The sequence below is a fragment of the Crocodylus siamensis genome, chromosome 9 (assembly GCF_052110815.1).
Source record: "Crocodylus siamensis isolate JL-2025a chromosome 9, ASM5211081v1, whole genome shotgun sequence".
NCBI classification, from domain to species: domain Eukaryota; kingdom Metazoa; phylum Chordata; order Crocodylia; family Crocodylidae; genus Crocodylus; species Crocodylus siamensis.
The window spans coordinates 51,405,803-51,694,160 of NC_143403.1; the positions used below are offsets into that span (position 1 = coordinate 51,405,803).

A 288,358-nucleotide genomic window follows, 5' to 3' on the forward strand; every position below is an offset into this window, starting at 1 on the left:
CACGCACGGTGCGGGGGGGGGCGGGTGCGCGCTGGCAGCGTCGTGCGCTCCGTCCCGTCTGTCTGCGCGGCCCGGAGCGCTTCACCCGGCCCCTGGGTCCCCCGTGGGCGCCTTCCCCGTCCTTGGGGGGGGAATCGGAGAGGTTTTCGCCCGGGTCACAAGGGCGGCGGGAGCCCTAGCATTTCCCCCCGGCAGACTTAAAACAGCCGCACGCGTGCAGCTGGGAAATTAAAACCCCCGCTAGTGCCTGGTGACTCGTGACAGCCAGACCAGTCCATAAATCGCGCGGAGCGGAGCGGTCCCAAGCCCTTTTGGCCCCGAGGTGAGAGCGAGCCGCGGCCGCCCATTCCACCCAGCCCGGCCCCGCCCGCGGCGCGGCCCCGCGGCAGGGCAGCGTGGGGCTGCGGGTTTCATTCCGGTGGGGCGGGATTTCTCCCGAGCCCGGCTGGAGGCTGAGGGAGGCTCTGCGGGTCCCCGCAAAGCCGCGGGCTCCAAGCAGCACGCGTGAACTGTTAGGAGAAGAAGGCACCGCAAAAAAGAAGGAGAAGAAGGACCCCTCGTTGCTCTCCCGCCCTAGGACGTGCCGGCCGGCCCGGCGGGGAGTGCGGGGGAGCAGCCGGCGGCCCGGGCGCGCGGCGCGTGTCTCCCGCCGCTGCCGCGACCTGCGGGACACGGCGGGAGCCCGCGCCTGCCTCAAAGGAAAGCGCTATAAAAGTTTACATGCCCGCTCTAAACAACCCGTCCGCGGCTCCATTGCTCAGCTGATTTTTATACGAATAAATTTCCTGCATTTTATTAACACTTGAGACAAAAAGAAAAAAAGTAGACGTGGGTGGCAGGCTACGTTTCCCCCTCCTTGCCAACCCTCCTCCAGTGCTGTGGCAACGTGCCTCTATTTGGGAATTTCTTTTTTAAGGAAGTGCCCACCAAAATCCCCTTTTACTTTCAGGGGAAACGTGCTGTAGGGATGCCTAAGTGGGAAAAGACGGAAGCTAGCAAAAAAGACCCCCCTCCCCCTCAAGTGCCCTCAGACTGAATCAACGCTGGGTCCCACTCCCCTCCTCCTTGATGTTGTGATTAAAGATGTGAAAGAATTTAAAAAAATGAAGCTACCCTAACCGCGGACCTGATGGGAGAAGGGAAATGAGGCCGGTTTTCCCCGCGCTCTCCGAAACTGTCTCACAATCTGATGGCCCCATTCGCCTGGTTTGCGACCAGGGGCTTTTCCCAGTCCCTCCCCCCCCCCCGCTCCCGGGGACAAGGGGTCTGTTTGCTGCAAGCAGCAGGGGAGGGGAAGAGATGCGACCCGGAGTGGGAGCTACTCCGAATTCAGCACACGTTTGTTCCCCACCCAACACACGAGGAGACGTGGGTTTCTTCCCCCACCCACCGGCTTCTTCTCAAAAACGGTGTCTTGTCTTCAGCATAGGCGCTGACTTGTATTTTTGCCGAAGGAGGGGGTTAAGCTGATGGACATGTGGGAAATTTGACGCATTTCAGGTTACAGCCCTTTTCCCCGGGGGGGCAGGGAGGGCCCCCTCGTACTCGGCACCTCCGCTTCAAAACACGTGAAGGAGTTTTGTCCCGAATGATCCGAGGAGCAAAACTGAGGGACGCCAGGAAGCATGTGCCTGGGGTGCACTGACGGGTAACACACCACCAGCAGAGGAAAGCACTGGCTCCTCTGCCACCGCCTGCGCACGGGGGACGGGAGGAGAAGACAGACCGGAGCAGGCCGGGCTGTCACGGGAGAGCTGGAGTCGCTGCTTGCGTGGCTGTGCGTGGCTCCCTGCCTCGCTGTAGTCCCGGCCCCGCGCCGGGGAGATGCCCACGGCCCGCGGGGCAGGTCGTCCCCGCGGTTGCACGGGCGGCTCGGCGGGCCCGTCGAGGCACAAGACGAGGCGGCTGCCCCAGGCCGGCCGAGCCGCGCGGTACCCGCCCCGCCGCGGCCGCAAGGCTGCCGGGTGCCCAGTGCAGCTCGGGTCAGGGAGGTAACGCCATCGGCTCTGCTCCGCGACGTCCCTGTCGCCGGGCGGGGGGGCAGGGCGGAACGGGACCTGGCTTGTGTCCGTCCCCCACCCCGCGCCAGCCATCTCATGTCCCCATGCCCAGGACCCTAGTGCCTCGAGCAAGCACCCCCCAGGGCGACCCCCTTCCCCCCCAGACGGTGGGTCGGTGGCGACCACCGAGCTGCCCAGTCTGCCGCCCCCGCCCCTCATTAGCGGGTGTGACACGGGCAGAGAAGCTGTCGGGGCACAGAGGCTGCCCGGTGTGGTCGTGCCGGTGTGTGTCTGCTACCCCCGCCTGGCCAGGAGTTTCATCCCCGGGGGTAGAGAGCCCAGGACACTGAAGCAGGGGCAAGAGTCTGATCAGGGCCAGAGAGACTAAGCCCGCAGCTCCTGCCCACTGCCCGGGCAAAAAGCCCGACCCGGGGCGATCGCTGCCCTCTTGCCCGGCTTGGGCACCTCTGGGCGCTTTGCAGGCGTTTGCTCTCTAGCCAGCCTAAGTGGCAGCCCATCGCTGCGGGCACGCACCGAGCCGCAGGACCGTGTCAGTGCGGGGCAGGCAGCGCGGCCGCCCCGGCCCCGGCGCGCGGAGCCCCGCGCAGCCATGGGCGGGGGGTCACATGCCGGGCTGCCGCGGGGGAGGCATGCAGCCCCCTGGCCCTAGCACAGCCTCGCTGGGCACATGCCTCATCTCTGCCTTTCCAGTCGTCGCGATTTCACGTGTGTTTGGCGGGCATCGGGGCTGCTATAAAAGGCCCTTTGTGAACCAAGTAGCTGCCCAAAGGGGTGAATTTGTATTGACAGCGAGTGTCTCCCCCCCGCCCCCCCCCCCTTCAGCTTTGGTATGAAAAGATTCCTGTTGTCAGAGATGAAAACGGCGATTCTTTGTAGCAGGCTCCGGGATCCTTTCGCCTTTGCTTCTGGGTGCGATGCCCCGGCGTGCTCGGATGAGCTTCCCCGTGGCAGAGCTCGCGAAACCCTGCAGCGGGGAGCGCGGGCAGGGGCAGGGGCACACACACAGCCCGGATCAGCCCTCGGCACAGCAGTCCAGGAGGAAGCCCTGTCCTCCCCCCTTGGCTGCTCGGCCTGAATCCGCTCGACCCTGGGGGGGGGTGACACAAGAAGTCCCAAAGCCAGTGGCAGCCACAGAAAAAGCCTGCGCTGCCAAGGCACTCCGGGGGTTGAGGCCTCTCATGCAAGCGGCAAAGGCCAAGAGCAGCAACCCCAGCCGCAGGCAAGTGCGTGCAGGAGGCGGGCGCGGCGAGCCCGAGCAGGAGGGCGGGCGGGCGCGGCCGGGGGAGCGGGCACAGTGTTTGGGGGGAACTGGAGGGGGGAACTGTAAGGCTCACCAATAAATAATTAACTCCTCCGCCCCCAGAGCGGGCTGGACCTGTCAGCAGGAGGATCAGAGCGTGTCTCCGGAGTGTCTGGGCGCTGCAGAGCCAGGGGAGCAGCTGGCACCGCTGGGACGGGACGCTGCCCCGCGGGGGGACCCGCCAGGTGCCAGGATGCTAAAGGAGCAAGCTTCCCCTGCGGGAATAAGGAGCAGGGCGGCGCTGCTCAGTGCCCTGGGCCCAGGGCGGCGCGGGCAGGCCTACCCCGGCGCCGGGCTCCGGGGCTGATTCCCAGAGACTTTGGACCGTGCGCAGGCGAAGCCCCCATAGACAAGTGGCACGAACAGGCCGCCACTCGACTGCCCACCCTTTCCTTGTGCTTCACATGGGCTGCGGTTTCAAGCTGCAGAGAAGCAAGCAATCGCAGGCCACTAAAGCCTACATGTGGGTCTGTCTTCTGAAGGACACAGCACTTTGAATGCAGCCTTCCTGGCAACAGAAGGAAATTAAACACCCTGGCAGAGAGCGGGGGGAGACTCCAGCCCCTCCCATGAACTCCGCGGGCGCCCGGCTCCCAGGCCGGCTCCCAGGCCGGCGGCAGGTGGCGCCCCGTCCCCGCGAAACCGCCCCCCGCGCCAGCCGGGTCGGCAGCGCAAGCCTGCCAGGCCATAAAACCATCTGGGGATATCAGCTCAGGCGCCAGGTGAGTAATAGACAGGATAATCCGGAGAGATTGCTCGCTGTTTGCCTCCATCCGCAAGCGCCGCGAGAGTTACTCATTAACGTTACTACACACAAACAAGATACACAGGAGATAAAGGCATTTGCAACTCCGAGCTGTTCCTGGGGTGCCGGCTCCGCTCCCTGCTCCAGCCTCACTGACCAGCAACATCAAACAGGCGGGGGGAGGTTTTCCCGGCCTGTGCGGGCTTGTGCTCTCCAGGTGGGAGCTGCTTCTGCCCCCCCCCCCCCGCCCGCCCAAGTCTCGGCTCTTCTCCTCCGGGCTGAGTGACCCTGGCTGCCACGGCTGCCCCGGTCTAACGCCGCGCACAGACAGGCACGAGGGGCAAATCGCTTCCTACCACCCATCAGCAGGCAACTTCGCTCTTCAAACAAAACCGCTCCCTCTGAAACGCCGCCTGGCCCCAGCGCCAGCAGGCCAGCAGGAAAAGCAGCTAAAGCTGGGACCTTCCAAGTGGATTAATCTTACGCGGCATCTGTGAAAAATAATAACAGCAACAATCATAATAGAGGATCACTTCTTTCTTTCCCTAACTTCTTCTCTGTCCCTTTTACACTCAACAGACTCGAGCGAGGTGGGAAGCATGGCTTCAGAAACACAGCATCATTTTGTCCCCCCCCCCTCCAACTCTGTGTCTCAAATGTTACAATAGCTCATTCATAGCCACTGACGTCTGGATGGGATAGCGATACTCTGTTTATAGATCCTGGGGGTAGGATTTTGTTCATGCAAAACACATCTTCTGAGGCATTGGCATGTCCAGCTTTCCTGGAGGTAGATTTTAGGAACTAAGGATATTTTTTGCTAGATCACTGAAATGGGATTTCTCTCAGTTCTCCCACGAAGGGCTGGCCCAAGGGCTCTGAATGGAAAACGCAGGGCCAGGACCCCATTTTTTCTCCCACTGATTTCAGCGAGTGCAAATCGGTTCCCTTGAGAGCACTGAAGGGTTTGTACCACCCCCGAGTCCCAGGTCTCGGCCCCCCCCTGCACAGCTGGAGGGAGGCTGCCTTGCTAGGAGCACCCGGAGGCACGAGTCTGCGTGTGCTCGCCTGTGTGGGTGTGTGCGCGGGGCAGTGGGGCTGCTTATGTTGGTGCTTGTCCTTGGCTGTTCATAAAACTCCTGGTCATCTCGCGGGGCTTCCTCTTGTGAGTTAAGAAGACCCAGAAAAAAATCTCTGGTCGTGCCCAAAGCATTGCTTAACAGGGATCTCTCTTGTCCCGTCTCGCTCTGAAACTCCCCAGGACCCGAGGAACCCAAGGCTGAACTCGAGAGAGTGCATCAAGCTCTCTCCTGCCTGAAGTCTGCAGCTGCAGCCCGCCCCTGTCAGGGGCTGGGAAGCCTCAAGTGCCCATTACTGAGGGGTGGGGGTGCTTAATAGGCCAGTAGAAGATTTCGATGTATATATCCACTTTCACCAACTGGACCTCTGTTTATCTAGGAGAGACACAACTCAGAGGCCAGGAGGCAGGAGCCTAGGACAGGATACAGCCTGGAAGTGCATCCTTATAATATTTATTACTGGCGGAGGATGAATCACTTTCCAATATATGGGTCAGTAACTGTTAAAAAATCTTTTTTAACAAGGAAAATATATACATACTGCTGAAGAATGTGATCAAGGGGTTGGCAAAGGTACAGAGAGCTGTTGCCAATTCCTTTTATTTCTATTCTTAATATGACCTCCCAGGTCACTGGTAGTGTAACTGGAATATAAAGCCAGTTATTAAATACAGCATTGGTGTCACTGCCTCAGCCCTTTTCTGGTTGGTGATATTATTAGAACCACTAAAAACGGGGCAGTTTGGAGGAGGGAAAATATATATAGTTCTCAAGCTGAAAGGAGAAAGTTTAACGATTTTTGTTCCAGCCAGAACAGAAGAAATCAAAGGGATAAGATCACTCCGCATTGGAAGCAATTTACCTGCAAACTTTGGAGGAGGGCTGGACATTAAATTTTAACAGATCTCGTCTCCAATTCTTCACTTTTGCTTTATTAATTTATGATGGATAAAAGCATGCCTGAGCCATCCTCATTAACTTTTCAAATGCCACTTAATATTTTTTCCATTAAAAGGCTTGACTGTATTTCATATCAATCCACTTCTTAAAAGAAAAAAAACAAAAGGAAAACCTCATTTTAAATAGTTTAGTTAAAACTTGCGTTTTTTCCAAGTAATGCTGCAAGGTAGCTTTTTCCCCTCTACTTTTTGGTTTCAATAAGCCTCCTTCTTAATACATTTCATAGAAAAGATCTGAGTTTTGATGCAAAGAGGAACAGAGAGACAGAAAAACAGATTTTTTTTTAAAAAAAATCTATTTTCCCTGCACTCCAAGTTTTAGGCACATCTCTGTTAAGGTATTTCACATAAGGCCCAAACACATTTCAATAAAAATTTATTGAAACTTCAGTGACTTTTAAAAGGGAAAAAATTACAGGAAAAAAAACCAAGAACCTCTTGACAATTATATAACACAAAATATACCTTCATTTTTCTTTTAACCAGCTCTGAGCACCTGACTTTCATGCCATGAGAAATATGTACCCACTCAAACAAAGACAACAATAACCACAGTAGTAAAAACCCATTGTGTTTTTGACACACCAAGACAATTGGAAAACAATAATTAAAAAAGCAAAGAAAAATCCTAGTCATCATCTTTTCTCTTTCTTTCAAGCCATGGGAGAAGTGTGTTGTCATTTATTAATATACATATATTTGGAATTTTTATATGGAGAGTAAAACTTTTAACACTGAAAAACAAGAGTTAAATGCTACAATGGCACATTTCTTCCATTTTTTCTCATCTTTTTAAAAGTTCTTTGACTTTTTCTTTTCTTTTTGAACTCAACTCTTTAAAAAAATCAGTTAAGTTTTTGTATGGTGAACCAAAATAAAAAGTGAGCACTTGAAATTAGGGTATTTTTTTTGCTTGCTTGGTTTGATGGGTTCAAGTGTGTTTTCAAAGGAATTGTGAATTTGAAATGACAATAACTAAAAAAAATAATAGAAGAAAAGACAGCTTCAGTCATATGTACAGAGATATATACAATGTCAATAAATTAAAGTTTAATTTTGAGTATTCATATTCCACTTATTTACAAGAGTTATCAAATAATTACATAAATACTTTGTTTTAATAATAGTGTCCGCTTTTTTTCTTCTTCTCATTATTATGTTTAAACCTTGTTATTGCATATACAATAAAACAGGAAAAGCTGTGATAACCTAGAGTCAAGCTACAGAGGTTTTTAGATAAAATAAATTCTTGTTTTTCCTTTCCAACTACATTTTTTATTGTTGTCGCTACAAGGGGAGTAATTGGGGGGGGGCAAAAAGGGGCTAAGTTTTTTTTTCATTATTAGTAGTAGTATTTTGTCCCTGGGAATTGAAACGAGCACCCAAAAATAAAATAAAAAATAAATTCCCCCCTCTCAAAAAAGCAGACTACTATGGAACATGCAAAAAGCCCACAGGTGGCTTCAGACATCACACGAATATTTCCAAGACACAGCTTCCCCTTAAGACAGACTAAACAGGAATTACAGTTTATACCCCCCCCCAAAAAAAAAGAAAAAAGAAAAAAAGAAAACAAGTGTTGAAGAACTGATATGCAAGTTACTTATACACGTGTTTTTTTTTCCTTCGGGAGAAAAAAAAAGATCATTAGCCTTACTTTAGTGTTTATTCATATGTTTTCTTTTACACAGTGAAGGGAAACGAAAGAAATCAACAGCAACACCTTCCCCCCCACCGCACCACCACCACCAGCCCAGCCCCACCTGCCCCGTCCCGCCTTGGTGGCATCCAGGCTGATCTTGGATAGCAGCTTTCAAAACAATTCGTCCGACTCCAACTACCCCCCTGGCCCCTTCTCCAGAGAAGCTGGCTGATGAGCCTGGGATGGCCGGAGTTTGGGGTGGGGGGTGGGGGGGGCATTCTTTCAAACAAAGTGCACTGCAAGACTGATTTGAAATGAGATAATCAAGGGGACCCCCCCACACACCTCTTTCCTCACTCTCTCTGCCCCTCACCTAGAGTAGCGGGGGGGCCGGTATTAAGGAGATCCACTCCTGGATCTGTCTTGCTTGGATTCGAGTCCGCTCACGAGGCGCTGGATGTTCTGCAGTTCGCTGGTGGCTTCCTTCTCGGAGCACAGCTTGGGGGATAAGGACACGGAGCCCGAGGACAGCGTGGAGGACCTGCTGTTGAGTTCCGAGCCCGAGTCCAACGCCCCCGAGGCCGGGCTCGCTGCCATGGTGCTGGATTTGCCCTCCCCCGCGCTGCCGGCCAGGGTGGGCACGGCCGTGGTGAGCAGGCTGCTGCTGTCCGGCAGGGGCACGGGGATGGAGTAGGGGCTGTACCGCAGGCGCGGCCGCACGGCGTTGAGGAAGGGGTGCCGGTGGACCGAGCTGCTGGCCGCGCTGGAGGCGGCCGCCGCTGCGGCCATGTAGGTGTAGGGGTAGGGGAAGAGGCTGCTGAAGGGAGATATGGCCAGGCCCTGCGAAGCACAGGAGGAAACGGGAAGGGTCAGTGGCTCCAGCCCGCGAGAGCTTCCCCAGGCAGCCGGGGAGGGAAACCCCCGTGCCCGGCTCCCGCCTCCACACACTCGCATGCGCATGCTCTCATGCACACACCTGCATCCACACTCGCAAGATCACACCCACACCCCACTCCTCTCCACACACTCACAAGCCCGTGCTTACACACACCCCTACAATCACACGCTCGCATCCACATGCCCACCGCACTCAGAGCCCCACGCTCACACACATTGTCACACGCGTCTGCATACCCACAGACTCACATCCCCACGCTCACACGCACGTGTATTCACACACTCGTGTCCACACGCCCACGCCCCCAGCGGCCTGTCGCAGGCCGGGCAGCACCCCCGGCTCCCGCTCCCCCCCCGGCCGCGCTCGCCCCCCGGGGAGCACCCGCGCCCCCGCCGCCCGACGGCCACGGAGGGCAGCGCTTCCCTTCAGGCTCCGGACGACCAGCGGCCGCCGCTGCAGCCCGAGATGCACCCCTGGGAAGGCCGCCCCCGCCCCGGGCTGTACCCGGGGCGGACCCGTACCTGCGAGGCCAGGACGTGCTGCTGGAGGTGGAAGGGGAGCGCGGCTGCCGACGCCCCGGACAGTCCTTGCGCCGCCGCCGTGGCCATGCTCGCGCTGTCCAGGCCGCCGACGCCGGCCGAGGCCCCGGACACGGTGGCCAGGAGCGGGCCCATGCCCGCGGCCATGCCCGAGAAGGCGCCGCCCATGGCGAACTGGCCGGGGTGCAGCAGCAGCGGGTGCCCGTTGCCCAGCGGGGCGAAGAACTGCTGGCCCAGGCCGGGCGGGAAGGCCAAGCTGTGCAGGGGCCCCTGGCTGAGGTGCGCGGCGCTGTCCGTCTGCACCGTGAGCGGCGCGAAGGGCTCCTTGCCCGGCAGCCGCGCCTCGTCCGCCTTGGGCGCTTCCCGGAGCGGGCCCTTGAGCTCCTCGCCCGGGCCCCTGGTGCTGGAGGAGATGGCGGCGGGGCTGTGCCGCGAGTCCGGGGCCGCTTTCTCGCCCGCCCGCCCGCCCGCCGGCTCCGCGGGGAAGAAGGCGCCCTTGGCGGGGCTGGAGCCCTTGTCCCCGGCCGAGGGGGCGGCGGCCGCGCTGGTGGTGCTGATCCTGCCGGCCTCCCCCGCCTCGGCCAGCGGCTCCTCCTTGCTCTCGGCGTCGCTCTCGCCCTCGCTGGGGCACAGATCTGCAAGGCAGCGGGCGCGGCTGTGAGCGGCCGGGCCCTGCGCGGCCCTGCCCGGGGCACCCGACACCGACGGCACCGGGGAAGCCCGGCTCACCCCTGGTGCCAGCTTCTCCGGTGACGGACATCATGCCTGGGCGGGCGGCCGGGGGAGGGGGGGGGATTACCCTGCAAGCGCCTGGCTCTTCCCGTGACCGACCCACTGACCGGGGAGCTAATTTGCTTTGCCTAGATCGGCCTCTCCGAAGGGCTCGCAGACCTCCCGGCAGGCGGGAGATCGGAGCAGGCTTTGAACAGCATCCTGCTCCTTCCCTCCACCTCCCCCATCCATCCACCCCGCTACCCCTTGACCTATGCAGAGTGTGATCAATTTGGGGTGTTTTATCTCTCAATCCAAGTGGAGGGCTGCTTTGGCTTCCCGGATCCCCCCCCCCCCCCGCCAACGCACCTTTCCCTTCGATGAATAAACACTATCAACAAGAGAAAACATCCAGAAACCCAAATCTGTCCTTTCCAAGAGAGCAGAAAACTGCCAAGGAAGCCTCTAACCCGCCCACTGGGAAAGGAGGAAGGGGGGGGGGGGCGAATCAGCACTGAATTTCCCCGCAGCAAAGCAGGGTCGGAGGAAGGGGTTTGGGGAAAGAGCTCCTTTCCCTGATGCCAGAGCCGCACATGAATATTAATGGAGTGGCTCCAGGTCTGAACTTTTGCCCCGTGGTCTGTCTTTGCTCCCTTGACTCAGCGCTGGCTCCCTCCTGAACCACAGGGAGGAAAGGAAAACACAGCAGCAGCGAGGGAGGAGAGGTGGGTCTGTATCTCTGGAGCGCCTTTACTGGAGGCATGTTCAAAATCAGTCGCTCCAGAGGTTGGACACAAGCAAAACTTTTCCTTCAGATCAAAGAGTGGAGTTAGAAAGAGGGGGAGGGAGACGGAGGGGCTCTTGTCTAGAAACCTCCCGGGCCGGGGAGGGAAGGGGAGGGGAGGGGGCTTCGCCTCACCTTTAAGGTTGGAAGTGCCAACTGCAGGCACAGCAGGGCACGAGGACTGGGCGAAACACTTAAAGGCAGTTTGCTCGCTAGAAGACTCATCCGAGGTGCCATTTTCCTTCTTTTGCCTCTCGTCATAAACGCGCATGGACTGCAAGGTTAGTTGTTTTCTGCAGAGACAACGATGGAGCAGAAATTTGGGAAATGCCCTGTTTTCTCTCTCTCACACACACGGGCCATTACCTCTTTCCTAGACCAGCTGCCCTCCAACAGACACCACCTCTAACACAAGCCACTTGCTTTACAACCCAGCAATGCCCCCCTTGGCTGCTCCGCACGGTGTGGGTAACACATCTGACAGCTCCTTCATAATATCTTGGGTAATTTCATGTGTATGTGCGCTCGGTGCAGATCGGTGCACGTTTATTAAGGATCAAGGCTTTATTGAGCAAATTCATTTTGCAGGCAGAATTGAAGCCATCCGCACTGGCTGTTAATGAGAGGAGATTCTTGGAAGCTGTTAGCTTCAGTACTAAGTGAGGGCAGAGTATTAAATAAATGAGAGGGGGAAAAAACATTCCCAGGCGATTAGCTTTTAAAATGTTAGGATGTTCCTAGAATATCAGGCATCTTAATGGTTGCTAAGATTGCTAGGAAGTGGTTATTTTGCTAGGCACTTTATGTAATCTTTTCACCAACAATTAACCCGGAGTAAAATCTATTTATATTTAGAGAGAAATTAGAAATCATTTCCTCTTGTGGCTCCAGTACAGGTTTCACTTTCACACCCTGATGGATTGGAAGTGGATGAACCTGTATTGGGCTGTGTGGGTGGGAGAGCTGTTCCTGTAACTCCCCCCACCCCCTTTAAAACAAAAACCGGTTTTTTCCCCTTGCAAACCACCTACCTTTTGGCGTATTTAAAATAATCTATTATTGGGGGGAGGGGATAATGCTTTATTCCCACCTAAGTAGAATAAATCCCTTACCCTGCATAGAAATAAGGATGTTACCTAGTCAGTGGCCTGCAGTCAAGATGTTGTCATCATGAAAGTAGTTTATTCTATTTTCTTTTCGGTATAGATCAAGATTTTTTTTAGATATCCCTAGAAAGATACCCTTCATGTGCTGTGTGATAGTTAAGCAACAGCTATCCCGCCTACCCTTCATTCTTGTTGTTTTCATTCATACTTGCAAACACGTGTTTCCGTATCAGTCTGGAGATTTCTGCCCTCAATATTTGCAATTCTCTTCTCAACACACCGAGATCACTGTTCACAATAATCCCAGGTAACATACACACAGAAACGTGAAAACGGGATCGAATCACACGCAGTCCGTTTTACTTTATGAAACACACTACTCATTTTGGCGGGGGACGAACTGGTTTGGGGCAATGGCGAGGTTACATTGACCTCTGGACACACTCTAAACTTTGCAAAAGCAAACCAAACAGGCTAAGGCATACACTTTTTTTCTGACTCACCTTTTCTCCCTCCTTCCATTCCCAGTATCACGAAAACCTTTGGCAAATGGGTTGTTGTCGATTTTTAATTGGGTTATCTAAAAAAAAAAAGCGGAGGAGGAGCAGAATTAAGCCACCTCGATTTTCAAATTTCACTCTTCTCTCCCTCCCCTCCACTTTTCAGCAGAGGTGGTTTAAATCTCCTAGGAGCACACAACACACACGTAAATCCACAGGAGTGCAAACGTCTTTACATGTAAGCCCAATGCGAGGTGGCTCTACACGCAGTTTAACACGCGGCTTGGGCTAGTTCAGAAGAAGCGTAGCTAGCCCCGCTTCAGTCAGTTACACGGCCTGGCTAGTCAAGCACTACCCTTGTCCATTGCACCGCCTGGGCTAGTCAATTGCACAGAATTACTCCGCACTAAAACTGTCCGGCGCTGCTAATACCGTGCTGGCACTGATAAAGCGCCGTGCCCTGCGATCCATTAACATTCTGCCTCGGTTAAACTCTTTAAAGACCATAATTAAACCGCAAAGGAATCCTATCCACCCGCTTGCCATAAAATATTGCATACAATCTCATTTTATCAGTGAGCTGGCGGGACTGGGTCCGAGCACTTAAAATGCCTTCCACTCCCATCGATGTTTTTAGATCACAAGGACGGAGTTACCGGGGAAAACATTTGTTTTCGTTTATCCGCTTTACATATTTAAGTCTGGTTAAGGACGCAGCAGTGCCCGTGAAACTTTAGGAGACACTGGACAGGCTTAAACCCCCTTCACGTTAGTGAAGTGCCTGGAAGGACGAAGCTCAGCGCGGAGTTTGGTCAAGAAAAAACATGCGCCAAGAATCCCAGGCACAAAATTGTGGGTCTTTCCCCCAACCACTTCCCTCTGCGATCTGGGAGCAGAGGCCCACCAAGCCTAGCCCAGAGCCTTAGTGCCAAATCCCGTGAACTTTGTGTGGGATCTCCCTTGCCCAGAAAGTTAAACCCTCGCCTCATTGATTGTACGGAAAGTACTTGAAACTACCCAGGGGCTGCCTAGGTGCGCCGCGGTATGCGCGCCATGACCTCTCCGGGAAGATAGCGAAGATAATGCGAGAGGCCAGAGCACTTTGCTTCCATTACAATACGCTTTACACGCGATTTCATGGCAATAAGACAAGTCCATTTATTTCTGTGCTGCAGCGGGGCCGGGCTGTGCTGAGGGAACTGGGGGAACACCCTGCCCTGGCTGGAAGCCCCGGAGCAAAGTCTAGTCTCGGCTCTGCACAAGTTCTCTCGTCTTTGCCCTTACAAACCCAGGGCCGCAGAAACAGCGTGCAACAGCCTCTCCCCAATAACAAAAAGCTCTTGAAAAACAGACTCGGGTGGAGATGAAGAGTCCCCCACGTCCGATGTTTAAAATCGGAGATATCTGGAATGGGGAAGTTTGGCGGGGGGGAGAGGGCAAAATCGCAAAACTCCCGCGATTCAATCACGTGCTTTAAATCTGGAAAGTGTTTTACGTTTAACGCCGATGAATCTGTATTTAAACCCTCTCCAAAGTTATGATTTATAGAAAGAAAAATAAAAACACCCCGCCAGTCTTGGCTCCTTGGGTCCCTCCACTTGCCATTACTATAAATTCAGCACGCACCCGTCTCCCAGAGATGCCACCTTGATTGCAACCTGCAATGAACTGGCAGAAGGGAAAGGAAACGCTACAACTTTTCCACCCGGGCTCGCTCAGCCCCAGCTGCTCAGCTCGGAGTGGCTAACCTCCCAGATCAGAGCGGAGACCTCGACAGCACACAAAATATAAGCCAAATGCAGTGCAGGATAAAACGATACCAACGATCATAGAAAGCAGGCGGGTGTTGGAAGCCTACTGTCAGTGGCGTTGAAAGGAGACAAGTACTGCAAAGGTCAAAGGACCTGCCAAAAAAGCCCCAGCACACACAGATCGCCAGTCTCTCTTTGAAAACAGCATCAGATCGTTTTCTTTCCTTTCTGAGATGCCTCAGATGGAAGCGACACAGCAAACAGAGATCCCCCCCACACACACACACCCGTGCAAAGAAGGCTTTCGAGGCAAATTGGACACACTTATCTTTCCCCTCCTCCACCCCCTGTAAGTTGCAACAACTGGATTGTGCAAAAAAAGAAACAAAAAAAAAAAGGAGGGGGAGACGCAGTGATTTTTAAAAGCAACAATGCAGAATAAAAGATTTCTGAAAAGCCAAAACACGCCAAACAAATCCCCCTTAATCTCCTTACCTTATCATTCTGGTATGCGGTCACAGCGATGAATTCGGTTTCAGGGAACACGTAGGTCCTGAACGTACTGTAAGGGAGCTTGAGGATGTCATTGGCTCGCACGATGTGGAACCGCGGCTGGTATTTGTGCATGGAATTTAAAATGGTCTGTGAGCGAGGGGAGAAAGCGACACTGTCAGGTACAGACCCCGACCCCAGAGGCTCCGGGGCTCCAGGCTCGGACCGCTCCTCCCGGCCCCACACAAGCACACCTCGTAGCATCCAGGACACTGACAGCTGTCCGCCTGGATTTCCCACGCCTCCCGTGAACACACCGTTTTTTAAAAAATCCACCCAATGACTAAGGGAGGGGGTGTGTGTGTGGGGGGGGGTCGTTTAAGATCAGAATCAAAACGCATTTTAATTAAACCCCAAGCAATCCAGTGCCCGAGCTACAACGAATTGGCCGTCCCAATCCACTGAGGCCTTGTTTGAAGGGCAAAAATTAATCGTCTAATCAAATCACAGGCAGCAAATGCAATCTTTCCAGCATTAGCGATTCCCCCCCCCCTTCTCTGCACAATTCTCCCAAAGAGACTCAGGCCGATCGTGTAACTTCTTTGAGCACTTCTCAGCCCATTTGTTTGATTTAATTATTAAGTTCGGGTTTCTTTCTTTCTTTCTTTCTTTTTTTTTTTTGGTGGCTGAGCACCCAGGAAATGCAGTGGGGTGGGTAGAAACCAGCGGGCACCCTGACCTCTCGGATTGATCCCTGGTCATTTTCTCCCTTCTGATATCCTGATTAATTTCTATTTAACTGTTTGCATCTCCAGGAAAGTGCAAACTCTCGGCAGAGATACCGATCGCATGGCCCAGTTAAAAGAGGGGGCGAAAAGTGCGATCATTTAAAATGCAACGTGGTTCTAAAGTTTGTCTAAACGTCCCAAGCTTGTAACAGGCTGCACAGTTCACCTCGGCCAAAGCTTTGGAAACGTTAGTGGTAAACGCCACCCATTTACCAGCGGCTTTAATAGAAGGGAAATAAAGGAGTGATATTATAAAGTGGACACGTGGATATCACGGGCTGGAGCTTGATTTTTTTTTTAAAATAATCTATCCGCTTGTTCCCCGAGTTCCAGTCCCTGGGAACACTGATTTTGGAGGCTTTGTACCATACTGAAGAGCTGTTCTCATTGGGCGCTTTGCAAACTCCGAGCTCGGTTTTCTGGCAAGTTTTGCTACAGGGGCTGTGGGGGGGAGTGCAAGAGAACCGGAGGAGAATGGATATGAAAAGGGGACTCACAAATCCGTGTTTGTCAGAAATATTGTTAGTCAGTTTCAGTTTGTGGAAAGTGACGACTTTGGACATCCACTGTTCCCCCGTGGCCGGACTGTCCGGGTGAATGTACATTCTCTTTGGCATTTCGGGGTCTGCCTTGCCTGCTACCATCCACCGGGAATTGTGGAATTTGTATCTACAATCATCAGCCGCCACAATATCCATCAGCAAAATGTACTTGGCCTTTTTATCCAGCCCAGTGCACCTCACTTTAAATGGAGGAAACATTCTCCTATGGACAGAGTCGTGAAAAGGGAGATAGAGAAGAGACAAGACAACAAAATGAAATCACAATGTGAGCAAGTTCCCGGCTTCTGATACCATTTCTCCCAGCAACACTGCCACGCTTCAGCATGAGAAAAGCCTAGCTCGGAAATAAACACGATTTATTTGGGTTGCCCCAACAGGCCCCCCCCCCCCAACCTCCCAAGGCTCAGGAGTTTCAGGAGAATTTTTTCCCCTCAAATAGCATGTTCCCGGGGTCGCGTTTTTCGCCAACCTACCCTCCCCCTCCCACAAACATTACCGCCCAATTTGGTATTTGGATCTATTCTGTATTGTATCCCCCTCCCCCCCCCCACACACTGCTTAACAAAGAAACATGGGAACAGTGTGGTTCTCTGTGTAAATGCCCAGAGTCTGGAGTCACTGCAGTACTATAAAGGAAAATATTTATGCTGGGAGTGGGACCGCGGTGTTGTATGCAAGTGAGAGATTCAGAAACCAATAAGGCTTCGCTGCATGATAACGTCTCCGTGCAGTGCTCTCTGCAAACCACATCCCCCCATGCTCCTAAGTCCAGTTCGAAACTGCAACAGGATACCACAAATTTGCTGTTTATTATATCGAGAGGTTGGCATTCAGCAACCCGAACTTAAAAGGAAACACATGACTTTGCAGCAAAAAAGCGCTTCAAACTCTCTGAATCCTTCACGCAAAAGTTTGACCACAATCAACACAGAAAAGCGGGGAGGGCGGTAATGTCTACAGGAGAAGTGTTTCCCCCCGGTTGTCAATGACTCTGCAATCTACCACTAATGCAATTAAAAAAAAAAAAGTATCTGCAAGTTAAAATATCACTGCTGTGGGAGTTACAGGAACCCTTCTCAGAAAAGGGCTGCATTAGGCATCTGCTGTGCAGACCACATGAATTATATGACGTGTTTATAATAAAGCATAACGCACTACAGATAATATAAGTAAGTGTGTATGTATGTGTATAAATAAAATTAAACGTGTAGCTCTCACTGCAAGTAGGCACGCCTGTTAGTTGTGTATTTCAACGGCGCACACTTAAACTACACTGCGTGTGCATTCGGCAAGGAAATAGCCACATGCACACAGTGGCCATTAGATACCTGACGCGGGTAGAAAGCTTTTCCTGGGACAGAAACCTTTACCTCGGCAGTGCATGTAAAATGAATTGATCTTTTCTTCAGTTTGTCGGTGTATTTACACACGCAATTTGTCAGCACAAATGCAAACTTAGGTCTCAGCAGGAACACGCGTAAGCGAAGCCACTGATAAAGGCAAGTGAATTTATCTCATTCCCCCTCCCTGCACTCACTGCCCTAAAGCAGAGATGTGCCCTTCTTAAATTGTTCTTCCTTTCCCCTATTTTTTTTCAGAGAAAGAAAACATGTAAAGCCCAGATCAGGCCCCTTCAAATCCTCACCCCAAATGGTTTTCTTCCTGCTGCTAGCGTTACATGGACGCGCTCAACTATTGAACCATGAACAGTCTCTCGCTCACACACATGCACACACACAAGCAGTAAACACTGACTATTCGTGGTTCAGTAGCTTAATATTTCCCTGCAGTGCAGTCTCCGAGAGAAACCCCGAACTTCAACGGTCTGAAAGTTTTCATAATTCCAGATGAAGCAAGTTTTATGGAGGAAGTGGCTGGCGAGCAGACTGCTCGGAGCAGCGTGGGGGTGGGGGGGGGAGGAGTGGGGAGGAAGAAAGACTGAAAACACACAGACCTACCTTCCTGATTTGGTGATCACCATCTCAGTCCCTCTTTTGTGGAATTGCTCCCAAAGTTCTTTGGCTTCCAGATGTACTTTGGGATCATCTTCTACCTCTTCCTCCGGCTCCAGAGTTTTTAGAGGCCTCAGATGAGCTGCCGCCTGGTGACCCAGGGAAGAAAAAGGGATGCCAGTCTCTGTCGCTCCTACTAATTGATCCATAATCGGTTTGGCCAGAGCCCCGGGAAGGGAGAGAGCAGCAGCTCCATTGGGAGGCAAAGCAAGAGCCGGGAAGAACGGAGGCTGGTGGCCCAGCACAGCGCTCATGGCAAAGTCCGGAGCCCGGTGAGGTAAGAAGGGATGATAAGCCATGCTTGTCCCAGGGATCACTGGATCTCTCATCGGTATGTTCATCCACCCCTGGTTCTTCCTGCCGCTGGAGTAGTCCTTGAGTGGTTTCTAGCAACACATCATGAAACGAAAATCACCAAAAGTGGGGAGGCGATTCACAGACACACACAGTGCGTTAAACAGGGGCAAGCTACAGGCTACGAGTGGCCGAGGCAGGAGACATGATCGCTCAGAGCAGCTCCTCCTCGGCAGAGGTGCTCGCTAGTACTGTGATTTTTTTTTTCTTTCCTGAGTGGAAGTTCTTGCAATTGAAAATACACAGAGATGGAGGGCCGGGGGGGGGGGATATCCAACGAGCTCTGCGCGGCTGCTGGCCCAGCAGATCTCCAGGCTGGAGACGAGGCTTCTGGGCGCTTTATTTTTTTTTTCCTCTTTTTCTTTCTCTTTTTCGCTCTTCTCAACCCCCCTTCTCTTCTCCTGTTGCAGCCGCGGGAGCTTGGAAGGTGGATTTTCTCTCTGCGGTTGTATTCTTGGGGCTGCCTTCTCCCCCACCCTCCGCCCTCCCTCGGAGAGCCAGGCTGCAGAGCGGAGGCTGGGAAGGGAAGGGAGGCAACCAGGAAACCGAAGAAGCCGAGCTCTCCGCGAAGAGGGGGAAGCCCCCGGTCTCCAGCCCCCTCGGAGCAGGCAGCAGCCTCAGCACTTGCGGCGGAGTCTCGCTTCCGTGGCCCCCTCCCCGGCGGCGCGGGGCTCGGCGGAGGTGTCCCGATCGCAATAGAGATCGCGTCTCTTGCAACCTTCCTCCCCTTCTCCCTCTGCCTTGGGAAGAGAAAGGGCGAAGAATGACACTCTCGCCTCCTCCCCGACGCGCTCCGGCAGGGGAGAGAGAAGGAAGAGAGGAAGGGGGAGAGAGGAGGAAGAGAGAGAGAGAGGGAGGGAGGGAGGGAGAGAGAAAGGGGGAGAAAGGAAGAGAGAGGACGAGAGGAGCGAGCCTCTCCGCGCCGAGAATTCCCTGTGAGTCTGTGCTCGCCCTCGCGCCGGATTGTATGGATGTGTCGCGGGTTGCAAGGGAGCTGCAGCCTAGTTGATTGGCTCTTTGACGCTTTCGGACCAATTGTGTGGCTCCATAGGCGTGGTTTTGACAGGTCGAGTGGAGGGGGACAGAGCCGAGTTATAAAAAGAAGGTGTCGGAAACTGTAACGCTGCAGCAAAGCATCACTACTGCTCCATGCCGTGTGAATATGTCAACATGATCAGAGGGGAGGGAGCAGCAGCCACTGGGGAGTGGGAAGAACCGCCTCTAGGTGGCTTATCGAGGCCAAATCGCCCATAACCCAGCTCCACGGGGGGGGGGGGGGGGGGGGGGGGGCACGACTCGCCTTTCTCTCCCTCTCGCTCTCTCCGGAGCAGCTTTTGGGCAGATGTGGGGCTGGCCCGAGCCGGGCATTTTCAATGTCGACTTATCAACAGCCTCTCTCGCCAGGATTCCCGTTTCAGCGCCTCCTCGCCCGGGAGCTGATAAGGGGCGGGGGCGGGGGCCGGCACCGAGCGAGCCCGGGTGCTCCTGCGGCGGAGCCCGCGAGGGGCTCGGGGCTGCGACCCGCGCCCGAGCCGGCGGGAGCGCGGCGGCGGCGGCTGCCCTTGCCGGCCGCCCCCGCGCTCCGGGCCCGGCCCCGCGGCAGCTCTGCGGCCGCCGCCCCGCACTGCCTGGGCTGCGTGCTCGTGTCGGGCGGCGGCGATGCTGCGTGGACGCGGCCGAGAGGCACCGCGGGCGCCTCGGATCCCTGCTGCACGCGTGTGCGCGGCCGGCTCGTGGGGGCGACCCGGGACCCGCCGGGAGCCATTTGCCGCCTCCTGGCTTGCAGCCGCGGCTCTGGCCACCTGGGCAGCGGCTCCCGGGAGACGGTGGCAGCGGCTTGAGGCCTGGCTCCCGGCCTGATCTTTTATGGCCACCAAACCCTGGGGCCGGGCCGGGCGGGGGGTGGATATCTTAGGCCGGGATCGCTTTTATGATTCACAGGCTCCTGCTCCTGGCTCTGTCCTCACGCGGTTTTATCTACATAGGAATCGGGGTTGATTTTTTTTCTTTAAGCAAGCCGTGAAACCCAGCTGCCGGCGTCTGATCTGGCTGAGGCCTCGTCTCTGTGGCTTCTCTGGGAGGGGTGGAGGTGTTGGGGTGGGGGGGGGTCACTGATGGCACTATCAGTTCATGCCGGCGCCGAAGGGGTTACCCCCTTCCCCAGCCCTCCCCTTCCATGTGGGTGCTCTAGGAGCGGCCGGGAAGGGCAGGTTTCCCAGTGATTTGGACTGGGGGGTACCCCCTTGAATAAAAAAGCCGGCTATGGGGATCGGATCAGGTCCTTTTCCACCCCCCAGCCCTAAGGATCAGACCCCTGAGCTGGGCCATTGAGGGGGCGATGCCTGTTCAGTTTAAGAGGGACGAGTCCCACTGGGAGTGACAGTCCCTGGCTGTCTGGAGAAGGGGCTCCCGCCTGCGGGGTGTCAGTGCTGCTGGAGGTGGGGATCCCTCTCCCCGCAGTGCTCGGGGGGGAGCGCTGTGCCCGGGCATTGCGGGCTCCGGCCAGCAGATAGGAGCGGAACATCTGAAGTGATTAGCTCTCCTAACATTGCATTTTTGACGCACATGGCTAAGAGCGCTTGGCGCCAGCCTGGTGAAATCCCTGTAGTACCCCCCGTCTAGGATCGCTTTGCATTCACCGAAATAGCTCCCCCTTCGCTCTCAGGGCGGGGGTGGGAAGCGGGGGCGACGCCTTCAAAGGAAAGGGGGAGAGGGGGTGGGGGCCGGGCGGGGAAAGGGCCTCGCAGGCCGCCCGGACCCGCAGCCTGGGACCGCTAACGACTGCCCGGCCGGCTAATCCCCTGCCTCTGCTCTGCAGCCAGCCGCGGCTCGGCCAGGGGGACAGCGGAGGTCACGGCTCCCTCCTCCAGCCCCTGCTGGCGATCAGCGGTGCCGTGCCCCCCCGCCCCCCGTGCGATAGACACACACACGTGGGGTGACAGCGACGCGGAGCTAATCTCGCTTCTCCCAAAAGTTTGCTCCAAGCCCTTGGACTCCTTCCGAAACAGGACCCCCGGATCGCCTGGGTCATCCCCCCCCCCCAAGAGCCCCTTACCACTCGTGTTCACGGCGCTGTCTGGGTGCAGCCCTCGCCGTGCGCACGGGCAGATGCGCACAGCCGCGCCCGCCTGCACACACGTGCGTGTAACACAGCGCGGAGCACAAGAGCCATCAGCTCGCGCGCCCACAGCGGCTCGCGTTTAGGAGCAAAGCTGGAGAGAGCAAGTACCCCCCTTGCTGCAGTCCCGACCTGGATCTCCATCCAGCACCCCTCCCCGAGAGCCCAGGAGCAGCACGAGAGCTGGGCAGCTCCTGTGCCTCCAGCCCCCCCCCTCTTCCCCCCCCCCCAGCTTTGAGCCAGGCACGGAAAGCAAAACAAAAAAAAAAAAACAAAAAAAAAGGAGCTGGTTGCGGATTATGATTTCAAATTTCAGCGTCTCGCTAATGGTGCACAAACTTCCGCCAATTATGAGTGACCTCCCAGACTAAGCCCCCTGGAGACTCGTATTATGAAGGGAGGCTGCGCTAATCTAGGATCAAAAGCAGGAAGGTGCGAACTCCCTTTGTCTCTCCGCGGCCGCCGCGGCCCCCCTCCTGTGTGTGATAAATCTACACTGGCGCCGACTGCGCGCTGGATGATTAATTTGCAAGCAAACAAAAGGGACCCGCTGGCCAGCCATCTTAGTTAAATATTGGCCAGTGCTCCCAGCGCCGCGCTAGCCGGTGTCTTGCAAGGCCAAGCGACACCCGCCGCGAGGGGGGCCGGGCACGGCGAGCTGCGGGGCACGGCGCTGCGGCCCCCGGCCGAGCAGATCCCGGGGCGAGATACGGCCGGGTGCCCTCGCTCCGTTTGAAGAGAGGGGCAAGGCCTGGGAGACGCTATCTTGCTCTTCAAAGGGGCAGTCGCCTCTCCCCTGTCTCTCCGGAGAGGGCTCCTCTAATCTGTTAGCTCGAGAGCTCAAGGGGCTGTAATACTGCGGCCTGGGAGGACATAAATAAACAAGGCAGTGGTGCCTGCCCTGACCCTGAGCGATCAGACCTTCTCCCCAGCTCGCTCCGACCCGCAACCCCCGCCAGGCCTTCCTGCCCTCTGCTCCAGGCCACGCCGAGGGGGCCCGGGGCTGGGTAGCGCCGCAGCTCCCTTGTCGCGATGCGAGCCGGGTAGATGCTGGAGGTGGCGTGGGCTGATACACACGATGCATGTGCTCATCGTGTGTGTGCAGGGTGGCTATGCCCATCTTGACGTATGCGCGATATATAAGGGTGGTCGTGTACACGACCTATGTGTACCTGTTACATTCGGGTTCATGCACAGTGGCAGCGTGTGCAGGCGTGTGGTCCTGCACCTCGCACGTGTCCAGGAGGTGGGTACATGTGTGCATCGTGCAGGCCCTCCTCTGCGCTCCTGCACCGTGTCCGCACACCGTTCAGAGGCACGTCTGGACGTGCGCGCGCTTGATTTGTGTACTCGGGGCCCGTCCACGAGCGCGCTCCGTGTCTGCACGATGTGTATGTGCCTGTTCATTTACCTCCCGTGTCCGCACCGGTACTTTGTGTTTGGGCTGTCTGTGCATTGCAGAGTAGTGCGCGCGATGGTTGTGCGCCTGCTGGCACGCGCCTACACCACAGATACGCGCGCATCGTGCCTCCGGAGGTGGATAGACGTGGATCTCCTTGGACGCCGGGCGCGGGCATGCGAGTCTGTGCAAATGCCCGTCCCTGTTTCGATGTGCGTCCATCCCCGGGAGCAGTTCCCGTGCACTTACGTGCGATCTTGCTCGTCCTCTCCCCCCGCCCCCCTTCCGCCCAGCCCCGGAGCCTCGCGTTTATCTGACATAAAATGGAGTGGGCTCGTTTACTTTGGCCACTTCGCTGTAAATATTCTGCTTAGCACTTGTGAGGTCTAGCGGGCGGCGATTACACGCTTATTCCTCTTTAACCCCCCCCCCCCCATTCTCAGGCCATTTCACTTCAGCAGAAGGTGTCACTAAGTGGAAGGCAGTGTTGACACAAATGCATCCTTGTTTCTCGCTGAAGGCCTCTGCCCTAATTAAGTAGCTTCCTTCGGGGGGTCAGTCAATATACTTAGACTATATAAACTTTTACTGGGGAAGGGGCGGGAGTCGCTGCAACAGCTCTTCCTCTCTCTCTTCTCATCCTCCGCCCTCAAGACCTGCTTAATCGCCAGTGCTGACTCCAAGCTGGGATGCTCACCCAAGTGGTCCAGTTTCCCCCAGCGCTCACCAACGCTACTGAAATCAGTGGGGGGCACGGGAAAAGCAGGCCACTTGGATGTGAGGATCCGAAATACGGATTTCAGGGGCTTAGCTCCAAGCATGGAGGAAGCTGTGTGTTGCTCTCGGGTATTGAACAGGTCATGTGGTTGGCTGATAGGTTTTACCTGCCTGGGATCTCCCACCGGGCACCCCTAGTCAGTGCGGACGGCAGAGCGTGGCCTGCAGTGCAACACGCCCCGTCTCCCCGCAGGGCCCTGGACCGGGTGCTTGAAGGTTATCGGGAGCTTGCACTGGAGCCAAGAGTGAATACAGCGGGCAATGGGCACTCTGCTCGTTGACTGAGGCTGGAGCTAGAGCATGCCAGTTGCATGCAGAGATTTGCCAGAGCCTTCCCCAGCAGCGGGGGTGGGGGGGTGCGACTGGTTAACATTGCTGCCGGAGTCCAGGGCAGATCGTTGCCCAGACTCATAGGACTGGGGGTGGGAGGGAGTAATGGGGGGGTTGACACAAAGAGCGGTGAGTGTCCCTGCGCCTGATCAGTCTCGTTTGCAAAGCCATGTGGGACCTCTGCACTTTAAAAAGAAAGAATCCGGATCCCGGGACCTTTTCGAGTCACTGCTTAGAGAAACATCTCCATTTTATGGCTCTGTTTAAAGCCTCCCTCCCTCCCCTCGAGCCTTTTCCTTCTTTGCTTACAAGACCGGCTTTCCCCTTGCAGCCAGCGTCGCAGGTCCCTGATGATCCCTGACTCCAGTTGCTTCCATTTCGCCATGTATAAAAAACATAAAAAGCGAGTCTGGCTTTCCTGTAACTTACATTTACATGTCCTTTGACAGGGCTCCTGAATTATTGATCAGGGCAATTTAGTGCAATAGTGAGATTTTTTTTTTTTTTGGTACAGATTGTCAAAGTTGTCTAGCTGGGGGCTGCATTATTTTTAGCCTATAGACCCGCTGTGGCGCCAGTTGGTTTAGGCTTTCCATAAAGCACCATACGTGCATGCAATGCATGCTGATCATTTCTTTTCTTTCTCCCTCTCTCTTCGTACTCCTTCCTTTTTGCCAACATGTTGCTGGCAACAGCTAAATGAAAGCTCCCACGCTTTTCGTCTGCTCATCTTTCCTTCGCCAGTGTTGATTAGGTAGAAGGTCTAAGTAGTTAACTAGCTGCATGATTTACAAGAAAATAAGCATATACACGCAGCTTTCTCTTCGTGAAGTTCAGCTAATTGTCGTTTCCTATTCTCGAGCACATCTATCTGTTCAATGCGGGCTTTGTGTGCGACTGCGTATCAAAGGGAAGGGGAGAGAGAATATATTTTATTCAATTACTTAAACACACACACGCATGCACACACACAAACAACCGATGCAGAGACTGGCCGAGCTCTCTAACAGAGATCCTCTATCACGCAAGATGCTCCAACCAACCTCCCCCCCACTTCCCAGTTTCTTGCAGACCCAGTATAACAAGGCACTTGAGATTACACAGCAAAGGCGCTGATTTTTATCTTCTTTGACCATCAAACGTGTTCTTTTATAGCTCAGGCACAGCACTGAGGAATCTTCCTCCTTCCCCCTCCAGCCCCAGACGCCCTCCCCACCCTCCTTTTTTTTGGTGCAAATGAAGGTAAGTGTTTAAGAATTACTCTGTGTTTGGATGTGTAGCGTGTTGCCTTAGTCTGGAGAGAGGACCTGCAGAAAGGAGCAGCGCTGGGTGACTGTCATCATGAACCTGACAAGGCAGAGCTTCCTCTTAGCCCAGTGCAACACAGAGAGCTCCCGCTCCCGCTCCCTCTCCCTCTCCCCCTCTCTCTGGCAGCAGCGGCAGCCTTGCCGGCACGAGTACAACAAAGTGGGGGGCTGATCCTTTGGCTTGTTGCTTTCAAGCATGTTCTTCCAGATGCCACGAAGCAATCGCTTGATACTCAGCCGGGTAGTGCCGAGAGGAGCTGGTGGGGAGAGGGCTGGAGGGAAGGGCCATCTGTAGCAGGAGGGCATGGCAAATCTAATCGTGGCCACTGTCAATAGGAAAATGACAGGAAGAAGAAGGATTGCCTCCTTCGGATCTGCTGAACTAACACTCGTCATGTAGCTGCGGACACGTTTTCTCGATTCCAGCCTGGTATCCATTACTATTTCCCTTACTGAGTTTCAATTAAAGAGACAAACCCCCCTCGTGTACTTAAAGGCAGGAGATAAATGAAAGGGAAGAGGCCGCAGCTTGTGCTGCTCACTGGGTTTGTTACCAAACACACGCGATTTGCGTCTGGAAACAGGATGAAACCAGGGTCTCGAATGAGGGCTGGGAGCGGGGATACCTTTCCAAACTTGCACTGAAGCCCAGAAGGCGCCTCGTGCCTTGGTGGAAGCAGCCACAGCCGCCCAGGCCTGTGTCCGTCCAGGCAGCGTCGGGTTTGACCGAGAACGGCACCGAGCCACGAAGCTGCCCAGCCCAGGCGCTGCATTTTCTTCCCTTTCCTTTCTTTAGCCGCAGTTTGCTCGCTTGCTCTCTCTCTGCCCCCCTCTCCACGCCTTAGTCGCTAGGGTTGCCTCAACAGTTGGATTGCACTGAGGTATGGAAGTCAGTCTTTCAGACCAAGCAGCCCTGTGGCCCCCCCCTCCCCCCCCCCAATCAAGCCAGGGTTTACTAGCAATGCTTGTTTCGTGTTCCCGGTAATGCGCCTTAATCTATTTACTTAAAAACAGTAAAGCCCAAGAAGCTGAATTTTCCTTCTTTCTTTTTTAGAGAGCGTCCTGGACGTGCTTAGTGTTTCGGCATGTTAAAAGCTGGAAGTTCCTTGCTAATAGAAAACGGAGTTCTTGGTTGGGTTTTTTCCCCCCCTCCCAAGGCAGCCTTGTTAAGTGTATATGTTTTCAAAGCACGCCTATAATTGAAGATCTAAGATTTACAGTATAACTACACAGAGCAGAAAGCCTGATGTAGGACAGAGAGATTCAGAGATCCAGAGCTGTCTTTAATTAAGCATATGACTTCCAGAGTCGCAGTATCAAAGGCGTGTTTTCCTCAAATCATTGAAAAAAAAGTAGAGGTTGTCTGCATGCACGGACACACTGAAACTATTTTATTTTTTAAAAAAAATAAAGTTGATAGATTTCCAATAAACTAGTCGAGCTTTTCTCTCTCCAAACACATACATACTATATATATATATATGGAATTTAAAACATCTAGGCTGTATTTGTCATAGGATGAGCTGATACTTATATCCGTGTAAAGTGGTCGCAATTAGTAATTTTAAGTTACCCTCCTCTCAACTTTTTCTTTGGGTGCAATAATGCAGATAGTGTATTCAAGCCACTGGGTGAAGAGAAAGGAGTGTAACTTTTCAGGATAGCTCGAGATACAGTCCCCCAAACACTGGCGGGGGTGTTAGGTTTTTTTAATTTCAGGAAAAACAAAACAAAAACCTAGGCATGCTGTTCATTCATTTGGCAATGCCCTTTCACTTTCCCCGACTTAGAAGTCAATGTTATTCCAGCTGAGGGAAAATCCCTCTCAGTCTTTCGGGATGTGGTGGGCTTGGAGATCCTGGGCAAATCCTCCTTTCAGAACAGCTAGGTGCTCTCCTCTGTGACTCACCCCGGCCATGTAACACCACAGAGCCTCTGTCCCTCCGGCTCCGTGCGCTGGGCAAGGGAAGTGTTTTTATCTCTCCCCCCCACCAGGATCCTCTCATCTGAGACTCATCGGGAAAGACTGAAAAGCAAACGTGTAGCTGAGAACCAAGACCTGGGGCTACATTTGTATACCCTCCCCTTCCCGGGCTGGAAACGTGAAACTCGCTGTTCTGCGGGGAAATCCAGGCTCCGAGGAGCGAAACGATCAGACACAGCAAGGCGTGATTTATGTCGCGACATTTTCACGAATACCGGGGGGGTGGGCAGTGCGCTTGTGAAGGGGTTCTCCTCACTTGCCTTACATGCCTGGCTTGTTTTCAACCCCTCCAGTGCCTGATGGCAGGGGACAAATTCAGTCCCTGTTATAATCTGTGCAGGGCAGATGTTGTCAAACGTGAAACTATCCGGGTACCCGCGGCTCCAAACATGCCTGCTGCCTAGCCTACCTATTCGAGCAGTCCTCGGTATCACCAGCACTTGCATCCAAATCATCCCAAGGGGCCGCATCTCAGTGTCACGGGACACCGCTTGATCACGGCTAACAGGCACTATTTGTTTTTGAAGAGGAAGTAAATCATAGCAGCAGCCCCCTTCTAGAAGGAAAAGCAAAGGGCGGGGGGTTAGGAAGCACTGCTGCTTCTTCACGGGGCTGCTTGGGGGTGAGCTGTCCATGCAGTCTTTTCTCCTGGAGAAAACTTTGGAAAGAAGTGGACTAAATGCAAAAAACAACAACGGACAAACAACCCCTTCCCCCCTAAAAAAACAACCCCATATAGGTGAGGGGGAAATGCAAGGTAAATGAAAGAGGCAAACAGGAAAGGGCAGTCCCAAGGGCGAGACGGAGCTCCAAGCTTGCTGAGCAGTGATCTCACCCAGGGTGTTGCAGCAGGCTAGGGTGCCTTAACATCCATTCAGAGGTGCAGCGGGGTGCCACACGGGGTTAGCCCTATTCCGTGGGCAGATGGGATTAACAAGGGAAACCCAGCGGTTTCCAATAAGAATCCACGCTGTCCTGACCTCTTGGGGTCTTTCTGAGTTCCTTGCTACAGACGAATGTATCTGTTATTTTTTTCTGTATCAAACAAGAGTGAAAACGAAGAGCTGTAATTTTTCGAGAGGCGTCTTCAGTCTAAAAAGGTTGAAAATCACTGATGTGGACTTTAAACCGTGTTTAACTACAGTTTTTAATTTCTTTGTGCGTGCAATGAAGTCCCGTTTTGCACTGGCTCTTGCACTTGCTCTTTGCTTTTCAGCTGCTAAAAACATATTTTAAAAGGACCCACCTATTGCAATCCTCCCCAGTCTCCGCACCATGTACACATTGCAAGCCATTACCATGCCGGCAGTAATTACTGTTCTGCTAGGGTTCAGTGGAACAGGCAGAGTCGGTTCCTGCCACAAAGTTTTTTTGCAGCAGGGGTGTTGTGAAAATTTATTAAACACAGATGATTCGGGAGTTGGGGCATAAGGAAAAGATTTACAATTAAAGGCAATTGGAGCAGAATACAGCCATCTTTACATCTCAGGTGTAAATAATGTTTGCTCGAAGGAGCCATGCTCCCATTTCATGTTAATCCCCCCCCTTTTTTTTTCTTCCTGTGATCCTGAAGAGGGTAAATTACAGATTTTGAGGCTTAGTGGATTTGTGTGGGAAACCCGAGGGTGCACCCCCACGTAGCTAGCACTGCCTGAAGTTGACATGCCAACAGTGCTGGCTGTAGCAGGGTGCCATCCCGGGCAGCACGTTGCACGGGGAGGGACTGAGCACTGGGCAATGGTCCTGAGTGCAGATGTCTCCACAGCTGCAGCCCTGCACCCCAGCCTATCAGTGAAGCTGTTCGATGAGTGCCACATCTGCTCCATGCCTGGGAGACTGCTGGGTCCCCACATTCAATCCCGGGATTGTAGCTTCACTAAATGCCTCGGGGTCACTAACTTGGTTGAAAGTAGTGAGACCTGCCTGCTTTTGCCATTCCCCTTCTCTGAGCACACGAGGAAAGAAGACTATTTCAGGTTGAACACATGCAGCTTTGAAACCTCCCAAAGGTTGATGTGCAGTAGATTATTCCAGCTCCACTGTAGACATGGAGGGGGGGTGGAAACACACAGGCAAGAACTGAACTTTGGTTGTGATCTGCCAGTTTTCGACTGGGACTCTTTACCCGTCGATTCTTAAGTCCCATATCTTAAAAACTAGTTCAATGGGCGGTAGGACCAATGCCTTGAAGCTTTAGGTGCTTAACTCTTACTGCAATACCTTTGCTGATGTGCACCTAATCGGTTTATTACAACATTCCTACAGGAATGGCAATATGACATTGTAGTAAAGGTAGGACGTACGTGTAACATGAATCAAACTTATAGGTCACACTCGATATTAAGGTTACAGGTATAAATGATTGATGAAGGCTTGGTCAATGTTTAATAGATGTTTTATTTAAAATGCCATCAGGACAATTGTCCCGATCCAAGCTGGGAAGGGAGGGAGAGATCCTATTAATTTCAAGGGCACAAAGAGGCTCCAGTGATTGTAAGCAGGGCAGGAGGGGAGTAAAGTGCATCTGTGTTTCATCGCCCGCCTGTGCAGCAGGTCATGCGAACTGCTCGATGCCTTGTGTGAGCGTGTTTGCCTCCGTGTCGCTACAGATCCGACGCCCGCACACACACACTTCGCAGCACAGCTCATGTTTTCACACGCACACACGGCTGCATGAGTACACACACACACATACACCGCTCTGCACAGTTCAAGTATTTGCACAAACACCCTCCTCCTCCACACTCACCCCCTGGACCTCTGATGGTTTTACACACACACACACACACACACACACACATCATATCACAAGCACAGCTGATGTTCTCTCCTGTCACACACGCCCCCCTCCGGGGTACGAATACATATGATGCGCGCACACAACGTACTTCTGAATAACTCGGATGCCGTTGCACACGCGGCATAGCACAAATGCATCTATTTTATACTCTGTCTCACACAAATACACACGTCTCCCTCCACGGGACGAATACATCCGGCGTTCACACTCACACACATCCGACAATGTATCTGATGCCGGTGCACACACAGCACAGCACAGCACAGCACAGCACAGCACAAATACATCTCCTGTATACGCTCTGTCTTACACACGCACGCACACCCATTCTCTCTCTTACACACGTTCTTTCTCTTTGTAGTTCTCTCTTCCTCCCCCCCCCCCGCCCCATTTCTTCCCAGCACAAACACACCCGATGTCTTCCAGCAAAGAAGTCGTCCCCGGCGGGCAGAGCATGGCTTGTCCACCCATCTGAACAAGAGTCCAGCAGCACAAAGCGCGGGGCACTGCGGGGAGGCGCGGGCGGAGGCGGCGCGGCACAGGCTTGCCACGTCCCTCGCCCCCGCAGACGCTCTGCAGAGAGCCCCGCGCCGGGTGCCCGCGACCCCTGCCAGGGGCTTCCCTGGCCGTAACCTCTCGCTGCCCCTCCTCCAGACCCGCGGCGGCCGCTGCAGAGCTCTGGCGGGGCCAGACCCCCCCGGGGACGCCCAGCGCTGGCCGCTTGATGGCGCCACTGGGGCCTGGCCTCCCTCCCAGGCCAGCGCTGCCCTCACCTGCGCAGCGCCGCGGGGGGAGGAGGAGGCAGCTGGCAGGCTAAGGGCTGCGGAAGGGGGGCACTGGGCACGCCTGGGAGGGCGGCCGCTGCCTCCCCCGCGCTGTGCGCCGCGGCTGGGAGACGCCACTCAGCGCGGGGCCCGCGCGTCCCCCTGCGTGGCCCCGCCCGGAGCAGGTGCCGGCGGGACAGGTGGGCGCGCGTGGGCTGGACCCGGTCTTGCGGGGAGCTGGGGTTAGGCTCAGCCCTTCCCCCTGGCAGCTGAGGCCCGGGGGGTCATGGCTGGGGGTGGCAAGGGGACACAGAGGCAGAGCCGGGGGCAGGGAGGTGGGGTCTGGTGTGGCCAGAGGCCGGACGGGCCAACTCGGCGCAGAGGCGGCGGGAGGGGAGGTCAGGGCTTTGGGAAAGCAACGGATCCCTTGCTGGCTCTCAGGGCTGAAGTGCACCAGGAGGGGGTGGGGTCTGAGAGACGTGTACGCGAACCAGAGGAGGCGACACGTGCTGTCAAATGCCCCCTGAATCCTTAGTAGGGGGGAGGAAGCCCGGCCACCAAATAATGTTACCTCCCGACGAAATCTCAAAAACATAACGCGGTCTGAAGGCAAGTCGCGGCCCGCGGCGGCGCGGCTCGCGCGGTCCCCGGAGACCGCCGCGTGCCCCAGCGAGCGGGCGGCTGCGGAGCCGGGGCTGGCCACGGCAGCGACAAAGGCTGTTTTCATTGGCCTGGGACAGGTGTTTCCAGGTGGACTCCCAGCAGACCCACTCTCCCGGCAGGTCTGACACTGAGCTAATTAGATCCGCAAGAAACGCGCTAGGGGCAGAGCCGGGCTTCTCCAGCGGAAAGACTGAGTCTTTATTAGCGCCGAGGCTGTAACACTTCACCGACGAGACATCGCTGCAGCGGAGCCGAGGCTGCGTGTTGTCTTTGGCTTGTACAACTCCGTAACAGTAACTTTTCTCTGGCTAAAAGTGCAGCGGGGGTGGGGAGGGGGAATAAATAAATAATCATAATACAAACCCGGAGTCCATTTGGTGACTGCGCTCTCAGCCCGATGGGCTGCCCGGCTTGGAACTGCGAGCATGAGTTTCCAAACCCACATTCAGTACAATTTTTCCTCCTTGCCCCCGGGGAGAATTTGATTGTTTCAATTTTCAGGACTAAATGTATTGGAAAGTCTTTAAAAAAAAGAAAAACTTCACTACGTTTTATTCCCCCCCTCTTTTGCAAATATATTTAAAAGACCCATTATCGCCCCCACCCCACATACACACACTTCTGTCTCAACAACCCCTACCCCTTTAATTTTATGTGATCGATGCAAGGAGTCATTTGGTCCATACATAGGTCAATAAAAATCAATGTTTATTCCTCTGATGAGTTGAAAGCTACTACATTCGTCTTTTCTATTCGCTCCCCCCGACTGCTAAAGCGTAACTCCCACCCTAAACTAAAGCAGAAACAAAGTAATACGGCGCTTTAAAAATTCTCGTAGAGGACCCAGGTCTTCAGTCCTTTTGACGCACCTACCGGTGATCAGGGACTATATAACAGCAATAGCAAGGCTGGTGGGGGGGACAGGAAGGCGTCTGCCACTTTGCCAAGAGAAAGCTGTGTGTTTCTTCCGCACTTCGGGATCGTTTATGCTCCAAAATGGCTTTTAAACACGGAGCTGCGGGGGGAGGTGTGCAGACAACTTCATCTCGGTTGTATCCCGGCTGTGTTCATTTTAAGCCTCGGCAAAGAAGGCTTTTTCAATGAACTCCGAGGGGGAGGAAGGAGGATTCAGAAATCCTATTGAAGTTTGGAAAGGAAAACTAAAGCAGACAGCGAGCTTTTTTGCAGGCAGCAACAGGGGCAACTCGTAATAAGATCAATACAGAATGGACACAAACCTGAACAAAGGTTCACCAGTCTGCAGTGGGTTGAAGACCTTTGACATACATTGCAGATTAATTGGGCACTGTAAAAAGAAGGGAGGTGGGATTCCAGTTAATTAGTCAAGAAATGAATCAAACTAAACATTATAGGAATTGTCTCCGGGTACCGGGTTGTTAGTGGGGATTTGGGAATCAGCTTTTGTGCAGGACAAATTGGATGTGAGTAGCGTGGTGCTGCCTTGCACTGTAGTTTGGTGAACTGGCGACAGCTCTGGTCCATGGGAAAACTTAAAGGGGACCCAGCGCTGTCACAGAGCCTCATTATCTCATGTCTGATCCCATCTTTCGGGGACAGCACTTAATCAGCAGTGGCACACACGGTCTTTCAGGGCCTTGCTGATAACAACGTGGCCGCATGCAAACCGCCGACGCCTTCTCCCTCCCCGGCCGTCCTTCACAGCTTCCCTTTCCCCATTTCTGCCAGAAAAATGCTGCGACGTTGTATTGAAACAACTCTGTGAAGCCCTTGGATGCGGTGCGGGGGGGGGGGGTGCTTCTCATGCTTGATTCATATTCGTGATCGGCGCCAGCAGCGGAGGGGGGCTCTTCAGGACACGTTTGTTTGCTAAAGGGTGCAGAGCCAGAGCTTGACTGAAAACCTCCTGAAGTGGCTAGGGGTGCGCGTGGATTGGGAGCCAGGCCCCGCAACACGAAGAGCAGTTTACTTGGGCTGGGCGCAGAAGGCCATTTTTCTCGAGTAACAATACCAGTGCCTCCCCCCTCTAATCTAAGCTTCAAAGTCAGGTTTTCCCCCAGTGTCCCAACTGATCTGACCCGTGGCAAAGACCCTGGGCATTGGCAGAGCTGGAGGCTGCAAGTTTTAAACGCGCTGGAAATCTTCGTCCGACGAGTCCCAGGGAAGACCAGGCGAGCTGGGTCCTGGCCCGCTTTTAAGGCTGCAGCTGTGCGGAGTACACGCGGCCCCGCGCTTCCACCCGGGCCGGGGACACGAGTGTGCTCCGGGGCGCGGCAGGTGCTGAGCAGCGCAGACGCCTGCTCTCGGGAGAGGAAACAGCTCAGGGGAAACCCGGCGGGCCAAAGCCGGCCATCCCTTCCCGTGCCAAACTCCCCGGATTAAAGACTGCAGGATTTAACCCTTTGGAGAGAAGGCACGGGTGTGTCCAAACAGGGGGAGTCCCACGCGGGACCTGTCTAGCCCCTAGGATCTGGTACATGTCACCTTCACAGCCAGAGAGAGACATCCTTGCAGCTCCATGCTTCACCTGCTCGTCCAAAGGGGAGTCCGGGGGGGGGGGGGAGAATTCACAACGGGAAAAAAAAAACAGCCCTCCAAATCTCCCCACTTGCTCCAATTTATAATTCACAGCCCTGCTTTGACCGACAGCCCCCTACGGGAACAATCTGTGGGACGGGGTCCAATGGGTCTTGGTGGGGAGGCAATCCCAGACAGATCGGTCTGTGCGGGGCAGACAGCGACAGTGTGTGCTGAGATTTGCACCAGGTGGGCAGGTAAAATGCGACTGCAAGAGACAGGCGTGAATCCTAGCGTGAATTCAGGGGGAGCATTCAGGAGCTCACTGTCGAATAACCCCCCCCCCCGTTTTCATGCTAGTGTTTGTTTCCAAGGTCGTAATTCAACCCAGCCCCGCCGCGCTGCCTGTTACTGTGCAGGGGGCACTAGGGGGGAAGAAGAATATATTCCCGTGGGTGCAAACGCGAGCGCACACATCTCCTCGGGGACACGGAGGGGCAGGGAGGTGGTCCCGTTGCCGTGTGTGAAGGAATAAGGTCTCTGGTACACTTCCCGTGGGGTTTGTATTACCTGGTGCCTGCTGGGAAAGGCGGAGAAAGAAGAGAGACCCAGATCACATACTGTAGTGTGGTTTGCTCTCATGTATGATAGCATGAGATTAACATGGATTATTCTGGCCAGGTATTAGTGTACGATGAGAGCCCAGCAATTACAAAGGCCAGGGCAGTACTGTCCCGCTGGAGACCCCGCTACCCACACGCGCTGCCGCGCTGGGATATCACAGGGCGAACCTGGGGAGACAAGCTCTCTCCTCCTATGCCTGCGTGCTTAGGGTGTGATGGCATGGCTGGAGCCCCAGACTCAGCTCAGCAGACACTATTGTCCGGCCAGGGCTTCTCGTTTTATAGGCGCACACTTTGCCCTTTCCTATTTATAAAACTCAGTGGATTTCCCCGGATGCTGAAGCAGTTTAATTAATGAGTGCTCCGAAGGGCTCGCCTCCTCCCACCCCTTATTTGCAGAGATCACTAATTTGTTTTTTCTTCTATTGTCTGTGTTTGTTTAAGTAATAACATCCCTTTGTGCCTCAGGACTAATTACGCAGTCTCCGGGCTCCGCTGTGACTAGGAGTTGAACTGACACCCCGACATATATATAATACTTATGTATCTATGTATATATGTCTATATATATATGATGGCGATGCAGTTAGTCTATAAGCTGCAAATCTACCCGTCTCCGGCCGAACACACACACACACACGTAACCTAACTGTTTATGACGTGTGCGTGCGTGATTTCATTAGTGTGCAAGGTGCAACTCTACCCTGCCTTTTTGCCAAGGAAGTTCGCCAGGCTCCAGCTGACTCGTGGGGCTGACTCCCCTGCGACCCCCCTCTGCCGACTCCATCTGCCTTTGCTGGCAGGCTCTGCACCGAGTTATTTCCCCCAAGCCTCGGCGCTTCGTGCTTCCTTCAGGGCTGCGGGTCTTCACCAGCCCCGGCGTGCCAGCATCACACCTGCACGCCCCGTGCTTTGCCACGCTGCCATGCGGGCGCTTTCTCCTGCCTGCGATCGCCCAGGCTGCCAGCCTCTGCACTGCAGCACCCGCCCCTTCCCCCAGCCCCAGCTGTAAAACCACGTTATTCCAGCGGGGCAAGGTCAAGTCGCTCTCTCTAAGAAAGCCTTTGGAAATGTAGCCAATTCAGCGCCGCGGCTCCTATTACCCCACCTACTGCTGCAGGTTGCGTTGTCCCAGAGGGGGGGTTTCAAGCCCTGTTGTTTGGAGGGGGGCGGATGGTCCTTCCTACAAGGAAGAATAACGAGCCGGTCGGAAGGAGTCTTGCTTCTTTCGTTCAAACACCCAGCAGGCTTCAAGCGGGGACTAACCCGGGTCAGCTGGAGCGGGGGCACTGAGCGCACAGACGTTCATGGAGATCGCTACACGCGCCCTTCCTTGCACTGATCCCCGGGCTTAGACTTCGGTCTTCCCTGCCGTCGCCGCCCGCTCCCACTCAAACCCCAGCCGTCTCATCCACGCCAGAGCTCATTGCTTAAAATAAACCTTGTGAATAAGCCTATTTCCTCCCCTCCAGCCGTACAAGCGATCCTAACGAGGCATCTCGTATTCATTCACCCAATTTCGTACGGGCGAAGGCAGAAGGTGGGAGGGGTGTGGTAGAAATAACAGTGCCTCTTCCCAGAAAATAAAATAAAAGGCAAAGAAAAGGAAGACAAGACCAGGCTTGTGTGTGTAGGGAAATTCGCGCTCTCCATGTATGACGCCCAACAGAAAGAGGTATAAAATCAGTTAGTAGTTCTGCAGTGAGCTGTAAAGTTGTCTCTCTGGAAGTATTTCTGATGTATTACTTAACATGCCTATACGGTTATCTGTCTCAGCATTAATGCGTCCATTAAATCACTCTTGAGCAGCATCGAGCTATTCCCCTAGCACCTCCTCCCCTGGGAATATGGTTTCTAAACAGGATCAAACATCTGATGCTGACAAGTTATGAGATAAGTTATAATTAATTAGGATTTGCTACATCCACAGAATGGGGGGGGGGAGATCCGGCCAATAAGGTTTTCAGCTTGCAGGTAGGATCCATAATATTGAACCAAAAAAAAAAAAAAAGAAAAGAAAAAGTAAAAGGTAGCCCAGCAGAATTGCAAAATCTTGAGCTTTTAGAAGGCAATCAAGATTAAAGCAATTCTTGATGGGAAATGCACCATATAACCTCCTAATGAAAAACACGGGGACAGTTGGGCTGATAAAGGAACAGAAAGCAGTTCCTTGGATCTGCTTCGGTAGAAAAACAGCTCCCTGGAGTTTGGAAGGCAAAGTTACTGAAACATTGTCTGGACAGAAGGAGGAAAGACCGGCTAGAATTCAGGGTCCAGGCTGGGAGCAGGACATGGGTGACTGCTCAGAGTTAGACATGGTGAGGACTAGTCAAGGGATACTGTTTTAAAATTAAAATAAAAAAAAATGGCATAAAGAAATGCCCTCTCTCTCTCACACACACACACAAATCCAAGCTCTTAGTTTTTACAAAAGTGTATTTTCTGCAATATTTTTTTCCACATTTAACAAATGCTTGTTCTTCACAAAAATCTCTCTTACACCATAAAAAAAAATCACATTTTTTATAGTGTCACTGTTTTACTTCTGCTGGCTCTGGGACAGAGTCTGTTCAGGTAATAGCTCAGCTTTCCTGTCTATCTCATTCTGCCAGTGTCTTTCTGCTGCAAACTGTTTCAAAAGGTAGCAAACAAATGGATTTGTGTGCAAGTTGGAATTGCCCTTATTTGCTTTGCTTTAACAAACAGCTGAGGGGGGTTTACTTTAAGGCACACTATAAAAACCAACACACAGGGGGCAAGGATGTTAACTGGCAGTGTGGGGTTCTTTTTAAAGTCAAAGTGATTGTTGGGTTTATTTGCTTGTTCTCTGTAATAAATGAGAGCCCTTCAGGTGAGGAGGCGCTGGGAGGGTGGAATGTCAGGACAGATTTACACCTGTCCTTACAGCTTAAATTGACAACCCTTATAGCCTACAGAAATGACCACTGGTGCCAGGCAGTCTGGGGAAGCCAGCAGGTTAACTTTTTTGTTCTTCTTCTTCTTGCAACACAACACAAAATGGAAGGAGATTAGCCGAACTGATACATACACACACTCCTCCCCCTCCCCTTCCTAACAGTAAGACAAATATCATAATTGACCCTTTGAAGCCCCTTCTCTGCACCTCCCTGCTAATGAAGGGCTCTCAGACTGCACAGCTGATATATGCACAGCCTCCTGGCTACACCTGCAAAGCAGCCAGAAGAATCTGTTTAAGGGGTGGAGAGGGCAGAAGTCTAAAGCCCTGGCTAGTTCCCAGTCCCCTCAAAAAGGGAGATAACCCTCCCTGCTTTGCCCATTCCTTATACCTCGCTGACAGAGCCTATCCAGATGCCTCCGGAATCCAGCCTTGTTGAAGCTGAAATCTTTGGTGAAGAGGACAAAGGCTGCATTCCCATTGCACAAGGGCCTGTTGCCACCTCTTAGTGCCTGCTGAAAACTGCCCGCAGGCAAGTCCTTGAGTGTGGAGTCTTGTGGAGCCAGGACCACTCAGCCACTGCATTCAATGCACCAGGGCCCACTCCAGTCATTCAAACTAGGACAGCTGCAGAGGCCTGGCAGATACATTAGCTGCAAGAGGGGAAAAGGAGCAAGTGAGAGTGCGCGCTGAAGTTTCAATAGCTAGTAGCATTGTACCAAAGGTGACCCAATATCATGCAAATGGTTTTTTATGCTAGAAGGTCACCAACATGTCCATAAGCCCCTACCATTAGGATTTAACGGTGAAATCCACAAAAGGACTTCAGCACTGCCACAATCAGTACTCTGTTACCTGGGTGAACCATCAGTGAGCCATGTATTAGGAACTAGGATTTTCCATATAGCACACAGGGAGAGTTAGATGTCTAGGATTCACAGGTCCCTGCAGGCTACTGGAAGTATTGCCTAAGGTGTCTTATAGGAAATGTCAAACTAAGCAGTGATTCTCAACCTGGGGGTCCACAGACTATGTCTAAAGGGTCCACAAAAGACAACTACGATCAATCAAAAGTATGTGAATCCCCACACTTCCAGTTTAAAGAGGTCTGCACTTCAATTCAAAATGTCCAAAGGGGTCTGCATCTCCATTGGACATTTTTAGGGATCCGCAAATTGAAAAAAAAAGGTTGAAAACCACTCTTCTAAAGTATTTAGACATCTAACTCTGCTTGAGATCCTCAACCATGAAGATCTCCTGGAGTTCAGTGACAACACCAGGTTGTCCCTTTCCCTTTCTAGACTCCCCCATCCCATTAGACCCAAGAGATCGGTGACCTGCAATCATTTGGAAGAGAGGAGACCTGTTTTCAAATCTGCCTGATTTAGAACAAAGGCTTGAACCCAAGCCTTCCTATCCCATAAGAGTGCCCCATTTCCCACTTTATTGAGTAGCTCAGGGTGAGGGAGCAGGGTAAATGCATACCATTATTGTATAGCACCTAAGGATGAATCTGTTCTTCTGAGGTAAAATTAAATCCTGTCCAAGAGTTTATCAAAAACAGTTAGTGATAGTGTATGAATCTTGGGGCATAGATGGATGTCACCTTTTGCTTGTTCTCTGCACATGGATAAAATTCACCACTGATTTGGGGGGGGGGGTTAGTTGATTGGGATAACAGTTGCAGGTTGGGAAATGTTGGGTTGGAAGAAATTAGGTGAGCTTGATAAACTGAGAATATGCTCTGAGAGGCCTTGGAGTCTTTGGAATGAACCTATTCAAACAGGTTATTATATTTATTTTGTTTTGCAATGGGTGTAATTTTATAATGTGCTCTGAGGTAGGTAGGTTCAGTGGACAGGTTGGAATAAATAAAGGAATGCCCAGAAATTGTAGCTAATAAAATTGCTAGAGATTAACTGCAGTATAGCAGATAAGCATCTATTTTGTAATCTGCAAAGTGCATGCTTCAGATCTGCAACTGTGACAGAATTTGAAAACAACAACTGCTCTCTGAAAGAGCCCTCTTAAAGGAAGTAGTTTTAGATGCTGTTTTGGGGAAAGCACAGAGTGTGTTATAGGGACTACCTGGTTTTAAGGGCTAATTGTTAATTAGATGAGCAAGTACACATGCACTACAATGCAAAGTTAAATAGTTGCACTTCCAAACCATTGGGAAGGCTGAATGAGGTTGCCCACTTCTTCAGCAGAGCCTCCTGTTGAAGCCACAACATACCTGCACTCCAAAATCCACACAGGTGACCAGTTACCAGGATATGTGAAAAGCCTTAATCTTGACTGTTACAAACCTACCTGGCTAGCTGAGATTACTAGGATCTTAACAGTCTCTGACTCACATGAAGGGGCTGGTGCTGACAGCAGGCTTTGCTCTTAGCTAGACAATTCACTTCTCTCTTTCATTTACTGAAATCCAGATTTTGCTGTGCTTCCAAAGCATAGCCTGGAGGTGAGGAGTACATTCTGAGTACATTCTGAGTAGGGAAGAAGCTGGTTTGAGATGCTATACAAATTAGAAAGATACTTTACTGTGACAATGTGGGGGTTTTTTTTTGTATGATATATAAGTGCAGGGTGGTTTGGATACCTTGCTTTAATATTTTATTAAAACCTAGCATTGTATTTAGAGGCTGTGATATAAGCACACTAGGTGGACCAGAATAAAATCAATAGGCACCTGATCTACAACCCACTTAAGGTCAATAGAAAGCCTTCCATTGACTTCTATAGGCTTTGGGTCAAGACCTAACCACATAAATAGCAAACAGCTTAGAGATTAGCATTCAGCAAAATAATAAAAGATGGGGTATTAAATGCTGGCACAAGGACATTTGGAAATGGAAGGGGAGAAAAATTAGTCCATATATATTACAAAGTATTCATAACCCTATGTAATGTGGTGACTCCAGATTCTTTTTCAGAGGAGAAGCTGTGAAATGTATCAGCTCTTTGTACCTTTCACCACAAGTGATAGTTTTCCTAAGGGCATGTGTGTATGAGATAAACATGGGTGAGTACACACACACACACACACACACACACACACTGCTTGTACGTTCCTGAGAAAATGAGTGATGGCCAAATTGCCCAGCAGCCTTCACTTTTTTTTATATTTCTCTCCAGGTTTGCACCAAGAACAGGTGGCTTTTGCACCTAGCACATATTTCTCCTGGTTGAGTGTTAACAGTGAAATTAAATCCTTTTCTTTGACTTGGAATTTTGATGGGAGATGTAAAGGCGTCTCGTTGGGGTGGGCGTGTCGTATCTTTCCACACCAATATACATCATTTCTTTGTTGAAAAAGAGAGCAATAAACTGTACCCTGTGCCTGTTATTACTCTGCAAATTCAAAGGCGTCTCATTTTTTAATAGGCCCTTAGCCATAATGCATGCGTCTCATCATCTATCATCTTGCAGTGACATCTTCCTTGATGCAAGAAGATGGTGAGTGATGCTGCTAAATATGAAGAGTAAGGCAGAGAAGACGAAACCAGCAGCAGGGGGAGAACTGTAGCTTTTCACAGACACAGGTAATAAAAGAGAGGGGGAGACTGTGGCATGTTCTAGGCAGGTGGGAAGCAGAAGCATAAGGCACCCGTCTTTCTCTCTCCAGGCCACTTGCATTACAGAACATAGTGAAGCCACTTCTCTTCCAGTGCAGGTATGTAGGAAATGGCCACTCAAGGGCCACGGACTGGAACATTGATTCTTTCCTTTGGCATGGCAGCCTGCATGGAGGAGGAAATGACCTTCTCTATGTTAAGGGCCTGCTCAAATTATTTTCCCTCAGAGCACAGGAGGAGGCCCCGGGGACAAACTGACTCACTCATGAACTAGGCTATCTTTTCTCATAGGGGGTGCAATTGCACGCATTACATTCTCCGTAAGGATAATTTATGTTAAATCCAGTCAAGTATTAAATACAAGGAAAACATTTTCTAATATATCTGCCCTCCTTTCTGTCTTGAAGAAATTGTTTTCAAAGGAAAAGGCTTCAGTAAAACAGAGTAGCCCAAGTAAAACGAATGGAGCCAAGCTGACTTATACCCACTGAGAATATGGTGTTATCATCCACTGCGCTACAAACCATGATATCAGTACCAGCAGACAGAGATTTGCAAGACTTCTACTGTTCTCTGTAAAGTGGAGCTTACTGCAATATTGTGTTGCCTCCAATCCATTTGCAAAGGCCTTAAATGGCAACAGCTGATTTTGACAGCTTAGCAGTAAATCTTTCACTTTCCCCAAAAGGGATTGGCAGTATAGAGTTCATTTTCTTTTCCAACTTTGCCTTGCAACCTTTTTCCTATCACATAGTATCATGGAAAAAACGACATGCTGTAATTACTGTTTATGGTGTCTTTCCTACCCAGGCCTAAAAGGACTTTGAAGTATAAAGGAATTTTAACTCAGGGGCCCAACTGAGGTAGATAAGCATTACAGTGTCCATTTTACTTAGGAGTAAGCTGAGGCACAGAAAAGATAAATCTTTGATTTTTCAGAAGTGTCTGCTTAGTTGGAGGACCTCATTTTCTGAGTGCTCAAGGCATAAAATAACTATTAGGTGATGCTAAACACCTAAAGCTCCAGTAAAAGCCAAGAGAATCTGTAGATAAACAGCACCCCTGGAAATCAGTCTGATGGTGTCTCACACTGGGCACTCAGAAGTCCAGGCACCCCAAATTGGCAACCATTTTGAAAATGTTGATCTGAGTGACTGATCGTGGTCACACACATTTTGTGCCCATGACAGGAAGAGAATGCAGAACTCCAGACTCTTACTATATCCACCTTTTTACTTTCACTGCCTAAATTTCAGTAGGTATGGATGTAGAAGTAAGTAAACACACAGCATGTAATACCACCTGTCAGAGAGCTGACTTACAAGGAGTTGATTCAGGGTGGGAATGAAGTATTCCCAATTGATCTTATAAGATGCTCAATGCCTGTACTTGTCATGAGATAAAGTTGTCACATTAGAAAAAAAAGAGGATGCACTTAAATTACATTAGCAGCAGGAACCAAAGGGGAGTGTGTATTAGACCACCAAGGCAGAAGGAGAGAATCAAGTACAAAAGAGAGTTCAAAGTAGACACAGGGTTTCTATTACAGGGACTCATTGAACAAAGCACTGTACAAACAGATAGCGCAACAGGATTCCTACCCTACAGTTAGCAACATCTAAACACACAAGACATGGCATGTGAGGGGACAGTGAGGCACAGAGATCTTTCAAGTGACTTGCTCCAAGTCATCCAACTGGTCAATGACTGACCCAGGAATAAATAATCCAGGTCCCAGTTCCCCTTCCATTGCCTCATCCTCTTTGCCATGCTGTCTCTGTCCATCATTTCTTTGATGCAAGCATTATCCTAGAGCAGTGATTTTCATCTAGGGTGCCATAGCACCCTAGGATGCCTTGAGATCCTTTCAAGAGTGCCATAGGGTGCCAAACTATGTTAGCACTGTTAAGCGTGCAAACATGATTTATAAGATAAACCCAGAGATTTCAAATAGAAATTCATTGTTGTGGTCTTTCTGAGGACTTTGCAAGAGCTAAATGGCTCTATTATTTTTTTGTAGTAAAAAAAGAGTGAAAACTAAGTGCTGGCATTTTCCAAGGAGTGCTTTGAGTCTATTCAGGGGTGGCTTGAGTCTAAACAGATTGGGAACCACTGCCCCAGAGGATGATGGTCTGTATCTATTCCATACTTATTTTTATGCAAGCAGGGAATATGAGGAACAGTACAAGGCAGAAATATTGAAACAAGAGACTGTTACACCACATGAGGGAATTGTAACAAATCACATAGACCATGCTGAATTCACCTGAGAACTACACATACCAACAAAAATTAGGAAGCCACATACAAGTGGCGTAAATCAATATAGCTCCTTGCTAGTCTACAGAGATACGTATAACACCGGAGGATCTGCCCCCTGGTACTTACCACTAACCACAGGTATGAAATCAGAGGATTATTGAGCCACCGAGTCCACACCCATCTTAGCAAAATTAGAAAGGAGGATCCCAGGCCAGTGAATTGGATTTTACCAGCAGGTGAACAGATAATTTAAAAATGTGTTATAAAAGGGCCTTGATAAACATGGTATAAATTGGGAGAAAAGAACAAAGCTTCACCATGGGTATATCATGACTCACTTATCCATATAAATTCTCAGAAAGGGTTAACAAAATAGTTGGCAGAGAGTGTATTTTATGGAGAGGTTCAAGGGGTTTTGATAAAAGTCCTTCACTGGAGTCTCTGAAGGATATTTTATAATCAGGTGGTTGGGAGATTAAATGCTGTCACAGATTAAAAACTTGTTGCGACAGAAAGCAGAGAGTAGGAAATAAAACCGCAAATGACAAGCAGGGAATTAATTTTAGAGAGGTGTCTCCAGGTTGATTTTGGAAAGCAGCTAAGAACAGGCTGTCTTTGTGATTAGTATTAATTGGCAATAGGAGAATATATAACAACAACCATAATAATAAACATGACTGATCCAGTATCCATAGAAATAGAAGAAACTTTTATTATTCCCTACTTTAGCGTGAGTAGCCTCAGGCCCAAAGGAAGTATACGGTGCTTTTAAAGGAAAGAAACATTCATATTTTTCCAACCTGTTCAGGCTGGTGACCCCTTACTTGAAGCAAAAAATGTTCACAACACCTTAGATTTTACTATAAAAGTAAAAAGCATATCAACAATAACAGTCATAACTCTGCATGGTTCATTTGTGGATGTGTGTTTCAGGAGGTTAACAGAGAATACCTGACCTTAAAAGGTATGGGAGTGTTAGCAGAGGAGAACAATTTTCTTTGCAAGAGTGTCATAAAATTTTCAATGACTCACAACACCAATTGCCTTTCATGATCCCCCAAAGGGTTGCAACCTAATGTTTGAGATACATTGAAATGGAAGAAGTTATTGAAAAAAACAGAAATGTTTTGCTGGTAATTTCCAAATACTGAGGTCAGTCAAGATTAGGTAAAACTCTTATACGTTCCAGAGGAACCTGAGAAAACAGCATAACTGAGCAAGCTACAAGCAAGCAAACTTCAACTATTTACAAATGCAAGTTAGCACCAGTGGCAACCAACCCATATATGGACAGCCAGTGTATTTGGCATGAACGTCCTGACTGTCAAGTTAATGGGATCCCTGGCAACCGGAGTTAGGGTAACAGTTGGGGAGGGAAAGTGTATTGGAGAGGCATTTAGGGAAAGGAAGGGTGTTGGGGGTTGGTGCTGGCAGAAGAGTTTGGGACCATGGAAGCTACAGGGTTAGGTGCCACCAAATTCAGTGTTGCAATGTCTTGGTGGCAACAGGGCTTGGCAGCACTGGGTGAGGGCAGTAGCTGATCAGAGTAGCACTGTTTCAGACTGGATTTGTAGCACACTTGCCAAAAAAGTGTGCCATGACTGGTGTTCACTGACCACAAATTCTAGTCCACAAATTCAGTTTGATGAGTTCTAAAGCTGTGGTAGTTTCAGAGCATAAAAGTAGGCACAGCCCTGTCAGCACCTGGCTGAAGATGTTTGTTCAATGGGCATCAGCAGTCAAAGAATTAATTAAGGCTCTCACTTAGTAAGTAGGATTGGGCTGTGCCAATGACTTTCATGAGAGATCTTTGAAAAACAAAAGATCTGCACTACAGAAGCTGATGATAGGGATTTACTTGATTAATCTGCTCTAAGACTGTACTAAACCAATTGAAGGCACATTGCTTCTGCAAGCGCCATACTGAAGATGAGACAAACCCAAGGTCCTGGCCACTTGTGGATTTCAAGTTCTCATGGCTATTTTCACAAAAAAACAGGAGCAATCAAATGGAAGGTGAGGCAGGGAACTCTTCTTTTCTCTGGGGAATTCATTCCGGCTTGCAGATTCTGTTATACATTTGCTACTAGAGACACCTTTAATATTCAGATCAGAGTTTTCTTAATCCACACATCTCCCAACCTGCCCGGTTACCCATACTGTTAACTAACTCAGCATACCAGAAAAGGACTTTGAACCATTGACCCTAGTCCCCTCCTATCATCATATAATTCTATGCATAGACTTAATGAGCTCCATCTTCAAACTAGCTTGTTTTTTGGTTTTTTTTGCTACCACTAGACCTACCGAAAGCCTGTCCCAGAATATCATTCCTCTAATGGTTAGAAACCTCTTTCTGATACCCAGCAAAAAGATATTGTCATATAAACTTGGTGCTATGTTTGTGTTTCAGAACCACTGAAAGAGCTCTCAGGATTTTAACCATGTACACCTAACTGGAGACAAGTGAGGAATTGGCATTGCTAATTCTTTTTGCTTCACCATTTTACTATCCATCCCTCTTTCTCTGGCTGCAGTCAATGTAATGTAAAAGAAGTTCAAAGCTTACTCAATTTCCCGGGTACTGTTCTTTCTGTTGTGCTGTTTCCACTGCACAGATGAGTCTGCCCTGGGGACAAATGTGAGCGAAAGCAAGCTTCTGAGGAACTGACACTGACTTATTTTGGACCCTTGGCCTAGTTACTGGTACATTGTACTATTTATTGGGAGACCTGGGGCCTGATTCACCTCTGAATTACTCGTTTTACACTGCAGCAACCTTGATGATTTCAATGGAGTTACAGCAGTATAGAAGAGACAGCGGTGATGCAGAACCTGTACACATTATCAACTGCCTTTCATTAGTTAGTTAGTTAGACAGACTTGGGTGATTACACACTGAAACAAAATAAAATTGATAGAATCTATTCATACTAAAGGCAGCGTGCAGAGCTTCTCAGCTCCCACAGATTTTAAGGGAAATGGAAAGTTTTGGGCACTTTAAGGAACTGAGCCCTGAGCAAGGAAGCTATTGCACAGACACCAGGGGGTGCAAACACAGCAACTGTTAGAACAGAACAGAAGAGACCCAAACATGCTCTGCCTTACAGCTGAGATCCTGGGAATCCTGAACATGATGCTTAGAACTGAGACCAAAACCAGGGAGATTTGGGTAGTTTCCAGATATAAGTCTATTGGATAGTCAGATGGCTGGTGGAACCAGTGCTATAACTGCCTTTGCAGCTCTGCTTGAATGCTGCTTCCTAGGCATTACAACCTACTTGTGCAAGCTGTATTTACCAAACACCCTGGAGAGCTGGTCTGCATGGAGTTGAAGTATTCTACTGACACTGAAAGTTCAAGGAGCCCAAGGAGTGATTTGTTGCAAAATCTTTTGACCCAGTGTAAACAAGGCCACCAGACCCACTTGTTTTACTTCATTCTCAGACTCTCATTGAGCTTGACTTGGAAAAATCTTAAAAACAGTAAGAAAGGGAGATAGCATGAAGTAACATGAAGACATTCTTGTCCCCTCCACATAACTATGTCAAAGGGTCCCCAGTGGTGGAATCAGTGTGGTTTCACACTGTATGTAATGGAAAGACTCAGTAGAAGGGAGACAACACAGAAGGGATATACAACGAGAGCAGTTCAGTCAACTCATATGGTTTTTTGCTCACCAAGGCAAGGATGCAGCTTTAATTCTGATCCGTAGATCTCCCCCATAGATCTCCCCCTTCCCTCAATGGAAATTCTGTCAAAACTGGTTTATAATGGAACACTATGGGCATATTTCAACATTTTTGGAAAGAATGAGTCAGCTTCCAATGAAATATTCCCATGGACTGCTGCATCATAGAATTTTTCTGGAAAAGTTATATTTTGCATGAAAATTAGGGGGGGGGGTCAAAAAGTTGATTTTTTTTTTCCTCATGGGAAATGTTTATAAAACTGATTTTTTTTGTTTTTGTTTTTCTTCAATTATCCATGATCAAAAAGAAACTTTTTTCTGACCTGGTTGAATTAAATGGCTTAAGTTGTATATGTTTCTAATGTGTAAATTATAAATATATTGTGACACAGATCAGAGACCAATTTTGAGATAAGGGCTATTGTTTATTGGTGTAGCTTCACTGAAGCCAGTTGAACTAGGAAGATTTACCTGGCTGAGAACGTTTTCTAACTTGCACTTTCACAACTACCATTCAGGGTTCCAGTTCAAGGAAGATGGTATACTGCTTTCAGGACAGGAGATCTCTCACAGTATGGGAATGGGATTCCTGCTTCAGCCCACATCAGGTAAAAGGGATGAATTGCCCCAAAGAGTTTACTCTTAAAATAAAATTAACTAAACAACATATTGTCACCAGTCCCTCCCCAGTTTGGAGCTGTACAAAAAAGTTTAGAGGCCTTGCCTATAGCCCTTGCTTATTTGCTTGTAAGACTGGTGCTCCATCTGCCTTTCTGACCTTTTGGGGTAGCATTTTTCAAAAGAGTGAGACTCAGTTTTGTTACACTCAAGTTTTTTAGAAGAAACATATGCAAACACACAGTCAAAGGTTGTGTTAAGCCCCATCTGCCTAGTATAGGTAAGACATACTAGTTTCTGTAGTGGGCAACACACAAGGAAGTGATACACCATGTCCAGCTGTCTGACAAGCAAGCCGAAATGACCTGGTGCCCATTTATAGTTGGGTCAACTTGCCTTCAGTACAAGTCCAGAATAAGGTTTAAATGTGCATCCCTGGTGTCACAGCAAGTTATCTTAACTGCCCTGCCACTGTGCCACACACATTGACATGGCTGGCATAACATCATTCTTTACAAAAGTTATAGGATTCCAATCATTCTCTCGAAAATGTTCTCATTCTCATGCTGGGGCATAGAGTCTGCATTGATTTATGGTGGGCTCTTCCATTAGCTATGCCCCTTTGTGCTGCTTGGTAACAAGGTGTGAACTTCAGGGAGTAAACAAATGAACAGACTGTCAGGCCAGCTGAGCAACATCCGCAACTGAGATAAGTTGGCAGACAGCTTTGATTTCAGTGGCTGGGATGCATCAGCCAGGACTTAGTCCAGTTAGTTGTCATCAATCCAGATTTGTTTTCCCTTCACCAACAGAAATGCTGACACATGATTGAATAAAATGACTGACCCTCCCCTCCATGGCCCTGTAGCATTAAATCTCTTCCTTCTCCCTGCTTAGCATTTCTTTTCTGCTAGTGACCTTTTTTAGTGAGGATAAAAATACAGTTTTACTATTTGTAGGTCATGGTATTTCACAGGTATGAGAGGCCTTTTGTAGCACACAAGCAAATGGCAAAGAACATAACTTGATTACCCTTTAAACTCCCAGTAAAGGTGCTAAAAGACTAGAGTGTTTTCATGTGCTGTGTATAGCCTTAATCTACTCGGTAATACACATGAATGTTCTTCTAACACAGTGAATTTGTTGAATGTCTGCAATTTTCTATCATCCTTGTACCCAGCAAAGAAAAAAACAAAAAAATGCCTTAAGTAGCAATTCAAAGCCTGTTTGTCTCCAAAGAGACGGGGAACCACCTTAGTGAGTTCATGTCTGAGAAAATAAGGCACTTTAGGCTAAATCTACCAAGGAATTTGGTGCTGGATCACCTAACTTTTAGGTATTCTGTCATGTAGTATAGGGGTTGGCAACCCATGGCTTGTAAAGCTGGTGGGAGAGCAGGTAGTAGTGAAGAGTCCCAGAGCTACACAGCTGCTTCTGCTTTTCCCTGTGGGAGATGTCACTGTTGCAGGGATAGGTGTGCTCACAGCCAGCAGCAGGGGAGTTAACACAGCCCCCCCATTGCCTCTGTTGCTTTTCTCACAACAGATTCATCCTTGCTGACTGCTGCTGGCAATGGGATTCAACAGCACTTGGTGACAGGGTTGAGTAGTGATGGCTGCAGTAGTGGGGTGCCAGACAGTCGCTGTACCTGGTGGCTATGCCAACACCATTCCATGTAGAGGCTGTATCTTTTAAGGGGATGAGGGGCTATGAGGCTGACAAGGGCACTGGAGCTACCAGGATGTGAAATCCATGCACTTGTGTTAGCTGTGCACCAGGAGGTATTGGGGGAGGTGGAAATCACCTGATAAGGGGAGGAAATCAGAAGCCCACAGCCACCCATATTGTTAAAATGTTGCCAGGACCTGACTTAATTGATTCCATGGCCAAAAATAAGTGCCTAGGCTCCCTGTTGCTCCTCTGCCTGAAAAAGGGTGTTTGTACCCGAAATTTTGTACCTAGGTCTGCCACGTCCCAAGAGGATGCTGTAACTCCTACGTTATGCCATATAAATAACCACCTTTCCCTCCATGCTATATTTCTATATGGATGTCTGGAGAACACCTATCAAATTGGGCTCTGAATTTCTTCCCAAGCCTTCAAATGGCCTGAAGAAAAACATAGCACAAAGAGAGTTTTGAACTGACATTCGTTATTCATTTCAGCGCTTAGCTCCTTCATGCTCCTTTAAAAATCCAGCCAGCAACCTCAGTGAGGTGACACCTCTGAATCCTAACGATGCCACGCTGAAGGTCGATATTCCAAACTCTTGATTTGCTGAGAATTTTAACAAACACCCAGACACTCTCTTAAAATGGGAGAGCTTCAACAAAATAAGTGTCACATCCCCCTTAAGCCCTGGATGCAAACACTACTGAAATAGCTGGTAGTGCTTTTCTCTTCCATGAGGCCTCTCTTACAGCCAGCCTCATACATTTTGACTGACGGAAAACTTGTGTCTCTGTCCTACTTCTCAGGTGTAAGAAATTCAGAAATATTGCCCTTGCTTATACCTCCTTTCCCTCTCTGTAATCTTAGAAGCCACCAGCCATTTAACTACCATCAGTACAAGAGAATGGGAGGCAAAAAGGAACTGTCAATTTGTACTTTACAACACAAAGTATTCATGTCAATGGAACATGGGCATCTTCTATTCAAATGATATTTAAAAAATAAGGGTTTGCCTAACACAGTCACATTGACCATCAGAACTTTTAAAAATGCAAATTATATTGAAAAGGGTCATTTTAATAAAGAAATAGTTCCCACAGAGAATTATACTGGCACAGCTACAACAGCATAATTTTAACTTCTGAGTTCTGCTAATCAGTTGCTCAATTTAGACCTACTCTAAGAAGCTCTAGAGTAGCAATGGATATTGTGCCTTAGCGGGAAAACCAGAGCCATAACGTCTTTCAACATATAAATGGCATTTATAACAGTATTTCCACACATGAACAGAGTGATATGATCTAGATTTCTGCACAAAAAAGGACTGATTTTTACGAACAGGTTTTTTCCATCAGCAAAGCTTTCAAAGAAGTGGATTATTCCACAGTGTGAAAAATTCTTGGGCAGCTGATTTTTAAGCAGAATGCTCTATCTTGTTTAAGATCCCTATCAGCTAATAAAATTAAAAATAACAGCACCAGCATCTGTATGCCTGATGCCTGGTTCCCCATTTTTGGACTAGTGGGGTTGCATTACCCAGAAAAGTAGGACTCTACATTGCTGGAGTTGGTTTTTTCAGAAACAAATACTCTGATATAGCCAGCATATTACTATTATTATTATTTCTATTATTTTCCATGTGGAAATTATCTAAATGGATGTATATTTCAGCTTACCATCTGTCTTATTCTTAGTGACTCTTGAGATCACTGATAAATAATAATACATCTTGAGGTGATTTTACACACAAAATCTATCCAGAAGAATGAATATTAAAGATTTTGTTAAACTTTCATCCAAAAGAAAGCAGTATAACTCTATGCAACATGCACACCATTTCATCGTTGGTAGATGAAAAGCCCAAATGATCAGTAGAGGAGGACATCAATTCTTTTTTGTAAACCTTTATTTCTTTAAGCCATCTTTCTGATAAGTTCATCCCAAACAGCAATTCCAACTGCTGCCATGCTATCATTTATACTGCTGGTCTAATAATTTAATTTTCATTGGGTTGGGTTGTGGGCAGAATGATCTTACTAAATTGCTTCACTTTGGGTAATGCTCATCCTCTGGACAATTTTGATTTATTTCTGCCATTGACATTTCAAGTTTCTTGAAATTGATTCCCTTATTTGAAGGAAAAATATCATTTCTGGCACTGAAGAGATGCAAAGATTGTATGTATTCATTATGACTTGATACAGAAAATACAATAATACATCTTACATACACACACACACACACACACACACGCACGCAGAGCCATGACTTATAATCTCTCTTCTGCCCCTCACTTCAATAAACTATACTGACATAAGTATTTTTATACCATTTTAACTATCTGTGCTAAAAGGTTTATACTATTTTAATTACAGCACCAAGGTTAAAGTACTACAATTCTAGTATGTAGGCAAGGGCTACACATACTAGAAGTAGAAGAGAAAGTTGCACCAGTTTAACTTATAATCCAATTTTAAACTGATTTAGTAAAACAGGTGCATGCTGCTGTGTGGTCCACAGTGCCACATCAATGACATTTGGCACCTGGGGCAAATCCCGCAGTGGCAGCCTGCCCTCGCCCCGCGCGCAGATCTAGGGAGTACATACCCCCCCATGCTTGCCCGGGTGTGCATGCAGTAGTAGAAGCTGCCCTCCCTCCACCTCATGCCCCCCAAATTGAGTCAGTTGTGGCTCCACCCTGCACCCCGGCCTGGCTGGGCAGCACCTCTTGGTGCCCCTTCGCTTCAGCGCCCAGGGTGGCTGCTCCATTCACCCCACCCCTTTGCTATGGCACTGTGTGTACACACTTATTTTGGTTCAAAAGTGGCTTATTTGAATGTTGCTTATACCATTCCTGACCGTCTTCAAACTAAAATGAAGTAAGCCTGACTTAAAGGGTCATCAAAGGATTAGCATTAGCTTCATGAAACTGTTGAAGTTAAACCAGGGAGACTCACCATTCACATCTTCAGTTGTTTGGATACAAATTTGTGTCAATACTTATTGCAGATTACACGCACACACACACACAATACTATATATATATCTCTATGTGGCACCTCCTTGCACACATATACTTTCAGGATTTGGTGATTCTTCAGGACTCTGTCTTTACTTACAGATCCCTTTGCCTGCTTATTACTCCCTAATATGAATAGGAAATTAGAAAAGTCTCACTAATCTAGACTAGAGTGGTTTCGAAAGGCTGAAAGCTGAAGTGCTTCTATTTGAAAGCTGGTGCTGTATTGTACATTTTATTCTCTTTAATCAGACCTCACAAGAAAATTATTTTGTATATTTTGGGCATATAAAATATATGCCATACAAATTAATACTGCATCTTGTTTAAAAACTAATAATCCTGCGTTCCTATTAGTAATTGTTACCAAAAAAGAAATTAGATAGCTTTGAGCAGTTCAGGAAATGCCAGGAGGAAACTATAGAATCAGGTGGAATAGATATTCCTGTGGAAGAATATGATGATGGAGAAGCACAGAGCACTTTTTAAAAGGAGCGTTAGGGGCATCTGCGAAAGTATTTAAGCTTGCTTGTAAGGTTACTAGTGACCGTATCTCAATAAAACAAAACAGTTGCAGCATAGCCTCCCTTAGGAATATACATTCCTGGAGACAGACAGAATATTGTGCAGACTATGACAGACAGACAGGCAGATTATTGTGCAGACTACTCTGCATTAGATAGTAAATCATCACCATCTTGGGACAGAAACTAATTTCCCTTTGACCCAATGGTTACTTTTAATGCAGCAAAAGCTTCTGGGAATTAAAAAGACTGAAAAGACTAAACAAAGGAGACATTTGACTGTAGTATGCAGAGGGTAAACTTCCGTCTCCTGTCTCACCTGCTGGACAAACCCTGGGCTAAGGAGCCTCTTTAATACCCCTCCTAAGAAAAAGGAAAAGAAATAATAGGGGAAAAAATGAATGAAAAGGGATAAAGACCAGTCAATAGGCCCAGAGACTCTCGTGCAGAACACAGAGCAGGGCCAATCTTCCCTAATCAGCGAGGTAATTTGTAGCCAAGGCTGAGCTTTTGAGAACCAGGCCATTACTCAGCCTGAAGATGCCTTTATCCCTCTTCTGAAGGATAGACACGGCTCCATACTGGAGGGGGAAAATAAATGACAAGGCTTGGTCTGGAGGGCTATTTGCCTGCATTTGTTTTGCTGCTAAGAAGCTATGCCATTACTGAGGTGCACTTGTGGGTGCCTAAGAAATGCAAGAGGGGGGCTGACAGAGACCACAATAGTGCAGTCCTCCAAGGAGGCGAAACCAGGGCATGGGTATTCCAAAAGGAACAAGGAACTGAACAGATGAAATATCTGGCTTTGCTGAGAGAGTCTGTGGGAATAGTGTGGGAGGGCAAGGAAGGCTTCCCTGCCTCCCAAAAATGAGCTGCTCCCAACGATGCAGTGATCTGGGAGCAGGGCTGGCCTTTGCTTCCTGCAGGCTGCTACTGCTGACAATGGTCAGGGCTACCCTGGCTGGGGGCATTTTGCTTTGTCAAGCTGTAGTTTTGCCTCCAGCAGCTACACTGTGTTGTGCAGGAAATATGCCTGCCATGGGGACAGAAGGGAGGGCATGGAGAGGGGGATGAAAAAAGCTTTTAATACATGGACAGTCTCTCACATTTTCTTACTGTCTTTCACATTCTCTCCCACTTTCTCTCTGTTTTCCAGAAGCCCAAAGGTCCAATCTCAGCCTCTGCTTATCTCTCCAGCAGGGGTGGGGAAGTCCTAGGGAAACAAGGCACACTGAATTCCTGTGTTAGTAGGTCCGAAAGACAGGCTGATATCTCCCTTCAAACTGAAGGGAATTAAGCCACGCTGAGTGTCTAAGGCAAGCTATTTTGTTACAGGAAGATGGGAAGAGGGCACAGAAGATTGAAGGATCTACATACTGCATTGGGCTACTTGATTCTGCAGGGGAAAAAACCTAGGTGCCATTAAAGTTAATTGTTTTTATTGCTCGTTTAACAGTGTCTTGTAAATCTTTTTATGGTCTAGCCAAGGAGCATGGGTGAGGCCTAAATATAACAGGATGGGTAAGGTGGGACAAGAAAACAATACATTTGGCAAAGTCTTCCCCACTCCAATTCACTCACTGCTGTAGAGCTGGGAAGTTAGTGACTTTCCTTCAGACAAGGATCCTGTGAGCTTCTGAGCACAGATCCCAGGTGAAGTTTAAAATTCAGATGCATTTGTTTCGTCTTTGTTTCCTAGAATCCAGCCAGGTCTATTTCCTGGCAGAGAGGCTGTCCAGAATTCAGGACACTGGAACAGACTTATCAGTACAAAATGCCAACCCAAGAGGATATTTTTTAACATATTCCTTTTTAAAAAGGGCTTTCTTGCTGAGTGTCCCACTCTCTCCCTAGTCAATGTCACAGTCCTCAACAATTCCGACAACTGGGCGATTCATCACCATGTCTATACCACAAAGGAAGAAGATATATTTTTAGCTGAAATGGCATCCATTGATTTTTGTTTTCTCCCCCTTAAACCATAAGAACTATTAGAAAAATTAAAGAAGAAAGAGGACTTGCAGCTGATGAGTCTGGGGGTTAAAAATGGTTGGAAGCAGATATTTTAATGGGAGGGGGGGAATGTATTGATCCTAAAGAGCTGCTCTTTGACTTTTGCAATTAAAAAAATAAAATAGAACGAGCCAAAAAGATTTTAAGAGGGGGATTTGAAGCCATGGGGTCATTTTGCTTCTGTGAGCAGCTTTCTGCTCTTATCAAATGGACCAAGGAATTAATTCATTGGTTGAGGAAGATTCAAACCGCATTCACTTTTGATTACTTTGAACAGGGGATGAGGGGAGAAGAGAGAGAGAGACCCTAAAAGAAAAAATGTTAGTGTCCAGATACTTGCCTTTTTTGAATTGGTCCTTTCAATGATTCCTCAGCAAGACTCCCAAAGGATTTATCAGGAAAGGAAGAAGTAACTAATGGCACCTTTTCCTAAAGAGAGACCCAGTTTGTGCTTTGAACGTGACTATTAAGGGACACTACTTTCTTTCCTCATATTTGTAAACTCTGTATCTTTCTAGTTACTTCCATCTCGCCACACTTTTGTATATAGGTGCATATCATACACAGTTGGACAGGACAGTGTCTAGAAATACGGAGGAGGAATATAAGATCTTGATAAGCCTATGTCTATCACAGAATAGCTCTTTGATCCTGTATACTCTCATGGAGAAAGTTAATCCCTATGTTGTGATATAAGTACCAGATGCTTCTTGCAGGAATTATACCAGGGCATAGGGTTAATGCCCAAGCTTTTCTTTAAAGTGTCCTGTGGATTATTCCCTGATTAAAAGGATTGTTCTCAAAATGACAAGAGTGTTAGGTCTAACTGTTGTTGTTGTTGATGAGGCATGGGGGAGACTTTCTGGGGAACAGAGTGTTTTGATTTATTTTGTGCTTCAATAACCTTTGTCTTTAACTTGACCTCTTGCACCATTGCTGGGAATTGCTTGTGAACAAGAGAGAAAAGGAAAGTGTTTGCTTTGGGGCAAAGATATAAGGACAATTATAAGTGCTTCTGCAATGTCTTTAAATAAAACTAATTGATCATTCACCTTCCACCCACTAGAACCCAGTGGACTTTTATATAGGAAAAAAAGAGCCTGTTTCATAAGCAGATTTTCAAACTGTTTTCCACCTAAGGTTTTTTCATTCCAAAGATCAGTCCCTTGCATTGTCCACCAGAGCAACAAACCCAACTTGCTATGTATCCAGGTTCCAACTTGCCCTTCCCTAACATATAGCATCATTGCTTTAATTTATCTAACTGGCCACGTCTTACGTAAAGGTCAAAGTTCAACTATTTGAGTGCATAGTTTGAGTAAACTTAATGTTCATAATGTCTAGATAGCACTTTTCATCAGTAGATCTCAAAGCACTTAACAAAGGAGGGCAGTATCATTACCCACAATTTACAGCTGGGGAAACAGAGGCAAAAAGAAGTGAACTGACTTGCCTAAGGTCACTCAGCAGGTCACTGGCAGGCCATGTCTCTGAATTCCTGATCCATCCATCAGATGACCAGTTCTTTATATTGCTGGAAACGGTACTTTCTCACAGGTATTTTCAGCAGCACTAGAGAAGTTCAAATTCAGTTGTTCTACAGAAATGGACCTGGCATAAACAGGATTGTCTTGTCTTGGTGCCTCTCCTATCCATTGCTTTTCTTATTAATAAATATATTTTAAGCTCCTGTTTCTTCTTGGGAAGCTACAATATGCAGAGTTCTCATTGTTTGGATTCACACAATGTGTGAGTTGATTGCTTTAAGCAGCTAAAGCAAAAGCAATTTTTTACTTTTTCAGAATTACAACTCAAATTCTAACCTTGCTAGAATAGAATAATACTCATGCATTTGAAAAGGCAAGGTCAAACCTAGGAAGTGGATATTTTCAAGTTTCTTGGTGAAACAGTCATTTCTTCTTTTCTTTCTTGGATTTTGAGTTTTGCCAAGTTTTCCCTCTATATATTTCCCCATGTCATTCTAATTTTCTCTTTCATTGGAACATTCTTCTTTGATTCCTGACTTTGAATGGCTTCAGCCTCCAGGATATTTAAAAATATGTATATCCTTTCAATATATTTAATATGGATAATGCTTCCTAACATGCTGAAGGTAATCGGGAAATAGGCGGTGAGCCATGGTACACGGCACTGTGGCGCAAACAAGGATCTATAACCCTCCACAGACTTTGATTGAATTGCTGGAGCCTTTTGCCTTTTGCATTTGTCCTTGGCCTTTCCCCATATTATTGTGATTATTGTTAATTTCATTTTAGAAATACAGCTGGCATGATGCACCACATGACCAAAGTCCTGTGTTTCCGTTGAACCAATTTATATCACTCCCACTATTCACCCTCCACAACCTCCCCCTAAGCCCCTCTTCAAATAAAAAAAAAAAAGAATCCAGACATCTTAAAATGCTAGCTGGGGATTCCAGAGGCAGCCTGTGTGGAATAGGAAGGAAAGATCTAAGAAGTATGTTATAATACAGACAGCATCAAAAAGCCTGCACCCATTGCTATTATTTTACCTAATGAAGTGGGTCATCATCATTTTGAAATGGTAAAGAAAAAGCACCATCTCTCCAAAAAGCAGATAAGAGACAGCTAACAAGTAGGCACATGCTACTGCACCTCCTCACACACACATACTGATAAAATAATTTCCCTTCCACTGGGAAGAGCTAGTGGCTTCTAAGAGCTTTTGAAATATATTGCTAGGAGCTAACCCTTGGAAGGAAGAACCCCTTTCCCCACAGATTCCCATTCCCAGACAACAGGATTAGTTGGATAAAGGACCAAGATGTTCTACTGTGGCCTGATCTTGCATACAGTGCAAGCAACAGGAGGTTTTGCCATGGATTTTAGCTGGGGCTGGATAAGACCTCGAGGTTAAATGTAAAAGCTAAGGGGGAAGGAGAAGCAGATTATAGCCACTCAGTCCTACTAATTTCCAGGTGTAAGTGAAGGCCATTTATGGGCCTGGAAGCTTACAATTGAATATCTACTAATTCGTCTACCAGTGTCTGTCTTGTGAATGCATGCAGACTGCTATTGCCAGGAAACTTCAATCTCTCATGCTGCAGCTTTCTCCTTAAATGACTGAGACCTTCAGGTACTCTGAAGCATCCTGTGCTTTCATTTTTATGTCTTGCTACTTCTTGGATGCCTCCCTTGAGCACATTTGCTTTAGTAACTCTAAAGCTTTCTCTTAGGCTTGTCTATCTTCTGCAAGGAAAGCAGGGTTTATAAGCATAGGATGAGAAATAATACCAGTGTAATGCTGGTAAAGTGACTTTGTTACCACTGAATAGCTCTGCTTATCCAACTCCCTTTCAGCACTGATTTTATAATTATTGAGCAGACAAATACAAGAAAAAAAATCAACTAATATACAAATAAGCTGGCAAATATCTCAGTTTATAATTAAAGGTTCAGGGATCACTTTCTTTCCACCGATGTAAATCCACTTTAAGTGGATCACTTTGGATTTAACTTGCTTTCTTTCAGAAGGAATCTGGTGTCTCAGTTCCTCAGCTGAAAATAAAATTCAGTCACACCAACAGAAGTCTGTATTTGCATTAGCTGTTTAGGCCCAGTTTGTTCACACTAGCTCACATCCATTCAGAAAAGTAAAATAAAGTGATATTTAATAATGATCATATGAACTAGATAAGGAAAAGACATCCTTTATGCATGCCTTAAAGATACAAAGCTACTGAGATAAAAATTCAAGCTGGGGGCAATCATGGAGTCAAACACACATAGGAAAACCTCAGCATCCATACTCACGTGTCTATTCATATATGCATATTTGCATAAATACATGTACACACACTTCAAGATATGCACAAATGAACATACAATCACAAGACCCCCTCTCAAATACTTGCAAACCTTGACAGCTGTACACTCATGTCCATAAAAACAAAATCATGTATATGAATATTCTCAAGCATAAACAAGAAAGTGCATTTCTGCCAAACTTGCATCGTTTGGATGGCACAATATTCTGTATCCATCTGAAAGACCTGTAGACCTCACCATAAAGCAATTCAAGGGACTTAACTGGGTTTGGGAACATCTGCTGTGTAACAGTGTTCCACAAAGCAGTTGACAGTAAACACGCTGTTTCTCAAGAGGCCTAGCTCCAGATGAGTAAGACGGATCCTCATAGAGACAAAAGTGAGGGTTCTTAGAACAATGCTGGTGCTGAGCAAACAATCATCCTTATCTAAATATCGGTTCAAACAAATCCAGGATCTCCCTTTCTCTCTCTCTCTCTTTTTTCTGTCCTGCCAAAATTTTCAAGGCTGACACTGGTGTCTCAGAAAGGGCACTTAAAAGGGGCCTAATTTTCAGAGAGGGGATGCTCAGAATTTATCAATGCAATTGAAAGGAGGAAATTCATATTCTTCAGAATACAGGATTAGAAAAGAAGGAGGTTGCCTAGAGAAGATGGTGAATGGAAGGAAGAAGGAGGGGAAAACTGAGAAGGGCTTGGATAAATAATATAGAGCAGGGGACAGAAATGAAGAACAATCAGACAGCCAGGTTAGCAATGACTTGGTAATTGTGGGGAGGTCTAGTTTCCTGTGCCACTACCCCTGTGAACTGAGGTTGATAATGAGGATGGTCAGCACATTCTGAAATTCAGGCCATTTAAAATGTCTCATGTTAGGCACTCAAAAATCACACCTTATTTAAAAAAAATTCTGTATAACCCAAATATTGGCAGTACATCTGTGCCCACCACACATCCACTTACACACACTGCTAAGAGAGGAATATTAATTTTGTAATCACTTGTGGAAACCTTGGTCTAAGTGACTTGACCAGCATCACACAGGAACACTGTGACAGAGGCAAGGATAGAACCTGATTTTCAAGTGCAGTGGTAGCTATGAGACGATCCTGCAATCCACTGCATCGGTCACTACATACCACCTGGATCCCACAAAAAAATAAGGCAAAGGCACTATAGATGACAGTCTCCTTCAATATGCAGTTCTTACACACCCCAGAGCAAAAGCCATCCCAGGAACTGAATGAGGCAAGGGTTCCTATGGGCAAACATAGTGTGTGATCATGTAATTAGAGATAGAATTATAATGCATGTAAACAAGAAAGATGAATTAAGGTTGTTCAGGCGACTTTGCTTCCTTATTTCCTAACAACTGAGTGTTTGACTTTGCGACTGCCATGCTGTTTCAATGTGTTACATTTAGTTTAGTGTGTGCTATTAAATCACATGGCATCATAGTGATGCTCACATGGACTGGGACCCTTAGATCTACTGTAACAACCTCTCCCACTTGACCTAATGGAGTAACCAACTGCAGTAGGTTGTCACTCTCTTTGTGAGCAACTGGAGGGAAGAAGGGGACACCTTGCCAGAGGTTTTCACAGGTATTTGCTGACAGCAGAGGAATGCTAAGATTTGGAAATCTTTGGTTCTAGTCCAGGCTCAGGAGGGGAGTCTTCCCTAGGGGGATAGTTCCACTTGTTCTCTTATCACAGTGTATCTTCTTTGTCCTGTCTTCTCTAACCTATTCTTGTCCCAGCCCTATTTTCCAACTCTACCCCAGTCTCCTTGCCTATCTAGTTCCAGTCTCCATCCCAGTACCATAGTGGGGAGGGCAGGGGCAACTAGGGCAACAGCCCTAGGCACCCACCGAGAGGGAGGAGAAATGCAGCTGCTGCTCCTACCAGCCTAGCACCAGGTGTCACCCATGCCACAGTTGCTGCCCAGGACACAGACCCTAGCTCTTATGCCTCTACTCTATCCCCAGATCTCTGGGCTCTTTATCCCAATCCCAGTTGCTTTACGCATTGCCAGTCTTCCCCTCTGGGCTTTCCATCTAAGAACCAGACTTCCTCTTAATTTAGCTTTCAGTCTGTCTTCCTCCCAGGGTTGCTCATCCCAGTTTCCAGGCTGCTTCCTTATCTGCAGTCCCTTTGCCCAGGCAGTCCTTTTCCTCAGTCTCCTAGCCTCTTCCTTAATTTCAAATTATTTTTTTCCCACTAAATAATATCCCAGGCCACGTTTCTCTCAGGCCCAGTATCTTTGCCTAGCCAATCCATGTTTTTTGTCTTCTTCCCTTCAGGCTCTCCAGGCCTCTTTTTCCTATCTACATACATACTATGCATATATAGGCTAAACACATGTGTGTATACACACTGTATAGATGGAAAGATTGAAATAAAATCATACTGCAGTATTTGACACGTTAAACATACATAAAATAAATAGATATTTAGTAGAGAGAGGGCTAGAGGGAGTGCATATGTGGCATATATTATATATTAATCTTTATCGTGGCTTTACTCTCTCCAGACCTCTTTATAGAAGATGTCTTTGTGTGTAAGTAGGATATAATCTACCCTGTATTTCATCGAGTTCCTCATTTTTCATTTCTCTTGGAATGCTTCACCATATCTTATGCCATACCTGCCTTTTGGAGCAGACAGGGTGATTTATGGCTGTGTGAAAATTTAACCAATGGAAAGAAAAAAAAAGAAGACTCTGTAAAGGGAAAACAACAGAAAACCCCTGCAGACACCTCTGAAAGTCAGCAAAGTGGAGCTCGGGTTTAGGGGAGAAGGGGGCACTTTTTCCACATTAAGTGTTGGAAAGGCAAAACCAGGATACATAACTTGGAAATTATAAAAGGAAGTAAATCCATCAAAGCAAACCCATTTGGGAATACAATTAGGCAGAGGGTTGAAAGAACACAAAGGGCCGAGATTGGACCGGGCTCCGCCGCTGAGTGACACTGTGCAGACTCGCGAGGCGGCGGCAGCACGGAGGAGGGGGAGAAAAGTTGCGGGGGGGACTCGGCAAACGTGATTTGTAGGAGACTCTGGGCAGGAAACAAAATCGATGTAAATTCATTTCGGCTTGTGGAAGGGGGGGCTTAAAACGGGTTACTTTTCCTTCCTCCAGTCTGCAAGAAGGCAAGGCTTCCGTGAGCACTGTCCTGGCCAAGCTGAAGTGATTGTGGAGCCGTGCACAAGCGCGCGCGCGCGTGTGTGCGCGTGATTAGTGTCGCCGCTCTGGCATCAGGCTCCGCGCGGTCCCGCTCCCCGCGCGCGCACGTCTGTGCGCCGGCCCCAGCTTTCGGCAGCGCGATGGCAAAAGCGCCGGCCCCGGCGCGGCCTGCGCAGCGGCCCCGGCTCCGGGCGGGAGGAAAGCCTCGTCCCCGCCCGCTCTCCCGCGTCCAGCCCGGATCCAGCCGCTCCCGGGCTGCGCCCGCCGTGTCTGAGCGCGGGGGCGGCCCTGGGACAACCCGAGCACAGCCGCAGGTTTGCTCCGCATTGGCTCCTCTGCCTGGCAGACCTGCCTTGCCCAGGCAGAAAGGGCCCTCTTTTTAAAACCTGCTCCTCACAACTCGATCTTCGTCAGAAACCCGCGGTCTAGCTCCTCAGCCGAAAAAAGCCCATTTATGCAGGGACAAAAACTTCACAGCTATAGGGTTTCCCTCAATTGATCTGGGAATATAAAGGGTTAATGCAATCAAGAGTGGATTTTTCCTTTCTTAAATGACTGAGGAAGTCTTCAACGCATCCAAGATGTCCTGGCGGCCTCGGCTTGTAGGGAGGGGAGAATTTGCAGTTACGACCTGATGCGATTCAATACATAGACATCTCGGAAGTGATCGCCTTTGTTCGCCAGACATCTATTTCCCAGCCCCGAGCCGTGGAGCGAGAAGTAGATGTAAATAAGTTGTGTGTCCTATATAAATAATTTGCGCTCCACACAGCAGATCTTCTGTTCAGGAAGCGCCTTCGCATGATTTCCATTGGGGAAAAAAATGTGTCAAGAAACGTAGCTAATATTCATACAGCACTGGCTTTTTGACTGAAAAAAGAGCAGAAAACGAATAAAAGTAGAGGATAAACATGCAATTATCTCGCACGATTTTTGCGCCAATGTGTTTAATGAGTAAAAGATACAGTTAAAGGCTTTTGCCTCTTCACTGAACCGGATTAACAGTAGTTTGGTTGGGGTCTTCTTTACTATTAAAAACTGTAATGAAAAATAATCTTGACATAATTTCACTTCTTCAAGCCCCCCCTCCCCCGCCCCCCTTTCCCCGCAGCCACTCTTCAAGCTATTAAAGAGATGAGGAGACGCTGTTTTGAACTGTTAATAACGGGCGGTTTCATAAAAATAGAGAGCATCATTTAAAAAAAGAAATGGGGCAAGGTCTCGTATTTTCAAGAAAGTTAATTGGCTTCTTAGCATCTCCAAGCTTCCTCATTACCAGCCCAATATCCGAAAGCCTCGCCAGCCCCCTCAGCTCGGCAGGGTGACGGCTTGCACAAGCAAGCCACAGCTCGGTCGAGGTGCACTTTTCAGGGGTGTCTTTTCTCGGCGTGGCAGTCCAAGGGCTGTCGTGTGGAGTGGTCCAACCCCCACCTATTCCAAACACACCTTTGTGGGCAAGTGCTCAGCCTCATGCCCGTGCCCATTGCACTGCCATCCTCCCAGCCCAGGGCTGGCAAGTCCCAAACGCCATCGGAGGAAAGGAAGCTGGATGTGGATCCTTGTACGAAATCCATCTCCCCTACCCCTGCTGTCATTTGCTGATTGACAAGATAAGAGAGGCGCTTGTCCCACAGCATCCCAGAGACCCGGAGTAACACCTCGCCCCTTCCCCAGCCCCAAAATCGGGCGTGAAGGGGGAATCTCTGCTGAGATCGCGGGGGCTGGGGGACGCGTTTGGCGAGGCTGCCAGGGGAGCTCAGAGTCGACCTGGAATCCGATGTGTGTAATGTAACAGTATAGTTTATATTATACTGCAGAGCAGAAATAAAACTACTGAGTCCAGCATTAGAACCAGATGCGAAGCAGCAGGCTGCATCCTGTGCCTCCTGCCAGATGTTGCTCCGTAGGCACACGCACGTTGTGTGCAGGGAAGGGAGATGACTCCACCGTACAGACGCGGGAAGTGATTAGATACCGGATTAAAATCTTATGGGGCAGTTGGCGTTGGGGCTCTTCAAAGGACCGGTTTGCCCGCCACCCCCCTCCTCCTAGACCGCAGTTTACAAAGGACTTAACACAAGAATTAAAACGCAGAGGAAGATCGGCCCCCCTTTTTAAATAAAATCAGTGAGGAAGCCGCCGATTTCGGGGAGACAGGATCATGCCCCGGCAGCCTGCACCCCATAAGCTAAAGGGAACACCTTTCGGTATCAAGCATCCCTAGACCGCGGGGCCGGACCGCCGGCAACGTGCGGGCTTGGGAGGCAGGAGCGGAGCTGCACCCAGCTGAGCTGAGCGTAGGAGCTAGCCCCAAAGCTGAGTAGGAGCCAAATGTCACACATGTGGTAACTGGCAATTAACCCCCCCCCCGCCCTCCCTTTAATTTGTCACACTCTGCTGCGGAATAGTTGGAAGTGGGAAAAGCAAATAAAAAAGTCGCAGCCCCGTCTCGAGTGAAAGGCGACTCTGCTTTCCAGGGCTGTGCCTGGTCCTTCCCAAGACTCAGCCCGACTCGCCAAGTCCCTCTCCCCCATCCCCCTCCTGAAATCCAGGAGGAGGGAGGAAATACAAGGCGAGATCAAAAATGTTAACCCTTGTCCAACGCTTGGCAGGCGGGAGAAGGCACGAAACCAATGAACGAAATGTAGAAATCGGTCGTGAAACAAGCAGGGAAGAAACCAGAGGAGAGAAGTAAAGGGGCGGGGGGTGGTGTCTGAAATAGTTCCCTGCACGGATCAGGGCTCCTCTTCCAGATCCGTTTTCTCGGAGGGAAGTCACAAGGTCCCCGCGGCTGTAACCTAAGAGCTGAAGATGGCCGGGAGATTATTTTTACATTAAGAGCAACTCAAGGATGCAAACGTGCCTCTGAGGGGGTTTCCGCTGGGGCATGTGCAGTCCCCTGGCCCCGGCCGCTCCCCGCGGCAGGGCTCCCCTGCCACTCTCCAGCTCAAGCCTCCATGCCTCTTGATTCAGGCCGAAGCACCCAAGATATAAAGAGCAATTTAAGCTTCTTCTCTGAAACTGATCTGCCTTTCCCCATCACACTTTTGATCTAATTTGTTTCTCTGTCCAACTGACTTGGGTTTGCCTTCCCTTGAAAATTCAGTGTACACTTGACATCAATCACGTCTCAGGTCTATGGAGGGATGAGGATAAAATATCAGAGAGGTGACCAAGCATGCCACATGATTCAAATCATCTCCCCATTGATTAATTGGGTTCAATCTGAGTTTCAGAATCATAACAACTGTTGTTCCCCTTCACATAACATCAACAGGGCCTTTAAAGGGAAAGTATCCATTTACTCCAAGGTATGTGATGCATTAAGACTATCATCTTCTATTAAACCTTAAAGGCTGGATGAATTTTAGACAAACTCAATTAGCTCAAGATGGTCCTGTAGTGATTAGACATTGTTAGATTAGACCCCCTTCCCCTTCATCAGGGGATCTTTATATTACCAAAAAAAAAGTTGGTTTTTTTCTGTACATGTGAAAGGGGGCTGGGGGCATTTTGAAAAAGGCTCCTGAATATGGAATTAAACAAAAGAGGAGAACACTTCTTAAAAGTGTAAACATATAGGAACCACCATGTAATGCAAAATTGACCTTCTTGTATGCCTCAGTAACAAACTTGGCTTTTAAACCTATGCAGCAGTCTTGAACCAGAAGTGCATAGATAATTGTGTATTTATACCCAGGCCAGTATTTGAGCATACAATACCCTGAAGCAGGAAGAAAGAACCAGCCACTTCTTAACTTCAGGAGTCTAGCTCCAGATAAATCAAACTATAAGGAATTATCTTGTTTCTCTACTAGGACAAAAGCTCACTTTAGGTCAGGCTTAGCTAACATGTGCTAGGTAATTATTAATCAGTTAACTGTAGTTAAAGTAGGACCACAAATTTAGTCTAGCCATACGGAGAGAGAAAGAGACAGAGGGGTGCGTGTGATTGAAACTACTCTTACCATTCGGGTTTCCATATGTTGAGAAAGATGAACCATTTTTGTGTGTGTTTGATTCTTATCTACCAGATGGGATCACTCATCCTGGTTGTAACTGAAATAATAATGATTAAAGAAAAGCATGCATGCCCTCTAATGTTGTGAATGTGGGCCTCCACACCAGATATGTTCAGCCTGGATCAAGAAATGACCATCAGAAATACAAGCCTGTGCACTCAGTGAATATAATTTCTGATTACTGTTTTGCAAGATGAAACCTCATGAAGCATTTTGCCATTTCTGATAATTACTATGGTTCTATACCTAAACAAAAAGTAAAACTTTGGTGAACCTCTAAAAAACTAAATAAACTGAAAGCATGAAAAACCTAACTCTAGTCCAGGTACCACTTTCCCTTCTGGGATTTAGTCCTTAATAAATATCAGTAACTAGGGTCGCAATAAAGATGTAAAAGCTCAGATTCCCTCTTCCGGGGTACATATGTAAATAACCAGATAATCATCTCCTAAATCTGATGCTAGAAATTAATAAATGAAACATATTTTAGCAGAGAAATTTGAAAGAGCAGACATTTTGGAAATTTGTTGTGGAAAATTTTATATGACAGGCTATAGCTTCACAAGAAAGTTGTACTGGTATGATTCCAAACTGACTTAATTTTAAAAAGACTACGAAAGGCTGTGTGAACACACTTGTTTTACTTCAGATCAGCCTTAATTTAGCTAATCTAGTTAGTTGCAAAAGTTGCCACCCTGCCCTGCTTTCTGCCTAGCTAATCAGTTGAGGATCAGTTTAAACTAACATAAATAAACCACTTATCAGGGCAACAAGAGTGCCCATGCAAAGGTTTGTAGTGGTTTAATTCAGTTTAAAAACTGGTTTAAATTAAGCCTTTGCATAACACAAAATGGGAAACGCTTGTTTCAGGGTAGCCTTTTCTTGTCCCTATGGAACCAAAATTAATGGACCAAGTACTGTCAGATTTACATATATACTTGCAGTGATTTAACTAAAGGTGTGATATTAAAAGGCTTTAGATAAAACTGATAAAACACTATGGACTTACTTACATTAGTTTAAAGCACCCTCATCTCCTTTTAACTTTCCCCTGCTATTTAGTTAATTGACTCAGTACAATATCTGTAAAGTGGATAAGGCCAGAATGTCAGTTTTCGTTACTTTTTGAGAAGATTTTCATAACTGAGCGTGACAGTACAATTCTGCTCTCTCTCCTACAGGCCAACGCCCATTGAAGTGAATTAAAAAGTCAATACAGCTGAAGATTTTTTATGCCTAATGCTTCAGTAAAGTCTGAAGTCTTGTCTTGACATGGCAAAAGTGGCAAAGAGGAGGCTGATCTTAGATGAGAAAGCTCATCCATGCAGCAGATGGAGTTTTATGAGGGTCTGCAATGACAAAAATCTGAGGGTCTGCCTCTGACAAATGTTACTACCTTGTCTTATAAATATAAAGTACATGTCTCCATCTTGCTTTTTCTAACAGAAATATAGACCAATGTAGCCATTAAAAACAAACCAAAACCTACCAAAAAAGCCCAGCCACTGAAAGATGGCAGTTAAGGGAAAGACTCATGACAGATGTCCATCATACTGCCTAATGTGTTCTCAGAAGATACCACAGCATTGAGGTGATTTAAGGCAGTTTAAGAAGAGAGGTGAGGAATTACAGCACTTTCAGTTCTTAAGGTTCCCTGACATTTCCCATTATAAGCCCCTGTTCAGTTATTTCTAGATCAGTGTACTTTTTATCAGTATGGGTTGAAATTTCCCTACCATGTGTTTGCTTCAAGCTGAAGAAATCTGGAAAATTGCCTTAATTTTTTTAGCTGTTTTCAAGAATGAGACTAGGGGAAAATGTACTGGTTGGTTCATGTTTAAAAACTACCTAAGTCCTTTGAAATGCTATAGTGCTACAGTACTTCAAAGCAGGGATCTGATCTTTGGCAGAGGGGTAACCTGTGTATCAGTCAAGGAGGTGTCTTATGCTATTCCTGTGAAAAACTGTCTATATTTCGCCACACTTGTGTGTAGTGACTGAGAAAGGGGACAACAAGAGAAAGGGTGTTTTCAAGATTAAGGCAGTCAAATGTTGCCTTGGAGAACCAGTACTATCTTGTGGCACAATTACTTATTCTGCTGAAATGCATGTGTAGATGGTGACAGGGGCTGGCTGGGACACAGGGGTGCTAAAGTGCCGGGGGCTGCCTGCCTCATGTCTCCACACTTTAATGCTTTCATGCCCCAGCTATCCCCCCGCTGCCACCCAGAGCCCAGGACTGACCCACCAAGCATGTTGCAAGCCTGGGGCTACTCTGCCTCAGCTCAAACTTCTGCTGTCCTGGACTCATGTGCAGAAACTAAGCCCAGGAGCAGCTGACTGTTGCAAACAGCTCCAGAGTTTATTATGCTGCATTAATTGCATGCACCCAAGGATGAGATGCACCTAGTGGGTACTTTGTTTTCTACATGATCCACTGTATACTGCTAAATATGCTGAAAAAGTCATGACCTAGGCATGCCAAACTGGGTACCCAAAATTAGGGGATACTTTTGACTTTAATCTCTACTTGCCTCAATTCTCTATTTCTAAAAGGAGAATAACAAACTCCCTTCATCTCATAGGGATGTTCTAAAAAAGTATGTGTTTAATTTCAAAGTGCATCATGCATTGCAGGGCCAAATTAAGGTTCCACATACAAACCTTCTTATTGGTATTTTCAGATTTGTGAGTGCTTGGTTTTAGCAGCTTTCCAATTATTGTTATGTACTATAAAGCATTGTTATTACTTCCTGACTGTATCAAATGAGAAGATGGGCTGGGAACTCACAGACCACTGTTAGCACATACAGCCCTTGATAAGTGGCAGAATCTCTCCTGGCCTCAAAGTGCCCTATGGAGAGCCTCAAAGAGTCATGTGGACAGAACCAGGCATAATGGCATTTATTAAGTATATTTAAAAGGCAAATCCATGTCTTTTAAAGTCTGATTATATTGGAAAAGCTTTTTGGGCATACTGGAAGGCTCTATCCAAGATTCTCAGTTTTGGAATAGTACCAACAGTAACATCCATCTATCTGGAGTTGTATCTATGAGAGTTGTTTTAGTTCAGTTTCCTGTCTTGTCTTTTATTTCTCATGTGCCGCATAGTCACCTTCCTTCAAGCTTTCTTAGCCAACCACTTGGATGAAGGATGAGGAAGAAGGACTGGTGGAAGGAGGACCAGTATATGAAAATAATTCCATATCTTGTAATTGTTGGTGATATAGAGGTGGGGTAGAAGGCTGAAGGAGACACCTGTGCAGCTCAGTTTAGAGATAATTGTTCTAAATAATCTATGCAGCTCTCTATAATGATACCAATTTTCTATCATCCACATAAGCTGCAAGTTTATCCTAGAACACTCGCCTACCCCCATCTCTCATTTGGAATGAGATATGTGCTCAAGATCAACTCCCCAAAGCAGCTGAATGCAAGGAAATGAAAGAAAGAATGCACTGAATTAGACCTGGATTTGAACTTTTAAGTCTCCGCTTGCTGAGCACAACTTTTCACTTTGGATTTGACTGATCCAATAGCCATGAACGTGTGCATATGTGTGTGCATGTGCGAGAGAGGGAGAGAGAAAGAGAGCGAGAAAGTGTGTATGTTCAGACTCTGGGAACTTCAGGCTGATACAGCCCCAAGTTTATTCTGAGCCTCAATTCATTTAGCATTTGCAGGGTGAACTATTTCAAGAATGTGCAAGAATCAGTCCCTAAAAAGGCAGACTGAGAAGTGGTGGAGTGTGGGGGATGGGATTGTACAGTAAGGCAGCATTTCCCCTGGCAGTTTGAAACAGATCTTTTTTTTTCATCCAAGTCAAATCCCCCAACACGACCTGAGAAGTTTTCCAATAAAATATAGATGTAACCTTATCTAAACTCAGTGCAGCAAATGTACGATGGATAATGTGTAATTAATAACAGAAAATAATGTTTCCCCTGTTATTAAATCAAGGCCCCTTTTGGCTTTTCACCCTCATATAAGTGTCTCTAGTTTTATGACAGCAATGGACAACATTAATGTGTGTGAGTATGTGTGTGTGTGTGCTGTTGGCAAAAGGCTCACCTAACTCTAGCTAGAATTGGCTTAGGGTGGGTTTTTTTTTTGCCTCTAGTAGTTTATATGGAGTTTGGCCCCCAGATGAACTCAATCAGTGTATGAAACTGATCCGGTTCCTTTGAGTACAGATTCCATCCATATATCTCAGCGTAACTATATCTAACTATTTACACACATAAATAGACAGACAAGGAAGGGGAGCATTCCTGTTGGACTCCCTAATGCATTTCCAGGCTTGAATAGATACTGGAAGAATGTATCAATATTTATATGTGCTTGCAGCAAACAAGTAGGAAACAAAGAGCAGTTGAACTATGCTATAAGGAATAAGCATTTTTGTTACAGTGCAGTAAATCCTTGCTGCTTACAAAAGGATGGCTTCTCACTGGAAATTATTTCCTGCTTTAATTTTTGCTTCCCATCAGCAAGTTGTCACTGTTGACAAAAATTACCTTGTGTGTGTGTGTGTGTATATACTTTATAGAAATGGAATAATTAGAGAGAAAAATGGAGCAACAAAATGCATTATCAGCAGGGATTTTTTTTAACCCATACTGTTCTTTTTTGAATATCTCCCCCTCCCCCACCCCACTATGCTCATGTAAGTAATGCTATCGAGCTCCAAAGGTCACCAGGCTTGTCTGATGTATAGGCTTCCCTTCTGATTCATTATGTTTGATGCACAGCTTTTCCTGGAGTCAACTCAGCCAAACCTTTGGGTTAATGGAAGCCACACCAGCTCCTAATCCAGTAGCTTTGAATTCTTCTGTTTGTATTGGATATAGAGGCTGAGGCGCTGTGGAAAAGCCTGGTCTTTTAGGGTCAGAGAAGTTCCTTTTGATCATCATCAGCAGTGATGTGAACCAGAGGTCACACATTTTCCACCAGTCCTCCAGATCTACCAGACAGCAGCAACTGTGTCTGCTTGTTCCCCCTGCTGAAGTCATGCAATGCTTCTCATTCCACCTCCCACGTGCCACTGGGACCTGGCATTCCCCTTCTGCCACTGGCTTTCCAGGGACTCTGGACCACGAAGGACAATATCTTGTCACCACCTTAAGTCATTTGAATAAAACTCTTCCCCCCCCTCCATTCAATTGAAAGGCAACAAATTATTTGCTCATCCTAGAGGTCTGTACCTTTCCCCAGCATGTTTTTCCCTTAGCAATTTCCTGAAGGCACTAAAAGAAGTGGAGATATTAGAATCCTTTAGGATTCAGAGCAAAACATTTTCCTCAAAGATGCGTGAAAAAAGACTCACCTTCATTGCATCCATGGAAAACCGACAGGAGTAGCCAGGCTTTAGGGATTTACTGATCTGTCATAATATTTATACATAGATCTGTTTAGGGATACATCACATACTTCTCACCCTATCAGTTTGCCTATCACATGAAGCTCTGCAAGTACATGTAAGTATGTGTAGAGGTAAAATATTTTTCTTCCTGTAGCAAAACTAAAAATGTCACTAATCTATTCTTTTTGCATCTCTCTCTCTCTCTCTCACACACACACACAGGCACACACATGCACGTGCACACACACAGCCATTTGTTGCATAATTTGCATGTCTGCCCAGTTCTCTGACTATAGTTTCCAAAGGGGTAAACATAACCCCTGCCTTTTGTGCTGTGATAAAAGGAGTGTCAAGAAGGTTTCACCAGCCTTACTGACTGATAAGTCTTCAGTTCAGCAGTCAGAGATGCCAGCCTTCACCATCTCTGTGTGAAGTAAATACCGCACTACATTTTTGACAACAACCCTCCCACCAAACAAAAAACCGCTCGCAAGTTCAGGACATATCAACTTGTTGGTTTAGTACCAGCAAAAGGACTCAATGCTATAATACCTTTCTCCTGCAGTAGGATAAAGACAGAACCGAAGTTGCAAACATTTATCCTTTGGCTGATAAAGGTATTTGTAGATGTTCCTGTTAGAAACAGATCCATTCAGATAAGGTCAGAATGCAACTGGCATGTGACACATGGATCTTTAATGGGGGAGAAAAGGAAGTAGTCTTTTGTTCCCTTGTTTGTGCCTTACAGGGGTGGGCTACTCTCCTAGATGTAAGAGCTGCTGTTCAGCTCTCCAGGTGTTAGACCCTTAACAACAGGTTTGGTTGGTAGAGCACAGCCTATGCCCTTATTGTCCTGGAGGCCCTTGAAGAGGATTACCTGCAGAAGGAAGCACACATAGCACTCTTCTAACAATGCTTTGGATCCGAGGAGGGATTGGAACAACTGGCCACTGCCTTGGCCTTTGTATGTTGATATATAGCTGAGCCCAAATGCTAAATCACAACTGCACATGAAAGTCCACAATGAAACCAGGATCATGAATAGAGCTGGTCAGAAAACAGATTGTCTAGCATGGAGCAGAAGATGGAGGGAGAGACTTTCTTTCTAATTAATCATAATAGGGACAAATATTTTACAAAAGAACATTGTAGAAAAAAACATGGGTTGTCAATTAATGATCAGTTTTCCTCATTATTTTACAGCAAAAAAAGTTTAAAAGCTACATTTAAAAAATAATACATCAAAACAATCCAAAGTACTTTCCATTCTGAAAACAATATTACCAAATGTATCAAAAAGAGTCTCAGTGACATCATAGTCCCTGGGGAAAAAAAACAACTTGTTCCACCAAAAATGGCATTGTCTGGTGGAAAACGACTTTGACAATTTTTATTTTTTTTGCAGGCAGCTCAAACAACGATGCAGACTACAAGGCAGGGGAGAATCAAGTGCGGTGTTCCAAAGAGGAACCATGGTAGCCACACGGCCCTGCACCACCTCCTATTCAGTGCTAGGCTGTGACAGCACAGCTGGCCCACAGAATCCATTTGAGAAACAGGTGGAAACAAGTTACACTTTAGAAATGAATGTGTTGTGCTAATTGTGTGTATTCATAGAAAAGCCCCCTTCCCTGCCTCCCAAATCAAAGCATGCATTTGTTTCCAGTATCCTTCCACTCTGAAGATCATTAATACACTGTGACACTGAGGTCACAGGTCAAGTTTGAGATTATGGTCCACATCCTCAACTGATGTAGCTCTTAAGTGGAAGGAGTGACACTAATTTACACTTGGCACTCTGCTAATTTACACCAATGAGGACTTGTCTCCTTGGGGGGAAACTGGGAAAAACTGCTTTTGAAACAAGCTGTCAAGGGTTCTTCCCCATTTAATAGTCATCAAGGACTTCAGGACTAGACATTCATATCATCGGAGGGGGCAGGTCCTCAGCCTGTGTAACACTGGCATAGCTCCATTTATGCTTGTCTCCTTTTATGCTTCTGTTCACAATGATTCTATACTGTTGTCAATCAAATGGCTTCCAAGAAGGACTTTACTTCTGATTTACACCAGCTTGAGTGAAATGAGAATTAGGCTCCATAACATTTTGTTTCTGCTTCCTTTTCTCCCTAGGTAATAGTAGCTGTTGGGAAGTATCAGGTCTGAACAGCGCTTTAGTAGTAACAGTCCACCAACATCATAAGAGTTGTTTTTATTCGCCTTTGGGTTGACTTAAAAACATAAAGATCTTAGGGTAAAGAACTCATCTGCTTCTTTTACTGTCCTGCCATTTATCTCCTGCTTGAAGCTTCTGTTTGTGACATCAAAATTGGCTCCTACAGAAATGTTTATGACATCAGACAGGATGGTGGTTTCAAGCAGAGAAAAGCAGTGGGAGCAGATGATCTCTTAAAAAACAACAATGTTACAAGAATGTAAATATTAGTAAATTTAGAATGAAGGACGAAATATACACTAACCATGGGAAACAGATACACAAATTTTTCTGAACAAGGTTTCCACAAAGCATCAAATGCAGAAGGCCTCAGTCCTAGAAGTTTGACACACATGCTTAATTTTAAGCACAGAAATTATCCCACAAGAATCAGTAAGGCTACCTACATGTTTAAAGTTAAGCACATGAATGTTTGCAGGATTAGGCCTATAGTTTGCAGCATAGGTAGAAACAATTCTGTAGTTCTTTTGCAAAACAAAACTTCACCAGAAACATATTTTAAGAATTTTAGTTGACCAAAAAATGAATGTTCTGACCTTCTCTAGGTTATATCAAACAAGTTAATAGAAAAATAATACATTTCGTTTGAGATTTCACAGGGGAATGACATTTTTACATTGTAAATCTCAGTCACCTCAGATTACATTTTATTTGAGCTTTTGAGGGCTTTTTGTGGTACTCTGGCATCACTATTTGTATTTGGAAAGGGGGGGGGTCTGGGTTTTGTGAAATTTGCATTTGGGGGCTGATGTTGGACCATTATGAGTATTCTTGGGAGGACTTACAACTGGCTTCTACTCCTACCTCTGCTTTGCTGTGAATCTGGGCATAACACTTAACCTCCATATGTCTCATCTTCTCTCTACGCCTTTAAAAGGGGACTAAACAACATTTCTTGACCAGGAAAACTTGCCAGATCCTTGGATAAAAGGTGATCCTTTCCTGACAACCCACAGGATTTAAGATCTGCTGCACTGCTTTCAATGTCAAGCCTATGTAATATATTTACAAAGCTGGAAAGCAGGGCCTTAATACAGGATGGCCCATGATACTATTGCCTGCTTCCTCTGGATATCAGTGTCAGAGAGCCTTCTTTGATTTGACAAGTTTTTGGTTTCTGTGTAGGGAATGGGCACAAGTTATGAAGTACAAATTTCATTTATAATTTATTAAAATTGTTTGCTTACTTGACAGTGACAACAAGTAAAGGATTATCAGTGATAAGGACTCATTTATTACCCTGGATCCCACTGTAGCAGTTAAGCAGGCTGTAATGTTGTTATCCAAACTAGAACTGGCCAGCATGCTACCTGTAGCATTGCTACTCTTGGGAAAAACATAATGGAATCTTTTGTGATCAGAAGTGGTCATGACCTTGGTTTCACATCACATAAAAAAAGACAGGGCCAGTAGCAGAGTGACCCCAATACAGAGTGTTGAAAAGAGCCAACTGCCTGAATCACTAACATCGTCTCATAAAGCAGTTGGAAAACGGGGGACAGATTTGTCACACACAACTGGATCACATGAAGAATGGGCTGGATGAGAATGTGCTCTCAGTAACCATCTCAGACAGACATATAACAAAATCTTCCACCACTGGCACTAGCTAATATCCATGTCAGCAGTCTTTGCAGAGAGGCCAAGGACTGAACAGGATATAATCCATTTAGATCTGGGGAAATCCTGCATGAGGATACTGCTTCTTAGATCATATATCATGCTTTTTATGTGATAGCATGTCAGTCTCAGGCTATATCTACACTGCAATTAGAAGGCATACTGAGCTAGTTTAATTAGCTAGAACAGGTACCAACAATAGAGAAACAGGGTCAGCCCACGGGTCAGGGTGACCTGCACAGACATATCCATGACCCATGGCTCAAGATCATGTTGCTGTAGCTTCACCGCTATCTGTACACAAGTCAGATTAAACTCTCCCATGAGTACAAATACACCTCAGACTACAGTGTAGACCAGTGATTTTTCACCAGGTGCTGTGGCACCCTGGGGTGCCTCATGATCATTTTAAGGGTGTCTTAAAACTGCTAGCACAGTTAAGTGGGTGTGCAAACAAGGTTCACAAAATAAACCCTGGGATTTCAAATAGGAATCCATGGTGTTCAAAACATTCCGGCCTCCTGTGGGCTTTTTGAGTTCTTTGCAACAGAAAAACTGCTCCATCATTTTATCTATAGTCAAAAAACAAGTGAAAACTAAGAGCTTACATTTTCCCAAGGGTGCCTTGAGTCTAAAAAGGTTGAGAACCATTGGTGTAGACAGATCCTAGCATAGACAGAGTTGTCAGTCTGATGTCTTTCATCAGATCTTATAAACCAACCTAAAAAAGGGTAGTAGATAGAAGGGATAATTCTAACAATCCTTCCCCCAACAATGTTTAACATTCCCATTGGAAAAAGAGTCTACCCTAAGGGCCATTTTCGACTCAGTGCTGTACTGGATTAATTTATGATTTTTTTTTAAACTGATTGAGTTAACACAGGCTTTGCACTGGTTTATTTCATTCCAAACATAGTTTAGGGCTTATCTATACAGGAAAATTGCAACAGTTTAGTTTAAATAATTTTAAATCAGTTTTGTTAAATGGGTGTGAACTCTTGTACGGACACATTTATATTGGTTTAAGAGCAGGTTAAACCACCCATAATTAAACCAATTTCAACTCAACTTATACTAAATTGAAACAAGCCTGGGCTGAAGGAGGAGGTTTGTACAAACATTTGTATTTATCTAAACTGCTTCAACTAAACCCATGCAAACTTGCATGTAGACTGTGTCATACAAAAAATGAAGAATTCACAGCAGATCTCCATTACATGGAATGAGGAAAGGATCAGAGGGGGTCTTACAGTCAGCCTCATTGACCTTGATTCTTTTCTGACAGTGGTTTAACACAGATGCAATTCTCCTACATTTAGTGCAGTTGCACTGCTATAAACATAAACCTAATCAAACATTGTTGCTATACAAGATGAGATCAAGGGACCAAAGAATGAGACTGAACTTTGGGAGAAGTAAGATTTGTTTGGTAATATCTTCCTTCACACATATTCACTGGGCCATCACAACTACAACAAGTGCTATATTGAACTCTGACAAATTTGGATTTGAATTAAACTCCTAACTTTGTGCTCATGCTGGAAAGATAAACTCAGAGACCACCTTATGAATGCTTTGGCCTTTTAGAATAAATTGTTCTTTATTTTATACAAGAAGTAATTAGCTGGTTTTAGTTAGGAAAAATGATTATATGTATGCTGAACACTAACTCAGGTAGCAGTGTTTATGTTAAGCCAATGGAGGGATCTAGTAAAATATTTTGAGCGCCAATTAAAGAAGGATCTTCCTCAAGAAAAATGTATTTGTGTAACTCGATCAACTAGCATATTGGATGTTAGGGTGGTTTCACTATATACATTGTTCTCATCCACTGAAAATCAAAGAGTAGCTCCACGTCACTCGGCCCACCTGAAAGGATGCCCTGTAGCAGGCAGAGAGCACAAAGCCTAAAGCGCACAAAGAAGGGGAGAGAGCTCTACAGAGACATGGCAAAGTGGAGAGTTGAGGCATATATTTATTTTTCCATATATGCAACAATTTGTGTAAGGATAATCAGAAAATAATGAATCTGCTGGAGCTTAAAGGTAAAGTTCAAAAGTTTGCTTTGGATATAGAGGGTTGCAGAACAGAGGTTTCTCAGGGAGATCATAACAGCAGGGAAAATCTCATTCATTTTCAGAAGAATTCAGTAGAGATTGTTGCCAAGTATATGCATACTGTATTCTGTTATGATTAATAGCACTGAATCTCTAGATCTAACTCAGTTTTAGAGGGAACCAAGTAGGAACTAACTTCAGTGGGTGTTTTACCTCAGTATGGATTGAGAAAGAACAGAAGGGTCACCTATGCCAGATTCTATTCCACTGATTGGGTATCATCAAGGTGGACGCAGGTGCGACTATTCTACCCTGCTTTAGTCTGAAAAAGCCATTAAGGCATCCACCCAAGGCAGCTCGGCATTGGGGTCACTACAGAACTGTACCAGCCCAAAGAAGGACAGAATCTGGCCTCCTCACTGATGCAAAGGGAGTATATCCATTGCTGCATCACTTCAGGGGATGACTTCATCTACAACAGGGGTATCAAAGATACAGCCCACGGAGTCCTACCATACACCCCTGGTGCTGATTGTGAGCCCTGGACTGGCCCCACATGCTTCATGTAGCACATAGGGCTGGTTTAGGGTATGTGTTATACATGGCACATGGGGCTGGTCTGCAAGCCTAATTCAGCCTATGAACTGACCCTGTTCCCCTCATATAGCCCATAGCATCTGATGAGTTTGATACACTGATCTATAATGATAGTACTACAGGTAATAGGAGCAAAAGTTACTGGGTGTGGTTCTTTGGCTTCATATCCTGGAGATCAAACCTCTGGACTGGAAAAAAAAAATCTATGAATCTATACTCTGAACCCCACTGATGTAAGGCTGGGAGCCAGGGCCTTAATTTGGCTTCCTGTTTGCAACCAGAAGAGACACTAAAGAAAAAAGTGAGTAATGGTACAAACACATCTTTTAGGTACATAAGTGGATGTAGGCACTTAAGTACAATTCCACCCCACTCCAGTTCCTGAAGAACAGTTCATGCAAAAGGTGGGTGGGTGGGTAGGTCCTCTTCCTTGCTGCTTTGTCCAACTCAATCTAAAAGGTAAGATGACAGCAGTTACTTAGTGGATGTGTTAATGGATTTTCAGGACAGTGCGGAATAGTATTGCACTCTGGCATCTAAGTCTACCTAGACTCCCAATAGGTGGAACAGCACCTGCTCTGCAGATTTTCCTCCATTACTAGATAGAGAGTGGCCATTTCTATACTTCTTAGGATGAGTGAGCAATACTCCATCAAAGCTGCCACTCTTCTTTGGCTGATGCAATGAGAACTCCTTTCCTGTCTCAATCTCCTTTAGTGGTTCTTGCACTCCCAGGAACACAGGAGTTGCAGTTATGCAGCAAATAATTTGCAAAAGAAAAAACATAAAGGGACTAAGATTTTTCTTGAGCACAGGGCCCATACAAACAAACAAAGCTCCATAGAAGCCATGAAAGAGAAAAAAAAATCATCCTTTCTCCTCTTCATAGTGACTTGAAATTGCAGTGAACATTTCTGTTGGAATGTTGAAATTGCAATACTTTTGTCCAATTGCAAGAAAACTGAATAGTTAAGTAAAATATTTGCTCAGCCCTTTGAATCAACACATTCTCACTTATCCCAGAAATGTTGTCTGGTCCCCTTTTATAGGGGTAGGGAGAAGATGAGACATACGGAGGTTAGGTATTATGCCCAGGATCACAGCAAAGCAGAGGCAGGAGTAGAACCCAGTTGTAGGTACTCCCAAGAATACTCATAATGATCCAAAATCAGCCGCAAAATGCAAAATTCACAAAAACCTGACCTCCCCCCATTCCAAATATAAATAGTGATGCCAAAATACCACAAAAAGCCCTCAAAAGCCCAAATAAAATGTAATCTGAGGTGACTGAGATTTGCAAAGTAAAAATGTCCAGTTTTCCTATGAAATCTCAAACTAAATGTACTACATTTCTTTTAACTTGTTTGACATAACCTAGAGAAGGTCAGAACTTTCATTTTTTGGTCAACTAAAATTTTACCTAGGACACTGCAGAGCTGGTTGAAAAGCACTAGTTATTTCTGTGGGAGATTTTTCTCTTTTTTGCAGCAAGTGCTCACAAAGTCAATGAGTAAGTACTTTTATTTCTTATATATACACACATACATACATATACATATACATACACACACACACATATCTAAACTAGTTTGCATCTCTTGGCAACCCCTATAAGAAAAAAACAAAACAATCTGGTTCATTCATCTGCTATAATAAATGGAAATTAGTTACAATCAAATGCACTATAATACATACAAATTATGTAATGACACAGGGTTATAGTGTCAACTGCATAGCTATTCAAGGAAGCAAAAATTTCTAAAAGAGGAGTTTATGAAGTTTAAAGAACCATTCCCAAAAAGTTGGACCAAGACCCTAAGACTAAATTTGCAGGTGTATTTTTAAGGCACAGGAGGGACTCCTCAGGCTATTCCTGGGGTGACAAATTTTTCTTTTTATGTAATCTAGCCCAGAGTAGAACCAGAGGAAAATCATTATGACAGACAATGTAAATGTATGATACCATTTATTTCTATACGTGTACTAGGGGAGTCAGTGGTAGGAAGGAATTGTGATATGATCAGCATGCATGAGATGTTCATAACCTTACTAGGCAAGTGATCTTTTGGGGCTAGATCTCCAGCTGGTGTAACTTAGCATAGCTGTAACAAAGCAAATGAAGACCTTCAGCAAGATTGGGCTTATTGACTTGTAGAATTGTTTTTGGAGTAAGGTGTTGCTCAATGTGAGGGAAAGCATCAGAATCTGGCACTGTATTTGAAGGCAAAGCAAATAAGTTCCCATGTCTTGCGTTTAATTTTATCCAGAAAGTGGAGGGGGGAAGACGGGAGGCAGAGAGAAGAGTCTGGACTATTATTTGTCTTTAACTCTGTTTTCCCAAGTCTAACGATTCCTAGCCAAACTTATTGGGAGAAAATACAACAACTCTTGACCTTAGCAGCAGCATAGAAGGTAAAAACAAAGATGGTCTTGTGTGTTCTTCATTCTAACATGATATTCACATCACCACTGGGGAAACCATTAAAGAAAATTGCTGTAAACTATCCAAGTATCTTTCTCAGCTGGTCAACATTTATAAAGTAGGACACATCTGTTCTAGCTCCTTTGGATGAAAAGGAAAAAGAGTTGGGAATTGTCCCACCTAATACTGAGATAAAATATGACTGCGAGACATGAAGCCATAGAAAGGTGCTTCATCTGCAAGAGACCTTGTGTTGATCAACCCCTCACTCTCTCTCTCTTCTCTTTCCCCCGCCCCTGCCCTTCCCACCCCTGCTTCTTTTTAAAACATTCCAGGTTTTGACCAGACCTCCAGATTTATGATGTGTTTCACTTTTTGAACACTCTTGGATCACATTTGGGTGATGAAAGCCTGATAGGTCTGTAGATAGCTCTGTGTGTGTGAAGGGAGCACTTAATGAATAAAATATAATATCTGCTGTCTCACACATGCACCCCCCCCCACAAATGTGTCTTTTTACACAATCTTTAGCCAATGCCACGTTTGCCAAGAACCTTCCCATACTACACTTCAACCTCAGCTTACTTAAATGAATTCCAAAACATAATACTGGGGGCCACAGTGTTGCTTGAATCCACATACTTAATAAGACTACAAGGAATATATGGGGGAAAAAGACACAACAATACAAGCGGTACATGGTAACTAAATCTGTTGGAGCTGTAAGTGTGGTAAATGCATGTTTCTCTACTATTTGGATACCTCTGCTCTGCTTTTAACAGCTGCTGTAATAAACTTCCCAGAAAGTATTGGATTCACAGAAGTGTTATTAGAAACCTTAACAGAAACCTAATGGAAAAGATATATCAACTGAACAAACTGGAGAGATAATCCCTGCTACAATAAGGAAAAATGTGGACTGGGTCTCTCTGTCTTAAGAGACAAAATAAAAACTGCCCTGTGCATATTCTTTTCTTTCCTTTTTGGAAAGCTCTAATTACAAGTGTCTTGAAATTCCTTCTGCATAAAGTTTCCTTCAGGAGCTGCCAAAAAAGGAATGTTTGGAAACTGTGTTTTAGGTATAATTCTTAGTTGAAATGAATGCAGCTTTGCCCTTCAGTGACAAAACATTTAATTATAACTATTCCAATGTATTCCACACTGGGGAACTGGATTCTTGACACACATAATATTACTGACATTACTGCTTGGCAAAAGTTGAACCTCTGTTCTCACACTGTTACACAAATATACTTATTGTGGCAATGGTTTTATATGGCTGAAGTCTCCATTTGCACATGTTCACAATAAAAAACACTCCCTCCCCTCCTCCCCCATTAAATAATGATTAATGTTTTGTTTTGGGGTATTTTGGGGTGGGGGAGATACAGTTTTAGTGGCCTGGGAACTGTCTGTTGGATTTCCATGACTCTTTTGTTCTCTTCATCTCTTGCTTTATGCTTTTTTTATATACCTTTTAAAAATCAAGTCTTCCAGTTCTTAATTCTTCTCTTTCTTTACTTTTGCTTTATGGTGAAGCATCAATAGAAACAGAAAGATTTTATTGAACTAAAAAGACACCCTGATGCCACTTAAAAGCAACTCTGCTGATACAGATGGTATGTGATATTTTTTCTTCCATATAGGGAGTTTTGCATCAAAACAGAGCACCTGACTCCCATTTGCACCAGCTCTCTGTCAGTATAATGGGGGCCTAAAGGTGGAACAATTTACATGTACATCCACATTAGTGCTCCTTTAATGACAACCAGGTCCAGGATTCTTGTTTGCTGCAGGTCACTCCTTACTTCCTGCAGCTGACCATATTACTTCTGTGACATCATAACAACTGTGACATCACAGAAGACTACTATTCCCTTTGCTGAAGGAGCAGGAAACAGAATTCTCATAGAAACTTCCTCTCCCAACTCTTGAGGGATCAGTACTGCCGAATCAGGCCTTCAGAAAGGAAACATGGCAATGTTGTTGGCATATAGGTTTTGAACTGAGACTACACAGGGAAGTTAGCAGGGTTGTGAGAAACAGCACCTTTTTGTTTCAATTTTTGTTTCACCATAACAGTGTTTTGCTTTGTTGTATTGTTTCAAACTGCTGTTCCGTTTTGTTTTGTCAAAATTGTTTTGTTGTCTTGATGGGTTTCTATGTTTTGCCCATAGGCTATAATGGGGAATCATGAAAATGCCTAAACCTTCGTCATTTCCTGCCTGATTCAGATGCAAATTGCAGGGATGGTAGCCCCTTCTGAGGGCATGAAGCTTGCCAAGTTTCAAGGAGATAGGTGCTAAGGTTTCTGGGAACCTGCGCCTCAAACTGTTCAAAGTAAAACTCCTGACATTTGCTGGCAGCAGCAGTTTCCTCTCATCCAGGGTGCACATCTGGGGGGCCTGCACCCCTAGAAGGGCTGCGGGGTTATGCTGGACTCCTCCCAAGGGTGCGGGCCTCAGGGTCTGTGCACCGGACAAGAGGAGGGTGCCTTTGCCATCTGGGACTGGCGCTGGGTGCAGCCTGCACCCAGCACCCTGGAAGATTGCTGTTGCCGCTGGTCCCAGGTCCCTCCTCTCATCCGGCACACAGATCTGTGGGCTTGTACCCCAGGGAGGAGTCTGGCACTGCCCTCCTGGGGGGTGTGAGCCCTAGATCAGTGCACCAGATGATAGGAGCCTGCCGCTGCTGCCTGTGACCGGCACTGAAGCCAAGTAAGCCCGGCTTTGAAACTTGAAACATTTTGAAACTTTCAAAACATTTCAAGTGCTGTCGTTTCATTTTGAAGCTGTTTTGAAGCCTTTTGTTTCATTTTGATTTTGCTGTTTTGAGCTTGAAACGCACTGAAATAGCTTTGAAATGAAACACCCGGCAAAATTCTGCACAGCCCTAGAAGTTAGTGTATGCTAAGATAGGATGTGAACTTACAGATCATGTGCAACTCCATGCTTAACTTTTACCAGCTGCTGTATTAAGTGGACGTTTAGCTCAAGATAGGTTGCTCCACTCAGTGTTCACCAAGGCAGGTTTTCTATTTCCCTTTGTGTATTTAAATAGCAGCTTCCTAGCCACATAGGCTGTGTCCAGATGAGCACAGCCATGTACAATGTGGTGCTGCAGACATTCTTCATGTTGCAAGGTATCAGCACAGGGTTTTTTTTTTGACCCTGGGAGATCCTGGGGTCAAAAAAAAAACCTGTGCAAAAAAAAAAGTGGAGCAGTGCATACTGGGGCAACAACGTACGCTGTACAGAACCAGAGCCTGGCTGGCCAGAGCCATGCTCCAGCTGCTGGCCAGGCTTCAAGTGGCAGAATTGCCACTGCTGCAGCCCTGGAAGCACCCAGTAAGGCTGCTGGGGCCAGCCCAGTGCTGGCCTCAGCATCTTCTACTCAATCCAGGGTAACCTGCTGAATGCCAGAGGGCACAAGGCATGCTGCTTTCTCTTGTCCCAGGGGAAACAAACATGCTTAAAAATGTGTCAGGGTGCTTACAAATGTGGAAAAAAAACCCCAAACCAGTGCTTTATATTCAGCTTGGCATGCCCCAGCACCAAGCACAGCACATGCCCAGATGAGGTATTATGTCAGTTTGACCCAGCTTGTCCAGCATCTGAATAGCTCGCACCCTTCAGTGCAGCTTTTCGGTACTTTCATCTAATAGCTGATTCAATCAGACTCACTAGAAGTCCTTCAGTGTCTCCCTTATTTGAAGACTCCATATTTGTGCACAGGAGGCCCAGTTGTGGAGCCCAAGATGCTGGATCCAGGATGGTTATCTGGACATCTGCAGAGTGCCAGAGATGTGTTTGTAGATGGTGCTGGTGATATGGGGACCAAAAGGAACCCTCACTGTGGGGAGCTGGAATGGACAGGTTAGTGACTGCTCGCACCCACAGTGCCACAACACGTGAATGAGCTGTCCAGGACCAGGAACATGCTGCAAAGGTCCAAGAAAAAGGTCTAAAGATGGCCATCCACTTTCTGAGGCAGGCCTCATGCACTGCTATGAAGCTGAGCAAGCCACTTTACCAGGATAAAGAGTTTATGCACAGGGTCAAAGACCACTTGAGATTCAGCTATAACACCCCTATATCATGTCAGCACTGCCTCCCATGGGAAGAACGTTGCCCTCCTGGGCCAGAGCAGTTGCTCAGGCTGCCACCCTCCTTTCCTCCCACCTCTTTGGGGTGACATGCCTGAGAATCACAAAGGGGGAGAGGATGGTGTGACGGCCAGAACCAAAGAAATTAATAAGCAATAAATATGTGCTTCTTAGAGGCATTTGGAATTTTTGTCTAACATAAAGCTTGTATTTTTGTAACCCACAGATGTAACTTGTAACTGTTTGTGGAACTGACTAGGCCTCAAAGACAAAGCTATAGCTGTGAAATTAGCTGACCTAATGGTTTTTCCTTGCTCAAAATTTAGCCTTGATGATGATAAAAACTGGATTCAACCACCTGGCCTACCCAGCACATTCCAGGAAAGCACATCTCAAAAAAGCATAGTCAGAGAGTTCTAAAAGGGTTGGGCTTAGGCAGAGTAATGTTAATTTCAAACCTGAAGATGCTGTGTCATAATTTGCTTATTGGATAAACCCAAGTCTGGGTAGTAACCTTTTATAATAATTTTTAACACCCTTTAATCCCATAAGGTAATAGCTATAGGACAAGATTATAAATGGCTCTAAAGCCAACAGATTAGCATAAGACTAAGTATAAAAAGCGCATGCATCTAGGGGCCAGTAGGAAGGAGAGAACAGAATGGTTATTGCTGTTCCAAGCCCAGACTCCGGACTCCCAGTGTGAGTGAGGATGGGATCCTGATTAAGGGACCTTCCCCGGTAATCCCTCGGACAACATTGATCGGGGACACCTGACTTCACTGGAATCACCTGGCGCGCACCTGGCATTGAGGGACTATCAATAAGTTGCCAACCCATGTCTGCCTATTTGTTGTTTTCAACAACCAGTGGCTGATATCATCACAATGCTCTGCTGGCCTATGTCAGATTGATCTATTTATCTGTTGTCATTATGTGTTGTTATTATTTAGTATTAGCTCTTTAATATTACATTATCTGCTTATCGCATTAATCTTTCTGTTAAATGTTGTGTGTGTGTGTGTGTGTGTGTGTGTGTGTGTTATAATAAACTTGCCATTGCTTTACTCCCAACTCTGCCTCCTCAATCCTGAACCAAACAGCCTAGTGGCTAAATTGATATACTCACAGTGCCCAGCTGGCCTGTGACAGGATGGCAGCTGTGGGGGAATGCTTCAGACCGTGCATTGATTGGGAGAAATTAGGGGCTGGGGGTACCCTGGAACAGGAGATATGGTGCATGGGAGTTGCTGACTCATTGTTCAAGGATCCAGGAAGGTATCCAGCAGGGCCCACTCCGAGGAGCAGCAGTGTGGGAAGGGAAAGGGACCAACCTGCCTAAGACCTGATGCCAGGGCCAGCACTGACTCAGCCAGCCTGCTCAGGCCAACTCATTATGCCCAATCACTGGTGGTCACTGGTATAGGCGCAGGGCCCCAAAGAAAACTAGTGGAAGGGGTGTCCCACCAGCCCACAGGGCCAGGCCACTGCAACCGCAGGTCCCGCTGCAGGGAATAGCAGCCCCATGGGCTCTGGCCCAAGATCCAGAGCAGGCAATATTCTACAGTTTTTCTTTATTGTCCCCATTAAAAGTTTGGCAGCTGCAATATTTAATTAAACTGAAGGGTGCCAGTTTTGCATGCAGCATTTCCTCTGCTTCCCCAAGGTTTCGTGTTTAATTTGAGGCCCCATTGCTGCCCATCCACTCTCCCCCTCAAAAGCATAACTGCCAGGCACAAGCAGGGTCTTTTCTTGCTCTCTCACGGTTAATTGAGAAGAAGGTTCCAAGTTCTGGAGTAGGCCACGTTGCACAGTTTTTGCGTAATACACACACTAGCAGTTTGGCAGCTTTGACGTTTGATTAAAACAAGACATGTCTCTTCCTTGGGACACAATCCCCCAGATCCCAGTGCATGCCTCTGGTCAGGTTGCGGAGGGAGAGGGGAAGGGGGACAGTGCACAGGCAGCCTGGGTTGTGGGCAGCAGTGCTTGTGATGGAAAGCCAGAGGAGCTTGTGGTGCCAGGGTATGGGCATTCAAAGCCCTCTGGCCCTACTCATTCAGGGAGGGCTCCTGGACCACACAGGTGAGGAGGCAGTTGACCAAGGCTTCATGGATGTGGACAGTCTGTCATGATGCAGGGCTGGGGCCACACACATCAGCATGCGGATTTGCTCTACCCTGCATGTGCTTGCACTGCCACCCCCAGTCCATAGTTGAAGTGCTCCTTATGACAATCCAGCTACACCCCATCGGGCCACATAAGCCACAGCAAGAGGGGTAAGTCAGGCCCTAACAAGGCTTGGGGGGTCATGATGTCACAGATGACAAAAATCGGAGACACCAAGAGGATAATGCCCGCTCTTCATCACCCTGAGGAACAGGGAGTTGCACAAGAAGTGGGCATCATCCTCATTGGCTGCATGAATGTGGGTGGCACAGCCATGTCCTGGATGCCTGGCGGGTGTGTGTGTGTGTGTGTGTGTGTGTGTGTGTGTGTGTTCGCAAAAGAGAGAGAGTGTGTCCAAGGTGCTTGGGTTCTGTGTGTGCATGCATGCATGGAGCACATACACAACCCAGGCATCTGGGACACACACACACACACACACACACATACACACACACAAACCCCATGAACACTCAGTGGGTGCAGGGTGCACCGAGTGGATGTGCAGGTAGCTTGTGGCCATGAGGGTTCATTCCATGACAAGCTGCTGCCTCATCAGGTCCAGGTGAGTGGCTATGATGTCCCTGCCAGCCAACCAAGGATGGCTGGCCACTCAACTCTGCTTGGGAATCTTCAGCAGCCTGGGGAGCCTGTGGGGCGTGCTGGGAGGTGTGCAAGAGCACCCTCCTCCACCTACCTGCTGCACTCTGGACGTGCAGGCAGGCTCCAAGCCTTGCCCCCTCTGCTCCCTCCCCACCACGCAAGGGGTAATGTGCTTCCTCCTGACCTAAACCGAGGCACTTAGAGTAAACCTCAGAAGTTAGAGCACTTCCACTTCAAGGTTCTTGAACACTTGTACTTAGCCATAATGTCTAAATGCATGAGGTGGCAATATTGCAGGTATGTATTGATATACGACACTGCTGTGTAATACAGGTAGCATCTGACTAATATTCCAAGTTGCAACAACTGGCTTGGCTCAGTGTTTTACAGCAGGGACCTTAGGTCAAATTGGGCCTACCTGACATGTCAGATAATCTGCTTCATGTTGCAATTTGCTTTCTCCCCTGCCCTCCCTCCCCTGAAAAGAAAGCATTTCTTATTTACACAGGTGAACATGTCCATCTAAAATGGATTGGAGACGATTCCTTTTTGCTTGTGGGTGAAATGGGGTGCTTCAACATCCATAATTATTTGTGCCTGCAATTTTGCAGTGGTAGAAGTGGACACAAAATTAAGTTCTGCCTGAAAGTCGAGTTCAGCAAGGTATTCTTACACAGCAAAACGTGCCAAGTAAAGATAACAAAACAACACCTTGGCTGTAGAATACAGTCTCAGCATTCTGTCCATCTCTAAATTGCTCTTCACAACTTGCCCTGCAAAGGCTCAATCCAAAGTCCACTGATGGTCTGATGGTCATCCACGTTTGTGAGCTTTGGAGCTATGAGCAATTCTTTACTCCCTGCCCTTTTTATAGCGACTCTTGTTTAAGAGAAAAAAGGGAAGAAGCAGTTCTGCTAATAACTGAATTAAAATGTTTCATAAGTCAATAACATCCACCAAGAGCACGTTCCTTTTTGGGCTCTCCCTAGATGACCTAAAATGCATAATTAAAAAGAAAAAGTTCTAAGGAGCCAGATACCCTTGCTAGCTTTGTGTGGTTGAAAACAAAGATCTCTGGCTTGGCTTTACATAGAGTGCAAAAAAAAAAGCCTCCAAGAAAAAGGGGTTTGTGTGTTTACATTTTTGGCCTTATTTTTCATGCTCAAAAACCAATTTGTTTTCCATGGGTTTCAGGCCTCACCTTGATGGCCCCGGTGATAGGGGATTTTCTTGGCAGTGGGGGGACATGGGTCAATTCCCTGCTCCATCATTCTTGCATGACTTCAGGCTAGTCATGTCACTCCTGCTGCAAAAAAGAGACTTGGTACTGTGTGGCAGCAGCATGTCCTGGCAAAGACATTCCCAAGCCTTCCCCACTCACTAACACCTGCTTGCATGCTCAAAACCTAGAAATACAGGTGATAATGATACTGCAAGGATGTTCCCCAGTGATCTTTGTCCCTTGTACTTGAAAGGGATCACTTGGAGCTGCCTCACCTCCCTCTTTCTGGCTTGGACCATAGAAGTGGGAACAAGCAGGGAGCATACTGAGTAGTGTCCCTGCTGGGGCACACTGCTGCCATGGTGTAGACCAGTGATTCTCAACCACAGTGCCATGAGATCTTTGTAAGGGTGTCAAGGGATGCTCTGCAATATTTGCACTGCTAGGCGTGCAAACACTTACACAAGACAAAGACAGGAATCCATTGTGTCAAAAACATTCTGATTTCTTGTCATCTTTCCAAGTGTTTATAGACATGCTCCAGGAAGCATGGGGGGATAGGGGGAGGGGGCACTTTAGTTAGTGCAGCTCTAAGAGCCATACTTATTAAAGCACCCAGAGCATCACATGTATCAGTGGGGTTGGTGCTGGAAAATGGTGGCAGCAGCACTTAAACTAAACCTTGTTCAATGAGCTTTAAAGTGCCCCTGCTGCCATTTTTCAGCATGGGGACATGCTGATACACATGACACTGGAGTCTGCTGGAGCATGGCTGAAATTTCAGTGCATTAGAACAGCCTGCCTGCACATGTATAGGAGTCCTCTGAGTTGGTTGCAACAGAAGAATTTCTCTATTTTTTTCCTCTTTACTGTACTTTTCTGTCCTTTTTAAGTTAACTATGAATTGCATAAAAAACTGAAGTGGTGGAAGCAGATAGCACAGCCAGGTTCAACAAGAGACTGGATAAATTAATGGATGTTAATGAGCAACTATTGATCCTCTGGATCATGGTGTACAATATAAAAAGTCTAGCCAAGTGCCTGATGAATCCATTTGTACAGAGCCTGTGACCATCACATTAAGACCTTTGATGCTTACACCTAGGCAAGAGTATGGAGGAGTGGAGGCTGTCCAAGACCTACTATCCCACCTTTAGACTATTGAGACAGAATCCAAAGGACAGACCGAGTCCAGACATTCAGCATCCCAGTGGTTGTAGCTCCTGCTAGAGAGCAACAGATAAGAACTGCTGCTGCCCAACACCTCAGCGAGGGTGTGTTTCTCTCAGAGTGATGTCCCTCAGCCTTTCTCCAACCAAGGAATACCAACAAAGCCGTGGCATCTAGGGTTTTGAGGCACCCTATACTCACTCACCTTACTCTGGTGGTTGCAACATTGTGGTATTTTATAGGAGCTACCCCACCATGAGTAGCCCCACCACATTGCCACCAAGCCCTTCAGTCAGATGCAGTTTATACCCAGGATCAATTCATGCAGGTATAAACACGGCGGAGATCATTGCATCAGGCTAACTGCACGTGTAGCTGGGCCTATCAAGTAGAGAGACCTGCTTGCCCAAAACTGGGACTCATACCACCCAGAATGCTGAGTGGGAGGGTGCCTAAATTCACAAATCGGAAAAGCCACAGAGAGGGACAAGGCTGAGGTCCTGCCTTCCTTCTGGATTTGGGTGCTGAGGTCATGCATTAGTCACATATGTGAGACTGGGATTCACAGCCCCAAATCCTTTCTTAGACCTACAGGCTCAAGTCAGTCTTTTGGGCACAGAACAACAGGCTTACCTATTTAAAATATCAAAGAGGAGCAGGAGATGGTGTTACTGTCCACCTTTAACATAAAATCCCAATGCTTAAAGCAGTTACCCAAGTCATAGGACATTTAGCTTTAAGGATACTTAAGCCCAAAGAGTTTCAAATAGATGGCTTCCCCTCCTCCCCCCAACCACCAGGCTACAGGCTAGGTTACAGGGGGAGGGAGGGGCACTCTTCAGCCCTCCTGCTGAAGCTAGGCCACTGTATAGAAGGTCAAGCAAGATGCATAGGACCAGGAAGAGGGAGCAATGAGTCTGAACTCAGTGGTGAAATCACTCTCCAAAACAGGAAATTCCAGGGTTCCAGCCTCTGCTCCCTATACCATTTATGCATTTTATCCAGTGTGTCTAATGCCAGATATATATTTGGTCCCTACCTTCTTCAAGGTTCAAGCATATTTGAACACGTGGAGTTTTGGTTTAGCCTTTCATAGGGAGGGACCAGCTGTGAAGTCCAGGTAGATTGCCAGCAGGTCTGGAAGTACTTAGAGTTGGAATGAACGGAGGGAGAGGGTGGGGAGAGGAAGAGAGGAGTGAGGGGGAAGGAAAGTCTTGGCACCTTTTTATTTAAGAAGCGTCAACCAGAGGTGCCTTCTCTAAAGTTACTGAGAGTTCACTGTTGCTTTCAGGCAAATCTCAGTTCTCTATTAGCATAGTGCCTTCTCTTGGTTCTTCTGGGACAATTAAAAAAACCATTATGACTCAATTTGCTTCAGAGACTCATGTGCAACTTGCATCAAGAAGAGAGAACCAGCTGATTACAGGCCCAGTCTCCTGATCCTATCTGCACTGCAATTCTCTGGCATGCTCTGCATGCAAAACTGGCATCCGAACTAGTTCCATACAGATGGTAAATGAAGATTATGCTGTGGGATTCACCCAGAGGACAAGAGATCTCTTCTGACCACAGGGGAAAAGCAGTTGCATTCAGGAAGAACAGTCTTGCCATTCTGACCCTGCTAATCTGCAGTTTACATAATCCATATCGCAAGCTCTGTGCTGGGTGGGATGAGATATTTATATTCTACCAAAGAAATGCAGATGACGCGATTCAGTTCTGAATATTACCTTATGGTTCTCAGCAGTTCCAACGACTCCTACGTCTTCAAAAGCTGGAATTTCCTGCCAGGGCGGTGGTGTGATTTCACATGCTTTTTGGTTTCAGACTCACACTTTAATCTCAAGCCAGCTGGGCCCATGCGTTGGTGTGAAGCCTGCAAGCTTCTGAGCTTCAGGCAGTTAGCTTTCCAAAGATCTCACCTGCGGGTGGAATGGTGCCCTGCAGCTCTGCATTAAATAACATTTAGTATAATTTCCTCTTCCCCTTTCCAATGACAAGAGAAGTTGCAGGCCAGCTGAGGGGTCAGAATTTGCTGCTCAAAAAAGGAAGCAGAATTGAAGCCCCACTTTGCTTCCTTGTGCCAGTATTAACAGGGAGTTTGTTGGAAGGGGGTGGGGGGGGTCATCTCCCAGGGGGGTAATGCAGGGGCAGATTCAGAGGGGGTGCAACAGTATGGCCATACCCTGTTTTGATTACACTGAAGATGGGCGCTGGTTGCGGGGTCTGCCCACAGACCCCGCTTTCACATGGAGCCTGAGGACAAGAACTGCCATTGCCACTTATCTCCTCTTTGCCCCTCTTTACCTCTTTGAATTCAGCAGGGAGTGGGAGGGTGAATGGTAGCAGCATCCATCCCCCAGGCTCCAGAGCCATGTGAAAGCAAGGATTCCAGCCAGAGTAGGATGGCCACTGATGCAGCTCCAGAATATAAAATATCCCCTTGGTGGTGGGTTGGACAACCAGCCCTCTCAGCTTATCAGCAGTGAGGGGTGGGGCCACCAGGCCCCTTGGCCAATCAGCAATAAAGGGCATGGCCAACACAAAAAGACCAGGAAAATGGCACCAGCCTTGGCTTATTGCTGACTGTTATAATAAAATATTAATTCTCTTTCATTTTGCACTTTTAAATGGCACCGAGTGGAGATAGCAGCAATTTTGTTCATGAGTACGAACTAAATAAAACGTAAAAAATAATAATTTGACACTCTATAAAACAAGGGAGAGTCAGTGCTAGAATCAGCAGCAAGTGTGCGAGCCTCTGCAGTTCAACTAGCACGGAGCCTCAACTCCCTCCCCCTACATCGTAGTTTCACATACCCCACAGCTCTGCCGTTCTCTCCAGACAGTCCAACCTTGAGAGAGCACATAGGCGTGAGGTTTGAGCACCGCTCCTCCCCGCCCTCCACTAGGATCTGGTCTGACTCCAGGTACAGAGCGACCAGCACCCGGGATCCTCCACCTCCCTCCCCCCCTCGCTGGCTCAGAACCCTGCTCCTCCTGGCTGTGCACTGCCCTACCCATAGGCCCAAACAGTAGAATCATGAGGACAAACCATTGACATATTTCTACAAATAAACTGAAAAACAAGACTTTTTGCAGTCTGTTCCTTTTTCAGAAATGGACAGGGGACAAAGGGCTTAAAAACAGTATGGTCCACTATAAGACAGGACTAATGGTTACCCTAAGCCAGACCCTGCCCCTATCAGCTGGTGAGCTCAGAGCTCACTGCTCAGGCAGAGCGCTGACAGGAACTCACACAGACTGGGCAGTGAGCTCAGAGTCAGCCGCTCACATGTGGCACAGCCAACGTGCATGTGGGGCTGCACCCTCTTTGCCCTTAGATCTACTACCAGCTAAGCAGCACCTCACAGTGCTCTAGAGCAGGGGTCAGCCACCTACAGCCTGCAGGAGAGATCTAGCCCAGGGGACTGGAGGCGGACAGCTGCACTCTGCCTCCCAGGCCCTCTACTGCCCTCCCTGATGCTCTCTCATATCTGCATGTATCTCTGCCATGGGATTTGCCCTTCTCCATTGTTGTTTTGGGAATGGTAAGTGCAAGCTGCTTGGGTTCTCCTGGGGGCAGAGATTTGTGGCCTGCAATATGAGTTGGGTCACAACCAGTGGTCTGTAGCAGCAAAAAGTTGCTGATGCCTGCTCTAGAGTAACCCCTGTTGACTAACCTGGAAGGGACACTGAGTGGAGCCATACAGACATTGGCTCCTCACCCATTTGCACCAAGGCAATATAAAGCAGCCTTAAAGTGGGTGGAAACAGAAAGGAAAGAAGATCTAGTGGCTGTAGTGCTAGACAGAGACTTAAAAGACCATGGTTCAATCCCCAGCTCCATCACCAACTCCTTGTGCAATCTCAGGGAAGTTTTCTAGAGCTGGTTCCAGAAAGGTGATTTAGGTATTTTGGGCATTGTCCTTCCAGAAGTGTGCAGCTCTGAGTTGGTTGGCCAGGCTCATAGCACATTATATGGGGTAGAGCTATCCACCTAAGAAGAGGATCCAAAAAACCAGCTGCCTAAGAAGGGTGTAATCTAAAATAGCAGGTAGGGAATGCCAAGGCCAGGGCTGTACCTTAAATTCCACCTATGGTTGTTCTCTGCTTCTCATAGGGAGCAAAGTGCAAATTAGAGCAGTACTTAGGCTGCCTTAACTTACATCAGTGCCTGGCAGGCCCCAAAATAGGGAGACCGGACCCTCAGATGGCAAAAGACAGCAGTTTCCTTGAAATTAATGTCATTTGCATCAGTGGAGGATCACACGCAAGGTACACAGAGGTGACTTAATAATTTGTAGGGATCTGCATATCTAGGGGAAAAGCAGAAACTGAAAAAGTGGGAAGCTACCAAGAAGGTCTGCTCCCCCTCCAACCCTGCACAAAGAAAAGTGGCTAACATGAAATTGGAAGAAAAATGCAGTGAAACAGACAAGCAGATCAGTTCATGAAGGGCAAAACTGTCACAAAATAGAAACGCAATGATTTGGTTTTGCTGAGAGAAGCAACAAAGTTCCTGACATGTTTGTTATGCATCCTGTCATTAGAGCTGGAAGAGACATCTCAATAATGGGTAAATTACATTTTTAAACATCCCTTCTCCTCCGAGCAGTTTGCATATTTTCCACTACGTTAGCTGATCAAGCCGTTAGTTACAGTTATTTAAAAATAAATGAGCTCTACATATTTTTCTCTCTCTCGTGTGGTTTTTGACAGTGAAGGGGCACAGGGATGAAGATTTTTGATTTGTTTTGTAACTTAAAAATAATCCAAATGAGCAAAACAATAATAATAAATGCTCAGAAAAGATAAAGTTGGGGGAAAGTGCAGAAGCTTCTCATACCAAGCAAGGAATTGAGGTCCTAAACAAACAGCAAAACACATGAAATGAAAAACACATTTGTAACGGAAGAAATTGCACTTGGAAGGTTTATGGCATTTGAATAAATCCAGTAAGCACTGAGGCGAAGTGGAATTTTGTTGAGTGTACTGATGTGCATTTACTTGTAGAGATGGGTTTGAACCAGAGCTACTTGAAAAAAAAAAAAAAAGAAAACCGTTTTCAACTCTTTTTTTGAGGGGTGGAGGGAAAGGAGGGGAAAAGCAGGACAAGGAGTAGGAGGATGAAGAAAGGAGATGAAAAGCAGATTTTTGATTAAAGAAATATTCCCATGAGGAAGTTTCTCCTTTTATCAGAAGTTGGTCAGGGCTTTATTGAAAACAACAACAAACAAGCAAGCAAGCATTGATTTCCTTCCATTCCCCATTTTCAACTGACATAAGCAAAAAGAATTTCAGCTTTTGGATGTTAGAAAACAACAAGAAGAAACGCTTCTACCTCCCCCACTTTCCAAACACAAAAACACAACAAAGTTTTTGTGGCTTGGGGGGCAGGGTGATGAAACTTGTGAAACATGAGAAATTGTGGAAAAAAATGTAGATGAAAATATGCAAATTTTCTTAAGTTTTATAGAGAATAAAATATCTATTTTGACTCATCCCAGTCTAGATAAATATATTACTGAACTGTGGAAGTGTTGACAATCTCAGTTCTGCTATAGATTCATAAAGGCATCGTATAATACCCCATAGAAAATCTGTATTAAGTTAGGAGTCCTGCTTCACAACATATTTCTTCATGCAACATGAACAATGGAAACAAGAAAAATCTGTAAAGCAGTCTCTGAAGGGAACAAGATCATCGATGGTCCAAAGATTACAATGTGGAAGCTGCTGTTATAGGATTCTTCCTGACTTCTAACCTGAAGTTTTGTATCGTATTTCTATGTATCGTTACGCAGATGTAGCAACCCACCTTAGCAGCTGCAATTCAGCAGGGGAGAAATTCTTTGCTCTTGATGCACAATAAGTTAGAGATGCTCAAAAATCCTTGTTGTGCTGACACTTTCTAACTGTAATTATATTAGTGGAAATCCAGAGTACCTCACTATGGATTAGAGTAACTTCCCAGGTTTTGTGAATAAGTGGTTCCATCCCCATCATCAACTGAAGCTGCCTTTGGGAAACTAACTTTCATCTGGTTGTCCACAGCTCTGATGAACTGTTGCAGTGACTAGCTGAGAGTGGTCAAAGTACAAGGATCTCAGTAGCATAGATGACTGGTAGCGGGGGTATCAGGGGGCACGTGCCCCCCCGACAGGGCCGTCCCCACTGCCACCACCACTGTCGGCTTCTGCGGGTGGTTGCCAGCCCCGTCCCCACCACTGATGCTGCTGCCGGCTTCTGCAGGTGCTCCCCCAGACTCAAGAGGCGTCAGTCATCCATGCTCAGTACTATCTCCTTTTCCCTAGCCAAGCCCTTTGTGCTGGATCCTAGGATGGTTCCACAGCTTTAGAGGCAGGAGAATTTCCAAAAAAAATTGTTTAAGTTGAGAATTTCCAGACTCTTTGTGGAACGAGTTGTACCCAGTATCTACCTGAATCTTGCTTGAGAAAAAAAGCCACGTAAGATGCAAGATATTGGAGAATCAAAACTACTAACAAACAGAATTCGATTTACACTGTGTAAATGAAATTAGAAGCCATCTCTTAGCATCTGCAGAGCACAGGGACCTATGTAATAAAGGTACTGTAAAATGCAATGCATTCTGGGTAAGATTTTCAAAGGCGCACATAGTGCTTAGAAACATGAATCCCGCTGAAATCCAATGGGAGGCAGATTTTTTAGATCCATTAGATTCCTTTGAAAATCCCAGATAAATTAAGAAGGGATTCTACACCTGAAAAGTTTAGAGCAGTGGTGTTCAAGTTCCACTCTGTGGGCCAGATCCAGCCCACAAGTCTATGTCATCTGGCCTGTGGGTCTTCCTACAGGTTTGGAAATTTCGGGGTTTGGGAGAAGTAGCAGTGTTAATTGTTTTTCCCTGGCTGCAAATTTCTGGACCTGTGGTGTGCCCTTTGGACTAGACGGCAGGGCCTGGTGTCTGGCAAGGCCAGAAGGTTGACCACCACTGGTCTAGACCCTAAAAGTGAATAGCATATATGAGGAAGGCACCAGGATGAATAGCTTATGGGTTGAAAATAAACTGAAGTGCCTATCAAAGCCTGCACCCATCAGCGTCACATATGCTTATTTGCTAGGTCAGGGTCAGTCTAGCTGTTGGCAAAACATTAGTTCATAAACCAGTACTCCCTCTTTATGGATGGATACAGACGTTCATAACTGAATCCTCCTGTGTGTCTATCTTGGTCAGTTAAAGCACTGGGACCAGAGATTTGGGCTGAATGGTTTTTTTCTGTAGTTGTTTGGATTTTCACTTCCAAAATGCAGTAGGGTAGAAATGCATAGTGCAAAAATTGAAAAATAATTATGCATTTAAAGCCCTTTAGGACTGTTTTATTCAAGTATGACTTTGAAAATTTGTTGAAGCTTGTGAGGTGCAATGTTTTTCTGACCTGACTTACTTATCCCTGTAAGAAAAATAATGTTCAAGTGTCATGGACAAACATGTGCAGTCACTATGAATTTCAAGTCACTTGTGTTTGCTCTGTGGGTAAGCAGAAGAAATGCAAACACCCAGATCTGAATCTCAGAACTAGTTTCTCTCTTTTTACCTGACCACACTCTGAAGCTGAAAGTCAGATCCAGAGAGAACAGGTTCCTAAAATGCAAACCAAATCAAGATCCAGATCTTTAGTTGGAGCAAACTGGCATCACTTCATACAAGTCAGTGGATCTATATTGATTTATACCAGCTGAAATCTGGCCATTTGTGATGGGGGTGGGGGGCAGCATTCTTTGGTCTTGGGGAAAAACAAACATTCCTGATCCAAACCCAGACTTAAACCTGGCAAAATATTTTAGAGCCAGGCCCATAGGGAGGGGAGGGGGGAGAAGGATTAAGAGAAGAAAAAAAAGTGCAAGTTGCTAGTGATCTTACTCTTCTCCCTACTTTAGCTATGTAGTCCATTGGAGCCCAGAATATTTTCCTGTCCTCTTTATTCAGTGAGCTGACACTGGAATCAGTATGTTTGAAACTGGCCAGCTGTGTTCTAACCAGCTGACATGGGAGGCCACAGCTGGAACTGGGGAAGAGACAGCAATATTCCAGCTGCAAACAAATGAGGCAACACCTTAAGAGAAGGGCTCAGATTTATGGCTAAGGTTCAATTCTGAGTTTCCCAGCTGTTTTTACAATGCTGATTGTTGCATGACATCCCCAGCAGCTGTAAATCGGGGTGCTCTTTGGATTTTAGCAGAACAATGCCATTTTACACCAGCCAATCCATAGTACATTCTGTTTAATGCTTTGCTTTCCTTCTATCTTACTGTTATCATCATTCATCTAGAAATAGTTCTTAGTTATGAAACACACACGGAGAGAGAAGGAGGGAGAGACTAACTAAAATTTCTCTAGTCCAGAAATAGTTTCCTGGAACTTAGGTCCCTTTATTTTTTTTTTTTTCTGAAGAGAGATAAAGTTGTTCATTGTTTGTCTTGGCTGCCTATAAACTCATGCTGCCGAGAGCAGCCTTTGATCACAGGGCTATTGGGAGACTGACCCTTGACAGCCAATACACTCCCCACTCCTTCAGTCTTCCCAGGCCAGGCTTGACTTCCCCTTTTTATAAAAGCTGCTTTAAAAAAAAAACCAAACTGCCCTTGCAGCAGTGTGGGGCTCCTGTTCTAATTAGCCTGTAAATGATTTCAGAATTTGGCTATTCACTTCCTCAGTGGTTCCTGTGATTGGTACTTGGGGAAGGAAAAGAGAAGACTTGAACCAGAGTTTGATCTTAGTTACAACAGTGTAAACCTTTAAGCCGTTCCACAGATTTTTTTCTTTCTTTTTTTTTTCTTAAATAGTTGTGACAACTTTTAGCCATTCATAGCATCTGACCAAATAGACTGTCACCAACGAAAGCTCATGCCTCTCTGACCCAGGCAGTCTCTAAGTTGCCACTTTGCCCTGTTTAGCCTGACTTCAGACCAACTTGGCTAACCATGTCTCCCTAGCTTTAGGTGAGTGTAACAAGCCGAGGTCTTTCTTAGGGGCAAATCATAGCACTGCTTTTCTGGAGGGCCCACTGGAAAGAGAAACCAGTGCACTTCTGTAGCAGTGTGCAGGGCATATAGGCAGTGACAGCCACAGAGCCTCACTTATAAGAGGAATCCTGTTGCTGATGTACAGTGAAGAAAGATGAGTGAGAACACAGACTGTGGGACAGCCACTAGTTGGATCCATATGGGATGTTTCCCCCCTTAGTATAGGTTCAGGCTATACAGCTGTATTAGCAGGCACTTCTTTCTTCTACCGTGAAACCTGCAAGTGTTGTCAACCTTAAACTTTACAACAAAAACAACCTGAGTCAGGTCCCAGAAGTCAAGAAGTTGGCATAAACATCTAAGAAAGGCAACTGAGGGAGGGAGTGAGAGGGAAGGGGAATACATTGGGGGGGGGGGTTGATTTTTTTGATTTTTGTTTTCAGGTATTTTTCTGTATCCATGGGGGCTACATACTTAAGCCAGGGTACTGCATCGGCAAAGTAAGTAAATACACCATAGCAAATATAGTCAAAATTGACTTGATGGTCAATGCTGTTTAATGATTCCTATTTGACAAGGGGGAAATTGAGGCAAAGCATGACTTTTTCACAGAGCCAGGAATGGATCTCAGATCTTTTAAAATAATGGAGTAGTACTTGAACCACAAGACCATCTTCCTTACAACTATATCTATGAGATTTGGCAAATCTGAGGTTCAATTACTACTTAAGCTAAATAAATATGGATATTAGAAAAAACACAGGTATGCACAGTTGTAATCTTACTCATTGGTGAACGACTAAAGCAAGTCAACTCTTTCCCTGCCACCTCAGTCCCCAAAATTGGCTGCAATATAGAAGAGACCTAATGATAAACATAGAACTAGATCTGAGGGAATTTTCTTTGGCTAGGGACAGACATTCAAGCAGTCTGAGCCTGAATTGATTTAATGCAGAAAAGTGCAAGGTGCTGCATCTAGGGAGGAGGAACCTGCAACATGCCTATAGGCTGGGGAACTCCCTTCCCGTCAACACGGTGGCAGAAAGGGATCTTGGAGTTGTTGCTGACTCCAGGATGGACAAAAGCTGCCAATGCGAGGAAGCGATCAGTAAGGCTAACTGCACCTTGTTGTACATCTACAGATGCATCACAAGCAGGTCCAGGGAGGGGATCCTCCCCCTCTGTGCAGTGCTGGTCAGGCCACAGTCGGAGTACAGCATCCAGTTCTGGGTACTGCACTTCAAGAGGGATGTGGCTAACTTTGAGAGGGTCCAGAGGAGGGCCACTCGCATGATCAGGGGGCAGCAGGCCAGGCCCTACTAAGACAGACGAAAGGACCTGAATCTATTCAGCCTCCTCAAGAGAAGACTGAGAGGGGATCTGGTGGCCATCTATAAACTCACCAGGAGGGACCAGCAGAAAATAGGTGAGGCTCTGTTCCCCAGGGCATCACCTGGGATAACAAGGAATAATGGCCACAAATTGATTGGGAGTAGGTTCAGGCTTGATATCAGGAGGCATTTCTTTACCGTTAGGTCTGTCAGGCTCTGGAATGGGCTCCCAAGGGAGGTGGTGCTCTCCCCTACCTTGGGGGTCTTCAGGAGGAGGTTGGATAGATATCTGGCTGGGGTATTATGATCCCAGCACTTGTTCCTGCCCAGGGCAGGGGGTTGGACTTGATGATCTGTTCAGGTTCATTCCGACCCTAGAAACTATGATTTAATCTTTGCGGTTTAGTCTAACTGGCTAGGCTAAATCACTTTGTAACTGTTCAGACATCCCAGACATGCAGGCACATGCCTACAGTGGCTCAGGTTAGAAGCTAGGGGTGCTAGAGCAGTCCTCCCTTCCCTTGTACAGCACTGAGCTGAGGTGGGGGGCGTGGCCAGCCCCCCCAGGATGCTCCCCAGCAGGGAATTGATTAGTGTTTATCACCCCTAACTCAGTGTTTATCACCCCATTAAGAAAACAACACAGGGATATTACCAGCTATCTGTTTATTCTGCCTATTGATTCTACCGGTTGATTCAGCATAGCCAGTATGTGGTCTGCTAGCTAATACACAGAAACCTCTTCAGCAAGGCGGGGATGGGGGATTCCTGCTTAGCAGGAGTGGTGAGGCGAAGCAGGGGAGAAAACAGCTCTTCTTAAACAGCTTTTCCGAGACAGGATATTAAGCTACCTGTTGATTAGTTCCAAAAAGCCTGTCTGCCTGTTGTCTCCCACAGCAAAGACCATAGCCAGCATGTGGTCTGCTAGCTAATGCTGAGGTGTCTACATAAGGCAGAGGGGAAGGCTGAATAATCTATGATTAGCAGGGAGAAGCCAGGCAGACATTGCTGTGTCTGCAAGTCTCTGCTAGAGCTGCAGCCAGGAAGCAGAGGTGAGGGACCAGCCCTGCTGTGGAGCAGAGAGACCTGCCCAGTGCAGAGAACATGCTGGGACACTGGGAGACTCTGATTTATCTTAAACCAGCAAAGGGTCTGGGACAGACACTGCATAAACCGGTTTGAGCCAAATCAGTTAAGTCTGATACTACATTCAACCAGGGTTATCTCAAACCAGTTTTGGCCATTTTGAAACTGGTTTATGTGCACTGAACATCTGTTCTGTTACAAGTTTCAACCAGTTGCTGATCACTTAAACCAGTTTGTGTGTAATGTCTGTCTCGAGCCTTTGAATTCATGACCCAGGCACCTGGGCTCTATAGCTTCATCCACTACCCTACTGTTCAGCATTACTTTCAAGGGAATTTAAAAAAAAAAAGGTTTTCTATAGTTTTCCAAGGTTGTGTGCGTGCTTCCTGTAAAGAAAAAAAACAACCCAGCATCTGAGAAAACAAATATGCACAAAAACTCTGGCTGTGGGGACATTTTGTCTAGGATTTTCATAAACACATGTTTTTCTCGTTAAACTCCAAGCAGCATATAAAACAGTGCAAGGAAACTGTAAATACGGGTACACAAAGCAATCTCAGGGTTATGTTGACATAACAAAGCACCCTAGCTCCAGAATCCAGCTTGTGATGTTGTCACCAGAACCCCTGATGTGTGGGTCTGCTTCTTTGTGTTTCTCTAGATCGGGTTGGCCTAGCAATTAGTGGGAGTCAATTACCACTTTAATGCTAAGAGTTCTGTCCTGCTAAACTCTCAATATCAAAAGGGGAGAAAGAGGTTTGATAGGGAGCACTGGCCTTCTTCACACTGGCTTTAGAGCTCAAGAGGGAGACTGGGTTAGCAAATGAGCTGTAGAGGTTGTAGGATCTCAGGTATCAAAAGTTGAATTTGCAAAGAGACTTAGATGCTCCAACACTATGCATCACAGCACCTAACTACCAGTATTAGGTACCTGGCCATTATAGTAGAACTCGCAGCCTTGAGTTAGGCACCTAAAAATCTCAATACAGTGCACATGGGATGGGTGGGAGTGGGGAAAGAGACCCCTAGGAAAGGGAGCCACAAAAAGCACATAAACAGATTAGGGAGTTCCCTAAGGTTAAGCAATAGTTGAAGCACTCCCTCTTCTCCTGCTCTATGGCCAACCATGAGATGACACTTCCTCAAGGTGAGCAGCTTCCCCTCAAGGTCTGTCTGTTAGGCTAGAAAGAACAGAGCTGGATGTTTCAAAGAACTCTGAAGGCTCTTCTATATTGTGGCAACAGCACAGCAAATCCCAAGTATGAATGTTCAGTGCACTGCTCATTCTTTTTTAACTCCCTGTGTAGACATTATGGGATCTGATCCTATTAGAAACTTAACCACGATCCTATTCCACCCTGCTCAAATCCCCGAAAATCCTTTAATACATTTATTTTTGTAACATGCTATCATCTTAGCCTTCAAAACTAACCACTGAAAGGCAATGAGAAGGCAGCATACCCCTAGGGGTGTGCAAAGTGGGCCCTATTCGATTTGGATTTGCCCCAAATCAGTGATTTGATTCGTTGAGTCACGTCACTGTCCCTGATTCGATTTGGCTGACTCCGAATCTGCAGATTCAATGGTGATTTGGAGAATCAGTGATTCAGACATAGACACAGCTTTCAAAGTTTTTTTTATGTATCTCTAGGTACCACCGCGGCTCATGAACATTGCATTGCTGGGGCAGATGGAGTGTCCCACAGCAGTGCAAGGGCACCCTCCACATGCTCGGTGGTGAACCTGGAAGTGGACCAGAAGTACTTCCAGTCCACTTCTGCATCTGCTGGGAAGTGCACTGGGGGCCCTCCCCACACCCACCCAGCTCAGTGATTGGCCATGGGTGGGGACCCTGTATGCCCCCCTGGACTCAGAAGGCACCAGTTGCTGAGCCGGGGGGACGTGGGGGGAGGTGGGAAGGCCATGTGCTCTCTGGAAGACCCAGAAGTGCTTATGGTCAACTTCTGGGTCTGCTGTTGAGCTCACTGGGCAGCCCCTCGCACTTCTGTGGGACACTCCATGCACCCCACTGCAGTGCATTGCAGTGTTCACAAGCCACCTGCTACCTAGCAGTACATAGAAAAAACATTTCAAGCTGTGTCTGTGTCCGAATCGCCAAATCTTTCTAAATCTCTCCAAATTGATTTGCAGGGCTTCAGTTTGATTCAGAGAGATTAAAGGGTCCTCTGATTAAATTGAGATCCGGAGATTTGGCCACTGAATCAGGCCGAATCTCCACCGAATCAAATCAGGGACCAAAGCAACACCCACACACAACTCCTGTGATAACAGTTTTTCAGGAATGTGAGCAGGGTAGAATAGGTTCACATTTAGGTGCCTCATAGGTAGAGTAGGATCTGGCCGTGAGTGCTTACTAAGTGTGAGGTTGGTCACTGCAGTTTCAAAGTGGATTAGACTCTCACGCAGGGGCACTCAAATACACATTGTGCTAGAAAGGAAGAAAGCTCATACTAGCCAGTATACTGTAAATTCACTCCCTAGCTTACCTGTGCACTGACATTTTCCCAGGATGACAAACTAAGTGACTTGAGCACCAAACTCAGACCTGGGAACCTAACTTTAGTTTCTTTGAAAAAAACCCCCAAATACATCGCTGACAGTTTTACCAGTCTGCTTAGTCCAATCTAAAAAATTATGACAGCATGCAGGGAGAAGTTAGTGTGGGAATTAACAATCAATTGGACATTCCAAGATGCAAGATGGCTACAAATAGGTTTCAAATAATTGAAGATAATAAAAAGCCTGGTTCTGACATGGTTTACTAATGTCTTTGAAGAACAGGTATATGAAAATTCCCATACAGCAAACCATTGGAATGCCTGGGTTTCTAGCTTGGATGACACCATTGTGTCAAGTTTAGCAACCCCCAGCCAATATTCAACTGCAGAAAGCTGAAGATGAGAAGTAGCTGTGCTTGTCTCCCAGTAATATAGAAGCCTGACTGAGGAGGTACATAAGGGGAATGGGGCAGGAAGAAAGTTATCCTTATTAAGGACTGGCACCGAACCAATACCTTGTACCTGACCTGCCTCCAATTTTAGAAGTATTTGAAAAATGGACTTGATATCTGGATTTCATAGCTTGCATTTGTCATTTCCCTTTGTTCCTCTTCTTTTACTCTTTCCATCCAACTCTGTCTTGGATTCATTTTTATTTTCTGACTAGTGTAAAAGGTCATAAAAATGACAGGCAAAATAGGATACTTGTTTCTGTTATCCACTGTGTTGTTACCAACTTGAGCTGTTCTACCTGGTCTTCTTCTGTACAGGGGGAAATGTTGATGAACACCAAGCGTCTCCTCTGTAAACTCCTTCAGATATTTCTTCAGACATTGATGATTTTCCATGCATGGTGCATTTGGATTCAGTCCTCTACACAGTCCATGAAGCATACATTTCATCACAATGATCTTTGCTCAATGCACCGTTGTATGATCAAATGTTTGTTTTAAAGTTCTGGTAATGCTCGTTGTTCCGATTAGTCATCACATCCTACAAATACTCTGGAAACGGTCTTCTTGGAGGCAGAATCACTTTACCCTTATGACGACAATTCCAGAATTGGCCATCTGACGGTCTTTCAGCTAGGAAGTTGAAAGAGTTACAAAATTGGAGCACCACATTTATCAGTCCACAACTATGTTCCTCAATCTCATCTTCAGTGAATCTATTGTTGCCTACTCTTTCAGCCTACTTTCTATTGTCTCTGTGAACCCTTTGCTTTGCATTGCAACCCTTCTATGATGTTCTCTTTGCTCATTTGTTTCGGTTTGTCTTACTCTTGCCATTCTTTCTGCATTCAATTGCCATCTTTCTTTGCTTCACCCTGGTAAGGGTGTTATGGGTTAAAGTTAAGTAAAGTGTTAAGGGACAATTTTTGCTCAGATACTGAGTACTCCATAACTAATTGAAATACATCACTAAAAGTCCATAAAAGTGAGTGTAAATATGTTTTTTTGAGTGTAACAGACAGAATTACAAAGACACAGATGAAGCACATTATTATAGAGGACTAGGGTCTCCAGGCTCAAAATCCCTTTTAATCTCGGCCATCCTGCAAGAAGTCACAAGAAGTCTACAACTTGACATTTGATTGTTGTTTTCCTTATATTTATTTCCAAGACTCATTTAATTCCTCAGTTGTGTTTTGCTAAAAATTAGCAAATATAGTAGGACCCTGCTAAACATAGTAGCCAGGGACAACCTGTTCAAAAGCAAAGCATTGTGTGTGGTCACAAGCAAATGGGGGCATTGGTATGGAATTGATTTACAAAGCCCAGGCTGTTGTGTATGTACATTGAGCCCCGTATTAGTGAAAAGGCTGTACTGAAGTGGAACTCAGGAGACTTGGGTTCTGTTTTTGGGTCAGCATTGGACTGGACTACTGGATGACCTCAGACAAGTCCCTTCTTTCTTTGCATCTCAGTTTCTCCAGCTATAAAATGGGAATAACAAGACTGATTATTTGAGACCTTGTGGTACAGAAGTCCAATATAAGATGAGCATTAATATACCAACAAATCAGTATTTTGAGCTTCTGTGTGGCTAATATTGACAATAGCAAGAGGATAGTTTTTCAGATGATGAAAAACCTCTGACAGCAGCTTTTTATGGTTATTAACAGAAGAATAAAATAAAATGACCAGACTGGGTAGAGAAAAACAAGACCAGAGTGGAAGGGGGGGGGCAGAACCTACATGAGATCTACAAGAATGACCTGTTGCTTCAAATCAGAATGGAAAAATCCAGACATCTCTCCCATAGCATTCAAGGGGCAGAGGTTAAGAAGGGAGAGAAGCAGAAAATGGAGATAAGAAACTCAGATTCAGATCTCCCCATTTCCTCTACTTCCTCTGAACTGAGTTATATTAAAAACTATATGCAAATATGTTTACTTTCTGTTTTATTTAGGTTTTAGCCATTCAATTGTTAGCCTTTATCAACATTTCAGCATATGTGCACAAACAATCATTTTTGTATTGAAAGATGTTGGCACGAGGGGAAAACATTATGACATGCAAAAAAAACCAAAACCCCAAAAAAACCTTTCCTAAACATGACAAGAGAGGATAAGCCACTAAAAGAAGATGTGTTTTCCCTGGAAAATGCACAATACAGTCAGCTCAAAACAAAAGCTTATTGCATTTTTCAGGGATTGTATAGTATATCACATTGTGCCATGTGCTTTCATAAAGTATCGTATTGCACACCACTGCATGTGTGTTGTGCTGCATGGCATCATGGCATATTATAATTTACAAGTCTATGGTATTGTACTTCATTACATTGTATTGAATTGCATTGCACTATATTGTATTTTACTTTATAATCATGTACTGAATTGCAATATATTATATTCCTCTGCCCTGCGCTGTGTTGCATTACACTCAGTTGTACTTTGCTTTATAATAAAAAGGTATGGTTTTGTACTGTATCATACTTTACTGTATGCTACTATTCCATAAGATTGTACTGTCAGATTGTGACAAAATGCATTTATTGTTTGCGATTTTAAAGGATTACAATTGCTGCAATGTCCGTGTGTAGGGGGCAGTGCTGAGCATTTAGCTTTGTTTTCCAATTTAGAATGCAGCCCTGACATTGCATTACAATATTTCTCTTGACTATTACAAAAAACTCCATTAGCACAACATTATGTCTGCACAGCTAAAAACACAAGAAGTCAGGAAATGCAACAATTAAGATTTGTACGGCAACTGCACTCAACTCCATTTCATATCTGTGGCAGTTTCTATTCTTGATTTTTCCCCTGCCTCTCTTTTCTTATTTAAGGGCTTGACCTTAAGAACACTATAAACAATTGGAGCCTTTCCATTGATTTCAATGGGTTCTGCATCAATTCTTATATTGTGTGGTCCAATGATGAAGGAAAAAACCCCCATAAAGACTGATCTGCAAAATGAACCTAATTCTCCAGACTCCCAGTCTAATCCCTTAGCAACCAAGCCACCTTTCCTCTTTTGAGGTGTGAGACAGGTTTGTCAGTGGCATCTGCCAATTGCTTTTCCAAAGCCACACTATCATCATTTCAAAGGAGACATTACACTTTTTCTCTTAGTTGGGAAATGCTGCCCCATTATATTCAAAGCATACAATAATCAGAAAAGAGACTTAATGGGTAATCACAATTTAATCTGGAACTTAATGAAGCTGGATCTCAGCACTAAAACTACCTGTCCCCAAATTCCTCTCGGTTCAAATACCTAGGGTCTTACACTGAAGCCCATCCCTGTAGTATCTCTTGGTAAATAAATTATTTCCAGAAATAAACTTTGGCCATGACTAAACAAAGTAAGCCATACACATACACCTTTGGATGGGCTCCACCACCTGAAGCTCCTTCATTATCAGAGAAGTTTGTTTTATAAGTCTTCAAATACTAAAGATCTCAAGTGTAAAGGCAAGCTTTTCTGCATATACTGATCTGTAACGGTAACTTTACAAATCATGTCTCCACAGCAGAACTATCTTAAGTGAGCAACACCTGGGTGCAAGCAGACTCATTAAAATAAACAGACCTGAATAATTGTCCTTGTTTTTCTCAATGCACTCCATTCTCTTTGTACTGCAGTAAGTGGAACCACTCTATGATGAATGACTTGAGGGGGAACTGGTCTGTCCTTCTAGCCACTCAGAGAATTGTGGGAAGACACTGGAGGATTATCGTGACTCAAATGATTAAATCTATGTCCTCAGTGCAAAATGAGTGAATGGCCAGCTTAAGCAGAAGCCTGATTTATGTCATAGGAGAGCCAGGTTGAAAGCATCACTATACACAGGTGAGGGGGATTTGTGTGTAGATGACAGGGCAAATTAGGGACAACATGTCTGTAACAGCTTGAGTTAACTCTGAAGTGAAAACAAACTGAAAGTGTGAGTAAGCATGACTGCTTGCATGTACACACCATTACGCAGTTTATATCTCTCCTGTAGAGGGTTTTAGCTAATGTAATGAGAGAAGCAAGGGCAAGGGGTCCCTTTTATACACAAGGCAGCAATCTTGTTATTGTCAAAGGGCTGATGCTGCCTGGGGTCAAGAATCACTAATTAATTACTCAATGAAATGTAGCTTTTGGAACTTAGGCCCTCCCAGTCTGCACATCTACCCAGTATAGAGTGAGCTGCAGAAGGGCAGAGAGATTATTCACAAAGGCACAAAGAATACGTTTATATAGGTGACAAGAACACTTCCAGTAGCAGTGCTGTTTGCTTCCAGCACAACAGGGACTTTTGCATAGGGAGATGAAATAGAAGCAACTGGGGACCTTCATGTAATTTAGGGTTCAGAACACCTGAAGCAAATGGCGCTTTAAGGCTGGGTGGAGCAGGGATTTTGAAGAGTTATCCAAAATGTAGTGATTTCAGACATCCTTCACATATGGTGCTGGTGACTGAAGTGCCCAATGGCTTCAGGGCAAGAAGACTGGCAGTTCAGGTTGCCTCAGAAGGGTCTTCTGCTCCACTCTAGCCCTATTCTCACAGCTGCAGAACATCAGCCCTAGTACATACCCACTCCTGCAACTTTTGATTGTTATGCTTAGTAGAAAGAGCTCACCAAATATGTGGTGATAAAATTCAGTCACTGATATGAGGGCTAAGCTAAAAAACAGTAAGTGGAAGTAAAAGCATCCTGTCCCTTTAAAAATCTTTGAGCCCTTCAGTATCTCAGAAGAGTCTGCCTGCAACTAGAGTTCAAAAGGGAAGCTAGTTAAATAAGGAGAATGTTACTATATATTTTATTATTTTATGTTTTATGTGAAATGTTGTCAAAATTAGAAACACTGCCACCAGTTTTATGGATGGTCAAAATCAGGAGAATCACAAAAAACTAGATCAAGTGAATATTTGAATTCTTAACATTTGAAAAACCTAGAGCAGCTTGATTTAAAAGCACTGCAAATATAGAAAGCATCTCCAGACAGAATACAGAGCTAAGCTTAAAAAAACCCCAATGCCTCCACCACACCCTTCACCCCCTGCAAAAAGAAGTAAAACTGGAGACCATCAGGTTCCTTATTCTACCACCAGAACTTTTATTTTTCACATTGTATGTATTTGCAGATATACCAGCTTAATTATACCTTTACAGTGTGTTATAAAGTGAACTTAGTTTTCAGTTGCATTATTCCCCAAACTCAAGTCTTTAACCATACTTCCTCAAATGACCAATCCCCAGAGAGCTGTACCCTTCTCCAAGCAAAGAAAGAAAAAATGGATAGAAAGCAATAGGAAGAAAATGGATACAGGGCTAGCAGAACCTAAATTAATTTAGGGGATCAAGAGCAATATGGAAGAGGAAATTAAAAACAAACTGCAATTGGCAATAATCAGAATAAACTAAACACCTGAAAAAAATCCTATTTATGTGCCTCCTCCATAAGCAATGTGGCAATCATCATCAATCATATCACTCTTCTCTTTTCTCCAGGTTCTCTGTCCTTTTCCAAGGCAGGCAAAGCTATATCCATTTCCATTTTGCCAACTGGGTTGAAATCTGCTTGCAATAAGCTTAGAGTAAAACTCTATTCATAGAAAACCAGAATAAAAGTTATCAAATGCTCCAGTACACCATGAGGCATAGGCTGAAATCATCCTAAAGGGACTCCACCTCCCCCCACGCAAGCACAAACAGTTCTAGCACAGTGTAACTCGGTGGAAAGGACAGGCTCCTACAAGACTTGAGACAGAGCCAACTGCAGTCAATGGAAGGCTATTGCTTTCATTGAAGCCTGGCTCTGGCCACTAGATCAGGCCATATGGGAATTTCATGTTAGCTATGAATCAGCAGCTGCAGATGGGGTGTTTGGGCACAGGCTGAGAACCCATGGATGCAATGCAGTCTATTCTAGGATGGAATGTGGCAACTATTAAACAGCTTGCAACAATGTTATGCCGTTGTGTATGAATCAAGTAAGAAAAACGTCTCCACTTAAAATGAGAGAGTAAAGCAAGATCAGGGTGCTGTTGGCTACCCAGTCTCAGGGTAATTCAAAGAGAAATCTTTATAAAGGAAGCAAGAGCTCTACATTTTTCTTTGGAGTGAATCAAAAGATTCTGATTCAGGAAAAAGCTGGCAGAGGTAACTGTGTGTGCACTGAAGGGGAGAAGTGCATGACCCTGCATTTTAGTACTTCTGTATGATACCACAGAGTATTGGCAGCCTCCTTCCTGTACACATAACTATGAATTTCCTCTGCCTTCTGTGTTATTCAGGTCAGTGTGACATATTCAAGGAAAATAAAGATTGAGACATGCTTTTAAAAATGAAATGAGAGATGAGCTCAAACTGCAACACTGGGAATCAGCATTAAATTTGAAACAGCCTAAATTTAATGGTGTTTGAATCAGAGAGTTTGGTTCACCCCAATATGATGACTTGGGCCATTTGCAAAATATGTTACCTGTATCAGTGTTATCTTTTCTGAATGTCAAGAGGTTTCCATCTAGGATCTTTCCCAGATTCTTCTTTGAGGTCTCTAAAAGAATCAAGCTTTTGGTAAGACCATTACACCCAGCTTTTCAGAGAGATTGATTTGAAGTGGAATAAGACACCTAAATACTTTTGAGTATGGCTTTTAAATTCTACCCAGGTAGCGATGGTCAAAATGTTCAGTAATCCCTTTTTGTGGGGAGGGAATTGCAGGGGGGGGATAGATCAATTGTTTTTCCAAAATGAAAGTTTTTCAGAAAACATCATTTAAATTTTTTTTTCCAGATTTTCAGTGGTAACATAACCCTATTTTTATTATCTCCCTACCCCATACATTCAGCCCTTCGACCTTTCCAGCTCACACATGTGTTTTGTGGGACTGATGGCAAATGCAAGTTCCAGAACTGATTCCTTTTCCTCTTGAAACCACTGAGATCTTGGGCACTGGCATTTCTGCTAGTTTAAAGTGACCAGTACCAACTGAAGAGAGTAGTGGTATTTTAGGTACAAAATGCTTGAATTAGTGAGTTTGTCTAAACAGCCAAGTGGTATGACTACAATTGCTGGCTTTAGGCTAGTTTGTGGGTAACTGCGGTAATGAAGAGGTAGCGGCACAAGTTTCAGCATGGAGTAACAACCAGAAGACAATCTGGCAAGGGACCCTAGCTATACACTGTGTTGCTGCTCTACTCTGCCGTGCCGTTACTACTATTATTACTTACACCAGGTAAATTAAAGCTGGTATGCATATGCCTACCCAAACTGTAATCAGACCTTCATTTGCCTGTGTAGACATTTCCTGAGGCCTTGCTGCAAGAGAGTAATATCAGGGAGTGTTTCATGTACCAACTACTGAGTATACAGATTACTCCATGCTTCTTAAATAAAGCAGCTTCTTAGTAAAACAACCATTCACAAAGTTATTTTAACACCACTTTAGCCATAAGCACCCAAACTAACTTCTTGGTGCCTTTCTAAATCTCTCTTACAACTTGTGCACCTCCCTTTTGGTTCCACGCAGATCACTACAGGAGGAACCACCTCTTACATTGATGGTTCAAGACACATAGGCATAAAAAGGTACATGCCTATTTACTCTCTTCATGGATTAGGTGGGAAGGTTTCTAACACTAACTGTCCAGCAGAGCTGAGCTCATTTTGGATGGGTCAGTCATGGACTTAAGGCTCATATCAGATTTCTTTCTTCCTGGAGCAAACGGAAAACTAAGGAGAGAACTGTGTCTTTCTGAGCTCCTTCTGCTTTGTGCCTTGTTGTCCCTTCTTCAGGGTTAGTGCTGTAATTTACTGGCCCCTGGAAGCAAAATGGAAAGGAGAGTAGATATGTTGTTGGATATTGGTGCAGGGGGCGGAAATAATAGGCGGTGCATGCTACATTTTGAAAATAACAGCATACTTATGAATTATTACTTTGCAAAGTGTTTTGAAGGTACAAAGCATTATCTGAATGCAAAGTGTTATTCATGAATTAATTATGTTATACTACTAGTGGTAGTAGAGGCTGTAGAAGCAGTATGCAAATATCTGTGTATGCATGTTAAGTAGGCAATGCTTTGTATTGCATATATTCTGTTTATCGCATTATATTCTATCCTGCTAGATGTAGCCTGTGGGGTTTTAATATCAAATGGGAAGGTTTCTTTTTTACCTGGCTGATAAGCCCAAGGAATTCAGAGTGACCTGGAGGGAATTACAAGAATGTTGCTCTCTGATCAGATTAGAGAGAAGTTGCAGGTCCCTTATGGGTCTTATTCAAACGCCACTGCCTACAATGCCATGCTTTGTCTTTGCTCTTTAAATGATTCAAGTTACTGCATTGGATGCTCATCTGCTTTTTTAGATTTCTCTCGCTCAGTGCTTTACTTGGACAGTTGGAGTGCCTGTCAAAAGAGAGACACCAAAATATTGAAGCACTGTCTCTTCCTTGGTTTGTGTTTCCCATTGCTTCAAGTTTTATTGAAAATGTGGCAGCCTTTCCAAAAGGCACAGGCTGGCTAGGAGTCACTCCCACAACTTCCTTGGGGCCAAATTTTCAGGTGATTGTACATCAACATAACTCCTTTGACTTCTGTTTATTATCCCAGCTGAGGGTCTGGTCCTCAGTGTTAATACAGGCGAAAGCATGTACAGACCTTGCTATTCTAATCTGAGTAGCCACCCAGTCAGTTCCAAACAACCAGTCCTGTTTCATAATGGATGTCCATTAATCCAATCTAACTGATTTCATTTAGATTGCTAATAAGAATTGTATCCAAAATGTTTTACAAAATGAAATCCTACAGTTAGAAAATTGAAAGGAAAAATCAAAGACAGAGGCAGACAAGTCAGCTAGGTTTCCTGGGACAAATTTTGAATTTGGCCCAGTACAAATAACAGTGGAAAAAATATGCATTAAACTTACAACTGAAAAAGTACAAAGATTCAAGAAGCAGACTGACAAAGGAACCCTGACTTTCATGTTAGAAGCTGCACAGGAGGAGGTTTTCACGCAAGAGACTGATTAATATGTTGTCATTAATGCATGTGATTCTGAACACAGTGAAAAACAATCCCTTTGGCTTTCTCAGACTTTTCTTTTCCTTTAGCTAGTAGCTCCAAATGTTGTCCTTATGGAGAACCCCTTAAATTAGTACTGTACTAGGGATTTCATCTCATTAAGTCAAATACCAAGGTTCCTGTTGGATTCTGCAGCAATTATTTGGAATGAGCAGTTCCACTGAAACACAGGGAAGTTTGACTACCTCTGTTCTGGATATCAGGACCTAAGCTTATCTCCATAATGGAATAAAAATCTATCTACTTATGGGGCTGTTAACATTTCAGTGTCTGAATACCCAGTCAAAGGAACCAAAAACACTCCTAAACTCCGAGGAAGTTTGTATCTGATTTCAGATATTGTATCCCACTCTTTTATACTGGTATTTAGTTGGTATAAGATATTCCAGGCCAATTTCTTTCCTTGACTTCAATGGTGTTCTATCCAATGTACTTGGGCAGCACTTTTGGAGAGAGGCCTTTGATCTCAGAAATTTCTGCTCTGCTTCCATGGTAACAACTATAAACTGCATGATTGTGAATGGACCTTTTGTGAAACTTCCACCTTCTCTTTCCCCAAATTACCTGTACCTGTTTATGTCAGCAGGGCAAAGCCCTCCACCCTACATCTGTCTGCCTTGAAAAATAATCTTACAAAAGAAGGTCTGCCTATTGCCCTTAAATAGTGAAACAGCCTAATGAACTGGAATGCTTTCCAGAGAGATTGGTAATTCACAAGTTCATCAGCAGGACACCCAGTTTTTCACCCATATCCTCAGCTCCCCTGACTTGTAATTAATAACAGCATGTTCCCCTTTTCTCTGCTTTGATATTTCCATTCGTGCCTATCGCAGAAGTGGCATCCACAGGTCTAATTAATGATTTCAGGCTGGACCTATCCTTTTGTGTTCTAGACAACAGGGGAGCACCCAAGAGCCTTAAAATCTCCCCCAACCCCTCCTGGCAGTTGGGATGGACTACATCAGACCAGGCTGATTTGCACTAGGTGATGGCATGAAACGAAAGGTGGTATAAATCTGAGGAAAAGAATCCAGACTGGCCATAATGCAAGAGGGTGCTCTCAGGGCTCTTTTCATTCAGCTTGCTTCATGATCCAATAGTCAGGCCTCCTGAGCAGGAACAGAGGGGCCATTCAGCAGAAATCTGGATGTTATCCCGGGGCACTGAGGACACCACTAAAGGGAAAGTTTTGACAGGTGAAATGACCTTAATATAATTAGCCCCCTTCCTCCACCTACCATAAAAAATGGTATATTCTTTAATTAGGTCTTTTTCTGTAATGCAATACTGCCGCCTCTCCAATCCTTTGCTCACACATCCATTTCAAATGGAATGTGGCTGATCTCCCTCCCCCGCTTCCTCCCCATCCCCTCTACACACACACAAATGCCTCACTGATAGATAGATGTATATAGATATTGCAATTGATTCTTCTGCCGCTGACTGTGTTTTTTGTTAGAAGAGAGGCTGAAAGGAACCCCAGTAATAGAATGATTTGGCCTGCAAGTCAAATCCCCTTTGATGAACAATCAGACACAAATGCCAATAACAATTAGATTGTCTGAAGGCTCTAGTCACTTAGGACTCCAGTTTTCTGTCTGCAGCGCTCAAACTGAAGCCCTCAGTGCCGCAATCTCCAAATCAGGTTTGGCATTGGGAATGAAAAGACATCAACAATAATATTATTAAGAGGCTGATGGCACAATAAGAGCGAAAGGCAGAGGATTTGTTTGTGTGCGTGCGCGCACATATGTGGAAGGAGAAAGAGAGCTGTTGGGAAAATTCATCAAGATAAGAAATTGGTGTGCCCTAAAGAATTATATAAACACCCCACAAATTCCCTCTCAAGCAATCAGACCATGTTTTGTTCCACTGGGCTTTGTAAGCTTCTACTTCCCCCTGTCCGAAATCTCAACCAAGCAAACAAACTAGGGAAGAAAGCCCTTAAGTGTGGGCTATATTTTTTCCTGTTCCTAAATTGTAAATATACAGTGGAGGCAGGAATGCCCAATCTAATTAAGGGCAGTTGAGAAGTATGGAGACAGGACCCTCCCAATGGGAATGCTGTAGGTTAAAGAGGTTAAAAAGAGGAATGTTCTGCCTAATGAGGGAAGTTTAATGTTATGAGCACACTTCCCCATTCAGTGCGCAAGGCAAACTAGTCTCTGGGGTTAGAGAGAGCCCTAGAGTATGTCTGCATGGCAAAAAACAGGTGTTCTTAACCTGGCTTAAAATAGTCGTGAAGACAAGACATAAGGCAAGTTAGCAGCTTGAGATCAGACCTATAGAGCAACACAGGGTTGAACTCGAGTTCAACCCAAAGTAAAAACCAAACTTGCTAACCCCAATTGAAAACCAACTTGCTTTGCCTTTACTGCTGATTAATCCAAGTTGACTAACTTGGGCTAGCCAAACCAAGTTAAAAACATTTCTTTTTGTGCAATGTAGACGTTGCCCATGGTGGCGACAGCTCCTTGGGCGGCTGGAACAAAGGTAGTGAGGAGTTTAGAAATATATATGCAAGTCTTTCATTGTGGGCTACTTGCCACAGGGTAAGAACATGCTCCTAGGCAGTTAGTGCTAATATGCCGGAAAGCCCTACTCCTTTTTTCTTCCCATTAAATTGTTCATAAATTCATGCCTTTAGTCTCAATTTAAAATATAAGGGTTTATTAGGTAAGGGATAAAGAGACAAGCCCCCTCTCCCTGTCTGAACTAGAGTCAATTCTGAGTGCTCAGTAGAGCAAAGATCACTCAGACCCATGTGCACATGCAGGGGCAGGAGTGAGTCAAAAAAAAAGAGAAGCTAGAGGACTATGGATATTATTCAGGCTTCTCTGGTGCTGGGACAAAAGCTGTATCAGGGGTTTAGACACAAATGCAAGATAATCATCACTATGCATGTTTTATTACCTAATCTCACACAGCTCCTTGTAAACACATCCAATTAATCTTCAACAATACAATTATTGATGATGATGTATTAAGCCATTCTTTTTCAGATTATCATTTTTAAGGGTCAACAATGCTTCCGAGGCTCCAAAAAGCATCTAGATAGCCAATGACCTGTGAACCATATGCTGCTAATGCCAAGTATTGCAATAGACAGTTCTCCTCACATATGTAAAGAAAGAAGTAAGATGAGTGTGTGTGTCTCTCTCATTTCTGATTTAGGGGAATTTATGCTTTCCTTCAATGGATGGTTGGCCCTCAGTCTTTGAGAAAGTGGAGAGAAATAAACTGTTGGAGGGATCTATCTAACTCCTTCATGGATGAAAAGGGATCAGCTGAACAAGGGTATATAGAAGTAGGGTGCCAAGCATATGGTCTTATTATTATTTCTGGCATGAAGTTACTTTTTACTTCCTATTTGAAAATCAAAACTCCCCCAGCATTATGAGTGATGTGCAACGAATACTACAAAAACAGAAAAGCTGTGAAGTAGAGTTCTTAACTGGTAGGGTAGACTCCTAGCGTGGTGAGCTCATTCCTGCAAACAAGACATTCATCAAATCTAATCCGAATCCATCCACTGTGTGACACTGGGAAAATCACTTAACTGCTTTGCCTCAGTTTAGCAATTTGTAAAATCAAGAGGACTAGCTATTATTTCAAAATTTGAAGCCTCTTACCCTCTTCATAGCTGGCTAAAAATGGGGATAATGTTTCATCCAGATGAAACACAGATATAGATATTATTTTTTCTCCATTGACATTTTGTTGAAATTGAAAAAAATATGAAAATTTCAGCTAGGTCTATCAGTATCAACTACCTGCTCAAGGCTTGCTATGAGGAGAAATTTGTTATCATACGCAAAACTCTTTGAATGTAACTCTGTAGGGACCTATTGTTATTTTTACAGTGACCAGAGCTAAGAAGGAAAGCATGTTTTATTCTGATATGCTTAAATGGAATTTCAGTTTTTTGGAGATTCCAGTTCCCAGCTGTCATTTTATGTTCATTCCCTGAGCGCACAGAAAGCCTGAATCACAGAACCACCTGTGGGTCAGGATTCAATACAATGGACATTTTGTATGCTGGAAAAGCCTGGTGGCCTCCTTGTCTGAGGAGCAAATATCTTCAGAGAAGACTGGGGGAAAGCTTTCCTATTGTAGCTGCCAGGTTTTAACTTGGTGTCTGATATGGTTTCCATTATCCTTGTTCTCAACAACTCCCAAACCTCCACGTAGTTATTTTCACAAACCCTGTGGCATAAGATAAAGCTAATATCCCCATTTTTGAGAAGGAAACTGTGGCATGAAAAAGGTAAAGACAAGCTTTTCAAAAGTGTTTGTCTCCCACCAAGGTGCTACATCCTATTGGATTTCCCAAGGTGCCTTTGAGAGTCTGAGCCTAAGTGATGCACAAAATTGTAGCAGTGTGAGTCTTGAACCCAGGCCTCCCAAGTCTTAGAGTAGTCTTTTGTCATCTCCCATTGCTTCTGCAGGATATTAGAGGAACAAAATGTAGAAGGTTTTGGGACCCAGGAAGCAGAAGATATAAAAGTCCCCTAAGGATATTCGTTCCTAAAATTTTAGACAAGGAAAAAAGCAACAAGAGGATGTGTAGCTTGACAACTGACAGGAAGGGTTTGCTTTTCTTGCATCTTCCTGAGAATCTCTTGATACTTCCTTGTGCAAGTGTTGGAGTGACCAACCAGGGGCCATACTTTTCTTGACCTGCTGCTCACAAACAGGAAAAAAAAACAAAAAACAGTGGGAGATGTAGAAGTGCATGACAATTTGGGCAGCAGTGACCACAAGATGATCGAGTTCAGAATCCTGACAAAAGAAGGAAAGGAGAGCAGCTGAGTATGGACCCTGGACTTCAGAAAAGCCGATTTTGACTCCCTCAGGGAACAGATGGACAGGATCCCTGGGTGGCAAGTCTAAGGGAGAAAGGAGTCTAGGAGAGCTGGTTGTATTTAAAAAAAACCTTACTGAGGGTGCAGGAACAAAACATCCCAATGTGCAGGAAAAATAGCAAATATGGCAGGTGACCAACTTGACTTAGCAGAGAACTCTTCAGTGAGCTCAAACACAAAAAAGAAGCTTACAAGAAGTGAAAACTTGGACAAATGACTGGGGAAGAGTATAAGAATATTGCTTGGGTATGCAGGAATGAAATCAGGAAGGCCAAAGTGCAATTGGAGTTGCAGTTAGCAAGGGACAATGAAGGGTAACAAGAAGGGCTTGTTTCTACAAGTAAGTTAGCACCAAGAGGAAGGGCCGGGAAAGTGTGGGTCCCTTATTGAATGGGGAGGAAACCTAGTGACATGTGAGGAGAAAAGGGCTGAAATACTCAATGCTTTTTTACCTTGGTCTTCACAGGCAAGGTCAGCTCCCAGACTACTGTACCAGGCAGCACAGTCAGGCGAGCAGCCCTCAGTGGTGAAAGAACAGGTTAGGGACTATTTAGAAAAGCTGGTACAAGTCCGTGTGGTTGGATGCAATGCATCTGAGAGTGCTGAGGGAGTCTCTAGCCATTATCTTTGAAAATTCATGGCAAACGGGGGAGGTCCCAGATGACTGGAAAAGAACAAATACAGTGCCTGTTTGTAAGAAAGGGAAAAAGGAGGATCCAGTGAACTACAGACCAAATCCCCCAAAAAATCATGGAGAAAGTCCTCTAGGAATCCATTTCTAAGCACTTGGAGAAGCAAGTGATTAGGAACAGTCAGCATGAATTCACCAAGGGCAAGTCATGCCTGAATAACCTGATTGCCTTCTATGATGAGATGACTGGCTCTGTGCATGTGGGGAAGCAGTGGACATGATATACCTTGACTTCAGCAAAGCTTTTGATATGGTCTCTCACAGAATTCTTGTAAGCAAGTTAAGGAATTATGAGTTGGATGAATGGACTGTAAGGTGGACGGAAAGCTGACTGGATCATCAGGCTCACTAGACAGTGATCAATGGCTTGAGGTCTAGTTGGTAGCTGGTATCAAGTGGAGTGCCCCAGGGGTTGGTCCTGGAGCTGGTTTTGTTCACTATCTTCATTAACAAACTAGAAGATGGGATGGAGTGCACCCTCAGAAAGTTCGTGGATGACACCAGGCTTGGGGGAGTAGTAGATATGCTGGAGGGTAGGGCTAGGACTCAGAGAGACTTAGACAAATTGAAGGATTGGGCCAAAAGAAATCTCATTCCTGCCCAGAGTAGGGAGGTTGGACTCGATGATCATTCAAGGTCCCTTCCATCCCTTAATTTCTGTGATTTTTATGAAGTTCAAAAAGGAGAAGTGCAAAGTTCTGCACTTAGGACAGAAGAGCCCCATGTTCTGCTATAGGCTTGGGACCAACTGGGTAAGCAGCAGCTCGGCAGAGAAGGACCTGGGGGGTTACAGTAAACAATAGGTTGGATATGAATCAACATGTGCCCTTGTTGCCAAGAAGGCTAACGGCATACTGAGCTGCATTAGTAGAAGCAGATTGAGGGAAGTAATTATTCCCCTCTATTCTGCCAGCAGATTGAGGGAAGTAATTATTCCCCTCTATTCAGCACTAGTGAGGCCACATCTGGAGTACTGTGTTCAGTTTTGGGCCCCCCACTACAGAAAGGATGTGGACAATATGAAGAGAGTCCAGCGGAGGGGCTAAGGGGGCTGAGGCACATGACTTATCAAGACAGACTGAGGGAACTGGGCTTATTTATTTAGAAGATAAAACAGGGATTTGATAGCAGCCTTTAACTAACTTAAGGGTGGTTACAAAGAGGGTGGAGCTAGACTGTTCTCAGTGGTGGCAGGTGACAGAACAAGGAGCAATGGTTTCAAGTTGTAGCAAGGGAAATTTAGGTTGGATATTTGGAAAAAGTCTCACTAGGAGGATGGTAAAGCACTGGAACAGGATACCCAGAGAGATGGTAGAAGCTCCATCCTTGGAGGTTTTTAAGGCTCAACTTGACAAAGCCCTGGCTGCAATGGTCTAGTTGGAGATTGTCCTGCTTTGAGCAGGGGGTTGGACTCACTAGATGACCTCCTGAGGTCCCTTCCAACCCAATTTTTCTATTATTTTGTCTCCTAAACCTGAATCCCTTAGCAACCTGCCTTATGATCAACTTCCTGTACTGCATTCATTCACGGCTACTCTTTTCTACTTTTGCTCTCTCTTTCTCTTCTCTTTTCATTTCACATACTATTGTTACAGAGGGGTTCAATAAATTGCTGCTTTTACAGAGTTTCCAACAGGTTCTTTTTTCTTGGCCTAGAAGCAAGACCCAGTCTGAAGAACTGCTGTAGTGTCATTAGTTTTGTGAAGTGGTTTCTCTTAAGGGGAGCTGTTGCAAACAGAGGGAGCTGATAGACACGCAGTTCCCTGGTCTAACTCATGGCACTTCACAGAAAGACACTGGTCACTAGGGCTGTGCGAAACACCTGTGTATCGTTTCGCTTTTGGATTCAGCATTTCAGAGGGACAGTGTTTCATTTTGGTGTTTTGTAGGGCTGTCTGAAATGGCTGTTTCATTTTGTTTCAGATTCAGAATTTTGGAGGGACAGTGATTCGTTTTAGTGTTTGAATCACTGTCCCATTTTGTTTCAGTCGAAACTGCTCCAGAGCTGTTTCAGAATTTCAATGGTGATTTGGTGTTTCAGCCATAGGCTGTAATGGGGAATCACAAAACTGCCTATAATGTTGTAATTTCTTGCCCGATTTGGATGGAACTTGCAGAGATGTTAGCATCTTCTGTGGTCATGAAGTCTGCCAAATTTCAAGGAGATAGGTACAGGGGTCTTTGTGAAACTGCACCTTAAACTGTTCAAAGCAAATGGGCATCACTTGCCAGCAGCGGCAGCATGCTGTCATCCCGCACGCAGATCTGGGGGACCGCTCCCCCTCGGAGAAGTCTGGCACAGCCCCACAGCTCTCCTGGGGGGCATGGGCCCCCGGATCTGTGTACAGGATGACAGCAGGCTGCCGCTGCCAGCTGGGGCCAGTGCCAACACTGCGTTCTTCCCAGTGCTTGGCATGGGCTGTGCCAGGCAGACTTGAGTGCTGGTGCTGGCCCCAGCTGGCAGCAGCAGCAGCATGCTGTCATCTGCATGCTCCGCAGCTGGTGAGTGTGGAGTTTAAATAAAAAAAAAAAAAGCCCCGTACTCTCTGGCTCTGGCGATTGGGGCGCCTCTGAAGGCTCGGCAGAGCCCCCCTGCACAGCAGCATAGGGCAGCAGGGATCACCCCCTCCCCCCACCTGGTACCCACATAGCAGCTGCACCATCAGGTGCGTGCAGCATGGCTCGGCAGGGCACCATGGGCTGCCTGGGAGCTGGGGTGGCTCCAGCAGTCAGCAGGAGCTCCCAGTTCAATTCCCCAGCTCTCTGATCATTCCCCCAGCTCTTCCCAGGGGGCGTGGTCCCTGGATCTGCATGGGGTTTCAGCAGGCTGCTGCTGCCACCTGGGGAAATAGCCCAGGGCCGCCACCATCATCCGGGGGCTTGCACCCCTCCTGAGAAGAGCTGGGGGAAAGATCGGGAAGCTGGGGAATTGAACTGGGAATTGGGGAAACATTCAGGAACCCGAACACTCTCCCAGCCCCCGGCTCGATTCTCCAGCTTCCTCTTTGATTCTCCAGCCCCTGGTTCAATTCCCCAGCTCCCAGATCAATTCCCCAGCACTGGGGTTGGAAGGGACCTCAGGGATAGATTATTGTTACGGGCCAGCTCCAGATGTCAGTATCGGAGCAGTCCTCCCTCCCCGCTTCAAGTCTGCCTCTGAAACAGCTCAAAACAGCTCAGAGACATCCAAATCATTTCGGAGCATTTCTGAAACGTTTCAGATGGCCTGTTTCATTTTGGAGCTGTTTCGAAGCCCTGTGTTTTATTTCAGGTTCAGTGGTTCAACCGTCAAAATGTCTGACTGAAACAAAATGACACAGCAGCCGAAATTTCGCACAGCCCTACTGGTCACCCTTTAGGAGATGGGATTTCCACTCAAACATGGAGAACAGTAAGCTTCATGTCCTTTAGATAAACAAGGTTCTTTGGGTAGATGTGATATCTTTTATTAAACCAATGAAATAATTGAAAAAAACATTCTTTCCAAGCTTTTGGGCACAAAATCCCTTCTTCAGGCATATAGAGAGCCTGCTGGTGAACCATGTGCTCTCCTGGGTAGAACAGAAGCAAAAATGCAAAATGCAGGTCTGCAAAGAACAATTTTTCCAACTATTTAGTTTGTCTAATAAAAGATATCACATCTCCCCAAAGAACCTTGTCTGTCTATGTTCTTAGACCAACATGGCTACAACCAACAACCCTATATCCTTTGGATAGCAGCTGTGGCCCAAGGAAACTAACAGCGAATTCTCAGGAAGTGTCTGTCGCTGCAAAATAATGTATTCATTATTGTTAAAACTTTTTCATCTTTGAGGGGAAAATGCATACCACATGATTTCCAAAGAGGAGCTGGGCTGATTTACAAATACAGTACGTTAATAGCTTTGTAAACATTTATTCAGTGTGACAGCTGACTGCAACATGTGGCATTAATTAGAAGACTCAGCAATGTAGCATATTAAGAGCTAAGTTAAATCTGAATTAGTTGGGTTTGTTGAGACTAAACACCCGTGGGGGCAGTGCTCGGATCTAATACATTACGACTCACTTGACACTGAAGACCCACAGGCCAGATTCCCAATACACTGGAGGCCATCATTCATTGCTTCAAATGAGGACTGCAAACTCACAAGATACCATGGATCAGAGGACATTCATGTTGGGATATTGCGACAGAATGGGGTGTGCCCATCATGGGTGTCCAATGCCTCTAGCCTCCTTTAGGGAAGGACAAATGGAGTTAACCAAGTGCAGGCCTGGCTTGCCATTGTCCACCTTTGGGGATATGGGAGGGGCGTGAAAATATGGTTTGTGAGATTGCTTCCCTTTTAGGCTCAAGGATCTTCTCTTAGGCCTCATGTATCATCATGCTCTGGTATGTTCATGGTATGACATCAATGGCACACGGCTTGTGGTTTCATATCCTCAACTGCAGGCAGCCAGCACTGACTAGAATCATTGATGCCATGAAACAGAATGGACAGTGATTAGCAGCATTAAGTGCGTCATTGTTGCAAGACAAAGAAAGCATTTTCTTCTGTCCCTGAAGCAAAAACTAAAACTTGTTCTTCAAGTTCACCATTGTGCAGTCAAGAGCCAGGGACTTGTATTTTAAGTTGTGGAATCCAGACGCTTTTTGCCTTCCTTCTTCCTTGGCTCTGCTTTCAAGATAGCATGTTTGGTGGCTTTGAGAAGAAGTCCTGTGAGACAGTAAAGTTCTGATCTTGTTCTGCCACTGCTTGCTTGTGTGATCTTGGGCAAGTTCCCAAAGCTTCTTCTTCATTATTTATTTAATCTGTAAAATGTAAATAATGGTGCCTACCTTGCAAAGACTAATTAAGGTCTGCAAAAGCAATCTAAAGAAGTAAAGTGCTATATAAGGGCTAGTGCTATGAAATCAATGGAGTTATACCACAGATGGATCCAGCACTCCAGCTATCTGTGAGAAGAGCTGTACTCTTGGTGTTCAGCTACTTCTGTTTAATGGGCTTAACTCAGATCTCACTTATACTTGTGCAAACCAAAAGAAATCCCTTAGGAGTAAACCCAGTGACATGAGAGCAGAACTCATGTTTGCTAAGATCACAATCAGAACTCTTGTCTCAGTTGAAACCAGAAACTGGGCGGGAGTTATAGATAGTCCAGCAAACAGACTACAGCTGTGTGGTCCAGTATTCAAGGCATGGGTAAGCAGCTAGAAAACTTGTGTTCTAGTCTTGCTTTTAAGATTAATCCCAAATAAGTTACTTCCCAACTGTGTCATCCTCACCATTTAGGGTCAAAGAAAATATCACAAACAAGTAATTTGCACTAAGGCTGCCTCTCAGTATGTGTCCAAACAGAGTGTAATACAAGACAGCCCTGATTTCATTTAGGTATTACCAAAATATGAATGATCAAAAGAACAAGGGAATAAAAGAGTTATAAACAAGTTAACATTTTAGGTTCAATTTAAGCCAGGGACAGGTTGCTTCTCCTTTGATCGTGTGAGCCTGGCCTAGACCCACAAGCATTATGAGAAGCAGCTTGTCTAGTGCTTGGAATAAGGGCCTGTGAGTTAGGAGGTCTTATTTATTTCTTCACAAGGTGCAAGACATTACGGCAAACTTTTCTGACTTGGGCCCCTGAAGTCTGGCCCCATAATCTATATTTAGGTACCTAAATCAGTGGTAAATTTGCAGATATGTTCCTTGCTTTTTCCACTGTTTAGGCCTATTACAACATCTAAAGCTGCTCACCCACCACCGATACCAATATTTCTTATCCATGGTTGTTCTGTCTTTCCACCTATAATACCATTAATCCTGATTTCCAACAGCAAATAAAATAACCATATCTCATTTATTAACCTGGACCAGATATTACTATTCTTTTCCAAATCCTTTCCCCCCTTTTCTTCTACACATTTACCCGTCAAATTGCTGCCAAATGGAGACTAAAACTACTTGTGCTTAATGGGGACAGCTATTTTTTGTAATTTAAGCCTCTTTGCACTTATTAACATTGCATCAGAAATGATCTCTTTTGGCTTTTAACCACTGTTTTCAGAACAAAGTTCCAATAAGAGGGAGAAGAGGAGAGCAAGAAAAGTTTTCTTTAAAGTCAGATCATTTTTGTGGGGTACTTCTAAGATCATAATAATCTTTTTAGACTGAAATAACAACAACAAATGAAATTTCAGCCCTGTAGGGAATTCTGAGATTTCTATATTTGGGTTAATCTCAAATCAGAACAAAAAACCTAAAAATATCAGAATCTTTCCTGAAACAAAATATTTTGTTTAGGTCTTATCAAAATGCTTTGTTTCAATTAGGTTGAAATGTTTAGTTTTGACTTTAGCATTTGGCCTATATTATAAAAGTTAAAATGTTTCACCCTTTATATTAAATTATATGATAAACTACATATAATATAAGACAAGTCAAAACAAGCAAGTTGAAAGGAAATGTTTCAGTCTTAGTGAAATGAAACAGTTTGATCTTATCAAAGTGAAACCTTTAAATAATTTCCCATGAAAATTTCACTGAAATTGCTACATTCTTGCAAAATATTTTGATTTAATCAAATCAGCATTTTCCAATGGAAAATTGTTCCATCAGAAAAAAATTGACCAGCTTAAATAACAACAACAGCACTATCAACGATTATGTTGTTTATGTGGTAATCTAGTTGAACTGGACCTCCAATATTAATAAAAATTTCACTACATTAGAATAAAACATCGTTGTTGTCACGACTTTGACATGAATCTCATATTTGATATTTGAATTAAAGCCCCAACTACAGGAAATTAGCTACACAAGAATCCCAACTTCCACATACAAAATAATGGTTTGTAGCTATAATAGTTTGTAACTTTGTGTCTCAGGAATAATTATTGAAAATGTGACCCAAATAAACCCCAGATTAATCAAATCCAGAAAGCAGATAACCATAATCCCCAGAATTTTAAAGTGGATGATCATCAAGCCAATCTCTTCATTTTTATGGACATTTTATATTGGCAAGATTGAAAACAAAATGCTAAAATAACCCATTTGGGCCTATTTCTGCCCTGTACTTCAATTCTGCAACTCTGAGTGAGGGTGGGAGTCCGATTTCAAGGAGTGTGAAAAGCAGTAACTGTCTGAGTCTCATGAAGTAAGTTTTTCAGCATGTATGATTTTAGACACGGTCAACCCCTCATCCTGTTTGGAGCATAAAAAAAGGATCAAGCAATTTGGGAAGAGGGTTGGAGATGAACTCTCATTTTTAGTCAGATTGCTGGTAACTTTTCTATTCTCAGCTCTAATGAGAACAGTCAAGTGAGAAGTATTAGCATTCCCACGCTGTCCAACCCCCAGCATATTCTTCCTATATACAAACCTTCCCCAAACTCACCAAAACTGGGAATAAACTCAAAGGATTGCAACATCTCCAACCCAAATTTAAAAAACAAGGAGTCAGACTACTCAAAATCAAGAAATTAGCTTAAAAATCATGAGGGTTTTAAAATTTTACACTGGTGAATATTTTTATGTCCCTTCAGGATTTTGAGCCATTTGGGCTCACACTGATCTCATTTTCAGGCTTTTCTCTGTAGCCATCTGGTTTAGAAATTTAGTTTTCTTTTATGATATCTAATAATCATATAAATTCAAGTACTAGGGCTTTAAGTGAAGCACCAAGTATTGTGAGGCCCACATCAATGCATTTACCCCTGTTTTATTAACTTTAACATAAGTGTGTTTAGGTGGGTTTTCAAAGCCATTTTAAATGGGATTTGGGACTCTACCTCAAACAGGGCTGGTCTACACTTACAAGTTTTACACATATAACTCATCCCTGCTATTTTCCCAGACTAGTTATCTTGGTAAAAGTCCACTGATGTGGCCACAGTTATGCTAGTAAAGTCATTTCCTTTTTCATGCAAGAATAGTTATCTTGATCTAAAACATATCTAGAAATGTTCATTCTTGGAGGGAGTGCTTGTTTTCAGCTGTGTATTGCACAGCACTAAGGCAACTGATGAAGGAGGCATGTGAGCATGGTCTTTTCTAAAGCTCTGGCGTTGGCTTTTCTTTCTTCTGATAAAGTGAATAGGAGTTTTAGCATTGACAGGAGGAGCTGGTCTAACACTGAACATTTTTGAAAATCCATCCCTGTTTATATGTTTTATGATAGGGGCGAGGGGTGCTTGGGGATCCCAATGATGGTTGCCATATAGGAGGAGAAGGGCAATGAAGAGAGTCCAGAACTGGCAACAGAAGTTTGAACTTCCCATGACTACTCTGCCACAATGCATCACTCCAGCTCATGGCATGGCCTCTGAGCAAGAGAGCAACATCATTCTCCATGGCTGTTTCATCCTTGGCTACTCCTATGAGAATGCCCAAAGGGTACCATTTAGTATCAGATATATAACTGTGGTTCACTAGGAATTGAGACCACTTATTCATTTGGCCCTCAAACCACCAGCACATGGCAATGTATATTAGTCACCACTGACCTGATTCACAGGGACCTAGAAGTGAGAAGTTCTATACTCATCAACACCCTGAGTCACTCAGTTCCCATGTTCATAGATGTAAAACTATCCCAGTATTCTGACGGATAATAGATTCAGAGTTTTCTATGCACATGTTCCCTATTACTAAATAATGTTAGCAACCCTCTGTTATAGGAGGAGATATGAAGCATAGAAAATGAGAGTCACTAAAATCATAGTGAATATAGATCTGAGAGGAGGGGTCAAGAGACATAGTTCCAATCTTTGATCTACCACCAGTAGGTGAAGTTGGGAAGTAATTTCACCTCTGTTTCCTTTTCCCCCCACTTTGATCATTTAGATTGGAAGCTCTTTGGAATTGGGACGGTTTTCATGGTCTGTTTTTACAGTGCCTAATAATAATGGAATCCTGCTCTCAGATGGCATCTAAGGACAGTAAAAGCCGTGTTAACCGGCATTTAAGTAACCGGAACACTCTACTAACTGGAATTTCCGGCCGGACGCGGGGGGCGGGGAGAAGCTTGCCGCTGCCTCCACCCACCACCCTGCGCTGCCACCACTCCATGTGCCCCCTCTGCCCCCACTCTGCATCTGGCCGAAACCCCCCTGCCCTCAGATAACTGGAATTTTTATATAACTGGCACCACTGTTACCCCACTCATGCCAGATAACAAAGCGTGTACTGTATTACCAAAAATAAGTAATACATAATAAATATTTTAAATTCAGAAACTGAATCCAAATCTCATGAGCTTCAGTCAAGTGCCAGAACCAGAGAAGTATGCTTTTCTGACCCTTCCCTTAACAACAAATTAAAAATCACATTTATTGTCTAGCATTCACAGTTTTGCGTATTTACAGTCATTGGCCCAAGTTCTCTTTCCCTCACCCCCTTTTCTGCTTGTAAGGTCATCTGCACTGATGGCACTGCAGATATTTCTGCTACTGACAAAGTTTATTGAGGGACGGAAGTGCGCGGGAAATCAAAAGGAAACAAAACGACTTGCATTTCTGTGCGCATGGGATTCTTCAGCTGCATGTAGGAAATTAATTCCAGCCAGAGTAAGCTATGTGTGGTCCTGCCAGCCATCCAACTTGAACTGCAGTTCCACTGCTCTGCTTGGCAGGCAGGGTGAAGAGGAGGAGGTTCAGGACATTGTGGAGAAGGAACAAAGGAGCCAAGAAGGCTGCACTGTTGGGTCCCCCCCCCCCCCCACTCCCAACACTATTATTTTTTAAACAAACCACCTGGATTTTAAGATCTTCAGAATCCCATTAAAGGCTTTTACTCCTTCGTGGATTGGAGGCATTTGATGAAAGCGGGTGAAAGGGAGGGAGGTGGGAGAGATAATGGGGCCTATGAGGCCTTAATTTCTCCTGTCTCCCCTGCCCGTAATGGTGCTGGATGTAAACACTGCTCTGGTGAATGTTGGAGAGTGATTACAGGACGGCTGGGGAAAGAGGAAGCATTTTGAAACCGCAAGCAGGAATGCAGCTCTTTGATGGAATGCTGGTAATTTTTTCTTGCCCCTCTTCCCTGAACTCTCTCCCCTTCCCCGTCCACCCACCTTCTGTAAACACAGAAATTAGACGTAGGCAAATCTGTTAAACATTTTAAGGCAAAGTGGGCTTGGCAGTTGCTCTCACTCCGCAGGATATGCGAGACAAGGCTAATAACTCTGTAATGGGCTTTTCTGTTTTTGTCTGTGGAGTCAGTCTTCCTGTCCTGTGCACTGCGGCTCTTGTGAGAGCAGGGAGGAGCTGAGTGGTACAGCTGGTATAGAAATACCATCAAACAGGATAAAAAAAAAAATGGGGCCTCCACATTTCTGAGCAATTCCTATAAGGAGTAGAAATACCAGTGCCAGGTGTTGCCCCTAGAAAGAGGCCACAGAGGAATCAAATCAGACCAGAAGCCCAGTATTATGTCTCTGAACGTGCCCAGTGCCTGCTGTTTCAGAGGCTGATGGACCCGACTCAGGAGAGTTGACCTTTTCTTGGTGAGTCCATGGCCTGCAGGCTGACTTTGGGTAAACTGGCAAATCTCTTACCCTCATTGTACCTCAGTTTTATAATCTGAAAAATGGGGATAATAATATTTACCTCCCTTGTAAATAATTTTGAGTACAGTGTGTTATGATCAAGAGGAATATACATAACGTACCATTATGGGATAAACTGCCTAAAGGGAACATTTCTTCTTAAGGCAAAGGAGTTAATGATGAGCGTCTGCCCTGTAGCAATAGGGTGACCTTACTTTCTTTCTATTCTACCCTCTTTCTCTGTCTTTGAAAAGTTACACAAGCCCTTAGGCAAATTTCTTGGCACCACAGGCCTCTGTTGGCAGCTCTTCACTCACTCCTTGTACCACACTTCCATTGCTAGAAGCCAGTAGGAATTTGTCATGCAGTCTGAGTGCAGTATGTGCCCTAGAGTATGGGTCAGAGATGAGGATTTTGTCCTCCCAGAGCCAGATTAATTTCTAGTGAAGCCAATGGATTTTATGAAAGTCAGGGTGATTGTTCCTTCATATTCTTAATAACTTAGGCTGGAGTTTTCAAAGAATGTTAATTGAGATGCCCAAATCTCGCTCCAGTAGGTCCCTCCATAACTCCTTTAGGTTCCATTGAGAATCCCTGCCAAGGACATCAGGCAACAGCTGTGTAGATTTAGCTGTTTTAAGGCCAGAAGGACCCAAAATAGGAATCTAGCCTTTTCAGAAAAATAGCACAGCCCAGAGACACTCCCCTAGTAATTTATGCATTAGGTCCTTAATTTTGGTTAAGTTACAGCATCTCTTTATGAAATTTTTCAGTTAATGTCTAAAGGTGATAGAGGATCCACCAAGTGTTGCACTGTTACAGCTTCATCGGTTTATTAACTGGTATAAAGAAGTATAATTCTTTATTGTGGACTCAGTTATATCAGTAAGAAGGTATTTACGTTAGTATAATTTATTCCCGCAAATTTTCTAAATAAATATAGCTACCACAATACAAGTGCTGTGTAGACAGGCTCTTGGTAGTCTTTTGTTAGGATCATTTGTACCAAAAGCAGACCATCATCTAGGGCAAATGACAGTCTCAGATTGAAGGGAATGACCAATTCTGATACAGTCAGTAACATTTTCAGACAGAGTGAAGTCATCTAGATCCTTCCAGAGAGCTAGCTAATGTTTTTCATTTGTAATATTTCCTTCCTTTACATTCCTGTCTAGCTACTAGGCCATATATGCATTATAGCTCAAACCCCAAACCATAATTAGAGGGTTTCAGTTCTAGTGCAGACAAGGCCCTTTTTGATATGTTCATGGTTACAGATTGCTGTCCTTGGGAATCTTCCATTCCACACATAATACCCTCTCCAAAAAGACAGCTCCTGAACTCCTTGCTCAGTTCTTAGTTTCAGTTTCTATCACCACCAAGGTCTTTTACCTGCCTTAGTCTCATAGAGACTTCCTAGGAACATTGATTCCACTTGGCTTTGACAGTCTTTGTGTCAAATTTGTCTTGCTTTGATGTCATTCAGCACTTGCAGCCCTTTCCCCTAAGTCAGTTCCACATCTATCTTCTGTTCCATCCAATTCCATAATGTGAGCAGGTAGAAAATTGGAATTTATTTTTCCTCTGTGCATATTTCAGCTGTCTAACTACATGTTATCTCTTGGCCATTCCTCACCCCGAGATCTCACACTCATCCATTCATTCTTCTTTATAGGCAGATCTGCTCATTTGCCTCTCTTGAATTACAGAGATATTTTCCAGTGGATCTAATTTAAGGCAGGTGACCCTTAAAACTAATAGCATGAACAAAGAGTCCTATAGCAGGACAAGATTTATAGCCCTGGCACCATCAACTCAGATTCCAGTAGAATGGTTTTTCTGTTTCCTTCTGTCTGGGTGCCTGTATGGGATTTCACTTGACCAACTCAAATCATTATTGGAGTTTACAAGGATAAACTACAATCCCTGCTATGAGGTAGTGATGCATTTTTCCCATTACTGCATAGGATTGATTAGACCAGTGGTTCTCAATCTGTGGTATGGGTACCACCAGTGGTACACAGGCATCTTTTCAGTGGTACACTTTAACAGATTTATTATAATTAATTTATATGACAAATATTTGCTGGTGGTACTTAAGGTTGAACTGAAAAAGTTGCTGGTGGCAAGGTTGCATTGTTTTAAATTGGTGGTGTGCAATTTGTCAGAGTTTGGGAACCACTGGATTAGACAATTAATTTAAATTTACAGAGTGGGGTCTGTGGTTGGGCTGAGAACTGAATCCAGATCTCTAGAGTCTCTTGGTACTTTTGCCACAAAAGCTGCCAACTTCTCACTCAAGAGATCACCACAAAAAGATCTCAGCACTGGATCAGAAACTAATAGAAAGCTTGTGTTTCTATGCCACATTCACCATCCTATACATTCTGTCCTCCTTATCCTCTACAGCTGCTGAGTGTACAGGTTAGTGCCATATCATTCTTCCCCACCCTTTTGCTGAATCCAAACCTGGAGCATAGTCATGCTGCCTTTTTTGTTAATGAATAATCACAACTTACTCATAAAGCAATAAGTGGCGCCACAAGATCATTAGGTATTAAGAGTACACTGACAATCAAGAACATGATCCCAATAGAATATTAATAGTACAGTTTATCACTTGGGGAGAGATGGATTAGGGAATTAGAGATTAAGTCTATGAAATCTTCTGGGATAGTTCAAACGATGTATGCATGAGATCAGGTGAGAAGGGGAGGTGAAATAACTGGAGGTTCACTCTTTTAAAGGCAATAACTGAAAACTTTAGTAGATATGAAAGTACATTAGTTCCCACAAACTTCTGAGGCTTAAACCTAAGCACAGCTACAGCCAGGACTGTACAGGCAGCCAAGGTGCTATAAAGTCATGATGTTATTATGTCCAAGGGATGCCATTAAAACTCTGTTTACAAACCTAATGTGCCAGGCAATGGTCAAGGAAAGAATTATTAGCAACAAAGCTATTTGATCTTTTTTATGATCCAATGAGTCATATCAATTCATGCACCAGGAGGTGAATAATGAAAACCTCAGGCCTACTGATTTATACATGTGTCCAGAATTCTGTGTTCTTTAACCTCAGATGCCCTCTTAAGTGTGATTCATCCTAAATCAAATGGAATATCAGGTGCTATCATCCTCACTCTCTCCTCCCGCACACTAATTGAAATGATGACTGACATACTAGAGGAATAAAACACCAGCACACAGTGATGGATGGCAAGGGTGGAGAGTGGGGTCAGGACTTACTCTCCTTGGAATTGCTCTGCCTTCCCAGTGTGTGGGACAGTCCTGATTACAGCTAAACTTCCTTCAGCTTAACCTGACTCTTCGCTGGTCTAGTGGGCCATGGTCTCAGCTGATGTAAATCCCCTTCAGAATTGATATATAACAGCTAAGGACCCAGTCCACTGTGTTTTCAGGATCTTTCTTTATTCGAGACGTTGATGCCAATGCACTGGCTGAGAGAAATGCATTATCATGTTATTATTTATGATAATTTATGATTAGAGCAGGTTAGAAACATTTCATCCAAAAATTTATCAGTTTAAATGTTCTAAAGAGATGTGCTGGCTTCAGTGAAATTGAAACCTGCCTGCTTCCCTGCTAGCTCACCCATCCAGCTCCTCACAAGTCTGCTAGGTTCCTGGCTCCCATGCTTCTCAAGCTGCCTAGCTCCTTGCTTAGTAAGTTGCTGCAGTTTTACACAACACAAGTTGCTCTGGAAATGGTTCAAAATCCAAAACCAAATCTATTACTGTATTTCCAAAACAACTTTTTTATATTTCTGTTTGGTGAAGAATTTCAAAATGGTTTGTTTTGAGTCCAAATCAAAATGAAACCAAATTGAAACATCCTCCCCAAGATGGAATTTTTGCCCTCTGCCAGCCACATTTCAAGACCTAGGAAGGACTGTAGTTGCTTTTAATCTAGTGCTAATGTTACAAAGGCAAGTACAAACAACACCGAGCCTCCTTGATTACACCCACATCCGCATCACATGCAGGACATCTTTAGCTGTGCATTCTAAATGGGTAATGGTGCATGCAAGCACCACCTTATGCATGAAATTTGGGAGTGTGCTTGTTTCAGAGAAGTTGTTAAATAATATTTTGGAAATAATTATTTCAGTGAGTTAATGGTATATTCATGGAATCATTTATTCTAAAACCGTTTCTTTTTACTACTCTCTTAGCTCTATGTTTGTATGGCAGAACAGAACTGAATTCGACAAATGCAATTAAAGTGGCCTACTAGAAATGTCTCCCTTTTGGGACAATTTTTTACTGCAGATGCAAGTGACTAGTTCAGAATGAGAAGTCAATGACATCTGGGCATAGTAGTCTTGGTTTAAAAAAAAAGAGGGAAGAACATTTCCCTAGATAGAAATTGTGTCCTAAGAAGAGCATGTTTCTTTGAAATTTTTCTCTGAAAATGATCACAAACATTTTTATCAGATAGTATTAGTTTAAGAAATCCCCCATATCTTCCTCTACATTTTCTACTACTCTGTAAGGCATTCAGAACAATCAGATACTTCTACAATGATTTCTGCTTTCTAGTAGGAAATTAAAAGTCCTTCATCTACTCTAGCATGAACCTTTCTCTAAAAATGTCACAAGGGTCTGGTGATGTGTCTCATTACAAAGATTTTGTAAGTCTTCCAATATGCACAGAGTAATAAACTTTATTTTCCCATGATTCCTGTACCTTAAGTACCACCTCTGCTGCCTGGCTTGGTAAAAACCCCAAATTATTCCAGGTTATTTGTAGTTTTCAGGTCCTCTCAACATTATTGTGTCCATTTATTGCAAAGGTTCCAGTTTGCATCACAATCTCTGTAAGTCTCTTATTTTCAATATAATTTCCTTTTACAAACTTGATTTTGCATGAGAAACCAACAAAAACAAGCAGCCCCATAGAGTTTGCCAATATCAAACCTACTGAAGTCAGTCCAAGATTCATACCCCAGTCATGTTTTTCTTGTCCCGGGTGAGCATAGTGAGTCTTGACATTGTGAACATTATATTCTGAATTATAAGACATAATACTTATTATTTTTTTCACTGCTGGAGCCAGCTGAAGAGAAATCTGGATTGTAGGCACAAATCCTTGTTTAAACTTAAGCAGTTGTTAACAAACAAGATAAGAAACTTGATGGATTCCATTTGCCTCTCAGCATCAAAACCTACATAAAATCCTTAAAAGTTTTCTTTTTAATAGGGAACCTTTACAAACTCAGCAAAAGTGAAAAAAGCATTTAAACTGGATGGGTTAATTATATGCTTGTATTAAAGGCATCATTATTGAGTACCCAAACTTAGTGTATTTTCAAAATCTGAAACTTGTTACAAATCCATGTTTTAGCAGTTGGCTCTATTTTTATAATAGGCCTAAGGAAGTTATTAGGATCTGACTGTCCTGGAATATGAGTGTTGCAGTGTTTCAAATTTAGCCCTGTACTGAAAACCTATGGTTTCTTGAATCTCTCTTTGCAGTGTTTCATTAGTCATTGAGGTCAACGTTTTCAAACGTTAAGGGCATCTACATATACACTGGTGATGCATAGGTGCTTAGGGAGTACACACGGGTGCACCCCCCTCCCATCGTCGATCTGGTGCTCCCCCAGACTTGGGAGGCACCAGTTGCCCATGTACAGATGTGCTGGGGTAGGGGGGAGGCACTTTAATTAGATTGGTTCTGAGAGCAGCTCTAATGAAAGCTCCTGGAGTGTCATGTGTATCAAAAGTCCCTGCACTGAAGAATGGTGGTGGGAGCACTTTAGTTAAAGTGAGAATGCCACCATTTTTCAGCATGGGGACACTGATATATGTGATGCTGAAGTCTGCTGGATCATGGTAATTACCACCCTCCAGCAGACTTGATTAGTCAAGTCCATTCCAATATGTTGTAATTACAGTGCGTCAGAGCAGTCTCTCTGCACGGGTATAGGTACCCTAAGACTTTATGATAAGTCTCTTAAAACTGTATATTAGGCACCACATTTGAGAATCAAATGGAGTATCAGGTGCTATCATCCCCCTGTTTTGTAAATCTATTGGCTAGTGATCACCTCCTATCAGGTCATTAAAGCTCCTGCTAACTCCTGTCTATGTTTTCATATGAGCCTAATTTTATCCACCTATTTTAGGAGATTATTTAATCTATGCCACATGCACCCAGAACTCCAACTGGCGATAGTGGGAGCAGATTATAGTACTTAGCACTCTTGAATATCAGGTCCCCTGGTAGATGAGGCACTGATTTAGATTAAAGTTTTTAAAGGAAAAGTCAGCGTAATTTGGATACCCAGTTTCCTTAGAATCCTTCAGAAGTACCATCTTGGGGGACTATATTAAGGCATGAAAACTCATTGAATCTGTTTAAGCAAATTAATTTACAGTTGGTGAAAAGTACAAGATGGAAGCTGAAATCTACCTCTGCCTACAAAGTATTACAGCATGAGCGGTAGTTGGGCCGTTCCCCTTGTATTTCTGTACTAATAGAATTGTAAGGACCTCAAGATGTCACCTAGTCACTCCCCCTGCTCTATGGCAAGATTAAGTGTGCAGACATGTGTCTAATCTGTTCTTAAACTCCTGCACTGAGATTCCCCATCTTCTCTTAATATATTGTACCAGTGCTTCATTCCTCTTACAGTTAATTTTCCCTTAAACCTAAATCATCTTTGCTTAAAATCAAGCCAGATAATTCTTGTCCAACACGCAGAGGGCATGGAGAACAATTAATTACTATCCTCACTATACCACCTTTTGGGAGACTTATCAGGGCATCTAGAACTGCAATGGCATTCCTAAAATAGGAATCATAGAACCAGATTAGAAGCAAGATCCATCTAGTCCAATGTTGTTGTCTCTGGCACTGGCAAGTTATTTCAACTCTGCCCTGTGATAGGTGCAGGATACTGAAAAGTGGATTTTAATTTTAACTTATATATGACACCACTGATATCTGCAGATCAAAAATTATGTCTCCTCAGCAAGATAGGTATTGCCAGCAAAAGGATTAGCAACATCAGTGGTAACATGGCTCTTTATTTTCAAATACACTTTGCAACTTTTATGGGGTCTGGAACTGCAGTTATGAAAGGGATAACAAAGTAGAACTTCACTGGATAAGGAGGATTTCTAATTTTCCATTCTTGAATATTTATGTCTAGTAACTCAACAAAAACTATCAAAACTTTTTCATCCTGTTTCTCCTCACTTACACAAGTATAAATTAAGAAGAGTCATCAATGGAATTATATTATTGTGAAACCAGCTTGAGATCAGAGTTAAAGACTTTTGAGTCTGGTAATTCAGGACCTGATTCTGATCTCAGCTACACCTGTAGAAATTAGAAGAAAAGCCATTACAGCAATTAAGTTAGATCACAGTGGCCATATCTACTTGAGACACTGACCTCATACTATTTCACTTGAGACACAGTAGCCTGATTCTATTTCACGGTAGTGTTGTGCAGCAGAAACTGTGATGTAATGCTACTGCGCAGTCACTGTCACAAAAACGCAATTTGTTGCCACTACTGTGCAGTAACTTAGGTTACTGTGCAGTCATTTAGTACTTGTTTATACAAGTACTAAATGTTTAGTTGTTTATACAAGTACAAAATGACTGTGCAGTAGGGCTGTGTGAAGCTTTGGTCCCCGATTTGATTTGGCCTGATTCAATGGCTGAATCTCTGAATCCCGATCAAATCAGAGGACCCTTTGATCTCTTTGAATCAAATGAGAACCCTCCGTATTGATTTGGAAAGATTCGCCTATTCGAACATAGACACAGCTTTAAATGTTTTTTCTATATAGCTCTAGGCAGCAGGTGGCTTATGAATGCTGCGATGCTGGCGTGGATGGGGCGTCCTACAGAAGCATGGGGGGCTCCCCAGCATGCTTGGCAGCAGATCCAGAAGTGGAGCAGAAGCACTTCTAGTCCACTTCTGGGTCTCCTGGGGAGCGTGCTGGGGGCCCCCCCTGCAACCTCCCAGCTCAGCGACTGGTGCCTCCTGGGTCTGGTGGGGGGTACGCAGGGTCCTCCAATGGCCAATCATGGAGTCAGCGGGGCATGGGGGGGGGGCCCTGTGTGCTCCCCGACAGAACTGGAAGTGGATCGGAAATATTTCCGGTCTACTTCTGGGTTCACCGCTGACCACGTGGAGGGCCTCCCCCGCACTCCTGTGGGACGCTCCTTCCACCCCAGCATTGTAGTGTTCACAAGTCACATTGCTATCTCAAGGTATGTAGAAAAGCTTTTAAAGTTGTGTCTATGTCTGAATCACTGATTCTCTAAATCAGCATCAAATCTTCAGATTCAGCCAAATGGAACTGGGGACAGTGATCCGAATCAACTAATCGAATCACTATCCCTGATTTGGCCCAAATCCAAATCTGAATCAAATAGGGCCCGCTTCACACACCCCTACTGTGCAGTAACAACTGTGCAGTCAGTGTCTTATGCAGACATGGCCAGTGAAAACAGACCCAGCTGCATATACCCCTTACCTATAATATTTTCTAATTTGACTAGTCTTAACTCAAACAACCAATTCCACTGAATTGAACAGCACTGCTCATGTGATCAAGCATTGCTTACATGGCTAAGGATCTAGCATTAGGAATGGGATTAGAGTTGTTAAAAAGAATTGACAGAATTTTTTTTTAGTATAAAAAAAATCAGTTTTGTTGAACTCTGAAACATCCACATGAACCAATTGATCCTGATGACATTTTTGATGGGCACATTTGCTTTTGATTCAGTTAGTTTCAGTCTTGAATATATCTGTGCTTTTTAATATAAGATAGAAGCTGAAATGAAAAAAGAATGACCCTAGAAAAATGTTTTGACTGGTCTGAAGCAGTGCATTTGTTTGGAATATGCTTTATGCATTAATTGCAACTGGGAATTACATTTTCCCAGAATGCTAGAATTTCCCACAGAACAGAAATTTTGGTTTCCCTGTTTAAGATGGTCCAAATGTTGTAAAGAAGGGGTTGCTGCATGGTTTCTATTACTTCCTACTTATAGTCAGGTCATATACATGGCAAAGATGCCTGTTGCTTTTTCCCCCCTTCTATTTCTAGTCCCATCCCAAACTGATGAAGGCAGGAATGCCCCCAAAATTAATACTGTCACAATTTTAAACTTCACACTCTGAAATTTTTCTTTGAATGCAGTTTGGATGCAGGAATGGCTTGGGTCACTGTTAAATCCAATCCACTCACTCCAACTGTGACCCCTCAAAAAAGCCAACCCACCTGGAACAAGCAAAGCAAAGCTTTTCTTTCTGTCATACCATGGTAAAGAAATGAAGTATAATAATCAGATGCTGAAAAGTGTCTTGGCATGAACAACAAACACAGGCAAGTAGCTTTATTAGCTGTTTCTCTGAAAGAAACCTTTGAAAGCCAAATACATATTTACTAATATTGTAGTACTATGGATGACCTCAGATATTCCAGTCCAGAAAATGGCAAATGCTACCCTTAATATCTTTACAGTTTACTTTGTACATTGGTTTCTACTCAACACAGCAGAGTAGAAAAATGTTAGCACTGTCTGGGAAAATATTGGAATTAAGGATTGTGTTCTACAAATGGGAACTTGGCAGAGGGACTCTATGAAAACTGGCTATCATGGCACATTTTTAAAGCTGGTAGCAATTATTAACAGGCTGAGTTATTTGGGGGCTACATGAGCTTTAGCCTTCTAGGCAAATACTTCCACAGAACTTGAGATTTTCAAAGATCATTCTCAATATTAGAATTTGGGGTGCTTCTGGCAGAGGAAAGGGTACCAACATGCTCTGCTTGCAGATATTCAGGTACCTTGAGGGGATAAAACAATATTAGAAGTAATTTAAGAAGAACACCCTGGAAGATGGAAGGCATGCTTCTTCAAAATCAGTTCCATGCAAGGCCTCCTTTGCTAAAGTAGAAGGGGGATGGTTCAATTCTTATAGAGCCTGATTCCAAACCCACTGAAGTCTACAGAAGCCTTTCCATAGATTCCATTTTTCCTCCTCTTCCACTATTCTCATTGTAAAAATACCCTCTTGCTTTGCATTTTCCATTCATTTCAAGTTCACCTCATGCCCCTCTGGATCCAGGGCCTGAGAACAGTCATTATGCATGACTAATTGAGACATAAACCCCAAATTTGACATTAATAATTCATGATCAGCTGTAGTTTTAAGACCATTTGGATGCAAAGATTCATACTGCCTTCGTTCTTACCTCATTTTGATAAGGTCTGTTTGATATTTTGGTTCTTTGCTCCTAGATTGCTAGATCCAGAAATTCCAGTGGCAGAAGATGCCCATGTTGACAGCTCTGCTGCCTGGTTCAGCAGATCCTTGCCACATCACAGAAGGGATTGTGATAGTAAATGTAATTAAAGTTAATAGGACACAAGTGCAGAAGAGATTGGTATAAAAAATCAACAGCTCCAGCCACAGCTATTGACAACTCCAATTTGACTGCACCCTGGAGCAGCTTGGTATAATACTATCAAAGACCTACACCATCAAACGGGAACAAAATCTGTTCCTTTCTGTGTCAGGCAAATCCCGAATGGGGAGAATCTAGTTAAATCAGCTACATGCTTACGCAGAATCTGACCAGACAGAGCTATGGTAAACTAGGGCAATATCAAGAGAAAAAAGCAGCAAAATAAGAAAGAGGAAAGACAGAAGAAAATGGAAATTTGCATATGGCAGTAGATATAGATCACTGGTGCTCAACCTTTTCTGATTTAAGGTGCCCCTTGTTAGACTCAAGACACCCCTCAGAAAATGCCAGCTCATAGCTTTCACTAATTTTTTGACTATGGAAAAATAATAGCACAATTCTTTTGTTGGAAAGAACACAGAAAGACCACAAGAATGGTTTTGACACTATGGATTTCCCTTTTAAATCTCTGGTTTTATTTTGTGAATCACAAGTATGTGCTTGCACCCCTAACAGGACTAATACTGCACAGCAAGTCAGAGCACACTTAAAAAGATCTTATAACACCCTGATTGAGAATCACTGATATCAATAGTGGGATATAAAGGGGAAGAGAGAAGCAAATCAAATAATTATGCGTCAGTGGACAGAAGGTAGATTAATGCATAAATGGACAGACATAGATGAAAGAAAGGCATTCAAGGACACAAGGTAGGATTTTTCATGAACAGTCAGTGTGGACCAAGCTCTTGCTCTCTTCTGAATTAATCCTGCTGGTTTCATTAAAAGTAGGGTGGAGCAAATCCTGAGCATTTTTGAGAGTCCCACCTGTGCCATGCAAAATTATTCATGAAGATATCTCTGAAATGAAGTTCGCCTCAATGGTTATCTGTGAGAGTCAATTACTGTGTTTTGTATGTTTGAAAGGGGAAATATATATACAGCAGCTATAGCACAAAAAGGATAATAACAAAACTACTGTTATCCATGGTTCACATTTCCTTTCTTTCAAACTGGTAGTCCCATTATGTTACTCATTCTCAGCATTCTGGCTGAGCTGGAAATGTACCCCTGTCAAAGTTACATACCCACAGATTTATATATCAGTGAGGCTCTCTGAACCTCAGCTAACAGTCAGTTAGTGAGCACCTTGAAGGCACTGTTTCTCCATAATGTCTACTTTTTTTCCAGAATTTTTCATCAGTAGATCTCAAAGCACTGAAGGAGGTCAGTATCCTTATCCCCATTTTACGCATGGAACCACTAAGGCACAGAGAGAAACTTGTTCAAAGTCATTCAGAGCCAGGGACGAAACCCAGATCTTTCAAGTCCAACACTAGCATTCTAGCTGCTAGGCAACATGCATCTTCCTTCATGTGTAACACAAGCTTGTCTGCTGAAAAAAGTTAGAATTTTTTGGTGCTGGTAGCATTAGCGTGTTACTTCTGCCTAAAGGAAAGAGCTGGGTAAAGAATCCCCTGTGAAGTATGCACCAGCATTTTCCATCACTGCAAAGCTTTGGCAGTCCTCTGGTACAATATCTGTCAGACAATGATAGCCATATTACCTCTTCCATTTCAACTGATTCACCATCCCTCTTAACAGCTGCAGGAACCCCAAAACAGAGTCAGTGCAGTTTGGTTCTACTCAGAAGCAACGGGTTCTTTTTCCATCCAAAGCCATACACCTCCCCCCAGCTCTTTATATAATTGATTTGCTTTTATGACAAGCTGAGGGTTCAAGAGCTCTCCTTCTACACAGAGAAAAGTGAATTTGGAAACTTTCTTGAGAAGCACACATATCTTTTGGCTTTGCTGGAAGGGCTATCCATAGAGGAGGAAACACTCTTCTACTCCTTAACAGCAATTTAAGGTACTAAGAAATTTGTTTATTTTGGAAATCCTGCATCTACACGAGATGCTGACTGCACAGCCGTTACTGCGAAGTCATTTTGTACTTGTATAAACACGTACTAAATGACTGCATAGTAACTCGAGTTACTGCACAGTAGCAGCAACGATCGGCTTTTTTGTGATGCTATTTGCGCAGTAGCCTGACACTACTATGTAGTAGCATCGCATCATGGTTGCTGCCACGTGACGCTACTGTGCAGTACTCTTGGCTACCGAGCAGTCAATGTCTTGTGCAGATGCAGCCAGGTCGTAGCTGTTTCTTTCAAATTTGAAGAGACATTACTCCAAAACTAATTAATGAGATAAATATGGTCAACAACAACTGTGAGTTAGTGGCTGAGGCAAAAGAATGGGAGGCAGAAGACATGAATTCAATTATTAGTTATATTGCTGTAACAGTCAGGAGCCCTAGTCATGGACTGGGACCATAACGGGTTAAATGTTGTACATCCACAGAATAAAAAAGGAAGCCTAGTTCATAGTATTTACGACCTTGTTATATCTCAACTCTGTCATTGACTTGTTGTGTAACCCTGGTGAAATCACTTCACCGCTATGTTTTCCCTGCATCCTGTTTCTATTAACTTGTAAGCTCTTTGGGCTAGGGACTATCTAGTGTTTTATGTTTACACCACTCCTAGCACAATAGTGGCTGAAATCTTGAATGGAGCCTCCAGGTTTACCTTGAGGTAACACTTGACAATTGTCATACCAGATACTCTATTGCTTTCAAGCAGAATCAGTCCCAACTGATACCAGCAGAGATAGGTAGCTGTATGAATCTTAAGTCAGGCAGAAGGTAGGGCAGGGTGGCATCTTAGAGACTAGTTAGTTCAGAGAGGCATGAGCTTTCATAGGCCACAACCTAGTTTGTCAGATGATAGGTTGCATGTTAGTTAGCATCTGATGAAATAGGTTGTAGCCTACAAAAGCTCATCCCTCTCTGAACCAATTAATCTCTAAGGGTGCCACTGGGTGTGACTACATGAGACACTTTACTGCACAATCGACTAATCTACTGTTCAGTAAAGCATCAGTATTTACACATGTGCACTTTTATTGTGCAATAAATTAGTGTACTGTGCAGTCAGCTACTACCTGTAACTACAGGCAGTAAGTTAACCTATGCAGTAGAGACTGCACAGTAGTGCATGTGCAGACGTTGACTGGGAGCAAATTTACTCCCTGTCAGCGCCAACACTAGAGGGCCACAGGGGATGGGAAACTCTTCCAGTTCTGACACTACTCAGCTCCCAGCTCCCCACAGGAGGTGGGAGCCGAACAGCACCAGGTTGGGGTAGCTCTCTGTTTCCTCCTTCCCCCCGTCCTGGCACTGCTCAGCTCCTGGCTCTCCAAGGAACTGTCCAACTTCTGGGGCGGGTTCCAGCCAGCTCCTCTGTATGGGGATTTTCCTGCCCAGCCCAGAGCTGGCTGAGAACTATCCCACTTCTGGGTGCAGACTGTCTAACTTCTGCATGCAACCCAGAGCTGGATGGGACCTGCCCCAGAAGGGACAGTTCCTGGCCAGCCCTGGGCTGTTTGAGGGAATCCTCATGCAGCCTGGAACTGGGTGGGAGCTGCTTCAGAAGTGGGACAGTTCCTGGGCAGTCCCGGGTTGGGCAGGGATATCTGCACACGGCCCAGAGCTGGCTGGGAGCTGCCCCAGAAGTGGGCCAGCTCTGGGCTAGCTTCTGGTTGTGGAGGGAAACTCTGCTGGGCATAGGGCTTGTCCCCATGTCCAGGGGGCCAGGAGGGCCCTGCAACAGCAGCTGTCTCCCAGCCCCTGCACATCAGGATCCCTGCTGATGTGCATGGGGCCAGGAGACAGCTGTTGCTGTAGCCAGCAGAGCTTTTCTGGCCCCATGTGCATGAGGGCTGGCCCCATGCTCCCTGCCAGCCACCCAGCTAGTATCCAGGTAGAGCCTGGAGCTCTCCCTGCCTGCTGCAGGGCCAGAGCAGGGTTGCTCCCACTGGGAACAGATTTGTTAGCAACGGGAAGCACATACAGTCATGCTTCCCAGGAAGGCTTCCTGAGCAGTATTTTGTGTCTGCCCAAGATGCTTACTTGGCAGTAGCCTAAAAACACTGCACAGTAGTGGGCTGATGTAAAAGCATGCTAATAAGCTAGTACACAGTGTTGTTAAGCTACTGTGCAATAACCATCACAAAAAAATAGTGCGCTCGCACAATTGCGCAGTAAATGTAGTTACTGCACATTCAGGTAGTGCTTCATTAAGGAAGTACTAAACTAAATGCACAGTAACTACGGCACATTAATTAACTGGTAGACATGCCCAGTAAGTCTTCATAACTACATGTGTAGATGCGCTCACTCTGCCCTAACCTCCATCTAATTAATATAGATACAAGTTCGAGGAACAACACGTCTCTGAAGAGTGATTTAAGATCTCCCATTTAAGGAATACTTGTATAAAGAAGATTGACGTTCAGGTTCTGAGCCATTTTCTCCTGCCTCCACACATGCCAGCATACCATATTAAAAAATAATCCATCCCTTAAATAAAGAAAAATATAAGTGGCATCCTGCATTCTGCCCCACACCCAATTCTTCCTCCCTCCCCCCTTCCTCATTGTTTCTTCAACAGGATGTTGGCTTTGCTGTGAGGTACACCAAGCCATCTGTCAAAAACATGGAAACAGTTAGCGTGTGTACACACAAAGGCTGGAACAACATGTTACTAAGCCTATGTAAGGTCAGAAGGATAGGCCATGCTTTGGGAGAGTGATCCAAGGCTCAAAGCTGTGTCTGCTTATACCAAATTATAGCTTTTCCCTTTTTACAAAGGGAACAACACTTTGCTTCAGTAGTAGGTCATCTGGATATGCTAGACACAGGAGCTGAAGACAAGAACATGCTGGGAAGGAAGTACTACGAACATGAAAACTTTACAAAGGAGGTGCATGAACATGTTGGCATATGCACTGGAGCCCTGAGAAGTGCTACATTGTCTGAACCCCCCCCCACAAAAGATTTATTTGACATATTAATTAGCTATGGCTGGATAAAAGGGAACCAAATTCTGAAATGTTTCCGCCTCCACTTTCTTCTCCTTTTTTTAATTTCAAAATTTACCATTTTGACATTCTGAAATTCAAATTAAGTTTGTCCATGCCTTAAAATATCTGTTTAAAGCAATCATTCAGGCGCTTCCTTGCCAATACTGTTCTGAGTTTCCAACAGATACAGATTTAACCTTGAAATGAGCAAAACAGGGTCAGTGTATTCCTACTGGAGTGGTTAGGTCCTAATTTATCACAACCCCAGAAGTGTACAGTAGGGGTGAAAAATCAAATAATTGATTCTGGTTTGGAATGTCACTCGATTCACTTGGTTTGTAGAACTCCTGGTTAACAGCTCTGGCCTGAAGTTAACCTATTTTGAGGTGACAGAATAGTTAATTCTTTGTGTTGTTTTAGCTCTTGACCTCTCCAAGACTGCCTACAAACATGCCAATCAGTGCCAATTGTAGCAGTGGTAGTTTGGATTTGTGGAGTCTCCTGACTTCTAGGAAAAGATCAGTTTATTTAATGTTGGGAGCAGAATACTAGGTGGCAAGTTCTGACCAGTACAGATGATGACAACAACACTGAGTGCATCCACGTGTTCATTAATGCACCTTAGATACTGCACATTTAGTTTAGAACTTGTTTAATAAAGTACTAACTGAATGCGCAGTAATTAGAGTTACTGTGCGGTGGCTCCAGGACATGGTTATTTTGTGATGCTTACTGCACATTAGCCTAATACTGTGCAGTAGGATATTAGCATGTTTTTGACTGCCACACTACTGCTTGGTCTTACTAGGCTAATGCACAGTAAGTAAGTGTCTCATGTAGATGCGCCCACAGACAAGAACAAGAAGTAAAAAAGACATAAACTGATTTCCAAGAAAAACACAACTGAAAGCAAATTGCAAAATCCCGAAATTAAATGACTTAAATCATCACATTTCTTTAATTTAAAATGTGGGATAAGGAAAAAAAAAATCAGCAAATCCAGTATTTTCCAAGAGTGTCTCTCATTTATTTCACAGCAAAGGACTGATGAAGAAGTTATAAATTCCACTAAAACAGATAAAAGATTTTTTTCAAACAACGTACCAAAAAAAATTATTTTCCTCAAGAAAATAAAAACCTTGCAGCGTTAGAAAGCATATTTCATGCCATACAGCCTCCTGGAGAGGTGGTGCTCTCAGCTTCCCTGGAAATCTTCACGAGGAGACTGAACAGGCACCTGGCTGGGGTCTTATGACCCCTGCCACCCCCAGTGCTCCTTCCTGCCCATGGCAGGGGGTCGGACTAGATGATCTGTCTAGGTCCCTTCCGACTCATTGATTCTATGATTCTAAAACTTACTGAGTCAGTGGGAGTCTTTCCATGGACTTCCAGGGCCTTTGAAGCCACAGAGCATCATGGCAGTCATTTAAATAAAACTTTATAGGAATCCAGTGGATGCATACTCAAGAGGCTAATAATCTAGGACTATTTATTCAGTCAGGTTATCTCTAGAGTAGTCCAGTGTCAGATCCAAAATGGAACTTAAGCAGAATTTATGCACCTAAGTCCAATATTGCAATACTGAATCTCTCTACTTTGCTGTTGCTTAGCCTTGGAGATGCGTAAACTCCACATGTGCCTCACTTTTTGTTGTGAATGCTCCCCAAGTGCCTGAGTCCTTCTTTGCCCAGGCCCAGAAGCACCTCATTCTTGACAGGGCTAAATAGCATGGCAACTGCAGAGACTCAAAAACTAGGCACCATCTTACGTCTTTCTGCTTGGGATATGGTCCAACAGTCATTCTCAGAGTATACCTACTGAACTGGACTCCCCACAAAATGCAGTGGTAGTCACAACTTTCCTTTAAAAAAACATGGCTGAAGAAGTGGAGCCATCTCCAAGACCAGAAAAGTATGAATGTTGGTGACAGCTCTTATCTTCATCAGCATCTGAACCCAACACCAAACCTTGAATCTGCTGCCCATTTTCAGCAATAGAAGGAAAAGCCCTAATATATTTCCATGTGATTAATGAACAAAGCTTGATGAAACTGCTGATAACAACCCAGTGTTGGTTATTATATTCTTTGATGGGTCTTTCCTCTTCTGCCTGCCTTCATTTTTGGGTGGGAATGATTTAAAAATTCTAATACTTGGTTTGTCCAATCTATGAATTATTTTTCAGTTATTTTTTCCTTTTTTCCCCCAAAGGATGGTAGAATTCACGAGCCCCTCATCTATCATTTTTGTCATTTGTTTTTTTTCCTCCAATGGTTGCCCTGCCTCTATCTAATCAGGGGGATGCTTCCTGTCTTTGTTTTCAACCATTCATGCTACAGGAGCGATTATTATCATCAAACAGTATTAAAATAGAATGCTTGGAGCCAGCACCCAATTAGCATGGGATTGGGAGTGCAGGGAATAAGCAGAGGAAGAGACTATGGGAAGCATATATGACAGAGTTGGGCACCTTCTTGTTTGCTATCATTGCAACAATGCCCAATGTTTAAAAATAAATCTGGCTTTCCAAAAAAAAGGATGGGCTAGGTCTAAAATTAAAAATATGTGTGAACATCTGCTTTGTACGTCATCCAGAAGGCCGCAAGAATCTCGAGCTCCATTCTGTCCACCACAGAACTGTCTAACTGACTATGTGCAACCAAGCCACTTCCCTCCTTGCCTCCCACACAGCATCAAGGATACTTCCTTTGTACATCGAACTGTTGCGGCCAGAAAGAAATAAGTGTTTCTCCTGAGTGGACGCTGAAATGGCAAGCAAATTCCAGGTGTACAAAAGTGACCATTTGCTTCAAAATGTAGACTGAAATTGAAAAACACCATTTCTGAGTAGTGCCTGCCAAAGGCCCTAAAATATTTTTGATCTCTCCCCTGAAAACTTTACCAGAGTTCTAAATATCACCATGGTTAGAAGAAGAACTTACTAGACCTGTGTGAAGCAGCTAGTATTCCCTTCAGATTGAGATTCGGCCGATTTGGGGGACAGCAATTTGATTCAGTGATTTGAATCACTGTCCCAAATTGATTTGGCTGAATCTCCGAATCACACAGGCCCATCCCCAACCCACTCTCCCAGCCCGGCAATGGCTGCCTGCCTCCCCCAGCTCCCGCACGAGCCCCCTGACTTCCTTCACCACTGTCTCAGCCCCCTCCCCATGCCTGCCCTGCCCCCCCAGCTCTGTCCCTTTAAGGGGAAAAAACCCCAAACTCTGAACTCACTGGGTGCTGCTGGGCGGGGGTGGGGGGCAATCTCTTGTTGCCCTCTGCTGCCCTGTGCCATGTGGGGAGCTCTTCCATGAGCCCCCAGAAGCCCTGAGGCTGCTGCAGGAGCTGGTGAGTCTCGAGGTTGTTTTTTTCTTAAAGGGCCAGAGCTGGAGTGGGCGGGACAGCCATGGGGGGGTGGGGGGAGCGAGAGAAGAGTGGGGGAGCTCATGACAGAGCTCCCCATGCATCATAGGGCAGTGGGGGGCAGCAGAGGTTGCCTCCTCCCTGGGCAGCACCCAGTGAGTGGGGCTTTTTTTAAAACATTGGGAGCTGTGGTAGGAGGGGCAGCCATGCGGGGGGGAAGCAGGTGGGGGTTGGGGAAGCTGGGGGAGCAGGCAGGGGATGGGGCCTGGCAGGGGACCCCCATGGTCCCATCCCCACCCCCTTCCCTGCCCCAGAATTGGGCCAAATCTCCTCTGAATTGAATCAGCACTTGAAGCTTCGCACAGCCCTAGAACTTACCCTGTTACATGCAGTCCTTGGGCTTGACCAAACCTCATTGGAATCAATGGCAAGATTTATTTTCCTTGACATGGAGACTAGATTAGATTCATTAACTCTCATAGTCAAGAGTATCAGTTGTTGTAAATCAGATTTTCTTCCCAAGAATAGGCTATGTTTGAAAAGAGCAGTTCAAATTTTGTTGCAAGGAATTTTTTTGAAAACATGACTTAAATATTTCACTTAGCAACAGGTCATTTACCAAAAACTGGTTTTGATTACAGTAATAGTTTTTATGTATTGAAAACTGGGTTTTTCAGTAAATTCAAATAGCTCTCATATACTTTTTCCAATACTGTTTGATAAAAATTTGCAAGAGAAAAAATGAGGAAGTTTTGGAAATTGGTCCCTCATGAGCATTTCAAAAACAAAATAATATATACAGTTTTGATTAAACTGTAAGACGGGGTAGGCAATAGGCCTGTGTGAAGCGGCTAGTATGCACTTCGGGTTCGGCCAATTTGGCAGACACTGATTCGATTCAGTGATTCGAATCACTGTCCCAACTCAATTCAGCCAAATCTGATTTGGAGATTCAGCTGCTGCCGAATCTCTGAATGTCCAAATCACCCAGGCCAGGCCCATCCCCCGCTCACTCTCCCAGCCTGGCAATGGCTGCCTTGCAAGCCCCAGCTCCCTGCTCTTTCAAAAAAAAAGCCCCGACTCAGCAGGTGCTGCCAGACACAGCGGGGGGAGGGGAGGGGTGCGATCCCTGCTGCTCCCCACTACCCCACACTGCATGAGGGGCTCTGCTACAAGCCCCCCGAGCCCCACCCACACACCAGCATCTTGCAAGTCAAAGTTGCAGATGATTTTGGCATTGTTCCCCAAAACTTTTCCAACCCCTGCTATAATTCCATTTTTAACCAGGTCTTGGATCAACTGTGAAGGCTGCTAAATGTGAAGGGTAGAATGTGGTAACTCAGCAGTAGGAGTCAAGATATGTAGGTTCTTCTTCCAGTACTGCCGCATGTATCCTGTACAACTTTGGACACTTCACCACCCTGTGCCTCAGTTTCCTAGGCTGTAAAATGGAATGGTATTTATGTACTATGTGGAAATGGTATGCCCGCCTGAGGCTTCATTAGGCCGATGTTCATAAAGTACTTCAAATTCTTCAGCTGGGAACACAAGCATAGTGCAATGCATTGCTTGGTTTAATGAAGAAAAAATCAGAACAAGGGCCAAACAATAAAAATAGTTGTGTTCTAACCTGCCATTGATACTGATTCACTGTGCTGTCCTGAGCACATTCATTAAGTACTCTACCTCAGTTACTCCACTTGTAAACCAGAGATAGCATGCTAGAGAAGTGCTGAGAATATTTATGCATAGCTTTAAAAACACAAAGTGCTGAGCGAGTGATAACAGTGAGGAAATTGTTGCAGCTGTTCTATCTATGAACAATCTTGACATTTTAAAGGAAACAACATCTTTCAATTGAAACCAAACAGTTATTCTTATAGATTTTTGAAGGAGATGGGCCTTTGATTTTGGAAACTCATCCCCAAACCACAAGGTAGCTCTATTTTATAGAGCTAAGGGATAGCAGAAGCAGGTATCAATTGAATAAATCTGTTTTGAACACATGGAACCTAGTTGCTCCCATTACATCCTCCTTCATGCTCAGATGGACTGTAATGGGATGATTTTCAAAGGCACATGGTAATTACGTGAGCAACTACAATGGGAAGTTAGTGATGGTATTTTGCTGCACTCTGCTTTCTGCCTTTTCCCCACTTTGAACGCCTTCAAAACACATTTGGATGCGTATCTTCCTGGGATCCTATAATCCCTGCTGGCTTCCTGCCCCTGGGGTGGGGGGCTGGACTTGATGATTCTCCAGGGTCCCTTCCAGCCCAAATGTCTATGAAATCTATGAAAATCTTCTGCATGAAGGTTCTGAATTTCCTGCTGAAGAGTGGTACTGCCTATTGCTGTATGAAACTCACTGGGCACATCTACATGAGACACTTACACTAACTGCATGGTAGCCTAATAACACTGCACAGTGGTGTGCTGATCAAAAACCGTGCTAACAAGCTATTGCACAGTGTTATTAGGCTACTGTGCAGAAACAGTCAGAAAAAAGTCATGCGCCAGCGCTACTGCACAGTAAATGTAGTTATTTGTAGTTACTTTAATGTATGTTACTTAAATGTAGTTACTTCATTAAGGAAGTACTAAACTAAATGCACAGTAACTATGGTGTATTAATGAATATGTAGACGTGCTCACTACTATGTAAGTTCACTAGTCTCAAGAATATTTTTGTACATCACAACAGAGGTCCAGTAAAATCTCTGTTATCCTCCCAGGATTGCCGGTTATGTAAAAACTCTGGTTACGTGAAATAATCAAGCAGGGTTTTCAGATAACGCAGAGCGGGAGTGGGGGGAGGGGAGAGGGGTGGCAGCAGCTGCATGTAGCGTGGCCGCAGCTCAGGGTGGTGGTGGTGGTGGTGACTCCGGTGGGTGAGCTCTCCCCCCCTCTCCTCCCCATGTCCAGGCAGCAGAGGCGGGGGGAGCGCACACAGAGCAGCAGCAGTGTGGGGTGGTGGGTGGCAGTAGTGGGTGCCCCCTCCCGTGTCCGTCCGGCCAGCTGGAACTCCAGTCAATAGAGTATTCTGGTTGGTGAAGTACCAGATAACAGAGATTTTACTGTGTTTTTCCAAAAAACTACAGGCTGTTTTATAGTCCCCACTGAAACTCATGATTCAGACCAAAATCTTCAAGAAAATCTCAGTGGGTTTGCTCAAAACACTATGGAGTAAAAACAAAGAACGTTTTTAACAGATTCCCTATGAATTGAAACCCCTGAAATACATACAACTCCAGCACTGATCAAGTCTGTATTCAGACTTCCTGGGCACGTCTACTGCATGCAGGCACATGCACTTGCAGCAGTTCAAGTAGAAGCAGTGCAAATTTGAGCCAGGGCTTTTTGCCTCAGTTCACATGCCCGGACACGCACTTTGGCGTGGGGCAAATTGTGCCACTTGGGACAAAATAACCCTGCCTGGCTCCTCCTGGATCTGCAGCCAGGGGGAGCTAAATCCTGGGGCCAGCACCTATGCTGTCACCAGCAGTATAAAAACCTGCTCTGTGCTGGCCCCAACAGTATAAAAAGCTGCCCTGACAAGCAACTCAGGGCTATTCACACTTAGGAACTTCTGGGGCCTGGACAATTGGTACCTGGGGACACTACCCCTTGTGCCAGCTGGACTGCTGAAGCAGCCCTGATAGTTCCCTGCACCCTCTACCCACTGCAATGGGGGCTGCTACCTGGCAGTGACCTGCTGCCACCTGCGACAGCATGTGGCCCCAAGGCTGCATGCCTGCCAGACCCGGATGGGGACTGCATAGACATTAGAGGCATCTGCATCTCTGGGCCAGCTGCCAGGGCTGTGGCAGCTTGGTTGGCTTTTGTGCAGCACTACTGCCATGTGTGCCACTGCCTGGCCATCTGGACAACTATCGCACACAATATATTCTCAGGGTGGTGGCCTGCTTTGAACAGTCAAAGCATGTCCTCCTGGCCTCAAGTGACCAGGAGGTCAGTCATATTCAGCTGGGTCCTGGGTGCCAGCTCTGAGCAGGCTTCTCTGCCTGGGTCCTGCCACTTGCATCCCTAGTAGGAATTTTGGTGTTGCCTATTAAAAAACTGCACAATCCCTTATAAAACAATCCCAAAGTCACTCTTTAAAATACCCCAAAATCCATGTTCTTCCACAAGTAAAACAAAAGACCACGAGACTTACACACACACACACACACACACACACACACACAGAAAGAGTGAGAGAGAGCGAGAGAGAGAGCAAATCAGTTGGCCAATGTTTTATTGATATATTTACAATTTTAAAATGATTTGGAAGCCTACCAGTGTGTCCATCATCATAATAAAATTCTAAGTATCTATATAGTTTGGCATTGAATTTTGGCTTTTTGTCATAGAAAAATCAGAACTACCCTACCCACTTTGCTCACCAGAATGTGCAGCGCAGCACTGAAATGCCAGTGCCCTGCCCCTACCCTTGCCCCTCACTCTCAATCACTCCTGACCCACAGAGCCAGGTATGTGGGTGAGGGGTCTGTGGGGGTGGCTTGAGAGTGTGGGGTTTGTCAGTGGATTGTGGGAGGGCTGTGGGTGTGGGGAGGGTGTATAGGGGGGCTGCTCAGGAAGGCACAGCCCCCACCCTCTCCCCACAGGACCACAGCCCCTCAACAAGGGCCAGAATCCCCAAAAACAGGCCTACAGCACAGAGGCCACATGCCCCGCATAGGGGCTATCGCCCCCTCCCCCACATGGCCCATGTGCTGCCCGCCTGGCCCCAGCCAGCCCCTGGTCACTGCCCCAGTGTTTCCTCACCTGGTCACAGCCTCCGATCACTGCCCCACCTGGCCCCAGGATCCCTGCACTCAGCAGCTGCAGCAGCAGTGGTCAGGGCCACTGGGGCCTCATGGCACAGCCCCCCCACACATGGCAGGGGGCAGTGGGGGGCAGCGGGGATCAGCCCCAGCTGCCTGGCATGCACTGCCAGTGCTGTATTTCATGTGGGTGCAGCCTGGCTTGGCAGGGTGCTGCGCGCTGTCTGGCAGCTGTGGGCCACTGGAGCTGAGCGGTGCCAGCCTGGGTGACAACCAGAGCTGCCAGACAGCATGCAGTACTGCATGGCATCCTGCTGAAGCAGGCTGCACCTGCACAATGGGACAGTGGCAGCTCTGGTGCCAGGCAGCCGGTGCCAAGCCCTGCTGCCCCCACCATGCAGGGGGGCTCTGTCACGAGGCTCCAAGAAGCCCCGATCGCTGCTGCTGCTGCCAGTAAGCTCAGGCCATGTGGGCGGGGGGGTGGGGCCAGGCAGAAACAATGTGGGGACAGCACGGGAAACAAGGGGACAGCAGGGAAAATGAGGGGAGAGCAGGGGAACAAGCAGGTGGTTGGAGACTAGCCCCTGGAGATGAACTGGAGACATTCCCCTGCTTGTCTTCAGCCTTGGGGAGTTGAGGAAATGCATGGGGAGTGGGAGAAATGCACAGGGAGTTGGGGGAACAAATGGGGGGCAGGGGGAATAAATGGGGAGTTCGGGGATTGAACAGGAGGTGGCGGGGAGCTGGGGCCAGGTGCCCGCCCCCATGGCCCCATCCCTCTACTTACCTGCCATGAAGCTAGGTCTAGGTTCCTGCAGCCTGCACCGCTGCTTGCCCCGCATGGGCAGGCAGCATGCTTCAACACTGGGGCAAAGGCCAGCCATAAAGACACTCAGGCTGACTGCCAGGGGGTCTCTGTGGAGGACTGAACCTCCAGTTGCCTCATGGCATGATCCCGGACCATGCCCTGCTCCGCTTTTTCCCTCTGGGGTATTTTTTGACCCCTGGATATCCAGGGGTCTAATTTTGCCTCTGCACTGCAAATTTGCAGCATCTCAAAGGGGTTTGAGACACTGCAAGAGGCACATGCTCACTCATCTGGATGTGCCCCCTTTGTTTTGACTGGAGATTGGACAAAACTGCAAAATGGACATCTTGACCCTGAGGTCTAGTTCAGATCATTCTGGAGGTGATATCCAAGTGTGAAATTGGATTTATACCTAAAATTCTCCCTCCTCCCCACAGATATTATGGACGGCTTGGGGTCCAAATCTCAGTGGCTATTTAATCTGGATCCTTCATGCTTTTTGTGATCATTTTGAACACCTTGGGCTAGATTCTCAGCTGGTGTAGGTCCAGCATTTCTGAAGGGCCATTATTGATTCACACTCTGTAAGAATTCTGCCCCTGAAATCTTAGCACTTTATTGGGCTTGGTGCTGCATAAACAGAGAGACATGTTACTTGCCTTGAACAATTGTGCCTATCTGATGATAAATCATAAGTTAGAGTAGCAAACAACAGGAGGAAAGAGTAGAGAATGCAAGAGGATAGCAGCAATGAGATCATATGGTTACAAAGTCTGGCTACAAGCAAAACTTGATTGTGATAAGTCTTTCAAACAAATATATATCCTTGTAAAATCAATAAGCAGGAAGAAATGGCTAAATTTAGCTCCTAATCCATCAAAAAACCACGTGGAACCTCTTACTGTTATATTTGCAGTAAAGATGCAGGTTGGTGCAAGTCTGAACATTCCACCCTGGCACATCAGTTTTGCAGTCAAAGAGCCCCATTTACAGACAAAGGGCATGCATCCAGGCCAAGGCGGTGCCAACCCCCAATCTGAGCAGCAAAAAGAATACAGCATCAAAGGCCCGGTTGTTCCCGCTTCTCAATATTGAACTGCTTGAAGTCATGATAAAAATCTCTTGTTACAATAGTTCTAAAAGGGACTGGAAGACCAGCTGCTAATGGTACAAGTGATATCCTTCTGATGCCAGTCCATAGAGCCAGCCCCCAAATTACAAGGGGTATAGAAACATGGGGCGTAAGAGGTGAATGCTAAAGACCAGGGATAAGAACAGAATCTAATGGAAGAGGGTACAATATTGTCACACGAGCCAATCAGTAACTATTCCATGGTTGCTGCAAAAGATTTGTCAGGGCATCCAAAAAGTATTAAGCTACCCAATAAACATCTGTTTCCCAGATACCCTGAACTCTGCGTGTGTCACTTTTCTATTGACTCCATGTGTCCACGATGGTTTCTTTGCATGGGCTGAAAAAGATTGGAACATACATCAGAGTGAGAATGTTCACAACACAAAGGGCATTATGGATGCTGTATTAGGGGCATTTCTCAGCTTCTATCGACCATTTGGGTTCAATTTTAGGGATTGATAAACACAGCCAAAGGATTATGTGGGTAGCTTTGTTGTTGCATAAGCAAAATATAGGTGTCAGTTCATTGATGTATTGCAACAAATGCAGGCCAGCCTGGTACAGTAGACTAGTATAAGTATTTATTCATAGATCCCTACTACAGTAGGGTGCAGCAATAAGACTGTACAAGCAAACCAACAGGGTCCTGCTGTGGAAAAAACCAAAAGCTACCTTCCTTTCCATAATTCCAGCCCTTTTCCCCATCCAGAGTACTCCACATGTCATGTAACATCCCATTTCCTCCAAGGGCACAGACAGAAGTACATTTATCATGTGATCACCCCCCTGAAAGCACTCTACAGCCTTGCTGTGACATGTGCATGGCTGCAGAGTGCTTTAAAAGTGGCTGATTGCACGACAAATTAAACCTCATCTAATGAGAGATCAGATGAAGGTGCTCCACTTTGGAGCACCTTAGGGAACTTCTGTTCCCTAGGGTTAATCTACAGTGCAGTTGGGGCTTGCCTCAGGTGCTATTTACAGGAAGGGAGCAGGGAAAAGGGAGGGGGAATGAGCTGCAGGCTGGGGTTTGCCCAGCCTGAGTTAGAGAAAGGGTGGGGAGTGGATTGGAGCTCCCTGCAACCTGGAAGCTCCACCCCCAGCCTCCTCCCCCACCTGCTGAGGATGGGCAAACCCCAGCCCACAGCTCACTCCCACTCCCTTCTCTCCCTTCCCTTTCTGCAGACTGAACCAGAGCTGGGGGAGAGGCTGCAAGGAGGCATCTCCCTCCATCAACACCAAAGTGGAGCCTGATACTGCCCCCTTCCTGCCCAGGCCCAACAGGTGAATGTCTGTTGGGTCAGGATGGCTGCTTTAACTCATGGTGCTTTATGTAAGGTACCACTAGTTAGAGCAAGGGCCTGAGCGTCTGTCAGTACCTCATATGATACTTTCTCACCAGTGCCATAATTTAAAGGTAAAAGGGAAACGGGGATTTTATAGAAGACTTCCTTACCCAGAATCCTTTGTATGGAAGGGAAGTCCTTCCTTTATCCTCCTGGTTCATTGACAGTTTTTTTAGCTAATCAGTAGGGGTGTGTGAAGCGGCCCTATTCGATTTGGATTCAGATTCTGCCGGAATCAGGGACAAAGATTCAGTTCACTGATTTGGATCACTGTCCCTGATTTGGTTTGGCTGAATCCAAAGCTGAAGATTCGATGCTAATTCGGAGAATCAGCGATTCAGACATAGACACAGCCTTAAATGTTTTTTCTACATACCTTGAGGTAGCAGTGAGGCTCGTGATCGCTGGGATGCTGGGGGGATGAAGCATCCCACAGGAGTGTGGGGGCCCCTCCACATGCTCGGTGACGAACCCAGAAGTGGACCAGAAGTACTTCCGGTCCACTTCTGGGTCTGCCGGGGAGTATGCATGGAGGCCCCTCTGCGCCTCCCCAGCTTGGCGATCAGCCACAGGGGGACCCTGGGTGCCCCCCCCAGACCCAGGAAGCACCAGTCACAGAGACAGGGTGTTGTGGGGGGGGGCCTGGAAGTGAATTTGAAGTGTTTCTGGGTCTGCTGCTTCCCCCCCCCGGTGCTTTTGAGGGACAGTCCATGCACCTCAGCATTGCAGCACTCATGAGCCGCCTGCTGTCTAGAGGTATGTAGAAAAAGCATTTAAAGCTGTCTTTCTGTCCAAATCACCGAATATTTCCGAATCTCTCCGAATCAATTCAGAGGGTTCCAGTTTGATTTGAAGAGATTAGAGGGTCCTCTGATTCGATTTGAATTCAGAGATTTGACCACCGAATTGGGCTGAATCTCTGCCAAATTGAATCAGGGACCGAAGCTTCGCACAGCCCTGCTGGTCGGCTGCTTTCCCCTTCCTTCAAGTTTTATGAGGGCTAGATTACACACGGTATGGTACAGGGTTCATTTTATTGATCTTTGTAAGGCTTGATTTTCAGGAGGGCTGCTTTCAGTGTTCCCAATTTCAATTGACATTTTGGGTGTCCTGCATTTCTCAAAATTAGGCATTTATATGGCTTAGTCTCATAGGGTTCAAAGTGCTACTTGAGCAAAATCCATTTTTTTCCTTTTTTGGAACTACATGGGCGTGAATCCTACTGGTTCCTGGGTTTTAGTCCAACCTCCAAGACTTTCTGTTTGATCTAGCAGTTCCACAGCTAGTATTGGGCTGCGTTACAGATGTTTCTGGGCAACGAGAAGCACTTAACTGGAGCAGAATCCAGCACATCTTTGCATGTAGATTTTTTTATTTTTTCTATGTGATTTATAACTCACTAGACACTTGTGCTGCAATGCCAGTTCACAGCAAATAAGACTCTGTTTGACAAGTGCATTGCTTCCTAAGGAAAAGATAGGAATTCACAGTCTAAGAAAAGATTACGTTAAAAACAAAATCTCAGAAAAAAGTTTTAATTGGCACTGGCTGCCATGACTTCAGTTTCTGGCAGAGTCAGCCAGGCTGGGCTGGAAGAAATGCAAAGTAGCTCCAACCTCCCCATCCACCAGAAGAGCTAATTCTGCCCTAAACATGGGGCCGGGTTAGAGCAGCTGGGCATGTACTGCACCTTCCCAGCTGTTCCCCGCCAGTGGGAATATAAAGGAGGGTCTGGTAGTAATAACACCAGACCTCCCTTGAGATGTGTTTTCCCTTAGGGTGCAGCAGGATATACTGGTGTAGGAGGTGTAAATTATAATTCCCTATACAGCAAGAATAAATCAGCCTCCAATAGATAGATAGATATTATACGTATTTCTACATGCACACAAACACTACCCCCACAGTCTAGTGACAGCTGTGAGAAACATTGCTCTTTCTTTGACTTTAGGTTCCCTATAAATAGTACTGCATTGTTTTGTATCAGTTTCTGCTTTTCCAGCCCTGCTGTGGATAAGAAACAAAGGAGTCTTCATGCCGGACAATAGGGGACTGTTCTACCTAATGAGGAACAGTTGAGAGGTATGGAGACAGCACCCTCTCAGTATGGGACAGAGGGCTGTGAACAAGCAGTATACTACAGCTAATGAAGACCAGTTGAGAGGTGCAGGCAGGACACTAACAGGAACCTTTCATTGTGAAGGGGGGCTGGTCTCAAGAGATGCCAGCTTAGCTTCTTTACAAGGGAGAGCAACAGAGAAGGGAACATGTTTAGGTTCATCTGTCACCATGATGGCTCCTGACCCGACAACCTCTCAAGCCTTGCTCTTTGACCTCTGGATTTGACCTCTCCAAAGAGCTGCTGGTGCTCAGCCAGAAGTTCTCTATTGACTACCTGTCAGAGGGCACCTGCTTAAGGAACCCCTGAGAAATTAAAAGTCACAAAATGAGTCACCAGAGACTCTTCTGGCTGGGAAGCTAGCATTTAGTCCCCGGCTGGTAAACCAATCTCCCTAATTATCTGTCAGAAGAATATCTCATCTTGGTATTTCTTTTTCTTCTTCCCTTCCCCTCCTCCAGCCCTCTCTCCTCTTTAACTCATTATCTTAATTTCACATTAACTGAAGGGAGAAAAATCACCTTGGGAGTGAAGGCAGGGACTGGGAAGGGAAAAGGACTTCAGGGCTCCCACCTTGAGGCTTTGTGGGAGATCACGCAAGCAGAACAGAAACTCTCTGAGCCACGAAGTTCAATCTGACCCACTTTGCCCTTTGCTGAAAATCTGGCTTCACTGTAAACTCCTGACTCAGAAAGCACATACTCTGTCTTCTGGTGAGAAGTTTTGTGGTATTGCTAAAATCTCATCACAGCAGATTGACTGTACTCAGTCACATTGCAGAGTACAGACCAGATTTCTGGAGTCCAATATAGTAAAAAAAATAACCAAATTAGTATAAACTGTGCCCTGCCAAGAGGAGGATGTATAGCTGTCATTCACTCGTGTCCATGTGCGCGTGTGTGCGCGCGCGCATGCACGCACGCACACACACACACACACACACACACACACACACTACAGTGTAATTTCATACAGATGCATTAGGGTCTCACTGTATTTTTCTGGTGTTTCTTTTCTCTGGTCACAACCTAAAGCAATGTAGGGAATCTCTTTCAGAGAATTAATAAATGGACCAGTCACTAGTTCCAGCTGCTCTGATGGATGTAATGTGGTGGGCTTTGGTTGGAAAAGCATCATAAATAGGAAACATCAGTTCCTCTTTTTGCTAGCATTACCAATGTATATTAGTAAGATTTGGTTGAATTTGAACTTGTGACCCACATTTTTTTTTATTTGATGGGGAAAGAAGAACCTTTTTAATTCACTGCTGGTCTCCATCCTTTTCTTCTCTTCTAACTTTCTTAGTGAAAGGAGAACAGATGCCTTCTCAGTCTGCATCTTACTAGATACAGCTTACTTTGCTTAGTGAAAACTACAAAGCATTCTTGCTCCCTAATCTCATACAAGAGCTGCATGAGGTAGAAAATAGGGCTGTGCGAAACAGCGCTGTTTCGCTTCAACCTCCATTTCACCATTTCGAAGGGACAGTATTTTGTTTCGTCGTTTCATTTCGAAGTATTGTTCTGTTGTGTTTTGTCAAAACTGTTTCACTGTTTCAACGTGTTTTGACCATTTGTCCATAGGTTATAATGGGGAATCATGAAAATGCCTATAACTTTGTCATTTCTTACCTGATCCAGGTGAAAATTGCAGGGATGGTACCCCCTTAAGGGCATGAAGCATGCCAAGTTTCAAGGAGATAGGTGCAGAGGTTTCTGGGAAACCTCAAGGTGCTGACAGCAAAACTCATATCACGTGCTGGCAGTGGCAGCCTGCTGTCATCCTGCATGCAGATCTGGGGGCCCGCATCCCTCGGGAGGGCTGTGGGGCTGTGCCAGACTCCTCCCAGGGGTACAGGCCTCTGGATCTGTGCGCAGGATTACAGGAGACTGTCACTGCTGCCTGGGACTGGTGCTGGGTATAGCCTATGCCCAGTACCAGGAAGACTGCTGCTGCCCCAGGCAGCAGCAGTGGCAGCCTCCTGTCATCCATCCCATGCACAGATTTGGGGGTCTGCACCCCTGGGAGGAGTCTGGCAGCACTGAGCTCTGTGGGGCTGGCGGAGCTGCTTGGAGTGTAGTCCTGGCTCTACCTACCTCCCGCCGCTGGGCTGCACTCCGAGTGGCTCTGCCAGCCCCATGGAGCTCAGCCTGGCAGCAGGACGCAGCAGGAAAGCCAGTGGCGGAGCTGCTCGGAGCACAGCCCTGGCGAAAACAGTCTAGTGGTGGGAGGCTCCGCAGCACCATGGAGCTAAGCCTGGTGGCAGAAGGCAGGAGAGACCTACTGGCTAGGGCTGCACTTGGAGCTTTGCCACTGGCTCTCCGCTGGCTCCCACCACCAGGCTCATCTCCATGAGGTTGTGGAGCCTCCAGCTGCCAAGCTGTGTTTGCCAGGGCTGCGCTTGGAGCCAGGGCTGCACTCCAAAAGGCTCTGCCAGCCCCATGGAGCTCAACCCAGTGGCGGGAGCTGGCAGAAGAGCTAGTGGCGGAGCTGCTCAGAGTGCAGCCCTGGCAAGCACAGCACAGCAGCAAGAGACTCCGCAGCCCCACAGAGCTGAGCCTGGTGGCAGGAGGCAGGAGAGAGCCACTGGCCAGGGTTGCACTCGGAGCCTGGGCTGTGCTTTGAGGAGCTCCGCCACTGGCTCTCCACCATCTCGCGCCATCTCCCACCGCCAGGCTCAGCTCTGTGGGGCTGCAGATCCTCCCACCATTGGACTATGCTCTCCAGGGCTGCGGTTGGAGCCAGGGCTGTGCTTGGAGTGGCTCTGCCACTGGCTTTCCCGCCACCTCCTGCTGTCGGGCTGAGCTCTGTGGGGCTGATGGAGCCACCTGGAGCACAGCCCTGGCTCTCTGCCACCTGCCACCAGGGTGCTCCAAAACTCGAAATCTTTTGAAACTTTCGAAATGTTTTGAGTGCTGTCATTTCGTTTTGAAGCTGTTTCAAAGCCTTTTGTTTTGTTTTGATTTTGCTAGTTCAAGCTCGAAAGACATGTCGAAACACCCGTCAAAATGAAACACCCGTCAAAATTTCGCACAGCCCTAGTAGAAAACACGACAGTTAACACAAACATTTACCCCCACGCTGCCCAACAGACAGTGACCCGGGCAAAATCTTCTTTCCTTTTATTCAGGTATGTTAAAAAAAATAGTCTCCAAAGGGGAAAATATGTTCCATGTTCCATCCGTAATTACCATTATTGTCTCAGCTCATTAGGTCTTAAGAAATAAGGGATGTGGTGAATATACACTTAGGACTAAGATAGTGCCGAGTTCTAATCCAGACTCTGCTACTAATACAAGCAATTCTTTCCACTTTTGTCTCTATTTCTCATTGGTACAAAGAAGGGCCACCCATCTGATTAAGGGCATGCAGGGTAGACCCTACAAGGAGAGACTCTGGGAACTGGGCCTGTTCAGCCTAAGAAAGAGAAGGCTGAGAGGTGACTTGATAGCTACGTACAAGTACATCGGGGTGAGCATCAAGAATTAGGAGAGCAAATATTCAAGAGGGCACCTCAAGGGAGACGAGGACCAGTGAGCATAAACTAATAGAGGGCAAATTCAGGTTGGATATAAGGAAAAACTTCTTCTCTATAAGGGTCACCAGAATCTGGAACACACTCCCAGCAGAGGTGGTGCAGTCACTCTCCTTGAAGGTATTCAAGATGAGGCTAGACAGGCACCCTGTCAAGCTCATCTGAGCCCAATAACTTCCTGCCCACAGCAGGGGACTGGACTTAAGGATTTTACAGGTCACTTATAGTTCTATGTTTCTATGACTTTATGTTAAAAATGAATCTACCTAACTACCTGCTAGGGAGGGTGTATCAATGTTTATATGGTGCTTTGAACTTATAAAGGACTAGACCATACTGGAGCTAGTCATTATTCTAAAAGTATTAATTATTAAGTATTATTATTTTTCTCCAAAAACCTATTGTATTTAATAGAGAATAAGAACCTTTCTACAATGTTTTTAAACATCCTATGTAATTCAGTAGTAGCCCATAAAATTCCTTACTGAAATCTGTAAGTTTATTTTAAAGAGTTATAGGAAGTTGATCATTTCCCATTCTATAGGTTTGTGTTTCAGAAGGCAATGACAAATGTGGAACTACATTTGCTCTAAACTCAACCAAAGTCAATTTTAGACAGCCCAGGGTTGCTCAACTGGTACTAAAACCTATCAAAAAGCATGATCTGAGTTTCAGATTTGTAACAAAGCCCATACAACAAGATGAGTATTTCTTAGGGTCAGATTTTGTTATGAAAGTTTGGTCCCATGCTACCCCTAGCCCCTCCCAAAGCCAGAACCATGTTTTAGATTTATCCTTGAATCTGGCCGAAGCCCTTGCATTGTTAAAAGGTTAAGGGTTGAGTAGTACATCACTCCTCAGCCAGTCCCATTTGAATTCAATGGGATTACTTTTGCAGCCAAGAACTGCCATTGAGTGTGAATGAAGATATCAGTATATGGCCGCAAAAATCAGTGATTCATTGGTAGAATACCTCCAAGTAGGGAAATCACTCAGTGGTCTCATCGCTGTGGTGAAATAAATACTGGACTGTAATGAATTCAGCAAAATAGAGAGATGGTTAGGGCATTATTTTCCTTTGTGTTGTTTATTCATATAAGGCATGTCCTCACTCACTTGCATAGGCTACCCACATGGTGAGCTACAACACAGGCAAGGAGAGGATACAATAACTGTTTTCCTTCCTGTTCAGGTGAGCAAGGGATTCAGTAAGTAAAGAATGGATAAAAGTTCAGTCTTGACCTTGACTCTGCCTCCAAGACGTACAAGTCAGCAGAATTGAGCTAGTATATAATGGGAAGAACTCTGGTATCAGTATAGACAAGTAAAAAAATATTTTTTTCTGGAAGCAAAAGGGGAACACACAGGGACAACTGTAGTCACAGGTCTTTGTCTGCTCGTGTTTCTTCTCATTCTGCTCCTGTGGCAAAACACTTATGTCCCACCTCTCACTGAGAGCAAGTCCTGTCACAATCTAGCTCTGCTTAATCACATTCAAGCTGTGGATAGTTTAAGAAGAAAATATGCCTGACTTCTCTTTCCTAATACTGTATTTACTTGAATATGAGACAACCTTGAATATAAGATGATCCACCAATAATCAGATTCTATATAGGGGTTTTTGGTTGTAGCTATGTTGGTCTAAGGAAATTGGCAGGCAAGTTTCTTTGGGTAGATGGGATATCTTTTATTAGAACAACTGAGTAGTTGGAATGGATCCAGACCATGCTAGGACAAGAAACGCAAAACCTGCCAACACACCTCCACCAGTCCCACAATAACCACACCCCACCACAGAACCATCACCCTTCCTGGATCTTACACCTGCATCTCCAGAAATGTTATATATCTCATCCAGTGCACCCAATGCCCTGATGAAAAACATGTATGAGAAACCAAACAACAACTGCGCACGAGAATGAATGAATACCGAAAATCTATCAGACAAGAATACCCAACTACCTGTGGGGATGCACTTCGCACAGGACAATCACTCCGTTCCTGATCTCTGAGTTCTAAACCTCAGAGGGAACTTACAAAACACCTTTTGTAGATGAGCCTACGAACTTCACTTCATAAATCTACTGGGTACAAAAAATCACAGACTCAATATAGACATTGGATTTATGACACGTTACAACCTGCCTCTTTTCTACCTTGAACTACTACTACTGTAGTCACCCTTACTCACCTTTGGCCAACTCCCTCAGCACCTTCGGGTACATCCCATCCAGCTCTATCGACTTCTGTATGTCCATCTTGTCAAAATAGTCCATAACCTGTTCTTTTGCCACTGTTGTCTGCTCTCTTCTCTCCCCAAACTGTGTTGTCTGGTGCAGTAGTCTGGGAGCTGACCTTGCCTGTGAAGACTGAGGTGAAAAGGGCACTGAGCACTTTAGCCTTTTATGCATCCAGTCACAATGTTGCCTCCCCCTTTCAGTAAGGGACCCACACTTTCTCTGATCCTCTTCTTGCTACCAACATACTTTTAGAAACCTTTCTTGTTACCCTTTATGTCTCTTGCTAGCTGTAACTCCAATTGTGCTTTGGCCTTCCGGACTTGTTCCTGCACAACCAAGCAATGCTCTTATATTCTTCCTTAGTTATTTGTCCAAGCTTTCACTTCTTATAAGCTTCCTTTTTGTGATTTAGTTTATTGAAGAGTTCCCTGCTAAGCCAAGCAGGTTTTCTGCCATACTTGCTAGTTTTTATCAGGATGGTTTCTTCCTGCACTCTCAGTAAGACTTTCAAGTACAGCCAGGTCTTCTAGACTCCTCTCCCTTAAGTCTGGCTTCCCAGGGGATCCTGACCATGAGTTCCCTGAATGAGTCAAAGTCTGCTTTTCTGAAGTCCATGGTCCTTACTCTGCTACTCTCCATCCTTCCTTTTCTCAGGATCCTCAGCTCAATTATCTCATGGTCACTGCTGCCCAAGTTGCCATCCATTACTACATTCCCCACCAATTCTTCCCTGTTTGTAAGTAGCAGGTCAAGAATGGCATGGCCCTTAGTTGGCAACTCCAGCACTTGCACCAGGAAGCTGTCCCCAATACTCTCCAAAAACTTCCAGGTTTGCCTGTGCACTGCTGTTTTGCCCTCCCAGCTGATGCCAGGGTGATTGAAATCCCCCATGAGAACCAGGGCTGGTGATCAGGAAATTTCTGCTAGTTGTTTGACGAAAGCCTCATCCACCACTTCCTCCTGGTCTGGTGGTCTGTAGCAGACACCTACCTTGACATCACCTTTGTTGCTCTCCCCTCTGATCCTAACCCAGAGACTTTCAACAGGCCTATCTCCAGTTTCATACTGGAGCTCTGAGCAGTCATGTGGTTCTTTTATATAAACTGCAACTCGTCCTCCTCTTCCCCCTGCCTGTCCTTCCTGAAGTTTGTATCCATCCACAACAGTGGCCCAGTCATGCAAGCTATCCCACAAAGTCTGTTACTCCAGTTACATCATAGATCCATGACTGTGCAAGGACTTCCAGTTCTTCCTGGTTGTTTCCCAGGCTCCATGCATTTGTGTACAGGCAGCTATGGTAAGTAGTCAATTGCCCTGATTTCTCAGAAAGTATGAGAACACCTCCCCTGTTGCCCACTCCTCCTTGCTGTTCCTCCAGATCCCCCACTTACCTCAGGGCCTTAGTCTCCATCCCCCAGCGATCGTAGTTTAAAGCCCTCTTCACTAGGTTAGCTAGCCTGTCTGAGAAGACACTCTTCCCTCTCTTAGTCAGGTGTATCTCATCTCTTCCCACCATCCTCTTCTCTTCTTTGAACAATGTCCCATGGTCAAAGAAGCAAATCCCTGCTGGTGACACTACCTGCCCAGCCAGGTGTTGATTTGCAGGATGCACCTGCTCCTGCTTGGGCTCTTTCTCTTGACCGACCTGAGCCCCAGATGCCCTCACCCTTGCACCCAAAGCTCTGTAGTCACTTTTGATATGCTCAGGGTTTCCTGTGCTAAGAGGGATTGATCTTAGTGGGCACTACCATATATTTTATTTAAATGGGTTGTATTAACCTATCCTTGTGGTAGGTTCCCATGAGTATGTTTGCCCAATATGGGCTATGTGTTTTATAGTCATGTTCCATGTTGGCTCTATTTAATCAGCTTGATAGTTGGTTTTGATTACTGAGTACATACTGCTTTGTGCAGCAATTTAATGATAGATGGTGCATTTAATGAGGTTGCCTTGTATGCAAATATAAGTTGAGGAGCTTTCCCCCACATATTGATTAAGGGGAAAAAAACCCTCATCTTGTATTCAAGTAAATATGGTAAATCACTGGGGAAAAAAGCCAAAAGCCAAAAAACAAACCCTGGACCATGCCCAACATCTGAACTACAGGTGTCAAAGCAAATACACCCTTCATGCCCAAGATCAGATGTCCACAGCCAGGCGGCCAATTATTTGTCCCTAGATGAAACCACTAATAAAAACTGCTTGTGTTATGATGAAAAAATTGGACAAAATTCACCACTCACAGTTAAATTTGAGAGAAATCCAATGACACTGTTAAAAATATGCTCTTCCTTATTTATTTATTTTGCTTTTTATGAAACCAACAAAACTGGTTTCTGCTCCTTCTTTCCCCTAAATGTGTAGCAATATATCATCTGACTCAGTGTAGCACAGGCAAAGCCTGTCCTGCATAGCCAGCCACCAGGAAGAAGGCATGCTCACATGCTCAATGGCCCTCAGCCATAAGATGAAACTGTAAACAAAACAGAGAGGAAAGCAGACTAATCTCAGATCTTCTTCACTGACACTGCCATGTGAGACATTAGGCTTGCTGGAGAAGCAAACAATGTATCCAATTCAAAGGCGGTGATTTTGTCAAAGGTATCTTCCAAGAAATGCTGTAATTAACCAAAGGGTTTTTAGAAGAAGTTGTATTTGAAGGTGTAGATGAACTTGCACTGAGCCAGAAACCATGGAGAAAAAGAATGGAAAAAAAAAGGTGGGAACATCCCAATTTACACAAACGCAGAAAGGAAAACTGGCACAGTGTCCAGAAAAACCAAATTTGGATTCCTAAGGAATGACACCAGGATTGCAATAAAACCAAATAAAACCAACGTAAAAAAGTAGGTGCTCTTATTCCCTTACAGAAATCTAATAACAATGCCCTGCACAAAACAGAAAAATCACCCTTTGAGCTTGCTAAGACTCTCCAGTTGCTCTGAAAACCAATGAAGCAGTGAAGGTAACTCATTTTGGACTAGCAAACTCCAAAGCTGATCTGTTAGATTTCTGTACCCAAAGAAGCTCACTTTTCAAATCACATACACCCCAGTGGGGTCCTTCCCTCATCAAGGTGTATTCTTCCCCTGCAGCAGGATGCTACACTTTCTGAAGACCTAAATAGCCCGAACTAAGTACCAACTGATAATCAGGAAGTGTGCACAGAGCATACACTGTGCTCAGCTTTGCCATTGCTGCTCTGTACATACCAACTCCAAAACTCAAAACAGTATAGCTTCATCTGTGTGCTGCTGCAGGTAGGTTAGTTAGTTCTGCTGTGCAGCAATGGTTATTAGCCTGTGTACCTTACCACAAGAACACAGCTTGCTTATTGTTCAGAAACTAAAGACATTGTGCCCTTAATGGCACTATGCCTTGTAATGCTCACACCAGCCACATTGTTGCTCTGATACATTCTGCTCTTATAATGCTCACCCTCCTCCATTTCATATTTTGGATCCGGGAGTCTGCTTTTATCCTTCTTACTAAAGAGAAGACGAGGCGTTTTCTTCTCTCTCAAGTAAACATCACGGGTAGAAGAGAACACAACTGAATAACCCTTGTGGTTGTGGGTTATTATAACTGCTCTACTTGTCAGAGTTGAGCAATGAAAAAGCAATGTTATCCAGGATGGGGTCCCACCAAGCAACAGCTAGTTATTATGTATCTCAGGCAGTTGTTTTTCTTTGAGTCTTGAAAAGTATCTCTGCCTGATATAGTTTTCTCTGGATTTTTTTTAAAGCCTTGCCTTAGTCTATGGCAGGTTTTGCCTAGGCTTGTCTCCAAGACTCTAGGATTATCAATAGGCATGAAAGCTTGCCAGCAACCAAAATGTAAGTTCTACAGAAATTCTGATATTTTGAATTGTATTTCCATTCCAATCCAGAGTACAAAGCTGAATTTCTGAAATTCCCTCAAAATGAAAATTCTGAAAAATCTGAACTAGAAAGGAGGCTGCAATCATTTCATTTAGCTAATGTTGAACTATTTTGTTCAATAAAGTCAAAATATTACAAGGTAATATATTCAGTGCAATATATTATCTCATATTAAATAGAATTTTAAAATGTATTAAAATTGATATTTTAATATAATTTAGAAGTCAAAATTAAATGCATCAAAGTGATAAAGCTGAAATGGAAAGCTTTTAACTTATGAAAGTGAAATGTTTTGACATTATCAAAATGAAACATATTGACATTATTGAAACAAAACAGAAAAGTTGAAATGATTCATGTCGACTTTTACTTGTTGCAAATGTAGCTGAAATTGGCATGGGCCCATAAAACATTCAGAGTTTGTCAAAATGACATTTTTTCAACAGAAAACTGCTGTAGAAAATTTTTCGACATGCTGTATTAGGCACATCTACACCAGCCTAGGAATGACCCAGAACCTTGGCCACTAAAGATGAATCTGTCATTGTGTAATCTCTACCCTTCTGTATCTCCAGTCACTGGCAGAGGGACTCATCACTGGAGTCTATAGAAGTTGTTATTGATATTAGTCTAACAGGACTGAGGGCACAATGCAACAATATACTTTGATGTAAACAGACAGTAATATTATTTGAAATTTACTGGTGAGAATTGCAGACCATGCCGTTTGTAAAAAAAGAAAGGTCTATCTATTTCTTTTTCCCAGCTCCTTCCTATTTGCATAACAATACTAACTGAATGCAAAAAACTATGGTCAATGTGATGTTAGAATTGAGAAATGAATCCTTCAAAGACCAAAAATCAAACTCAGGTTTTTACTGTATTCCTAACTTAGCCAGGTTGCATATATTTTGTACAGGATAATGACAATTTGGTACAGATGAAGTGACACAAAGAGGGAAAGTGTTAAGTTTTATATCTGCTAAGGCAAACAAGTATAGCTAATGCCATGTGTGTGCCATATTGCTGAGTTAATGTTCCCTCAATCTGTTTATGTTGTACAGTTTCCAAGACTCCAAGTGCTGGACTGCTTAGCCTTAAAGTTGCATTTAAACAACTTTAACAATCAAAATATGCCAAGCAGTGTGTAATACATGTGGCCAGGTATGACCTCTCCACAGAGAATGGGTGCTATTACAGCTGCTGGCTACAGACTTTGGTTCTTTGGTACAAGCTATTCAGCTCTGGAGAACTTCAGGTAAACCCCTTGTATGGGATAAGATAACAGTTCTCAATCAGCGGGAAGTCATCCAGTGCATTTGAACTGTCATGGCCTCTAAGGCTTGTTGTGAGCTACTTCCATGCAGAAGTAGGTAATAACCATTGCTCAGAAGGTGCCAGGAGTTCCCCACTGTGCCTGATTTGCAGATAGACACTGAAGAATTGCAGGCTTTTAAGTCTGGTATTTCCTGGCTCAGTCCCTGATGAGTTAGCTAAGATGGCAGTGACTACACTAACGTCTCCAGTAGGGCATACAGCTGTATCTGTTGTAGCCTCTATGGGCCTATTCAAGCTTTTGATCCTGATGCAATGACCCCATGCAGGCTTACAGGTGCAAAGAAAAATGTTGCGCTTATGTATTGGTCACACTCTCTGGCTTGCTCTTTTCGCCATCTGTTACCAGCCCAGAACATCTCCTGCACCTGGGACTGCTGCAGAGTGGTTCAGAGGAATAGTGGTTATATATGCTGGAAATATGCACTAGGAGCTCCTTACATGTGCACTGCGGCCCATTTTTGTCAGGCTAGCTGGTATCATAGTAGTATCATAGTAGCTAGAGTCGGAAGGGACCTAGGTAGATCATCTAGTCCGACCCCCTGCCTTGGCAGGAAAGAGCACCGGGGTCAGATGACCCCGGCAAGGTGCTTATCTAACTTCCTTTTAAAAATCCCCAGGCTAGGAGCCTGCACCACTTCCCCTGGAAGCCGGTTCCAGGCCCTAGCCGCCCTGACTGTGAAGTAGCGCCTCCTAATATCTAATCTAAACTTACCCTCCGCCAGCTTGTGACCGTTATTCCTGGTCACTCCTGGCAGCGCACGGGGGAACAGGGACTCCCCCAATACCTGCTGATCCCCCCTGACCAGTTTGTAGCAGGCCACAAGGTCCCCCCTTAACCTTCTCTTGTGGAGGCTAAACAGGTTCAGGTCCCATAGCCTCTCCTCATAAGGCCTGCCCTGCTGACCCCTGATCATACGAGTGGCCCTCCTCTAGACTCTTTCCATATCGTCCACGTCCCTCTTGAAGTGCGGCGCCCAGAACTGGACGCAGTACTCCAGCTGCGGCCTGACCAGTGCCGCATAGAGGGGGAGGATCACCTCCCTGGACCTGCTCGAGATGCATCTGTGGATGCATGACAGGGTACAGTTGGCCTTCTTGACTGCCTCCCCACACTGCCGGCCCATGTTCATCGTGGAGTCAATGACGACTCCAAGATCCTTTTCCGTCTCCGTGCTGGCAAGAGGGGAGTTCCCCAACCTGTAAGTGTGGTGCCGGTTCTTCCTCCCCATGTGCAACACCTTGCACTTATCAGTGTTAAACCCCATCCTATTCTCATCCGCCCACCGTTGCAACCTGTCAAGGTCAGCTTGTAGCCTATTGCACCCTTCTAGTGCACCCACATCCCCCCACATCTTAGTATCATCAGCAAACTTGAACAGGGTGCTTTCTACCCCCTCATCCAAGTCACTGATGAAGATGTTGAACAGTGCGGGCCCGAGGACCGAGCCCTGCGGAACCCCACTGCCCACGTCCTTCCAGGTCGAGAAGAACCCATCCACCACCACCCTCTGGGTGCGGCCCTCTAACCAGTTGGCGACCCATTTGACCGTGTGGGCATCGACACCACAGTCTCCCAGCTTTTTGATGAGGACAGGGTGAGAGACAGTGTCGAAAGCCTTCCGGAAGTCCAGAAAGACTACATCCACAGCAACCCCTGCGTCTAATGATTTGGTGACCTGATCGTAAAAGGCCACCAGGTTGGTCTGACAAGACCTGCCACTGATGAACCCATGTTGGTTGCCCCTGAGCATGCATTCCCCCGCAAGGCCCTCCTGGATGTGTGCCAGGATAATTTTTTCAAAGAGCTTACCCGGGATTGAGGTAAGACTAACTGGCCTGTAATTTCCCGGGTCCTCTTTTTTTCCCTTTTTTAAGATAGGGACCACATTGGCCTTCTTCCAGTCCTCCGGCACCTCACCAGAGCACCACGAGTGCTCATAGAGCCGCGCCAGGGGTCCCGCAATGACCTCGGCCAGTTCCTGTAGAACCCTAGGGTGAAGATCGTCCGGACCAGCGGACTTGAACACATCCAGCCTCTCCAGAAGTACCCTAACTAACTCCTCGCTAACCCCTGGCCCAGGCGTGTCTCTCCCGGGGCCCGAGGGGGGGCCCAGAAGGGAGGTGGCTGAACTGGCCCCTACTTAGGAAGACAGAGGCAAAGAAATCGTTAAATATGTTAGCTTTGTCATCTGGCGTGATGACTAAGTTGCCCATCGTGTCCTGCAGGGGCCCCACATTACCCGGGACCCTCTTTTTACCCCCTATGTATTTGAAGAAGGACTTCTTATTGTCCCCAATCCGGGAAGCTAGTGCAAAGGTACTGCTGAGTAATGATCAAGCAGACTATCTAAGTTTTACTAGGAGTTGTACTTCTCTTTTTTCCTTGCTAAACTATTTTAAAGATGCCTTCAAGTTGGCAAAGAACTTCGGCTGAAATTCCACTGTCTCCAGAATTTGGCCCTTCACATATTCCTTGGCAATGATCACTTTTTTCAGAGCCTCCTTCATCATCTTAGCAGTGGTTTGAATCATTCATGTTAAATCACTGAACCAAAAGCTAACTTGCATTGTAAAGGATTCTTTTTCACTTCCTGGCTTACTGTACAATGTTGGCTGATGTTGCTGTGTGCTGCTAAACAGCTGTTGTGTTCCATCTCCCTGGTAGCTTTGTTTCAGTGTCAGGCAAAATGTTCCTTATGGTGTCCCCATTTCAGCAAAGCACTTAAGCATAGGTTTAGCTTTAAGCATGCGCTTAAATTCCATTAAAATCCCATTGAATTGAGGCTATACAGTTTCCTCATCTACCTCTGATGTGCTAGTAAGTGTAGATAGTGAAGGCATGTGAAGTGGTTTGAGAACCTCAAAGAAGAGATGAAGCAGAAGCATCAAGTTTTCTAGTTAATAAAAAGTAAACAGTTAAATGAAATCATTTTTTTACTTTTCAGCACCCTGTGCCAAAAGGTTTCTGGACTCCTTAACAAAAAAATTACTAAAAACCACATTTGCAATAGGACATGTTCCAAATCAGCCACAGAGCAGAGCAAATAAATTAAAACATACAGCATCCCTCCCACACACACTATAAATAATAAAAACAATATACCTAGCTGCAGAAACAAAGCTGAATAGAAAGCAAACATATCCTGAGCCACAGATCTATCCACCTACCTACCCACCTATCTGGCATCTGTATATTTCTCTCTGTCTACTTAGGCAAGGGCATTAACCAGATTTTTCAAGATGACCTTTAATTTGTTTCTCTTCCCAGAGACATAGCAGATGACACATTCTGGCTCCATGGAGTCAGGACTTTAGTCTTGTAAGCAACCCACTCTAGAGCTGAGATAGTGCAGGACTAAAGAACAACCATGTTAATACTTACATCACATTCCTACCATCTTAAGGACTTACATTTATTTACTACCTGGGAATTCAGAATGGACCCAGAGCCTTTTCCCAAGACCCTTACAAATGGTGGTAAGTTGCACCCTCTCTCCTTGTTCATGAAGTTGCCATTTTTTTCATTTGCTAGGGGAAGGCCAGAGGCAAGATTAATAAGAAAAACCTTGTCACAAAAATTAGAAGCGGTCATATGATGAGCTGCCTGGCAAGAAAAATGGCCCCCACATTCCACCCCTGAGGCAATGACACATACACTCAGTTGTATGCTTTTTGAAGTGCTTTGAGATCCTACGACATGTGCAATATTGATGTGCTCATCCATTAATCTGGTCAGATGACAGGAACACTGGCTTGTGAGGAGCCTACCAAGCACCTGAGCAAGGCCTCTTAGTAGTGAAAAAAAATAGGTTGGTATAATCTATTCTACCCCATGGCCCTTCCTAACTGTTGCTCCTTCTCTAACCTTGATTATTTTCCTTCTTTTTTCCTGAACCTGATTGTCTTTGTGGCTTTGTTCCGTTTGCTAGGTAGGAGGGAACTGTTAGATCTGTACACAGAGACGGAGAGAAAGAACATGACGTCCACTCTAAACCCCAAACCCTGGGAGTCATCTGTGTTGGCCTGTGATCAAAGGCTCCATTCCATTTTTAACTGCTGCCCTGCCCCACCTCACTACAGCAGTGCATCCAAGCATGTTTTCCCATCATTTCATTGTGTGCCAAAGGATAAACAAAAGCCACCCCCTCGGTCTGAGGGAAGGATGCATTCTTGAGAACTGTGAACCGTCTTATACAGATAAGTGCCTTTCCCACTGAGGGTTGCGACGGCTACTGTAAACCTTGACTGAGCCAGCTTTCCTGAGCTTGCATGACATAACTGCAGCTCGAAGGAGATAGATGGTTTTATTTTTGTTAAAAACAAACCTACAGATGTTGGCCCTAACCAAAAAAAAAAAGGGAAAAAAGGGTCTGTGTGTGTGATTGAGAGAACTTGGAAGGGTGAGGAACAGTCCAGAGATACATATAGTCAAGTAATGTATACAATCAGCTTAAAATAACTCCAGTGGAAGCTGACATCACTTGATTACTGAAGGCCAGATTGTGCTGGCTCTATATAAGCATGGAAAGGCCAGCGAGCTCTGAGGAGCTTTGCCTTATTTCCATGTTGGCTCATTGCTGTGAAGGGGTCTATGTGCAACCCAGAGGATGTGGGGTGTCTGATACTGGTGACAGGGTTAGAAATCCCACAAGGGGGTGAAAGTAGGTCCCAGTGGGTGCATCTACATTAGATGCTACTGTGCAGTCATTACTGCACATTTATTTAGTACCTGTATTAGCAAGTACTGTACTAAATAAATTTGCTCTAAACAGAGTTACTGCACAGTAGTGCCAGCAAACGTTTTTTAGGTGATGCTACCGTGCAGTAGCCTAATAACACTGCACAGTAGCATATTAGCACTGTCCATGCCACGATGCACTACTGCACAGTATTTTTTGGCTACCGTGCAGTCAGCGGCTCATTTAGACTCAGTCAGTATTGCCCCCTTCCAGGATTGGAAAGGCGAAGATCAAAGGACATACCGTGCTGTAATGGTATTCCTAGGTGCATTGTGTCATGTAGCAGCAGGACCTTGTGAATGCATTGGGACTGAGGACAAATGCAATTCGGCTCTTGCTTCTCAGATGTTATTTTCAAATATAGTTTAGCATTAACCCAGAATTCTTCAGCCACTCTTCATCCCAAATCCTCCTTCTGCTCCCTTTTTCATCCCAGGGAAAATACTGCAGTGGTGTCACTTTTTAGTGCTTCCTTAGTTAGGCCCTGGCTATAACTCTGGGATGCAGATCATCTGCTCTGCCAGCTATTGACAAGGTTCACCAAAGTACCCAAACCACCTTCCCTCCTGGTGGGACTCGTCACTTGAATTTAGCTTCTGCGGCTTTGAAACCCTCTGCTGGGATGCAGACATGTGTTTCACCTGGTAATGGATCCCTTATCAGGGATGGAAACTCTGTTAGAATGGGAAGATATTTGTTTATTGCAATATTATACCCTGAGGGCATGTCTACGTGTGCATTAATACATGTTTGCTACTATGCATTTATTTAGTACATTTGATATGAGGTACTACATAAATGCACAATAGTCAGCGCTAATGCATAGTAGCAAAGGCGCACAGTCTTTTTGTGATGCTTAATATACAGTAGAGTAATTCTACTGCATATTAGCACAGTTTTTGCCATGATGCGCTAATGCGCAGTAGAATTACTCTACTGTGCATTAAGTGTCTTGTGTAGACATGCTCTAAATGAAGCAGAGCCCTGCATTCCTGAACTCCTGCTTGAGTTTTGGAGAATGGCTTGGAATAATGGCAAGGGATAATAAGGATAAAATTATGCACAGTTCGGAATTGGGGAATGGTGGTTCAAAGATGCATAACTCCAGAAAGAACTCCAGGAAGGACTGAATTTCCTGTACTCAGCTCCAGGGAGCACATCAAATTAAGTGTTATCTCTTCTTTATAAATTGCTCTGAATCTTCTTGCCACAGCATCATCTTACATGGACTGTAGAAAACCTAGCTCTAAACATCTTGCTTACGGAGACACAGAATGTCTCTGACAGAACCCATAATACAACCAAAGTCTCCCAGCCAGTTTCTACAGTCTGATCACAAGACTTTCCTGCTGCTGGGGGAATTCAGCATGAAATAATATTTTCCATTAGACTCAGTAGTTTTCCTAAGGTTAAATCGAGAAAAGTTTGCCCAGGCAGGCTCAGATTCACGATGGAGGAAGATTAGGTAGCTGTGTTGAGAAGAAGAAAACTGAAGCTACTGAATCATAAAATCATAGAAAGTTAGGGTTGAAAGGAACCTCAGGAGGTCATCTAGTACAAATACCTGCTCAAAGCAGGACCATCCCCAACCAGATCATCCCAGCCAAATGCGTATTTAGTTGGGTCTTGAAAACCTCCAAGGATGGAGATTCCCCAACCTCCCTGGATAACCTGTTTCAGTGTTTTACCACCCCCTTAGTGAGAAAATTCTACCTAATATTTGACCTAAACTTCCCTTGCTGCAACTTGAGACTGTTGCTCCTTGCTCTGTCGTCTGCAGCCATTGAGAGCAGTCTAGCTCCACCTCTTTTGAAGCTCCTACAGGCAGCTGAAGGGTGCTATTAAATCCCCTCTTAGTCTCCTTTTCTCTAGACTAAATAAGCCCAGTTCATTGAGCCTCTCCTCATAAGTCATGTCCCCCAGCTCCTGAACCATTTTTGTTGTCCTCCACTAGACTCTCTCCAATTTGTCCACATCTTTCCTGTAGTGTGGGGCCCAAAACTGAACAGAGTACTCATACGTGGCCTCACCAGTGCTGAACAGAGGGCAATAATCTTAATCACTTCCCTGGACTTACTGGCAAACATACCAACCAATACAGCTCAGTCTGCCATTAGCCTTCTTGCCAACAAGGGCACACTGCTGGCTTATATTCAGCTTATTGTCCACTGTAACCCCCAGGTCCTTTTCTGCAGAGCTGATGCCCAGCCAGTCAGCCCCCAGCCTGTACCAGTACATGGGCTTATTCTGTCCTAAGTACAGGACTTTGCACCTGTCCTTGTTGAACCTCATGAAATTTATTTTGGCCCAATCCTCCAATTTGTCTAGGTGACTCTGAATCCCAGCTCTACCCTCCAGCGTATCTACTACTTTCCCCAGCTTGGTGTCACCTGCAAACTTGCTGAGGGTGCACACTGTTCACTTTATTGGGACTTGTAGTTCTTCCTGCTCATTTCCCAGGCTCTGTACATTTCTGTACAGGCACCTAAGTTCGATGCCCCTGATTTCTCAGAAAGTATGGGAACACATCCCCCGTTGTCCCCTCCTGCTTGCTCTTCCTCCAGGTTCCCTGCTTCCCCACTTACCTCAGGGCTTTGGTCTCTATCCCCAAGTAAACCTAGTTTAAAGCCCTCCTCACTAGGTTAGCGAGCCTGTCTGCAAAGACACTCTTCTCTCATTTCATCAGGTGAATCCCATCTCTTTGCAGCAATCCTTCTTGGAACAACTTCCCATAGTCAAAGAAGCCAAATCCTTGCTGGTGACACCACCTGTGCAGACAGGTGCTGGTCTGCAGGATGCACCTGCTCCTGCCTGATCCTTGACCAGAAGGATCAACAAGAACACAACCTAAGCCTCAGATGCCCTCACCCTTGCACCCAGAACTCTGTAGTCACTTTTGATATGCTCAGGGTTTCCCCTGGCAATATCATTGGTGCCCACATGGATGATCAGCATGGAGTAGTAGTCAGAGGGCTGGATGAATCTCGGTAATCCCTTCATGACATCTCAGATCCAGGCTCCAGGAAAGCAGCAGTCTTCCCAAGACAACAGGACAGGTCAGCAGATGGCTCCTTCTGTCCCCCACAGAAGGGAGTCTCCAACCATGGCCACCCATCACTTCTTCTTGATGGTGGTCACCTCAATCCTCCCCACTTGGCCTGTCTTCCTCTACCAATGGAATGTGCTCCTCCCTCTATGCTGACAGGACTGCATACCTGTTTTCTAGATGAACGATTGTAGGTGGAGGTGAAGATCTTTTCTTGCTGCCAGTGGTCAAGTCCATGTCCTCTCTCTTCTCTTGCACTGCCTCTAGCATTTCTTCCTTCACAGGTCTGGAGGTCATTGAATTGATGAACTCCTCATGGCGGAGGATGCTTTGGAGCCTCATCACCTCCTCCTGTAGTTATTTGGCTGTTCCCTCACACCGCAGGCACCACTCACACCACAGGCACTCCCCAGTCTGGCTGTCACTGGAAGGAACCTGCAAGCTGCAGTCTCCACAGTGCCAAACCTGGACCTGGGTGGAAGCCTTGTTGGTGAATGGTCTTGCCTGGACAGAAACCTCACAGGTGCAAGCAGAGGCAGTGACATCTTCCAGCCATTTCCCTGGGTCTCTTAATCTGTTTTCTCTCTCTTACTGCTCTTCTTCCAAGACCATGATTTGGTCAGATAATGGTTTAAGGAAAGACTAAGAGCTAGGAACTCCTTCATTTCAGTCCTAACACACTGATTCCTTCTGTGGACTTGGGCAGACCATTTGGCTTTTCTGTGCCTGGCTTTTCCCATTTATGAAATGTACATGATAATGCTTCCCTATGTCAGAGCAGTACTGTAGCTACATTGATTAAGTTCATAAAGTGCTTTTCAACCTCAACTTGAATTATGGGGGGCGGGGGGGGAGGGGAATGAAAATATGTAATTGACCTTGTCTGAATTTATTTCACAAACCTTAGTTCTGTGTGCAAAACAAACATTTCATATGTGTCTTTTATTATTGTTATTGTTTCTCCTGCTGCTGTCATCATTATTATTATTAATATGATTATTATTGTTACTAGTATTATCTGTGTCAAGAACAGAGAGGAGGGGCATCTCAACCAAGATATGATTTTTTTAGGACAGGGAGAACTGGTTCATAGAAAACAGATGATCAAAATGGGCCTCAAACTTCTTTCTATATTACAAGCTACTCACACTGCAAAGGTTTTTTCTAGAGGTGAATGGGGCAGTTAAATATCATTCTCATGCAGAATCCAGCCCTTGGCTGTCAACAACGCTGGCAACCATCCAGGCTTTATGGTATGTTTTTGTGTGTGAGATGGTGATACCTGACTGCCAGGAAATGGAATGAGACCATCAACTCATTACACGAAAGCCATCAGATGGTAACAACTTTCAGTCACTGGTATCAACTTGAGCTGCAGTTGAAAAGGCAATGGCAAGATGAAAGGCTGTGTATCCCATTACTAATCCCCTGAGCTATCCAGTCCCCCAAATTTTGTGGAAGTTTTAAGTTTCACCATGAAATGTTCATAAAATGAAATGCACATTTCTTGCCAGCTCTGCTTATTACCATGCAAGTATTTCCACAAATCCTCTCCCTGGAAGCATTTCCAGCAAGGATCTCCCTGCAGCTCTTGGTAATGGGAGGATGCTGCTCACTGCATTTCCCTCCCATGGAAGCCTACTCTTACCCTTCATCATTCTCCTCTGTATAATAACCCACTGGGACTGAGAACCCTCCAGGCCAAGGTCTTACAACAGTTTTTTAAAATCAAATATTAAAGAGCAAAGTCTTCCAATGGACTGTGAAGAAGCTACTACAAAGAGGCTCACAGGACTATAGTCTACTGCATGGCAAGTCACTCATACCAAAGTTAAGTTTAGCTAGAGGATGAATTAAGAATGAGACTGTCCCCTGAATGTACTGGCCTGTAAAGGATGGAGGAGAGTCACATCAGCCCCACAGAGACCTCCAAGCAGGATTTTGCCACAGAAGACTCATTTTCACTGTCTGCTCCTACCTACTTTCACTTTTGCAGGATTCACATTTATGATACTCTCCTCTTGTCCCAGATAACTCCATAAACCATTCTGGAAAGGAAGCAGGGCTATAGCCTTGTCTTTTCCTCACCCTTCATCAAAGTCTTTGGGGCAATCTGCCCCCCTGGGGGGTACTAAAAAGAAATACTTTCTGCAATTTTGAACTTGGTCCATCTAAGGGGAAATTATGGGCGTGAAAGTGGCTTGCATTCTTCTCACCACATGTGCATGAGTGCTAGGCCAAAGCATAACCCGTCTGTCTCTCTGTGACTTCCTTAGGATCTCACACAGGTTCAGTCCCAAACACATGGAAGTCAAAATTCTCATTGGTTTCCACAGAGGTTAGGGTTTGGCCCAAGTCTGAAGCAGAACAGGGAACAAAGCCCACCACAGGTTTCTAACCTAAGCCCACCCTCCTTCCCCCATGCCCAGAATCAGTGATACTGACTCATCAAACTATGAGGAGGGAGAGAAAGAAGTTGTTTGTGTTAGACTAAAATTAGGCAGAAGGCAGGGGAGGATGGCACTTCATACAGTTGGACTAGTGAGTTAGCCTACAAGATGTCACCCTGCCCTGCCTTCATCAAACCATGTTTACTCCAATAACTCATTTCCATCTGTTCCCTTCTCAGCCTATTATGGTTGTGTGTGTCTCCTCTTTTTTTTTTCCAGGGGGGAGGGGTGCTTAGTTTCATATTTTAAAGGCCTGTGTCACACCTGAACTTTGGGAGTAGGCCCATGCGAAGCGGCTAGTATTTGCTTTGGATTCAGATTTGGCCGATTTGGGGGATAGTGATTTGATCTGGTGATTCGAATCACTGTCCTGAATCGATTCACTATCTCCAAATCTCTGAATCAGCCAGGCCCAACCCCCCCATCCCAGCAACGCCATCCCCCCCATCCCTACCCACCTCAGCTCCTGGCACACCTTTAAAAAAAAGCCCCAACTCAGTGGGTGCTGCCAGGCGGGGGGGGGGGAAGGAGGACGATCCCTGCTGCCCCATGCTGCATGAGAGCCCCCTGACCCCCACTTCACTCCCCCATCCCCCCCACGGGTGCCCTGCCTGGGCCAGCTCTGGCCCTTTAAGAAGACAAAAACCCTGAAACCTGCCCTGGACTCACCATTCCTGCCAGCAGGGGGCAATCCTCACTTCCCCCATTGCCCCGTGCCACATGCGGGGCACTGCACTAGCCCCCAAAGCCCCAAGGCCACACCAGGAGCGGTGAGACCCGGGGCTTTTCTCGGCTTTTTTTACCTTAGAGGGCCAGAGCTGGCCAGGGAGGGGCAGCCATGGAGGGGCTGGGGGAGTGGGGGGGAGGGGGTCAGGGGGCTCATGGCAGAGCCCCCCATGTAGCATGGGGCAGTGGGGGGCAGTGGGGATTGCCTCCCCACCTATCAGCACCCGGTGAGCCAGGGCTTTTTTTTAAAGTACTTAGCTGGAGTGCCAGGGGTGTTGGGGGAGTGGGTTGGGGAGGGCTAGGGAAGTGGGGGGGTCGGAGGGGCTGGCAGGGGTCCCCCCATGGTCCCCTCACCCCTCCTCCAGCCCCCTCCGCCACCCCTAGTATTTACCAGTTGGAGTCGGCTCCAGCCCCGCTACAGCCAGTGGGGACTGCCCAAATCTTTTCCAAAGATTCGGAGAGCTTTGAGTCCATTCAGACATTTAAATTGGTCCCCTGATTCAATTCAGATTCATAGATTCAGCCACTGAACTGGGCCAAGTCTCCCCTGAATCGAATCACCACCCATAGCTTCGCACAGCCCTATTTGGGAGCAGCCTGGGAGCTATGTAACATGAACATAAATCTAGTTCTTCACAGAAACATTACAATCCCTCCAGATAGCCCTGTATTCATCCTGGTTATTCTGCCAGCAAAGAGGAAAGATAACACAATGCCCATCAGCAACAGGGAAGCCCTTCATAGATCTCACACTAGAAACAAAGGGTTTGATTCTGATTTACCTTGAACTCCATATACACTGCTCAGACAATACAAAGAGCTTTTACATCCATTCCTAGAAGACTGTTTGTGGCAGTGGAAAAAGACCTTAGTCTAAATAAGAAACAATCCACAGGGGCATTACAAAAAGCAAACACATTTCAAAGAATATCACCTAAGATCTGTTGAAGAAAACTACTACTTCCTTGGGAGATAGTAAAGAGCAGCAGGAGTAATAACAGACCAAATAAATATGGTTTCATTGGATCGATGTCTTTTTGGTAGGTTGACAACTTCCCTTAAGGCCTAGGCAAAATGTTCAGATACTTGCTTGGCAAAATTTTGTAGCTGTTTTATAAAACTTTGCACATGCTTTAGCAATGTATCATTTGAATCCACTACTCACAAACATAACTGGAGCCACACACACATGAACGTATGCACGTATGGTTTTCAAGATTAGCTTCATTTTGCAAATCTGTAGGCACCGGAATAAAATTTTGACATAAAAACCCAAAACCCTCTTGATTTTGTTCACTAAACCACTAAAATAATTCCCTTCCCTTCTCTTTTCTTTTCTTTCAAAACCCTTCTTTTTAAGCCTACATTTTTTGTCATAGTTTTCCTGGGAGTCATGGATTTCGTGCTTAAAAAAATACCCATGACTTCTGACATTTTGGGATTACTGCATGCAAGTGGGTAGATGTGATGATAACATTGAGCTAAATTTATCGAGTACTTTGAATGTTGCCAAGTTAACCTCTGAAAGAGATTAGAAAGTAGTAGCACAGGGCCAAATAATGCCTCCTTTTCTCATAGTGTGTATTATTTTACATGGTGAACAAGCCTTTTTAAAATCAATGGGACTGCTGGCAGAGGAAAGACCCAATTCTGCAAAAAGGTTTATGCACATCCTTAATTATAGACCTGATCCAGCTTCAGTGAAGCCAATGGAAGTCTTCAAGTAACATTAAAGAACTTTGGATTAGACCCTGTCAGTAGTTCTGTGGACTGCTCAATGAACTTTAATGGGATTACTCACTATGCATAATATTTAAAACATGTATTTGCAGGGTTGGGGCCTGTGGCAGGGCACTGTTAGTGCCTACCACTTTAAGAACGCAGCCAAGCAGCCAGCAGGTGTTTGACTGTGGTGGCCATTTTAGATCTCTGGCTGCGTATATAAACAGAGCTGTTTGCTGCTGGCAGAAATATTGCCTGGCTGCAAGGCTGCATGCAGCATCCTGGAGGTAAGGGCAGGAGCTGTAGGGGATGGTTTGGAGGCTCCTGGTCCTGGGCATGACCTAAAACTGCACCCTGCTGGGAGTGGGTGGCCTGATGGGGCTCTCAGTGGCATGGGAGCCCCCAGGAAATACCAGACTATTTACCACCCTGGTGAAAGGTTGGTTGGGGCACCTTAATAACCCCAGCTCCCACAACTGGGTGGGTCACACCTAGTAGGGCCAAGAAGGCAGACTCAAGAGAGAGAGAGTTGGCTAGAGGTTCAGAGGCCTGACTTAGAGTACCCTTAACTGGTCAATACTGGGGCCAGGACCAGAATAGTCGAAAGGGCCATAAACCCAATGCAAGGGTTGCCCAGACCTGAGGGCCTGGGGTTTCTGACTGGCCTGGAGGCAAGGCCAGGGCCTGTGTGGCCAAAGGTCCTGGGGGGACCATGCCTGAGAGGGGAAATGGTTTAGGGAGCTAGGCAGCCCAGAATAAGGGTGGAATTGGCCGTCTTGAGTGGAGGAATCTTGTAGGAGTCTGGACTGGAGGATTCTGGGGCCCAGAGTGGGGCCGGTAATGTTAACAACTGGTGGATGCCATCTGTGAGGCTTGGGCAGTGGTGTAGGGGAGGAACGGAGCCACAGATAGTGCCCCTTGGCACTGGGGCAAGAAATGGGCAGTCTCCCACTTAATTAACAACTCAATTAGATATCATCAAGGTATGGCAGGTGGGAAGGCAGTTGGTTGGCCCAGAACAGGTGGGCAGGGCATTGGTAGATTAGCCCTGGAGAAGGCCCCCTGTTACAGTGCGTAAAAATGAATGTGAGTAATGACATCACAATTTGGCACTGAAAAAGTGGAGTCTAATCCCTCACATAGTGACAGCATTTCTGCCTTTCTCCAATGTAGTAGCAACAATTCAAGGTCTGAGCCTACTGGTAAGTACTTACCATGTGGGTAGTACTTACCATTGGTTTCAACAGGGCTATTTGTGGAGTAAGGTGCCACTCGATAAGAATATGGGTGACATAACAGGGTTTTTAAAAACAGAATGGCAAACGTGGATTTTGAAAGGTTTCAGTATTTCATTGATTGTTCTTACATCTGTTTTCTACTATTGCAGCACAAGCAAGTTACTGGCACTTCAGGGGACTACATCATAAATCCCATGACACTTAAATTTTCTATTACTATTTGAGTAATTTTTCTGATTAAAAATATTTAGCTAAATTTTCAAGAGTAAAAAAGAAACAAAACTTCTTGCAAACTCCATGAAATGTCCAGATATAATTACCTTAATTCCATGTTTTTCATTATGATCGCTCCATCAATTTTCCTATAAAAAGAAAAAGAACATTGTGAAAAAACTGCACAAGGCTTGTGAAACATACAAAACAAATTCATTGTATATAGATAGATAGAGAGTTAATTTGAGGGGATTTTTAGTCAAATCCGCCCAATATGCAAACAATCCAGTTTAATTTTTCATGGGGAAAAATACGATATTTAGATGCACCTCCTTTTCTCTATTCTTTGCCCAAATGCTCCCAGAATCTCCCTTCAGTAGTAAGTGTGTGTGTGTGTGTGTGTGTGTGTGTGTGTGTGTGTGTGTGTGTGTATACATATATACACGCACACTAAAAAATTTTAGGAGCTATAAAGCCAAGAATAACAAAACCAACTCAAGAGCTTGCAGTTGAGGAGATGAAAAGCTCTTGCATGGCTCGAGAGCTAATAATATTCGGGTGATGAGCCATAATTAATGACACGTCCCGTTCAATGGAAACATGTGCAGCCCACTTAGTGGTAAGCACATCTTCCTTCTATTTGGAGCTGGCATGAGGGATCTGATTGTGGAGGGAGGAAAGTGGAGAGAGAGGAGGAAGAAGTGAGTTTCTGTGTTGTGGGACCATTTCAATTTATTCGTTTTGATCTCTGAGTTTTAGTGGTTGAACTGAACAAGATCATGTTTGAGTTTCACAGATGACTACAGGAGAGAGAGCTTGTTTGTTCTTTGTACGAGCTCTAAGGGTTTACTGAGGAAATCCATTGCTACAGTACAAACATCAAACAGCTAGAGCAAAAGAACAAGCTGAAAAACACCACCACATATTATCCACCACAACAAACAATGGTTAACAAGAAACCACAACAATAGGAGGCAAGGAACAGTAACAGTCTCCACAGATACATGATCACCAAAAAATCAGAATGCAAAAGAAACACAATGACCACAACAAAAAAGCAGTTGAAGACACAACATGTACAAGAAACAAACCACCAACGCACACCACATGCTGAAACAATTGCTACAGCCAACAAATATCTACATCAATTACAACCACACCAAGCAACTGCCAACAATAACCACAATGCATCCTCAGTACAAGCACTGCCAAGGATTAAGACACTTGGGGAAATTGCCAGCCAAGCACTGGTCCCAACCCCAGTCAAACTCAAAGAAGAGATCCCAGAACATATATAACCACTGGCCTACCTAAGCAAAAAAACACAGGACTGACTAACAAAAAGCAAATCAGAGCCCCCTGAAACTTTTTGTGCCCACAAGAGGAATTCAATTACCCTTTGTGCACCTAAGTGACAGTTTTCCAGCTGTACAAGTGGCATTTACACATAGGTTGTAATTCTGTTATTTCTGCAGTACAGACATGTAATTCTGTTGGGATAGACTAGGCAGGCACAGTAGGCTATGCTCTATCTGGGCAGGTAAACACCCATATATGTGGGGAAGAAGAGAAGCACCTTTCTGTATTTCATCTCTAATAGCTGAGTGATTAGGTTATTCAGTGGAAAAAGACCTTAGTCTAAATAAGAGACAATCCATAGGGGCATTACAAAAAGCAAACACATTTCAAAGAATATCACCTAAGATCTGTTGAAGAAAACTACTACTTCCTTGGGAGATAGTAAAGAGCAGCAGGAGTAATAACAGACCAAATAAATATGGTTTCATTGGGTCAATGTCTTTTTGGTAGGTTGACAACTTCCCTTAAGGCCTAGGCAAAATGTTCAGATACTTGCTTGGCAAAATTTTGTAGCTGTTTTATAAAACTTTGCACATGCTTTAGCAATGTATCATTTGAATCCACTACTCACAAACATAACTGGAGCCACACACACATGAATGTATGCACATATGGTTCTCAAGATTAGCTTCATTTTGCAAATCTGTAGGCACCTGAATAAAATTTTGACAAAAAAACCCAAAACCCTCTTGATTTTGTTCACTAAACCACTAAAATAATTCCCTTCCCTTCTCTTTTCTTTTCTTTCAAAACCCTTCTTTTTAAGCCTACATTTTTTGTCATAGTTTTTGGCATTTACACATAGGTTGTAATTCTGTTATTTCTGCACTACAGACATGTAATTCTGTTGGGATAGACTAGGCAGGCACAGTAGGCTATGCTCTATCTGGGCAGGTAAACACCCATATATGTGGGGAAGAAGAGAAGCACCTTTTTGTATTTCATCTCTAATAGCTGAGTGATTAGGTGATTCAGGAACAGGAAACCTGGGTTCCAGACTCCCCTCACCCAGAAAGAGATTGAACCCATGTCTCTCTGAGTTCTCTGAATAGGGCTCTGGCCACCATGGCTTCAAGTTTCCAGATGAAACACACTGATGGAATCTAACCCAGAAGACAAATGCTAGATCCATCTGAGAAAGATGGGTTGTCATAATAACAAACTTTTCCAGCCGGTATGTCATCTGTGTGTAACCCAATAGTCACTTATATTTCATATGTGTCCATTTCATGGAAAATGTCTAAGAGCCTGTACTATTAGCAATGGGCTTGTTAGAATAAGAGAGAGAGCCATATATTTTTTTTAACCCTACGATATCCTGGTTCAATCCCTGGGGTCTACTGACCCAGCTTTTTAAGCACAGTAAGTCACCTTTCCAATCTAGACAAAAGAAAAGTAAGATTATGTTCATATAATGGACAGGAAATCAAGACACAGAGATCAACTGGCTTATTCTCCTTAGGGAATCACTTGCAAAGCCAGCAATGGAGTATAAACTTTCTGATTCTCAGTTCAGTGTCCTAAATACAAGCCTTTTCTTCCTCTCTGAAATACCCACTCCACTGTAGTGTCTTTGCCCTCTACATGCAACCTAGACTCTTGGGTATGCTCAGTAATTTCAATTGGTATCAACCATTTAGATATTCCATATAAGAGCTTATTAAAGAAATGTTAACAAATATTCAGCTCTAGCAGAAAAGTCTAGCAGGCCCCACTATAAAACAATTAGCTTCCTATTTGTTCAATTCTGGGCTTATAGCAAGTATTGCTAGAGTACTTAAAATGATATATAAATGATACTTTTGTCAGTAGCCTTACTATCCATCAATAGTCAAGCTGTGAATTTCACTAGTTCATTTCATTAAAGTATGAAAAACTCCACATACAGTCCAGAAGCACTGAAGATGACATGTTCTTTACTTTATCTGTGAAACAGCTTCTACTCTAAGAAGAAAAAACTGAGCTGCTAGTGCTAACCTTGATAGTCTCCCTGGGATAAGGGACCTTGATGTCAAAGAAAGAGTAGTTATTGCAAATGCTTTAAATGATTTAGCAGAGCTGGAGACCCTGGTCTCAGGGCCAGAGTCTACACCTACTCAGAGATGTGAACTTTACGAAGCAGTGAAAATATTAAGAAATCCTACCTCACTCCAGAATGGAGATGGAATAGAAGGCAAGAAAGGAGGAGATCTAGGAATAAGATAGGGGAACAGTGGACATGTCTACAATGCCCTAGGATGATGGTAGGGAGTGCTTCTGATAGGCAGGCTATCCCATTTCTGGTCTGGGAGGCAGTGAGCACAGAGTGGGCATGCATTATTTCACTCTAGTTCACCCTTGCACAGTACAGAGCTAGAGTAGACATGCCCAGTCTGTCACAGAAATGATGACAGAAGAGCCAGGAAATCCTAAACAGAACCTGAACCTTGTAATACTTTGGCTTTAGCCAGTCCGTTGGGTCTAAGTAGTGTGTAAGCATGGCATTAGTATCTTTACTCATTACTTTGTTACCTAGACTGCTGAGGATTGGTTTAGTGAGGGCTACTTGATTGCTAGCAAAAATGGCTTTCCTTTTAGCAGGGTCACTTTTGAAATGGGTTGCATGGGACAGCAGGCCACTTTGGCTTTTCACCAGTTTTACAAAGGTTTATGAAAGGGATAGGGAAGGATCCATTGTTATGTGTGGGGCCAGAGTTTGACCGCCATTTGGACAGCTAGGTACAATTGCACAGAGCATTGCAGCACCATAAACATGAAGGGCACTGGTAAAACGCAAGCCTCCTCCAATACACTGGATCTCTTACCATCAGAGTCTGGACCTCCAGTGGATAGTCTCCCTGTAGCACGGGGAAGAGAGCCTTTTAGAGACCTTTTCCACCTTGGATCATATGGTTCTATGCTTTTACCTGTAAGACATGTTGGCGTGAGGAGAATTGGTGTTTAAAATAGCTACACCTCGAACCTTATTAGGCAGGTGTAATGGATGCCACCTCACGGGGTGGCTGCAATGCCCCTTAGAGGTCCACCCTACACCCATTCCCTTATTCCAGTTCTCTCTGTTGGGCCTCCTCTTCTCTCGTCTGCCATGTCCTGATGTAAAAAATTAATATATTTGGGGAGCCTGCCTTCAGTTGCCCAGAGTTTGGCTTTCAGTTCCTTGCCCCGACTGTTCATCATCAGGCCACGAGTTGACTTGTCCCTAACTGTGGCAGGGCTCTCTCTCTCTCTCTCTCGTCTGGGCTCCCCGGCCCAATCTTTCCCTCTCACTGATCTGCGCCTGCTCCACCCCTGCCACCGATCTGGGCTTTAGCCCTAGCTGTCTACCAGGTCTGTCTGGGCCTTAGCCCCTCACAGCATGGAGTGTCTCTAAGGCACTCACCCTATGACCCCTTCCATTTCTGGTTCTCTGTTCAGGCATTAGCCCCTTGGCTTCAGCCCTGCCTGTGCCTGAACATCAGGCCCCCCCAGTCGTCTTCCCGCTGTCAGTCTCTGACCAGCTGTCCTTTGCAGCACCTGCCCCTCACTGTGCTTGTGTCTGAGCCTTGGCCCTCTCAGCCTTGACCCAGCTGACTCCGTCTGCTCCCTTGTAGGCTGAGAGCCCAGAGTGCCCAAGGCACCCTGCGAGGTATCTTTCTCCTCCGCCTCCTCTACAACCACAGCCTAGTCTTCTGATCTAACACAAATCCCGAACAACAACAAAAGCAAAAATACAGAACTTATCTCCTTATATATAGCATGCTTATAGAGCTCCTGCCATAGTGAAGTTCAGAGCTCAGGCACATATGGCCCTTGCTTCTCCTCCTTTTTCACAGCACCTAACTTGGCTGGTTATTAATAGGGCCCAGGTGGTGCTTATGCCCTATTCTGCAGCCAGCTGTCCTGTTGCCTGCAACCTGCAGGCTGAGCCCTGCAGCCCACTTGGCAGCAGATACAGGTAGCACAGCTTTTCTTGTAAGCTGCACTTGCTCCATGTAACAGGGGGAAGGAGTCCTCTGTTACAGCAGATCTGTGAAGAAGGCGAGGAGCAGCTACATCTCACTCCTATCCTAAAGACTTTTGCCTGATGAGTCTTGTAAGGAACAAGGAACATCTTCCTTGGTGCCTGATCATATAAAGCACTGTGTGCACTGTTCTCACTGACTACTTAAAGTTGAGCCCATTCCAATAACAGGCTAATTATGATGATGGCAATTGGAGCTCTTCCTGAGAAAAGATCATGAAATGCTACAGGCCTCAGTGCCTTTTAGTGTGAAAATAAGATCCAGCCCCACTTCACTGGTTCTACAACTCACATTGTGTGATCCCTCTAATAATAACACAGTATCTGTATGCAGTGAAAGCCTGTACTACAGTAAAACAACTTAATTTTGTAAGAAGAAAGTGGCTTTCAGGGATTTAATAACAGTATTATTTGTTGGCAACAGTCAAATAAGTCAAGGCTCTAAGTCCCTAAGTGCTCTTTGACACAGAAGTCAGCAAGAAAAGCCTAGGAACTCAGAAAGAAAAAAAAATGTAATAAAAATATGTTTTTTCTAACTGAATAAATTACATCCTGTAGCACAAAAATAGTTTTAGAAGTATCACATATCATCCAGACCATAAGTCTCTCCCTCCCTCCTTTTTTTCCTATGTTCTGTTTATTTCTCCTTTTGATCTCAGGATCTCTGTGCTACAGTGTTTCTAGCCTCTCCGTAAGTGGGAGTTAGTGGAAGGTCTTGCTAGTAGAGCTGGTTGAAAATTTCCCCCCAAACATTCTTTTGGAGGAAAATGTAGATTATATTACATCGAAATATTTCTCAAATGGATGCCACTCCTATAGAATTTTCTGTTTTTTAAATAAATTCTAGAAAAAGAAAAAAACAGCTTGGACATTTTCAAAACAAAATATTTTAATTTTTTGTTTTGAAATTTCTTTCATTTTCTAATTTTCCTTGAGTTTTAGGAAGTAAGTAAAATGTTAGAACTGAGCTGAAATATTTTGATGACTCAAAAATTTTCAGCCTAAATTTTGGAAATATTTGCTTAAACTCCAAATTGGATCTCTTTAAAAATTTGAAATTACCAAGAAACCAAAAAATTCATGTTGAAATTGCCAATAGATACATAGATAAACAAACTGAGAGGAGTACCAGTACTAACACATCGGAATTATACTTTAAAAAGAACTGAGACAAAAAAAGAAAGACATTATATATATATATATATATACACACACACAATAATCATACTTAATTGTAGTAATTAATTATGTATTAACAATCGTGTGCTATATAAAATAATTAATGTATATATATAATAATGTATTTCTTTTTTCTCAGTTCTTTCTTCAAGATAATTTGAATGTGTTAAGTACTGTTACTTTTATGGAGACTTTCTGATACTTTCTGATAAGGTAAAATTATGCACTTAACTCAGATCTCTAATTCACCACTGCTTTTACCCTAGACAATTATTTGAATCAATGCAAAATTCAGATCCAAATAGTTTCATTTTACATTTGCTTTGTCCTGTTGCGACTATACAAGAGGTCAGACAATAATGAAGCAGGCCCATTCCTTCTAACAGTGCTGCCTGTGAAGCTGAACAGCCCACAAAAGGAGCCTATTGCCTGGACCATGTCCCAGCAAGATGACAGAAATGCATGTGGAAGTCTTGTAAAAGTACTCGTGCACATGATTAAAGTCAGCAACTACTAGGGCTGTGCAAAATCCCGCCAAGTGTTTCGTTTCAAAGCTGTTTTGACATGTTTCGAGCTCAAAAAGTGAAATTGAAATGAAGCAAAAGGCATCCAAACAGCATTGAAACTAAATGAGGACACTCAAAATGTTTCAAAACTTTTGAAACATTACAAGTTTTGAAGCAACCCAGTGGTGGGAGGCAGGGAAAAGCCAGGGCTGTGCTCCAAGCAGCTTTGCGGCCCCATGTAGCTCAGCCCGGCAGAGAGCACAGCCCTGGCTTTCCCCTGCCTCCCACTGCTGGGCTGTGCTCTGTGGGGCTGGCGGAGCCAATCGGAGCACAGCGCCAGCTCTGCCCACCTCTTGCCGCTGGGCTGTGCTCCAATCAGCTCCTCCAACCCCATGGAGCTCAGCCCAGTGGTAGGAGGCAGTCAGAGCTGGTGCTACACTCCACCTCCTGCCACTGGGCTGAGCTCCATGGGGCTGCGGAGCTGCTTGGAGATCAGCCCAGTGGTGGGAGACAGGAAAAACTGGTGCTGCACTCTGCCTCCCACCACTGAGCTGAGCTCCATTGGGTTGCAGAGATGCTCCGGAGTGTAGCCCAGCAGTAGGAGGCAAGCAGAGTCTGGGCTGTGCTCTGCCTCCTGCTGCTGGGTTGAGCTCCATGTACTGAGTGTGGGCCGTGCTCTGCGCTGTTCCCAGGCAGCAGTGGCAGCCTCCTGTAATCTGCTGCAGATCCAGTGGCCTGCACCCCTGGGAGGAGTCCGGCACAGCGCTGCACCCCTCCCAAGGGTGCAAGCCCTCGCCCCTGGATCTGCGTGCCGGATGACAGGAGGCTGCTGCCGCCAGCAAATTTTGCTTTCAACAATCTGAGGTGCAGTTTCCAAGAAACCTTGCACCTATCTCCTTGGAACTTGGCAGGCTTCATGCCCTCCAAAGGGGCTATCATCCCTGCAATTTGCATCTGAATCAGGAAGGAAATGACAACGTTTTAGGCATTTTCATGATTCCCCATTATGGCCTATGAGCAAAACATTGAAATGAGTTGAAACAGCGAAACAGTTTCAATGAAACAAAATGGGACAGTGTTTCGAAATGAAATGAAACAAAATGATGAAACAAAACACTTTCCCTTCATAACGGACGTCAAAATGAAATGATGGTGTTTCATAGAATCATAGAATCAATGAGTGGGAAGGGACCTAGACGGATCATCTAGTCCGACCCCCTGCCATGGGCAGGAAGGAGCACTGGGGGGGGTGGCAGGGGTCATAAGACCCCAGCCAGGTGCCTATCCAGTCTCCTCTTGAAGATCTCCAGGGAAGGTGAGAGCACCACCTCTCTGGGAAGCCTATTCCAGGCTCTGGCCACCCTTACCGTGAAGTAGTTCTTCCTAATATCTAACCTAAACCTATCTTCCCTCAGCTTGTGGCCATTGTTCCTGGTGACTCCAAGGGGGGCCCTGGTGAACAGACTTTCCCCAAGTCCCTGCTGGTGGCCCCTGAGAAAGTTGTAGGCAGCCACAAGATCCCCTCTCAGTCTCCTCTTGTGGAGACTGAAGAGATTCAGGTCCCTCAGCCTCTCCTCATAGGGCTGGCCACGGAGGCCCTCAACCATATGAGTGGCCCTCCTCTGGACCCTCTCCATGTTCTCCATGTCCTTCTTGAAGTGCGGCGCCCAGAACTGGACACAGTACTCCAGCTGTGGCCTGACCAGTGCCACATAGAGGGGGAGCAAGACCTCTCTGGACCTGTTAGTGATGCCCCTGTTGATGTATGACAGGGTGTGGTTGGCTCTGCCTATTGCTTCATCGCATTGGTGACTCATATTCATCCTGGAGTCGATCCTGATCGCACAGTCCTAACAACTATACTGTTCCTCCTCGACTCCTCCAACCTAAGTAAACCAATGTAGTTAATTCTATGGACCAAAGGAAAATTCCATAAGGGGCAGTAATGGATGGCCCATAGTGTTGAGATGTATGTTGGTGACATACAAAGAACAATCACATGCATATTACGGGAAGAGGAGCAACCAAGCAACAGCTGGGCTGAAGGCATAGTACATTTGCATAGATCAGAGTGAGAAGAACAGCTGACAAAATGGAAAGAATAAAAGCAGGCTCCACATGTGGTCTGTGAAAAACAAAGTTATTGTCATTAGGAAGAATGTCTTAATTAGTAACGATGATGAGCAGCTGTATGACAATGACTAAAGAACACATGGGTTCCTGCACGCAACAAGGATAATGTCACACTATTGAAGGATAAAAGTCAGAGCAACAAGCATGTCTAGCACAGCAGTCAGCAATATGGCAGCTCATGCCCACCAAGTTGTAGAAAGGGAGACTATACACATATCTTACATGGGTTTTCACACAGACTTAAACATCAATCCAGCCTAACATCAAAAGTACCAATAAAGCTGTCCATGCAGTGAGTTGTCTGTGCTATGCACCTCATGTGGGACATCATTCTTGTAGCTTCTCACTGCTCTAAGTGACATTACTTCTGATCCCTGTAGAACATACCCATTAGAAATAAGGAAGTGCCGTACTAGGCTGTATACCTTCCTTCCTGCTTTCTCCACACACTTTTTCAACCAGCCATTTTCATAGATAGCTTCAGTGTCCACCTCTTCATACCTGCTTGTGTCCCAAAGCAAGAAACCAATGCCCAGGAACGTGTAATTCATCCTCCTCTACTGACTGCTTTGTGCAAGAAAAAAACTATTTAAACTGTTTATGTACCACATTTCTAAAGGGAAGATCACAACCTTTCTCTTCTACCCTACCTTACAGAAGTCAAAACAAGTCTTGAATAGTGAATGCCTTGTTTTCTGGAGATAAAAATTTGAGTGCTTAATTCCTCCAAATCCATGGCCTGATCCAAAATCTGTGAGAACATTCCCATTAAAATTGCCATTGGATCCATCCCTTGCAGCTTCTGAGACTTCCATAGTCTTCTTGGAAGCTGGGGGGGAGGCGTAAAATTATGAAATTTTTTTGTGATTTTTTAATTCAGTATCTCTAAATTCAAAATGTTATCAACATTTTAAAAAACTTCAACCAGATCTAGAGTTGATTGAAAATTGTAAAGGATTCATGAAATGCTCTTAAAATTTTACATATGTTTCTCTGAACTTCAAAATTTAATATAATATCAAAATTAAAAAATTCCAGCTAACTGAAGTCCCATCTAATGGTCCTGTCTGGCCTTAGAAATCTGTTAATCTGCACCTGTCAGTTTATGTCAGTTTAGCATTTGTATCCATGTGCATATATAAAGGTGTTATAGTTCTGTGGCGGTGGGAAATGGGAAAGAAGACAGAGAGAGTGTAAGTATATGTGATCCTCTTTTTCTTCTCTCACTTCTCTTTCATTAGCAAAGAAATAAAATATTCTTCTTCTTCTGTATGGCATCAGATATCAATTTCCAAATCTATGAGCCATTGTCTGGTATTATTGCTCAATGTGATAGATCACCTGGTCGTAAAAGGAAAAGAGATTGGTCAAGCAAGACCTACCAACAACAAACCCATCCTGGGTATCCCTCAGGATATTGCTGTCAGTCTGTTAAGGATGGCCTCTTTGATAATCTTTTCCAAGACCTTCCCCAGTATAGCGGTCAGGCTGATGGGCCTGTAGTTTGCCAGCTCTACTTTCCTCCCTTTCTTGAAGATAGGCATGACATTGACCCTCTTCCAATCATCGGGCACTTCACCAGAGCACCAAGAGCTCTCAAAGATCCATGCCAGATGCTGAGCTATGATGCCCTCCAGCTCCCTGAGTACCCTTGGGTGTAACCCCTTGGGGCCGGCTGACTTGAAGGTATCCAGCCTGTCAAAGTGTTCCTTCATGAGGTCAGCTTTGATGGAGGGCAAGGAATCTCCCTCGCCTGGGCCTCCCTGACCCATAGTGGGCAGGGCCGTCCCATGGGGCTGATGGAAAACTGACGCAAAGTACCCATTTAGCAAGTTAGCTTTTTCATGGGCATTGGTTGTCAGTTGTCCCATCTGGTTTAGCAGGGGTACAGTGTTGCCCTTGCTTTTCCTCTGGCTCCCCACATATCTAAAAAAGGACTTTTTATTGTCCTTGATTTTTGTAGCTAGCTGGAGTTCCATTGCAGCCTTGCTCCCTGCAGGTCCGGACCAGAGCACCACCTCCTTGGTGGTGGTTCCAGTCCTCCATCTCTCTGGACAGCCAAGGGGGCTGCTATGCCCTTTTGCTGCCTTTCCTCCGAGATGGGATAGACTTTGCTTGCGCATCCAGGATTGCTCCCTTGAGGAGCAACCACTTATCCTGAACTCCCCTACCCTTTGGGGCCCTTCAGGACCTCACTGACAAGCCTCCTGAACTTGTCAAAGTCAGCTTTCCTGAAGTCAAGGACTTCTGTATTACTGACTGCCTCACCAGCTTTACAGTGGATGGTGAAGGTGATCAGCTCATGGTCAGTGTCATCCAGCTTCCCTTCAATTATTAGGTCACTGATTAGGTTGTCCCCAGTTTCCAGTACCAGGTCGAGCAGCCCTTTTCCAGTACCAGGTTGGTCCATAGACTTCCTGTGTCAGATAGAGGTCATCCATGCATGAGAGAAAGCTTTGCAACTGCTCGGATTTGGCTGAGTGCTCCTCCCACAAGATGTCTGGGTAGTTAAAGTCTCCCATGACAACCATGCACCAGGAGCACGTGGCCTCAACCAATTCCCTGGCAAACTCCTGGTCAAGGTCTTGACTCTGGGTAGGGGGTTTGTAGTAGACTCCTACCATAATATCCCCTGTGCCGTGTTCCCCATTGATTTTAACCCAGAGGGTCTCAAGTCATCCACTGTCGGTACCAATGTCAGCTTCCAGGGGTGCATAGCTTTCCTTGACATAGAGAGCTACACCCCCGCCCCTTTTGTCCACTCGATCCCTCCTGTACAGGGTATAGCCGTCTATACCTGTGGGCCAGTCATGGGTGGAATCCCACCAGGTCTCTGTTATCTGTATGACATCATGTTCATCTTGTATGGTATTCTTCTGAAGCATCCACATCCAGATCTCAGTCTGTTCAGCTTGACCCATGCTTCTTTGTCAAGGATGTGCCCAATGCGGGGTTCATCTGGTGTTGGTATAAAATACTGTAGTAATAGGTCTAACTTTTCCCAACAGTCAGCCCACTCCATTGCTGCCCATAGGTTTGGTTTAGCCTCCCCAATCTCTTCCAGAAGCGTGTGAGCGTCATATATAAACAGTTTATGACTTATGAGCCTCATGAGCCTCTATCTGTTTGGGTCTTCAGTTAACAGTTGATGGAGCAGGTGATTTTTGCCATCTTTTGCCTCTATTGCCAGTAATAATGTTAGGATCTGTCTTCTTATATCACTTAGTCTGATGCCCAAAAGTACAGGGAGTACATCCGTGTCTGTGTAAACTGTGCAGTCTGTTGAGTCTCAGTGCACTGTTAAGTACAGTATCAAGCTTTTTAGCATGACAACTTCTGGACCATAAAAGAGCACAATATTCTGCTGGGGCATGTACGATTGCAAGTGCAGTGGTTCTGAACACTTGGAAGTTAGCACCCTATGTTGTACAGGATAAACATTGTAAGGCAGCTCCCCGTGCAGAATGTGATCTTTATAGGTGAGGGAATGGTCTAACGTGGCCCCCTAGGTAGTTTGGAGTATGTTCATTGGGAAGGATGTAGTTGCTTACTCTGATATTCAGCATGCTCTTGGCTCAGTGATTGTCCAGGTGGAAGAGTGATGATATTGAGTTATTGATACTCAACTTTAAGCACCATTTCTGGAGCTATTCAGCAATGAGTTCCAGGTCAGTACTCAGTATCTCCAATTCTGTCATATCTATTCTTTGGGCTACTATGGCAACATCATCAGCACACATGCTGTATTGTCAATCATATCACTGCCTATTTATGACCAGATAACCTTATATGCAAGTGACTTCCACTGTCAACATAAAGATTGGGGGTACTCATTAACAGTAGCAATAGAGACTATCTTTGTCTCTGGGCAAACACGAATGATGTCCCTCATATATGACCTGAAGGGGCCACTTACTTTATACTCTGGACATTGGAACATTCAGACAAACCCAGATCTTGCATGGTGCAAGGGTGACTCAAGTAAAATACCGATAAGAAAAGTACTTTACAAGTTTCTATCATCTCAGCACAGACCCTCACTCATCAGCACTGACAATATGATTTTTCAGCCCATGCTATCCAGAGCAGCTCCAAGATGGAACTTTTAGAAGGCAGATTGGCAGAAATACCAAAGGCTGACCAACAAGAAAGAAAACCACTTTTCCATCAGAAGCTAACGTTGATTGAGGCTACAATACATGTACAAACTGCCTAATTAGAAAAGTTTATTAAGGAGGCCATCCTTGAGGGACTGGCCCAGGCTAACATCCTAAGGGACAGCCAGCACGGGTTTGTTGTGGGTAGGTCTTGTTTGACCAATCTCATTTCCTTCTATGACCAGGTGACCTATCACCTGGACAAGGGAGAAGAGATTGATGTCAGATATCTTGACTTCAAAAAAGCTTTTGATCTGGTATCCCATGATCACCTCTTGGCCAAACTGCCCAGTTGTGGCCTTGGCTCCACCACGATCTGCTGGCTGGGAAATTGGCTTTGTGGTCGGACCCAGAGGGTTGTGATTGATGGCAGTCACTCATCATGGTGCCCTGTGACCAGTGGGGTCCCTCAAGGCTCTGTCCTGGGACCCATACTGTTCAACATCTTCATTAACGATGTGGACATTGGAGTCAGGAGTGGACTGGCCAAGTTCGCCGATGACACCAAACTTTGGGGCAAAGCATCCATGCCAGAAGATAGGCGGGTGATCCAGGCTGACCTGGACAAGCTCAGCAAATGGGCGGACGAGAACCTCATAGTGTTTAACACCGATAAATGCAAGGTTCTCCACCTTGGGAGGAAAAACCTGCAGCACCCTTATAGGCTCGGCAGTGCTACGCTGGCTAGCACTACAGAAGAAAAAGACTTGGGGGTCATCATTGACCACAAGATGAACATGAGCCTCCAATGCGATGCTGCGGCTAGTAAAGCGACCGAAATGCTGGCGTGCATCCATAGATGCTTCTCGAGCAAATCCCGGGACGTCATTCTCCCCTTGTACTTGGCCTTGGTGAGGCCGCAGCTGGAGTACTGCGTCCAGTTTTGGGCTCCACAATTCAAAAAGGATGTGGAGAAGCTTGAGAGAGTCCAGAGGAGAGCCACATGCATGATCAGAGGTCAGGAAAACAGATCTTACGATGACAGGCTGAGAGCCATGGGACTCTTTAGCCTGGAAAAGTGCATGCTCAGGGGTGATCTGATGGCCACCTATAAGTTTATCAGGGGTGATCACCAGGATCTGGGGGAACATCTGTTCACCAGAGCGCCCCAAGGGATGATGAGGTCGAACGGTCACAAACTCCTGCAAGACCGTTTCAGGCTGGACATAAGGAAGAATTTCTTTACTGTCCGAGCCCCCAAGGTCTGGAACAGTCTGCCAGCGGAGGTGGTTCAAGCACCTACATTGAACACCTTCAAGAGTAAATTGGATGCTTATCTTGCTGGGATCCTATGACCCCAGCTGACTTCCTGCCCTTTGGGCAGGGGGCTGGACTCGATGATCTCCCGAGGTCCCTTCCAGCCCTAATGTCTATGAAATCTATGAAATCTATGAAATTGGAATAGCCAAACTCTGTACCTAGAGGCTATAGAAGCCATTATATGCCATGCTCGGACAAGCAGTGAAAACAGCCAACATGATCAAGGAATGAAATGATCCTGGAACCATAAAAGGAACTACAGAACTGCTGGCTACTACATTGAACAATATCAAAAAGGACAGATGATGTACTACCATAGAAGGATTGGATATGACCCACTCAAGCAGACAAGGATGGTGCATCATTAACTACCTTACAGGCAAAGGCACCAAAAAATGTTATTGCCCTGTGTCAGCAAACTCCATCATGAAAATACTTTGCAACAACAGCAAGTACATTAACCCAAGCAGCACACAGAAATAATTAACCTGGCTTGTGAACAACTTAAAATACCCTACATCAAACTTAATTTAATTACCCCCATCTCTGACAATGAGTTCAATGCAGCTATTAATGTGATCAAGACTGGCAAGGCTGCTGAACCAGATAAAATATTCCCAGAACCACAATAAAAAGATGGTTCCAGAAATCCATGTGTAAATGTCTAGAAAGTAACAGATTTCCAAAAATCTGGGAAACAAAAACTGATGTTATTGCTATCCTGAAATCCAATAAACCACCAGAGGATCCAAAGAGCAACAGACCCATCTCACTAGTCTGCATTACATATAAACTCATGGGGTGTGTCTACATGTATAAATGCTTGGGGTGGGTTTACTCAGGAGTAAATTACTATAGAGTAAACCCTAGAGTAAATTACTCTAGAATAAACCTATGCCAGGCAAGCGTCTACATGTGCAGAGATGTAGGAACAGATCTGCTGCTCCTGACAGCAGTCTACTCCCAGCCCCTCCGCCCCTGCACTGGCCCCCTGCAGAGCCAGGGGGAGCTCTAGGCTCTCCCTGGGAGCTAGCTCAGGGGTTGGTAGGGGGTATAAGGCTGGGAGACAGCTGTCTTCTGGCTAGGGCTGGGAGATGGCTCCCTACTCCTAGGGAGGGACTGCCTGCTGCCAGGGCAGGCTCCACCAACAGAGCTCAGGCAAGAACAATATCCCTTTGCCTCAACAGCAGGGAGCTCCTGGCCCTAGCTCCTTGATCAGGAGCAGAGGATTTGGAAAGAGCTGCAGGAGAGGGGCAGGTCCCAGCTCCCTGCCCTAATCTGTTTGTAGACAGCCCTCCAGCAAGCCCCTTGGGGAGTGGGGGCTGGGACCTCTATGCTGCTGGGGCAGTCTCCACCTGGACTCCGGCGCCCCAGCAGCAGGCAACTCCCTGGGGTAGGGAGCAATCTCTCACCCCCTGCTGCCCAGCTGAGCAAGAGCAAGTTTGCTCCTGGTCAGCTGTATACATATACTGTACAGTGCAGTTAAGTAATCACAAGTAAATTTGCTACTTGTATTTACTGCACAGTGATTTGCTCTAATCTCAAGTAAAGCATCTCGTGTAGATGTACCCATGGAGTGCATAATCCTGAATAGAATAGAGAACATCATTGACCCCTAGCTCGCAAAAGCTGGCTTTTGGAAAAAGTGGTGTACCACAGACCAAGTTATGTTACTTATATCTGATGTAGAAAATGGATTTGAAATGAGACAGAAAACAGGCGCAATCTTTATCAACCTTCCAGCCACCTATGACACTGTATTGCACCAAGGCCTCAAATATAAACTGCACTCTATGATTCCTGACTTTAAGCTATGAGCTTTCATCATGAACATGATCTCTAGCAGATCACTCAGACTCACTACCAGCCAATGAGAAAAAAGCAGAGTATGAATTCTGCAGAATGGATTCCCCCAAGGGTCAGAGCTAGCACTTATACTTTTCAATGTATATACCTCAGACTTCCTGCATATAACATCTAAGCGATACATGTATGCTGATGATGTTGCCATAGTAGCCCAAGGAATAGATATGACCGATAAAATACGAGCCAGCCAGGTAGACAGACAGACATATGTAGAATATTAGATAAAGTTCTGGCAATCTTATCAATTTACATCTTGACTCACAGACTTTCACTCTAAATTGCAAGCTAGTTGTATCTTTAATTTGGAAAATGTGGGATTGTGGAAAGAACCCTGACATTTGGCTTAAGAGCTAAACAGTGGTGCTATCAGCTCCTAGACGCCTTACTCCTGAAACCACAGACAAAGAAGAAGAAGCTGTCTGTCCCCAGGAATCTAAATGAAAAAAAAAAAACCCAACAAAAAATGGGGGGGCGGGTTTGAAAGGGGAAGAAACGACCTGGGACAAAATGGGAAGTTTTAGATCTCACAAGAGGAATGCTGCTGAAAATGAGAACCATTTGAAAGCTCTGGGGGTTATAAAGTGGAATTCCCACTCATACAGTACACAAGAGTTATTAAGTGTGTATATGAGACTCCTGTTTTACTTCATGTACGTGATTATTTTATACAGGGAAGTTTGGAAAGAATTATAGGCTGAGCCTGAGGCCAAGCCAAGAAGCAAGATGAGCAGCAGCAACTAAAGAAGAAAGGTTGAACTGCCAGTGGAGGAGCAGCCCCAATAGTGTTATTTATAGTGCCTGGAGCATGGGAATGTTAATTGAAATCAATCAATGGCCATGAGGACACTAAATTAGAGCATCAAATTAAACCAATTAAAAAGCTCATCTGAAAGGGACAACAATGCCAGGACATTTTCTTAAAGGGATAGAAGTCATTTGCATAGGAGTGAGGAAGACAAGTTTGCAGTTAATTGTTATGAACTAGGAACCAAGTCAAGCCTATTGGTCTTAAAATTATCCAATGCAACCACATTTCTTCAATTAGTATAAGCAAATGGAGCTTCGAGACATGGCTGATCAGTTTAACCCTGTGTCCTGACTCTGGTTCTAGCTAATGTATAGTGCAAAGAAGCCAAAAGATGAAATTTAATTTTCTTTTTAGAAAGCAGCATTAATATCCTCTTATTTAAGTTAGGTGTAAATCAAAAATGTTAGAATGGCTCACACTGGTATAAAATCAGTGCAAGTGAGAAAGGAATCAATATATATTTTAATCATTGTTTTAAATTGTTGACAGCGTACTTCCCATGGCTTCACCTTCTGTAAGGTAAGGAGAGTCGTCTGTTAGTTCAGAGATAAGGAATGTGTGTTTTTTGTGTCCTTTTAGTTGTCAGGAAGATAAGCCTTGATTGACGAGGTTACAAATATTGAGAAATCAATGGGCTCTATTTTTTTGGACTTCAGAATTGCTGGGAGTGTAGAAATACTGTGGGTTATTTGAAAAGATCTAAGAAAATAAAACATTTTCTTTTGTGTGCACATGACAAATGATTCAGGCACAGTCTTTGGTGAGGTGTCTCCTCGGAATGGAATGTATTGCCAACTCTTAAAAAACTGTTAGTTACCCCCAGTTAAAGAAAAAAAAAATGCCAAAACAAAGCTGGTAACTCATTAACATTTCTAAAATATTGGCAATGTAAAGTTTATTTCCATTACCAAAAATTATGACTGTCCTTTTATTTTATCTGGAGCTTTTCCAAGGTTTACCTGTTTGGAAGTGGCAATTTCAAATCTGTCCGGCCCCTGAAAAATATATCTAAAATTAAACGCACTTGTATTGCTGCTTCTTTACTAAGAATCTTAATCTTCCATGAGCAGGGTCATTGCTTTGAACTTGGACTGTTATTATGGAAGAATATTATGTCATGAAACTAGAACCTTATACAGAATTAGCACCCCTCCTCAATTGGAGTTAGAGTAGGTATGAATTTCAGCCACTGTGCTTAATAGGATGAAAGTTTGGGAAATGATAGTCACCTTTGTTTGCTTCAGTAGCACTGCTGTATACTAGGATGTCAAATCCAACACTAGCCAAGATTCTGTATATAATTAACCTTCCTGATGTTGCAACTTTGTGGCAATACAACACCTCATTTCCACCAACACTAATACATTAAACAGTGAAGTTAACTGGCTGATTTCAGTTCTTGCAACGAAGGGCCTGGTTCTTCTCTCACTTACTCCAGTTTTCCACTTGCATTCTATTGACCTCAGTTGTGATGTTCCTGTTTAACACCAGTGAAAGAAGAGGATCAACTAGGCATGTTTATTTGTATGCCTTCATCAAACAAACAGGTGCGTGGGTCACTTAGCAAATCAGATAAGGAAGTCAGTTTTGGATCTGGAATGAAGATGCCTCACTATCTGCCAAAGGCAGAAGGAATGTCACAAGTAACAAGGTTTTCATATACCCACCAGTAACCAAAGGAAGAAACCAAAACAGACTAGTACTATTTGACATGACTGGGATTAGGTTATCCAGGAATGACCAAGATTTGATGGTATTCTCTCAGCAAAATTGTTCTTTATACCTTTACCACAAAAAAGTTGAAGTCATGGGTAAGGCAATAAGGAGAAGTTCTAAGGTCATGACAATCCATATTCTATTCGACCTTGGGGAAAAGAGCAGAAGGGAGAAAATCAGTCCTTGACAGATGTCTCTGTAATTAACGTAGGGATTTTTCAGTCGCACCTCATTGCTTGTTATGTTTGACCACCCAAGTTGTTTCTTGTTTTGTTTACTTCGGGTGTTTCCATTTTTTCACGAGTAGACTAAACTGGGGGGAATTTTAATATGAAAATCTTTCATTTGAAGAGATTTCCGATACCACAAGGTCAATGGAAATCAGTGTGTATTGGCAGAATGTGTGCACATGCATGTGATTTTGGGGACATATAAAATGAGGAGTGTGTTTGTTTGTGTGTATAAGTGTATGGGGAGAGCAGAATAAGGGGAGAAAAACAGCACATGGGAAATGCTTATAAAAGGCAGAAAATTGTATGGCTCTTGTTGGAAATAGATCACAACCTTGATAGTTTCATACCAATTTACTTTTCCAATTTCCTTGAGTCTTATTTGTTTTGCATAAAAGTTCAGTGAACCTGCACAGCTCTAAGGAAATAGTGCTGTCTCTGTTCTGTTTCTTCAAATATATTGCAGCCTATATTTCTGATGGAGATTTTGTATGTCTGGCTTTATCTACCCCTGGCAAACTTAAGTTCTCTTACCAGCGCTATCTCACAAGTGGAATACCCCAGCAATATTTGTAGTCTTTGTTTTCAGACATTAGAGTTGATGTAATAATGATGGGTTAGAAGGGCGCCTAGTATCACCTTATGAAAATGTCCTCAAACTGGGGAGAGACAACTGGAGTGATTTCCCTGTTAAAGTTTATCCTTACCTAGATGCTATTTAATCACTCCTAAGAGAGGTGACTTTAACCAGATGAGTAGAGAATTTTTGAAAAATACTTTTTTGCCTTTTTTTGCCTTTGCAATCATCAGGAGTCCAGAGAAAAGAGACTCTTGGGAGACAAACATACACACACACATGCATGCACACACGCTCATACACATCCCATTTCTAATTGCACAAGTTGAACTCTGTGCTATATTATCAATATCCTCTGTGTACTTTTCAGGAACAATGTATAAACATTTCCAGCAAAGTAGCTGTCATTTAAGTTTGTTTGCCTTGTGGCACAGCTTCTCTCCTTGCTTATGGTTATGGAGAATGATTGTATTTAAATGGGAGGGCAAATGAATAAAATCAAAAGAGCTTTGCTGCTTATCTCTAAGCATGTGCATCCCTGTAACTTGGGACTTAATATAGATTAATGGGATAAGGGAAATGGTATAAGTCCATATGAAAATACTGGCAGCAGATCACTTGTTTTCTATCTAGAAAAAGCTTTTACAGGCAGTTGGCTATGAGATTCGCTTGTCCCTGGATATTTTTCCTTTACCTTGCAGCTATTCAGCTGTGCCAAAAGGACCCTTTCAAAGGCCTGACCTGCTGTGGCGGGGGAAGCAGGCCTGGGCCGACCCAGCAGCAGCAGGGGGATGGGAGGGGAAGGCGGGGTTTAGTGGGCCTGGGCCTGAGGTGGGGCGGGGTTTAGTGGGCCTACTATGGTATTGATTAAAAAGGGTCAATATGGAGATTTCAAACAATTCTAATATTATAAAAGCCTAAGTCTGTCTATCCAGCTGTCTGTTTCTCCTCGCACTCTGATTGGCTGACAGACTGCCAATCAGCGTGCGAACGAGTGTTTGAGCAGGAGCTGGTGGTGCGGTGGAGCGCTGCCATGGCGGTGGGGACACAGGCCTGTCCCCTCCCCCCGCTCTGCTCCCTGGAGGCGGGGGCAACACCAGACAGAACAAGGAGGGCAAGACCCTCGTGAGCGCGCTGTGCCGGTGGCGTCGGTGGCGGGAGGGGAGGAGTGGGCCCAGGCCCGTGGGGAGGAAGGAGGACTGAGCCCAAGCTGGGGGAGAAGCTGGCATGCCGTGGCAGTGAGGGTAGCAGTGGGCTCAGCCTGATGCAGCAGCAGCTGGGGGGGGGGAGGAGCAAGCCTCCTCCCCACCTCAGGCCCAGGCCCACTAAACCCCGCCCTCCCCTCGCATCGGCTGCGAGCCCGCTCCTCCCATCCCCCTGCTGCTGCTGGGTTGGCCCAGGCCTGCTGCTCCCCCCGCCACAGCAGGTCAGCTTCTCCCCACCCTTGGGCCCAGGCCCAGACCTGCTCCTCCCCTCCCCCCGCCACTGCAGCAGGGAGGGAGGGAGTGGGCCCAGACCCCAAACAACAGGAGGTAAAGGGGGAGCGGGTCCAGATGGAGGAGCATGGGGCTCCATCCCCACCCGCTTCCCCCTGCCCCCTGTCATTCCTGACAGGCAATTGGCTGGCTTCATCATACAGGCATAACCCCATGCAAGTGTAGACAAGTCCTTAATCTCTGATTCCCGCATTTCTACTAATTGCTATACAATTCTGCAAAGGCCAAAGGGTTTCTGCATTCAATCAACATGCGCCTGTCCAAATATCTGCTCTGCCAGGGACCTCTTTGATCACACTCTTTTAGGGAGGTGTGACTCCCATGATCACCACCTCCACCTAGGGTGTTCAACATGAATTCCCTCATTTAGTCACTGAACAATTTTTCCAAAGCAGCAACTGGGCTTGCTCACTTTGAAAGGAGAGTACCACTAACAGCACAAGGTATAATTAGGGTAGGGTGACTGGGGTAATCACCTCAGAAGTTGACTTGGGAGAGCAGAAAAAAGTGGCTGTTGCTGCAGCCATGCAATCACACAAGTGGTATGGAGGCAACCAGAAATTGCCACTGCCTCATGGGCACCCAGCCACGTTGTTATGCCTCTGAGCACAAGAATAAAGGAAGTGATTCAACTTTCTTTGTAGCATGCTGCCTGTACATATGCCATACATCCCTATATGTACCATGCAATAGACAGCAAGCTACACAGCATATCTACATGGGAATTGTAGCAGCCCTACCTTTGAGAAAGTCCTTTGTATGTTTCAAGATGGAAACTAAAGTAAAAAGGATATTGTGAATAAAGCCAGAGACCTGGTAGAAATATTTATGTCTGCTGTGTGAAACAAGTTTGGTTTAAGCTCAGAGAAGTTAGAAGAACAAATGTCTAATTGCTCACAAGTCCTGCTAATATATAGTGCAATACTGACAAAATAGACTGGGAATGTCACTGAGCTTCATCTGCTCATCAAAGGGGACAGAACCCAGTATCTCTAGAATAAAGACCATCAAACCTAAAACTTATGCTATATTCCCATAAATCCAGCTCAGATGAGTTTAGGAAATGTACTGTCACAGCAAACTGACACCAATTCATACCTTGTGTTTGTCTTGTTCTGACATATCACCAGCATGTTCACAAAGCCCAGTGAACTGAGGTAGAGAGGGGAGCAAAATCAGTAGCAGACTCCACTGGAAGTGGCTTACAAGTCAGTCTTGACAAAGGAGGCTTTGTTTTAAAATAGACCAAAGATCCTTATGGCAAAGGTCTGCTTAGGAATGAAGCATGTGAGGGTGCATTCTCACAGACAATATTTATCACCTAGGGTGTGACCACACAGTACAGTGATTATTCATCTGTTTCCCTGACACTGCAGTATGGGCAAGACAGTGCCAGTCCATATTGCACAAGGATCTGACTTGCAGCGGTGTGTAGCTCCAGGTGGGAGGTATAACAGCTCCAAATCTACCTGTGGTGCTGGGAAACAGGGTCACAGCACTACCTTATGGGAACCTGGCTGTTCATGAACTGCTCTGATATCCTGAACACCTGGAACTCCAGTAAGGTTAGTGGGTCTAAAGCTTTCACTTGGTTTTAGCTGAGATTCTGGTCAGAGGAAGAGCTCAGATGAAAACTACATAAAAGTTTCAAGGGGGGGACTACTCCGCCAATTCAGATGTGCAAGAACCAGTCCTGTCTTTGTACTTTGCTTTATGCTCACAGAAGAACATGGAAACACATCCGATGACTGTGCAATGGGTGCATTGGAACTGACCCCTGTGCTATGAAAATGATGAATGACCGTCATGAAGCTTAATAATTTTATAACCACAGGCTTGACTCCTCCTCCACCCCCCATATATCTATGCCTTTGCTGTAGGAAAGGGTGAAATTTCATCCCTGATCTAAATCATGAATCAAATGCCCATGTGATTGTTCATAGAGCAAGAATGTGTTTTGCATGCAAATATCATATATGCAAAGTGAAAATGAGTCATTTCACAGCAGCTCTAGCTCTAGGCATTGAATGATTTCTCCTCTCTGACTCCTACACTTGTCTGCTGCCCCTCATTCCTTGCTCAGGTCTTATCATCCCCAGCTTTGTTGTTTTTTTTTTTTTCAGGCCTGTTTGACTGCTTAAATTCCAGTCACTTAAAATAGGATATTAGATGGGAAGGAAACAGTTTTCTTTGCTATTTGATTTGTTTCACATTCAGATTTTTATGGCTTTGAGGTTTTCACTCACAGCTTGCACTATGAGTTTTGGTTGCTTTACATTGGCTTGGTAGATAAAGAAGCCAGTTGAGTTTCCAAAGCACAGCTGTGGTATTTGTACTGGCTTATGGAATTGCTTGGGTATTAACATGGCTTGGCTTGCACTCCCATATACATTAGCTTTTTTATATATGATTATGATCATTATTGTTTGCCTGTGTGATCCAGATATACGACAAAGCCATTTTACATGGGAATGACCAAAAAAAAAATTCAACAGTTTTGTCCAGAGTTGACTGTACAGGCTGAGGATTAAAGGCAAAATGAACCCACTGTGTCCCTCATCCCTTCCAGAATGAATAGAAAAGCCAGAGGTTTTGGCTGCCTTGATGGAAAAACAAACGCCCTCCCACAATGAGCTATTCTCACAGCCTTGAATTAGCGCTGGCAAAAACCACCTCTGGGCTCTGCTGCTCAAGGTAACGTTTCTGAAAGATTGGAACAAACCTTGGGGGCTTGAAGAAGATCCTTTGCAATTCATCAAAAGTTTGAAATCATCCCTGTGATAACATGGATAGAAAGGATGCAGGGAGGGCAAAAGGAGGAGGAAGAAGGAAAGAAAGTACAAAAATAACCAGACTTCTCTGAAAAAAACAAAACCCTGTGAATTAGAAGAGTAAGAGGGGACATGTGCTTCATTTCAGAAAAGCAGGACTCTAATTTTTATCCAGCCATTTAGGCACTTCCTGGCAGAGCTGAAAATCCAAAAGCCAGTGAGCTGCATAAAGAAGAAAGCAGAATAACAACAACATTGAGATCTGAAGTGAACTTACAGCCTAAGTACATCAGGGAGGTTTCAAACAACACAGCAGCCATCAAATCACACTAAGCAGCTGAAGCCATTTCTCCATTGCTCTCTCCCTCCTCTGCACCGATTCTTGCACCCGTTCTCAAAACTGACCTCCTCCTCCTCCTCCCGCCCTCCCCGTCAATCTGCTGAGCCTGCCAGCATAGGGGTTACAGCATGACATAATTGCAACATGCATAAACAACATTTGCCATTAAGGGATACTTTTAATGAGAAACAGAGCTGCGAAGGGGAAGCATCAAAGTGGCTCACGGAAGGAAACCGCCTGGAACGAAATCCTACTTGATGCCCCAATTAATATGTCCCCTAATTCTATTTCCTGCACTTGTGGTCCCGCAGCCTTCTTGCTTTAATTTCTTTGGGAGGATGGAGAGGAAGGAACCTGGAAATGCAGAGTCTTCATGGCTGACTTGATATGCAGGCAATGCGCATATTAAAACAAATTAGAAAATTAAAAAATAACCAACGACAGACTGAGGAAATGTCATCCTGAGGTAATAGTATTAATTAAGACCTGGATTTTACAGGCCAGGCCAGCTTTAGAAAAACAATACTGAAAGCTGAAGCAAAGCAACTGGATTAATTATCAAGGAGAAATTCCTTCTTCCACCCATATAATCTATACAACTCTCCCTCCTAACTGATATCAAGGTGTCAGATTAGCACTATCCCTCTATTTAACCGAGGCAAAATATTTAATCTGAACACGAACATAGCACAACAATGGAGTGAATTGTTCACATAAATTATGAGCACAGAATCTAGCCAGCCACACGTGTACATACATGCATCCCATTCTACCATAGCTTGATGATCACTTGACCATCCTTGTGTACTTTTTTGTGTCTATCGTGTACTGAGTGCTTCCTCTGAGGTTGCCCTAAGCACTTTCATTTACTATTGACCTCAAGTTTGGTTCCAAAATGGAGTTTAGGTCCAATGCAGACAGCTGAATAATACCACTACTTTCTATAAGAAGCTAGCTTAATCAACAAGTTTGGCTACACTGAAGGAAAGACATAAAAATCACTTAGTCTCAGTAGCAGTGATGAATGGGTGAGCAGGCCATGAGACATGGGTTCTCCCTAAGAGAAAGGGAACCTGGACTGGAGCTGGCCTCACCCTCCTGTTCCCCATCTTCCTCTCCCCCTTGCAACTCACAGTTTCCCGTCAGCCACTCTGGCTCCAGCAGCAGGGAGGGCAGACAAGCAGTGGTATGTGACCTGTGGTTCACTGCTGCTGGGGAAGATGTCACCTCCTTTGCTGCTGCTGAAAAACAGTGTTTTTTTGGCTACTTGATGTGCATGTCAGCAGCAAAAAAGGTGACATTTCCCTCAGCAGCAATGAACCTCCAGCTGCTGCAGCATGTGTTGCTGCTGCCTGGGGCACAGTACTGGTCATTTAAGCCTCTGCTTGTTCTTTAGGCTTCAGTGGAATTATAGGAAAATACTCCTGCGTAAAAAAAGGAAAGATTATACCAATTAAATACTTGAGTGATGGACCCAGAAAACAAAATGAGAGAGTAAGAAAGAGAGAGAAATATATGCCTCACTAAGAGGCAGACTAGTGATTTTGTGTAGATGAACATCCTGGTAACCACTGCCCCTCTTGAACCTTCATGAACAACTTGAAGTTAAGCAGAACCAAATGTTCAAAAAAACCCTCAAACTTTAAAAAAAAAATGTTTTGAATCACCACCCTTCTCTGCACTTTCAAATGCAGCAGCAGGAGTGAGAGCACCACCAATTATAAAAAAGATGATTACTCTCACAGTATTTCTGGCACAAATGTGAGCATCAAATCTGAGAGAGATGTCACATGGAAGCTTATTCTCTTTAAGACCTGCAGCCTAATTTTATACCTACATGAAGTTACATAGGCCAACCTATCATCATCATCTAGTGAATTTGAGATGCTCTGCAGAAATGAGAGTGCCTATAGCAGACCTTTAAGTATATTAAATTGTTGATGATACAGAAAAAAAATCACATGGAATCCTTTATTGATGTAAAACACAGTCTGGACATAGCTACTAAAAAAATCCCAAACAGATTTTCACATTTACCCAGGCTCTATTCCCAGTGGCTAGTTGCTTTGTGAGGGTGGAGTTTTATTTATATCCCAGGCACTTTCACTGCAGTCAGTAATAGTGGAGATCACTCAGTATATCACAAGATATGCTATGAATTCAATAGACGGTCCAGAATCCATCCCTGAGTCCCTGGCTGCAGGAGGGCATATGTATTTCATGTAATACTGTTGCCTATTACAATAAAAGTTAGATTCTTAAATACCTTAAAAATCTGGCTTTGAGTTTTATGCAGGGTCTCTGAATTTAACAGTGAGTTTTCGATGCAGAGGAAAAGTAATTTATGTATATTTTCAGAACCCTTTTTTCAGCCTCATTATAAAAGTAGGCTTAGGATCAATAAAATCAGGTTGTCTAAAACTGATCTCTCACATTATTGAGAAGCTATGAAAAAATGTGAAACCACTAAAGCTTTGTTTCATGATGAAATAGGAAACCAGGTGAGCTTTACCTAGTTTTGGGTCTAGGCCATCTCAAACTCAGTCTACATTTCAAGCAAATATAGGCTGAATTTCAGATGAATTCAGGCTGAATTTTGTGTGAGCTTGGCTTGAATGTTGAGGGAATTTGGCCCCTAATTTCAAGATGTGATCCAAGTTTTAAAGGAGCCTTGGCTGATTCACAGTTTCAGGTAAACACCAAACCACAAACAATTAAGCTTTCCATGTTTTTGACCCAAAGCCAGGCAAAATTCAGCTCTTTAGAGTGAGCTTCACAAAAGAGATGACATGAAAACATTACTCATAACCCTCAGCATGGTGGGTGTGAAATACTGTTAACTGAACAGGCTGATGTTCATTCAGCTCTAGTAACAACCCAGTTAAAGGCTCTGAATGTGGAAAACTAGGCCATAAAGGAAAATAAACATTTAGACACTAAATTGGCCCAGTTTTTGAGGCCAGTATATTTACCTCCTCATCAGCCTTTTCCATAGGTGATTTTCTTGTACCTTGCCTCTTGTTTGACACATCATTACCCAGTAATAAGTCTCTCAGCCAAGTGTGGGAATAGGAGTAGAAGGATAAGTTGCTGGGAACATAAGGACCATGGTAAGCAGTACGCATAATAAAAACTGAGTTGCATGTCTGGAAAAGGTATGGCAAGGATATAGAATTGCAAAAGAGGCCCTCACTCAAAGGATCTGGGCTCCATCCTGCAAGACGTTGAATGGCTCCTTCTCTCCATGGGAGCTGAGGGTGCTCCACGACACCTTACTGGATTGGTCCCTCACTCATAACTTGACTCCTGGTTTTACTATACTCTTTAATGAACTCAACTTCCTCTCTTTCCTTGTATATGTTAAAGGGATTGGACATCCACACATGCTGACTTCTAACCCAGAGATATTCCATATAATTGCATGGGATTTCGTTTCATATATTTGTAACACCTCATTGCAAAGGTTGAGCTTTATGCTGTCCTTAATTGCTAAAAAAATCTAAAACGGATGACCACATTCCTATTTCAGGGCTTATCATTATGATACAAGCACAGCTAATCTACAAAGCATATTTTGCAAAATAAAATCCCCAAAGATCTTTATTTTAAAAATGCTGATGACATATTTTGAAGTTCTCTATTTTTAAGAGAAGCCAAAAAGCAGCACGTGGGGGACTTGTGGGGGCTCTGTTTCTTCTGCTCTTTCCCCCTAATCTCTTCCCATTATACCTTTCTTAATGGGAAAAAAAGGGTGGGGGAGCAGGGGAAAGAAATAATCAGAAAGTGAACCTAGAAAATCCCTGTGTCACTGGATCTTTTTATTTTCCAAACTAGAAAGTTGTTGATATTTCATTGTATCATAGAAAAATATGGAAATATTGGATTTTTAGGGCTGTCCAGCTGGTGGTCCATGGGCTACATACAGCCCCCAGGACCCTGGTCCAGTTGTCACTCCCCTCACTGCTCCAGCTCCTACTGCCACCACTGGAATCTTCAGGCTCTTCCTTCCTCTTCCAGCTTCTGCTTCTGCTCCTGCTCCTGGCAGGAGGACATGGCAGCACAGCCTGCAGGGCTGATGGGGTGTGCAGCCAGGACGCTTGAGGGAAACCCAGGGACACTGTGCAGCAAGGGGATCCTCACTGCCCAGTGAGAGGTCATATAGTACAGTGTATGGGATACAGGGGCACTTCCATAGTGTACTGCAGGGGCCCACACAGCATGGCATAACTTGCAGTAAACATGGCTTGAGGCTGGGGGGCTTGCAGCCACAAGAAGAGGAACAGCCCTAATCTAAACAAAGCTTAAAATATAAAATTTTTGCCCAAATTTAGTCATGAACAGGGCAGACCAATGTTATTCTTAAAACCATTTAGGCCAAAATTAAGTCACCAAAGAGTTTGGAATGCCCACCTCCACTTAAGTGTGATGGCAAATTTTTTCTCCATGGACTAATGCTAAGTAGTGGTGGAGACGCCTCTGTGTCCCCATGATCCCCAGAGCTATGTTGCCCGGAGTCTCACACTCTTGGCAGGGTTGCCAATAGCAAGCAGTAGGGCTGTGTGAAGTTTCAGGTGGTGATTCGATTCAGGGGAGATTCAGCCTGATTCGGTGGCCAAATCTCCAAATCTGAATCAAATCAGTGGATTATTTTAAATGTCCAAATCAAATCAAAGCTCTCCAAATCTTCGGAAAAGATTCAGAGAGCTTTGATTCAGGCAGTCCCCAGTGGCTGCAACAGGGAGCTGTAGCCACTCTGAGCTGGTAAGTCATAGGGGCTGGGGGGGGAAGGAGACTGGGGGAGGGAACCATGGGGGGATCCTAGCAAACAGACCTGAGGGGAGGTTCCAGAGAAACCATGGTCCAACCCTAAGTCCTCAACAGTGGATCAGGCAGAAGATTATATCAGGATCTCAACAGCTGTAAAGATGAAAGAAGGCTGCAACAAGATGAAGGTCTCCTGTTCTCCAAGGTTCCTCCTTGCCACTGGGCCCAGATCTCCACCTTGTTAAGATTTTGTGGCTGCTGTTTCCACTCACCAACTTCCTCATCTTAAACAAAGTTATGCATAGGCCTCTACCACAGGAAACAACACACTTTCCTGTACCAACCTCCAAAAGCTCTGTAGCAATGGACCACTGGTGATAGAGACGGGCCTAATGAATCTGGCAGCTTCCAGCTATGAATCTGCACACAGGTGGCAGTAGCCTGATAACTGTCTTGCACCTTGGTTAAGATCAGGGTGCAATTCAGCAGCTGCTACCATTACTGGACAGTTCTATTCAGTACTCTCACTACTCATCATACATGGGGAAGGGTCTAGAAAAGGTCCCTTAAATCTAAGCTGTCATATTTGCCCCTGGCTGAATAACTGTGTCCAGCAGGTTCACTCTCTGTGCAGTTGTAAGCATCATAAGACGACAATGATTTCTGCAACATGGAACATTCACGCCTTTATAGATAATCAAGACAACAAAGAACCAGAAGGAAGAACTGCCGTTGTCTCCAGGGAACTTGTGAGATACAACATTGACACTGCAGCTTTGAGCAAGACAAGACTACTGGATGAGGGTCAGCTGAGGGAAGAATGTGGCGGCTATACCTTCTGGAAGAGGAAACTGGCTCAGGACAGATGTGTTAACGGCATTGGCTTCACCATCAAGAATCAGCTTATCAGGTAACTTACAGAACTGCTGCTGTTCATTAACAAATGTCTGATGACCTTTCATCTTAAGCTCAACAACAACTAGAAGGGCTGTGTGAAGCTTTGGGTGCTGATTCAATTTGGAGGAGATTTGGCCTGATTCAGCAATTGAATCTCAGAATCCGAAATGAATCAGGGGTTCAATTAGAAGGTCTGAATTAATTTGAAGCTCTCTGAATCGATTCAGAAAAGATTCAGAGAGCTTCTGTGATTCGGGCAGTTGCTGCTGGCTGCAGCAGGGAGCTGGACCCGGACTCCATGCTGGTAAGTAGGGGGCAGGGGAGGAGGGGCTGAAAGAGGGTGGAGGGGACCATGGGGGGACCCATGCCAGGCTCCATCCCCTGCCTGCTCCCCCAGCCCCCCTGACCCCCACTTGCTCCTCCACCACCCCCCATGGCTGCCCTGCCTACCCCAGCTCCTGGTTGTTTAAAAAAAAAGCCCCCACTCACCGGGTGCTGCCAGATGGGAGGGGCAATCCTCACTGCCCCACACTGCATGGGGTCTCTGCCATGAGCTTCCCGACCCCCACCTACTCTTCCAGATCCCCCCTCCATGGCTGCTGCACCCTCCCTAGCTCCTGGCCCTTTAAAAAAAACTGTGCAGGGCAGTGTGGGGCAGCGGGGAGGATCTGGTGAGTCAGGGGGGTTGTGTTTTTTTTAAAGGTCTGGGAACTGGGGCAGGCAGAGCAGCGATGGGGGGGCTTGGAGGGTGGATGGGAATTGGGGGGCTCATACCAGAGCCCCCCACATGGCGTGCAGCAGTGGGGGGTGGTGAGGATTGTCCCGCCATGCCCAGCAGCAGCTGGTGAGTGGGTTTTTTTTTTTTTTTTCTTTGAAGAGCCTGGAGCTGGGGCAGGTGAGAACAACCAGTATGCCGCTGTCATCAATGCATATGCCCTCTCACTTGATGCTGACAATGATGTCAAAGGACAGTTCTGCTTCAGCTTTGACCATGTACTGACTAATGTTCACCAGGAGGACAAGATCATTGTCCTCACTGACTTCATCATCAGAGTCAGACATGACCTGGAAGTCTGGAGTGGCACCACTGGGAAGGAAGGAGTAGGGAAAGCCAACTCTAATGGCATCCTCCTCCTGAGGAAATGTGTGGAACATGGTCTTTGTCATCATAAACACCATCTTCACACAGAGTGAGAAATACAAGACCACCTGGAGACACCCTTGCTCTAAGCACTGGCACCTTCTCAGACTATGTTATTGTTAGGCCTGTGATTGAATGGAAGTCTGTATCATGTGAGCCATGAGAGGAACCAATGACTGCTGGACAGATTCCCATCTTGTCAGATCCATTATGAACATCTGGCTTGCTCAAAACACTGAAAACAGCCAAAAGCAATGCAAAGGACTCTCAACACCAAATCTCTTCAAGTCTGAAGGTCTCCAATAGTGTCTCCATGAAAAGCTCTCTGCCTTGTCCACAAATGAAGGCAACATTGAGGAACTCTGGAAGGGGTTTAAACTGCTATCCACATATGGCCTGTGCTGAATCCATTGGCAGAGACCAACATCAAGATTCAAATCCAACTGGTTCACCCAGAAGAGAAGGGCTCATTCTGCTTGGAAAGATGACACCTCATCTCAGCAGAAGAAAGGATATCATCCTCAAAGCTGAAGCTCAAGGAGGATCAGGAAATCAAAAATCATGGTGGCAAGATAAAGCCAAGGAGATCCAGCTCTATTCTGACAAACATGACATGCATAGCTTTTTTCCAGGCAATGAAAGCCATCTATGGCCCAACTTCCCATGGTCCTACTTTCCTACAATTGCATGATGGCTTGTTCACTCCTCAAAGACAATGAATCTATCCAAGTAAGATGGAAAGAGCACTTTGAGGCACTCCTGAACTGTGAGTTGACTGTGGTAGATACCACCATCGAGTCCATCCCCCAACACCCTGAAAGGGGATCCCTCACCAACCCTCCTATCCTAGAAGTCTGGCATGCCATCAAGGAAACCAAGAACAACAAGGCTACTGGACCAGATGGCATACCTGCTGAAATCTACAAGGCTGGTGGCAAGGAACTGGTACTGAGACTCCACAAATTATTCTTGAATTTGGAACAATGAAGAGATCCCTGGGGACCTGAGGAATGCCAACATCATGACTATCTTCAAGAAAAAAGATAAGTTTGTGTGTGGAAACTATTGAGGTATCACCCTCCTTTCCACAGCAGGGAAAAATCCTTGCCCACATCCTCCTGAACTGTCTTCTACCTTTTGCTGAGGAAGTCCTGCTGGAATCTCATGTGGTTTCAGACCATCCTGTGGGGCAACTGACATGATCTTTGTTTCCTGCCAGGTCCAAGAAAAGTGTTGGGAACAACATCAGGACCTGTATATGGCCTTCACTGACCTTACTAAGGCCTTTGATTCCATCAGTCACATGAAGCCTTGTGGAAAGTACTGGCCAGATTTGGATGCTCTGAAAAAGTACATCAAGGTCCTGAGGCTTCTCCATGCAACCAGATGACTGTGACTATTCTTTGTAGTGGATTGGAGACAGATCCATTTGTCATCTGAACTGGGGTCAAGCAAGGATGTGTCATGGCCCCAGTTCTGTTCTCCATTTTTTGACAGTCATCCTGGTTCTCATTAAGGACGTCCACCTTCCTTCCAGAATTGACATTGAATACCAAATGGATGGAGGGCTCTTCAATCTGGGACATGTTTTTCTCAAAGACCAAAGTACTCAAAACAACCATCCTTGACCTTCAGTATGCTGATGACTGCACCATCCTTGTGCACACTGAGGAAAACCTCCAGATTGCACTGGATCTTTTGGAGAAGCCTACCAAACTTTGGGCCTCTCTCTCAACATTGAGAAGACTAAGTGCTCTATCAGCCTGCTCCAGGCCATGAATGTGACCCCTCCTCAAATTACCATTGAGGGAAAGACCCTGGAGGTAGCTCAAAGACTTCCCCTACCTCAGTAGCCACCTATCTCAGAGAGTGAACATTAATGAGGAGATCCAGCACAGGATCTGTGTGCAAGTGCCTCCTTTGGGAAATTGTTTCAGCATGTCTTTATTCATTGCAATCTCTGGAAAGACACCAAGATCCAGGTCTACAATGCAGTCATCATCCCCACCCTCCTCTATGGATGTGAATTGTGGGTGACCTACCTGTCATCATCTCACAAGCCTGGAGAGGTAGATATCACCAATGATGCCTCCAGAAAATCCTTCCACATCAAATGGGAAGATTACACACAAAACCAGCATCCTTGCTGAAGCCAATGTTACCAGCATTGAGTCAGTGATCCTCAAGCACCAGCTTCACTGGACCAGACATTGTGTGCAGATGCCTGACTCTTGACTCCCAAAACAAGTGCTCTACTCCCAGCTTAGTTGTGGCCTGAGATCTTCAGTGGCCAGAGGAAAATGCTACAAGGACACACTGAAGGCATACCTCAAGAAAACAGATGCTGACATCAAGAGTTGGGAGGAACTGGCTGCCAACCAACTCCAATGGCACCACAACCTCAACCAAGTGACAGCCCATTTTCAAGGTAAAGCATCTTGCCCTCAAAGCAGAAAAGAGAAAGTGGAGGAAGGAAAAGGAGAGGAATCCAGCCTGCAGCCTACTCTCCCCTGTGGAAAGACCTGCAACTTCTGCAGATGGATCTGTGGCTCAAGGATTGGATCTTGCTGAGATGCTCTTGGAGAGTGAGAGTTTGGTCAGGACCATTTTAGTGCTTTCCATAGCCTATAAAACAGCCAGACAGAATTCTAACATATTCAAGCTCAAGAGGCAGCTGGAGTATGGAAATGGCTCTCAAGCTGCCTGACGGATCATGCTCTGAGGTAGCTATGTCAGTCAGTCCAGGAGTGTAGCCTCACTCTCCATCAGGCAAAGTGTATGTTGGAGTTGGCAGCAAATACTAACTAGAGGTCCTCATTGCTCAATTTTGAAGGAGTGGCATTACGCTTCTCAAAATATGGCAAAGCTATCCTACAATAACTATAAATGACTCAAAGCCAGCTCTTCTTCATTATTTCTCTAGCATGGGCTATGAACCATTGGCAAGATTTCACCCTTAATATACATAGTGCTGAAAGCCACTTCCTCAGATGTTCCTAAAATTTCAACACTTTCTTTTCAGATCAAGTTAGCAGATCTGTAGGGGAATCCTAAAAAGTAGTGACTTTCTATTCCAACTTGTTTGGTTTGAATAAGCAGCCAGAATATGCAAACTAACAGATCCTATTGAATCTGAAACATAGGGCAAGGTATTTTGTGAGTTCAGTAGTTATAATTCTGCCCAGCCACTTCATTCTTTTCCAGCTAAAGAGAAACCTCAGAGGTAAAATCATCCTGAGATTTCAGTCAATAGTACCAGGTGTACCATTTGAAATCCTGTCAAAGCCATCTCTTCCCTATTGCCTTCAATGGGAGTATTATGCTCAGGAAGCAATGAAGATCACAAATAAATAAAACCTACTTGAAAGGAAAGGTATCCACATTTAATAAACCACAAAAAGGGGTTGTTTACATTTGGTCCACATTTATGGCCAAAAGTTAGGCTGAGTTTTATTTTATGCAAGCTAGTTTATACACAAATGAATAATTTTGCTTATAATTTTTCCAAGATTCAAAAGGCTGAATTTAAGAAGTTGAGTCGAAGGGCTGTTCAACAAAATCAAGATATTGAGAAGAAAAGATGTAAGTTAGAATATTCTACTGCTCTGAAATAGCACAGCCAGCCCGCAACCTTCTGGTTCAAAAAATACCAGCTACCACTGGAGGGATGTGAAATGAGTGTTGGAATCTTGGCCCTTTCAAACTGTACTTTTCATCTGTATGCTCATTTTCCCTTTTTTATTTAGACTGTAAGTTGTCTGGAGCAAAGGTGGTCTTTCGTATGTGTGTATTTACAGCTTTTAAATGAGATGTAATCTCAGTTAAGGTATCTATGCTAATAAATATGCATGTAAATAATAAAGAAAGAAAGAAAAACATTAATTCTGAGATTTTGCCCAGTTTTTCTGTTCCAGGTCAGTTAAATTCTCTATTGTCCTTTCCTGCTTTATGGTATATATGGTACGAGGGCTGAGTAGGTACACATTAGAGGTGTGCAAAGTGGGCTGTGTTTGATTTGGATTCGGCCCGAATCAGGGGCAGTGATTCAATTTCTTGATTCGGATCACTGTCCCAGATCTGATTTGGCCAAATTCGAATCTGAAGATTCACTGCCGATTCAGAGAATCAGCAATTTGGACATACACACAGCTTTAAATGTTTTTTTTACATACCTTGAGGTTCCAGGCATGGCTTGTGAACACTGAAATGCTGGGGTGGATGGAGTGTCCCACAGGAGAGGGGGGGCCTCCCACGTGCTCAGCGGCAAGCTGGGAAGTGGACTGGAAGTACTTCCCCCCCTTCAGCAATCATCTGTGGGGGGACCCCAGGTGCCCCCCCCCAGACCCAGGAGGCACCAATTGCTGAGCCGGAGGGACATGGGGGGCCCCCCAGCGCACTCTTTGGCAGACCCAGAAGTGGACCTGAAGTGCTTCTGGTCCACTTCCGGGTCTGCTGCTAAGTGCGTTGGCAAGTCCCCTGTGCTTCTGTGGGACACTTCATGCACCCCAGAATCACAGCATTCACGAGCTGCCTGCTACCTAGAGGCATGTAGAAAAAAACATTTAAAGCTGTCTCTATGTCTGAATCTCCGAATCTTTCTGAATCTCTCCAGATAATTTTGGAGGGTTCCAATTCAATTCGGAGAGTCTAAAGGGTCTCCTGATTTGATATGGATTTGGAGATTCAGCCACGAATTGGGCCGAATCAAATCAGGGACCAAAGCTTCGCATAGCCCCAGTACACATGTATATATGTGTACCTTTTTTGCTGTTAATCCTGTGTGTCATGGAGCTAAAAGACTATGGAATTGAGCCAGGTAAATCAGCATTCCCAATCAGAAGCTACCTCTCTTTCTCTCAGGCCCACATACTGTGTTGCCTGTCAGGCCAGTGTCCTGAGAGAGCATATTTTCTTTCAAGAAAGCCAGCCAATGACCTGCGTCTGTCCAGACCTCTCAGTAACTCAGGAACTTGGCTCACAATCATTTCATTAAATGTGAATGGATTTTGCATTACCAGATATCAGGCCTGCTTCTTAAACACATGCACATATACTCTATGCACCACCCCTGTAACTTCCTGCACGCAGCAGCAACACAAGGCCTTGTTTCAAATCTGTAACTTGTCTGTTTAGTGTCTTCATGAAGGAGGAGGGAGAAAATGGGGGGAAATAGGGGCTAAGTAAGTAGCTTCTCTCTTTAATTTTTTGATTTTTCCAGACATCCCTTGGGGGCACAGGCTTCAAAGGGAGCAACAACTATTTACTAATTCTATTAACAGGATACAAATTGTTTTCAGGCTGGCACCCACCATACAAATGTAGTTCAGCCCCCACAACCAACCTTCTGATGGACCCCCAGAGTATGCATATACATGCAAACATATACTCAACCGTGCACATACAGTACATAATCAACTATTCCTCCCCCCTCCCCCCATCTCCAGTTTTTTCATAAGTTCAAGACAAGTTGAAGGGTCAAAAAGGCAAAGGGTGTTTCAGAAGTTTAGCAGACAGCATTTGGTAAAGGGAAGGGAGAGCAGGAGAGGGTAAAAAAAGAAAGAAGGAATCTGGCATGCATTAGGCTGAACAGTTCCAAGCATCCATCCTCCACAGACTTGTTACTTTCTTGCTTTCTCTTATTTTTTTAAATCTGTGGTTTAGTCATGATTTCTTTTTCCATCGGCCAACTATTGTATCTGAGCCTCTTTTCATACCCATTCAACCTGCCTACCTCCCCTAAAGAGTCAATTTGCTTACGATCTTCCAGGGATCATTTTAATGCAGCACTCAAATATGTCCTCGGCACACCACCAAGTAGCTGCTGCAAAGAGTTTGTACTGGATGCTGCAAACCTTATGGACAGCAAACCAACTGAGACCTGCGAAGAAGCCTAACAGACTGAGGTGCCTGATTTTCATTGAAGGTCAAATGGGAACATTGTGCCTTATTCACGTGGGTTCTTTGGAAAGTTCCAGCCCTCATACATCACCATAAGGGTGGGTTACAGCAAGATAAGAAAGATCTATGGTTCTTCTTGACGATGTCTCAGTCATTAGCTAGGTTCTCAGCTGGTGTAAAACAGTGAAAAACCACTTCAGTTAAAATGTGATGGCTTATGCCTGCTGAATCTATGGCTCCATTATGTCTTCTAAGGTGCAATTTTAATAGCCCTCAGTGTTGGCCCAATTCCAGTTATGTTTAATAAAACTGAGTAAGGCAATACTGAGTGCTTTTTTTTTAATTCTCCCCCTCCCCCCAAATAAATCCTGTGCTCTAGCTATTTATCCACCCACTCCCACTGTAGATTTTTTAAAGCTGGCTAGTGCAGTGGTATCCATGTGCTATCACTGGGAGCTTTTTACACCATATTAAGAAAGACTAATGTAACATATGATATGAAAGGAAAATAGATCAATTTATTCTGCAAATGAGAGTTTTGCATTTGGCAGAGTTAAATTGTCTCCCTGCTTTCTGGTGAACTGGTAAGTGATATCCTCATCCACAACATTAAAGTAAAGGGATGGGGAGGAGAAATCTGATTAAAATTCTCTTCTATTTCCAGATCTCTCGTCTCTGATTCTTGTGAAGACATAAACTGGCCAGTTCTCCAAAGGCCTGTCAGGGAAAAAATGGTAGATGGTTTTTAAATGCAAAACTAACAAACAAAAAAGCCCCCCACACAGGAAAAAAACAAACTTTTGGGTGGAAAACCCCCTCTAGGCTTTCTTTTTATATCACAAGAAATAAACAAGAAACACCAACCTTATTTCCCTTTTACTAAACCATATTAAATTGTCTGTGTGATGGTTTTCAAGACTTATTCCATGTGCTGAGAACTCTAAGCAGCTGAACATTACCTGCTGGTCTTTGTGTTCATGCACACAATTATGGGAAAGGAAAGCACCTTCTTACTCTCCTTAATAATTATTAGTACCGCATAGCCACTCTGCCATAGAAGTTGGAAATAGAAATTGCCCTTATGGCACCATAAAACTTGTATGGTGGGAATAAAGGCCAAGCAAACAGACATATATGCCTACTGCACAGACGCCCCAAATTGTGGCCACAATAAAAGGTAGTACAAATCTGTGCAGTTTTTTTAGCAGCAGACAGCTGTTTGCTTTGTGGTAGGAGAGCACACGCAGCCCAGAACTGCCTGTGCTCCCTAGCCACACCAGGCAGGCACTCCCAGGGCTTCAGGGGCCTAATCCTGCATGCCCCAGGGCTCCTCCATTTGCAGAGGCATGCTGAGTTGCAATGTGTATACCTGGGGAATCCCCTGCTGGGGGATTTCTGGAGCATATATCTGCAAGCAGGGAGAACCTGGGGTTCCTTCATTTACACTTGTCTTTTAGGATCTAGCCCCTGAAGCCCTAGGAGCAGCAGGGCCCAGACCCTGTGGGACAGCTAGTGACATCTGTGTTACCTTATCCCATGAAGCAGAAGAGATATATGTGGAATGGATAGATAGGTGAAGTGGCGTTTCCCTAAAATGTTAGGCAGTGCAGATGAACCTGTCCAGAGAAGTAAAAATGTTGCACCTGATAAGGGTTTGCACTATACCTGGGCATCAAATAGAGTCTTCCTGCCAGGAAAAAATGTTGCAATTTTTTTTGTGTGTCCCAAATCAGGATGCCAAGTCAGCACTGAAGAAGTTTGGGGGAAAGAAAATATTTTGGGGGTTAAGGCATCATTGAAGCACATTGGAACTATTTTATTTTGATTTCAGCCATTTAAAATACAAAATCCACTTCAAAACAAGTCAATTAAAAAAGAAATATGAAGCCCCTCCATTCTGAAACTGATGGCACAGGGTATTTTTATATTTACTTTTTTTGCAAATATTTTTTCAAAACTCAGTTTCATGCTGATCTCTATCATTTCACAAATACTTTTGTTTTTATTAAAAAAAAAGTATTTTCCAGTGGCAAAGTGCTGGAGTGATTTTTTTTGACCAGCTGTAGTTGGCACAGCTTATTTTAGCCCTGGAGCAAGGTGAAGCAGGGACTCCACTGGAATTTGGAGTGACAGCTTGGTCCTTGCCCTGGGCCTTGGGCAAAAGAACACAACACCTGCTTTTTATGGAGAACTGATTACATGATACCAATCTAGCTGTATGTCCCATTCCATTTCACTGTCATTGCTTTGGACAATGTGTATTTGGTAAGAGGCAGAAAGCTGTAGCATGAGTCTTTCGAAATATAATGAGTGGTGAATAACATCTCCTCCCACCCCAATATTTCACTATTAGTTTTCAAACCCTCATAATGTAAATCTCCTGGTGGTGCTGGGTCCTGGGACTTGGTCCCAATGTATCTGGAGTCTCTGCAGCATCTCTTCAAGTAATTAGAAAAAGCATAGAAGGATGTGGCCTTGGAAAAACTCCTAAGTGCATAAACAGCTGTGGCCACATTTCCCATGTCTGACATCTCAAGGTTGCTGCTGGTAGTGGAGAATAAGGACAAACAAGTCAGGCAGGATCTCCAAAGAAAATGAGCAAAATATTCCCGACATTATATAGTCTCAAAAGACCTCAACAACTAAGTTGCAGAAAGAAATGTAGGTTGTCTGTGGGGATTGTTTCAATTTCTTTTGCAACAGCACTGATTTAAAAGTTTCTACCTATCAGTGAACATACCCACCAACTTACCTGCTTATAAACACAGTATCTGAGCACATATGCTGTATGTGTCTTACAACAAAAATAACATAAATGTAAGTAAAATAGAATATAAAAATAAGGACATGTTATAACTGGATTTGAAAGGGTCACAACATAAATATATTATGATTCTGATATTAGATCATTCTTATTAACACAACATTAAACACAACACACCACACCACAACCTCCACTTTATAGTATATGGGCACATCTAGATGAGTGCATATGTGTGGCTTGTGGCGCCTCAAAGCTGTTTGAAACACTGCAAACTGCACACAGCGCATGTGCAACTGTTCACCACACTAATTTGCAATACAGTGCCAAAATTTGCCACCTGGAGATCCCAGTGTAAAAAAAAAAACACACACTGCAAAAAAGAGGGGTGCAGCACGTGCTCCAAGAGCATGTGTTGGCAGGCACAGAGGCTCAGTCTTCCAAGGAGATGCTTTGGCTGCTGGCCAGAGCGTCTCCCCTCCTCTAGTTGTCCCCCAGCTCCTCCAGCAGGCTGGAAGCTGGAAGCAGCAGAGAAACAGCTGTTTTCCTGAAATATGGCAAACCCCATGTGCAAGGGTGTATACAGTGGCAAAAAAAGTAGCACAAATTTGCTGCTATTTTTGCTGTGGCAAATGCACACCCCTACATGTGCATGCTCATTGGGATGCACCGTTGGTCCAAAAGAGGAAGGCAAACTTTGCCCAATAAAAAACTAGAATTCCAAACCAAATGACCATCCTGCACTATACATTTTGCCTCTGCAACAGGTCAGGAAAAACAAAGATTACCTATGAAATGGCAGAGTGGATGGAAGTGGTGGGTGCGGCGAGATGTTATTGTATAATTTACCTTCTTGATTCTCTATCATCCTTATCTGGGTGAGGTGAAAAAAGCAGACAGCAAATATGGACACTTAACCAGAGATGAGGAAGAAACACTCTCTCCCCTTCATTATTCCACTGATCTTTGGCTGGCTGGGTTTCAGGCCAGTCCTCTGACATAATTTACAACATCATGGATGATGTTTTAAATTACAGTCCAATACAACAACCAGGAACTGGTATAATGCAGGGAAGCCCTGACTGTTCCCACTACGAGGACTGTAGGGAAGGGACATTAGTGTACAAGTAGTGATACCATTCCTACAGTGCCAATAGTGTAATAATGGCTTCTGCACTAACCCATGGCAGATCATTCCACTGAATTCTAATATCAGCCTTAGACCATGGGGCTGTGGGCCTGTATAGGAATCAAAGCCCAACCACTTCATATTATTATGCTCTGACATTTACTGCATTTTGTATAAATTTGTCTATACTCTGCACTTCTTGTGTGATCAAGTCTAAAGAAATAAAGCAGAACCTATGAAACATCTTGTAATCATAAATATGAATAAACCATTTACAACAGGCATCTCAGTCTAAAGTGTAACCTTGGATGCTTTGTGCTACATTTCAGCAGGGTTGTGGCAGATGAAGCCAGCTGTTGCGGAAAATGAGCACGGAAGGGGAGAATGAGACATCAAGAGACTGAATCCCAGCTCTCTGTAGTCCCTAGAAAGGGAAAGATTTGAGGTCTTTTATTCAGTTGGCTTGGCAGTACCTCCTTGCAATGGTGCTCATGCCAGTAAAATAGCCCAACAAAGTGTTGCTGCAATTAAGGTTTAATGGAGCTAAGAGACTGTCTTATGACTAAGGGGTGGAATGCCATTTACCACCCACCAGGTATATAGCAATAAATCTGTAATACTTATTGGCAAGAAGAAATGTGATCCAGAAATCCATGTACCGCTGAAGGTGACCAGACTGCAAAGGAAAGCCACCTACTTGATCAGTTGCAGTTGTGCTGGGTAACAGTGGTAATATTTGAAAACATTTCAAAGGACCCCACGGCACCTTGCAAATGAGAAGGTACACAATGGGCATGTCTACCCGAGACACTACTGTGCAGTAGCATCTGAAAAAAACTGTGCAGGGACAGTACTATGCAGTAATGCTGGTTACTGCGCAGTCATTTAGTTCTTGCTTATGCAAGTACTAAATGACTCTGCAGTAACAACTATGCAGTCTGCTGCTTGTGTAGACATGGCCAGTACCAATGAAATGCAGGGTGGGGAGTGGCAGCTGGTTCCCACTACATTAGGGAAGGCAGGGGATACCACATCTACAACATCTGGCCAATACTGCATTCTTGAAATATGAGCCACAGGATAAAATGAACACAAAATGAACAGCTTCCCAGCTGGTGTAAACTGGCACAGCTCCACTGGCATCAAGCTGATTTACACTAGCTGAGAATCCAGTTACGTCAATTTTTATGTTAGAAGGCAGGACAGATATGCACCTTTGTAGACTAACTAAATAATACGTATACGGAGCACAAGCTTTTTTAAACCTAAGTTCACTTCATAAGATGCTGTGAAAGGATATGCAGAAAGCAGAACATAGAGTAGAGTGAGTATAGAAGTGGAGTGAGTTTTATGTTCTCACCTGAAACTTGAGGGAAGGCAGTAAACTGCCGGATGCTCAATTTATTGCCCTCAGAAGGGTGGAAAGACAAACTGATTCCTAGGAGTTGTTCTCAAGACACCAGGGCATTTCAAACACACCACTTTTCATCATTAAACCATCCCTTTTTGCTATGGTGATAGGTACTAGGAAGGCACCTATTGGATCATAAGAGGACTGACAGTTGGCATCTTCACTGGTGTGCTATGTGCAACGGGTGGAGGGGCACTGTTTTTTTTTTAACACATCAAGATGCAGAAGCAGTAATAGGCAGATGCCAAAGGGGGCAAAGTGCAGAGCCATCAGCATTCCCCTATATTGGACTAAAGTACAAGAATGGGTGTTGCTGAGCTTGCTTTGTGGGTGAAAAGATGCCTTCAGTCTTTAGAGCAGTCAGTCTCACATGGTTCATTGTAAACGGTAATAGTTTTCTTTCAAGATATTTAAAAAAATCAAGGTTAGAAAAGAACAATCAGGAAAATCATCAGGTCAGATTGTGGAGGTGCTGAGCTCTTGCACTGGAAATCGCAAATGCCCAGCCTCACTAGAAGAATTGGGTTTATTTCCTGCCTCCTGTAGACATTGTCTCTCTCAAGCCATCTCAGAGAGAAACAACTGGCAGGTGGCAAGTCCTGACTATGAATTGTCTGTGGCAGATGTATAGCTGTGAATAATGGGGAAGCTAGAGTTTCATCTCTTTTATTTCCTTGCTAGCTAACTGGGTTCTGGAGGGTCACCAACATGTGTGTGTGTGCACACACGCGCGTGTGTGTGCATGCATGTGTGTGCACACATGTGCATGTGTGTGTGTGTCAGAGATTAAGCAAGTGAACAAGAGCAAGTATTCGAATGGCATTAATCCTCCACTGTAACTGGCTCAGGGCCAGGATCAACTCTCAATTACACTGGCATAAATTTAGAGCTAATGCTGTTCATTTCAATGAAGTTGCTTGGGATTTACACTGACATAACTGACAGGAGAATTTGGCCCAGTCCTTGTATACTTCAGAATGAAAGGTCTCACTTTCCCTCTTGACTCTGCATTTCTTTAATGGATTCTCTACCCTTCGAGGCCAAGGGTCTCAGTCTTACTTCCCGGAATAAGAGCAATCCCTACTGAAGGCACTGGGGACGAGATGGCTTTGGCAGGGATTCAAATGACACACCAGGTGTCATCTGTTGCAATCTCATGTTGACTTTAGCTCTGTGGTTTCTTTTTAATCAAGAACAGGTGAGGTGGCAAGGACCTTCATGTTGTTCAACAGCATCCTCGCTGCACAAGTCCCTGCTACTATTTTGGGAATGTTATTGTGTACCAGTATGATAACCCTGACCTTATTTGCTGAGGCAAGTTATCAAAAGCTCCACTCTGAGGTTGACTTCCAAGTTTAAAAAATTCACTCCCTGTTGATTTTGGGGGAAGACTAGCTAGATGTTCACTGGCATTTTGAAACCAAGTCTTAAACTGACTTACCTCAGTGTCTGTTCCCCTGTTCTTTACAAGATAGCACTTTGCTGGAAAGCTCTTCAATGCACTGGAGGAGTTGAAGTATTAGGGGGCTCCTCTGTCATGCGACAAATGTTCTCAAACCTGTACAGAGAGCTGAATCCCTCAGCCTATTCATATTTCAATGCGGCTCACTCTTGAGTGGACTGCCCTTGCTCCAGACTCAGTAATTAAGGCATTTAGTATGATCCCTTAGCTGGGTATCCACAGTTAGAACATAGAAATGCAGGAAAAATTGTGAGAGCTGGCAACTGAAAATAGCTTTTCAACCCCCTATTCACCTAGAAAGGACATAGGTGTAATTTGGAGACTAGAGCTAGGAAACAGTACGATACGAAGAAAGGCTTCAGTTTCATTGGCTGAAGTAAACAGCTTCAGAGGGACATGCTTAGAAAGACTAAGGCAAGTGGCTGGCCTTGCTTCCCTGTGCACAGGAAAGGCCCATCAGGAAAGCAAGATCTACCTTTCCTATAGCTAGATCTAGGGCATTTGTAAATGATACTTTAAAGCGGGTTTAAAGCAGGTTACATGCCTTTTGCACTGCTTTAATGGCATTGCTGTTTGCACATTCGGCAGTGTAGCACACCTTAAATGACTTTGAGATTCAGCAAATGACTTTCGGACACTGCAAAGTAAAACATCTCTGAGGAGCTTTAGTTTCCTACCCTACAGCCACGGGGGGAAAGCACTGGGCTCTGTGTGACTCAGGGGCTGTGCAGGCAGCCCATGCAGGCAGCCTGGCAGCAGCCCGGGAAGGCAGGCTCTACAGAAGGAGAAAAAAAAAAAAAAAGGCAGCGAGCCTGATCTCTGTCCCTGGCCCCGGAGCCTGCCTGAGCTGTGTGGGGGCCTGGCGCATCCTTCTGCGGATGTGGTGCCCTCCGGGACTGCCTGAGCTGGGCGCCTGCAGGCGGGTGCTGCCTGAGGGCAGGCTGCCATGGAGGGAAGCACCACCTCCTCCCCCCAACCCCGTAGCTCAGGGACTACTCTGCCCACCAGCAGCTCACTTTCCCCTTCCCACCACTGGAGAGGCAGGTGAGAATCGGGCAGACATGGGTGTACATGACACGGCGGTTTACTTTGTTGTAAAAAACCACCTCTTCAGTTTAGGGAGAATTAACCCTGTGTGTTGTGTACAAATGCCCCTATTTCTCACAGCACTTCTCTGATGGACCAGAAGGGGTAGGTCTTTCACACTCACCGTGGCTCCCTCTACCACCAGATTAGCGCATAAATGGGTTCTCCCTCTCCAGTGCTCCAAACCTAAAAACTCAGGTGAAAATAAGCATCAAAAAGACAGTAGGGCAAACTTTGTGCTTAGCTTTCCACTCCTCTTAACTGGTCTTGGGTGTAGCACAACATGACAACTCTCCATCAGGTCATCTTCTGAACCTTGGAAAAACAAGGAGCATTTGAAAGGACTCTTTTGAGACTCCCCCTCTCCTCTTCCATCAGTCTTCTTGAAGTTAACTCTGGCTCTCTAAATCCTGCCTCTCTTTCCTTCAGCATTGTCCTGTTAAGTCTAATTGCTCTGAACAACAGCCCCTTTTGATCTTCTAAAAACACGTATGCAGGTGTCATTTAACTCAGGGCTGAGGATTTGAAGCCAAGCCTTAAACTTCAAACTAAAGTCTAAGAGAGGTACTAACCACTTCCTAGTAAGATAACTTCTGTTCCCTGAAGCCTCCATCCTGGTATCAGGTGGCCTTAGACTGGGAGCTATTTTCCCTTGAACTTCTGCTTTAATGCAGATACCTGGACACAAGACACCTTTCTACCAGTATAAACTTCCTTTACAATGAATGATGTGAAAAGGAGCACACAAATGACATAAACTCCTATAGTAGGACAACACACTAGATTCAGGTGTAGTTTTCCAGGGGAGGGAAACGGCAGTAAAAATACACCTGTGTGAATTATGCCAGGGTAGGTGTCCTTTGTCCACAGTTATTCCAGAGTAGCAACCTGCTCAAAGCAAAGAAGCAGTTACCTCATCCCCTGCCACCTAGTGGTGATGAGCTCTGGCCGAATCTGCTGCAGCAGCTACTTTGGGATAATGGGTCATCTGTCCACTCCAGATCCTGGTGCTATTTATATTGGTATACAAAGCTGATGGAAATTACACTGTTGTTATTGTGTTCTGTGTCCATGCACTGGCACTGCAAGTTATCCTCCCTCAAACCTCCATTTTGTTGGTTTGGGAACTATCGAGGGCTTTTCTTGCTCAAAACAAACCTCCCCCTTCCCTTTAGCCCTCACACCAGGTTCTGACTGGGTAGCACTGAGGGGTAATCACCCTGAAATGAACCATTCCTGCTTTTAGAAATCCCTGTCTGGCTGAGGGCAGAGAAGACATCCCCTCTTTCTGAAGGCACTCAGTGAGTGCTGTCTATGCTGCCTAAACACAGTAAGGATTTTTTTGTTATTTTTTTCCTTTTCACTGCCTACAGAGCCAAAGGGCCTGTTTGTTTTCCTGTTACTTATCAGGAAGGTTTATTTGCAATCGCTTGAGAGGGGGGAAAAAACTCTGTAGCCACAGGCAGGCGAGCTCAGTGATCAAGAACGTAATGACTGAAGCCCGCAGGCCCATATGCTAGCCGTCCTGAGAGGTGGAAGGCCAGCTCTGATCACATCCAGCTGCTCAGGATACAATTGATCAAGTATGGCTGAATGTCAGAAAATGGGGTCAGTATGAGTGGGGTTGGGGGTGGGGAGAGGAACAATATAGAGGAGCTATTTAAAGTGTATTCCAGAAATGAAAATTTTTCTTTTCAAACATCAGGGCTGCAAAAAGTGCACCAAAGAAAGAAAAGGAGAGAGGTTATGTTTTCCCTGTCAGCTGCTGTCACATCCTCAGAGCTACATGAGAAAAGGAACTAAGCTTTCATGTTGCACTGAATAATTCCTGCATTTTCAGGTTCTTGTCATTTTCCCCCCACCCAAGAATTAAGACCTAGGAATTTGACTTGTTTGTTGTTGCTTTTGTTACTGAATATCCATGAAATGCTAAATGGTCCCATGAACTAATTAGGTATTAACCCTGCATTACTGTTGCATATCAACCATGAAAACAGGCCATTTGTAACCAGGGATATTTCAAGGAGATTTATGAAATATTGAAGGATCAGCCAGGATGGCTGCAAATCAGAGATTCCCAATGGAGGGAGAGAAAGAAAGAGAAATCAAGCGGGTGTGGGGAGGAGAAGAGACATTATAATGAGAACAACTGTAAAATCCCCCTTCCTATCTGAGGAACACACAACTCCTGTCTGAGGAAAAATAAAGCCCTAGGGTAGGACATGTTCAGTACATGGGGTAATAATAAAAGGAGACTCAAATGTCATTTACATCTTTGAAAAATCTCCCCCTACTACTTTTAGGAATCACATGCAATAGAGATTTTTGCAAGACTGGATGATAGACACCGTTCTATCTTCTTCCCTCCTCGGTTTCCTTGTTCGTTTTGCAAAACACATCTCATGACGCAGAATGCCTCTTTGCAGATCTCCATTGACCTGAAACATGATCTGTAGAGTCAATGAGGTAAGCTTTTTGGGGTCACTTTTGTTTCACTTTCACTTCTTATGGCCTCTTCACTTCTCCCCATCCCAACTCCTCTAAAAAGCAAAAAACACTCTACTTCAGACACAAAAAGGTGCAAACTTCAAGTACCATTATACACCAGCTGTTTACTACTGTCAAAAGCTCTTAGGGCTGTTTGAATCATGGTTTGACTTCTAGCCAGAATTCTCATATTTGACTGTGGGCCAGAGCGTGATCTTCTTAATCACACTGAGTAGCACCATACGGCAATATTGATAGTACTTGAAGTGCCAAAAGATCTAATTGGCACCTAGGAGGATTTTTCAAAAGCTTCTACGTACCTCAATTCCACTGAAGTCAGAGACCTTTTGTGATGTAAATTTTTATTCAATGAACAAAGGTATCATGACCCAAGCCTTTGCACGTATCAGGGCTAAAATATAGAAAATGGTACTGTTTTCTCCCATAAAACCCCTGGGATAGACAACTGAGTTACATCTTCTCCCCTCTTCCTCATAGCCAGCCTATGGAAAACGTAATGTAGGTATGGAACCTGGTTCATGCGAAAGAACGGGCAGATAAGGCCTCAAAGTACACCTCCCATTAGACACGGCTTCAGCATAGGCAGATACTGACTAGTCACACACACCTGAAAAGTAACATTTCAACTGTGCCACAAACTGAAATGTTTAGACATTTTATTTATTTGATATATGATTTGACATGACCCAAAACAAGGGTTGTTTTGTTTGTTTGTCTGTTTTCCTAATGGAATATTTGAAACATTCCAGAAAAAAAAATTCCCAGAGAAATTTGCAAGTGAGAAGAAATAGTACTTTCTGTCCCTCCCAAAGACGAGAGGAGGAAAATTCCTGACCACCTCTAATTTTTTTGGCTTCAGTCCATGTGGCTCATGTATGGCCTGAATTCCTCCCCATGGTTTCAATTCAACTAGGAAGCTTGACACCAAATTTCATCACAACAGCCAAATTTCAACTGAATGCCTATTAAAATCATATAAACTGCAAAGTCCACAAATCCACATGGCTTGATGGACAACCAGAAATCCACCCGATCTCACACAACATATCAGACAAGGTAAGTAAAGGAGTATGGGGAAATTATAGAAGTGTTGGCCTACAGAGTAGTGGCTTATGTTATGTATGCCCATCACCAACATTACTTCAAAAAACAAAAGGGAAGGGCATAATTCTTTTCTCCCTTCAAAGGGAAAAGGTGGAGATTATTTTGTTACAGCTTCATGTCATGCTTGTCTGATATGCCCACCTGCTCCTTCAGTTGAAATGCCACATGTGCTGCACTCCTTGTGGCTGTTTCAGGTCACATTAATAATGCATGCCAAGAAAGCACACTACATTCAAATAAAAGACAGTACAGGCACTTGCAACTTGTATTTGCCGAAACCTGGACTCCTAATGTTTAACTGTTTTTCACTAATTGGGGCTCCAAGATGATCCTATTGCTGTCAGTTCTTTTGGGCTATGGGCCCCATTGCCAGTGGGTCACAAACCAACAGACTCAGTGCTTGTAGGATGGATATAGTATAAGGAGATGAATCCAACCTCCTGAGAAATTCCCAGTAACCCTGTAGTCTTCTCTGCACTTACTGGCCCATACACTCTCCAAATTTTGTATTGGTTTGCTCAATTCTTGGACAACACATGGCTAAAACTTGTCTTAGTTTTGCTCAACATTCAGAGCTGGTTTCTGCACAACCATAGCCCAAGATCCTCTGAAACTGAGTCAAGCTTAATTCTAATCCTGGCCAAGTCGTAAACCAGATCCTGGAGTTAAATCTTAAACCAGTTTTTTATTGAAACTGGACCCAGGTGCACTCAAATCCCAGCTCATGTTACCTTGAAAAGGGTGTGAATTTTTCAACAAGACTTGAGCTGCTACTTCACAGAATAATTGTAGTCCCAAACTAAGAGATGAGAGACCTGAGTTGCTATACTTCTTCCAGTTCTACCACTGTCCTACTGACTCATCTAGAGACAGTTACATAACTCCCTGACGTCTGTTTCTCTTCCCACACTTTGCCCATTAAGATTATAAATTGCAGGAACTATCTTGTGCTACACAGTTGTACAGAGCCAAATTTAATGGGGCTGTAACCTCACTTGGAACACCTAAGCCTAACTGTAATGGAAATAAAATAATAATTCTGCCTGCTCTGAAATTTTAGTGTGAACTCTTTGCACAGTCCTCTGTGTATACACACAAAGTATTATGACTATCATTAATTCACTGATTTACAAAACACTGGTACATACCTGAGTCTATCATACAACATATATCTTTGCTTAATACTGAGTCCTGCAAATCTGAGTCCTGCCACTCAGTCACTTGAATGCTCATGGTGGGAGGTCGATTCTCACATCAAATTAAAACCAGATGGAATTGATTAAAGTAGAAAGGTCCAATCTGCTAAAAATGACTGGACACATTTAGGGTAAATGTGCAGGCTAGAGAGCAGAAAGATGTGCCCCTCTGTGCCTTAACACTGCATAGACATTTGCAGTCTGGTGAGGTACGGATCTTATAACAAGTAACTAGGAAAATACCCATTGCCATAGTATGCTAATAGTGCTGAACAGACAGGAGGAAGGTGGCTTTATAAAGATCAGTAAGGTGGACAGGAATAACATTGAAAATGATCACTGAAAGTTTGTGATGTAACTGGAAAGCACATGAATAAGTGTGTTGTTCTCCTCACTGCAGAACATAACTAACTCTTGTCAGGGACCTGGAATAAGATAATCAAGGGCCAGAAAAACCATTGGCTCCATTAAAAAGAAAAAGAAGGAAGATCTCTTCATTCCCCTTTTTTGCCTTGTTTTCTCAATCTCTCTCTTTCCTCATGACTCTGTATCTATGATATTTATTGACATCTGTTTCTGCAGTCACACTCAGAAATACAGACACATGCACACACACACACTTACCTCTGTCCTCTGCTGACCTGAAACCATTACCCTATGTCTGCCCCCAAGCCAGCCCTGTTTCCTGAAAGGGGATGGATATGGCTGTGTGGCTGATACCCTAAGTAACAGATGCTGGCTTTGTAACTCTAACCCCATTCCATTCACCCCCTCCCTTTCTCTTCCTCCCTCCTCAGGCATCTGTAGCTTACATGCCATCCAATTTGTTACCTACAACAGGAAGGTCAGGGTCCTGCTGGCTACATACATCTCTTCCCAGCTTGGGGCACTTGGCCTGGACTTCTTTTTGGAATACATTGTTAGCTGGGGGGAGGGGAAGAATGAGCAGAGACAGAATTTTAAGGAGATCAATAATGGAGCATAATTTTAGGATAGCTATTTTTTTACTGGAAGTCTTCCAGCATCTTGAAGGGTACTCTAGACTTTTTGGGTAGTTAGTATCTCCTTCAGGGTGCTGAACACCTTCAGTTCCCATCAAAACTAATAGGGGCATTCTCACTGCTTGAGTAAATTGCTGCAACTCCACGGATACTACCTTATTGTACCTGCTCTGACCAATACTTTTTGAGCTACCCTCTGCAATGCATCTCCTAAGAGATGGAGGCCCAAGTGGAAGAGAGTCCCAGATGACTCTGTGTAATATTTGTGACCTTTTAATTTATGCTTGCTGTTGGGGATGAAATGCCCCCTGTCAAAAATTATAGATGACTACTAGGAGCTAGTTCAAGTCTGTACTGCATTGTGAAGAATAAGTCTTAACAAAAGATTGAAAACCTTAAATCCGTTGCTAGTGAAGTAATTTACAGATGAAAATGCTATATGAGACAGGCTTGAATGGGAAATGCAGAACTGTGGGAAGTCTCAACTCTGAATCCTTATCCAGATCTGGACTTCAAATCTGACCTCTTGTTCTCTAATGGGCCAAATCTCCACTCTGAAATTAAACTTTCCCATACCATGGAAATGTTCAGATCCCAGTCCAGTGACCATGGTGAAGATTGGTAATTGTTGTTGCCATTGTTATAATTGTCTACTATTTTAGTAATTTTATGGCTCAAATCCTGAAACCTTTATTTCATGTGGCCTGAAGAAGAGCCAAGAATACATGGAGGTCTCCTATCCTCCTATGGTTTAACTCAGTTTGGGAAGACCCCTGCATCTGTGTGGAGTCTAACCAACACCAAAGCATTTTCTCATGACAGAAAGAATCTGCCTAAATAGAGGCTGAGGCCTGGGCATAGACCTCAGGATTTGTCCTAATAACTAACTTAGGAAAACTTCAATTAACTGAATGTTCGATGTAGCCATTGAATCCAAAAATTATATAGAAACTATTACATTGGGTATGCAACATTTCAGTTATCCAAACATCTTGTAAGTATCCCAGAAAGAGTCTGAAGAGTTGGAATTGATCCAAATTTTAATATTTGTCTTCCACTATGGAAATTTCAAGTCAGCAATTCACTCGCCACTATGCTGTATCTACACAACTAACTTTTTGATGCGAGTAAATTATCATTAATTTCCTCAGAATTATAGGGTGTAAGATGTATATTTTGTGTCTGGGTTAGTAAATTTTCAGCTGATTTAGAAGAGTTCTGTTAAATGCTGGTAATTAGAGCTGTGCAAAGCTTCGATCCCTGATTTGATTCGGCGGAGATTTGGCCCGATTCAGTGGCTGAAACTCCGAATCCAAGTCAAACCAGAGGACCCTTTAATCTCTCCAAATCAAATTGGAACCCTCTGAATCAATCTGGAGAGATTCAGAATGATTCAGAGATTCGGACATAGACACAGCTTTGAATGTTTTTTCTACATACCTCTAGGTAGCAGGGGCTCATGATCACTTGTGATGCTGGAGCTCATGGAGTGTCCCACAGAAGCACTGGGGGCTCCCCTGCTCACTCCCCAGCAGACCCAGAAGTGGATTGAAAGTATTTCTGGTCCACTTCCACCGAGCACGTGGAGGGTCCCCCCCCCCACTGTAGGATGCTCCATGCGCCTCAGAGTAGCAGCGATCACAAGCGGTGCCTGCTACCTCAAGGTATGTAGAAAAAAACTTTTAAAACTGTGTCTATGTCTGAATCTCTAAATTAGCATTAAATCTTCCAATTCAGCCAAATTGAATCAGGGACAGTGATCCGAATCACTGTCCCTGATTCAGGCCAAATCTGAATCAGAATTGAATAGGGCCTGCTTCGCACATCCCTACTGGCAATGCCATGAAAGGATTTTAGTTGTGTGGTTTGGGTATTGAATCAGATTTCAGTGTGGTGACTTCCAGTAAGTCTTACTAGTAAGCAGCTTTATTTAGGGACCAGTGCACTGGACTCAGACTAAGGAGATTTATATTTCATAGACTTCCATAGATTTCATAGACATTAGGGCTGGAGGGGACCTTGGAAGATCATTGAGTCCAGCCCCCTGCCCAAAGGGCAGGAAGTCAGCTGGGGTCATAGGATCCCAGCAAGATAAGCATTCAATTTGCTCTTGAAGGTGTTCAATGTAGGTGCTTGAACCACCTCCGATGGCAGGCTGTTCCAAACCTTGGGGGCTCGGACAGTAAAGAAATTCTTCCTTATGTCCATCCTGAAACGGTCTTGCAGTAATTTATAACCGTTCAACCTTGTCATCCCTTGGGGCGCTCTGGTGAGCAAACATTCCCCCAGATCCTGGTGGTCACCCCTGATCAACTATAGGTGATCAACTTATAGGTGGCCATCAGATCACCCCTGAGCCTGTGCTTTTGCAGGCTAAAGAGCCCCATGGCTCTCAGCCTGTCATCGTAAAGTCTGTTTTCCTGACCTCTGATCATGCACGTGACTCTCCTCTGCACTCTCTCGAGCTTCTCCGCATCCTTTTTGAAGTGTGGAGCCCAAAACTGGATGCAGCACTCCAGCTGCAGCCTCACCAAGGCAGAGTACAAGGGGAGAATGACATCTTGGGATTTACTTGAGAAGCATCTATAGATGCAAGCCAGTGTTTTGGTCGCTTTACTAGCTGCAGCATCACATTGCAGGCTCATGTTCATCTTGTGGTCAATGATGACCCCCAAGTCTCTTTCTTCTGTAGTGCTAGCCAGCGTAGCACTGCTGAGCCTATAAGGATGCTGCGTAGTTTTCCTCCCAAGGTGGAGAACCTTGCATTTTTCAGCATTAAACACCATCAGGTTCTCATCCGCCCATTTGCTGAGCCTGTCCAGGTCAGCCTGGATCACCCTCCTGTTTTCTGGTGTGGATGCTTTGCCCCAAAGTTTGGTGTCATTGGCGAACTTGGCCAGTCCGCTTCTGACTCCAATGTGCACATCATTAATGAAGATGTTGCACAATATGGGTGCAAGGACAGAGCCTTGGGGGACCCCACTGGTCACAGGGCACCAAGACGATTGACTTCCGTCAAGTACCACCCTCTGGGTCCAACCATGGAGCCAGTTCTCCAGCCAGTGGATCATGGTGGACCCAAGGCCACAATTGGACAGTTTTGCCAAGAGGTGATCATGGGATACCATATCGAAGGCTTTTTTGAAGTCAAGATATCTGACATCAATCTCTTCTCCCTTGTCCAGGTGATAGGTCACCTGGTTGTAGAAGATAATGAGATTGGTGTAGCAAGACCTACCCGCAACAAACCCGTGCTGGCTATTGCTCAGGACGTTGGCATCTTCCAGTCCATTAAGGATGGCCTCTTTAATAAACTTTTCTAAGACCTTCCCCAGGAAAGAAGTCAGGCTGATGGGCCTATAATTAGGCGGATCCACTTTCCTCCCTTTCTTGAAGATTGGCCTTCTTCCAGTCTTCAGGCACTACACCAGAGCGCCAGGAGTTTTCAAAGATCCGTGCCAGAGGCTGGGCTATGATGCTCGCCAGCTCCTTGAGTACCCTGGGATGTAGACTGTCAGGGCCAGCTGACTTGAAGGTATCCAGCCTTTCAAGGTGTTCCTTCACGAGGTCAGCATTAATGGAGGGCAGGGAATCTCCCTCACCCAGACCTGTATACTGTATTCCTGACAGGAATATACTGTATTCCTGACTGGGACACTGGCCTGCTGAGCAATTTTAGGAAAGTCCCTTGACTTCTTTGGCTGCCTATAGACATGCTTGTTCACATTCTAATTAGAACGTGTGGGAGCAGGGTCAGTTAATCAAGTTTGCTCCACATTCTTATCAGGACACTCCAGCATCGCCTCGCCATCACATGTATTAAACATCCCCACATTTCAAGATGGCCGCAGGGGTGCTTTAACTACACATCAAATGAGCTTTACATAAAGTATCTTGCACCCACTTTGAAATGTGTGGAGGCTTAATACACATGAGGGTGAGCCATTTTAATTAGAATGGCTGTCCATGAACCTCTCTAGTTAAAATGTATATCAGCAGCCTTTGTTCAAGATTCCTAGCTCTAAAACAATGATAATGCTTTTTAAAATGTTTTGAGAGCTGCTGATGAAATGTGCTATAGAAGAGCTAGGTACTATGCTTTAGTCCAGTAGTAGTCAACCTCAAGCGGATGGGCCAAATCTGGTGCACAGGACTCTGTCATCCAGCTGATGAGCTCCCTATAGGGCTGGAAATGTGGTGAATGGGAAATGGTGGCAACATTAATTCCTGTGGTTTCTGGAGCCATGGTGATTAATGCTGCTATGGCTCCTCTACACTGTGGGGCCAGATGACAGGGCCTTGCATGCCAGATAGCTCTGGCACATGGGGTAAGGCCATAGATTGATCTGGCAAACAGGGCTGAGCTGGTACATGGGTTTACTCTGTGGCTGGATCTGGTGTGTGGGGCTGGGCTGGAGCATGGGGTCACTCCTGCTGATTGACTCCACATGCTGACTCCACCTGGATCTGACCACAGAATGACCCCACCAACAGGATCTGTCCCATGAACCAGCCTTGTGTCACTGTAACAGGGTGACATCCTCAGAGGCATTAGAGAATACCCTTATTTGAAGTTGCTTCTGGGAACAGACTCCCCTTCACTTTCCTGCCACATCTTGATATTTCTTTGGGTTCTCAAAAGGGAAGGTGCCCCAGGGCTTCCCATATCTGGTCTTAGCTCTCAAACACCTGGAGGTGAGGAGCTCCTGCCTTAAGAGCTATTTGCATGGTTCCATACTACCCCTTTACCGTGCCCCATTCTTTACAGGTGTTATCTGCATCTTTTCTTCACTCTGTTGGGGGTCTTCAGCCAATGCAACTTCTGCCCCTTTTTATGTAGTTAAGCCATCCAGCTCAGACCCACTGTGTTGGGCCCAGCTTTGAGATACTAGCTTCAATCTATCTGACTCTTATGTCTGTGCCCTTGGCCCTGTGTAGCTATGCCCCCTGTGGTGCTGGGCTCTCTGGCCCCTGTGGGTACTAATGAGGTCTCCACCTCCCCTATAGCCTCAGCTGCAAACCACCAGTTTAAACTACAACATAAACAATCAGCCCCTAAGCTATAACAATGCAAAAATAATAGAGGCAGTTAGCCTGCTTACCCATGGCTCAATGTCTTTGGGTCACTCTGCCTGGCGCTCTCACTGGCAGAGGTGCTTCACAGTTTTTGGAGCCTTCAGGAGTCCACACTTTGCCACAGCCTAAGCTGCCCCCTTGGTGGACTCAGCCCAGGGCTTATATAGCTCTGGGCTGAGCTCTCACACAGTTATTTGATAGCCCCAATCAGCTGAACAGCCTGCAATGCTATCCTTTAACCCCTGCTCTGCTGGCAGGCCACCCTCTGAAGACTGGCCTTAAAAGGGCTGCTGTGATTCCTAGTAACAGGGCTAGGGTTCCTTGTTATACCCCCGCTCTCCCCACCCCTCTTCTCTTTTGTTTGCAGTTTTTCCTTCTTCTCCATACTTTCTTCTTCTCCTTCATATTGTCATGAGAAGACAGCACTCAAGGTTTTAGTCCCTGGATGATGTTCCACTACAAAACAGTACAGTTGAAGACTGAGAGCCCACTTCATTAACTTTGCATTGTCTGTCTTCATGCTCTGCACCCATCGCAGTGGGGCATGATCTGTAATTAAGGTGAACTTCTGCCCCAACAAATAGTACCGGAGTTTCTCCATGGCCCATTTGATCACCAGACACTCTTTCTCTATTGTGGCATAGTTCTTATCATGGGGGTGCACCTTTCTACTTATATAAGCTAGTGGGCTTTCTTCATCTCCATTTTTTGAACTAACACCACACCAATGGCTGTGTGACAAAGGAACCTGCTAGGCCTGGTATTAGTATGACCCCACCCTTGTCTCTGGGCAAACCACCCACCTTGCTCTCCTGCCACGCCTTGCTGATAAATGATGATGATGTCAAATAGGTGGGAAGCTGCTCTTCATGTGCACAAATGACCATGGGCAATCAGTACACACTCCTACCATCCCTACATGTGTCCCATACCTCACTGATGTCTCACTGTTCAGGCCGAACCTCCTCCGAATAGAATCACCAACCAAAGCTTCACACAGCCCTATTGTGCATACATTTCACAGTGTGGAGTGTCCATGACAGGTCACCAACACAGCAGAAAACTGTGGAGTCCTGATTCCCAATTCCCTGCAGAATCTAAAACAAATCAGAGATTGATAGGCCTAAAGGACTGAACAGATAGAGTAACAGCCAGCCAGCAGACTTTGAATGTTGTGTCCCACCCTGACATCTTTATAAGCTCTGTTTTAAGAAGCAAGGATATTTCACAAATCCAAGGTAGGAGATCACATCAGAAGCATTATACTAGAGAGTACACAGGAGCAGGAAATAATGGAGCTGCTGAAGAAATGATTGCATTTTATTATTTATTCATATTTTTAATAACCTTTGTTCTGAGAGCCAGCCTAATCTGAAGTGTATAGCTCTTAACATAGTTCTTGCTTCTGAAGGGATCTTGCATTGGAAAACAGGGAACATGAGACATGCCTGGGAAATGGAAAGGGCTGGTTGGGGAGAGCAGGATGAATAACAGTGAACCCATCAGAGTTAAGGCTGCCATATCCACTGCTTTATAAAAACCTACAGTAGAACTGTCTCAGGACCCAGCTGTAGCCTCTGCTACTAACTCCCCTGCCACAAAGGACCTACCTTTGTCCTGGCATTAAAAATCTGTTAAAACCTTTTTGATGTAGCCACAAGTGAAGTGTGAAAAACTTGCCACCATGTTGACTCACTCTGTCCTCTCAGAACCCAGCTCTGCAGCCAGCCAATATCATGTGCATCAAGGTGTGATGGCAACAAGGATCTGATTTGGGTATGAAATTTTCATGAGTCTTCGCGCTGTGCACAGACCTAGGGTCTGACTGTGATCTAATATGCTCCACTTATCACTGCTTGGCTGACCACAGCTGCACACCAGGGGAAACCCAAAGGGGGCTCTGACTGTGCTCTTACACACAGCTCTCACTGAGCTTTCCCATTTCATTACCCCCACAAACCACAGCTAGCACACACAGTCTACTGGTGGGAGTAGGGTGTGTATGCATAGGGGAGACACATAGGTTTCATGACATGGTGGAAGAGTAGTATAAGTGCGTATACATTTTCAGTTCTCATGCCAATGAAAGGAATGATTTGAAGGCTGGGGTCTCTTGGGGTCTCTTTGTGTCCTGCTCCAGGAGAACAATTTCAGCAGGTAGTCTCAGAAGAACATAAAGGGGACTTTTTATGAAGCTGCTGGACACAGAAAGACCCTGTCACTCTCTCTTTCTGGTTCCCAGTCACATAGGCACTGACTTTTATTTTTGCCAGAGATGGGGAAGGGAGACCTAAGATAATGCCCCCCTTGCCCCACCTCCCCCCACTGCAGCACAGCTGGAGCAAAGCTGAATGTAGCCTGTGGGGTGCGGTGAGGGCAGATGCAGGCTGCTCACTGCAGGCTTAGGGCTCCCCACTCTGCTTCCCTCTCCCCAGGAGCCTCATGTTGGTCATGCTACCATGGTGAGGAGCCCCCTGCCCATCTGGCAGTAGCAGGGGCAGCAGCATGCAGTTGTGCTTTCGCTGTTACTGGGCTGGCAGTGGGCACCTTGCCACAGTGTCACGACTGGTGTGCAGGCTCCCAGGAGATGGCAGCAGCATGAGAAGCCCTGAGCCCACAGTAGGTAGCCTGCATCTGCCCTGCACACAAGTTGGGGGGCACATGCCCTCCCATACCCCACTCCACAGGAGTGCGCGCACTGACAGGGAGCTGCCTCCCTCCACTCTGGATGAGCCACCCATGGCTCTGTTCTTCTCCCTGCCCCAGCCCCATGCATCACCCTGGCTGGGCAGTACCCCTAGGCTCAGCACCTGCCCCACTCCCTCCCTCACTGTGGGGGCCTCAATCTGTCCTGCCCCATCTCACTGCCCCACATAGACTCACCTGCAGGCAGCTGGGGAAGCTGCTCTCTACCACTGCCTGGGGCTGTATTCCTGGTCACCTGCATGTAGTACCAAAGCAAGGGGATTGGAGTGGGGTGAGCAGGGTGACCACCCCGGGCACTGAAGTGGAGGGGTGCCAAGAGGCACTGCCCACCTGGGCAGGACACGGGATGGAGCTCATTTGGGTGGGGGGGGGTGTGCAGGGATGGGGAGAAGCTGGCTCCCACTGCTGCATGCACTCCTGGGCAAGCAAGGGGGGCGTGTGCCCCCCCGATCTGTGCGTGAGGCGAGGGTGGGCTGGTGCTGTTGGCTTACCCCAGGTGCCAAACTTCCTTGCTATGGTACTGCATGCATGTGTGCATGCATATACATGCACATAACACCCCCTGTATCCCTTTCTCTGCAGCCCCTTGCAGACTGAAACTCTGCAAGGGAAAACCCACTGTTTCCCACAGTTAATAGAAAACCCAGATCCCTGCACAATACTGGGAATCCAGACAAATGCTGTCCCAGAGTCATGCATCCCAGGACCAGGACTTGATGTTCCCATTCTGGGACTGTCTCACCTAATTAGAGATGGGTGGTCAGCCTCCTTTCTTCCCATGGGGTCCCTTGGGCCCCCACATACTCAGCACCTATGCCCAACCCAACATCTGTGCTGCTTTGTGCCACCATCAAGTTTTCTAAGTCTTAGTTTCAAATCAGCAGTTGTGGAAAATACTGCTTAGTGCACTCCAAAGATACATCTCATTTTGTCTTCCCATATCAGATTGTCAGAACAGAAATGTGCCATGATGACTAGGGAAAATAATGAGATACATCTGTGTGTATATTCTTCTTTCAAACAGGTAAACGTGTTTAAGGAGGAAGCAAATACCCTTCATACAAAGCACTGAAGTCTGGATGTATTCTTTATGGAAACAATTTCTAGAAAGCATTAGGGGTGTGCGAAGTAGGCCCTATTAGATTTGGACTTGGATTTGGCCCAAATCAGGGACAATGATTTGATTCGTTGATTCAGATCACTGTCCCTGATTCGATTTGGCTGAATCCAAATCTGAATATTCAATGCTGATTCAGAGAATCAGCAATTTGGACACAGACACAGTTTTAAATATTTTTTCTACATACCTCAAGGTACCAGCATGGCTTGTGAACGCTGCGATGCTGGGGTTCATGGAGCATCCCACAGGAGTGTGGGTGGGCCCTCCACATGCTCAGCGCTGAACCCAGAAGTGGACTGGAAGTACTTCTGGTCCACTTCTGGCTCCACCAGTGAGTGTGCAGTCTCCCCCTCCCCCCCCCATGCTCCCCCAGCTCAGCGAACGGCCACAGGGGGACCTTGGGTGCCCCAACCCCAAGACCCAGGAGGCACCAGTTGCTGAGCCACAGATGTGGGGGGGCCTGCTAACATGTTGCCCAGCGGACCTGGAAGTGGACCAGAAGTGCTTCTGGTCCACTTCCAGGTCTGCTGCCAAGTGCACTGAGGAGCCCCACCCTGTGCTTCTGTGAGATGCTCCATGCACCCCAGCATCGCAGTGTTCATGAGCCACCCGCTACCTAGAGGTATGTAGAAAAAAACATTTAAAGCTGTGTCTCTGCCTGAACCTCTGAGATCTTTCCAAATCTCTCCAAATTGATTCGGAGGGTTTTGATTCAATTGGGAGAGATTAAAGGGTCCTCTGATTCAGTCTGGATTTGGAGATTCAGCCACTGAATCGGGCTGAATCTCCACCAAATCAAATCAGGGACTGAAGCTTTGCACAGCTCTAGAAAGCATGGTTTTGTATCAGAATAGCAACTGTTTGTCTGAAATTTTGTAAGCGTAGCTCCACCAAGACCACAAATGGCTACTGATACACACATATAAGTGTGAAACAAAGCTATTATTTTGACTAGTTCCTCTCAGTCACAGAATCTGGCCATGGTAACAGGGCTTTTCAGAGGAGAGGATGGGGTAAGAAAACTTTATTGATCAGGGGTGTGTAGCAGGGTTCCTATTCTTTTAAGGGAGCAAGCACCCTGAGAGGCCACTTGCAGGTGGCACAGGGGCCTAACGAGAGACTCACCTGACCAGAAGAGGGCTTAGGCTATATAAGCCCAGAGCCTAAGCCAGTCAGGCAGTATCTCCTCAGTAGCCACAAGTGAGGAGTTCCTGGCAGTAGGACAGCACAGCTCCTGCAGGGACTGGGATTTATATAAACAACACTGCAGGCCTGGGCAGAGGAAGACAGGGTTTTACAGGCAAGTGGTCTTTGTTTTATCTTAAACCTACAGACATTCTGAGTCTGGTCTGCCAGATGACTGAGATGCTTCCTTTTTATTCGAGTGGTACTGATGGTTTAGCCTTGAGCCCTGCTGTGGCAGGCTCAAGGCCTGCTTAAAGAACCAGGATCCCACAGATTGAGGGTGAGCCCCAGTGAGTGGTTGAGGAGCTTAGGGAAAGGCTGAGACCTGAACCAGAGGGACCATGTGCCTAGGGAAGGGCTGAGCCAGGCCATAGAGTCCACAAGCCCAGAAGGGGATAAGCAGAACAGAGGGTCCCTGGGCCTGAAGAGGGGCTGAAAGTCAGACCAGCAGTCTGAGAGCCCCAAAAGGGGCTGCATGTAGGACCAGAGGTCTGCGTGGGGGACCAGAGTTCCAAAAGTGCAGAAGGAAACTGTGTAAGGGATCAGAGGATCTGGAGGTCCTGAGATTTTAAATAGACAACATCAATAGGAGACAGCACCCATGAAGCTTAAGGCATGGTCTGGAGAAGGAACAGAGCCATGCAATGAGCCTTTAAGGTTCCAGGTGCCTGGCAGATGTATAGACAAGCTGACAGGACATACTAGCCTGGGGAACAGGACTGTGGCTGAGGGGACCCAGGAGGGTCCCACTGCTGATTAACACGCAGAGCCCATAGGCAGCCTCCATTACACAGCCTTCAGTAAAAACAAGGTGTGGTGAGTGAGTGATCAAAGGGGGGCTACAGCCAAGCCTGAGCCAGGTAGGAGCTGCATGGCCACCAGGTAATATCATGGCCATGGGTGGCCATGGGCTTGTAACAGGGTGATGCAGGGATTCAGTTAAATGTATTTCTCATGGGAGGCCAAGGAGTAGGTACATTTACCTGGAAATTGCTTGAGACTCAGTGTCACTTATTTTATACTAGGGTTCCAAGTAGGGGAATATTTTCATACTAAAGAACTCACTGGAAGTAGTTTTTTAAGAAAGGTATTTAATCTTCATCCCAGTAGTGATGACCAAATGCCTGATTTTTCCCAAAGGGGTCAATGACCTTCAGAATAAGATCCAAAAGATTAAATCAAACTCCACTCTCACTGGTCCAGAAGAATCTTCTTAGGCTTAGTTCTGAATGTCTAACTCAGACAAAAATCCGTATGAAGCCACTGATTTCAGAGGCCCTGAACACCACTCTCTACTGACCATTCCAGTCCTGCAAAGGGAACAGCACTCCAAAAAACCTGTGGGCTTTGCTATCTATCAAGACTTTGAGAAGCAATGACTTCCGCTACATTTGCACATGGAAGAAGGTCAGGTCTCTCATCCAACCAAGAACCTGCCAACATACACCACCCCCTTTTTAAAATCTTTCATCACACCTATAGTCACACAGGACCATGGACAGCACTTTCTGATTTCAAGACTGAAGCTTTTGGGGTTCTTCACTGGGCAGCACTATAAAGTAGGTTAGTCCCATGCATTCCAGAATGGGAAAAAAAAAAAATTGCACCAGGCTCTGCTAAAGGACACCCCACACAGATGAGCTGGAGATATGCAGAAAATATTAAAACAATAAATTTTAAGCTATAAATAAATCCTGTTCCCAGACCACACCCTGAAACCATGGACACATGAAACTGATAAATAAGAAATCTCTTTCCCCACCACTAACAATGATTTTCATTGCTCAAAATCATTTTTCAGCTCTCCCATTATCAACTATTTACTGGACAAAGACACATATAGGTTCTTAATGGAAGGACAAGTTCCATTCTGTCCAGACACTCACGTTATCTCCCTTTCACTACCAGATGCAGCACTGATTCAGTAAGCAAGGAAGGCCAGTGAAATGGTTTTATGCACTGACACAACAGTGAGATGGAAACAGGGACTATATTTCCACCAACATACCATAACCATCTGCAATCAAATACCTGCTCTAATTTGTGACCATAAATTTCTCTGCATTTATGGGGGATGATTACTACCAATTAATTTGTGTGTCCAACTCATTTGGGTGCTATTGCTCTCACCAGCCCATCAGCCAAGCATCACTGGCCATCATGAGCTGCTTTCACTAAAATGAAGAGAAGCAGGGCTCACTGGGAGCCAACCCACACAGGAGGGCTTTTACTCCTCTCTCAGCATCCAAAGTTCAACTGGAAGGTCAAAGAAATGAGAGTGAAATGGCTAGTGACAGTAGGTATCGATGGGGTTGCACGCATTGTGACAGCTTCTGTACACAGGCGGGTGAGAACCTTAACAATGAAGTGAAGGACAGAGAAAAGAAATGAGGGGAAGGGAGAAGAAAAGAAAAAGGGAAGGTTGATGGACAGTCGGACTTGTTGAGGGTGAAATCAATTAAAGTGAATCAAATCTAGAATTCATGCTTTTTCAAAGTGACAAATCTGTGCTGGAAACTGAGAAAGGCGAAGGGAAAATAATGTCTTTGACCTCCCGGAGACCGGCTGTTCCTTCCGTCAGAGGAGCCAAAACTGAAGTGAGATGCGTTCATGATAAATTATAACAGCCAGGCAGCCACCTTAGAAAAGAATGAGGTGAAAAGGTTATAGAAGGGACCCAAAATGCATGGAATTCAACCAAACATCAAAATAAATCAGCTCAGACCCTCGTGTATGCATGCCAAGCCTGCATGGAGCTGCTGTGGCTAATCTCAATTTGTTAGCCTTATTTAAGGTCTAATAGATGTACACACTTCGTGTTTACCAAAACATCAGAAAAGGTTGTCACTAGAGAATGAGTCACTATAATCGTACAAGTCTAGTAGATCTAATGACAAAGATCCCTACCATCCTCTCAGTGGAAACTGCCAGAGGGTAAGAAAGCTTCCTTGGTTCGTAGATATCCTCACCCATCTTGCATTTAGTTCAGCATGTATGTATTTTCAGTCTTTCAAAGATCTAGACACAGCTCCAAGGAAAATAAATGAGAAACAGAAATCCAAATCTCTTGGACAGTTCTGAAAAGAGCAGCCTCAAAGTCTATTGTTTTATTTGTGATTACATAACAGCTTCCAGGTGATTGGCTCCAAAGACCAACACAAGTATTTGTTAATCAGAATGGCATTTATATTGCCCTACCAATGGATATATTAAAGGATGGGATTTTTAAATGATTTCTCTGTGATCATAAAGTTAGTGACACAATGTCAAGGGAAATCTGGCCAACTTGACTCTCAGGCTTTAGTTCTGAATGCTTATAAATACTCCTTTTCTAAATATTCTGTCTTTAAAACCAAGACCTACCAAAATGTATCAGTTTGTCTTTCTTCTTCCAATCTCTGATAATCTTTCACCCAACTTCTGCGCTCTTGAAGAGAAGATATATTCAGAATAATGTAAAACAACAGCCAGAACACTGGGCCTTTCTTTTTTACATTCATTACCTGAATACTCTCTAAAACTTTTAGAGAAAATAATATCACCAAATGACAGGAAAATGTTACAAGCCAGGCATGAATGTCTTTCCAAGACTGCTTTAGGACGAATCAGAGGCTTTTGAAAAACCTCCTCAAGACAACCCCCGAAGAGTCTATCTTCTACACTTTGTTAAGGAAAAGAAAGAAAATGCCTGGTGACATACTATGCATCTCCTCATACAATCCTAATTTGGTTCAGGGGAAAAAAATTCAACAACCAATGCATTATTCATGATTTGCAGCCACACTGTATTCATTCCCATCCATTCTTCCAACGCCTATTTGGGACCCATCTAAAAACTGGGTCTCAGCTTCCCAAAACTTGACCCAGTTTTAACTTAAAATATACCCCCAAATCATTCAAAATTTAACAATGACTTAGCATTTTTGTTGAAGTGAAGTTGGGATTCCCAAGCAAAGTGAAAACAATACAAAACCTGTTCTAAGGATGCATTAAAAGGAATACCTATCTCTATTCTAAAATTCATTTATCAGCAGTTTTCCCAAACTTCTTTGGAAACTAACTCAGAGATTGTTTAAGAACACGCTTTTTCCCATACTTGGGTCATGATAAGAAGGTAACCTTCCATATGAAAACAAGAATGGAAACAATATGTTAGTTTAATTTAAATGTAAACATTTTTGAACTTCATGAAAGAGTCAGTTAAGAAGTTTCAGGTTTTGTTCAATAGGCCTGTGCAAAATGGCTAGTACTTGCTTTGGATTCGGATTTGACCAGTTCAGGGGACAGTACTTCGATCCAGTAATTTGAATCACTGTCCCAAATCAATTTGGCCAAATTGGCTGCTGTCAAATCTCCAAATCAGCCAGGCCTATCACCCGCCCGCTCTCCCAGCCCAGCAATGGCTGTCCCACCCACCCCAGCTCCAGCACTTGGGGAAAAAAAAGCCCTGACTCAGTGGGTGCTGCTGGGTGGGGGTGGGCAATCCTTGCTGCCCCCCACCGCCCCATGCCATGTGGGGGGGTTCTGCACGAGCCCTCCAAAGCCCCAAGGCCACTGCAGGAGTGGTAAGTCCTGGGGCTTTTCTCTTTTTTTTTCTTAAAGGGCCAGAGCTGGGCCAGGTAGGGCAGCCATGGGGGGGGGGAGGCGCTTGGTGAGTGGGGGTCTCATGAAGAGCCCCCCATGCAACATGGGGCAGTGGGGGGCAGTAGGGATCACCCCGTGCCCAGCAGCACCTGGTGAGCACCGGGGCTCTTCTTTAAAAGCCGGGAGCTGGGGTGGGCAGCACAGCCATGGGGGAGCCGGGGGAGTGGTTGGAGGTCAGGGAGGCTGGGGGAGCAGGCAGGGGATGGGGCCTGGCAGGGGTCCCCGCATGGTCCCCTCCCCCAGCCTCCCACCCCCTCTACTTAGTCCCCCTCCGAGTCCTGCTGCAGCTTTCTGCTGCAGCCACTGGGGACTGCCCAAATTATCAAAGTTCTCCAAATCTTTTCTGAAGATCTCTTCCATGTTTTGGACATGCTGTATCATGTGTACATGTCTCACCTGCATAGGTGCTCTGAACCTTCTCCCACTTAGATCCAGAAAACCCAAACTTGCTTGCTGCTATCGGGAAGCAATATTGCAAAATTGACCAATCAGCAAACTTTGATAGAACAAAGGGCGTGAAAGGGAAATACAGAAACTCTTTTTGTGACTGATCAATCCTGTGCTGTTTGGCAACACAGGCCACAATACAGAAGCACAGCAACTAGAATATTTTTTACCTTAGCAAGTAATTTCACATTGCAAACTCCCTAACTTAAAAAAAAAGAAAGAAATTCCTCACCATGCCAATTCTTACCATGAATTGGTAGAGTATGCTGTGACAATAATAGACACTGCCATATTGCCAAGGAAAGATCTCTTCCTGGTGCCATACCCAGAATTTGGAGGAACTGTTGTGAAAACCTTCCAAATAATCCACACCACATTTTACACAAAACTGAATGCAGTCCAGGCAGGACACCAAGGGACCATCTAATTAGTTCTGCATATTTGTCTAGCCAGTCTGGAAGTATGCAATTTAGCTGCTAGTTCCTTACCTTTATTCAAGGTCTAGTTTGAGAAGGGAGTAAGGACTGGCTTCATAATTTAGCTCCATATTTATTTTCACCTCCCCACCCATAATTCTGTGGCATTGGTTTTTTGTACTAATCAGTACAAAGTTGGTCAGTGATGGAGACAGCTATGAGGTATGAGTGAAAGTCGCCCAGGCATCTTCAGCTACTAATACCAACAGTAAACTACAAGGGAGTATGCTGCTCTTCAGTGCATGCTGCTTTTTAAAGGCTGCCACAGGAAACTTCTGTTTCCTATTACTAGCAATGAAGAGTCTGTGAGGGACCTCACAAAAGACTCAGTTGTTCAGTGAGCAAACTTTGCTCACACCACATGCTACTCCCCGGTGGCACAGAGCAGGGTACTGCTGGTAGGAATATCATGTCAGTAGAGCCCTAAATGAGAAAAGCATCTCACATGATTAGAGTCTGAGCTGGCATTAATGGAGCTGTTTTGCAGGTTCTTATGCCAACGGGGTAAAGCTTAGATGAGTAATTCTCAACTAGGATGCTGCAGCACCCTGGGGTGCCTTGAGATCCTTTTAAGGGTATCATGGGGTGCCACACAAAGCTGGCACTGTCAGGTGTGCAAACACGATTCACAAGAAAAACCCAAAGGCCACATCCAGACAAGCAGGGAAGTGTGCTTGCAGCAGCACAAAAAGTAGCGGCACAGATTTCTACTGCTATTTTGGGCTGCAGCACACACCTCTCCTGCCTGCTCCTCCATCTCTACAGGATATGGAGCCCTGCACTGAGGCACACTGTATCCCAGCCAGGTGCAGGGTGGGTTGGGGTGCAGTGTGCTTTCGGATGGGGGAGCAGGCAGCCCTGGGCTGCTCTCCTTGTCTTTGCATGCCTCAGGCTGGGGCACAGTCTACCTCAGCTAGCGGGCTCCTCAGATGTATTTGTCCCAGTGCATGTTATTTTTGCATGCTTTGCCCCATTTTTTTTTCCAGGGTATTTTTTTGCTACCACGAGATTCCAGTAGCAAATATTCCCCCTGCACTGCAACTTAGTAGTTCCATGCATGGTTTAACATGCAATGTGTACAGTTTGTGGCACCACAAACTGTACATGCCTGCATGTGTGGAAGAGGCCAGAAATTGCAAGTAAGAATCTATAGCATTAAAAACCTTTTGACTTGTTGTCTTTCTGAGTTCTCTGAAATAGAAGAATTGCTGCATTATTTTCCTGTGGTCAAAAAATGAGTGAAAACCAAGAGCTGGCATTTTCTGCGGGGTGCCTTGAATCTAACAGGGGGTGTTACTTTTATCAATTACTTTGATTGATGTTGCTATTGTAATGAAGCACAGACTGCTGGAGTAATTGCTGGCCTTCTCATAACCGCTTTCGGACAGCCTCTCAGCAACCCCTTTCCCCCACATGAGCGTGTACCTCACCACTTCGGCATTCCTCTCCCCAACAACCTTCTCTGGTGGTTCCCTCCCTGAAACAGCATGCTTCTCTCAGAGACACAAATTCACATCAACAAATTGTACCCGACACTGCCCTGCAGGTCTTCCGCTATGATCGGCGATTCAGAGTGATGGGACACACTAGTTAGATCTCTCTGTGTGTTTATCAATCCCTTCTCAGCCATTTTCCTGTGTAAATCCGTCAAAACTCTTTCTTCGAGCTCTGTGGAAACAGTTAGGAGCCATCTCCTCAGAGGTGCCTGCCTTGCCAGTTGGATTTTCCCCCCTTTTGGAGAAGTTAATGTTGTCAGCAATCAGTGAGGACTGGCCTACACAACACTAAAACAGCAGCAGCTGTGCTACACTGAGTGCCCCTGAAATCAATGGGCCTCTAAAAAAGGCTCTTGTGAGATCCCACAAAGCCTGGAAGAGGAGGGAGAAAGGTCCACTTAACCCTGGGTGGCAAAAGGGAGGATGAGATTAATTCAGTGATGAAATAAGGGGCATTAGGACCTTACCGGTGTCAACTGAATTGCCATGGCTCCATGTCTTCTCTGATCCAGTGCAATGTGGGTTTAACCATTTTCATTTGGTTCCATTTTACACTCACGTGCATATGGTGCAGGGCTATGGAGAATTCAACCCCCAGTGTTTTCTTTTATTCCAACAGCAAAACCTGCTCAATCATGAAACTTGTGATCTTTCCTTTAAACCTGAAGGTCTGTTCTCCTCATTTTCATGTCCCACTCTGACTAATGACAAACAATCATAATGCTTCTGCTAAGCATTGTTTCTAGGAGTTCATAATAAAAAGCTCAAATAATAGTGGCTTGAGTTCACATCTCAGGAAACTAAATTGCATCACTTGGGCACTCATGGCAAGCAATGGGTCTCAGGGGTTGATTAACAGGACTTTATCAAAAGGGACAAGGGAAACATGGTAAACCAGAAACACAGGAAAACTCACATAAGAAATCAACAGAAGGTGAATTAACCCCCCGGGCCCATTGGCTATAACTTTGACCCCAGCTTTCCTTACATAATCAAAATAATGAAAACTAGTTCTTACATCACACTTTTTAACAGTCGGCAAGGCCTCACTATGTTCTGCATACCATGGCAATAGCTTTATCCCTATTTCACAGATAAGAAAACTGAGGCACAGAGCAGTGAAGGGACTGATGAAGGACATTCAGCAAGCCAGTTGCAAGACCAGAACTAGAACTCAAGTCACCTGCATTCCAGCCCAGCATACCATTCACTAAACACCGCAGACTGGGCACCATCCAATGCCACTATGTGACCAGGTGGCAACCAGAAACTCTGTAAAAGAAGCTCATCCTGTTGGGAGAGCAATTACTTCTGTTCATGCAATAGGTTAGCAGTACAATGTTTTCCACCCAGAGTTCTGCAGATGTTCTCTCGGAGGAGAGCCCTGTCTTCCTAGATGCATGATATTCGAATCTACCACCTCTCCACAGATCCTGAGAGGGGAAGGAAAGTTTCAGATTTACCAGAAAAGGATTATAGTTCCCTGTGGATGGAAATACTGGAACAGCAACATCTCCTCCTTTATGTGGCAACAGCAGCAGCATGCCATTGGACAGACAGCTAAACCTTCAAAAATTCTGAAGTTAAGGACATAATCCTGCTAGGTGCTGAACACTGCGATGCCTGCTGAAGGCAATGAGCATCAGCAGTACTCTAAACCCAGTTTATTGTCTGGAGCAACAAATATTCAGATTCCTTTCTCTTGGATGTGCTGAGTGGAGTCAGGAATCTCACAAGAATAGCCTTTCCTGCTGTATGTTGTCAAACCTGCTCCATGCTGGTATGGAGGCAAAAATGAAACGTTCATATACATAAGGTCAATGCAACATTTTAAAATCCCCAAAAGGGTCAGTGTCATTATGACTGTAACTTCTGCCTTTGCTTCTAATGTCTTATGCCATAAGGGCACAAAAAGGAGACCACAAAGCAAAACCAAACAGCTTCAATAGGAACAGTCTGGTGACTAGCAACCAGACAGCCCTATATCATACATATCCACAGGGAAAAGGTTCTTAAGTACCAGACAGCAACTATTATGTTTTTATGACTGAAATTTGTTTGTTCATCCAAAAATATTTGCAGCTTGAATATTTGCCTGGTTTCTGCTGACTTTCACCAAACTGCTTTCATCCACTGCAGAAAATCCTCTGTTTCCTCATTTGCAAAGTTTCAGTTCTCCCCCTTCCCCATTTTTCCTTATTTCTTTTCCCATTTCTGCAGATTCCAAAATAACATGGTATTAACAACTTTGGGAGGGTTGGAATGGAGATAACATTTTAAAATATTAAATAAGCAAGAAAAATGTCGCTTTTTACTTCACTTTTAAGGACTAGCTTGTTCTTAGGATTGTTAAAACAACTACATCAAGGAGCGAGTGAGTGAAAACGAGGCCTGTGTGAAGCAGCTAGTATTTGCTTCAGATTCAGATTTGGCCAATTCGCGGGACAGTGATTCAAATCACTGTCCCAAAGTGACTCAGCCAAATCTGATTTGGAGATTGGGCTGCTGCCGAATCTTTGAATCAGCTAGGCCCATCCCTTGCCAGCTCTCTCAGTTCCAGCAATGGCTTCCCCACCTGCCGGCACTTTGGAAAAAAGTCCCAACTCACCAGGTGCTGCTGGGTGGCGGAGGCAATCCCTGCTGCCCCCACTGCCCCATGCTATATAGGGGGCTTTGCGCAAGTCCCCTGACCTCTTCCCTGTTGCCCCAGCCCCAGCTCTGGCCATTTAAGAAAAAAACAACCCCCCCAACTCACTAGTTCCTGCCCAGTGGGGGGGGGGGTGATCCCTGCTGCCCCCCACTGCGTGGAGGGCTCTGCATGAGCCCCCCCCAAAGCCACTGCAGGAGCAGGTGAGTGTGGTGTGGGGGTTGTGTTTTTCTTTTCTTAAAAGGCCATGAGCTCAGGCAGGTAGGGCAGCCATGGGGGCCACTTGGGGAGTAGAGGGGTCAGGGGTCTCATGACAGAGCCTCCCATGCAGCATGGGACAGTGGGGAGCAGTGGGTATTGCCCCCTCCCCCCCCAGAAGCACCTGGTGAGTAGTAGGGGCCTTTTTTTTCAAAAAGCTGAGAGCTGGGGCTGGGTGGGGCAGTCATTGGGGGGGCTGGGGGAGTGGATAGGGGTTGGGGGGCTGCAGGAGTAGGCAGGGGATGGGTTCTGGTAGGGGTTCCCCCATGGTCCCCTCCCCCTTCCTCTAGCCCCCACTCCCCTGCCCCCTACTTACAGGCATGGAGTCCAGGTCCAGCTCCCTTTTCCAAATTGATTCGGAGAGCTTTGAATTTATTCTGACCTTTTAATTGGTCCTCAAATTCGATTCGGATTCTGAGATTTGGCCACTGAATTGGGCCAAATCTCCTCCAAATTGAATCGGCACCCAAAGCTTCGCACAGCCCTAGTGAAAACTGGTCCTGTCTGATATCTGATGCTGGGCTCCTACATGGCAGGCACCATATATATATCACTTTGTGATATAGCCCATAGCATGGGATAAAATGATACTGTACTGTCCCTGGAACAACCTCACAAGACAGGCTGGTAACTCTGGTGTTAGTGAGGGAGAATGGGACTCCCCCTGAGTCTCAGTCTAGTTGCTGCTCTGGGAAGAAAATAAACTATGGCAGGTTGTACCTTATGTTCCCTGATGAACAAAGATCTGGGTTTTCCATTTGCCACACAAAAACATGGATTTTTCTCCTTTAAAGGAGAAAACTGCAGAAAACTTCATGTTTCCCCTTGCAGACTGGCCTACGGCTGTTGTCAGGCCCGGGTGGTGGGGGCAGGGGGTGCTGCCACTATGACCCCTCCACGGCTACCAAGGTGAGGCACACCCTGCCCTCCTCGCAGCAGCAGGGGGTATAACTCCATGTCACTTCTGCTGTGCCTCACCTTGGTGGCCATTGTGGTGTGGTGCTCCCTCCCATGCTAGGTCCTGGAGCTGGTCTGGCCTAGCTGCAGCCCTGTATCCTGCTGTGGGTGCAGAAATTGGGGTGGGGACACGTGCTCCCCCTGCCCGCCTGACACCTGGCCTGTCCCCTGCTGCAGAGCTCCAGCCTGTAAGGAGCTGCCTGGAGCTGGGGGAAGCAAGATGCAGGAGGCACCATGTGCATGTGCATGTGCACACATGCACATGGTAGCCAGGCAGCAGCGGAGAGCAGCTCCTGCAGCTCCCTCCAAGTAAACTGGAAGGTGGTGGAGGAGGAAGAAGGGGAGGGGAGTGGAGGCGGGTGCCGGAGGTGGAGGGAGTCTTTACATGGCTGTCCCTGATGAGTGAGTGGGGGCCAGGGGGGACCATGTAAACACTCCTTGAAATCCATCATTCTTGATGGGTATTTAGCTACTCTTATTATAATGATTGAGACACAGTTAGGCTTCCAAATTGCTTAAAAATTGTAAATATATCAATAAAACACTGTGTTCAACTGATACCTATATATACAGTGGTGTTTCACTTTAATCATGGAAAAACACAGATTTAGGGGTTTGTAATCAGAGGAGTTGCACATTTTTACTAGAGAATTTGCAGTATGTAAACAGAGAAAACTAGGATCCTGGCTGATGAGCTTTGGGCAACTATGCTGTTATTCTATAAGGAGCACCTCCCGTGCCTTATGCCATCTGTAGAGAAAGTCAAAGCTCCTCCCACTGTGGGTCAGGGGTAGTAGTGATTTTTGCAAAGTGTACAGCTGCAACCAGGGCAGAAGCAGAAGTCATAGATGCAAGAGAGAAAAGGGGCATCTTCAGCTCCTTCAACTCTCTTGCAGCACTGCACAAACCAGCCTCTTGTCTGACCTGTGATGTTTAAGGATCCAACCCTACTTCTGCTAAACCCTTCAAAAGTGGTATTTGCCACTGAGTTCAGAGGAAACATCTTAACTAATGAGCAAAATGGCCCCTGAAAGGAGGAGACGGGAAGCTACTGACTTTATTGAAGCACTTTCTCTTCCCATCGCAAAGTGCTTTATATCATTTGACCTTTTAGCATCTGATATTAAATAAAATGGGGCTCTTTACTTTGCACCTTACAGCCCAGTATTACAAGGGTAGTTGACTAGAAAAGGCCAGTTGGATGCAGTAGATTCAGTTGGAATCCAGCTTGTTTAATTCAGAGTTTTCCAAACCCCAGAAAGCCTTGACCTGTACAGATTTGAGAAACTCCTGTAGCTCTAAACTCCCTCCCTTCCTCCCACCTCTCCAGTACAGCTTCCTATCCCAGCCCTGTGGGATATTAAATCTTTCACTTGCCATTTTCTTCTAGTCCAGGAGGATATGAATTTTGTAACTCTTCAGTTGAACTGCAATCAAGATTCATGAAATACGACAGGAAAATGACAAAGAGGACCTACATTCATTCCATGCACAGACGCACAAGAAGTAGGGATGGGCAACCTATTAAACAGTGCAAAAAGTAGTTGCTTAAAGCAACAAGATCTGAGAGAAGTGGCAGCAGGGTGGAGAGGGACTGCATGGAGAACAAACAGCATGTGGCACTTAGTGAAATCAAGGAATTATTCATCTTGGAAAACTGGTGAGGGGAAATATCTCAGAGGTCCTTGTTGGATGCCCAGAAGGAAACTGGTGCTAGCAGGGAATTCTTCTAAAGTTTCCTATTGAATTTGATGCTGGTATAACATAGCAGACTAGTAATTTTAAAGGAATCAAGCTTTTTATTTTCCACAGAACAGCTACAAAAATAGGGCAAAGCAAGTTTCCCAGCTCCACCATACCAGTGTGCTTCAATTATAATCCACATAGCTGCCTGGCAAACAAACAAAATTAGCTGCATTTTGATGGGATTATTCGTGGTTCCCTCCAGAAACCTCTGCTAGTGTGCTGGGTTGTGTTGTTTGGGGAACATACAGATTACATAAACCAGGATGAATTACATCAGAGCTGGAGACAAAGCTTTCCCAAGTGAAACATATCTGTTTATGGAATAAACTTATAGAAGGGATTATGGAATTTAGAGTCTGACTGTGTTTAGGGAATATGGCAAAACCTTCACTTCAAAGAGATCCTTCCAACTTAAGGGGACTCCCATTAAATGAACTAATAATGCCACCCCCTTGTGCCTGAAAACATCCAATCAACACCTCCAAAAATGTAGAACTAACCTAGGCACATATACACGCAGTGTATATTAATAAATCAAAAAGAAAGCAAAACTATAAGACCCTTCTTAAGCAGAACTTTTACTCCCAAATAGGAAGAGACCAGAGACTCCATGACTCACTAGGGAACTCAGCTTACTGCTCTCAGTTTTCCTTGTATGGTGCACAGGAACTATAGTGATGGATGGCAGTATAAAACCCTAACATATATAGTATGGCAGAGTGTTTGGCACATATATTTGGAACTGAGGCACTTTGCAGGAAACTCCAGAAAGGGTATCTTGTCTTGGGGGCATTTTTAGAAATTTCCAGCATGCAGCATGACTTGCTCCATTCTGAAGTATTTTTGTGTGTTCCAGGAAGGTACCTCCTCTGGGCTAATTGGTAACTAGTGAAGGCAGAGAACATCCTAAAGGACAAGGAATTCATTCCAATCCTCCCCTTCAGTTTGGTATAGAAACCGGGGCCTCCAAGAAGGTTAAAGCTAGCAGTTTATGCATAGAAAGGCATGTGTCTCTCTATGTGCTGCATACAGTAACATTGGTAAGAAAGCAATCCTACTCAGAGATGAAAAACATGCTAATGGATTGACGGGGCAGATCACACTGCACACAAGGCTACAAGATGGACTGTGTTCATGATGCAATAGAAACCACCTGGTGGAAACAGCACAAAAACATTCTGCTGCCCAGATAGAAAAATGTAATAGTTTCCCTTTCAGGCTTGAGTTAATATATACATTTATTTGGTGGTATCACCAACCCTTCACCCCACATGGTACAGAGTTACTAAGTGATGAAAGTGAAATTTTATTAGAAGTTCCATAATTAAGTGACTGGGGATACAAACAAGAATGATTTAGAATTTAATGGGGATTTGCAACAGGTATGTTACTTCATTAAGGGGAGGCTTTAGCTACTCTTTTTTGCTTGAAGAAAGCCTGTAGACAGAATAGGGCCATTAATTATCATCAATAAATAATTACTAGTAGCCCTGCAATACATCAGTTCTCTCCTTAACTGTAAATTGGCTTGTTGTCAAAAGGATCCATTTCTGTCAGCCTCAAATATGTCATACAAAATTTTATTGCATATATACATATGTAGATATGCAGGCTGCTGGCTTGTCTTTTCAGGCCCGGAAAAAACACAGCATTATACACTAGTTCTGTTCAACTCCTGTTTAAGGCAGTATCACCAAGCTTCAGCATGACCTCAGAACAAAAAAGTTAAACACAAGCAGCTCCCCTTAGGGCTTCCTTGCCTGAACCCCCCTGCTTCCTCCCTCTCCTCAACTAAGCTCCATTTGCCTTTATAAGAATCAGGTGTTCAACAGGCAATCAGTTGATCCTTGCAAATGACCAGGCCGCCCTGCCTTCAGAATGGGGAGCCCCAGGATTAAAAGGTCTATCTGGATCTTAAAGAGGAGCAATACTCAATTATTCAGGTCCCCTTCATAGATCTTTGTCCATCCCCAGTTTAATGTAGTACCCATCCTATAACTGTCCTACACAACTTTTTATTTTTTATTTTTCAAGTCAGAGGGTCTGTTCACACAGTGTTTTTAGCTCCTCATAAATCTCACTTGTAGTTCAGATAAATTCCAGCTACAACTTCTCTGGTAGATCCTTCTGCAGAATTTGCTCTGAAATAAATTGCTTTGTTGAAGACTTTGAGTTAAAGAGACTTGAGCTTCAAAGCCAGTCTCTATCCTTCCCTCTTCCACAATGGAACAAGGCTCTTGCCATCATATCCAGATATATTGAGGGAGGAGTAGGTATAATTACCCACACATTCCCCACTTCTACACTAAGTAATGTCCGAGTTCCTACCATGCACCACAGGCTGATAGAAGAGCTGCTTCTCCCTATCAGTCCTCTCCATCTGGAGTGCAGCCAGTTCCTGCAGCAGCAACAGATGAGCTGCTTGCTACACTTCCCTTCTACTTCAGCCAGGCTGCTCCTACCCTTGTTTGCCATTAGTGTTAGGCAGGATCCTCAGCCTGGAAATGCCTGTTTCTTCTATTTTTCACCTACATTCTGTCTTTGTAGGTCTGTGAAGGTAATTTGTAGCTTCTTTCTGGCTTTTCTTGATCTGAACTTCTGCAGACTTCCAATTCCTCCCTGTTCTCCTGCGGGTAGTAAAAGTCGCAGGCTGTTGTTCCTGGCTCACAAAAAGAGTTTCTTTTCAGCCATTGTATTTCATTCTTCAGTATAGGGATTGGGAACCCCATAAACTTCTTCCAAGTATCAATGCCTAGGAGCGGTTCTCTTTCATTCTGACTTGCAGTTCATAGATTCATAGATGTAGGGTTGGAAGGGACCTAAGTAGGTCTTCAAGTCTAACCCCCTGCCCTGGGCAGGAGAGAATACCAGGCTCATATGACCCCAGCTAGGTAACTGTCAAGCCTCCTCTTAAAGACCCCCAAGGTAGGAGCCAGCACCACTTCCCTTGGAAGTTGGTTCCAGATCCTAGATGCTCTGACTGTGAAATAGTATCTTCTAATGTCCAGCCTGAACCTACTCTCAAACTTATGGCCGTTAGTCCTTGTTACTCCAGGAGGCACCCAGGTGAACAGGGACTCTCCCATTCCCTGCTGGTCCCCCCTGGTAAGTTTATAGATGGCCACTAGATCCCCCCTCAGCCTTCTCTTGTGGAGGCTGAACAGGTTCAGGTCCCGCAGTCTCTAATTGTAGGGTCTGCCCTGTTGTCCCCGGATCATGCGAGTGGCCCTCCTCTGGACCCTCTCCATGCTGTCCATATCCCTCCTGAAGTGCGGCACCCAGAACTGGATGCAGTACTCCAGCTGCTCGTTCTTACTGCCCAAGTGCAGCACCCTGCACTTGTCAGTATTGAATCCTATCATTTGCCCACCCCTGTAATCTGTCCAGGTCCAGCTGTATCCTGTCCCTCCCTTCTAGCTTGCCCACCTCGCCCCAAATCTTGGTGTCATCAGAGAATTTAAACAGGGTGCTTTTCACCCCTTGTCCAAGTCGCTAATAAAGAAATTGAACAGCGCAGCTCTAAGGACTGAGTCCTGGGGGACTCCACTGCCCCCAACCCTCCAGGTTGAAAAAGACCCATCCACCACCACTCTCTGGGTGCGGCCCTCCAGCCAACTAGTGACCCATTTGACTGTGTAGGTATCAATGCCACAGTGAATTGGAAGATGCATGTTCATCATCTTCATCAAGACCATGCTTTCTTGGACAAGAGTCTGTCCAGCACCTGAGCCCAGACAATTTCCCCCACCCTAAGCAGGAGTTAAAAGTAATACTAACTAGGTGCCTCTACACATGTGCCCCACTGTGCATTTGGTACTGCACAGACATTTAGTACTTGCTTTAGACTAAATGACAGTAGCTTGATGCTACTGTGCAGTAGCAACGGTGTCCTGGTTAGTGCCCGCTGATGCTATGTTGCCATAGCAATGAGCTATGTCACCGTAGCTCATCACTATGGCAGCATAGCATCTTGTGTAGACACACCCACTCTGTACTAAAGTATTGTTGAGATCTCTGCTAGAATATTCTGCTGAACAGAGTTTACAAAATTAACTTGGAATAATTGATAAACAAGCTTTAGTATGGCAAACTTAAGGTGCTTAGGCTTTTTAACTTATTGAAAAGAAGGGTGAGAAGCAACTTCACTAAGACCCAAGGAACACACTGAGAGAGAAGGTACTTTCTCTTCTTCCCCTTTCTCTTCCAGGAAAAGATGCTTGCTACAAGAGGCCTCTTTAATCCAGCCAACACTGAACAAGATATGAAGACTCAAAGTTTAAGCTATGCAAATTCTAAGAGAAAAGAAGGCATATGTTTTTGAAAGTGAGAGAATTTAACTACTGGACTGACTCACCAAGGGTTGTGGCCATTGAAACTTTAAAGTCAAATGAGATCTGCTGCTGAAATATAGTTCAACCATTATTGCCATTTATATGAGTGAAACATACTGTGGTAGTGGCTACCACACACAGCCTTAAATTCAGTGAAAACCGTGAACCTGCCTACCTTCAAAGAAGTTGCTTGGCTGGAGAAAACAGAACACACTGCCCCCTCCAAAGGTATACTGCAATGATTATTTGCCTCAGAAACCACCGTGTACCTTAAATACAGACCTGTATTTAATAGATACAATTGACCCTACTTATACCCGAGGGCATTATGAACAGAAAAATTCAAAATTATGCACTAAGTCCTGGAGGCTGCATGTGGCAGCATGAAGCTGGCCCAGCCTGGCCTGCTGGTGCACACCTTCAAACTAGACTGCACATGGAGGCAGGGAGTAGCGTGCTGTCGGGCCAGGCTGGTTCTGTGACTCATGTGTGGCTTCCTGCTGAAGTCCTGGATGCCCCACATGGAGGCATGGAGCTGGCAGCCTGCTGGTGTGCATCTCCTGCCTGCAGTGCTGCAAGCCCCATGTGCTAGCAAGGACCCCACCCAGTTTGGGTCAAAAGCACGTGCCAGCAGGCCAGCTGGGCTGGCTTTGTGCCACCATGTGCAGCCCCCAGGATTCAGCTGGAGCCACGTGCCACTGGGGAGCTCTGCCTGCCGTGGCCATGAGCGCCCTGAGGGCCTGCTGCTTGCTGCTGCCGCCAGGTGGTGGCAGGGCTGTGCAACATGAAGAAGGTGTGGGGGGCCACACCCTTCCACATACCCCCCCCAAGCCCACCCCCACCTGCAGGCAGGAGCTCCCCTCCCCACTCACCAGCTGTGCATGACTCAGTACATCCACATGGGGGTCCCAGCTGAAGTGCCAGGAGCCCCCCACAGAGGTGGAGGCACACAGCGCACCCGAGTTAAATTATGCAAAATTATGCAATTATGTGTGGTCATACGTTTTGTACGCAAAATTGAGCAGGAACATAATTGCATAATTCCCTGGGGTGCATGTAATGGAGCCTACATAGCAACCTGGGAGAGATGCTTTTGAAAAGATGGTGAGTGTCCCAGGGGTACCCTTAGCCAGGGAAATACAGATCACAGGAGAAACTGAACAGAAGTGAGCCTTGGTCAAGAGTACAACATATTGCATGGCAGTTCAGGTTGCTTGCAATCATCTACTGAAGGAATTGGGTGTATATACGTGGTGGCATCTGATGCAGAGAGAACCAACAGCCTGCAGCATTTTGACTATTGCTTCCTCCTAGAGAATAACAAGATGTCTGTGCCTACTAGGTGCCAAAAACTTTAGATTCCTTCAATAATCATACTGCTTGGTGGGACGCCAGTTGTTTGGTTTGGTGGTGGCTCCCTGCTCTATTCTCTTTACCAAAGGGGCCCAACCTTTTGGCAGGCATGTCATAAATCAGGTCCATACCCTTCCTGAGAGCTACTTTAATCCCCTTCCCTTCCTCAATCTTCTGCTTTGCTTTCTGCTTCCACTCCTGTATTCCCTGTCCAAATTTGCTGCCTTGCTTTCCACTTCCTGCCCTATCTCCTCTCCTATCTGCCACATGCCACACACAAAGACTGCATCTGCCACTTCTGGCACCCACGGGTTGACCACCTCTGCTCTTGACCACAGTCACTTTTACTTTATTATTTCTTATTCCTCAGCATTCATGACTCCTAAGAGATTAACACAGGTTAAACACTGAACCCTCATGAGTGCTAGAATGGCCTTTTGTATTATTTTCTTCTTCCTCTGTGTGCTGCCTCCCTTGAACCTTTCCTTCCCCACCTGTTATTTCTCTCCGCTACCCGCTGCATGCATGTAACTCTTCACCACTCAGCACTTGTTCCCACCTTCAAGTCCAAATGGCCAGTAGCACTCCCTCCCACTTCTCTCCTCCCCAGTGCTCTCCTGTGGGGGTGTTTATCTAGCAAGAGAGTGATAAATACATCAAACCTGTCAGTGTCTTTTTCCTCTGGCTGCAGAGAGGTGCCCCCCTGCTGGGTGAGATCACTTCCCACCAAGATGGATGGCTTTCCCATTACTGACAGCTCTCCAACTGGGAGTAATCGGTGTCCAACTGAGAGAGGTGTGCGGCTGATGTTGTTAAATGGCACTTAGGCTCAATGGAAGACGAGCGTAGTCCAGTTCAAATATTGCTACTCTGCCTTATGGTGGTGTTGACAGAGAACAGCTGACTCTCCTCAGTCTTCACACCAGTGATTTTCCAGGCAGGACATAGAAACCAGAAATATAGTACTCCTGCTTGCATCTCAGGGTAAGCAACTTCCTGGTTCCTACATGGTAATGGTACCTGGAACATGCAGCTGTTTGTACTTAAATTTACTGGTTGACACAAAGCCAAGAAAAGTGATAGGTGAGGAAGGGCGCAGGAAATGCTTTTGTCATTTGCCTTCATGCACAGGTCCTTTTCGTAAGGCCAAGCAGTTTAGGTCCCCCACTGGAGACTATTTGAATGTAATAGTTCTGTGCTGCTCTTCTTGCTATGAATGAGCTCCTGGGACTAGAGTTAGTTGGGAATTAATTTTATGACTGAAAACTTTTAAAGAAAATGATCTTTCCATGGAGAACTATTTGGGGGGGGGGCAAGAATTATTGTTATCTGAGATATCCAGATAGAGGTACGTGTGTTGATAGCAACAGCTTTGCTATTGTAGGGCTGGAACTGGTTCTTTAGTCAAATAAATCCATTTTGTCATCTTGTTTTTTTTATTCAGTAAAGAAAAAGTAGTAAGCTTACCATTAAGAGAACTGGGACCAGAACAAGTCATGCTGAAGTAGGCCATTTGGGACTCTCTGACTATTAAGTTGGGCTTTTCAAAGAATCTTAAGGAAATCCGTTGCTCATATCTCAGTGATATCTTTTACATATGTAGTATATGCAGCACTGCTAATCTTCCCTGAAGTCTCTTTGGTCCATTATCATTGAGGCTGATCTGTGAAGTGTGCTCACTTTTCATGCTGTTTAATGAAGATGTTCCTGTCCCTGAATATTATATCTATCTGCCTCACGGCTAATGGGAAAAAAGTAGCTATTATTATTATCAGCAGTACAGATGAGTTTCTTGGCAGTAAGGTGGTACAGTTACTTGGGCAATCAAACAAGTCAGTTATTATTTCCAATATATTTTGAGGAAATCACTGCTGTTTAAACTCTAATCATGGCTTGATCACAGCAACACCTCATTTAAAAGCATAAAAGCTTTCACTCAATAGACCATCTGCTTTTTTTAATTGCCAAACAATTAAATAAATTCTCTTGACATATAACCACCAGTTTCCCACCACTCAGAAAATGGATTCAGTGCCTTCGCATTAGTGAACTTGCGGTATTACAGCAAAACCTGGGGGAAGAACAAGCAAGTGAAAAGAGATATTTTAAGAATGTGTGCTGCTCTGTAGTACAATATAGCATGGTTTTAGGGACAGATTTTTCTACCTTTACACTCATCTAATCATACGGCCCTCATCTCCAGTGTTTCTTGGATTTCAACCACACGGGACCCCTGGAAGGTAGGGACTATTTATCCCCATTTTGCTCCTGACAATACGCCACCCACACACTCCTGTTTGCAAGCACCAAACTTGGAAAGATGCTGGTGGAGATGTTCTAGAGCAAGGGCATTGTATACCCAGCCCATGGCTGCATTCAGATCAGGGAGTTGTTCCCTCTGGCCTGCAGGGCTCCTTGCAGGCCAGGGACAATTGGAGGTGTGGGAGAGAAAAAACTTGGGGGTAAAATGATTGGTCCCTGTTGTTATAGGACATAAATATGCAGCTGCTCTCAATTCCTTTTTGAGAGCACTATACTTGAGAAAGGTTGTTCTGTTGTTGTTCTAGTGGCCATACTGGCCTATTTCCTTCTTTGGAGTGTGTGAGTGGAAGAGGGTAGGTGTGATGAGCTCAGGGCTGGCGTGGCCAGGGGATGCTGCTGCCACAATGAAGATATGCTCTAGGAGACTTGTCCAAAGTCATAGATGTTGTTGTTTAAGGCAAAAACAGAACTGATGTCTCAGTCATAATCCATTGGACCATCCTCATTACCTTTTGCACTGAATCACGCTCACTTCTGGAAGTCTTTTTATTGAATTTGATTTCTGGAAACTTCAGGGCAAGACTGACTTGAGTCACAACATATGAAGGGCCAGATTCTTTTGCAGTTAGGTATTTCAGTGGACTTAGCCCTTGAGAAACAGTTAATGAAAATGGTGAGTGGGTTGTCCTCCTCTTTGCTGCTTTTTTGCAATTCATTCTTAAGAATAAGATTATGGTGTGTTACAAAAGAAGATGTATTAATGGATTTTCAGGATGGGAATGCCATGGTATAGGACTGTATTCAGGCATCTTAAGTACACTTAGGCTCCAAACAAGTTGAATAGAAACAGAAAACTTTGGTGGTCTCACGTTAACCCCTCCTGCATTGTTGCTGACACCACAAGGAAGACTGTGTCATTTCGGATGACAGCCCTGAAAATAACATTAGAGTAAGCATGGTAAAGAACAATCCTGCATTGGCATGGACATTATCAGTTAATAGATTACAGACTTTTTCAGGTCTCTGATATCAGTGTTCAGTTCATGCTTTGGACAGATGCTTACCCACAACAAACTGTCATCTAAGGTCCTCCTGCAGGGTAACTGTTCTTGCAACACCATCGTACAGAGCTGATAACTTATATTAATCAGATCCTGACTCACAAGGTGTTGACTTCCCTCAACTGCCGTTGACTTCAAGTGGAATTCAAGGTGCTGAAAATACTTATTCTTCAGAGATACCACAAACTTTATAGATAGCAATAGTTTTAGTTAGCAGTACTGCACACGGGATCTTGAATCTGAGATATGTTCTCTCACACATCAATGACCTTCTTTACAATATACTGTCCAAAAAGAAGAGATGTCAGCAAATTCTCAGGCAGCATTCCAAGTCATGTAAGTCCTTAAAAATATAGAAATCCAAAGAGGTTCCTGGTCCCAGCATCCTTAATTTCTCTAGGGAAGTCCAGAAACATTCAATAAAAATCTATGTTTTTATCTCCCTACCAACTGCATACTTCCATTTTTTTGGAAGGACTACAGTGGTTTGAGATGGGCTGTAAAGAGTTAAAACCTCATTTCCCCTCCTCTCCCTTTATTGTTTTAATTGGCTGTTCTGATGACCTGACCGCCTCTTTGATACACATCAAATGCCTGCCGTGAAATACGGAGCATGTCAGCCCATCGAACAAGGGTCAACCCGATTGTCAATAAGGTTATTAATCAGGTCTACCCAAGCAATGGATTCAATCCAGGCTAAAAGCACCAGATGCAAATGAAGCAGCAGAGCAAGGGCCGACAGCTCATGGAAGGGTTATTGGTACTGAGGCAAGGGGCTACAAGCTTCAAACTGGGAGGAGGCGGCAAACTTCAAACTGGGAAGAAGATACAACGAGCAAATAGCAAAAAAGTAACTGTTTTGCCAGATCAAACAAGTTAAGCTAGGTGAGACAAGGCAACATGCAGGTGGTCAACAAGTTAGACAGTGGGGAGGTGCCCTTAAAGGGATAAACAGTCCTGGGTATGGCTTCCTTGGGATAGAAACAACACTCAAGTTGCAAGGAGTAGTCATGGGAGCAACTGACAAGTTGTGTTAACTGTAGTGGTAGCCTGCACAGTAGCTGCTGGGACAGCATAACCACATTCAAATGACTTTTTGTGGGAGAATGGGAATCAAATTAAGGGCAATATTCAAGTTAAGTTTGAAATGAAGACAATCAACCCAATGTTGAGCCTGATGCTCTAATGTGAATCTTTTTACATCAGCTGAGGATGTAACAACTTCTGAAATACAAGCCCTTTCCAGTAGAACTGGGGAAGGAGACTAAAGAAAATTTGGTCCTAGCCAAGCATGATAGTCTGGCTTATAGATTCATTGATTCACAGATTCACAGATGCAAGGGTCAGAAGGGACCTCAACGGATCATCGAGTCCAACCCCCTGCCTAGGCAGGAAAGAGCGCTGGGGTCAGATGACACCAGCCAGATGCCAATCCAGCCTTCTCTTAAAGACCACCAAGGTAGAGGAGAGCACCACCCTTGGAAGCCCATTCCAAATTATGGCCACCCTTACCGTGAAGTTTTTCATGACATCTAGCCTAAATCTTCTCTCTGTCAGTTTGTGACCATTGTTCTTGTTACCCCAAGAGGAGCCCTGGTGAACAGAGCCTCTCCAATCCCTTGCTGCATCCCCCTAATGAATTTGTAGGTGGCCACAAGATCACCTCTCAGCCTTCTCTTGCGGAGGCTGAAGAGATCCAGGTCCCTCAGTCTTTTCTAATAGGGCTTGTCCTGTAAGCCCCTAACAATACGAGTGGCCCTCCTCTGGACCCTCTCGAGTCTATCAACATCCTTCTTGAAGTACAGTGCCCAAAACTGGACGCAGTACTCCAACTGTGCTCTGACCAATGCCGCATAGAGGGGAAGTATCACCTCCTTGGATCTGTCATGCATCTGCTGATGCATGATAAAGTGCAGTTAGCTTTGCTGATGATTTCATCACACTGATGACTCATGTTCATCTTGGAGTCCACTATGACTCCAAAATCCCTTTCCACTTCTGTGATGCTGAGGGGGTCGCTTCTTAGCCCATAGATATGCTGGATATTTTTGCACCCTAGGTGCAGCACTCTGTACTTGTCCTTGTTGTAGTACATCCACTGACTTCTTCAGTGACAAGCCAATTGGCATGGGTAAACCTGCCAAAAAGCCATTATGCTATCTATTCTAAGTACCCCATATGATTTCTGTGTTCTTGGCTCTTGCTGGTACAATAGAAGATATCACAAACCCCCCCCACCCCCGCAACCTTCTGGCATGTTTCCTGGACCAACATGGCTGGAACAACACTTCACCCCTGCTACTAAGGTAGAGAATTCAAGAGGAAATGTCTAACCTGCATACACAATCCTATAGATTACACACGCATGGTATCATACAAACATGGTAACACTTCTGATGGTCATACAAAATTACTAAACTTTGCACACACATATGTTTACACATGTGTGATAGGTTGAAGCATAGGAAGCTGTAAATTAGATAGATGGTACTAAAGGATACTCTAGTGTTTGAAGTACCACCCTGGTTGCTGGTTAGAAATTCTTACTATAAAGAGGTTTCCTTTGCTATACAATAATGTTCCTCATGTGCTAATTACCTGCATTACACACTGCACATACATATAAATCTATGTAAATAAACCTACATCTGACATTAAGGCCATACAATCACACAGATGGATATATGCAAGATTACAAACCCATATACCATATTCATCTCACTCGTATTCCTCTGTCCAGTACTGAAAATTCCCATTTTTCCTTATGCCCCAACACTGTATGCTCAGTAGATGAAAAAAAGCTCTCTTTCTATGAACTTCAAGCCAACTGCAGCAGCCACTGTGTACTAACTTCACACCCTCTGCTTCTCTACCTCTGCCCTTTGCTGCACCTCCTTGTGCCACTGCCCACGTCCATTGAGTCAGAGGTTGAAGAGGTACAAATATTTGAACATCTCGGGGGTAATGTGCAGTGCACTGGCCTTTAGAGGCATGCCAGCCAAATGTTCATCCTGGAATAACAAACAAGGTGGGGAGCAAAGAAGAGAAAAAGTCAAATAAGATAAAAGAGGGTCTCCATGCCAAATAGAATAAAATCAATACAGACAAGAGAGCAAAGAAGATCATGGAGTCCAGCAGCTTTTGAGTCCATCAAACAGCCATTTAGGGGGACTAGACAGCACAGAAGACTGTTAAAGAAACAGAGGTTTTCACTTCTTTGTCTGTCTAGCATTAGGGCTTTAACAAGCAAAAGTCAACATTTATCCAATGGCTAATATAAAGGATTAGTTTGTGGTTTCCATCTAGCTCCTTACTAGTGAAGAGATATCTATATCACAAACCTCCAGTCACTGCTGGAACTCTTAGACCCAGACAGAATGGGGCTGAATGGATAGAACAAAGGATTTTCTCATTTGCTCACAACGTGGATCTTCCAAAATAAGGAATCAGCTATTGGTATGGTTGAAGGTACCACCATGAACAGAAGAAAGGCCTGAAACACTGCTATTGTACTTCCTATTGTACCATGGATTTAGGGACTTCTTTCTGAGGGCAGCTAAAGGTTTCTTCTGCCATCTGAGAAACATTCTTCAAATACATTCCTCTCATCATAAGGCTTGAATCCATTTACCTGACTACAGCATATATCATCCTTCCTATGCATCATGTTGCATTGGTGAATGCAGCCCTCAGTGATGAAAAGCACAAAAGGAAAGGAAGTGCTAAGAGAACCACAGGTGTAAAGACCATATGGAAAGGTGTTCTACCAGCTTGGGACCAGATGGAAGAAAGCCCCGTCCCTGAACATTGCACAGAACACTGCTGATTTCAGAAGTGATAAATCATAAACTTGGTGTAGACTAGAAAAGAAGCATAGTCACAGACCACGTAACAGAGATGAGGTGACCACAATATAGAGAATGTTAAATAAAAGGACAATTCCACATCTGCAAAACAGGCATGATAATTCTTCATTTCTCCCAACTGCTGTGTGCCTTGTTTATTTAGAGTAGAGATTCCTTATGCCAGGGGCTATATCTTCTTATGGATTCATACAATTCTTAACCCAAATGGGAACCAGCTTCAGTTGTGTTAATGTAGCTCGGTAACTATAATACAGAATATTAATGATGATGAAGATAATGATGATGATGTTAGGAAGTAGACAAGACATAAGGTTACTGTGGTTAATATTCAATATGTTCTGTATCCACCAGCCTGAAATGACACAGGAGCCTATAGTGTGGCATCTTGCTCAAGCTAAGTGAACCATTACATTTCCCTAGACATGTAGATTTTATATTGACAGCTAGTTAAAGCTTTACATCCTTATGGGCTTTCAAATCCTGTTTATGGCCTGGAAGGTTATCCATGACCTTGACTCCTCTTATATTGGCAATCTTCTCATTTCTTGCATCTCAGAGAATATCTCTGACATGGGGGAATGGGCCCTGTTGAGACATATGAGCACTAGAGTGTTATGCTGTCAAAAGCCCCCCTGTGTGCAATTGCCTGTGTAATCACCAAATTACTCCTGCTCTGACAAGGACTAGAAATCTCTTTCAACCACAGTAGCATTTTTATGCATCTTTCTATGGCATGGACCTATGTAACAGAGCCAAGAGAAAGCTGAGCTGTTGTGAAAGACACACAGGAATAAGGAAACTGGCTGGAGCATAAGCACATGGGACCACCAAGGATGGCCCTGACATGAGACCACCCAGTTCCCTACTTAGCCCTGTTCTGAGGAACTAGAACCTCAGAGACCATTAGCCTTTGTCCTCACCCTGGGTCCTTGGCCTGTGTTTTATAAAGTCCCATATCTCCACTGACTTCCTGCAAGTGATCTCTCACAGTAAATCATTCTGGTCAGCCACCCTCCCTCCTGGCAACATCCTGTTCTTCCCTTGAAATAGACTCCCACTAGCTATTCTGAGATTTGATATCCATCTTAAATAAATGTCTCTCCAGACTCAACTCCCTTTTCCATGCCACATTATTGCCTGTCTCTCTAGAATGGCTGCAGTTCAAGGGACACATACAAAGGCCTCCTACTCATTTTTTATATTAGGCTTACCTTATAAGTCCTCTTTCTTTCCACCATTTTCTGAGATGCCCAACTTCAGAGATGCCTAACTTCAGATGCATTCACACAACTATTCATCTGTGTTTCAGGTGTAACTTATCAAAGGAATGTAGCAGGCTCACCTTTCAGAGCTTGGGTTGAGTCCCAGGCTTGAGATCGTGCTGTTTTGATTGGTGGCGCTAATCCACCAATCAGGAGGCAGCAAGAGAAATAGAGTCATGCCCCTTTCCTGAGGGGAGGGGGAGAGGAGCTTAGCCGGACCTGATTGAAGACTGTAAAGTGTCAGGCCCAGAAGACTTCAAGGGCAGAGCCCTGGCATGTATAAAAGGAGCTGTGTGCCCAGCACAAGTGGCAGATCCAGTGAGGGATTCAGAAAAGTGGAGCCAAGAAAAGCTGGGCAGCTCTCCCCCCATGGGGAATAGGACCAAGGCTCCTGAAGCTGCCACTGGAGAAGCAGCCTTGGGAACAGTGCAAGACTGCTTGGGCTGTTGACAGTGGACAGGGACGGTGCGCAGAGACCCGGTCCTGGGAGCGGTGTGAGACTGCCGGTGCCCATCACGGTGCATGGTTCTGTGCATGGAGCCCAGCCTTTGGGAGCTGCAAGCAGTGGCTCAAGCCTGCAACCCCAGAGGACCAGCAGGCCACATGGTGCACATGGGCCCAAGCCTTGGGAGCCATGGCAGGGCAGCTCAGGCATCATTGTGAGTAACCCTGGCAGGAGGCTGGGCAGGGAGGTGCACAGCGATGCACAAGGGACCGGTGCCAGGGAGCAGCAGAGTCTGTTTGGGTTAGCCACCCGGTGTAAGGACAGCCAGCCAGAGCCTGAAAGCCTGGCTTGTGCTAAAAGAGCCCTCGGTGCTGAGTCAGGGCATGGGGAAATAGTAGTGCTGTAGCATAAGGCCCAGCACCCAGGAGCCATCAGCAGTGGTGCAGCAGCTGAGAGGAGCTGTGCCCCCGGTGCCTGGAGTGGGGTACAGGGTGGGGGGAGCCCAGTGGCACGGGAGAGGCCTGGAGAGGCACTCCAGCAGAGGAGAACCCATCGAGGTGCACCTTGACCACTGCCATCTGATGGAACGTGAGTCATTGGGCCCCTGGGTCCCACATGGGAAAGACATTTGGGGTGAGCAAACCCAGAGAAGGGGCTGGCTGAGCATCCCCCCAACAAGTCAAGGCCCTAAGGGGAGGGGCCCCTAGTGCTTCCTGGACACCCCCCAAGGGACCCCATTGGAAGGAGGACTGTCTCTTGCCATGGGTCAGAAACTATATTAACAGGTGTTAACAGGAACAGGTGTTATTAAGGTTGTTCCTGTTTGTGCCTTATATTTTGTAATTGAAATATTATATTGTGATGTTGTATTGTGTTGATGCTGCTAAAATTGTTTTATTGTCATGGGTAAATAGTGTTATTTAGGGTTTGACCTTAGTTATTAGTTAATGTTCACTGTGTAAATATATGTATGTGATAGTTAGCTTTATGTTTATGTATATTATATGTATAATATACAATAAATTGTATATAGTTAAGAACTTAGGGCTTGGGCTAACTGCAGAGGAAAGTGGGATTTGCTTGAAATTCTGGCTTCCTTCTCACAGCACCCCCTCTTGCCTACCCATCCCATCCGATTGAGAATAGGGCACACCCTTGGGTGTACCCAAGATACAGGAAAATTACCAAAACCAAGGAAGAGTAGAGAGAGAGAGAGAGAGAGAGATGGTTTTATATAAAAATAATGCTCTAAGAGGGACAGGCTACTTTTTTAACTCTCTCAAACATTTTAAGTAATGGAGAACTCAGAGATGATGTTTTGTTCCATATCCTTAACCTTCAGACCTCCCATCCTCACAGGAGGGGATGAAGGTCCTCTATCAAGGACACCCAGTCCTTGAAACTGTTCCCTCTGTTCAAGATCTCCATGCTACACTGTTCTCTGTATGCTTGACCTTCTGAACTCAATGAATAGACTCACAGTCAAAAGGAACCCTATGTATCCTTGGTATATTTCCCCTGATCCCTATCTATCATCTGTCTGTCTAGTAGCCCTTATACTAAGCCTATCATTGTGGCAAGGAATTTATAGTGAATCTTAGTAGGTATACACCAAAGCTAATTTTTCCCATATATTTTGTCACGTTCTCAACCATCTCTTAAATGGTAGTAGATAAGTGTGCCCCACAGCAGGATAGCAATGCTAGAGTCCCTACAAGTAATGAAATCACCCAGGGTCACTGAGACTTGCCCACTCAAATTTCAAACATTTCTGGGATGTATAGTACTTTCCTACCCACCTACCTTCATTTTCATTTTCCTTCATCTTTTCATATCTTGTGGTGTGCCCCTGTCAGCCCTCTGGCAACCCTGCTATCCTAAGTCTGTCCCAATGGCTTGTAAGACGTCTGTTCCTGACCCAGGAAGAATTGTATGGATCTTCCTAGTTCCACAGACCCATCTTTCTTTCTTTTACATACCAGAGTAACTGACTAATTCATTAATAGTTAATTTGACAGCAAGCCAGTTGTTATCTTTAAGAAGAAGCAGGAGCAAACTAGCATATTTCCAAGACAGAGGAAAAGCAGAGGAGGAATCAGAGAAAACAGGCTTTATTCACAAGAACAAAGTGGGGTGAATAAAAGGACATGGCAGTCTCCTAAAATGCCCTAAGAGTTTATAAAGTCATCTTATTCTATCACACCCTCCTCCCCTCTCTTGCCCTTCATCTCCTTATCATCCAACTCATTCAACCATGTCACTGACATATGTACTTAGCAGCAGTTATCATCAGCGGCACATAAATAAATGGCAGGTATCAAAGAAACAAGGTCCTCAACTCATCATGAATATTTCAGAGGGAAGCGACATGAAAAGCTTGAGTGTCCCAGCCTCTCCAATTTCCAACAGAAGGGAAGAAAAATACAAACTGCACAGGCACACAACATGCGCGCACACACACAACATCTGTTGGCTTGGCCATCACATGCACATAGTTCATTTCAAGGCAAACCCATATATGTTACTAGACAATCTGTCACTTTTAAAAAATATATAAATATATATAATAAATCTCCTCTGTATAATGTGTAAACTCTAAGCAGCTGGCAAGAGGGCAGTGGTGATTTAATGCAAGAAAACTGCTTTGCTGAAGGGGTTAGGGACTAGATAGCTAGGGCTGTAACAAGAAGCCTCTTTGACAAAGGCGCAGAGTGGCATCTTTTCACACAATTATATGTGGGTCACATTAACCTCTGCTGTGCAGGATTTCCATGAACTGCTTCTGTCTGCATGTCACTGCAAAGAAATCAAAGCAGAAATCCTGTTTCCTCTCTCTCTGTTTGCCGGACAGTAAGGTAAAATGCTGAGGAGAGAGAAGAAATTCTCAGCTTGTCAAAAAAAGAAGCAGGCTGTTGGCAGAAATGCAGCTCAGATCTAAAATATAAGGAGTTTGTTGGTGAACTCAGTGACTAGCTCTGAATCTTAGTATCCAAGTTGTTTCAATAACTAGAAAAATCAGTCAAAGGGAAGATCTAAGCTTTTAAGTATCTTCAGTGGAATAGACTCATATTGCTCAGATGCCTATATTTGTACCCAAGCACACTTCGTTAAGATCAGTTGACATCCCAACATCTATTCCAATATCTATTATTGGAAAATATTTGCATTTATTTCAATAGGCTAATATATTTTGTTTGCTTCTGGAGCCCATAAACTCTCCTTCTCGCCCCCCCCCCCCCGTCTTCATTTAAGATTTACAAACATAAATCACCAAAATCACCATATTCCATTAAACCAAAACATTTTTTTCTTTACCAGATCTTTTTTCAGGAAGCTTCACTGTTTTTTATAAACATAAATAGAAAATATATTAATCTGGCAGCTCAATTTTTTAACAGGTTAACTTTGCCATATTTTTCCCCCTCTGCGATCCTCTGGAAGTTTGTTCTTTTGATTGATTTATTCTCTGACAATATGTTGTATACTATTCCTCTCAGAGAGGCCTATAATAGATCCCTCTAGAGAGTTTGGTTTAGCATACAGCAAATAAGTGGTCTTCTACATTCAAAAGAAAACTGCATTTAAATTCTGTGGCATGTGCCCCTAAATTCTGGAAGGCACAGCACAGAGAAACATCCTGGAAATTGTGTGGTTTCACTTACACTAAAATATGATGCTTTCAATGAATGAATTAAGGAAATAGATTGACTTTTATTAGTAAATGTTTAGGATTGGGAATCCAAAAAAAAGTTGACAAAGCCAGTAGGGAAATACAGATCGCCCGAGTGAGGGACTAACAATAGAGGGATGGGGGTGAGGAGGGGAACGCGACTAGGTTACAGGAGATACAAAGTTAGCCATCTAAGCCTGGGGGTGAGGAATGGGGGGGAGGGAGGGGGTTTGCGATGACGAGAGAGAAAGGAGGTAGATGCACACAAACCTGTTACAATGGTCCGCAGTGGTGGATGAGGTGGTTCAAAGGAAGTGTCTCAGTCCATATAGAGTCTCATCCCGGGGGTCCTCTTTGGGTGGAGCAGGGTCATCCGTGGTTGAAGAATCCTACACTTGATCTGAGCCTTCAAGAGGCCGAGAAGCGACTACTACTTTCAGTAGTAGTCCCCGTGTTGCTTTTATTAGCATTATATTGGCATTATTTTTAAAGTCATTCCCATTCTTCACTTGAGAGTGTACTACAGATTTCTGTATTTGCAAGACATGGCACAAACTGGAGAAGTCTTGGGGTGGTGGTTTAAGATCCACTGTAGGAGTTAAGACTTGACTTTTAAAGGCATTTAAGACCCTAATTTCCACTGAAATCAAACTAAATTAACCCTTTGTCTCAGAGTTAACACCTTCATTACAACAAATGGAGCTGGGAGGAGGTGGGGAGGGCTTGGGCAGCTGACTTCTCTCAAAACTATAGTTTCAGGCTGTCTACAGATGCAGAATATCACACACACTTTATTCCAAGCTTAGAGTCTAAAATAAATTTTGCAACCACAGACTATATAGGTTGGCTATATATCTGTTTGCATTAACACAATGTCTAGATGCTTCAACCAAAGGGTAAGGTCCCATTGTACTGGGCAGTAGGCAAACGTATAATGAGAAACAGTTAAGTTATGGACAATATCCTGCTTGTAGAAATAATGTGGTCATAACTATTTAACTGCAAGATTGATTGGCTGTCACCTTCTTAAATAAATTAGTCTGGAAAATCCTTCCCACTTTACCTTCTCCCACCTTTATGAGAAACTGCATATATTGTTGATATGAGCAGGGAACTTGGATATAGACTCTGGGTTCAGTTTTTGGGCTTTGCTACTGACTTTCTACAGAGCAAAAACTAAACACAGACAATACATGGTGAACTGGAAATTAACAGATTTGAGGACACGGAAATCAACCTGCAGGATATTCACAAGAAGAGGGAAACTCAAAATGTATGGAATAAAGCATTTATGGTGAAATATTTGCTGAAGTCTATATTTTACCGATTTGCTTGTTCACCATTATTAGTCTATCACTACTTGTGTGTTCAATGTTTTTAGTGCTCCCATCATGGAGTCTTTGGGATTGGGAACCCAGAACATGGTCTCCAGCTACGTGCAATGCTCTGGGTTTGGGATCTTAGAGTGCAGACTTCCTTGCCTAGGACTAAAGCCTATGTACAAGAGGTAGGCATTTTTAATCAGCAAATGTATCCATGCTGTTGTTACAGAGCCTGAGAGAAAAGCTATCCTTGAGTGAACTGAGTAGGAAGGCCACAGCTTGGGTCCCATATAAGTGAATTTCACCCTAGTAGGTGGTTTAGTTATCAAAAATTCAAAGTTTCTCTACACTACAGACATTACTACTGTATAATATAGAGATAACTAAGCTAGCTTTTAACTAGCTAACTCTGGGACTAAAAGCAAATGAGTTGTGACAGCATTATACCAGTGCAAGCCAACTAACCTTGCCTTGTTTCTTTACAAATTGATTCAAATGATCAAAGTGTTGTACTGTAATCATTAAACCTTCAGACACACTGCACTGGAGTAGGCACAGGTTTCAACTCCATAGCCACATTATTAGTTTGATCGCAGTGCTGTGACCACGAGTGTTCAAGCAACTGTTTTTCACTGGACCTAATATGGGCAACTGGTGCCACCTTTGTCGGGGGGGGGGCATATGCCCCACCTGCAATCAGTTCTGCTGACCAGGGAAAGGGTCCCCCCATGGCTGAACCCACAAACCAGGGGGGAGGGGGGGAGGGTCCTCCTGTGGCTGATCTTGCTGCCCAGGAAGACCCCTGTGGCCTATTCCGGAATGGCCAATCACTGCAGCCAATCACTACAGTTTCTTCCGGGAGTGACTGTGGTTGCTTCCTGGAGCAGCTGCAGCAATCAGCCAGTGCTTGTGGGGGGAAAGGGGGGGCACCAGTGCTCCCAACTGCCTCCCCTGCCCATTGCCTAAGCAGTGAGTGCAGCTGGTCAGGGGGTGCGCCGGCACTCTCAGGGGTTGCATGTGCATCCCTGGGCACTCCCTACACATCACCACTGGGACCTAAGGACTATTTTGTGCCCTAAAGCTTGTCTATTATCTCTCCCAGCTATATTGTTGGTCCAATAAAAGATATTACCAAACAACATTATTAGTTCCCTTCAGGTTTCATTCAGTTAGCTCATCCTTTTATTGTCTAGTTTCACCAACAGTTAAGACTAGATTCAGTGAAGTGCTTAGCATGGTTTGTTAATCAGGGATTTAGGGGCTGGTCCTTCTCTTTTGTTCACTGGTATATGTTAGGAGCCATTGGAATTCACTTTGCTCACTCCTTCCTTCCCAATGGTGCCTGTCCACATCTTAAAGTTCCAGCCAACTCTCACACTGAAATTTCCATGAAAGATGATCTTGTCCTCTTTCAGGATGATAGTCAGGATTTCATCCAGGTCAGCATAAACCTGTTCTATTTGTTCTTCCTCAGCACCAAGTATTGGGGCATATGCACTGACGATGGTAGCAAACAAAATGTTGGTCAGTTGGAGGTGGAGATTCATGAGGTGCTCATTAACGTCAACAAGAAATTTGATCATTTGGCTGACAATCTGGTTTTTACTGGTGAAATGAATGCCATCTATTCTCCTGTCATTTGCAGGTTTCCCTTTCCAGAAGAACATACTGTATTGCCATCCCCTTCCTCCCTCAGGTGGTCCTTGTCTACACATCTGGTCTTGCTGAGAGCAGTGATATCAAAGTTATACTGTGAGAGTTCTCAGGCAACAATAGCTGTTTTGCATTCAGGTCTGTTATTGTTTGGATCATCTAGTAGGGTTTGTACATTCCAGGATGCAAAGGACATTTTTGTGTTTCAACCACAATTTGAGTATACCTCCTGGAAGTAGCAATCCAATTGGGTAAGGTAAAGCTGGACAACCTATGTTTGGGGCATCTTTTCTAAACCTGTCCCCTTCTTCAGGGTCAGCAGAAGGGATCTTAAAAAGGATTGCTCAGCCATGATTACAGCTGTCAAATTACCCTTCTGGTCCATATCAATGGTAAAGTGACCACCATGTGACCACCCCCTGCATGTGGATCCACGTCTAGAGACTCCTGGTGATCACTTAATCTGTCCCCATTGCCACTTCTCGATCACTGCAGGACTTTTTGGAAGTTATGGGTATTAGTATTTGTTATTGTAGTAGAAGTTGGACTAGTGGGAGAAGCCTGTGCATGATGTGTTTTATGTGAACAGGCTCTTGCACATCAACAACCTCATGGATCTTGGCAGAGGAGAAGCCTGTGTCCAGTGGCAAGGAGATCCCAGACAACTGGGGTTACCCTTCCACTGGAGTCTTCATTTACCTTCACAGTCATTGTGAAATATGTCTTCTGCATCTGCCTGCTCCACTGTTGAGGTCTTCGCATTGTGTTGGATTAGACTGATCTTCATTTGATACCTCACCTTTGAACTGACTGCCATGGGTGACCCTACCAGGAATACAAGACTCCCAATGGTATTGCTCTTAGGGTCATTGGTACACACAAGCTTCTCCATCCTGTCAAGATGGCAATCGATGGGGAGGTCCTTTTCCTGAGTAAATGTGCAGAGAATAACTTTGTCATTACTAACACTATCTTCAGACAACATGACAGGCTGTGTGATTGCACCAATTCTGTTTTCCATCTTTCTTGAAGTCATTAAGATGTACACCCATGACCATCTGCTACATGGCATCAGCATTGAGTACAGGATGCATGGACATCTTTCCAGTCTCTCCCACCCCCATGCCAAAACCAAAGTTACATTGGCCTCGATTATGGAACTTCAGTATGCCAATGATTGTACTGTTGTTGGACATATCGAGGAGAACCTACAAATGGCCCTTAACTGCTTCTCTCAAGCATACCAGTGCCTGGGACTAGCCCTTAACATTGGAAAAACAAAGGTGCTTCACCAGCCTTCTCTGGGCCAGTCAACTTCCCTGGCAAAGATCCTCATTGACAGGACAAGAGCTGGAGAAGATTGAACACTTTGTGTATCTAGGCAGCCATGTCTCAAAGAAGGCCAACATCTATGCGGGATTCCGGTATAGGATCTGATGTGTGATTTCTGCCCTCGGAAGACTGCATCATCATTGAGATTGCATAATCACAACATCAGGATTTCAACAAAACTCCTATTATACAATGCTGTGGTAACCCCAACTCTTCTCTATGGTTGTGAAGCTTGGGTGACCTACAGGGACACCTGAAAAGCCTAGAATGCCTTCACCAGAGCTATCTCTGGAAGATCCTTGGCGTAAAGTGGGAGGATCATCACCCAAATGCCAGTGTCCTCACTGATGCTAACACCACCCATATGGAAACATTGATTATTCAACATCAGCTGTGGTAGACAGGGCATTGTGTGTACATGTCTAATATATGTTTACAAAAACAACTGTTACATTCCTAACTCGGCCAAGGACAAGGGACATGCAGGGGCCACAGGAAATGCTTCAAGGACACCCTCAAGGTGAACATAAAGAAATGTGGCATTGACATCACAAGTGGGAAAAACTAATCTGGGACATGGTGACACCTTGTGAGAGAAGGTACATCTTATTTTGAGGAAACTGCCTCACCCTCGAGGTGGAAAAATGACAGAAATGGAAGGAAAGGAAACAAAACCAAGAAATCTGTCCCTTTAACCACCATCTGTGGCATCTGCCAGAGAATTTGCAGCTCTATGATCAGCCTTCTTAGTCATCAGTGGACTTATCTACTACCCTTTACTTGACCAGTGGGAGCGATCATGTTCAACCATGAAAGACTGTCACTGCCAATGATGTCAAAAACAACTCAGCTGAAAAATCGCACTGGGAATATTCCATCTTACACTAGGTAAAACTCCGGAATACTGGAATTAAACCAGAATAAAATCAATGTAGATTTTTTTCTATGATAATAACAACTAGACCTCCGACTCATATATTTGTCTCTGCACCAGAAGCAACACCATGCCTGATCTGGAGGGCTAAGGCATTGTGATGATATTTTGAAAGGAGGCAGGAACTGCCTATAGGATCCTTCATTCAAACTGATCTGAAATGCATGGACTCATATGAACTCATACAGATGTCTCTATACAGATGTGTTCAAAACTCAACAGAGATTATGAGCTGGCGAGAGGTCACACTTGGCTTTTATTCTCTACTTCCTTGTTTGGTCAGAGAAGGCATTTCAGAGCTCTTGCCCTGCTCTGTATTTTTCAGGAGAAATTTACCCTGGAGTTTGGGGAATATTAACAAAAATCCATTAAGTAAACTGAACTAGTCAACTGCAAACCTGTGAAAGTGAGGCTGCAACACATGGAGATCTACTTCAGAAGTACTGAACATACAGCAACATATATGCCAACTTCACATATGCATGTAGACATGTATACACATTCATAAATGCTATACACCATACCTGTATTATATACTGACAAAATCCAGGGTGACCTTTCATAGTCCTCCCATCCTTTCCTCTCTGGTGGCTGTGCCTCATCTTTTTAGGCAAAAGCAGATGTTCTTGTGCACCTATCTGGATTTAATCCCTCATACATGGCTATCTGGAATCATAAGCATTATGACTGGTTATAGTTGGTCAATTTGTAGGGTCAAAACTGTGGTTTGGAATTCTAGCAGAATTCACAAGTATTACCAGGTATTACCTGACAGGGGGTCACAGTGTGAATGCTTCTGCTATGGCCCCCAGAAGATGACCCAGCTGGTACCTTCTAGTCCAACGTTAAAATATCCCAGGTGTTAAGCTAATCACTTGTAATGCCAGGTACCCAGGTTCAAGTCCCTGCTTTCATAGAATTAAAGACCCTGTTTCTCCTGTCAGCTAGCCAATACCAGAGCGGCTGATGAACTCAGTAAGGGTGTAGAAGAATGAGATTAACGTTGAAGTTCTACCTAAGTAAGATTTGCTACTTGAACCTTGGTCTCCCACTTGATAGCTCAATGCAAAATTCACCAGACTATTCTGAAGTAGGTGAGTGGTTTTTTTAATGAAAAACTTTGGACAGTTTTAGACTCATTCTCATGGGAAAACAGATTATCCTTTTGAAATCATGAAAACATTTGTTGACAGGAAAATCATTTTCTGCCCAACTCTATTTTCAACAATTTACCTTCCTTGACCTAACTCTTACCCTGCTCTCTGTACCTCCCTCTACCTGCTGGTTTCTTCCCCTCTGCTTACAAATACCCTCCTGTCTCCTCATTCCTCTGAAAACCTATCTGCCTCTCCAGTTATTACAGCATAGCTCTTTTCCCCGTACCTCCTCATTCACTGAATCAGCTATTTTCAGCCACTACCTTGATTATTTCCTCATTGTTACTCACTCTAATTCTTCTATTCATTAATACCCCATAACTAAACTCTCCTAAAATTCCTCTTGGCCATGTCTTAAGACCTCAGTTCTCTCCCCTTTCTTTGACCTTTTGGGTACCTTTGAGATTATTGATCACTCTGGTTTTTTAATCCTGTCCTCATCTTGGTGCTAGCCTCTCTGATTTTCCTCCCTCTGTTTGTACCCCCCACCAATCACCCCTGATACATCTAAATGCATATTCTGTCCTGAAAGAAACCAATTTTCTAAGGCAGCTTTATGGGTTTTCCTCCAGCCTAAAGCCCCTCAAGTGGAAGCTAACTGGAGATCTTCCCAAATGTATTTAATTAGGTTGAGACAACACGAATTGTTGCTTGTTCAAAACACTTCAAGTGCTGCAACCATTACCCATATTTAAACTTACAAACACAAATGATGACCACCCAGCAGTAAAACACAGTGATACAAACCAATAGGGAACTAACTCATCCATGTACTAATCAGAGCTGCAAAAGAGCATCTTTAGCTTTCCCAGGAACATGTCTTCCTTCAAAACTTGTCAAGGGAATGGCTTCAGCTGCATGCTTAGGTTCGGCCTATTTCAAAATGGGGTTGAGGAAGGAGTTGTAAATGCTGGCCCCCTCACTGAGAGTGGCCAGTTAATAGCCCCACCTGTTTTGTAAGCTACAGCATTCAGCTCTAGCACATTTGGTGGCTGCTGCTAGGGCAAATTGGTAAAGGGAGGGGCAATTTCTAGGGTAAGTAGTACTACATAGCTCATGTCTTATTAAACAATTGTACCATATTTAAGAACTTTGAAGGCAAAGAGCTGAATATGTTTCTGACAAAGGAAAATTGACCTAGGAAGATGTGGCTCTATCATGAGATGACATAGCCCAGACACTGCTCTGACTTGACACTGACTTCACAGCACACTAAAGAGAGGAAGCAACTTCCCCTTGATCATATAACACCCAAGACTTCTCCTGCATCATCCAACACTCAGGACCTCCCCATCCCACTTGCCTTCCCTTAGGCAAAATGAGATGTTGTCTCTAGGGTGTCATTCATCAAAGCAATGCCCCATAATTAATAGCACTATTTGTTCTGGAGATTTCAATGTGTAGTGAAATTCAAGGCATCAAAGCATGGATATTGTCTCATCCCAGCCTGAATAGACATAAATATGCCAAGAAGATTTTCACAGACGTGTGACTCAGAAACTTGTCCCTCTAAAAGGAGTTTATAGGGCTTTGAGATACTACAAGCTAGACTCTTGGTTGTACTAAATACAAATACAGCTCAAAAAGGGTGTTGCCTGATGGGGTCTAAAGATCATTATTGTGCTTTTCTGATCCTGGCCAGACATTGTGCTAGGATGGTTCCCTACATAAATTGAAACAGCGTTGGTTACTTTGGATAACAAAGCTACCAACAGAGTGGAAACAGCCAGGCACAAGGAAGTCCTGGCTATGTCTCCTACTAAAGCAGCATAAATGGTGATTGGTGTTGAAAAACTTCTATCCAAACTAGAGGCTGCCTCTACCCTGAGATGATCCATCTGAGTCAGGCTTGTTATAACCCCCTTTCCCAGGCAGTGTGACACAAAGCAGCCACCCACAGCACTAAGTCTGGGTCGAGCCCTAACCCTCTTCCACGCTGCTGCTTTGTAATAATTTTTTGTGTGTGGTTTTCAACTAAGACGAATTTTAAAAGACCCAAAAGATTATCTTCTGAAAGGCTCCAAGTCAGGCCATATGGCCAGAAATGCAAAGATGAAATAAATCCCCTGTGAAATATGTTACAATGCCATTGTCACAATACATGAACAGCAGGAGAGCTTGTCTACTCTGCCCCTGTGCCAAGCCCAGGATCACAAGGATCACAAGGATCATGTCTCACCTTTGTGCTCCCGCTCTGTGCAGGGCAAATCACAGAAATTGGGCAACGTAGACACTTCAGAGCAGTGCTGAGCATGCTTTCAGGAATATTGTCAAGTTCTTTTGCCTGGGTTTTGGAGCTACTCAGAACTACTCTAAAATGGCTACTTGCCAGGGTCTGGAGTCAGTGAGACTTGTTTCTCATTGGCACTCATGGCTCGACATAGAGGCAGTGCAGACATGACCTAAAAGGTGTAATTCCTCATAGTTAAGAGACCAACTGGGGTTAATCTTTAGCTGTGATTAGGAATATATACTAAAGGGTAGGGGAAGGACAATCTAGGGCAGTGCTCAGCAACCTTTTAAGGCTGTGGGCCAGATTGACCCAGTTCAGGTCAGAGGTGAGTGGACGAGTGGGGACTAGGACCCAGCCACCACCACCACTTTCCCCAGTGGCAGCATGGGAAAAGTGTTCACTACTACTGTTTTTTCCCAGGGCATCAGGGGAATGCAACTGCTGTTAGAGCTCCCCTGCTGCTGAAGGTTGCTAAAGCCCTATGTCCATGGGTCAGATCAGATCGGGGCTATAGATTGCTGACTTTTGGTCTAGAGGTTATGGTGCTGCTCTTAGCTCCAAGAATTGAAAGTTCAATACATTTTAATGCTAGACACTTGTTGTATAAAACCCCTTTTATCCCTCTGGGTCTCAGTTCCCACTTGTATACTTGATATAGCAATGCATATTTTCTACCACTAGTTGTTGATGGAAACTGGAAATGCACTGGAGGAAAAAGCTGCTTCTCCTTATACAATGCCTAGCACCACATGACTACTCTCTTAGTTAGGGTTACTAGCTAATATCATCTTAAAACTAAAAATTAAATAGTAAAAGTGTACAACCTTGTCCATGATTTTTTAATATTTCCCTCTGGAGCATTCAAAGATCTGATATGTGATCCCAGACTAGATGCATGATTGGTTTCTTCTAGCATGGCAATACCTATGTTTCTTTGACACATCTCTTTATAGTTCAGCATACAGATATGGCAAAATAAGAATAATAGTGTATAAATTAATTCTTGGTTTGTCAACTTTTAACTCAAGTAGGCATGAATGATCTGTGACTGCAGAGATACAGACAGTATTGTTACCAGCTAATGTCAGAATACAGCACTGGGGATGAAATTCAGGACTTTCACTTCCTATGGCTCACGCCTCTGCAACAGACACTGAAGCAGTAGCAACTCTCCCTGGGTACCAGTCTGATCTTCCAAAAGGTGCTGAGCATCTTCTGAGAGATGCAGAGTACCCAGAAGTCTCAATGAGGTCTATGGAAGTTGAAGGCATTCAGAATCTTCCAGAAGATACTTAGCACCTTAATGATCAGACCCTAAATCATGAAATAGAGAGGGTCAGGAGGTCTTTGTGCTGTTTCAGGCAGGAACCTCTGCTTCTTCCCATTTTTGGAAAGCTCCATCCTCTCCTCCATAATGATGGAAGGAATTGGAGCCAATTCCATAAGATTTCTATTGAGCATTGGCTCCTTCCCTATGAGTTCTCATATCAGAATCCCCCACTCCCGCCTACAGACCTCCCAAAGGATGGGCCCATGCTACCGAAAAGACAGAGTGAAATTCAGACTTGTAAACCTGAATTTACAGATTTACAAGTAAATGTAAAGAATCTACAAGTTGTAGATTCTTGCACTTTATCATGTATCCCCACTTCTTCCTTCAATATTGCTCATTACAGCATTACTGTTCTCCCTTTCCCTGTGGTTCCTAAAACCTCTGGGCCTCGGTTTATCTAAGAAGTGAATAGTTTAGGACTGAACATAGACAAATTCTACTTTGAAATAAGGATACAGTTCCCTAGAAAAGATGGTAATTATATAATAAAACATATTAATAAGTACACAATGGACACATCATCACCTTAAAACTAGCTTGGACGTCTTTCTCAAAGACTAGCTGTAATTCATATTCTGGGGAAAAATCTTATCGCCCACATGAACAAGAGGCTACCAAATGATCCTAATGGTCTTAACACCACTGGACCTAGTGATCTAGCCCTTACATCTATAAATCTAGTACTTCATTTCAGTTCAAATTGGATAAGAAAAGTGATACACAGGAAAAGCAAAGACAAAAATGGACAAACTGAGGCACAGAGCAATCAAAGACCAGGTTTTTGAAAAGCAATCTCTCTTGGACAATGCATGCAGAAAACACTTTCATTTTTGCAACTACAGTTCACTACAGGGATAAATCTTCCCAGTTAGCAGAGCTCTGCAGTTTGCCTTGCACCCAAAATTGAGTTATTAGCCATCTGAACACTAAGACTGGTGCCTGCACCCAATTTTTGGCAGAAAGAAGAGGGGGCACCTATAACAACAGAGAGCTGTGTGGAAAATTCCAGCCTTCAGTGATTTATCCTAGGTCAGAGCAAATTGGTGGCAGATCAGGGCATTAAAAATAAGAGTCCTGACTCACAGTACTGTACTATAGTTCCAAGATCAAAAATGTCAAAACAAAAGTGAAAGCAGCACTTCATTTCAGTTGGCCCCAAATGTTCCTTTATCACACCTTAATTCACTAACTGGACTGAAGTTATTTACTTAAAAATGGCATTTTTAAAGTTAATTCAGGGATCAGCTCAGAAGCTCTCATTAGTGGTGCAGTCCCTTGAAAAGAATTCTTTCTTTTTAGCCATTTTAATGATCTGATTTGCCCTGTCAACATGGGATCAGAAGCATTATTTGTGCTTTGAAGGCCCAAATATGATTGGGATTTCATTGTGCCAGGTACTATGCAAACATAAAGGAAGAGGCAGTTACTGCCCCGAAGAGTTTACAGTCTAAACAGACAAGAAAACAATGGGTAGGAGAAATAATGAGCATCAATCAGCCTGCCTATTTTACAGAGTGGGAAATGAAGGAAAAGTGACTTGCCCTTTGTCATTCAAGAATTTGTCAGTAGATCCAGGACGTAGCAGCACTGAACAGAGCCTTAACCACAAGACCACCCTTTCTCTATAAGCAGTGGCTCAAGTTGGGACTGTTTTCTTCTTGCCTTGTATCTACCGCACATTGAATCAATTGTAGCATGAACAGAGATGGAGACTTCTGCATGCCCTCAGGCCATTCCAGCCTCTGCCTGTTGGCAAAGGATTCCTCTGCGGTAAGGTAAACGGCCAATTTTGGTGCCATTTCCAATGCTCCCTTTGCAAACTCAGTGCTACCCTCCAAGTCACCGCTTCCCTTTCTAAATGCAAGCCAACTCATAGAGCCTTTAATTTTAAACTTTCTTATCATCAGCTTAATAAAGCCAAATGACAGGTAATGGTCCCAGAAGCCAGGAACTGTTAGATCTCTTCCGACACTAATAAGGGCTGATCAGACGCCCGCACGCTCCTTTTCCAGCTCACAAAAGCACAGCTCCCCAAGGACTCAGAAATGAGGGAAGAAACAGGAAATGAACCCTCTCAAAGGCAAGGGAAGGAAAATATGTCGCTATGAACATTTAAAGCCAAAAATGGGTAGCGGGATCATTATGGATGATGCCTGCTCTCCTCTCGGAGTTCACTCCGAGCCCACGTGCTCACTCCATTTCCCCAACAGGGCACTGGGGGCTCTCGCAAGGCGCTACAGGCACCGTGGCTACACATAGGCATGTAGCAAACCGGCTCTGATTTCTGCCCAAAGGCATCAGTGTCATACTGGTTGGGATGTCAGCTTGGGAGAACGTCAAGGCAGCAGTCAGGGTGTGCTGTCACAAAGAGAAATAGATATCATTTCAAACACACAGCTCTTGAGAGAGAGGGAGGAGGAGGAGAGAGGAAGGAAAAAGAATCCCATAATGCACTTTTGGGGGTTTAACTCTGTTTTGACCACAGTGGATGAGGCAATTTGCATTTATAATCAGTACATCATGGAATAAATGAGGAAGGGCCTGATTCTCTGTTACATCACAGCTATTTCATGCTGCTCATCATAATGCATCACCTCTCTTTTTGCATTTATATCTGAGGTTTCTGTGTTATTTCACTGCCATTTAGCTTTGCAAAAGCTCCCCTGTTGCCTCTCACTCTCCCAGAGCACTCCCCTACTGCACTTGCCCTTCAGCCTTCCACAGTTGTGAGTGCTTTCACCATACAGAAGACAACATTTATTTTTTTGAATGGAAGCTGGAAAGTGCCTAAGTTTAGTCCCCTTCCCACACCTGTGATGAATCCTGGGGTTGGCAACTTGTCTATGAGAAAGGCAAAGGCACAACACTCAGGCCATTATACCAGCTCTGAAGAGTTGAGAGGCCAGAAGCCCCCACAACAGTTGCTACAATGGCACCACTGAACAATAGTATAAAACAAGGATTACAAGAAAGAGGCTCTGCTAAAGCGCACAGATCTCAAGAGTTCTGGGAAGAAACAGTCCAACTGGCCCATGAAGTTACGACCAAGACTGAGGATGAACGCTGGAGATAGTATTCAGACCCAGACCCAGATCTGGATGCAGTTTAAATTAAAACTTGTTAACCAAGGTTAACCCAGGGTTATAACTTGAGTCTGCTGTTTGATGAAATCTGTTCTCATAGGATTTGGGCCCCAAACAGCAGAAAAAGGCACAATGACAGCTGCTAGTCGAGATTTCTGTTGACCTGAACTTTTAAAGATCCCATGAGACCACTAATATCACAAGATTTCTGTCATCTTGAATTGTGGATACATCATTCCATCAAGGTAGCCTTCATCTTGAGTAGGTTGACCATGTTCTCAAACTCAAAACATACAGCAATGTTTTGTAGGGTATGTCTACGTTGTGTCTACCATACCCTGAGGAGCAGTGCTTTCAAGCACCCTCCACCTACCTGCTCCAGTTCCACAGGCACCAAACACAAACAAGACCTGGCAAAGTTTCCCCCATGGTACACTTCATGGCCCCCCTCAACCTCGCTGGAAACAGAGATTTGGAGAGCACCAGCGGGTGATGCCTCAGGGAGGCATTGCTGCCTCATAACCAGGACT

General features: G+C 45.2%; 2 protein-coding genes and 2 long non-coding RNA genes across 7 annotated transcripts; 2 read left to right on the plus strand and 2 right to left on the minus strand.

Annotated features, from left to right (window-relative positions):
• Positions 1-4,122: 4,122 nt before the first annotated feature.
• On the minus strand, positions 4,123-19,092 carry TBX3 (T-box transcription factor 3). 2 transcript variants are annotated; one of them, XM_090062053.1, is made up of 8 exons: positions 17,837-19,092; positions 15,813-16,080; positions 14,531-14,677; positions 12,288-12,364; positions 10,814-10,971; positions 9,166-9,818; positions 8,120-8,586; positions 4,123-4,557 (listed from the first exon to the last, which is right to left on the minus strand). In XM_090062053.1, the coding sequence occupies exons 1-7, from the start codon at positions 18,229-18,231 to the stop codon at positions 8,143-8,145; spliced, it is 2,142 nt and encodes a 713-aa protein (XP_089918179.1). In that variant the 5' UTR covers positions 18,232-19,092; the 3' UTR covers positions 4,123-4,557; positions 8,120-8,142. The 2 variants fall into 2 exon arrangements, with proteins under 2 accessions (XP_089918179.1, XP_089918178.1); XM_090062052.1 differs by lacking the exon at positions 4,123-4,557 and having other exon boundaries at positions 6,464-8,586; positions 17,837-19,091.
• LOC149857560 (uncharacterized) lies at positions 18,029-54,241 on the plus strand. 3 transcript variants are annotated; one of them, XR_016444073.1, is made up of 6 exons: positions 18,029-18,167; positions 40,858-40,970; positions 41,054-41,101; positions 45,679-45,731; positions 47,475-47,564; positions 53,945-54,241. It is a non-coding gene; the product is annotated as an uncharacterized LOC149857560 (long non-coding RNA). The 3 variants fall into 3 exon arrangements; XR_016444075.1 differs by lacking the exon at positions 45,679-45,731; XR_016444074.1 differs by lacking the exons at positions 41,054-41,101; positions 45,679-45,731.
• LOC149857561 (uncharacterized) lies at positions 36,891-207,899 on the minus strand. Its single transcript, XR_016444076.1, has 3 exons — positions 207,353-207,899; positions 183,125-183,166; positions 36,891-38,075 (listed from the first exon to the last, which is right to left on the minus strand). It is a non-coding gene; the product is annotated as an uncharacterized LOC149857561 (long non-coding RNA).
• LOC149857562 (uncharacterized) lies at positions 201,705-217,906 on the plus strand. Its single transcript, XM_090062054.1, has 3 exons — positions 201,705-201,832; positions 212,873-213,089; positions 217,727-217,906. Exons 1-3 carry the CDS (start codon positions 201,757-201,759, stop codon positions 217,752-217,754), a joined length of 321 nt encoding a protein of 106 aa, XP_089918180.1. The 5' UTR covers positions 201,705-201,756; the 3' UTR covers positions 217,755-217,906.
• Positions 217,907-288,358: the final 70,452 nt, after the last annotated feature.

Coding starts and splice junctions, on each gene's coding strand:
- TBX3 (XM_090062053.1), bottom strand. CDS start 18,231: ATGAACATACCGATGAGAGATCCAGTGATCCCTGGGACAAGCATGGCT. Junction 12,365..14,530: donor CCGCATACCAGAATGATAAG/GTAAGGAGATTA, acceptor TTTTTTTTTTAG/ATAACCCAATTAAAAATCGA. Junction 10,972..12,287: donor AATGGAAGGAGGGAGAAAAG/GTGAGTCAGAAA, acceptor TTGTCTCTGCAG/AAAACAACTAACCTTGCAGT.
- LOC149857562 (XM_090062054.1), top strand. CDS start 201,757: ATGTTCCTGTTTAACACCAGTGAAAGAAGAGGATCAACTAGGCATGTT. Junction 201,833..212,872: donor TGCCTTCATCAAACAAACAG/GTGCGTGGGTCA, acceptor ACGCCTTTATAG/ATAATCAAGACAACAAAGAA. Junction 213,090..217,726: donor ATCAAGAATCAGCTTATCAG/GTAACTTACAGA, acceptor AATTTTTCCAAG/ATTCAAAAGGCTGAATTTAA.